General features: G+C 37.4%; 2 protein-coding genes and 1 pseudogene across 10 annotated transcripts; all 3 read left to right on the forward strand.

Annotated features, from left to right (window-relative positions):
* The first annotated feature begins 87,222 nt into the window (after positions 1–87,222).
* On the forward strand, positions 87,223–87,435 carry LOC123830161 (annotated as a pseudogene).
* A 23,301-nt stretch (positions 87,436–110,736) lies between these two features.
* RPS6KA3 (ribosomal protein S6 kinase A3) lies at positions 110,737–220,842 on the forward strand. 6 transcript variants are annotated; one of them, XM_045855823.1, is made up of 24 exons: positions 110,737–111,176; positions 133,527–133,620; positions 134,518–134,618; positions 140,363–140,419; positions 165,409–165,525; positions 169,720–169,801; positions 178,571–178,651; positions 179,455–179,534; positions 180,131–180,237; positions 184,463–184,500; positions 184,704–184,846; positions 185,040–185,110; positions 192,355–192,443; positions 192,641–192,705; positions 192,791–192,893; positions 194,751–194,875; positions 196,811–196,936; positions 200,501–200,590; positions 202,732–202,890; positions 204,635–204,796; positions 208,812–208,888; positions 209,411–209,528; positions 214,192–214,332; positions 215,161–220,842. In XM_045855823.1, the coding sequence occupies exons 4-24, from the start codon at positions 140,378–140,380 to the stop codon at positions 215,281–215,283; spliced, it is 2,139 nt and encodes a 712-aa protein (XP_045711779.1). In that variant the 5' UTR covers positions 110,737–111,176; positions 133,527–133,620; positions 134,518–134,618; positions 140,363–140,377; the 3' UTR covers positions 215,284–220,842. The 6 variants fall into 6 exon arrangements, with proteins under 6 accessions (XP_045711779.1, XP_045711778.1, XP_045711780.1 ...); XM_045855822.1 differs by having other exon boundaries at positions 134,582–134,618; XM_045855824.1 differs by lacking the exon at positions 134,518–134,618.
* A 1,509-nt stretch (positions 220,843–222,351) lies between these two features.
* Positions 222,352–242,099, forward strand: EIF1AX (eukaryotic translation initiation factor 1A X-linked). Of its 4 annotated transcripts, none has more exons than XM_045855931.1 (8): positions 222,352–222,590; positions 227,057–227,216; positions 229,260–229,343; positions 231,355–231,458; positions 232,530–232,580; positions 234,785–234,866; positions 236,724–236,815; positions 239,132–240,178. In XM_045855931.1, the coding sequence occupies exons 2-8, from the start codon at positions 227,114–227,116 to the stop codon at positions 239,135–239,137; spliced, it is 522 nt and encodes a 173-aa protein (XP_045711887.1). In that variant the 5' UTR covers positions 222,352–222,590; positions 227,057–227,113; the 3' UTR covers positions 239,138–240,178. The 4 variants fall into 4 exon arrangements, with proteins under 4 accessions (XP_045711887.1, XP_045711888.1, XP_045711889.1 ...); XM_045855932.1 differs by having other exon boundaries at positions 227,137–227,216; XM_045855930.1 differs by lacking the exon at positions 222,352–222,590 and adding an exon at positions 222,976–223,016 and having other exon boundaries at positions 227,137–227,216; positions 239,132–242,099.
* Positions 242,100–246,122: the final 4,023 nt, after the last annotated feature.

The following is a 246,122-nucleotide window of genomic DNA, read 5'->3' on the forward strand; positions in this document are numbered from 1 at the left end:
ACCACCCTGCACCAAAAGGTATGAGAGAAAGAAGCAGTTACCAGAACCTGGAAGGAGAAAGTCATGTAGAGCGTGCCACCTTGACAGAAGCTGTGACCTTCAAGATGGGTCACAGCCAACTTGAGGAAGCCCTGCAGCGATAGAGTTGGGAGAATAAATACCTTAACCTCACACTCCTCTCTCAGTCACTTGATGGGTTCACCATTAGTCAAACCCAACTGGGAGCCAGAAGGTACGTACAGGAGCTCACTGATATATCCATACAGGTCAGCCTCCTGTGTCATAGAGCAGAGAGAGAAAGGGTGGAGGGTGGAATCTGGGCAGGCAAACAGGAAATATTCAGCAAAGGATGTCATGATGTAGTGCTCAGAATCTACACATAGAGTGTTTTCTAATGAACATAAACAATGTTAGGAAAATGTTATAGTGTTACAGGTGAGATGAATACTATTTGTAGTAAATGGTTGGGAAAGCTGCAGAAGCCCCATTGTGCTTGCATGAGAACCTGACAAGACAAGCAGTCTAATGCCACAGTCAGCACTTGAGGAATGGAACCCTCCCTGCCCTGCATCTCTCCAGTTCAAGTAGAACCTGTCACAAGGTCTACTTATGAGCTGAACTGTCCTAATATCAGAATATGCAGCATCCACAAAAGACTCTCATGCAAGATGCTATTTTAAGTGTCTAGGGAAGAATGAGAGTTCCCTGAACTACAGAATGCTGTGTTTGGGCTGCTTGCTAATAAACACTTGTACATTTTGTAGCAGTTAGTCTAAGACTTGCTTTCATTGTAGGGTACTATCTGGGAGTCAGTTTATGGGGAAGAACACATGACTTCCACCAACTGCTAACCACCAAAGGCTGCCACATTTGCTGAATGGTCAGATTGGGTCATGTGCCCAACCCTGTCGCAAGGAGGAGTCATCTCCACAATATTCATCCAAAATGGATTTTCCACAAGCAAAATAAATTCCACTACAAGAAGACTGGAGAGGGAAAGACAGTTATAGTAAGTAGACAATAATTATACTTACCTCAGTTTACTATACTTCTCATTTGTGGGTTTCATATTTATGGTTCCAACTATTCCTGAGCCACCATGAATACCCATAACACTTATAATTTGTAATTTGGCTAAGGCACAAGACTGCCTTGCCCATGCTACAAGAACAGAGAGCAATGAAAATGTGCTTAGCTAGTGAATGACCCTAGCTGACCACCTGTCAACCACATCTCAGTGGCTTTGTTCTCTCCTGCATCTACGTGGAAATCCTTAACAAGATGAAAATTTTGTTCCTTAGTGATAGCTTTCATCTGATGACAGCAACTATTGATGCTGGTGCTTGTAATGAAGAAATGGCATGGTCTTTTATAAGTACACTACAAAAATCATCATACATCTGAGGGCTACTCAAATATTTCAGTCTTACCTGACTGCATATTATGAGTGAGTTTAAATGTCATAATGTGTTCAAGAAGAGGCTGGAATACACACCTTATGAATGATATAGCATTCATGTTTTATTTCGGTTATCTGCCCCAAAGCAACAAATATTTTATTTGCTCACAATTTCACAATCTGGGCTAGACTCAGCTAGACAGCTCTTCTGCTGATCTTACCAGCAATTACTCGCATGCCTGCATTCAAACGTTAGAGTGGTTGAGGACTAGGATCAGCTGGGACACTAGGATGCCTGGCTCTCCCTCTCTCCATGTAGTCTTAAGACTCTCTCACTTCACATGGCCTCTCAATGTGTTCTATTCAGTTCAAAGTAGCTAGAGTTTTTATATGGTGGCTCAGAACTCCCAAGAGTACAAATGTGAAAACTAACAGATCTTCCTAAGGCTTAGATGCTGAGCACACTCCATTAATTAAAGTGAGTCACAAGGCCACCCTAGATTGAAGGGATGAAACTGCACAAGGGCAGGAATATGTGGAGACATTGTACATTGGGGCTAAGGATATAATAGACTACCACAACTCCCCCAAAATATAGTCCTAGAGGCTTTAGTATATTCTTTCACTAAATAAATTCAGATGAATCCTTATTTTGTAGATGATGAAAATGAGGCTTACAGAAGCTAAGAAACTATTCCAAAATTACCCAGTTAGATTTTAATTCAATGACAATGCTTAATTCATTAACCATAGGTTATCTTACTAGCTTTGGAATATGCAACTAAGTTCAGTTCCTGGAAATATATTCATTAGGTGTTTCCATTGGATGTTCTCTGGTAGAATTGTAAAGCAAAAACACCCTTACAGCTCCCCTTCCCTCCCCATTAGCCTCTACCCCAACAATATCATCCTCTACTCTAGAACTTTCAGCAATTCAGATTCCAGAAGTGATACCCTTTTGGTTTTTTCCAGGTACAAACTTAATGACACTCACTGCCACACACAAACAATACCCACTCGACAGCCAAGGCTAAACTCAAACACATCTCCACCTGGGTTTCCCTTATCCCTGATTCCCAAGCCGTCAAAAGCCCATGATGAAGGCTGTCCATACTCCTCAAAGATGCTATTCTGCTACTCTACACCTTGGGGTCCTTGTATCAGCTTTTAGCCAAAGTGGTATAGCATCAAGGAGGTCTTCAGGCTCTAGACTCTGGGCCATTGAGCTGAAAATGTAATAAGCCTAGACCGGCAGTCTCAAAGGAGGAGAGGCACTTTAGGGTATAGAGTCAGGGACCCATGAGTAGAAGTCCCAAGAGAGCCACCAGGGAAGTTTTTTTTTTTAATTTATACCCCCCAAACTTACCCAGACACATAATCTATCCACAAGTAACTTCGAAAATGTATCAACATAAAATTTGACTTTCACAGCTTTTCATATCAGTCTGGTGCCAAGCAAGTACACTGGATATTCAATTTCATTTCATTTTCCCTGCACTGGGCTCCAAAATGGCTTGGGGAAAGACCAAACAAACAATGAGAGGGAAGAAAGAGGACCTACTTGAGTCACTCTTGGAACCACTGCTCGTCATATTTCAGGTTCTTCCTGTTTTTAGTAGTCACCCTTGTATCCCAGGGGTACACCTTCCCTCTTATGGCACTACCACACTCACTGGATTGATGCTACAACTTAGGTTAAAAGCTGACAGAAGGGCTCCAAGGTGAGGAGTGGCAGCACAGGAACCTCCACCTTGAGCCCAAGAGGGTTGATGAATGAAGGACAATGGAACCCCAAATGTTGGTATGTTTGAGCCCAACCTCAGTTTTAAGTGGGTGCCATTTTCTCTGTGTACATGAGACAATGTAAAAGATGAGAAGAAACTGTCAGCCTTAATTCTCCAAAATCTATAATCTGCATCAGAGTGAGAAGAGAAAAGCACAATAATTGATTAAACTCTGTAAATGTAATACTAATTGTATCCTTTAAGTGACCTATTTATTGTTTAAACTAAATCACCACTCAGCACAATGGCACTTATGTGCATATCATTAAAATGTGCCCTGTTGATGTGGTTTCAAGTTATATTTGATTATGACAGTAATCCATGAAACTTACTCTATGAGCAATATATGAAAATCAGTCTTCTCACTTAATTATATCATGAATTTTCAGTCTTTGTAATTTTCTGCACATAAAACATGGCCACGGCCTAAACAATTAAAGAAAATGTTAACTATGACTCAAATCATATATTACTTTTTCTTCATTTAATTATATTTAAAAATTCTATAATTTTCCATTTAAGTAAGTCAGTGATCCTTGGCTGTCCCACCATGAAATGTCTGTTCTTTCTTTCAGACACATTTTTAATATGCAGTGTTTCTCTTCAGTTATGCTTAGTACATCTAACATCTTTTATTTCCTAGGGTCATAAAAGGAAAATGTAGTAGAACATTCTACATTCACCTTTCACTTATATGTAACTTTTTATTTCCCTGAGCCTTATTTCTGAACTTCAGGAAGGTAAATATATGGGAACAAGTTATCAAGGTGTTGGAGTACCTGGCTTCACAGGGATGATTTCCCCCTCCCCCAGTTCTTTTGGGCAGGGGCTATATGTTACAAGGTGCTGAGTGCCGAAGGATGGTAGGATTACCACTGGGTGAGATCTCCTGAACAAACAGGAGAGCATATCCAAATTGGGACAAAGATTGTTTGCTTGGGCAGCTTTACTTTCCCATTTGCTTCCAATAAGACACCTACTGCAAATCAACTTGCGTACATTGGTGAGTCACAGGCTTTAGGATTTGGGGATGGAAAGCAATAGCCTTTAGTAGAAGTAGGTAAGGTCAATAGGTCTCCTCTCTAACAACTTCACTAACAGGTAGTGTGCTATACTAAAAGCAAGTGTCAGGGCAAATTTTAACACTCATGCAAACATTCATAGCAAGGAGACACTAAGGCGGCCATACAATCAAGAAGTTCAATAAAGTCCCAGTTTAGTAACACTTTAGCCACTCCTACTGCACCTTTCATGAAAGGTCCACATGTGATGCTTTGAATGTTGAATTTACCAAAAATTATACTGAGTCAGACAACCTAGTCTCCTGAAAAGTGGCTAAACAAGGGACCAGTCTGGAATCCTAAGCTTAGAGGGCCATTCAAAAGGACTGAAGGCCATTGGCTTCACAGGATTCCTATACTTCTGTTGAGCAAGGGTAGACTTCCTAAACAATATTCCAAGCTAATGAACACTGCTTGAATACTACTCATTTCACCAATGAGAAATTATTTCTAACATCCATTAGGCTAATTAACAAAGCTTATAATATTGACTTGAGCAAAAGATATTTTAAGGCTTATAGTTGTTGCTTTGGGAATGTTGATTTCTGATTAGCATTTTTCAAGGGAGAATAATCCTTGGAAATAATATCCTCAATTAGACAACTTTGAATGTTAACAACTGGCCCTACAGTATAGATTGAAGCTAACATGTGCAAATATATACCATACTATCTTTGCTGAATTATTTTAAAGTAAATCATACTGCAGCAACCATATGCTGTGAGATACGATGTTGCTATGGCAATGATTATCATAAAAAGTAGATTTCAATATTTTTGTTTGTTCTACCTGTATAAGCTTTTGTCAAAATTAATGCTTTTGAGCAAAGCTTAAAATATCACATTTTCCAGAATTGCCATATGACCTAGAAGTTTTTCTTCAGGTATATACTCAAATGAATTGAAAGCAAAGTATCAAAATGATACCAGTACACCCATGTTTATAGCAGCATTATTCACAATAGCTAAAACATGGAAGCAACCCAAGTGTCCATGGATGGATGAATGGATAAAGAAAATGGGAAATACACATACAACAAGATATATGCTATAACATGGATGAATCTTGAGGACATTATGCCATGTGGAATAAGTCCATCACAAAAAGGCAAATACTGTATGATTCCACTTATATGTGGTACCTAAAGTAGTCAGATTCATAGAGACAAAAAGTAGAATGGTGGTTGCCAGGAGGTAGGGGATGGAGGAAATGCTTTTAGTTTTGCAAGATGAAAAGATGATGGCAATGGATTGTCATGATAATTACACAACAATATGAATGAATTTAATATCACTGAACTGTACACTTAATGGTAAGTTTTATACTGTGTGAATTTAACCATTAAAATGAAAAAAAATCACATTTGCTGCACTCTCAATGTTTGAGATTAATCATGAGACCAATATGTTCTTGGTTTCTGCCTCTCTGTCATTGCCCTGAAGCATCAGGAAGAATTCACTGCTCTGGTAGATGTTATGTAGGAACAGTAAGAATAAGGTGAGTTCAGGAGACTGAAAACAGCCCACTGTGTTAGAAAAGAGGGCTTGAGTGGGGCTGTGATGAGAGATGAGATCAGAGAGACTAACAGGGGCCAGTGCAAAGGCAAAGCAACAGGACTGGGGCAAGCTGTCCACCTAGGGAATAAAATTTAAGGTAGCATTTATTCTCAAGCACCAGCCCTGCATTTGCACAATCCTTGAGGTTGAGTGCCTCTATAAATTTTACACCCAAAGTGCTTTGCCTGCCTTACCCTACTTCCAGCACTGCACAAGTTACCTTGTTTTCAAAGTGTGGAGCTTAGGTTACATCCTGAAGGCTTTGGGAAAACTTTGAAGAAGCCTAAATAAGTGATTCAGGTTTTTCAAAAGATAATTCTTGCTCATTTTGCAGAGAATTGATTGAGAGGAAGAAAGACTAGAGAAAGGGAAATTAATTCAGAAAAAAAATTAGAGTTGCCCTATTTAAGGCAAAAGTCTTGGAGCTGAAGGACGATCAATGCTTAAAGAGCTATTAGGAAGCAGGATAGAAAGTGGAATGACTAATTCAGTGATAAAGGAGAGGAATGGAAAGATGACTCCTTTCCTCACTTAGGGAATTTGGTAACATGGTGATACTATGCACTGAGAAGGGATACAGGAAGTGAAAAAATCACCAAGAGTGTACAGAGAGACAATAGGATAATCAGAGATAAAATTGTGGGACACCTCAACGTCAAAAGCATCAATTCTCAACCAGGGGCAATTTTGCCCACCTGGGGACATTTGATAATGTCCAGAGACATTTTGTGTTGTCACAACTGGGAGAGGGGTACTACTAACAATAAGTGGGTTGAGGCCAGGGATACTGCTTAACATCCTAGAATGTACAAGACAGCCCCAACAACAAAGAATTATCCTACCCAAAGTGTCCATAGTGCCAATGATGACAAACCCTAGTCCAAGGATATCCTGAGAGACTTTGTCACATATCTTGATAAAATTCAGATATACTGTTTCTAAATATATTGCTGATATTTTAAAAATTCAAATGAAATGATCTCTTCCTAGAGGGGCACTGTTTATCCTTTTCTCCTTAGGTTTCCCCAGAGAATCAGGTTTCTACCCCCACCTGAAGTTTAATCTCTGGTTGCTCTCAAAAACAAGAGGAGAGGCTAATTTGTGCGATGATAGCCTAATCTGGCCATATTTGCCATTGGGCAGAACCACCAGGTCTCTAATGTGAAAACATAGCTCCACACTTCCTTTCTTGTGGCCTGCCCCATGGATTGGATATGAGGGCCATGGTTCTCTTATGCTTCCAGCTTCCATGATGTAAATCTAGCCAGCAGGGCTTCCCCAGTATTCTTTGCATCTCACTTACTGGGACTCAGGTGCATGGGTACCTCTAGCCCTTGCCCACCTTTTAACTCCCTGCCTCTGCAAAAGGAACACCAAGCAAGGTATCCCTATGGTGGGATACAAGTGTTGTCTATTACTCTGTCCGATCTGTGACTGGGTCGGAAGCAGACCTCTGGTCTCATAACTGACTGGTTATTGAGTTTGTTCTGCAAGCTCAGTCATATCCCCATAAGCATACTTGAATGTGGACCCCAAATTATACACATTTGGAGGAGGAGGTGAGAAACCAGATATAGGCCATGTTAGCCACATGATTCATCAGAAACCTTATTTTGGGGGGATTGCAAAAACTTTAGAGCATATCATAGTCTATATTCTCTATAAAAGACAGCCTGGCCTTGGGCAGTGTGGCTCAGTTGGTTGGAGCATTGTTCAATAACCAAAAAGTTGCAGGTTTGATTCCCAGTCAGGACTCATACAGAAGGCAACCATTCGATGCTTCTCTCTTGCATCAAAGTTTATCTCTCCCCCATCCCCTCTCTCTCTCTCTCTCTCTCTCTCTCTCTCTCTCTCTCTCTCTCTAAAAGCAATGAAAAAAATTTCCTCTGGTAAGGATTTAAAAAAAAGACAGCCTGTGTCAAGGCTTAGGTGCTAATACGGTATTAGAAGGTATAATCCTAGGACAGTAAGAGAGGAGGAAAGGGAAGCGAGGCAGGGAAAGATTATTAGCAAATGTAAAAGGATGCATTCCTGAGCTAACACTGATTCTCAAACAGATGCAGTCAATCACCTAGCTATGCAAGAGTCCTCCAGACCAGCTTTACACAAAAGAAATAATATCTCATAACAGTCCATGAAAAAGAGGAATGAAGAAGGAATTTACTGCTGGCTTACCTCTGTCTCCTATTTCCCATAGGTCAAAGTTACTCCATGTGACATTAACTCACCTGCAGTTAGTTCCCTGTTGCCTCACCCAAGTTCTCTGACAGTCACTAGGAAAAACAGATCCCATACCCATTGGGTGTGTTTGAGTTGGGGATAAATGAGAGGAACCAAAGAGTCTAGGCCTTAACCTCCACAAAGAGGACCACTTGGGCCCACAAAGAGATGATTACCATAGCAACACAAGTGGCAGAGAGTCCAGGAAACATATGAGGTTGATAGAGTCTGGAAAGGAGCATAGGAGGAATCTGCTGCATGATGAGCTTGTAAACTCCACTGACTAAAACCCAGGGTGAATGGAAACTACATTTCCATCCTTAAAACCTTAGCATTTCTGTCATGATTTCTTAGAATACTCGTGCTGGATGCTCTATTGTTAGGAACCAAACATCTGGAGCAGGCGCTACTAGTTGCCTATACCAAATTCCTTCCATTAAGGATTGGTTTATAGCATAAGGGCACAGGCCTCCTTATCTCCCATTCTCCACTCTCCCACCACAGAATGGGAGTCTGAAACTGTCTCAGTGATGACTTCAGGCTATCAGTGGAAAAACTCAGTAAATCTTTACCATTCTATAGACACAAGAAACCAGGAAAGAACACTGTAGAAACTTCCATGAAGAATTATGTGAAAAAGTCCTGCCTGAATAATACAGCTGGGCCACATCTTGCCTTTTTTTTTCCTGTAGAAACTCTTCGAAGTATACACACATACCACAAAAATATAACAAAAAGGCACACACACTAAGCAGAATTTTCCAGTTTTGCTATCTAGGGCTAATTTTACAATGAAGTCTGAACCCCAGCAGGAAAAGCTTCTTCTGTGCCATATTGGAAGAACTTGGGACTAGTGAAACCCACACTACTCTTCAGAATGTGGACAAGTGTTTCTGTTGCCAAGCCAGGAAGAACCTCCAGGAAGTGAGGTTTGAGAGGGGGAAAATTTGGAGGTTCTTCAAGAGTCAAAATGCAATAGTTTCTCTTCTTGTTCACTGCAAATATTTCTTGAGAGCCTTGTATGTTAATAGTTCTGAGTTAGTTCCTGGAAGGAGGGTGCCATGAAGCATAGAACTCAGTCCTCACCTTCTGTGAAAGAAAATGCTCTTCTCTCTATGCTCTTCCTTGGCCCTTAATAGAAAGTTCTCCTACCAGTGTTGGGCTTCCTTGTCCTGCCAGGAGAGACCTGCAGTTTTCTACTTGCTCCCCCTTTGCTTGGTCAGTTAAAAGCATAAATGATAGAAAGATTAATGTGGGCCTTACTTCTAATAGCAGGGTCTCTTTCTTACTTCTATTATCATAATATAAAGAGCAGTCCATGACAAAGCCAATAATTCAAGGAGGATGAGAGACATGTGGAGCAGACATGAACTCAACCTACAGTTAGAGCTACTCAAATAAACCTAGCCAAAATTAGAAAAGCCATGCCAGCCAAACTGCAGGCATGTGAAAACTAAATGCTTATTATTATTTGCCACTGAGATTTTGTGGTTGTTTGTAGCAACAGCTAATCAGTACAGAAACTAGTGATTCTAAGAAAGCTGATAAATTTAGACAAGTAAGTTGCCCTTCATTGTGTCTGCATATCCATAAAATGGAGTAACACTATTTCACCTCCCTTAAAGGGTTGTTGTAAGAATTCAATTTCTCAATATATTCAAAGAATGTGAAGTAATACCTGGAACACAATAAACATTCAATAAATGTTTTCCAGCATTATTTTATCTAGCAATAAAGCTGATGTTATATTTTTGCACATGAATACAAATGTTAGAATCACTTTGCAAACATCTATCAAAAAATCCTGTGGAGATTTTTATTGGGATTTCATTGACTCTATAGGTTAAGTCAGAGAGAATTGGCATCTTAATATTGAGTTTTCCAATTTATAAATATGTCATATCTCTTCATTTATTGGTTATTCTTTAATTCTCTCAGCAATGTTTTATAATCTTCAACATTAAAATATTGCAAATATTTTGTTAGATTTATGTGTATTTCCTATTTTTATGATACTCTATATAATTTTTATTTCTAGCATATTATAGTTTTACCTTGTAGCATACAACTTTGCCAAATTCACTTGTTAGTTTTAGTATCTTTTTTAGTAGGTTATTTTGGATTTCCTATGTAGGTGAATATTTTATCTTCTAATAAGGACAGTTTTATTTCATCCTATCCAGTCTGTATAGCCTTTTATTTATTTTACTCACCTTCTTGTATTAGCTAGGACCTCCAGTACAATGTTGAATAGAAATGATCAGAGAAAATATACCTGTGTTGTCTTTGGTCTGAGAGGGAAAACATTCAGTCTTTCTTTCACCATTAAGTTTAGCTATAGAGGAAGTTCTTTTCTATTCCTAGGTTTATCAGAGTTTTTATTAAAAAATAGATGTTGAATTTTGTCAAAAATATTTGCAATATTGAAATGATTTTTTTCTTTTTTAATCTGTTAATATGGTAAATTATACAGATTGGTTTTCAGATGTTGAAACAGCCTTGCATTTCTGAAATAAACTCCACTTCTTCACTATATAATATCATTTTCATTGCTAGGTTTGATGTGCTAATATTTTGTTAAAGATTTTGCATCTATGTTTATGAGGGATATTAGTCTATAGTTTTCTTTTCTTGTTGTATATTTATGTGGTTTTAGTATGAGGATAATCCTGGCATCATAAAATGTGTTGAGAAAAATGAGGAGTTCTGGCCAAGATGGAGGCATAGGTAGAAATGCTTTGCTTCCTTGAACAATCAAAAGAAAGATAACAACCAATCTAAAAATAGTAAACAACCAGAAGTGCCAGAAAATCAAACTGCATGGAACTTTGACAACCAATGAATTAAAGGAACATTCACTCAGACTGGTAGGTGGGGCACAGAGGGCAGCTGAACGGTGAGGATGCATGGCAAGGTGGTAGGCTGCATGGGCAAGGCAGGACTGGCTGAACAGGAAACTAGACTCAAAGCTAGCTATAAACTACTTCAGGGGTTTCCATGGCAGGAGAAACTCCCAGTCTCACATGACAGAGTTCATTGGAAAGTGGGGCTAGAGCGGAGTGAGCCAGCTGCATTGTTCCCTCTCTGACCCCTCCCTCGCAGACAGTGCCACAATGTAGCAAAGAGGGTTGCCCTGCCCTGGTAAATATGTAAGGCCCTACCCCTTACAACATAACAGGTACACTGAGATAAAGAAATATGGTCCAAATGAAAGAATAGATCGAAACTCCAGAAAAAGAACTAAGTGATGAGGAGATAGTCAACCTATCTGATGCAGAGTTCAAAGCATTGGTAATTAGGATGCTCACAGAAATAATTGAGTACAGTTGCAAAATGAAGGTAGAAATGAAGGCTACTCAAAGTAAAATAAAGCAAAATACATAGGGAACCAACAGTGAAGGGAAGGAAACCAGGACTCAAATCAACAGTTTGGAACAAAAGGAGGAAATAAACAGCCAACTGGAACAGAATGAACAAACAAGAATTCAAAAAATAAGGAGAGGCTTTGGAAACTCTGGGACAACTTTTAAACACTCTTAACATCTGAATCATAGGGGTGCCAGAAGGAGAAGGACAAGAGCAAGAAATTGAAAACTTATTTGAACAAATAATGAAGGAAAACTTCCACAATCTGACAAAGGAAATAGACTTCCAGGAGGTCCAGGAAGCCCAGAGAGTCCCAAAGAAATTGGACCCAAAGAGGAACACACCAAGGCACATCATCATTAAGTTACCCAAGATTAAAGATGAAGAGAGAATCTTAAAAGCAGCAAGAGGAAAGGAGAGAGTTACCTACAAAGGAGTTCCCATCAGACTATCAGCTGATTTCTCAAAAGAAACCTTGCAGGCAAGAAGGGGCTGGAAAGGAGTATTCCAAGTCATGAAAGGCAAGGACCTACATCCAAGATTACTCTATCCAGCAGAGCTATCATTTAGAAGGGCAGATAAAGTGCTTCCCAGAGAAGGTAAAGTTAAAGGAGTTCATCATCACCAAGCCCTTATTATACGAAATGTTAAAGGGACTTATCTAAGAAATAGATAAAAAACCATGAACAGTAAAATGATAACACATACAACTATCAACAACCGAACTTAAAAAAAAAGTGATAACAAAAACTAAACAAACAAACTAGAACAGGAACAAAATCAGAGAAATGACCATCACATGGAGGGTTTTCAGCAGGGAGTGGGAAGGGAAGAATTCAGGGGAAGGTGCAGGAAATAAGAAGTGTAATTGGTAAGCATAAAATACATGGGGAGAGGTAAAGAATGGTATAGAAAACAGAGAAGTCAAAGAACTTACATGTACAACCCATGGACATAAACTAAGGGGAGTGAATGCTGGAGGATTGGGGGGTGCAAGGTGGAGAGGCGATAAGGGAGGAAAAATAGAGAAAACTGTAATAGCATAATCAATAAAATATACTTAAAAATGAAAAAAATAAAATGTGTTCAGAAAATTTTGTTCCTCTTCTATTTGATTGAGGAGTTTGTATAGCAATGGTATTACTGCTTCCTTAAGTGCTTGGTAGAATTCGCCTGCAGCTTTTTGGGGGAAAAAGATTTACTATAAAAACAATTTATTTAATAGCTATAAACTTATTCTCATTATCTACAGGGTGGGGCAAAAGTAGGTTTACAGTTGTTTGTATGGAAAATAATACAGTAAGTAATAATACAAGAATAAATTCTGTGTTTTACATACTCACAACTGTATACCTACTTTTTGCTTCACCTATATATCTTCCTCAGTGAGCTCTTTGTAATTAATGCCTTTCAAAGTTACCCATCTAATTTATCAAGTTTATTGGTTTAAAACTGTGTAGTCCTGGGCAGTGTGGCTCAGTAGTTGGAGCATCATCCCTATAACCAAAAGGTTGCAGGTTTGATTCCTAGTCAGGGTATATACCTAGGCTGCAGGATCACCCCCAGTCTGGACATATATGATCCCTGGTCCTGGCTCAGATCCCTGTTCTGGGTGCATATGAAGTCAACCAATCAATGCTTCTCTCACATCAATGTTTCTCTCTCTCTCTCTCCCCAAATGAAAATGTCCTCAGGTGAGGATAAAAAAAAAACTGTCCATAATATCCCCTGATTACCCTTTTAATGTCTCTACTTATTTAGTGATATCTCCTCTTTCATTTTTGGTATGGTAATTTGATCTTTTTTTCTGATTAGCCGAGCTAGAAGCTTATAAATTTTATTGACCTTTTCAAAGAACCAACTTCTAGTTTGATTTTCTCTAATATTTTCTGTTTTCTGTTTTATCAATTTCTGCTCTTCATTTTATTATTTCCTTCTTTCCAGTTGCTTTGGGTTTAATTTTCTTTTTTTACTAGTTTCATAAGGTAGAAGCATGGCCCATTGATTTGAGAATCTTTATTTCTAACATAACCACTTAATGCTATAAATTTTCATCTTTTGTGTTATATGCATGTGTTATATGTGTTATATTTATCACACACTTTTTGATATATTCAGTTCCAAGTATTTTCTAATTCCCTTTGTGGTTTTTTTCTTTGACCAGTGATGCTATTCTGTAATTCACACACGGATCCTGCATCTATTTCTCAGCTGTTTCAGAATGCATATGACAAAGTGTGTGTTTAATATCCTCCACTCAGTTACCTAACAGGATCAAGCCTTGAGGTCAGACACAAAGAGCAGCATCCAAGTACTGAAGGCCAGTGGATCATATAGACCTCATGCATCAGAATCACCTAAGTACTTCTTAAAAATACAAGTCCCTGAATTCTACCCTCAGAAATTTTAATTCAATATACTTGAAGTGTAGATATAGGAATCTGCATTTTTAAATCTACAGTTGATGTTGAACTAGACATGGTAACCATTGTTAAGTTGTAAAGAGAAAGTGTTCTCTGCAGAACTTGGACTAGAGTAAGGAAAGAGATGCATCTAGAGTACAACATTTAAGGAAGGACTTGCTCTCAGGATCTCAGGTATACTTGCATATATCTGAGAGTGAATGCCACTTTAAATTTTGTGCCCTTGGTAGCTCTCTTGCCTAACCCTAGCCCTGGTTTTCAGCATTCAGAAAAAGTGCAAGTGTAGGCAGGACTCCTTGCTCTGCCTAATTTTCTATGTCCTACTTCACTTCCAGGGTTGCTCTTCAAACCACACAATTTAACACCAGGCCACTTGCTTGCTGACCTTAAATGAATTCTTGCTGCCAGTCCTGCATATTTAGCCCATCCGAACACACTCATTTCCTATCCTATGCCTCCTCAGTGACTACATCTCAGCCTTGTACCACCTAAAAACTAATATTGCCTATGCCCAACTCTTCTCCTTAACTAGACAATGGGTTTCTTCCAAGTCTGTTTATAAGTCGGTTGTTTGAGATTTGAAGGACTTCAGTCTTAATTCGAAGGACAGTAGAAAGTCACCAGGAAATGATTGAAGAGTTCAACTCAGGCATCTTAAATGCCACGTATTTGTTTAGTTCCACTGTTGGTTTGAATAGATAAATCTCACTGTTTTTCTGTTTACAAGCTTTGTTTGCAATTATTTTATTTTTCTAAAATCTTTCAAATGTGAACATTCTTTGAATGCTTTGATTAAAGGTTTCCAAATGGTTTTGAGAAAACAATGACTAGGATTTAAAGGACTCACTCACAAAAACATTCAAGGACAATATAGGACACTTAGATTGAAGTAGTTCTTCAGAGCCTCAAACATTTCTAAAACCCACCTGATAACTTTCAGGAAAAAGAGAAAGCACATACTGTCATGGTACGTATTTTTAATTTGACATCAGCTTTCTCATAAAAATCTTATATTATAGTTACTTTAACACTGTATAAATAAAACCATTTGTAAAATTTGTCAACTGCATCTTCTATTTTGATTGGTAGAATATTACAGCTTGTTTGTATACAATTAACTATAAATTACATACGCACTTTAACTATTCCAAGTATATTTTGGTTCCATAGATTTCTTAATTTTAGAAATAACTTTAGTTTTACCATGATGTTGTGCTGCACCAAAATTTATATTTTAACCATTACCCTAAAAGCAAATAATTTTATCTTCAAATATTAAACCCTTTAAATGAATCTACTATGTATGACTTTATTAACAATAATGACAGACATTTCACCTTTCACTTTTTTAAAAATTTTGTTTTTAGTTACAGTTAATATACAATATTACATTAGTTTCAGGTGTACAACCCAGTGATTAAACATTCATGCAACCTAAAAATGATCACCCATCTGACACCATACATAGTTAATACAATATTATTGACTACGTTCCTTATGCTGTACTTTACATCCCCGTGATCACCTTTCACTTTTAAATAAAACTTCAAAAGCTGTATTTGATTCCATGAGTTGTATGCAAGTATCAAACTATAATTGAAATGAACTAATTGTTAATTAAAGCACCTGACAACATTAACATAAAACATATCATTTAACTCTTTGTGAAATTCATCTTCTGATGGAGCCAACACACTGACAGCTGTTGCTTCACTTACCTTATGTGAAAAAGAAAACTTGGAATGAGGTTCAGCTATTTGATCTAACTGAAAGTACATGCTGAACAAAATGATATGTAAATACCCTTAGATGTAGACAACAAGGACCCCTACCCTGGGTTCTAAATGTTAGAGGCCCTGCATATCATAAACAGATACAAAAATAAGTACATTTAAAAACTCATGGACAGCTCTGTCACTCAAGATACAAAAGTCAGTGCTGCTAGACTAGGAACTAAAACCCTAAAAATGCACACTCAAGACTAACAGCTTTCAAAGCTCAGGAATCTCTTTTCCATGGTTCTTGCCCAGTGTTTTAGAAACAAAAGAACAACTATATCCAAATGCTGTTACTGAAATCAGAAACAGAAACAGTTACAGAGTGCAAGGAGGAAGTAAACAGTACAGGGACTTATATTAGAGAAAAGGCAAATTAATGAACTTGTCAAATGTTTCCCTGTAGATAGCATGAATGCAGTAAATTTATGCATAATCAAGTATTATGTCCAATTACTGCTAAGCATCCATTGTCTTGCTTTTCTTTTTGTTCCACTTCTTGGTTCCAAAGGTACTAATGATTTACTCTATATTTGTAATGTTTTCCAATATTAAACAACTCATATTATTCTTAAATTGGTGAGTGTATATATATACATACACATTTATTTATTTCATTTTATATATTTACATATAAGCATATATAAATCTAGCTATAACATGGATGAAGCATGAACCCTAAAATTGTGAATAGTTCTATTTTTATAAAATTCCTTAATATGGTGGATTTTAATTTCAATTTAGACTTAAATTGAAATGTATACCTTTATTTAATTTTGATTATAAAATTTGATGATATCCATTGATTATAATTTGTATTTCCCCTTTTAATTTTAAAATATTTCAATATTTTAAAAGAAAAAATATAATTTAGAAAACATTAAAAGTAACTTAAATTTTTTATATTTTAAATTTACCATAATTTACACATTTGGATGAACATATATTCAAGTTTTATACATTTTAATACAATTAGATTTTTCAGTCCTTTAGATTTTTACTGTCAATAGAAAACAAATTATATGAAGATCTCAAATATAAAAATATAATTAGTGATTTTTCTGAAATGAAAGAAAAACAACTTTATGGAAAAATATATAATCAGACATGAATTACATATTACTTTACTTGTATTACTCATCTAAATTTTGCCAGCCCATCAAGACAACATTCAGTCATGTTTAATATTTAAATTCAGTCAACTTTGAGTTTTTGCCAACTGCGTATAAAAACCGTAGCTTTACATATCTCTTTTTGTTTTAATGAAGGTATTTTCTCAAGGTAGGAGCATAGGACATATTTTACTTAACAGTTTGCTAGCTTGATTTATAACTTGTGAATATTTAAACCTAATGGAATGTAGGCCTTCATTTGTGCTCTTGCCCAGGCCCACAAATGTCAGGAGCAGCCAGAACACACCATCTGCAGCTGCAAGTGGTAAATCGCCATCTCCAAGCAGTCTCCTCACAGTGCTGATTATCTTTTGAAGCAGATAATAATGCTTCTCCAGCAGTTTTGGGTCTTCTGTTTTCCACATGGTGAATGACATGTCTATGGCCTCCACGACAGGTGGTAAATGTGCACAAACACTTTGTGCAGGTTATACACTCAAAATCAATGTTCTTCAGAGGTTCAAACTCAGTATTTAAATTTTCATTTAACATTCCCTTAAGCTCATTGATGTCAAAAAGGTTTACTGTAAAAACAAAAAAAATAAGCATTAGCAAAAATTACACAATAAATGAGGAAACAGATATAGGTTTGTACTATACAATTAACAGCAAAACCCTGTGGCAAAAGTATTGAGACTACTTTGTATAATATTTGCATAGCAACACTACTTGGCTTCTATTTCCCACACATAGTTCACATACATCTAACCTATGATGTTCCACATTTCCCACTGATACTGCCAAGAGGTGGTCTCTCATCATGAAATGTGCTACTGTCTGGCATACAAAGAGACTGGCAGGGAGAGCAGCTTCAAATATTTCTTCCACCACCACCTGTGACCAGAAGGGCTTCAATTCCCCCAGCTTCTAATGTCTGAACTCTCTTGGTTTTATCAGGGAGCAGCCTGTATGCTTCTCTTTACTGAAAGGCAGATATTAGCTACCTTGAATCTGGAGAACGTCCAGAAAAGAGAGGCAGGCTATCACTGGTCTTATTCCAGATTTAACTGTGCAATAAAATGAGACCTCTGCTCAGTGAGTACTCGTATGTATCTAACTACTAGACAAGACCATCACAGAAGCTGGAAGTATAAAATGGAGGTCGACTAAACTCACCCAGACTTATTTTAATGCTTTGTAATTAAAATAGTTCACTTGCAAATGAAAAACCCAGCACTAATATAAACTGGGCAGAATCCATTTACAACAGGTGTAAATCCAGGTTGTCTCAAACCAATCAACACTTACAGTCATTCTCAATATCATATCACCCTCTGATTGATTTTCCAGGATGCAGCCATGGTGATCTTTCTAAAGGATAACCCTGATAGGGTCAATCCTCTGTTTACAACTTTCAAATTGCTCTCCACTCTCCTGGTTAAAATCCAACCCCCTTGACAAAAAAGACTATTTGGACTCTGCCCACCTCAACTTTGACTACTTTCCCCTACATCCCTCTATTGTACCTGAACCAAGTCTCACTGGCTTTTCCCACTTAGAATATCTCTCCTCCCTGATGACCTTTCTTTGGCTGACTGACAACTATCCATCCACCATGATGCATTTTAGCCACCATCTTTTCTGGTAAGATTTCCTCAGTTCTTTCTTCTAGTCAGGCCACCTGTCAATAGTGCACTTTGCATGTTTCTGTCATGAGGTTTATATCATGAATTGCAATCTATCTGTTTATTTGTCCCTTCTACCTTCTCTGTGAACCCCTTGAAGACAAAGACCTTGTCATCTCTATTCCTTCAGCATTTACACATTATACTAGTCTATCTAGACTTGGGCTGGGTTGGACACAATTAGAAAAAATATTTAGAGCCAAAATGTGGAGAAATGTTAATGCCTGAAATTATGCTTTGCATGCTAGCTGGTAAATGTAACTGGGGAGATTATAAGCAGAAGAAAGCATATTGGCAGTATTATTTTAAGAGAATCTGTCCAGAGGTGTATGCAAGATGAGCTGAATTTTCACTTGCTCTCACAAGCTTCCCCATTACTAATGTTCCCAGTGAACCCTCACACTCCCTCTCTACCCACTCCATTGAGCCTATCAAAGTAGCTAACACATGAGAATACAAAAGACATTTCTAAGTCAAATTTTTTTTCTATTTTGATGAGTGAATGTTAATATCTTTACTACACAGAGAACTCATAAATAAACCCCCAAAATATTAACATCAATTGGGCAACAGGAAAAGGACATAAATAGGGACATCACAAAAATAAACTTGACCAAGTAACCAAATAGAAGTAAATTAATAATAAGAGAATTGATTAATAATAAGTTAATAACTATTAAATTAATAATATGATGCCAATTCTGCCTATCAAATTGTCAGAAATTATTAAATGATTAATAGTGTTGGCAAGTCTTTAGGAAAATGGCACTTATACATTAGATGTAGGAGTGAAGTTAGTACAGTGTTTCTGTAAAGAAAACACTTCAGAGATGAAGTTAAAGGTCTATTGTACTAGACATTCAGAACATTTATAATCACTCAAAAATTTGGGAAAAACTGAATGGCCAAAATAACAAATAATTAAGTTATGCAACAATCTAATGATTCCATTCTATCTAGTTATTTAAAATCATTTTATAAAAGCATATTAGAGACGTAGGACACTTCATATTCATACTATAATGTTTAGTTTACAAACAAGATATGGACATATATACACATACTAGAATCACACTAAATGCATGTTTTGGCCAAATGTCAAATGGATGAGTGTTAAAATTTATTTGACTGAAATTGATTTCTACCATTACAGAATGAACTTCTGAAATACAAGAATAAATCAGGACTTTAATCCAAAATTTAACTATAATTACAGTTTTATTATTAAAAATTTTAGTAGTCAAAAATTTTAAGTTGCCTTTATATTATAGGAGCAATAATTTGAGGTATTCAATAAATGCTCACTTTCAGCTGAGGTTAGTGGAAGAGCAAAATATTGTGAGGTAACTCATTTTTTCTAAAATGATTTCCTCTTCATGCTCTTTTCTTTTTATTATTGTTCAAGCACATTTGTCTCCTTGTTCCCACCACCACTCCCCATGGCCCCACTGATCCCCACCTCCCACACTCTTCATGCTATTTATATTCTTCATTATGTAGGTATTCAAGATAATGCCTTATCAATGTTGTTATATGTGATTTTGGAGTTTCTCCTAATATTATTATTTACATTTTTATAAACATCAACTCAAAAAGGATATAATACAGTCCCTAAACTTATTAAGCTAACATACTCTCATAATATTCCTATTATCCATGCATTTATTTCTTTATTTAGCTATTTTTGAGTTCTTAATAATTATTATACTTAAAATGAACAGATCTTACAGTTTTATAATAATGGATATACATGTTAACTTCACCCAATGAGTAAAATTTCAATACAAAACATATGTAAAATGTTTACTTCAAGTTATATCTAGTATACTTAGCCATATTTGAAAAAATAACAAAATAATCAGAAAACCAAATAAATATAACTAACATGCTTCTTCATATTTCTGATATAGTTGGGTCTTGCTTTTTTATCTAATATGATCATTTCTGCCTTTCAATTGGGTCATTGAGACCATTTAACATTTAATTTTATTGTTGATACAGTTTGGTTTAAATCTATCATCTTGCTATTTGTTTTCTGTATCACCCATCTGTTCTTTGTTCCCTTTCCCCTCTTTTTCTACATTCTTTTGATTCCATTCTATCTTTTTTTGTTTGTTCATTAGCTAAAACTCTTTGTTATTTTAGTGTTTGCTTTAGGGACTATAGTATGTATCTTTAATTTATCAGTCTACCTTCAAGTAATATCTACTTCATGTATCATCTAGGAATTTTACAATAATATACTTCTATTTCCCTCTTCCTGGTCTTTGGGGCTCAGAATCTATTAGACATCATGTCTGCTTGTTCCTTATTTCCCACTTCATTTTTCACTCAGCTTCACACACTTCAGCAATACATCCTTCCTCCTGATATACTCTGACCTTATAAGACTAAAAAGTCTTCACTGTGGTAGGCTGAATAATAACTCCCAATAAGCCTACATCCTAATCCCTGGGATCTGTGAATGTTACCTTATCTGACAAAAGGAACTTTGTAGATGTGATTAAGCTAAAATTTTTTAGATGATGTGATTATGATGAATTATCTGAGTAAATTCTAAATATAATTAAAAGGGTCCTTATAAGAGGAAAGCAAGAAGGTTAACCGAGGTAGTAGGAGATAGGATGACAGAATAAAGAGGTTGGAGGGAAGCAAAAAGTTAGAGTGATATGAAGAAAGCAGCCACAGCCAATAAATGCAGGTGACCTCTAGACATTGAGAAAGGCAAGAAAATTGATTATTTCCTGAAGCCTCTAAAGGAATACAATACTGCCAACACTTTGACTTTAGGCCAGTGAAACAGATTCTGGATGTCTGATGTCTAGAATTTTAAGAAAATTTATTTATGTTGTTTTAAGCCACTAAATTTGTGGTAATTTGTTTCAACAGCAATAAGAATCTAGTATGCTCTTTACATTGCAACTTTGAAATATTCCATGAAGATTCCATTATACATAAGCACATTTCTATCAGAAGACCAAAAAAATCCTAAATGCAAGGCAATTGTCCTACTAGTCATTGGTTGCAGTGAACTGGAAGCCATTAACATTTCCATGACTAAGGGGAAGTGGTAACTCTAAGGATACAATAGGCAAGCACACAGACAAGACATCCAAGGAGGACATATTATCTTATCAGGCCATGAGGAGATAGCAGCTGGCATGTCATTGACAGAAACTAATTCTGGGGCCTGTCATGGGCCCCAAAGATCTCTGAGCAAATCTGGTTCATACTTCAGTTGCTCTCAGCCACCACTTTTGGGAGCCAGGTCTACATAACTCTTTTTGGGAGCTCAGGTCTTAATTCGAGAGTCCACCACAGAGTCTCTGGATTCTTCTGTCTCAGTTCTCAAGAGAGACTATCTGATTAAGCCACATAGCTTATGATTGGTTGCTCCAGATCAGCTGTCCACTCCCAGCCTAATTAGCTGAGGCCAAAGGTTACACAGTACAAACATGATTTTCTGCACCCTATGCTTCCGCAAGGGCAATTCCAAACAAGGGTGAGTTCAGTTGGCAACCTAAAATGTGCCTGACGCATACATACAAATACAGTATAAATAAATACAGTATGAAAGGCCAAAACTGTGAGCCCTATTTTCTTTGGATAACTTTTCAACAGGTGACTAAGACTCAGAGGCTTGGAAAAAAGACTAACATTTGTACAGCACCTCTTACAAGTCAAGGAAATTGGGGCAATAATGAGCAACTCTTATCATAATTATTTACCTTGGCTGACCTATAAAGCAGCTCGAAGGGAGAGTATTAAAGGGTGTGGGAAAAAAGAGAAAGTGGCATATAAACAGAGATGAATAGAAAAGGGGGAAAGAATGGCTATTTATTGAATACCTATTTTATGCCAGACAATATGCTGGGCACTTACCATAGGTTTCCTAGTGTGTTCATTTGACGAGGAGAAGAAGAGAGAAGGAAAAACTTGAGAAAGAATAAGGAAGTTTGTACCAATTCGCTCCCCCTACCAATGATGAATGCTGCTGCCTGTTTTCCCACTGTGTGGATTTATTTTGTGAGAACTCACTATTTTATTATCTGTAGAACAAATCTCAGTTATCAGAAAACCTTAGGTGATGAGCAAGTTCTTCCAGTTTAAAGCACAAAACATTTTTTATAATTTTAATCAGGTCACATAGATGAATCTCAAGCATCATGCCAAACAAAAGAAGCCAGACTCAAGGGCCACATATTATAGTTACACAACTGTATATGTTTCTCAAAATTCATAGAACTGTATACCTTAAAAAAGGATGAATTTGACTGTACATAAATTATGCCTCAATAAGCCTTTCTAAATTTTTTTCATCAATTCAGATTGAAATATCTTGAAACATTATTACCTACCATCATACATTTTTAACCTATAATCATCATCTGACCTTTCTTTACTGATTTGGGATTTGAAAAGAATTACGAATTCTAACAATTGTTCTCTTCCATATAAAATCGATGCCCTCGGAGTCTATTCCCCAACACTAAATGGTCCCAGATTACTGTGCTTTTTTTACCTTGGGACTGCTTTATAATTTGTCTTTCTCCCCCCTCACTTCAAGCTATCAGCAGTGGCACACGCCCTGGCCCTCACTCCACCCCCACCTCCACCCTGTGAATCTACTTTCCCAGAACAACACTACTAATTTACTGCTTCTAATCTGTTGTGAATCTTGGTGGGTAGGTGAGAGGGCAGATAATCGTGTGGCTAAGAATCTAGTGTAAAGTACAAATAAGTAAGCAGAACTGAATAAGGGTCTGGGAAGCTTTGCTAACATAAAGTGCATGGGCTTTTGTGCAGGGGTGGAATGTTACCTAGTCAGCCACTGAACAGCCTGTTTTACTTATTTATGAGATCTCAACCAAGTTCCTGAATAGTCAGGTTGCCACATCACTGCATTCATGTGAGGTAAAGTGTTGTCATAGGATTTTATTCATATACACACTCATACATACATATTTACACACAACAAACTACTTAAGCAACAAGGACAAAGGAAAAAGCCAAAAGAAACATTCCATTCTGGATAATGCAGAACAAGTACAACATAAAATACTACAGAATGAAATAGCCAAAATTAAGGGGAGAAATATCTCTATTTCTCTCTATAGATGATAGATGATATAGATAGATAGATATAGATGTATGTGTGTGTGTGTGTAGTTTTTTAAGAAATGTATATAGTTTTTTACTTAAACCAAAAGGTTTGGTTCATTGCCCACAGGATAAGGTCATATTTTGAGCCAACCAACCAATAATGCCAGGAAAGCATTTTAAAGAAGCACAAACAGTAAAGGCTGTTTTCTTCCTCTTTTTCAAACAGGGCATTTTGTTAACCTTTTTCCTAAGATAAGAAAATCAATTACATGAACATCCTGCTGCATGTGCAATCTACTCAAAATGTAACCATTTAAAAATCTCTATAAAAATAGGTAATTTCTACAGTCAGGAGTCTAGACAGAATTTTGTTAGTTCATTCTCAGAGGACATAGTAACTAGTGCAATATTTAAAGTGACAGGAAAGAGTAATGAAGCTTTGGAGTTCTGGCAAAAAATGGCATAATGACTAGAATATAGAATTTCAAGTCTTGGTTTCTCAATCTTGTGCTAAAATCTCCATGATTGAGTTCATAGATGACTTTAGTCACATTAGTCAGACATCCTCATTTTGCATCTCTATCTGTTTTGTAATTGCTACCATTTTCAGAAAATCTTTATAAAATTGAAGGCATTCATTTCAGATGCACATTCTTATATTTTTGAGTTCCTACCTTTGTGTCAGGCCCTCTGAATGCGTTTTTACTCCTCAGAAGGATAGGTACTAATATTATCTCTATTTTATAGCTAAACAAACTGAAGCTCAAGGAGGTTTTGTTAGATTTCCCAAAGACACAATGCTAGTGAATTGGGAGTTGAAATCTGAACCTAGGACACTGCACTAATGTCCTTGAGCTCATTTACTTTTATTTTTATTTTTTTAGGGAGAGCAGAGAGGAGGGAGAAAGAAAGGGAGAGAAACATCTATCTGAGAGAGAAACATTGATTGGTTGCCTCTTACACGTGCCCTGACCTGGGACCAAATCTGCAACCCAGGCATGTGCTCAGACCAGAATCAAACTGGTGACATTTCACTTTCTGGAACGATGCCCAACCAGCAGAGCCACACTGGTCAGGGCTGTCCAAGGACAGCTCATTGACATTACTTTTACTAAATAAAGGGTAGAGGCCTACATTTTCTTTAAATTATTATAGAAGAGAAGTCTACTGAGTCTATATCTTTGTACATTTTTATTTTTTTAATTTAAAGTGATACTTATTTCCTTTTGATTATAAAACTAAAATCTGGTTTTGTAGATAATTTTGAATATAGAGGAAATGAAGGAAATGCATTTAAAAATAATCCTGTTAACATTGGTATAATTCCTTCCAAGTATTTTCATGCACTCACACATAAATATATAAAACCAAAGAGGGATTATGTTTTATACACTTTCTTGGACCCTGCTATTTTCATTTAACATTATAAGTGAATATTCCAACATAAAAAAAACCTTGATTATAGAATTCATAATATAATCTCTTCTCATCTGAATTATTATTCTTTCATTATTTTGTTCAGGCCAACAAAGCGTTTTTAGTAAACATGAGCCACAATCTGCTATATCCAAGATTTATAATTCTCTCTATATAATGCCAAGTTCTTTATAATCTTTCTTTCATTGTGAAAATACCTTTTCTAAGTATAAATATGGCCATCTCAAAACTGAATTTTATAACACTCACTGAAAGAAATTAACTGGGTTTTCTTTTTCTGTAATACTGAGCAATCCTCCCTTCCTCCATCAGTTCACATGATCATCAAATTTTAATATAAAAGCAATGACTGTTCTCGCAGTTTCATCTGATTAAAAGAGCCAAAGTTATAGAACATCTAATACAATCCCTTTGCTTCATCTTTTATGCTTTTATACACTTTTTTTTAAATTTTATATCTTCACTGATGTACAGCCTCTCTTTCCAAGGGACTCTCCATAGAAACACAGAGCTTTAAGGAACCTTTACAGAAAAAGAAATCAAGGCCCAGAGAGCTATCTTTGGCCTGTCAAGTTGATGTGAGAGCCAGTTCTAAAATTCACTCCAGTCCTCTCTCCTGCTCCATCCCACCTTGGGTTTGCCTCATTCTCACAGGTTTTCTCCTGATAGCTTTCTTCCATCTCTTGTCAAACTGCTCACATGGAAAGCTGTTTACCACTTCCCTAACAGAAATGGCTTCCAGCGTTCTAAGTACCAATTTGTTTCTCTTGATGATACTAAAGCACTGCCCTGCTGGTGTTAAGTTTCCGGATCATCAGATAACAAATTGAGTCACCTCTGTATTCCAAGTGGCTGGGACATCCAGTTGCTGACTAATGAGAAATACAATGAAGGGCAGGGGAACAATTCTGGGGCGACAAGTCAGAGGAGCAAACATTAATTCTTTAATTCAATGCTACCTGTACCTATCAGGCCAAGACAACTCACCCCATTGTAAGTTAACAGGAAAAGAAAAAGGAGAATTCCTTACAACTCTCACTAGTCTTATTCTAACTGTACATCCTTTAAAAATTATAAACCAAAATGAAAGAGGGAATGGAGGCGAGGAGAGAAGAGTGATTACCCCAAGGTGCAAGAGGAAGTTAAAAGCAGAATGTTGTCAAGTCCAAATTTTTGACACTCCCCAATAAAGAGCTGGCTGATTCTCTTCTTCTCTACAAGTGAACAGGCTGCTCCAAGCACCTGGCCACCTGTGAAATATTGCCCCATGCTGGGTTTTCATCATGAAAAACAAATACAGTCCAAGTTTTCTCATGTGTAAAATGCAAAACACAACCTGTACCTCAAAGTGCTATGAGAATGTGCTTCTCGAATGTTAGAGCATGTGGTAGACATGAAACCATGCCATCCAGAGCCCCCTTCAGAAAAAGGGCTGGGTGCTCCCACTGCTGGCAGGATTGTTGGCCCCACCCAGGGACCTCCCCAGCTTCAGAGAGCCTCCTCTGCTGAAACACATCCTTTCCAGAGTGGCCCATACCCTGGAAGAGCAGGAGTATAAAGCTCTGACTGACTATTTGGGCCCAACACAGGACAACTTTGAAGGGCCATTTAGTCACACAGCTCCCTGTGAGGTCAGCCTAAGCTATCACTGAACCTGTTTCGGAGGTCAGTTTCTCCCTCTGTCCTCTCCTACTTCTTTTCCCTCCCTTCCACAGGTATTGCTTCCAAGGGCACACTTAATAAACATCCTGCCCACTAAACTTTGCCTCCCAGCCTGCTTCCTGGACAACAACCCAACCTGCAATAAGAGAGTGTAGAAATAAAAAGTTGGGATTCAGCATATAAAATGGTATGTATCTCTGGCTGGTACTAATACAGCTTTTCCAAACCTATTACTACAAGATTTACAAGGCACCAGAAAAAATACCCCTAAAAAGCATAATGACTTTCATTTGTTTTAAAGATTTTGTTTATTTATTTTTAGAGAGAGGGGAAGGGAGGGTGAGAAACATCAATGTATGGTTGCCTCTCACACACCCCCAACTGAGGACCTGGCCCATAACCCGGGCCTGTACTCTGACTGGAAATTGAACCAGTGACCCTTTGGTTTGCAGGCCAGCACTCAATCCACTGAGCCACATCTGCCAGGGTGAAATACATAATGACTTTCAAAAACTAATTTGAATTAGTATTACTTGGCAAGTGGGACTAGGAAATTAGACACTGGGAAAATTGACTATGTGGGGGGGGGGGAATTTTCCAGAATAGTCTTCACCTCCTATATTACCATTTAATTTTCAGATATATTTGTGAGTTAAGTCCAACTTTTTAAAATATAACAAAATATATGGGTATTTAGCTGATATCTGCCTTTTATGAGATTTTAAAAGTAATTCTTAGTTGTTAATTTCCAATTTTGTATATTTTTTAGAGACTTTTAAGTTGCAAAACAAAGAAAAACACAACAAACTCTTATAGTCCCATCATCTGGAATAACAACTGGTGATATTTTATGTTTGCTTCTGGTAATTTGTTAAAAATTCATATGCCTGATATTTTTATCAGTTTCAGTACTTGAATGTAAGTGAACAGAAAAAGGATATACTGGTTATTGGGTCATTCAAGTATAGAAAGAAAGTCTGAAAACAGTCTCATATGATGGGCAAGTACAAGGGCAACTAGGCAACAAGGAGCAGAGCCAAGTTATGGCACAGGAACAAGTCTTAGTAGGTGCCACTGCTGGTCCTACTGCCCTGCACATTAGACACACACACCTCTAAACTCTCAAAATGGCCATTTCAATCCTGAGTAATTTTTCAACTCTTCCTCAATCTTGGCATCACTCTCTTAAGATTCAAAGTCCATTTGAATTGTTTAGGTCACACTCTAATTGCAAGAGTTGGGGAAACAGTACATCTGACCCCTCTGCAAAGGCAAGACTCTTATCTCCCAAAAAGACTCACAAAATAGGGGAGTGTTAGTTTTCAAGCTATTTTTTCCTCAGCTTCAAGCCCTGTCTCCTCTATACCACTTTGTGATGCTGAGGCTGAGACTCTGTAAACGACATTTCTCCTTTGTCAACTGCTCCCTATATTGACTCTGCCAATAGAGGACTCAAGAAGAATACTAGAAGTCTAGGGAAGAAAGAAAAGTCAATGCTTCATCCTATTTACTTCCTATGCCTGTCAGCATTAATCTAGCAATGCTTCTTCACCCCAGTAGTGGTGATTCATAGTACTAGTAGTAACAGATTCCAGGTTGCATTTTTTTCTAACATTCCCAGAATAAGCTCATCATGTTATCTTTGAACTCAAGTGTTTAAAATTCCAATCTTTGACACTAAGTTTTAAAAATTCCAATCTTTCCCCTTTGTTCTTCCTTCCCTGGAGATGGCAGTCATTCATGTATCCACCATAAATTACCTAGCCATATTTTTTATTCATTACTATTACAATATTTGTCTTTTATTGATTTGTAGGAGCTATTTGTATGTTCTGGATATTAATCTTTGTCAGTTTTGAACATCTTCTGTTCCTCATCTTATGGCTTTTAACTTTTTTGTTATGATACCATGTGTGAGACACTTTACAATACATTTTGATACACAGGTTTATCAACCTTTTCCTTCACAGTTTGCGTTTTTTATGGAGAGAGAGAGAGAGAGAGAGAGAGAGAGAGAGAGAGAGAGAGAGAGAGAGAGAGAGAAAGCTATGCACTTATGAAGGACAAGAGCATTCAAAACAGAGAGAAAAGCCAAGAAATAAATCCTGAGGCCATCAAGATGTTTAAAGTACTTGAGGAACAATCAGCAAGGAGCCAGTGGGGCTGGAATTCAGTGACCAGAAGCAAGTGGTAGGACTAGCAATAGAAATAGATAGGCAGGGCAGGGGCCACCTATGGGCCACTGTAGAGAGGCAGGAAAGATACCTTATTTTACTTATAATTTAGAAGGGTCACTGTGGTCTTCAGTGGAGAGAACAGGTGGAGGGAGGCATGAGAGAAACCAGGGAGATTAGTTAGAAGGGTCTATAGTGTCCAGGCAAGAGATAATAACTGCAGATACATGGTCATCATAATCTTGTTCTTACATTTGCTTCTCTTTTAGAGCATTATTTGTTTTGTTGTTGTTGTTGTTATTGTTATTGCTGTTGTTTTAACCTTTAGGACTATAATGTAGCAAAGTTTATTTTAGGATATGATGTAGTGATCTAATTTTAACTTCTTTCCATATGTAAAGGCAATTGTCCCAACACTGTTTATTGAATTTAGTTGGACTTTTTCCATCTTATTTGTTAAACAATCCATTTTATGTATCAATAGCTCTTTTGGGGTGGGTGTCTATTCTGTTTCATGGATTAATTTGTTCCTGTGGCAATACCATTCTTATCAAATTGTGATTTTGTAATATGTCTTGGCATCTGGTAGAATGGGTCATTCCCTTTCCTCCACCACCATCTTTTGTTCTTTTCCAAAATTAAGATTTTTGTGTACTTTCACTATTTCATATTAAATTTATAATCTGTTGTTGAGTTCCAAAAAAATCCTATAAAGGTTTTTGTTTTAATTATGCTGAATTTACAACTTAACCTAAGGAGAATTTACATCTATGGAATATTAAATCTTCCTAAGCATAAATGTAGTATACTTTCCATATATTCAGATGCTTCAATAAGGTTTAAAATTTTTTCTCCATAAAATCCTCCCAGGAACTTTCTAATTCATACTGCTATTATCAATATCTGTTTTTTCCTATTGAGTTTTCTGTTGGTTAGTACTGGTGACAAAGGGCTATATTTTTAGTGTAAAAAACCTCTTATAAGCATAAAAAAGGCAAACAAACAAATAGAAAAAAGTGGGTCAGACATGCATAGATGATTTTCAGGAGAAACACAGATAACCAGTTAACATATTGAAGTTTTACAACCTAACTAGCAATAAAATAAATGCAAATTCAAACAAGCCCTGAGATAATCACTTTACACCTGCCAAAGTGGAAAAGTTTATTTTCAAATTTTTGTGCTTACTCTGTTCAAAGGATAACACTAATAGACACTCTCATGCTCTGCTAGTAAGAGTGTAAGTGAAGGAAATAATGTAGTGCAATGTTTTAAGAACTTTTTAAAAAATATTTTAGATTTAATTATTTATTTTCAGAGAGAGGGGAAATGAGAGAGAGAGACAGGGAGAGAAAAATCAATGTGTGGTTGCCTCTCACATACCCCATACTGGGGACCTGGCCTGTAACACAGGCATGTGTACTGACTGGGAATGGAACTGGTGACCCTTTGGTTTGCAGGCCAGCACTCAATCCATTGAGCCACACCATCCAAGGCTGTTTTAAGAACTTTAAAAACCTCCCTGGCTGGTGTGGCACAGTGGATTGAGCACCCAACTGTGAACCAAAGGGTCACTGGTTTGATTCCCAGTCAGATCACATGCCTGGGTTGCAGGCCAGGTCCCCAGTGGAGGGTGTACGAGAGGCAACCACACACTGATGTTTCTCTCCCTCTCTTTCCCCCTCTTTTTTCCTCTGCAAAAATAAATAAATAAAGTCTTTTTTTAAAAAAAAGAACTTTAAAAACTATTCATTCCCAATCATAGGGATTCTGACCTCAGGAGAAGTCAAAGATTTGGGGGCAAAAATGCTCATCAAAGAGCCATTTCTGATAACAAGCACTTCAAAGACTCTAAATGTCTGACACCAGGGGAATAGTTAAGTAACATATGGTACAGCCACATAGTGGAATGATGGAGCCATTATTATAACAATGTTTGAAAAAAATTTAATGGCTGAAAAATATTCATGATAAAATGTTAAATTAAAAAGAAAGACAAAATGTACATCTACATTTTTATATATGTAACAAAAGTGTTTGGTTTGTTATATGTAATAGCAGATAGACACTTCCGGTGGACAGACCGTTCTCTACTTGAAAGTGCAAAATGTTGCTTGTAACAGTTTTGTTCCTAACAAGAAGGGGTCTGCATCATAGTCTTAATACCCCTAATTAAAGTAAATGTAGCAAGGAGATCTGAGAGCTAAATATTGTCAGAAACAGGGGATTTGTCAATGTGTCTTAAATGTGTAGGATCTCTTTAAACTAGGAACTGTTTATCATTCTAAAGTATACGTTTGTTCACTCATCCTCTCAATACATATTTACATACATATATGGATCTGGACGTTATGATAGTAAAGTCTACCAATTTTAAGAGAGGTGAGTTTGTCATAATTTTGTCAAAAAACAAACGGTATTCCTAAGGTTTATGTTGCGCCTTGGTCCAGTGTCCAAGCCCAGCATATCCACGAATATAATCACACCCACAACCTTTCTGGGGAATGTAATTCACTCTTCCTCGCCCTTGCAGCCAGGAAAGATTTCAGAGTATCCTTTTACACTTACATGGAACTGCCTACCAAGATATTTTTATCATATCCTCAAAACCACTCATCTCCTTTTCATTTGCCTTTTATACTTATAAAAACTCTGACTCTTTCCTCTTTCTGAAAACAAGGAAGTTCCCTTGATATTTGTGTATTTATTTTGCTAGGAAACAAATTGGAATTAAGCCCATGTTTCTATTCAGTGTCAATAGAGCTCATAAAGAGACTAGTTTCCCCCTTGGTTTAGGCCTCTTGGTCAAATTTACTCAGCTTCCAGTCGGCAAATCTGTCCCACTCACAAGCACTGGGCTTCTCCAGAAAATAAATAATCTAGGCTGGGAGCTCTGTGACTAATCCTGTTTGCCCAGTTCTCACCATTCCCTCATTAAACAGCTTTTAAAATTCAACTTCCTCTGTCTACCAGTGAGTAACTAAAATACAGAGACTCTCCATCCCAAACTCCAATTTAAAACGGCAGCTTCCTCTTCACCCATTTTTGGTGGCCTTCATGGACATGTGTGCATGTTGTCATGTGCAGTGTGTCCTCACTTTGCATTGGCCCAACTGGACACACACCTTCCTGTCTATCCCCATCAGTAGTGTCTACATTCAAATGCAAGCTCTCAGACAGCAAGTACATAGCACATAAGGCTATGTAAGATTTTCATGCTGTCAAAAAAAGGATGAGGCCACTTATGTGGGGCACCTAGAATCATTAAATTCCTTGAGACAGGAAGTAGAAGGATGCTTGTCAGGGGCTTGAGGAGGAGGAATGAGGAATTTAATAGGGACAGTTTCAGTTTGGGAAGATGAAAAAGTTCTGGAGATGGGTTATGATGATGCTCACATAGTATTGTAGATGCACTTAAAGCCACAGAGCTATACACTGAAAATGGTTAAAGTGGTGAATTTACATGATATGTATTTTACAACATAAAAAAAAACTAACCTGATAGAAGAAAAAAAACTGATGAGGAAAAAGCAGCCTTGTTTCTCTCATGTAATCCAAACCCGTCTTATCTAGACGCTGCCTCTTAACATTCCAGATGGGTGAGCTCTTAGATTTTCAGAGTTCCACACCAGGTCAACTGGTGAAAGGGAGCTGTGAAAAAAAAATAGGAGAGAGGAGGGTTGGATGCAAGAGCTGCCCATGAGAGAGCTTGCAAGGAAACTAAAACGTGCACTTGAGCTGCAAAATTCTTGCAGGCTCACTTTCCAGCCAGTGGCTCCCTAAATCCTCACTGGGCTAATGGCCTAATTTCTGTACTTCGTCTTGTTTCAAGATGAGCCACTGTACAACAGAGTTAATTCTATCTGCCCACCAGCTTCACACACTGCAACCCTGGGTAAAACACCCCTCCCCACCCCTGTCCAGCCCCCTGGGATCCTGCCCCAGCTGTGCCCTCTCCTAGCCAAAATTTCAGGGGAGACAGGTGGCACAAGTAAATAGCAGTGAGCATCCAACTCTTCATTTTTCTAAGCCTTTCCCCCAATTCCTAAGTAAAATTCCTAAAGTAAAAATGGAATTTTTGCTGGAAGAGTTTTTAAGTTGAGCAAATCTGCCACATTCCTTAAACGACAGCTGCGGTAAGTACAGCTACTGTGTTGTTATGCAACATTCAGCCAATATTGGCACAACTGAGCACATGGATAAAACATGAAATGCTTTCCCTGTTTTCCATGTTTTGCCACAAAATTCTGTTCAAAAAAGTCTGTGACTCTTCACTGTCTGTTATTTCTGTGGGCTCATCTGGAAATTTAGAAAGTGCCCTTTCAGTTAAAATTCCTCCCCAGTGTAATGAGATCATCTCTCTCCCTTTCTTTCTATCTGTCTGTCTGTCTGTCTGTCTGTCTGTCTGTCTCTTTCTCTGTGTATCCCCCACCCTCATTAGGTAATACTTTCCTTCCTTACCTGACCTAATGTTTACCTGAATATAGTAAAGCAGCAACAACTACTACTTTTATTTTGCATTTTCAAAGGACAATATGTAGGGCAGATAATTTTTAAATCCCAGTTGCTGAGGTGATCGAGGAAACCAAAGTTGCGCTGATCTATAAAGAACAAATTCTACCATTAAATGGACATTTTACAACTTCTCAGCTCTGTGGAAACAGTATCAGTAACACTTCTTTGTATGTAAAATTTGTTTCAGTGTAACATTGGTGGAAATTAACAATAAAGTGTTACTTTAAGTGAACTAAAGTTTTGAACCTGAAATTATAATAAATACCAAAAGCTCCAATATGTCAAAAGAGGGAGCAAACATTCAGAAACCTACTTGTAATGTCACAAGACTAACTCCAATCTTATTAGGCTGTCATTAGCAATTGGAAAAACAAAAATTTTTATTTTCTAGGAAATCAATTTTTAAAATGTTCAGAATGTCTCCTTCTTTCTTGGAGGAAATGTTAATTGTTCTTTTAGTTATGGGATTCTAACAAATGAAAAAGAAAACTGGTAGAGTTGAAAAGACTTTTCAGATTAAAAACTAAATATCTGCAATGCCAAGCCAAAATATTTTCCAAAGCCAGGTTCTAAAAAGTGAACTACATCTTTCAAGATCCCCAAGAATCATTCCAGGTTAAATTTCATAAAAATAAGTACCATGTTGACAAAAATATTTATTCAACAATGGGATTGCCAAAACCTAACCAATACCCATTCACTATAACAAAATTTTGCCACAATAATATTAATGCTTAAAAAGTCTTTACAAATTCTATATACAGTATGTGATAAATATAAAACAATATAGGAGCAGCTTGCTTTACTTAATATTCTGGATGTTTTCCTGCAAAGATGGAGGTAATTTAAATTTTTGAAAGAAAAAAATCACATTTTTAAGACTGAACAACTAACTAAAGGAATACTTTGGTAAACCTCTTATTAAATGAAACACTTTAAAACAAAATCATTACCTCCTAATATATGTGCTTTTTAACATATCATTTCAGACATCAGGTTTTTGTAAAGGAAAGATTCCCCCATAAAACAACTCTCAGACCTTTAACATGCTGCTCCCAGGAACAAATTATTGTCCCTCTTGAACCCCTGACTACTAGGAATACAGGACACCCACATTGAGAATCATACTTAGACAAGCAACTAACTCTATGCAGTCCAATACTTTCAAAATTTGGATTGAAGCAAAAGATTAAAAATGACCTATGATATTTGAATATATGTACCTTACTCGATACAATAAATATCTCCCTGAAAATTATATGATTATTGTGCCTATTAAAAAATAGACTGCAGTTTAAAGCTTCTGCATGGATAAATAAAACAGCATTAAAATGAAAAGAGAGACAACTGTATGGGAAAATATATTTGCCAATGACACATCAGACAAGGGCTTGATCTCCAAAATATATAAAGAACTCACACGACTCCACTCCAGGAAGACAAAAAACCCAATTATAAAATGGGCAAAAGACTTGAACAGACACTTCTCCAAGGAGGACATACACAGGGCCCAGAGACACATGGAAAGATGTTCAGTATCACTAGCCATCAGAGAGATGCAAATGAAAACCACAGTGAGATACCACCTCACACCAGTCAGAATGGCCATCATAAACAAAGCAACAAACAACAAGTGTTAGAGAAGTTGTGGAGAAAAAGGGACCCTAGTGCACTGTTGGTGGGATTGCAGACTGGTACAACCACTGTGGAAAACAGTATGGAATCTATTTTTCTCAGAAAACTAAAAATGAATCTGCCTTTTGACCCAGCAATTCCACTGCTAGGATTATACCCTAAGAACCCTGAAACATCAATCCAAAAGAACCTATGCACTCCAATGTTCATAGCAGCATTGTTCATAGCAGTAATATACAATAGCCAAGTGTTGGAAGCAACCTAGGTGCCCATCAGTAAATGAGTGGATCAAAAAACTATGGCACATTTACACAATGGAATTCTATGCAGCAGAAAGAAAGAAGGAGCTCCTACCCTTTGCAACAGCTTGGATGGAGCTGGAAAGCATTATGCTAAGCGAAACAAGCCAGGTAGTGAAAGACAAATACCATATGATCTCACCTTTAACAGGAACCTAAACAAAAAAACAGAGAAACAAACAAAATATAACCAAAGACACTGAAATGGAGAACAGGCTGACAGTGACCCGAGGGGAAAGGAGAGGGAATTTCAGGGGAAAAGAGGAAGGGTTTACAGGAACAAGTATAAAGGACACATGGACAAAAAGTAGGGGCGGGTGGAAATGGGAGGGAGGTCGGGAAGGCTGGGTGGGTGGGCTGGGATGGGAGTAAAAGACAGAAAATTGTACTTGAACAACAATTAAAATAAAATTTAAAAATTAAAAATAGTTTTTAAAAAGCTTTGGTACATTTACACAATGGAATTCTATGCAGCAGAGAGAAAGAAGGAGATCCTACCCTTTGGGACAGCATGGATGGAACTGGAAACCACCATGACTTTTATTTATTTATTTTTATTGAATTTATTGAAGTGACATTGGTTAATAAAATTATATAGGTTTCTAGTGTACTATTCTATATCATCTGTATATTACATTTTGTATTCACCACCCAAAGTCAAGTGTTCTTCTGTCAGCACATACTTGACCCTGTTAACCCTTTTCTATCTCCCCTTTCCCAATGGTAACCACCATATTGTTGTCTGAAAAAAAGCACTAATTCTTATTTAGTACTTTAGTCCATTGAAAAATTGAGTCACTTGGTAGTCAGGATTGATTCTGAGGAAGTGAACAGGACTTAGTTCTCATTGATTATCACATGAGTGATTTCAAGTTCTGATTCTAATTTAGATTTCAATAAGAAAAACTTCAGGACCTCCGGCCAAGATGGAGGCGTAGGTAGACACACTGTGCCTCCTCACACAACCAAGATAGGGACAACAACAATTTAGAAACAGAATAACAACCAGAACTGATAGAAAATTGAACTATATGGAAGTCGGAAAACCAAGGAATTAAAATAGACACATTCATCCAGACCAGTAGGAGGGGCAGAGAGGGGTCACTTGCACAAAGAGCATTGGGATCAAGCATGTAAGGCATCCCAGGCATGCAAGACTGCAGCAGTCGGACCCTGGGCATGAGGTGGCAACTGGCAGACCCAGCAAGGTGGCAATTGTGAAGCGAGGCACTGCGAGCAACCCAGGGTCCCAGCGCCGGGAAATAGAGCCTCGGGGCACTGATTAAAAGCACCTGTGGGGGTTGAGGTGCAGAGAGAGACTCACAGCCTCACAGGAGAGATCATTGGAGAGACCCACAGGGTCCTAGAATATGCACAAGCCCACCCACATGGGAATTAGCAGCAGAAAGGCCCAGTTTGCTTGGGGGAAGTGGCAGAAGGGACTGAAGTCTGACGGAGAGATGAGCAAGCGCCATTGTTCCCTCTCAGACTCTGCCCCCACATACAGGGTCACAACCCAGCATGTGGGTTGCACTGCTCTGGTGAACACATAAGGCTCCACCTCTTATACATAACAGGTGTGACCAGACCAAAAAAAAAGAAACATGGCCCAAATGAAAAAACAGATCAAAGCTCCACAGAAAATACAACTAAGCAACCAAGAGATAGCCAACCTATCAGATGCACAGTTCAAAACACTGGTAATCAGGATGCTCACAGAATTGGTTGGCTTTGGTTGCAAATTAGATGAAAAAATGAAGGCTATGCTAAATGAAATGAAGGAAAATGCACAGGGAACCAATAGTGATGGGAAGAAAACTGGGACTCAAATCAATGGAGTGGACCAGAAAGAAGAAAGAAACAACCAAATAGAAAAGAATGAAGAAACAAGAATTCAAAAAAAAAATGATGAGAAGCTTAGGAACCTCCAGAACATCTTTAAATTATCCAACATCCAAATTATAGGGGTACCAGAAGGAGAAGAGGAAGAGCAACAAATTGAAAACTTATTTGAACAAATAATAAAGGAGAACTTCCCCAGTCTGGCAAAGGAAATCGACTTCCAGGAAGTCCAGGAAGTTCAGAGTCCCAAAGAAGTTGGACCCAAAGAGGAACACACCAAGGCACATCATAATTACATTAGCCAAGGTAAAAATGAAGGAGAGAATCCTAGAAGCAGCAAGAGATCAGGAGACAGTAACCTACAAAGGAATTCCCATCAGACTATCAGCTGATTTCTCAAAAGAGACCTTGCAGGCAAGGGGCTAGAAAGTATTCCAAGTCATGAAAGGCAAGGACCTACATCCCAGATTGCTCTATCCAGCGAAGCTTTCATTTAGAATGGAAGGGTAGATACAGTGCTTCTCAGATAAGGTCAAGTTAAAGGAGTTCATCATCACCAAGTCCTTATTCTATGAAATGTTAAAGGGACTTATCTAAGAAAAAGAAGATAAAAAAAGCTTGTATAGTAAAAAGACAGCAAATTCACAATTATTAACAACCACACCTAAAACAAAAACCAACTAAGCAAACAACTAGAACAGGAACAGAACCACACAAATGGAGATCACATGGAGGGTTAGCAACAGGGGCGTGGGAGGAGGAGAGAGGGGGAAAAGGTACAGAGAATAAGTAGCCTAGATGGTAGGTAGAAAATAGACAGGGGGAGGGCAAGAGTAGTATGGGAAATGTAGAAGCTAGAGAACTTATGACCCATGGACATGAACTAAAGGGGGGGAATGTGGGTGGGAGAGGATGTGCAGGGTGGAGGGGAATGAAGGGGGTAATGGGACAACTGTAATAGCATAATCAATAAAATATATTAAAAAAGAAAAACTTCATATGTTCCAGTTTATATATTTCCCCTGCAAAGGCATATGTGAGTCACCATGACTTTTAACTGCCTGAATTCACTTTAAAAATAAGTTCATCTATATCAATTGTTCTCAAAGTAGAGCCCAGAGAACCCTGAGGGTCACAAGACCCTGTCAGGGGGTGTTCAAGACTGTTTCCAGAACAATACTGAGACATTATTTGCGTCTTTGATTTTTGTTCCCTCCAAGCTATGCAGATGTGTGATATCACAGAAGCAGATGAAAATCTATGTATCTTCTATTAAGGTAGACATTACAGAGAGTAGCAAAAAGTAAATGAGCAAACAAAATAGAAATAGACCCATAGATACAGAAACAGACTGATGGCTACCAGAGGAGAGAGGGTTGGGGGACTGAGTGAAAAAGATGAAGGGATTGAGAAGTACAAATTGGTAGTCAAAAAACAGTCATGAGGATTTAAAATACAGCATAAGGAATACAGTCAATAATATTGTAATAACTATGCACAGTGCCAGGTGGGTACTGGAAATATCAGAGGGAATCACTTGGTAAAGTACATGGTTGTCTAACCATTATTCTGTATACCTGAAACTAATAGAAAATAATATTGAATATAAACTGTAATTGAAAAATAATTTTTTAAGGAGAGAGATTTGCAAAAATGTAAAAATAGTACTATTTTCTCACTAAATATTTTTATTTTGGAAAATAGTTACTTTTATTTTTAAAATATTTAATGTTAACATGTAATGGTTTATTAATGTTGTCTTTAAATGAATTAATAAGTTTAAATATCTATCTTAATAACTTATATGATAAATATTGAGATTTATAGCCTACATAAACAATAGCTCTTTGGGGTCCTCAATTTTTTTTAAGAGTGTAAAGTGGTCCTGAGACAAAAAGGTTCAAGCAGTGCAGAGCTATGTTATTAGTGTTAATGATGTAATTGCTGAACTTAGTTTCATTCTAGTTTTTGACCCATGCTCATCACTAGATAAGAAAGAGTGTTTTCAGGCCAGATTCCCCCATTGTTCCCAGCTTATCTGTGGCAGCATTAAGGAGGTAATCATCTCGAATCCCTTGTAGAATGAAACGGGCATGAATAGAACAAGGGCTCTGTTGTCATGCTTGTAGATTAGCAAAATGAACACCTTTCCAAGAAGCAGAGCAGCGGACAATGAGAATGAGCCACAGAAATGTTCCTCTCACTCCTCACCCTTCTCTCCCCTAACCTGCCCTCTTGACTTAAGAAAAGAGCTGAAGAAAAGTCCAAAGCTGAGAGAAAAAAAGCCAAACCCAAGGGGTGTGATGCCAAGGAAATAGTGGGGTGAACAAGTTTTCTATTCAAACCAGTGTCTGCTAATAAGATTAGTATTAAAATGAACCATTAAGAAATAAGTTAAAGAGTGGGGGAATATGCACTTGTGTATTTTAGGGGTCAATTCTTTTAAAAAAAAGTCTAAAGGAGTATCTGCTTCATACTGTTTAAGCTTCATGAGATTTAATTTTTTGCTAATGAGTCAAAATCATTGAGGAGGAAGCCATGTGTAAAACATTTTAAACTGTTCTGTTTCTATGTGTCAATTAAGAATGGAAAAGAGGTAAGGTCTCTTTCAAAAAAATAGTCGGTATCTGAACAGATAATAAAACTGAAGAAAATAACAAAGTTATAAATATTAATGGCATAAAAAAGAGAAGCCTAGCATCTGGAACCTAGGATGCTGATCTAAGGGAAATTATCAAAAGGTTGGATAAAATTGTATTCTTTTCCTCTGTTTTTCTCTTTTGAGTAGAAGGAAAGGAACAAAGGAAGATGGAAGGTGGGGGGATAATCTCCCCATAAACAAGGTTCTCTGAAGCCCTCAGCTATGCTTCTTCTTCCTCCTCCTTCCTCCCTTCACGCATTCTCAGCCCCTCAAATAATAACAACAATAACAATAATAGCTACCATGTATTAAGGCCTTGAATGTGCGAGGTACTATTCTAAACATTTTTAATGTAGCAGCTCATCTAGTCACCAACAGTCTATGAGGTACATACACTATTTTTTTAATCCTCACTTGATGATACGTTTATTGATTTTTTTAGAGAGAGAGAGAGAGAGTATCATGGTGTAAAAGAGAAACATCAATCGGTTGCCTCCCGTGTGTGCACTGACCAGGGATCAAAACCACAACCTAGGTATGTTCCCTGACTGGGAGTTGAACCCACAACCTTTTGGTTACAGAATGATGTTGCAACCAACTGAGCCACCTGGCCAGGGTTTAGGTGGTACTCTTATTAATTCTCACTTTATAGATGAGGCAACTGAGGCCTACAAGGGTGAAGTCATTGTCCAAAGTCTTTCACTTGTGAGCCTAATTGTTCTAAGGGGGAAAAAGCATAGGCTTTGGTGGGGCAGATAATGGTTACAGTTTACTATAAGAAAAATATGCCATTTGAACCTTAGATTTTTGTCCTTCTTTGATTATCACTATTTAACTTATTTTTTTAAAAATTATTGGAAAATTATTTAGTGTTTATACTATTTAAGGTTTTAATAGAAAAGACCTAAATAAAAAGGAAATAAATTATATCTATTTCTCTTTACTGTACACATTTAAGAAGAACCTAACTACTGATATATAGCTGCTTCTTCTGTAAAATAGGGATAGAATGCCAATTTCTTATTATGGGGATTTTTGTTTTTTTCAATTACAGTTTACGTTGATATTATTCTGTATTAGTTTCAGGTATACAGCATAGTGGTTAGGTAAACATATACTTTTAAAAGTGTTCCCCTGATATTTTCAGTACTCACCTGGCACCATGAATGGTTATTCTGTGCATACATGACTGTGTTCCCTGTGCTGAACTTTACATCCCCATGACTATTCTGTAACTATCAATTTGTACTCCTCAATCCTTTCACCTTTATCACCCAGTCCTCCAACTCCCTCCCCCTGACAACCATCAGTCTGTTTCTGTATCGATGGGTCTGTTTCTGTTTTGTTTGTTCATTTATATTATTCTTTAGATTACACACATAAGTGAAATCATATGAATACCAACATCTTAAGGTTGCTGGAAGTGTTCAGTGACAAAAGTACAAACACCACGTGGCATATAAGTGATTAATAAGTAGCAGTTATAACAGTGGTTCCCTCCCCCTCCCCATATTTCTATGCTTTACCTTCCTTAGGGTTGATTCCATTCCAAGGCAGACAAGCTCATCTCTTGTGGTAGCAAAGTGGCTGCCAGCAGATTCAAATGTACACCACATCTCCTCAGGAACTTCACTAAGAAAGCAACTCAGAGTTACAATCAAAGTGTCAAGAACTACAACAAGGGTCTGAGATTTTGCCCTACATGCAATTTAACAATTTAGTCTGCCACAGATTCATGTGTGCTGGGAGAAGACACAAGGCTCGTAGATCAGGGACAAAGGATGGTTTATAACTCACAGCAGTAGCAGTAGCTAGATTATCAGCATTTTTGTGCTGGTTCCCCAGATCCAGTGACCACAGGGCAATACAAAGAGGGCCAGGTGACACCTGTACACACAAGGCATTGCATTACAGGAGAGGAATCTTGTGATTTATGAATCTGAATCTTTTGTAAAGGTCTAAAGAGAACTGTTATCTTTCTTATACTGGATAGTAGTCGTGCCTGTCCTTTGCTCTGGAAGAAGACTGTATTTTAATCTTCTAAGATTTTTGGCTACATGAACCTCCTTGAAAAGATAGTCTGGAACAATAGGCATTCAGGGCCTTACTTGCAATATGTGCAAAAATGCAAGAGACCCATGGAGAATTGCCTTCCAATACAGAACTCCAGAACTGAGTCTCATTGGTTTACCTGGAGTCACATGCTCATTGCTGATCAGGGGCAAGGACTGCAGTGATTGGCCAGGCCTGAGTCACATCCCAGAACTAGAGCAGGGGTTAGCCCCAAGACATTGATAATACAGCAGCACCACACCTTCCATTCCCAAATGTCACAGGTAATGGCTAATATCACTTTATGGCTACAAATCTGTGAAAATGCCTCTTAATTCACACAGAAAGCTTCTATTTTGACACCAGGTCCACAATATTGTAGCACATTACTAATGTACATCAACTCTAAGTGCAGTGAATTAGTAATACCAAAAAAATAAAGTTAAAACCAAATTATATGACTTCATACCATAAGGGCAGTACTCAATAATTCAGAATTTCTCAAGACAATCTTTCTAAGAATAAATGTTGAACTATAAGGTAGCTTGATGAAAGTTACATTGATAAAATGCTAACTTTGTGTATTAGGCCATCAAATTATTACTTGTAACTTAATAGTTGAAGTGATTGAAGGTCCCAGTTGAATAATGAGAGTCACTATCTTGCTTGCCCTATACCAACATCTATTTTTGTTTTAGTTCTTTTTGAATTTGCCAAGGTAACCACCAAACAAAGCCTGAATGACTATATGTCTAGCAAGAATGTTATGAGTGTCCTAGGAAGCTATGATAGATGTGTTTCCCAAACTGTATGTAACCTTTCATTATCTCATTATGTCAACATGTTTTTGTAAAAATAAAAGGACAGTTTTGATGATCAAATTTAAGAGGCAGTTACAAGGTTAAAACAGTTTATTTATTACAGGACTTCTCAGTGCCTTTAAAGCACTAACAGGTACTATGACTTTCCACAAGAGAGATATAGAATGCAGAATTCCCCACACTTCTTTGACCTCAGAACCACCTTTATTTTTTGACAGAACACAATATTATTCAATGAAATACTGGGGAAAATGAACATTAACTATTCTTACCAAATCAGAGATTTTATAATTCTATTACTTTATCGTCCACCAAAGACCTAATAAAATGTAACTAATGTTTTTAACATTTTGATATAATTAAGTGGTAATGTGTATAGCAATGAATTTTCTCCAGTAGGTTACATAGTTCTTCAAAAAACTACTAAAATTTTAGTTCAGCTCCAAGATCTTTTAACAAAGCATTTAAGGTTTCAAGATGTCTAACAATTAAACATGATTACTACAGACCAAGACAGAGGAAATAAAGTCAAGGCTATTTGAACAGTGGCATTTTCTTCAGGCTAAAATACACATTTTACAGAAGATGCAGCCACAAAAGTAGTACTGATGTCAAACTACAATTAGTTTATCATACTACAGATACATCAAGGTGCTTTTAGCAATTTTGAACGGCAGTTTCATATTCCGAGTTGTAATAGAATGCCTGAGAAATCACACCCATCTTGTTAAAACCAGTGTAATTATGAGAGTAAAAACAGCAAAATATCTTTGACACAGCCCTTTGGCTTTCTCATAATACTGAGACATTAACTTGATGCGGTCTGCTGCTCTGAAGAAATGTAGATTCTGCCCTTCCATTCTAGTTTGAAACAAACATTGGTAACATAAAATTGCAAAGTAAATGAACCAAGAAAGATTTCCATATTTTTTTGTAATAGCTTTGCCCTGGAGAATAAATCCCCCACTGAAAAAGTAGTTAGCTATAGAAAATGAGCAAATTATAGGCTCTTGGAGGCCCAAAGGACCTTAAAGTTCATCTAGCATTATGTAGACTAGGTTGTGCAATTTATTTTTGGAAAGCTGTAAGTTTAGTGATGGGAAAAGATGCCTCAAGGTGGATAATGTCTTGTTACAAATAACTTGCCAGTTTGAGACTGCTCCAACAATGGCACACACTCTTCCCAGACTTGGAGTTGGGAGCTAGCAAAACAAAAAAGCAGGGACAGTGGAGAATCCATTTTGGTGGTGGTGGCAACAGTGGTGGCAGCAATGGCAGCCACCTCCAGATTCCAGGGCAGAGGTGGATACATCCACTGTCAAATGCCACTGGTGCAGTGACACAAGCTATGGCATCAAGTATTCGCTGGAAACAGCAGGTGTGTCACATTGTGGTATGACTTTCAGCAGTTTGGGCTATATCAGCCAATGTGTCAGCCAGGTTTCAGTCTTCCTAGAGACACTTTCTGAGCTACCCAAAACCTTTTCATTAAACCTTTTCCCACTTAAGTCATCCAGGGTTTGGTTTATTCCTCCAGAGAAAGGGAGTCTGGGAGATGGTTGTATAGGTGGTCTCACTGAGGTGTGCTATTCTGACGTATGGATGGCAGGCATCTCTTCTTGAAACCAGCCTTCCAATCACATTTCAGTAATACCCTTGTCTTTCTTGTTTGCTTTACAAATATCACCCAATTCTAAAAGTGCCATGCTGATCACAGGAACAAAGGATAGAAAGGCATATGGGACCAGGACTTAGAGGACTGTGAATGTCAGGCATAGGTCCTGAATGGCTACTTGGAAGTCCACCCATGATTCAAGAACACCCACCATGGTATTCATAGAAGTGATATATAGGTTCTTATTGTGTTAAGCCACAGAGATGTTGGACTTTATTGGTCATAGCAAGTAGATTCTGTTTGCAAGAGAATTGAAACAAAAGCTATCTTACTGAAGATAGTTTCAACAAGCTGGAGATTAGAAAGCAAAGGGAATTGTGGCAATGGATCAGACTGGAAAGAGAGACAAAGGTCAGATGAAGGGACAAAGCCTCACAAAGTTTGCTTTAGTAACTGCAAACTCCACCAACGTCAACCTCCAGGGAGTGCAGTAGGAGAGGCACATAATACTCTCATTGTATCCCCAGTGATTGCTTTCTCCTAAACCACTGATTATACTTCTTGGCCAAATAAGTTAATAAGAGAGTCTTGGAGAAGTTGATGTAACTTCAGAGGGAAGACTCAGGGACAAATAATGAGTAAGTGACCAAGATCGTTGTAGTAAGGATACATTATTTAATGTGAATAAAATATAAAAAGATGTCATAGGGGTCCTTCCACATATTTATGGTAGGACTGTGAGGAGAGATGAGAACAGGGTTTGCAAAACCCGGGAACTCCTATGGGTACCCAACTGTGAAAGTAGAGGATGAAAGAGATTAAAATAATGTAGAGCCGATTTTTAGGAACTTAGGAAATCTGTGTAAATCAACACAGACTTATTTCTCTGTGCCACCAGAGGTGTATAGGCATTGCTAAAAAACGAAAGGGCTAGTTTTCAACCAAATAAAATCATGTTGTTTGGAAGCTGTTACTTCTCATAGGCCCAGCATAAATGCCTGGAGTTCTGACTTTCGATTACAATGAGTTATTGCATCACCATTTGGCAAAATCCAGTACCTTGTCCTTGTCTGTTTCAAAATAAGCCAAATGTCAATTATGATTTACCAGTCAGAAATGAAATTGGGAAAACTAGTAAATGATGTCAAAATAATGGGCAAAAAGGAAGTGAAGTATAATAAGACTTTCTGCATAAAGCAAGGGAGGAATCTGCTGAAGTGGGGGAAATGCTATTAAAAGAGACTATTTGTAAAATACTAGCTATGTCCTTCCTGTTCCCAGAATTAGGTGCTTCCCAGATAGGCTCACTACGATATTTTTATCTTACTTGACTCTAATAAAACTGTTTTATAGCATTCTCTTTGTTATCACAGGCAACATTCCCTCCCCCCATTAGTTCATTCACTGGTGCACTTAATAGTACTCTGGCACCACATTTGGAAAATCACACGGTATGGGCTGAACCATAAAGTCAAGCCCTAAAATTTTATGGAACCCTCACAATATGCCTTCCATTGAACAATGTTCACTGAAAATTATACCATTGTCAAGATTGCTTAAGGAAAAAGACATTAGATATACTTATGAAAATGGCAGCCATCCCCAAGATACTAAATCAATCCTCCCATTTTCCCTTTGTGACAGTTCATACTTGCAACAGAAACAATTACACTCAGCAAAAGCCACAGCAAGGACTATCTCAGCAGATTTGCATTTTATGTAGAAGTGTGACTGATTATCCATACCCTCATATCTCTTCTGGCAACAAAAATTCTGCCCTATACTTCAGGGAAAAGTTCATATCTAGTTGGTGCCTTGTTTAAGGAGTGTAATTGGGATGATTGCTTTGGAGAATTTAAGTGAAAAGTATCAGTGTTTGGATTACATTTACCCCTTTTAAGGTTCAAGTCCTCATTTTTTAAAATCTGAAATCTTTATCTCCCACTTTACCCTAGCACCCTTCCTCCAGCTGACTGGTTTCACTTGTCAGTGTCATATCCAATGGCCTTTGCTCACTAACAGTACTAAAGTCAGTTGCTTGCTACCAGAAGCAACTTTTATGTCCTGTCCACACCACACACTCTCTACCCCATCCAGATGTTTATAACTCAATGTCCAGGCTTGGTTGGCCACCTGACATCAGCATTTGCCTCATAGAAGTCATCTGAAGCCCCTTAGTTGCAGACAGAAATATCATTTTCTAGTTAAATGTCCTAATTTGCTCCTAACCATCTCATTCCTTTTGACAATTCTATGGTGCTGCACAGGTTTCTAAGAGCTTACTATAAATTATTTCACTTGTTCTCCCTACAGAAGGTAAGAAGGTAAATCAGATTTTACTTGTGAGGAAACTGAGATATAGAGGGGTCTAGTAATATGGTCAGGGGCACTCAAAAGGTGATAAAAACGAGGCTCAGACCCAGAACTCCTGTTACCTAACCTAGTGCTCTGAAAAATATTCCCCTGCTTGCTCGGCCATGATCTTCCATGAAGAACCACCCTTGCAGCTCCTGATCATTTCTCTGAACTTCTTTGGGTCTGCTGTCTCTGAGATTGATGTCCCATTGGTTCTACCTGTCTCATCTTTGACTACCATGTACAAGTGTATAGCAAATACTATCAGATCCTTGCCTATATCCCTTGGAATTTATCATTCCTACACATGCTGATCAAATGATTCCCAACTATAAGTCCTGTGCCTCTGCCTGGTGGCTTTCTTGGACTCCTGGAGCACTGTCATCCTGTGTGTTGGTAGCTAACATCCCAACACACCCACCAATGGCTGACAGTAGTTGGTGAATAAATTCCTCAGCTTCCTTACCTCTTTGGTAGAATATAAAGCATATTCTACATGATCTCTGCTTGCTTCCCAGGTGGGTTGAGTCCCAGCTGCCCACAGCAGTGTGCTGCTCAATAATAACCCCTCTATTGGCTTCTTTTCCTTCACTATCTCACTTCCTACTTCCCTACCTGTGCTTCCTGGGATTGCCTCCTACATCAACTGCTTGCACTCAAATTCTTTCTCAGGATCTGCTTCTGAGGCAAACCCAAACTAAGACAATATGTATGTGTTGTCCCCTCATCCCATCTTGACTTCCTGGTTGGAATTCCCAGCCTTCTGTATGAAGGAGCAGTTCTACTTAAAAGTATTCCGTTGGCCTCAAACAACTGCTTCCACCTTTACTACCAATTTCCAGATTGATCCTAAGTGCAACCATCCCCATGCCTTCTTCATATCCTGTATACATATGCTCTTAACACATCTCCTGTCCCTGTACCCTCAGCTAAGAGTGTCTCATATATCTGTTACCAATACCATAGCCCTATAAGTTAGTTGGAGTTTGACTGGATAGATGGATGGATGGATGTTGTGGCTGAGATAGAGGAGGTTGTATACTAGGCAGAGGGAACAGCATGAACAGAAGGCAGAGATTATATGTGAATGTAGGACCAGCAGAGAGTTCTCTATGTCCAGAGTTCTGTATGTCTTAGAAGAGAAGGCAGGTGATGACAATGTGGGGAGCTGAAATTATGTCTAGAAGGACCCAGCATGCCCTGTGAAGGAGTTTACATTTTATCCCAAAATCAGCCAGTCAGCCCTAAAAAAATTTCAAGTAGTAGCATGCCAAGTTTAGTTTCATATTAAGAAAAATTAACTCTGAAGGTTCTACAGGGATTAGATTGGAGTAAAACCTTATCTTAAACCAAATAATGGATGTGAAAGCACAATGTAAACTGTAAAGATGATTTGCAAGTGAAATATTTTGAGTCCTAAAGTAAATTGCCCCAGGAGTCCTTATACAATTTAATAACCTCCTCTATTCCCTCCTCCAACTCAATCTGGGACCCCTGATGGCAGAAGGCAGTAGTAGATTTATGCAAGCAACATTTATTCAGTGCCTGCTATGTTCTAGGCACATGGTAGTGTTGGAATGAATAGTACACAGCTCCTTCTTTGGTGAAACTCACTGTGCAGCTGCTGGAACTCACAGGCCCCAGAACCATCCACATGTTCCACCATAGGCCTAATTGCAGGATTTTGTAATAACTGTTTCAAGGCTCTGGTAACACTGATGGAAGAGGGGACAGAAGATGGGGCCAATGCCAGCTGGGAAGAATATATGTGACTATGACAAATGAGGAGAAATGGAGAAACGAAATAGGAAATGGTATGGCTGAATGTGGGCATACTGCACTCCAACAAGCATTCTACATACCTTGTCTCATTTGGTTCCCACTGCCATGCTGATAGTGAGGCATTGTTACCCCAAGTATGGGGCACACATCTGGGAAGAGGCAGAGCTGAAATTTGATCCCAGAGTAGTCCACCACCAAAGCATGTGCTAGTAACCAGTAGAGCTAATTTGAGATTCAAGCAGGCCTCTGCACCTGAATGGAAAAGGACTAGAAGGAAATGTATGAAGAAAGATGTGTTGATTGGAGAAACTGAGGCAGGAGGGATCTTGAGGCAGTCAACTCCAGGGAGGAAGCATGGGGTGGGGATGGACATGTTTTGCCACTTACTACCTTTTGCAGGAAGACAACAACATACTCAAATATGAGTTACCCAAATATCATCCTGCAAAAAACAAAATTCCTAAGACAATACATAACCCTGGAGCCTATTAGTCCTTACAAAAATCATTATTGTTCCTTTAATTGTAGTGTATACTCTAGATTATTAATCCTAAATTCCCTAATAAATTGTTGGATAGTGGGCATATGTAAATAATTTTTCATGGTTTTATATTAATAACACTTGAGGATTTCATCATTAAAAACAAAAACTTTGCTGCACTATGTCTAATTTTCTTCTAAAATAAAACATAATGCAGATATATTTAAAAATTCTGTGACAGTTTTACCAACAGTATGAATAATAATTAAATGATGCATTGCCTTAAATGAAACAAGTGCATTTGCTAACATTAATAACATAAAAAATGAGTTATTTTTCATGGATGATACTAATTCTCTAAATATAACACAATGGTTTTGAGTTGTAATAGTCTGTATAACAGCTACTTTATAGCTAATATTAATTCTCTAAATATGACTCAACACACAATAGCCTTGTGTTTCAATATACTTGATAATGGTTGGTTTATGTCAAGAGAAGAAGGGTTATTATTTGATATAATCTCTACATTATTTTTACATACTATTTTTTATTAAATGTTCCCTTCCAATATCAAAACTGACCTTTTACAGAAATCTCAACACCAGAGCAGAAATTGATCTCATAAGGCAAAAGGATATTAAATAACACAGCCTGTCGTGAATGTACTATTACATTCAGGTCTAACATTCTGCTGCTTGTGGATGCTGCTACCTTCCTAAAGTTAAAATTAACACTCAGATATGAACTCATTGAGGCCATCAATAGGAATCACAAGTCACTGGGTCAATGAAAACCTAGACATATATCAATAATTATCTTGGCAGACTACTTATAAATTGTATACCCCTAAAAAGAGGTTAAAAATGAACAAGAGCTTCAAACTTCATCTTCAGATATATAGTCTTAATTCCTTCTCCTACCCTCACCCTGAAATGAGTTTGCTTAAAAAATAATCTAGGAATAGAAATGGATTTGCACCAGGTGTTGTCTTTGTACTTTTGTCTTCTGTCAGTCCTTGCCAGTATTCATTTCCAATGTTTTTCCCCAGGCTTTAGAATGTTTATATGGCCCATTCCATTTTTCTTGCTCTAGGACAGTAGAGAGGTAGAAGAACTAATAAAATAGTCTGTGAAGTTCTTATATGAAAGGCTGAGGAAAAATAGTTTTCACATGGACACCAATGTGATAAGGCCTTTCTGGAGGGAATTTGTGGGAGGGTGCTCAGAGAAAGACCCCCAAGGGATAAGAAGACTATTTGCAAAATGTAGAAAATGAGAATATTTATCACTTTTCTGAATATCTGAAAAGATAAATTTAAATGTTGTATTATAAAGATTTTTAGCTAAAAAGCAAGAATATTTTCTATAACCTCCAGAGTGACAAAGAGGAAAGGACAGTCTTCATAAAAGACTTTTTAATGATAATATTGGGGAGAAAGAAACTATAGATTCTATAATAAATATAGATTGAGAAGAGCCAACAATGTCATTCTTGTGGCTTTCCCTCACCACTGACTCATCATGTAAATAGAGAATTTGTCATGTTTGTCCTTCTATATTCATGATGAAAAGTAAGCCCTGTGTTACCATGTATTTAATAGTGATGTTTTGATTCTTCAAATGAGCCCAGTCATCTTTGGACCTTCAAATGACTTTAGTCACAAGGTCAGTAAAATCTTGCTCTGAATTATAAATAAAGTATCCTTTATCCTCCACCCCCATCCATGTTCACCTTATATTTTACAGTGCTTTCTATAGACTGGTAACTAATGACTAATGTTCTTAAGAGACATATTGGGATCAATTTACAGGTTACTAAGCATTTTCAAGCTATGAATAGACTCAGAGTTCTGAAGAGTAATGTGGAATCTTGCTACTCAAAGTGGGTCCACAAACCAAAGGTATCAGCATCCACTGGGTGCTTGTTAGAAATGCAGTCTCAAGCATCTCCCAAGACCTATTGCATCAGAATCTGCATTTTGAGAATATCCCCCAAGGGATTCCCATGCATATTAAAGTCTGAGAAGCTCTCATGTGAAAGACAGGAAAAATAGTTCTCATTTGTGCACCAGTGTGATGGGGCCTTCCTGGAGGGAATTTGGGGAGCTCACAAAGAAACCCCAAAGTCCACTCATTTGCAGACAAATATCTTAAATAGAGGTCATAACATTAACTTTTAAGAAAAGATGGCTCCTGGGAAATGGATGGAGCTGACTAAATTCACATATGAACCTACTTTTTCTCAGTCTACAACTCAGATCTTTCACAGCACCTTGGCTTGCCTTCCTGTGGACCTATGCTGGACAAACAGAGACAAACTGCAGTGCCTGAGCATTAGGCCCCAGGGGTTGAGCTTGAGATGACTACATTGTCTATCTGCCAGATTAAACTTCAATCCCTTTTGAATCACATACCCCACAGCAGCAACCTAGTATGGAAAAAGTAAAGTACTACTTCCTGGAACCAGAATTTCTATAGCTGATCCTTAATCTTTCCTCCAGCATATACACACATCAACAGAATCAAGCATGCTTGCCAAGAGGACAGGGTCTGGGTTCAAGTGCCAGCTCTATCACATTGTGTGGCCTTAGACAAATTATTTAAATGCTGTACGTGTCATTTTCCACATCTGTAAACTCACCCATAGTAATAGATCCTATCTCATGGAGTGATTGTGAGTGTTAAATAAGTTAATACAAGTAATTTCTAGCAATGCCTGGCACATAGTATAACAACTCAATAAGTAACAGCTACTATTACTATCATCATTATTATAATTGCTATTATTATTATTATTAGAGATCAGCTTGTGATTTAACATTAATTAGCACTCCCTGGGTAGAGTTGTTCAACCAGTTCTGTATACAGAGCATCCCCAGCTGTTTTTCATGATAATTCTCCATCTGATCAGGAAATGGATTTTTGTAAATCACTGTGACACACAGGACACAAATCCAGTTGTAGAATGTCAATGCTGGAACACTTCTCTAATCTGCGGAGCACTAACGGTCAGGAGACTCACAGGGCTGGATTTAGTAATTCCACATGGCTTACTAGCTAACCCCTCTTCCCTAAGTATCCATAAACCACTCAACTTAACAATTCATTCTAGAATTTTGAGTGAATTCAATTTCCAGTTTGAGTTTAGGGCTTTGGGAAATATAATTCAGACATTTTCCCTTATCTAGTCTTGGAGCTTTCCCCCACAATTCCTCAGAATTACCAGCATTGGTTTAGCAATTTCACCTGTATTTTTCTATATTCTCTCAGATTGTCATTTTTCTATGTCAGAAGGCCATTTATATTAGCTAGTGGCTCTCTTATGATATCCTTGCTTATCTCTATCTTTAATTCCTCTTAACAAAATGTGTTCTGACCTTTCTGCATTGTTTCTATTGCCCATTGACATGACCCCATCAGCTCCAAGCAGTCAGGCTAATCCCAGCTGTATTGTTCGTGAGCCAAGGATAAATTGAAAAACCAACCCACAGAAGAGTTAGCCTCTTTGGTTTAACCTCCATTCACTTGGAGTTAAAATAGTTCTGATAATAGTTTTACAGATTTGTGTTTGTTCTTTTATCGAGGATACTGGATGGGAGTTTGGTCCTAAAGCTGAGGACATAGAAGTAATAAGTAGTTCCACATTCTAAAGATTCCAAAGAGAGCTACCAACTATTGGGATCAGTCACCCGCACAGAAAGGCCCCATTCCTGTCAATCATCATACTTTGGGGGTGGGGAGGCACAATTCCCTTTGATCTCTATAAGCTGGATACTGAAAAAGAAGTCACAACAGTTGCAGGGTACTCAGCATGGGGAGCACAACATGGCAAGTAGGGTGCTCCAACATTTCCCTATGGAGAAGGGATGGGGCTTCCACCTGTTCCACACCTCTGGGAAAAGTGAGAAAGTGCCTGCAAAAAGTATGGGCAGCAAAACCACAAAAACATACCCGTTCACCCAAGATGGCTATAATAAAAACAATAAATAATAACAAGTGTTGGCAAGGATGTGGACAAATTGGAACACTCATACTCTGGTGGTGGGAATGTAAAATGACACAGACTGTTTGGAAAACAGTCTGACAGTTCCTCAAAAGATTAAACATACTTTTACCATATGACCCAGTGATTCTACTCCTAGTATATAGCCAAAAGAATTGAAAACATATGTCCACACAAAAGTTTCCTAGGGCTGGAAAGAGAGCATAATGGCGAAGCGGTACAGGGTTTCTTTCTAGGATGTTGAAAATATTCTAAGCTGATTGTGGTGATGTTGTACAACTCTTAATATATTTAAAACCACTGAACTGTACACTTTGAGTGGGTGAACTGTATTGTATGTCAATAAAACTGTTACTGGAGTAAGGGGAGGGGAGAAGGAGGAGCATAGACCGGAGGAGCACAATGGGGTAGACAAGGTAGATGCTAGAACAGTCCACTCTAGAATGACAGTGAAGAGGGTTGGCAGTGGCTATAACCTGCATGGCATACTTTGACAAGGTAGGAATGAGTAAATTTCATACAGGTCAAGGTCACATTGAGGAAGAAGGTATCTGGGCTTAAGCAATCATGCTGTCATCTGACTCAAGAGGGCTGCCCACTAGACAAAGGGACCCTCAACAGAAACAGGTTTGGAGCACCCCAGCTGGTTGATTGAGCATGGGCCTGTGAACCAAAGGATTGCCAGTTTGATTCCCAGTAGGGACACATGCCTGGGATGTGGCCAGGTCCTTGGTGGGGGGCATGAGGGAGACAACCACACATTAATGTCTCTCCCTCTCTCCCTCCCTTCCCCTCTCTCTACAAATAAATAAATAAAATGTTTTTTTTTTTTAAAGAAAGAGGTTTGAGGCATGCAACCAAGTAGCTGAGGGAGAGGGAGGAAAAAGAGGCTGAGCCAGATCTCCTCCTTTGGGGACCTATATAATGGGGAGGCCCTCCAGAGTCCTCAAAGACAATGGTCCCCAACCTTTTGAGCACCAGGGACTGGTTTCATGGAAGACAATTTCCACAAATCGGAGTGGGGTGGTGGACAGACAAGAGACAGAGCTCAGGTGATAATTAGAGCAGCAGCCACAGACAGAGAGGAGGGCGGTTGGGGACCCCTGCTCTGAGACAATACTTCTCAGCCTTTACCAGGCCCCCATGGATCATCTGGGCATGTTATTAAAATGCAGGTTCTGATTCAGTGAGTCTGCATTTCTAACAAGATCCCAGCGGATCTAGTTTCTTAAAGGTTAGTTACAATGTGGAACCTGAAAACATAACAATGAACTTTTCATACTCTGTTACATTAAAATTCATTAGTCTATTTTGTACTTTGAATGGATCTTTTACTCATACACAATTGTATAAAATCATGCATCAATAATTTTAAAGACTTTATTTATTTTTAGAGAGAAGGGAAGGGAGGGAGAAAGAGAGGGAGAGAAACATGTATTAGTTGCCTCTTGCACGTGCCCACCCAGGGACTAAACCCACAACCCAGGCAAGTGTCCTGACTGAGAGTTGAACAAGCAGCCTTTTGGTTGGCAGAACCAGACACCCAACCCACTGAGCCACACCAGTCAAGGCCATGCATCAATAATTTGAAGATAATGGTTCACTGCAGATGTTCCAAATGCTGACACACTGTATTATATAATTTCAAAAAGTCACATTTGTTTATATCTCCTCTGATATTACCAGTCAGCTCACCAGAAAAGTTTTTAAATACTGGAAGCTTTCACACTCACGAGTAGGTATAAGCTTTTCAAAATTTTAATTTTGCTTGGAAGCTCAAAATTCATCATTTGATAACAATTGCTGTAAGTTGTTTTCCTTAAGTGGAAAGCATACCTCTATTGTTTGCAAGAAAAAGGCTGCCAAATACCCAAGTCTAAATAACCATAGTTTGTCAGGCATTCTTTCAAATGAAAATGGTGTCTCATTAAAATAAATGACTAGTTCATCTTGCAATTCAGTCATACACATAACTTTTCTTGAAACAACCATCCTACTACAGTATGCAGCAGAAGTGCTTTTATGTGTCCTTCCCACTTATCACAGAATATTAACAAGGCATGTACTCAAAGGTCAAGATTTAATACAACTAGTCATTTTTACTGCTTTATCAAGCACATTCTTAACTGAAATTCAATTCTGTTTTGTTTTGTTACCAAGAGTGACAGCAATGACGAATACCATGACTACTATCACAGTTTGAGGCCACTGCTTTGATTTGTGGTAAGGCACAGGCAGTTTTACCCACCATTGATTTGCACTATCATTGCAAATACCAACACAGTGGAAAAGGCAAATAATATCCCAGTATTCCCCTGGCTGGCATAGCTCAGTGGATTGAGCGTGGGCTGTGAACCAAAGTGTCGCAGGTTCGATTCCCAGTCAGGGCACATGCCTGGGTTGCAGGCCATGACCCTCAGCAACCGCACATTGATGTTTTTCTCTCTCTCTCTCTATCTCCCTCCCCTCCCTCTCTAAAAATAAATTAAAATAAAATCTTAAAAAAAATAATATTCCAGTATTAACATGAAGGTAGTTTTGATCTTGCATACCAAAGAAAGGATCACTGAGAACCACTGCCCTAAGGAACTCATCATGTGCTTCATGACAAAGTCAGCATTTGAGAAGCTTCCAGCAGAGGGTGTAGAGGCCTGGTAGTATGTACAAAAGAAGCCACAACCAAGAGAAAGCAACAATAGTAGCTCATTGAGTAAAGAGACCCTTGTTTGTCCCTTTTCCTTTCTCACCTTCCCCCAGCCAACATACTTGGTGAACCAGGCCCTAGAGAGGGGGAGAATGTATTTTAGAGCTGGATCAGACCACTCCAACACAGTTCAACCTTAGGCTTGGGCAAGGAGAGGAAATGATATTGAGATCAAAGTTGAGATTGAAATTTTAAACTGTATTGGACTTCTAATAATCAAAAGTGACCAGAAAGTTATGGAATCTTCCCAAGATGGAAAGAAAAAGGGAAGGGCAATAAGATAGAGCATGGTTGGAAGCAGAGATTAAAGCTAAATGAAACACTTTTTTGTTTCTATCCCCCACTGAGTTGAAACTCTTCATTAAGCAGTTATATCCCCTTCCATCTATAATACATACATATTTGAGTTGATTGAAAAACTCCTTATATAACATCTCATATTCTTTTCTTCCTTGTCAATATCATATCATTCATCTATTCAGCAAAGTTTGATTGAATGCCTACTGCACCAGGCACTATTCAAAAGCCTTGGGAAACATCACTGAAAAGACAGATGGATATTGCTGGTGGAACTTACATTTGTAATTGTTACTTTTTAAGGCTTCCTTTTCTAATTAACCTAGCAGGCTCAGCTCCAAAGTATGCTGGGTTCCTGGAGCAACATAACAGGTTTCAGGAGAGCGTGGCTAAATATTCTGAGTGGTCCATAAGGCTGGTCCCAAGGAACATGGCCAGAAATCTACATCACAATCTTCCAGAGCCCGTACAGCTGGCTCCAACAGTCAAGGTTATCTGATAATCGAGTGGGCAGGAGCCCAAGAACAGAAGGCTCTGGGCAAGATTAATAAGAGTGGCAGCATCTCAGTTTCAGTGGGACCTAGGAGGTACAGGGGACAAAACCCAATTCATTCAAGGAAGAGGGCTTGGTGAGGGCTTGGAAGGGGTAGGGTCTTAGTCAAATGAGATGGGATTCACTCGGGAACTTCAGTAGTAGGGACAAAAACCAACTCATAGGATAGAATGGACACTTTGGATTGGATTCAAAACAAAAGGCAGTTCAATGTTGTATGTGACTAGTACCTTCTGAGTTCCTTGAAAGGTATGTTTCAGGTCCAGTTTAAAACCATTAAAGCCTGTACACTTTGAAAAGATACATAATATAGAACAAAAACAACACAAAACCAGAAAATAAGTAAAAGAAAATACAACAAAAGTTATGCTTTTTCCCATGATGTCCTCTTGAAAGTCATCTCAATAACCAATTCCTTCAAAAAGCTGTTGGTGTGTGTCTGTGGAGAAGGGGGTGTGTGGGTGTACCATAATCTTGTGTTTAGTATGTCTCAGGGGTCATGTGTATGGTCAGTTCCCATCCTAACAGAGAACATTAAGAATATACAATGAAGCCCTGGCTGGCATAGCTCAGTGGATTGAGTGCGGACTGCAAACCAAAGTGTTGCAGGTTCGATTCCCAGTCAGGGTACATGCCTAGGTTGCAGGCCATGACCCCCAGCAACCACACATTGATGTTTCTATCTCTCTCTCTATCTTCCTCCATTCCCTCTCTAAAAATAAATAAATAATTTTTTAAAAAAAGAATATACAATGAAAACTCCACAGTTAACCATTGGCATTCATGTGATTAACCCTGAATAGGCCTTCAATTTCATTACCCTGTCTTCAAGTATCTGTCCAATTTTTCCAACATCATTATTGAATAGACTGCCTTGAGCTCACTGTGTGTTCTTGCCTCTTTTGCCAAATATTAATTGATCATGATGTCATGGGTTTATTTCTGTGCTCTCTATTCTGCTCCATTGGTCTCTATGCCTGTTCTTATACCAGTACCATGCTGTTTTGATTACTATGGCCTTGTAGTATAGTTTGATATCAGGAAGTGTAAAACCTCTAACTTTGTTATTATTTCTCAAGATTACTGAGGCTATTTCAGGTCTTTTGTGGTTCCATACAAACTTTTGGAATATTTGTTCTAGATCTGTGAGCTCTAGCATTGGTATTTTAATAGGAATTGCATTGAATCTGTAGATTGCTTTGGGTAGTATGGACATTTTAATGATGTTAATTTTTCCTATCCACGGACCTCTTATTTGTATCTTCCTCAATCTCTTTTTTTATTATCTTATAATCTTCTGAGCACAGGTCATTTACCTCCTTGGTTAAATTCATTCTTAGATACCTTTTTTGTTGTTGCAATAGTAACTGAGATTGTTTTCTTAATTCCTCTTCTCAATAGCTCATTATTGGTGTATGAAAATGCCACCAATTTATGAATATTAATTTTGTATCCTGCTACTTTGCCAAATTCATGTACTTTTTTCACATTTTTTATTGTTGTTCAAATATAGTTGTCTCCATTTCCCTCCACCACCACTCCCCAAGGGGTAAAGGTTGTCAGGAACCTGTATAAAGGACACATGGACAAAGCCAAAGGGGGGTAGGGTCAAGGGTGGGAAGTGGGGGTGGCCAAATTTATGTATTAAATCTAGTGGGTTTTTGGTGAAGTCTTTAGGGTTTTCTATATAGAGTATCATGTCATCTGCAAATAATGACAGTTTTACTTCCTTCGTTCCAGTTTGGATGCCCTTTATTGCTTCTTCTTGCCTGATTGCTGTGGCTAGCACTTCCAGTACTATGTTGAATAGGAGTGCTGAAAGTGAACATACCCATCTTTTTCCTGATTTTAAGGAAAAGGCTTTTAGTTCTTTCCCATTGAGTATGTGGAGTATGTGGATCCCATTGTCTGTGGAGTTGTCATATATGGCCTTTATCATGTTAAGGTGTGATCCCTCTGTTCCCACTTTGCTGAGAGTTTTTATCATAAATGGGTGCTGCATTTTATCAAATGGTTTCTCTGCATCTGTTCATATTATTATGTGATTTTTATCCTTCATTTTGTTTATGTGATATAGCATGTTTATTGATTTGCAGATATTGTACCAACTTTGCATCCCAAGAATAAATTTTATTTGATCATGGTATATGATCTTTTTAATGTATTGTTGGATTCAGTTTGCTAACATTTTATTGAGGATTTTAGTATCTATGTTTGTCAGGAATATTGGCTATCATTTTCTTTCTTTGTACTATCATTATCTGTATTTGAAATTAGGATAACGCTGGCCTCATAAAAAGAGCTTGGAAGTCTTCCCTCTTCTTGAATTTTTTTGGAATAGACTGAGAAGGATAGGTGTTAGTTCTTCTTTGAATGTTTGGTAAAACTTGCCTGTGAAGCCATCCAGTCCGGGACTTTTGTTTGCTAGGAGTTTTTGATTACTGCTTCAATTTCATTGGTTATAATTTGATTATTCCGATTTTCTAATTCTTCCTGATTTAGTTTTGGAAGATTGTGTGTTCCAGGAAATTATTCATTTTGACCATTTCTCTGCATGTAGTGCTCTCTTGAGGTAGCTCTTTCAGGAATGGTTCCCTTCAGTTCCTCTCCAAGTGCCCTTCATACCCTCTAACTTCCTGGGGAAACTTAACTGAGTACCATCTGTCATCCAGCCCCTGCCACAGCCTGGACCCTGAAGGAAAGATATCAAGAAGATAAACCTTCCATCTCCTTTTGTATCTCTCTCTCCCCACAAGCAATAGTCATAATACTTGAGGGAAATTCAAAGGCCCTAGAAGATGGCAGACAAATAAAGAAAGAATACTAATAATCTTACATTTAATTACCATAAAACTCTCAGAGCAGAGTTTCTCAAAACGTTGTGTTATGCCATGTGCATCAAATCATCCTAGGGTACTTCTTAAAAATGTAGATTACTGGGCTCAACTTCAAACCAGCTGTCTTAGTTTCAGTTTCCCCAGAAGGAGACCCTGAGACAAGGATTCAAGTGCAGAAAGTTGATTCGGGAGGTGGTCCCAAAAACTCTAGTTGGAAGTGAGATAGGGAAGGAAAGGCAGCCAATAAAAGGTGCAATCTTACTCCAGTTACTACTGTGGGCAACTGGAGCTTAATCCCACTCAGGAACTTTGGAAACAATATTGTACACACATCTCAGAATTATGCCACTGAAGAGGAGGGGGACTTGAGGTCTGTGGAAATCAACTCCCCTGTCATTGACTGACACTTCCCTTGGATGGCATTAATTCCCTCACAGTTCTGGCCTTCAAAGTCATAGTCTCTGCCAAAAGACGAAGGTGCTAGGAGTTGGAGGTCAGGTTGAGGTGCACCCAAATGGTGAGAATTGAAGAAATATGGGCAAGGGCCCGACATTATCTGCTGTACCAACTAAATCAACACGCCAGTCTGTAGAGCTGGAATCTACATTTGAAACAAGCTCCGTGCACTACAGTTGGAGAACATAGGGTATTAAGAAAATGTAGTACAAGTGGGATTAGATGTCTAATTTTCAAATGCCTTCTGTGAATAAGAAGACATTCTTACCCTAACATCCATCCCCCACCCCCAAAATATCCAATTTTAGTAAGCCCCCCTTTTCTTAGGATGAAAGTATAAAACTTAAATCTACCACTCACCAGTATAATTCCTGAACTGAATTTTCATTTTGTACCACAGGAGCTATTTTAGTCAAACCCTGTGAACTTAAATAGGGAAAGTGATTCATTGGCATGTAAGGTCCGTTTCATGTTGATGTCAGGATGGAGAAATCAGATGGTGCTAAATGTTTTCTCAGGTCAATATTTGATGACTTCATAGCTTTCAACCAGCAGTTTTAATGGTTCAACATTTAGCACTCAAATCCAAGAGCTTTTTGCCAGGTCTTTGTGATGGGGGAGACAGGGGGAGATGCTATTGAAAGGTTTTTTCAGAAGGTTAGTTAATGCACTAGGGCGTGGATTTCATTACATGGTCGCATAACACTGAGTGGCAGAACATATAGTCTGCAATCTAAAAATAATTACTGCTCAGATGTCGATTAACCAAGGGTTGGCCCTGAGCCGGACTTTGGAAATGTGATGCTGGGAACTGAGAAAGCAGGTTCCTGGGATCCCGATTTTTGCTAAGACTGCAGGTTGGGAGGGAATATAATCAAATTCCTGCTACTGGAATTCTGACTCACTTTTTCTTTTCTCCCTAATCATAAACTACCCAATATCCACTGGAGTTTCAAAGCATTAATAGTAGAGGGATGTCACAGTCCTTGTTTGCTAAAGTCAGGAGCCACCTTATGTATGATACATATCAATGTAGATTATTATTAATGCTTATCTGTGGTGGATGCCATGCTTTTTCTAAAATACTGCCCTTCCTAGAAAATTATAGGAATTGAACAGAGACCAAGGGAAAAAGAGAAACTAGTCCAGGATGTGGAGCTGAAAGTTCTCCTAAAAGAATCAATAAGAAATGCTGAGAGGAGGTAGGGAAGTGAGTACATGCATCTGAGGCAGGCATCCTGAGCTTTTGTCCTCTACCAAAGCACTAACCATACTGTCTCATCTTTGTCTCTTTTCATGCCTCTCTCTCCTCCCTTCTGCCCCCATTGAGAGTTCCTTGAAGGCAGGGCTAAGTTCTGCTCATTCTTGAATTCTCTCTGCCTGGTATACAGAAATCTCACACTGCATTTACATAGTAAGGAAGTACCAAAAGGAAGGAAGGAAGGAAGAAAGGAAGGAAGGAAGGAAGGAAGGAAGGAAGGAAGGAAGGAAGGAAGGAAGGAAGGAAGGAAGGAAGGAAGGAAGGGTAAGAGCCAACTGAAAGAGCTCCCAATGTCCAAAGCTGTAACAGTTTTTTAAAAATATATTTTATTGATTATGCTATTAGTTGTCTCATTATTTATCCCCTTTATTCCCCTCTGCCCTGCACCCCCTCCCATCATCATCCTTTCCACTTAGTTCATGTCCATGGGCCATACATATAAGTTCTTTAGCTTCTCCATTTCTCATACTATTCTTAACCTCCCCCTGTCTATTTTGTACCTACCATTTATGCTTCTTACCCTGTACCATTTCCCCCATTCTCCCCCTCCCTGCTGATAACCCCCTATGTGATCTCCATTTCATTCTGTTCCTGTTCTAGTTATTTGCTTGGTTTGTTTTTGCTCTTGTTTTTAGGTTCAGTTGTTGATAGTTGTGAGTTTGTTGTCATTCTGCTGTTCATAGTTTTTGATCTTCTTCTTTTCCTTAGCTAAGACCCTCTATCATTTCATATAATAAGGGTTTGGTGATGATGAACTCCTTTAACTTGACCTTATCTGGGAAGCACTTTATCTGCCCCTCCATTCTAAATGATAGCTTTGCTGGGTATAGTCATCATGGATGTAGGTCCTTGCCTTTCATGACTTGGAATACTTCTTTCTAGCCCCTTCTTGCATGTAAGGTTTCTTTTGAGAAATCAGCTGACAGTCTAATGGGAACTCCTTTGTAGGTAATTGTGTCCTTTTCTCTTACTGCTCTTAAGATTCTCTCCTTATCTTTCATCTTGGATAATATAATTATGATGTGCCTAGGTGTGTGCTTCCTTGAGTCCAACTTCTCTGGGACTCTTTGAGCTTCCTGGGCTTCCTGGAAGTCTATTTCCTTTGCCACATTAGGGAAGTTCTCCCTCATTATGTTTTCAAATAAGTTTTCCATTTCTTGCTCTTCCTCATCTCCTTCTGGCACCCCTATGATTTGGATGTTGGAACATTTAAAGTTGTCCTGGAGGTTCTTAAGCCTCTCCTCCTTTTTTCTTTGAATTCTTGTTTCTTCATTCTGTTCCAGTAGAATGTTTATATCTTCCTTCTGCTCCAAATTGTTGATTTGAGTCCTGGTTTCCTTCCCTTCACTGTTGGTTCCCTATACATTTTTCTTTATTTCACTTTTCATAGCCTTCACTTTTTCATCTATTTTGCAACCATATTCAACCATTTCTGTGAGCATCCTGATTATCAATGTTTTGAACTCTGCATCTGGTAGGTTGGCTATCTCTTCATCACTTAGATGTGTTTTTTCTGAAGCTCTGATCTTTTCTTTCATTTGGGCCATATTTTTTTTTGTCTCAGCACACCTGTTACATAGTAAGAGTCAGAGCCTTAAGCATTCCCCAAGGTGAGGCAACTCACGTAGCTTCGTTGTGGTGCCATATGTGGGGGAGGGGTCTTAAAGGGACCAGTGCTGCTTGCTAGTCTCTCTGCCGGCTTTCAGTCACTTCCTCCTCTACCCACAAGTAAATTAGGCCCTTCTGGTGCTAATTCACGGTTGGTGGGTTTGTATACATTCTAGGATGCTGTGGGTCTCTCCAACAAACTCTTCTGTATAGCTGGGAGTTTCTCCTGCTCCCTCAACCCCCACAGGTTTTTTCAATCAGAGGTTTTGAGGCTTTATTTCCCCCCACACTGGAACCCTGGGTTGTGTGGTCTATCTCACTCCCCAGTTGTCAAAGTGGAAACAGTTTGAACAAAAAAAGTAAAGTAGTATTAGATTATATAAGTCAAAGTATGAAATAAATATTCATGAGTCCATACTAATATAAATAAATGATTGAATAAATTAATAAGTGAAGAAAAAGAAACAAGTCTTTCATGCAGAAAAATTTAGAATAGAATCTAAATTTTATAGATACCTCAGCCTAAATAAAGTATACCATAACTTCCTACTCCTTAAATGTGGGCTCTCCTCTTTGACTTCCCTTCAAAGAGGACAATGTGGAAAGGGGGAAAAGAAGAGTAACCTTGCATTGGAGAGACCTGACAAACACTACTTTAGCCAGATGGCCAAGGTTAACATCAAGTTATTAGCCATGTTGTTACTTCTTTAATATAATATGATGAAAATGGCACCTCATCTCTGTGGTATTCTGCCCCAAAACTCAAACCCCAGTCTAATAATTAAAAAAAAAAACACCAGACAAACCCCAGTAGAGAGGCATTTCACAAAATACCTGACCAGTCCTCCTCAAACCTGTCAGGGTCATCAAAAACAAGTAAAGTCTGAGAAACTGGCACAGCCGGGAGTAGCCTAGGGAGATGTGACAACTAAATGCCATGTGGTACCCTGGATGTGATCCTGGAAAAAAAAAAACATTAGGGGAAACTAAGGACACATGAATAAACAATGGGCTTTAGTTAATAATCATGTATCAATTTTGGTTCATGAATTATAACAAATGTATCTTGCTAAGGTCAGATGTTAATAATAGTGGGAGATGTGTGCAAGGTAATGGGGGAGGTGAGCTTAATAGGAACTACCTGTGCTCTCTGATCACTTTTTCTGTAAATATAAAACTTCTAAAAAGGAAAGTCTATCAAAAGGAAATAAGATTAAATGGAAGGGGAAAAAAAGAAGATAATAGGGTTTAACTCTGTGCTATAGGCCATAGGCAGGCCTGCTACTGAAAATGTGTAGTAGCCATAGATGGAAAACTCCTAGGGACCACAGTGAAGGCACAGATAAAAGGCAGTTCCCCCGTGGTGCTCCAGCAAAAATTACAGGGACCAAATCTGGGTGTTAGGCCTGAGTGAGGGGGCTGGCTGAGTGCAAGACTTTTGCTTTATTTGATTATACAAGTTGTTTCTGAGTGCAAACATGGCTGGAATTTAAAAGGCAATGGATCCACAATTCTGGGCTCCTCTGGCCTTAGAGACACCTCACTCTTGGATCACTAAGAAAAGCAAGAGAAGTGATGGGGCACTGCATCTATATATCTACATTCCTATCTCCTGGATGTTGTTGGCATGGCTTATTAGCTGATTTGGGAGAAACAGAAGTAAAAGTAACTTTGACTTGAGCTCAAGTTGTGAAACTCACTCATCCTTGCCACCCATACGGGAACCTGGCCTAGTCCCTCTGTGATTATGGACTAGTTTGGACCTGGGGTTGCTTCACCCAGCAACTACTGCTATCTTCTTCCATTCTGAATATCTGGCCTGACCAATGAAACACTATCTATTAAGGGCCTTCTGGGTGCTGGCACACTTTCCATGTTATTATATTAATACTATTGTTTATGCAGTGGGGTTGTCTTTCCCCACCTGGAGATGAGAATTTGATGTTCTAGAAGGAGTTGCCATCACACTGTTAGATGAGTTAAGGGCAGAGTTTATCTTTACACTTCCCCATTGGAGGGACAGCAGAGTAGAAAATGAGTGATCACAAAAACACCCAAGCCCCTGGTAGCCCCACACATTCTCCAATCTATTGTGATACTTCTTTCTGCCCCACAATCCTGGGTAATTCCCAGATCAGTCAGATAATCTCATATAGTGATTAGCCTAACTATGGCCAAGAGTCAGAGATCCTTCATTTTATTGTAGTTCTGCCATTGACTCTTTAGAGCATTCCTCAGTGTTGATGCTGACAGGCACACTCCACTGTGGTAACACCACAGAAAATGCTGATGAATCAGTCACATCTCTTTGTTCCGTTCATTTTGATAATAACCAACATTTATATGACAGTTTGCAATATTCACACAAACCTTACCTAACTTAATTTTCCAAAGAATTCCCTGAGATAACCAGAAGTGTTGTTATTGTCTCCATTTTGCATAGGAGGAAGCCAAGGCTGAGACATATTACCATAAGCAGCTTGTAACAACCTGACATAATAAGAAAGGCAGTAAGTAAGGGTGCAGGGAACCTAGCCAATGGCTCCTCCTGACACCTGTAGGAAGCAGGGTAATAGTGTGTCCTACGGAACCCTCTCTGCTCCTTTTGTAAGTTCCATAGATTGCATTTTTTAAATCTCAAACTCTTTTAAGTCTACAAATTGGGGTCGTTGTTAAAAATGATGAAACAGGTTCAAAATTACTTGTCCACTATCATACAGCTAAGAAGTTCTCAGCAAGAATGGAGATCTAATAAGACAATATAACTCCTGTTCTTCCCTCTCACAGTCGTTTCTTAAAGTGACACTCTCCCTGGGTGATATCCTTTGCTCCTACAGCTAGCTGTCCAATCTATCTCTAGCCCAGACTTCTACTGAGCTCCAGTCTCATTTATACAACTGCCTGCTGGAAATGTCCATTTAGGTGCTACACACACAGCTCCAGGCAAACATTTCCTAAACTGAACTCAGTATACATCTCCCAAACCTGCTCCTCCTGGGCCACTTCTAACTGCATTTAATAGCACCACAGTCCAGCCCATTGCACAAATCAGAAACATGGAAGTTCTGTGACAGTCCTTTCTCTCTTTCACCCCTACACCCAATGGGTGAACCTTCTCAATTCTTTCTCCTGAACATGTCTCCAATCACTCTTCATCACCCCAAATCTCTCAATCTTTATTCTTTATATTCTGCAGTAGATTCCCCAGTGATCTCCTTGCCTCGAATCTCACCCATACCTCAAATTCCTCTCTTCCTGGCAAAGTAGCCCACCCCCCCAGATCTGGCCCTGCCTAGCTGCTGTTCCAGCCTCATTATCCTCACTTTACATCAGACACATGGTATTCCAGAAAATCCATAGTATTAGTACATCCAGTCTACAATTATGAATTTTCTGCCTAAAATGCCCTGTCTTTACATTCAAGACTCCGTTCAACAGCCATTGTCACTTCCTTATGAAGCATTCCACTCCCCAGGGAAAGATGATTACTGTTTCCTTTGTAAAACTATTGTACCTTGAACTTGTTAATATTGTGTCCCTTCTCACAATTATTTTCTTACATACCTTCCCTCCACCAGTACTTACTACCATGCTGGGAAAACAAAAACTAGGCCCTACTCATCCAAGCCCAGCACCCAACTAATAGGGGGCACTCCACAGATGTGCACTGAATATGCTGGAATTCATGATCACTGAATTTTAGAATCACTGAAGGAAATTTAGAAGGAATCTAGTCTATTCCCAACACTCATTTTACAGATAATGATATCAAGGCTCACAGAGGATGTGAATTGCTGAGTTACATAAGTATTTGGCAGCAGTGGTAACAAATCGCTTAAAATCTCCTGAACAGGTTCCATCCTTTATCAGCTCTTGTTCCATGATTCCTCACTGCCTTTCACACTCAAAGTAGAAAAGCCATTGCACCTGTCAGTATCTTTGTTTCCACTCATAGATGACAGAAATTACTAATGCCTTCCCTCTCTACAGTACAGGGATTTTATTTAACTGTGGATGAATACTGTCTCTAAAAATGCTTTGACTTCACAGAAGAAATACACCACAGCTGAGACTCAGCGGCCCACCACTTTGATTTCAACTTCTCAGTTTATTCTCTCGCTTCCTCTATTGACTTTTCCTCCCATGCAGCCGGCAGGCCAGCAGAGGCTGGAGGAGAAAGAGATTTGTGATTTCCTCTTCCACTCCAACTCCACTTAAGGAGAAAGATATTGTAAATAAAGTAAGACAAATGTTCCTGTACAGCAGTAGTAACAATATTGTCATTGATCAGAAGTTCAAAATTAGAATAAAAGGGCATTCAAGTTGGAAGTCTTGGACTGGGAATGCTTATGACACTACTCAGAAACTCCACATCCTTTCATATGCATGTTTATAAAATAGCCTGCCAAACCTAGAAGATTTTTTTTTAATTCTGACACTCTTGTAAGAGGGAGAGTAGGGTTAGCTTGAAAAAACACTGTCATAAAAGACGAAGAAAGGCTGTGGAAGTGTTCTAGATTAAACAAGGCTAAAGACATGACAATGAATTGCAATGTCTGATCCTATACTGGGTCCTGTACTGGAAGCAAATGATGCCAGAAAAGACATTATTGGCTCACTTGACAAAATTAGAATGGGAACAAATTATCAATACAAATATGTTGTATCAGCATTAAATTGACTGAAGTTGATCACTCTATTATGATTAGGTAAGAGACTTCCTTTCATTTAGGAAATTCACACTGAAGTATTTAAAAGTAAATGCTCGTGATGTATGTAAGTTCCCTTCAAATATTCAGAAAAACATTGTGTGTACATGTGTAGAAAGAAAATAATAGATAAATGGATAGATAATAGGTGATAGATAATAGGTGATAATAGGTAATAGAGAGGTAGATATAGAAATATAAAGAAAATGAGGTAAAATGTTTATAGTAAGTGAACAAGTAAATCTAGATAAAGCATATACAGATGTTATACTATTTTGCTCCTGCATTTTTCCAAATAATACTTTTTCTGATCATGTGATGGATCAAAAAACTATGGTACATTTACAGAATGGAATGCTATGCAGCAGAAAGAAAGAAGGAGCTCCTACCCTTTGAAACAGCATGGATGGAACTGGAATGCATTTGTGATATTAAGTTCCATTTACTGTATCTCTATCTACCTATATCTATCATCTATCATCTATCTATTTTCAGTAATCATGCACCAGCACTATGTTAAAAGCTACAGGAATTAAAAAGATCAATTGGCATAATTTGGATCAATTTTTCTTTAAATAGTTCATTTCTAGCTCAGAAGAGAGGACATAAACACATAAAAAAAAGATACATAATAATAAGCAGCAAATGCTGAAAGCCAAAGGAGTAGTAGCAACAAAAGAAAAGACAAAATGCGATTTCAGGGTTTTAGAAGGAAGTTGGAATTTGAATCAGGGCTGTGAGTGGGCACCAGGTCTGGAAAGAAGCAGGAGAGGGGAAAAGACACCCCAAGTGGATGGTGCAGTGGAGCCAAGGAGTGTAAGTGGGAAAGCACACCGTGTCATAAATAGTATGTTTTGAGAAGTTTCATGAGGGCGGAGGCAGCAAAGATCAGGATAGGAATGTAGGCTGGGGCCAACTGGAGACACCTGAAAATGTCAGGTTAAGGAGTTTGGACTGTTTTCCAGAGGTCAGCAGTCCCTTTAACCTGGCTGACCTCTCTTTCTTGTGGACAACACAGATAAGCTGGGAGTAGGCTGTGCCAATGATTACACAACAGATACCAAGAAGGTCTCTCTCAAAGATCCTACCAAGCAGGAACGCATGTGAAAACATAACTATCTTTTGGGAGCTGATTTGGTACTTATTGTTCACAACTAAGTACACTTTAATCAGATAATTATATATCTTTCCTTTAATAACACATGGCTATTTTCAGCTACATTGTCAGCCACATTGAGGGAGTGGAAATTTTTAAAGAAGGACATAGAGCAGTAATTTTGGACAATTGAGTGAGGGGAGACTGAGAGGTTAGGTATATTAGTCAGAGTAATTACGGTAGCTGCTGTAACAAAAAAAACCCTCAGTGATTTAACAAAGTAGTTCTATTTCTCACTCATTCATGTCAAAGACATGAATGGTACAAGCGGAACAGCTCTGCTTAGTAGGTCCCCTGTAACTGATGACTCAGGAATCCAGGCACCTGCTATCTTGTGATGCAGCTATCTTAAACACATGGCCTCTGAAATCATCATGGAAAAGAAAGAGTGAAATGATGATCACATCAGTTTTGTTACCAGGCCTGGAGGTGATGTATATCATTTCTGCCCATGTCTCAGAGCCTAGTCACTTGGGCTCAACCAGACTTCAAGAGCCACTGGAACATGTAGTTGTTTTGTGTGCTCAGGAAGAGGAAATGAGATTGTGAGTTTTGGGTTTCCCCAAGAACTAACTCTGAGACAAGGATATGAGACAAGGTTAATAGCGTAGGTGAGTGCTGGTCTCGGAACACCTAGGGAAAAGAGTAGGGAAGTGAGACAGAAAGAAGGAAGCTAATACAGAGCATGTTAATGACCATACTCTAGTACCTCAGACTCAGTCCAGCTGGAGACCACTGGAAAACAATATAAAACAAATATAAAACAAGCATTGTGTTATTCCATGTGAGAGGTTAGGAAGCTGAGATATTTATCCACCAACTTCTGTTCCTTGTTGGTTGAAAGCTATTCCCTGAGAAGTTAATCTCTGGCATTTCTGGCAAGCAGACACACACGCTTCAGTGGCCCAAGAAAGTCCCCTGCAAAGAGTCACGTGTGCTTATGGATGATGCCAGCACTGTGTACCAAATGGTAGTGCTGAATGCATTTAAAAGGGATATCAAGAGCATCTGCTACAGTGAGTGCCCACCTGTAGCCTCTAGGCTTTCTGTGCCCCACAGTTAACCCTGATCAAAGCACTTCTAGGAGGCCAAAGTACAGCCTGAGGCCATGGCTGTGGGGTGAATCCTAGAACTGCATTTTCAACAAGCTTCCCCATGGGTCAAGGCAGTCCATTTATAGACGAGCATTCCATTCAGAAATACCTCTCATTTTCTACTTAAACTTCCTTCATCTCACTTCTCTTCCAAACTTCTAGTGAAACCACTCTCCATAAGCCCACCACTGGCCTCCCACTTCAAATCTCAGTCTTTTCAAGTCCTCAATTTCGTCACCTGACAAATGTTATTTTCTCCTTGAAACACTTTTCTTTCTTCTATGAATCCCCACTCTCCTCAAACTCCCCCTGCCTTCCTAGGTGCTCTCTCTGCACCTAATAACCAGAGACACTCACTCTTCCTTGGAGGTCCACAATTGTTCCTGGTCACCACACCTGGACTTTGAGAAGAAACCAGGACCAGGACTGGTAAGTAGATTTATTGGTAATGGGTGCCTGAAGCCATGTGTTGAGAAGGATTTTGAGGCCATATGCTCAATGAGCTATGTCTGCCATGGGTGTTGACATAGGAAATGGCAGCCTGAATTCAGACATTAGTCATCTCTCCTGTAGATCTTTCTCAAGTTTCCAGCTTACATGATCTCCCTTGACAATCATATCTACTCCAAAGGTATTAACTATCATTTCTCTATAGATACCACCTAAATATATATTTCTATTTGTGGCCTTCTTGAGAAGTTCCAAACCCATATTTCCTACTCTTTGGAGGGCATATTAACTTTGATATTTATTTTTAATTGCAATCTTATCTATTCTCCATGTCATATGAGAGTGTCATCTCAGCTTAGAACCTTAGCAGCATCTTCATTCCCTTAATATGTTCTCATCACCTTTCCCTATCATTTACCATGCTGTGCAACAAATTATATTAGAATTATCTGTTTTATTCTCTGTCTTCTCAAAACAGTGTGGATTCAGTGAACAAAATAACCAGATATAACTCATCTGGTACCTCAGTTTCCAGAACTGTTTGTAGTACAAAGTAGACACTAAGTAAGTGTCTGAGGTTATATTATGTATTTACATATATAAACAATGCATGTGTTTATATATATAAATTGAATATATAAATTATATATACATATATGTGTTTGTTTCGCTCCTTCTCTTTAACTCTGACATCCTTCCCACCCCACATCTCCAGTCTATCACTATGCTCTGTTCATTCAATTGCTCTGCAAAGATATCTACCTATGCCATCTCCATTTCCAGCCTCTTTATTTGCTATGTGTTAGGTCCCCTGTAAAACAGACTCTGAAGTAGAGATGTGAGTACAGGAATTTTTTAAGAACAACACCTATGGAGGAGTTAGGGCAGCAGGGTTGGACAAAGGCAGGAGTTGGGCTGCAATACAGTCACAATAAAAAACTCAGCTTTCAGGGAGCTCAAGAGCTGGGATGCCCCTTCACAGATATTCCAAACTGAGGAAGGTATCTGGGCCTTTATAGCCACCTTCCCCTGACACTGACCAATCATTGGATATAGAGAAAGAATGTGATTAGGGGCAAGCAAGATCTCCTCAGGTAAGTGTAAGGCCCAGAAGAAGACTCAACAGACATCCATCAGCCACCAGTATTTCCCACAGCTGGGGTAATGAGTGCCTCAGTTCTGAAATGCAGATCTTGGAAGCATACCACAGCATCCACTAGACTGCTGGTATCCTAGATCATGCCTGTATGACTTCTTGTCTACCCAGCTGCAGGCATTGCTAAACAGTCTTGCTGCCCCCAACCTCTTTTTTACAATCCATCCTTGCTCTGTCACCCAGACTAATTTTGCACAGATCAATCTGATATGTTCAAGAGTCAACAGCTTACTTCACAGTGTATACAAATCCATTTATGTGGGTGGGAGAGAAGCAAATATACATATAATTATATAATATAAATATAATATATATTTGCCCATATATGCATAGAAAAGTATCTTGGGAAAATACAGAGACAAAAAGTAGATTAGTGGTTGCCAGGAATTGGGGAGAATGGGGATGGAGAGTGACTGCTAATGGGTGGGGGGATTCTTTTTGAGGTAATGAAAATGTTCTGGAGTTAGACAGTGGTGATGGTTGCACAACCTTGTGAATACACCGAAGCCCAATGAGCACTGTATACTTTAAAATGGAAAGTTTTATGGTATGAGAATTATATCAATTTTTTTAAAGTATCTTAGAGTTGACATATGAAAGTGATAGCAATGATTCTATCAGGTTTCTATTCTTTGTGTTGAGTTGGCTTCTTAGATTTTTCTATAAGTGAACATATTTTTTGGAAATAATTTAGGAAGGATAACAATTCTCCCTTCAAAATTACTCTTCTGATTTGAAACCTTTTAAACTTCATCCCTACAGGTGGAATGAAGGCAAAACTCCTTGCAACATAGTTCAGGACCTGTAGGAGCAGGCCCCAGCCTGCTTTGACAGACTCTTATTTGTCATTTCCCCCATAACTCTCCCTGACTTTGGCCACTTCACGTTTCTTTATTTCATGAATGTACCCTGAACTTCCTGCCTCAGTCTTTGTTCCCTGCTACTCACACCCATCCCCTTCTTTATCTCCTCTCCCACCTATCCCAAACTGCAGAAATATTTCCAGGGCCAGATCAAATATCACTTTCTCAAAGCAGCAATTAAAATGCTTCTTTCCAGCTTTGCTAACACTTTGTTTGGCATCTGTTTTTATAGCATTTATTACATGCTGCCATTTTATATGATCAATTGTGTTTTTCTCATTAGGCCAATTCACTTTTGATTCCATAGTGTATACAACACATAGAATAGATATTCAATAAAACTTGACTTGATTTTTTGTTTAAAAAATTTTTAGCCCTGGCTGGCATAGCTCAGTGGATTGAGCACGGGCTGGGAACCAAAGTGTCCCAGGTTCGATTCCCAGCCAGGGTACATTCCTGGGTTGCAGGCCATAAACCCCAGCAACCGCACATTGATGTTTCTCTCTCTCTCTCTCTCTATCGCCCTCCCTTCCCTCTCTAAAAATAAATAAATAAAATATTTAAAAAAAAATTTTTTTAATGTAAATCCACATTTACTCACTTGCTCAGCACAGTTTGATATCAGGTAATGTGATACTTCCAACTTTGTTTTTCTTTCTCAAGATTGCTGTGGCTATTCGGAATCTTTTGTGGTTCTATATAAATTTTTGGATTATTTGTGCTAGCTCTGTGAAATATGCCATGGGTATTTTGATAGGAATTGCATTGAGTCTATAGATTGCTCTGTGTAGTATGGACATTTTAATGATATTAATTCTTCCTATCCATGAGCACAGTATATGCTTCCATTTATTTGTACCTCCTTCAGTTTCTTTCTTTAGTGTCTTATAATTCTCTGAGTACATTTCCTTTACCTCCTTAGTTAGATTTATTCCTGAGTATTTTTATCTTTTTGAAGCAATTGTAAATGGAATTGTTTTCTTAGTTTTCTTAGTTTTCTTCCCTGATAGTTCATTACAGATGTATAAAACTGCAGCAGATTGAGTGTATTTTCCCTTCCCTTTTCAGCTCAAAGATTCTGTATCTTAAAACATCCAACTAAATAGAAGCAGCAGTGCTTTTATTGGTTTGAATTATTAGGTATTGCTTCAGTTCTCCATTCCTGTATATGTAAACATCAAAGAAAGAATTATGGGAAGTGTGATTTCGGTCATGAATATCCCAACAGGCTTTAAAAGCATGATTGTCAGTCACTAACTGAAAGTTGATCTTGAACAGAAGTAAAATGAAATCACCCACTATCTTTGAGTTTATTTATTTTAGTTTGTATTGGAGGAAGGGATGCTCTTTCTATGTCTGGAGTCCTTATTGGAAGCATGGCAATGGAAGAGGTGTATAAATTTTGTATAATTAATGAAAAGGAAGAGAGGAGCTGCCATTATTATCACTGTTGCTATGGCCATATCATATTAAATCAGGATAGAGGAGGTTACTGAATCAGCTTTTCAAATAGGGCGTCTCTTCATGAGACATCTCTGCCAGTGACATCAGCAGGAACACCAAGTACAGAGTGTCCACTGGAGAGAACATACAAAATATTCAAGATGATGATGATCCTGTAAATCAAATGGCCCTGCTGTGCCCTACTCAATGCTATTTCTGTCCTGTGTGAAGTGTGTGTCCTGAATTTGATTACTATCTTTAACTCCATTCACCCACAGTGCAGTGTGTGGATGCAGTGAGGGGCTCCAATTAGGACCTGAAAATCCACTAAAATGCAATTGAAGCATAATGATTTGAAACAGAAATAAAGCTACAGAGAGGAAGAAGGATGTGAAGGCAACTCATTCCTAATTTCCTGCTTAGGGTGAAGGCACAACACAAAATGAAGATTAGGAAGCCAGGTTTCTGAGACAGTCCCAGATTTGAGTTCAGGTTCTGCCATTGCTCACTATGTGACTTTAGGCAAGTCTCTTATCCTCTTTAAGCCTCAGTTCCTTTATCTGCAAAAAGGGAGTACTGTTGAAACAACCTCAAAGGTTTAACTGAGGAGATACAATTCCTATGTAAAACACTTCACAAGGTGCCTGGCACAAAGTAAGTGCTCAATAAATGTGAGTTATATACATTTTTAAACTGGAAGGGGTTTAGGGGGTCATCCAATCCAAGCCACTCATTCAGAAATGAAAAATAGAGCAACAGAGTAGACAAAGATTACATGGCCAGTGGCGCATTGAGGGCTGATTCCTGTGCCTCTGCATTATCCCTCCATTTGCACACCCTGCTGCAGCCTACAGCCCTGCCTACCCTCTTCTACCAAGTGGAACTTCAATACATAACTGGGGGTTTTTCCCTCTTCCCTTTCCCCACCTCAGGCACAGGCAACTCTGAATGGTATAGAATTTTGTAATGCAGCACTCACTGCCCGCTCACTTGTATCTGCTGCAAGTGTCTCTGGGAAATAAAATATTGGCAGGTTGGTCCAACAGCTGCTCAGCCTAGAGACCACAGCTTATTTTGGTCCATTTATGTTAACTCATCTGTCTTAAGCTCTTTGTTAGTGACTCACCGAATACTGCTACCAAAAATATACACCAAAATCCAAGAATCATTCATATGAAGGGCAAACTTCTTTCTTAAAATACCACATTTCTGCTGTCTTGTTTTTATGAAGTTTTTGCTTCCTCCCGCCTCCACATCGCATTTTCTTCTGTCCTTCCTTCCTCCTTTATCTTTAATCACCTTCAGTGGCATGGAAGCCGGATGGTGAGGTCAAGGGAATTCTAAAATGGGCATCAGAAGACCTAGTTCTGATAATGGCCTGGCATTCTTTAGCCATAAAAACCTAGCAAGCCACAACTGGTATGTGAATCAGTTTCCTTATCTGTGATATGGGAAGGTTGTATTAGCTCTACAGTTCCCACCAGCTCAAGTGCCAATACTTTCTCATTATTTTTCAAGGATTCCAAGCTTTCAAGGATTTTCATCTGCCAAGTAAGAAAATTAATATTCCCCATTTTCTATTAATTGTAGGTATACTCAACCTAATTAATATATAGCAGAATCAGTAAACAATAATAAATAAATTTTTTAATTTTAAGAATCAAATTGACTTATTAAGATGTTGCTGTTTCAAAGACTGTGCCCAGGGTTGTCACAGGAAAATATGCCATCTTTGTTAGACTTGGTGAGATATTGAAAATGGTTCATATACTATGTCATATATTTAAAAATAGACAGATGTAGGAAGATACCCATCAACTTCAGGATGATGCTAATTTCCAGGGGGTGGAAGAGGAAGGAGAGGGGGAGAGGGCCTTAAAGTACATCTGTAATATTTCATTTATTAAGATCTGAAGCAAATACAAGTAATTATTAATATGTTGAATCTGAGTGGTAGAATAAAGGCTGCCAATTATTCATGTAATTATTTCTTTTTGTGTTTGAAACATTTCAAAATTAAACATGTTGAATTTAAAATAACATCATCAATCTAAATTCTTATACATTACTGGTGGGAATGTAAAAGTGCCACCTTGGAAAAGCATGGCAGTTTCTTAAAAAGTGAAATCTACACCTGTCATATGACCCAGCAATCCTCCTCCTAGATATAGACCTAAGATAAATGAATACATACAGTCACAAAAATACATGGGCAAGAATGGTTAAAAGAGCTTTATTCATAATAGCCCAAAATAGGAAGCATCCCAAATGCCTAATAAGAAGTGAACAGGTAAACAAATGGTGGTGCATTCATACAATGGAATAGTTAACAATAAAAAAGAGAGAACTCCTTTTTACCATAATATGGATAAATCTCAAAAAAGCATACATAGCAAAAGAAGCCAGATATAAAGAATACCTTCTGCATGATTCTATTTACATGAAACTCTAAAACCAGGCAAAATGAATCCATACTGATAGAAATCAGAACACTTGTCTATCAGAAATCAGGTGGTTAACTACTGGGGGAGGAGACTGCTGGGAAATAGGTACAGGAAATTTCTGGAATAAGGGACATGGCTGGAGGAAATACTTTCACTGGAGTGGCAGTTACTCAGGTGTTTGTGTTTACAAAACTAAACTCTTCAAATTGTACATACAAGACCTGCACACTATATATACATTTTACATCAATTAAAAGAAAAATACCTAAAGACATTAAACTCACATACTATCCTCATGGACTCCCAGGAGCTGGAGGGACCTCAGGATAGGAATCAGCTCTGGACTAAGGATTCCTGCATTCATTTTCCTCTATGAACAGTATAGGATTTTACTCTATTGCTGCTCACTCTCATTACAGATGAAGTCTTTCTTTGAGTATATCTTTCAAAGGTGATGTGGTATAGTAGAAAGAATACAGGCTTTAGAATTAGCTGGAGCCCTGGACTTGAGCCTCTGCTCCAAGGCTCACTGGCTGTGTGACTCTGAACAAGAAAGTGACCTTGCTGGGGTTTTTTTATTTTTTTTATTTTTTCACCTGTGTGCAAGAGAATGTGAAGCCTACTTCCCAGGGTTGTTTGGAAGATTAAATTAGATCACACGAGCAAAAACGTATTGCACACAGCCAGGCTTGGCACAGATGCTCCATGTATTCTGGTTTCTTTTTCTTCCTTCTTTTACTTTTTATAGACCCTCCAGAAAACGGAAGTTTCATATCTCCTCCACCATCCCAGTTCAAATCCTGAGGATCTGAAAAATAGCTTCCTTGTTCCTCCTCAAGTGCAGCAGGCAAAACTGCCACACTCGGGTTCTGGCAAAAGGAGCCCACTGCCCCATGTCCCATGACTTTGAGGATCTTCCTCTCTCTGTAACCCTCAGCCATACCCTTCCCCACAGGGCAGGTTCAGTGAGGTCAAGGGACTATGCCTATTCAGAGCTCATGCCCCATCTAGACCACCTCCTGGGTACTCAGGATCCATGAATATGCTGCCCAAATGGCCAAGAGCTGGCTTCCAAGGCCAGCCTGGTCCCCTTTCCTGGGTCATCTTCCCAAGAATAGACTGTGTCATGAGTGTGCACATCCCTAGTGCCAGGGAACAATCAGAGGGCAGCTGATAGGGGCTGTATGGACAGAGCTTGGATGTGCAGGCAGTGCTGTCCACTCATATTGTGAAAGACCCCTCATGGTAATGGGAGAATCCTGCGGTGGGAAGAGAAATGGGGTGCACCCCTGGTGCAGAACCCTGAGGAGTCCAAGAATTTTACATCTAAGCCTGACCTTCCAAGCCAATATTGAAGTATATTAGTCAAGTTTAGATGACAGGTTATTTTTTATAACTTTTAACATCTACATATGAAGATCGTGGTCCACCATTTGTACTCTTGCCCTGCGATTCACAAATTTTAGGGACAGGCGTGCTGAGCACATTCCCCTCTCTAGACCTTTGCAGTTGGTGTTCTGATACCTAGAACATCCTTCCCCCAAGACATCTTCTTGGCCTCCCCCTTCATTTCCTTCATATTCACCCTTCCATCTTCCCTCTTCACTTCTCTAATCATCGTGTTTCAAATAGCTCCCCAGCCCTCATGCCTCTATGCCTTTGCTACAATTTTTTATTACAGTTTGATATTTTATTTGTTAAGTGTCCAACTCTTCCATTAGAGTATAAATTTCAAACCATCAAAAATTTTTTCTGCCTTATTGCCTACTATATTCCCAGCCCCTAAAATAGTGCCTGGTACATAGGCAGGACTTGGCAAGGTATTTGTCAAATTAGTGCATAAATGAATTCATGAATGGATTTTGATTCCCATGCCTTGTTCTCTATTCTGGTTTAAATGCTTTACATTAAAACCAAGAAAAAACAAAAACAGTTTTTAATAGGCCAACTCACTTACATTTTAGATTTTATTTTGGTTTTAATAAACCAACTGAATACAAACCTCCAATCTTCAAATTTTCTTGCTCTATTTTTACCATTATGTCTGTTCTTATTACAGAGACCTCTGGCCCCTTAACATCGCCTGCTTTCTCATCATCTATCAGCCTTCCTCTGTCTCCATGTCCTTCCCTCTATTTCAACCATTCTTTTGCCAATAGCCTCAAGTACTTTGCCCTTTTGCCTCGCAAAAGCCTAACTCTGGATCAAATGAAGGAACTTTTCTATTTCTACACTTTAGCTACATCAAAAGGTAATAAATTAACAGAAGTAGCAAATGATCTAAAAAATAATAATTTATTTCCTGGCCAAAACCATTACCTACCAACTATTACACATTCTTTACATGGCTAAAATTAAATATGCAAGTCTTCCATGGCATTTAGTTAGCAATTTGGCAGAAGGCAAATGCTGCTCTACTTTCATTCACAAAATTTAGTTTAATTACATTGCATACCCCTTTCCAATCCAAAATCATTTGTTCAAGTCTCTGGTTAAAAAAATTTAAGGTAAATGTTACATCACTCTTGAAAACCTTGAAACTCACACAATCAACACATGGTCCCTCTTTTGTTTTTTCCCAAACTGGCATGACATAACTTCCTTAGTCCTATTTTGTAATCTCTTTACAGAAATTCCAGATCTCTTTTCAAAAGAGAATTAAGTAATAAAGCAGAATATAATGGACATATACTGTGATTGCTACTATGTTTAAAAATATACATGTGTATGGGCAAAGAATAGAAATGATAGCAGTATTAGGAATATTCTTTATTTTTCTTAACACTCTTAGATTTTATAATATTGTTTTTACAACAAAAATGATGACAGGGTAGAAAGTAGGGAGAGAAAGCCAATTTTACTGCCCAAAAGATATAATATCCTTGAAATATTCAAATTTATTTTGAATTTCAAATCAGCATTTGGTGTCATTGACACCTAGAAGTGGCCATTTCTCTGACCTTTAACAAATGTCCTAAATAAATCAAAATGGTCACGGTAGGACAATTATAATCCTGAGGTTTTAATGTCACATGCATCCTACTTATTACAAATGCCTTCGCAGCCTTTATTTTTTTTTAATCCCAGAATACAGAGAATTTAAGCTATTTTGCATGATCCCAAAATCTGGATCAAGTTGCAAAAGAAAATCACTATAACCCTTCATGAAAAGACAACTATATTTTAAAGATTATAAACAATAGATGTGTTACTAAAATTACCTCATAATATATACATATTGCTTTTCCAAGGACAAAAATATCGAAACGCAGAGTCCGGAGACTCAATTCTTGCATGGGAAACATGTCTTTAAAACTGGAGTCTCTAAACTTAGAAAAATGAAGAAAGGGCCCTACCATTCCCTTTAGGTCCAGGTCTGAAAAAAAAAAACCCAAACCCTCAATGTTCCAGTAAACAAATGAGGTGAATAATCCATTTATGATAGCACTAATTTTATGAGGTTTCTTTCTAATCAACACAAAAGTAAATCCTAGACATAAATGCATCTTGCTAGTGGTTTCTCCATAAATAACATTGCAAATCAATAATTATGTTCATTTCCTTAGGAATACCTTAATTATCCCACATCCCACATTCTTGCATAGAAATGTGAGTAAAAACAAACAAAATTAAATAGAAAACATTCTAGCATCCCAGTAGACTCACTTCAGATATATCTTTCTTAGCAATTCTATCATTGTTATTTAAATGTCTTTTTCAAACATACCTGCTCATTTATCTTAAGGAATCCTTTGAGGGACAAGAAGACTAAATTAGTACAGCTTTTTATCACTGTGCTTTTTTTTTTTTTGCCACTGTGCCTTTTAATAAAGAATAATGGTAAACTATAAAGACTTTTAAAAATTTTATTGCTGTTCAATTACAATAGTCCCCATTTTCCTCCCTCTGTTCTCCCCTGCCCTGCACACCCTCAATCCTCACCCCTCTTGTCTTTGTCCATGGGTCCTTTATACATGTTCCTTGACTTGGCCCTTCCCCTTCTTTCCCTGTTATCTTCTCCCCCTCCCCTCTGGTCACTGTCAGTTTTTTCTTTATTTCCATGTCTCTGGTTCTATTTTGCTTGCTTGTTTGTTCTGTTGATTAGGTTCCACTTATATGTGAGGTCAATATGGTATTTGTCTTTCACTGCCTGGCTTATTTCATTTAGCATAATGAATGATCAATAGTAACATGCGTCTACTAGCACTCAATTTACTCCAAGAGCAAGTTATTCATTGTTTCATTTATTTATTGTACTCCTTTACTTGCTACCAAAATTTGTTTAGAGAAGAAATAAAAGATTAAAATGAAAATTAAGTGCACAGGAACATTTGCAAAAGCAGCAGCAACAATGTGCCTTCTCTTTAGCATGCTGCTGCAATCATTTCTTAGGTGGCCAGCTTACACTCTGTGTAAAGCACTATTATTAAATAATAAAGCATGAGCAGGGTGAAGGGTGATGGAATAATTCACACTTACCACTTTGTACTCCTTGAGCTCAAGACAAGGGACAGCTGTGCTATTAAATGTGTGTTATTAAGCAACTGTAAAAAGTCCTCATTTTTAAATAACAGCCAAAGAAAAAGAATCATTTCTAACAGCTCGGAAATCTACTATCATATTTTTATGTACATATCTTTCAAGTAAAAAAGTAAATAGCACTCGAGGAAATGAAGCTAGCCCTGGGAGAATCATGATGGTGATTCCTCAACTACCTGTGGTGTGTCCTTAGGGCACTGGGCTTCAGTGTGGGCTGGTGTGTTGCTTTTGGCTTCTTGCTACTTTTAGATTTCCATTTGTGGTGGTAATAAAAGGAGAATAATCTGAAGTATTTTTATCAGGATTCACTTAAATTATTGAAAATAATATGTGGAACTTCACAGACAAGTTAGGGAAAAGTTTAAGGGCCACTGGTTTAACAGTTTCAAGTGCAATATGATTAACTCTCTTCAGCCAGCATGTCTTAATTTATCAACAAAATTCCCTTAAAGGCATAGGGGCATAAACACTTAAAATTCTACCATCACCCCACACACTGTAGTCTGGGGGCTTGGTTCAGGTCAGACGCAGTGTCTTCTGGGAAGGTTGTCCCAGAAGCAGACCAAGAGATGAGGATTTGAGTAGTTTATTCAGGAGGTGATCGCAAGAAAGCTGGGCGTGTGTGGAAAGTGAACCAGAAACGGAAGGAAGTTAATCAAGAGTGCATTAATCAGCAGTTTGCCTCGGTAGGTATGGGGCCCAATCTTACTGGGAAGCTCTGGGAGACAGTGTAGAACATAAGTCAGTTTCCTTTCCCCTCCCCACTCTATTACCCTTGCCCACCAAGGTCAAGGAAACTGGGATACTTAAATTACGACTTCCAATCATCATTATCTAAGGTGGCAAACACAAGGCCCCGGGGCTGAATCCGGCCCTCTACCTTGTTTCATCCAGCCCGGCAGCTTGTTTCCACCCAGCGGCAGTACCAAGCTCTCGCTTAAACTGTTAAGGAGTAGTTACATTTATACAGCCCTAAAGTTACATTCGGCCCTTTGAAGGCAACCACTAGGCTGATGTGGCCCCTGGTGAAAATGGGTTTGACACCCCTGATAAGGGCTGTTTCCAGGATTGAGAACGCCTCATCTTACATAGCTAACTCCAGCCCATCCTTCAGTAGTTCTTCTGCGTTAGTTCAGGCACTAGAGTATGCATTAGCCTTCACCCCAGACTCCAGTTCTGGAAACTGTCTCATTTCCAAGACTCTGTCCACCATGTGCCCCTGCTCTAATATCCAAGTTCTTTCTTGGTTTCTGTGTCTGGATTCCTCTCTCAGGAACTGGCTTCATCCCTCAATCCCATGTAGCACTTGGGCTTCATCCTGTGTTCATCAGGTCCTTGTTATGAGTTGAATTGTGCCCTGCTCCCACTAAAAAAGAAATTCATGTTGAAATTTTGACCCTCATCAGAATGTGGCCTTATTTGAAACATAGGATCTTTACAGAGATAATCAAATTAAAATGAGTTCACTAGGACAGGCCCTAATTCAGTATGACTGGTCTCCTTATGAAAAGGGAAACTTTGGACACAGAGACATGCACAGAAGGAAGATGATGTGAAGAGACACAAAGAGATGACAGCCTTGGAGAAAGACCTGGAACAGATCTTTCCCCCACAGCTTTCGAGGAACCCTGCAGACACCTTGATTTTGGACTTTTAGCCTCTAGCACTGTGAGAAAATAACTTTCTGTTGTTTAAGCCACCCAGTCTGTGGGTGATTTCTGATGGCAGCTCTAGCAAACTTATACAATCCTGTTACAATACTCCAGCAGGAGGCCCTGCTACCAGCTTACCCTAGCTGCCTGTAACCTTGACTCACCCTTTTCTCCCCTCCACAGATTTCCTCTAAATGTACTTAAACCCATTCATTAGAACTCTCAGGAATCTGCCCCTAAAATCCTAGTGCTTGCTGCTTCCCTGGAATACATGTTTTTACTACCCCCTTTGGATACTGTATTTTATCTGCCAAACTCAATCTTCTCTCTTCCCAACACCCACTGCTCTGGCCCTAGCAGGAAGGCCAAATCTCAAGTTTTAACTTGTCAATCTCCCCCCATACAACATTGATTTAGTGGCCCATGCCATATTGTATCAGCAAATGATCTTCCATACAACATTTACTATCATAGAATATTGGCTTTCTAGGCTCCTAGGTATTATTGCCTATTCCCAGGGCTTAATATCTCTAAAATAAAGTTACTCATACTCATATCTTGACAAATTATATGTTGTTTCTGCCTCTCCCCTGTTTGGGAGACCCTCTCCTTTTATCTTTGTTAATATGAGTTAATCAAGTAGACCTAAATCAATGTTGCTCTAAAATTAAGAGACACTCTTGGTAGCAAATATCATTACCAAAAGAAGTTTCTATAAATGTCAATGACTATTTCTCCAGTATGAGAGAGAAAATACATTTATTAAAATGCTCTAAGAACATGTCATTTGTTACATAAGAAGTAAAGAAAAAACTAAACTGTGGCTTCAATTGCCACTTTCTTAGCATACCACTGTAATGTTACTACTATTTTAGTAACATTGCCTGATCATGTAATTCTGGTGTAGCCTTGGGATATTCACTTTCTTTGCTAAATAGGAAGGGGCACAATAGGCCATAGTGTACCATGGATCCATCTTTGTATGTTTTCCATTCCTTTTACATTCTCCTCAGTGTTGTTGTTGAGTTTTCTGTGTGATACTACAAGAAGGTGTAGATTATTTAGTATTTTTCAGCTATTATACAATATACTAAAACCAAATTATCCCCCACTTTTTATTGCCTATTCCTAGAGTACTCCATTGTACCCACTGATGCTGTTCCCTAAGGATAAAAAGTCATGAATTTGGTGTTCATTAAACAGGAAGGTTTACTGTCTCTTAGTAGCTTGCTGAATCCTATGGTGAGGTAGCCTGAGAGGAAAATTAGAAGTTGCTTGAAATCGTAATTTGAGTTAGAATCTTGTTTGGAATGTTCTGAACAATTTTTCTAACTCAGCTTTAAGTCATTCTTAAATTTTCTGATTGGGTAAAATAATAGCATCATACAATATAGAACCAAATGAAAGCTGAGATCATTAGTCTGAACCTCTTCTGATACAGGGAATGAGAACAAGCTCAGAGAAAGAAAATGGGTTACCCATACTGCAAGAATTAAGTAGTATCAGGGCTCCAGAACCCAAGTATTCTATCCTGAGCAAGAGATCTCTGCTCTGCATGTAGAGTACATACATCTGAACATAACCAACTTTAACAAAACTGTTATATTAGTAGATTTATCTTCTAAGCATCATCCCCTGTGACCTGAGCTTTTCCTCTCTCTTGAGAAGACTTAAATTTTCCATTACCTAATCTCCTTCCCAACTCCTGTCTCAAGATTTCTTGTCCAGAGTCTTAAATTTGGGAGCTTCTCTTCTGTGTTTGGGGTGGCATCTAATTTAATCAAGTCACATGATAGTGTCAGATGGCTTCATGTTAAGCTTTCAAGTATGGATTCCCTACAGCATAAGTACAAGTTCATATGATAATTGAATGTTATGATTCATCTTTATAAACCATCTAATTATCTGAAGAAACTGGTTGTGGGAAAAGAGTGATGAAATCTTTGCCCCTTCAGATCCACTCTCCATCTTTCTCTGCCCACTTATGTGCTCCTGGAAGCTGACCTGTATGGACTGCATCACTGAGCTCCTTTGTCTTCTGGCTTCCAATTGGGTTTGAAGAATGTGCAGCATCAGAGGGCAGGAAAGACAGGAGATTGGGGTATTGACTCCCTCAGCTCTGTCTCTACAGAATCTCTACAGATTGGCTGCATCCCTCCACTAAAGACCACAGCTACTTTCAGACAACCCAGGCCACACATGTAGGTCCCAATAGCCACTCCCCCTCCTTGCTCCTCCAGGCCTAGAAATGGTAACAGTTTCTCAATAATACTACATCCAGGGTAATGCACTATCCCTTTCTGGTTTCCATAACCCCTGTGGATGCTTTTATAAGTAGCCCATCTATCAAACCCTCTTCAGTTACCCAGTTTGAATGTGCCATCTGTGTCCCGGCAAGACCCTGACAGTCGAATAGGACATTAAATAATTTGACTAAGTAATTTAAACATTCTTATATTATAATCACAAATGTGTACATTAAAGAGCAAATGCAAAATATAAACTTATTGTTCTCTGCTAAAGGACATCTCTGTGGAAAATTTCAGGATGTGCTGACAAATGTAATCCTCTTTCTTTAAGGAAAATTTATGATAACCAGAAGGCAATTAGAACTTTTGCATTACCACTTCTTTTCTGGTATTTGGCTTCTAGTGAAAGCGGAAGAGGAAAGGAGAAAAATGAAAAGAATTTCATGCAAGAATTCACCTTACAAAAATGTTTTCAAATTATGCCCTGAGCTCAGAATACTTACTCTCCTTTTCTAAAAAATAATCTGGTATTCACATTTAAAATGTTTTCCTTTTTACATTTCTATTCACAAACATAATTTTATTAAAATGCATACATGTGATCATATAACAAGCATTTGGATTTTTAAATTTTTTTCTTTTTTTCTTCTTTTCCTGTTCAGCTTCCTTTCCCTCCCCCTATCTCTTGCTCCCATCTCTGTCATTTATCCCTCTTTCAAATAATCCATGACAGCAGCTTAGTCTCTACTTGATACATATTTTCTCCAACATCATATTTTATACACACACACAAACACCTGCACATATACGTTTAAGGGGTTGTTTTGATCATTGTTTTAGAAAAAGGTGATTATATTATACATGATTTTCTGTATCTTGCTTTCTCATTCAAAAACACCATTTGGAAATACCCACATTAACTGGGATACATCTCATTTGTTTTTTTTAATTGATTGTACAGTATTCCACTGAATGGCTATACTATAATTTATTCAAGCATTACCTACTATTGGACATTTACTTTAATAACCATCTTTGCCACTAGAAGTAATGTGTCTGTGTGTACCATGTATATTCACAATTGTTCTTTATTTCTAAGAGTTGGATACCCTGAAAAGGGATGACTAGATCAAATGGCATGGCTATTTTTAGTTTTAGTAGATGCTGCCAGATTGTTTTGCAAAAAAGCTGTAGTAAGTCAAATTTCATCCAGCAATGAATGAGAGTTCTCTTTTCCCTGCATTCAATCAGCAATAAGAGTTATAGATCCTCTTAAATTTTGTACCTGTTTCTTGAGCAATGTCTTATTCTTTCCTTAATTTGCCTTTCTTTTTGCTAACAGCATCTCTTCAAGTGTTGTTGACTATTAAGATTTGCGCTTTGGCCTTTTTTTTTCTATTGGCAGAGAAATTATATGCATAAAATAGAAATATAAAAATTTTGGGACATATAGGTAACTATAATTTTTGGATACTTATCTTCAAATTACCTATTCTTCAAAGAATATTGTTGATACACATATAGTGTAAGCTGTTCTAAATTTTTAAATGTTTCTCTGTTGTTGAATAAAAACATATGCTCCTTTGAGAACATAGGTCAATAAATTATTTCCAAGAGTGAGTTTTGAAATAATTGCCTCTTTAAAGTTGTTGCCCATTTTTACATTGAGTTAAAAAGTTCTTTTTATAAAATATATTATGTATGTCTGCTGTTGCTAATGTTTTCCTAAATATACTGGTTTTTTTCCATTAAAGTTACGGACATTTTTATAAATTTATAAAGTCAATTATACCTGAGCCCAGTTTTACTTAAAAAGGTCTAACCCACCCACCCACCCTACCTGCTACATGTAGTTTCCTAGATTATCTAACAGGATGTTTATTATTTATTTTTAACATTTAAGAGTTTAACCCACCTGAAATTTATTCATGTGTACAATATATAAGGTCCAATTTTATTTTCTTCCAAATGCCCAAGCCAATTAAGCCTATCCCATGTATTTTCTTTTTTTTATTTTACAGAGTTTTATTTTTTATTTTATTTTTAAAATTTATCATTGTTCCATTACAGTTGTCCCACCTTTTTCCCCATTGCTCACCCCTACCCTGTCACCCCACTCCCACAGTCAATCCCTTCCCATTGTCCGTGCCTGTGAGTTCTCTATTCATGTTCCTTTGCTTGACCCCTCCCCTTCTTTCCCCCATTATGTCCCTCCTCCCTCCCCTCTGGTCACCGTCAGTTTGTTCTTTATTTCCAAGCCTCTGGTTCTATATTGCTCATTTGTTTGTTTTGTTGATTAGGCTCCACTTACAGGTGAGATTATACAGTATTTGTTTTTCACTGCCTTGCTTATTTCACTTAGTATAATGCTCTCCAGTTCCATCCATACTGTCATAAAGGGTAGGAGCTCCTTCTTTCTTTCTGCTGTGTATATTCCATTGTGTAAATGGACCACCATTTTTTGATCCACTCATTTACTGGTGGGCCCTTAGGCTGTTTCTAGCACTTGGCTATTGTAAATAACACTACTATGAACATTGGGGTGCATAGGTTCTTTTGAATTGGTGATTCAGGATTCTTAGGGTATAATCACAGCAGTGGAATTGCTGGGTCAAAAGGCAAATCCATTTTTAGTTTTCTGAAGAAATTCCATACTGTTTTCCACAGTGGCTGCACCAGTCTTCATTGCCACCAATAGTGCACTAGGGTCCCTTTTTCTCCACAACTTCTCTAACACTTGTTGTTTGTTGCTTTGTTTATGATGGCCATTCTGACCAGTGTGAAGTGGTATCTCATTGTGGTTTTACTTTGCATCTCTCTGATGGCTACTAATGCTGAGCATTTTTTCATGTGTCTATGGGCCCTCTGTATGTCTTCCTTGGAGAAGTGTCTATTCAGGTCCTTTGCCCATTTTTAAAAAATTATCCCATGTATTAAATAGTCCACCTTTCATACTTACCTGGCAGGGGAGATACCATGATCACTGGGAGATACCATGACCACTCCCAGTATGGGAGATCCCCAGATACCTGGGAAGGTGGTTTTCCCAGGGCAAGGCTTATCCATTGCATTCCAGATGTGCTGACCCCTGCAATTCCCCCCAATGTGGGGAACTAGACCACATAATTTGTGGTAGTGGGGGACAGTGTTCATGATTTCGCCTGAATGAAGACATAAATAGTCCATTTTTTCCCCATACTTCTTCCTTCTCTTACATTGCTCCATTCTCTTTCACAAATATATCTCTCCCACATTCTCCATTTTCTCCCTTGATTCTCTGGTTTCTTCCACAGTTATTTATCTCTTCCAAAATTCATTATGCCTCCCACAATTTTGGTCACTCCCAAAACTTTCCCCTAATTCCTCATGTCTCCTGCAATTCTATGTCTCTCTCATCAAAATTTCTTCTCACATCATTCCTTGTTTCTCTTGCAATTCTCTATTCTCTCCCAGAATTACTTGTCATTACTAAAGTTTTATATATGTTGGGATCTTTTTCTGGACTCTCTGTATTTTTCCATTACACCATTTGTTTACTCTTATTCAATTACCATATTAATTGGGTCTTGTAATATTTTCCCTCATCTGGCAAAATGTTGCCCCTTCTATTCTGATATTTTCTTTAAAAATACCTTGAAAAAAACAAAAAAAAAAGAAAAAGAAAAAGAAAACACCTTGACTCTTCTCAGACATTGACTCTTCCACCTAAGAAATACAGGATATTTTGCCCTGACTGGTGTGGCTCAGTGGGTTGAGCATTGTCCAGCAAAGCAAAACATCGCCAGTTCCATTCCAGGTCAGGGCACATGCCTAGGTTTTGGGCCAGGTCCCTGGTTGGGGACGTGTAAGAGGCAGCCAATGATTGATTCTCTCCTTCTCTTTCTCCCTCCCTTCCCTTCTCTCTAAAAATAAAATAAAGAATCCTTTTTTAAAAATACGAGAAATAAAGGACATTTTTTTCAGTTTTTTAAAAAGCATACAAAAATTCACCTATTGGCATTCTAACTAAAATTAATTTAATTAATATATTAATTTAAAGAAACTCAAGGTTTTTTATATTATCCCCTCCAAGATTAGAAGTGTCTTTTCATTTGGTTTGATCTTGTTTTATGACCCTCAATTCAAATTTATAAGCCTTGTACAGTAATTCTGAATTTTTCTTATTAGCTTTCTCTTATGAACGTTCTGTGTTTTTTTTAGTAATATAAATAGAACAGATTTTTTTCCATTTCCTTTTCTAGGTACTTATTGCTAGAAAAGAGAAAAAAATGATTGATTTTTTTAAATATATATCTTATTTTCATGGGTGAATTGAAGGAGTACCTTATATAGAGAGTTGAGGTAATAGCCCTCCAGGAAGAAGGAAAAGAGCGCAGACATACTTAATGAGGAGGGGACATGCTTAATGAGGCAATAAATAACAAAAAGATCACCACGGCTGTAAGTAATGAGCAATGGGAATAGTGGAATAAAGTAACACAGTCAGAGAAGTAGCAGTGAGCAAGGTTACATAGTACCTAATGAGCTGCATTGGGTTATCTATTGTTACATAACAAATTACCTCAAAATTAGCAACTTAGAACAATAATAAACATTTTTTACCTCATAGTCTCTGTGGGTCAAAGATTCGTCAGTCATTTAGCTGGGAGGTTTGGGTTCCTGGTCTCTCCTGAGGTTGCAGTCATCTGAAGGTTTGACTGGGACTAGAGGATCCACTTCTAACACGGTTTACTTACAAGAACATCAATTCATTTCCTACCTGATATCTGAAGTAAAACGCTGAAGTGTGTGCATAGTTATCTTTCTGACTATTTTCCTTGGCTCCTATGTTAATTTTGAAAGACGTGTTTTGAATATGAACCCATCTAAATGTCAGGCCCTAGCTACAATGTTATAGCCATGTACATTTCTAAAGCCTATAACTATTCTCTTTTGGAAACACATAGCATTTATGAGATCAAGAGGACAGTGAAAAAAAGAACCATGAATATTTTAAAGCAGGAAATATGAGGGGCCTCCAGATTTTTTACCAAATCTCTTTGATGAAATACTGCATGTAGTTTCTACTCTATTGCAAACATAATAAAAGGCAGTATCTCTCAGCATGGAGACTCTGTAACATCTACCAATTTATAAAAGGGAGGCCTCATGTTTTATTAAATAGGAGTAGACTTGTCTGGAAAAAATTACTCCATCCTTAAAGAGCTTAGTCTCTCCTTTCAGAATTAGGTTTCATGTTTGGTCTTAGGGTATGACCCTACAATTTACATAAATTGTTGTTCTATATTTTTCTTTTTGTTTTATAAAATTTATTCTTGCCCTGGCTGGCATAGCTCAGTGGATTGAGTGCGGGCTGTGAACCAAAGTGTCGCAGGTTCGATTCCCAGCCAGGGTACATGCCTGGGTTGCAGGCCATGACCCCCAGCAACCGCACATTGATCTCTCTCTCTCTCTCTCTCTCTCTCTCTCTCTCTCTCTCTCCTCCTCCTCCTCCCTTCCTTCTCTGAAAATAAATAAATAAAATCTTTTTAAAAATTATTCTTATAGAAAGTAGAGCTGCTCACAGCAGTCAGCTTTCTGTGGACCTTCCCTTGGTCAAACCTGCTGGACTTGGAGAGTAATAAAAAGCTCCAGAGCCAAGAGGTAAAAGCAAATATCAGAAACTACATGAATAGTGAATCAGTCAAAAGTAGAGAGAAGGCAATGTTTCTGATGTAAATTAAAAATTCCAGAAAATATCCAGGGTCCATCCAGCAGAACAGATGCCAAGAAAAAAGTGTATCAGTGCAATGAGGATATCTAGATCTTTCACACTGGCTGCAGCTCTGTTTTTGAGAAGAATAGTTCATTAGAATCTATCAAAGCCCAGATACTACATCTCTTATAATTATCCAATTTCTTCTCTGTATAATTCCACCCTCATCCACTTGACCTTCTGGTAAGATATTTCTAGGTTCACCAGGAAGGGAGTACCTTGGAGAACAGACTCTGTGGCTCAAGTCGCTAGAAATGTCTACACTCTTACATGAATTAATAAAATTTTCATCTGGTTCACAAACCAGACTCTTATAAATTTTATTTTATGGTTTGCTGGAACCTGACTGCTTCCTAGAGCAGGAGGAAATGAAGTAGCATGCTATTGTTTCTTTTCTCTCTCATTTTATATTCAAAAGGAAAATCAATACGTGAATGTTAAAAGCACTTCAAAAAACTTTTAAAAATTCTTGACAAATGTGGATGGAGAAGTTTGAAATAGGAAAAAGTATGAATTGTAGGACATTGCTAATGAAACAAAATTTTAAATTAAACATATATAATAACCTAACATGCTAACAAACTTTTGTAAATATAAGATGTGTCAAATTTACTTTATTTAGTAGATAATTCATGTCTAATTAGCTAGAACCATTTCATCACAATCAATTACACAAATACAGAGTCCTTCACCCCTGGTAAATCCCCTCTATCTGTGTGTTGTACGTAGTTCTCTCTCAGCTGTAAATGAATAACACTCAAACTAAACCTGTTTTTAAGTAGAAACAGGAAGTTAGGATAAAGATTTCATACAGAATCCAAAGTCAGAAATGTGATTGGCTGAGCCTTAGACACCTGTAGAGTAAGAGACATACTTGGTGAATTCTATCATACTTCTCTCTGCTTGGCTTTATCCTTGTCCCTTGCTGCAAAGGGACTGTCTCCGTGTGATGGAAAACATGACTAGCAATGAGTTCAGAGCCTTACATCTTACTTTTTCAAATATTTAAAGGCAGACTGGCCCTTTTTCTCATTTTCTGTTCTAAAATGTTGGTCTTCGACGCTGATTAGTAATTTGACTTGAGACAGGTGATCATTTACTGACCAAACAGATGCAGCCATGAGTGAGCTCATATTGTACTGGTATTGGGGATCCTATGATAACCAAGTGGATGGAAAGGCAGTTTCAAGATGAGAGGAACTAAGGTGATAATCCCAATATATGTATGCTATCTCAAGTATAGGTATTTTAGGGGGATACATCCATAAATTCCTTCAAATTTTCTAGGGATCCTGACCTCAAAATATTTAAGAACTACTGCCTTAGAACAACATATGTCCTTTAACATTCTCCCACACCAGGGAAGCAAACATATACTCCCTTCAATATTTCTATACTATATTATTATTTAAACTTTCTTAAGGCTTGTACAAAGTAAATAAAATAAACCCACAAATTCTAAATTATTAAAATCAAATTAGCAATTTTATCATGCCAGAGAGATACATTTCATAGTCAATCTCTTGACACTGTTTGACCGCTTTTCTAGTTATGTGTTATTATTCCATTTACTGTAATGGGAAGCACCAATCAGGTTAGAAAAGAATCATTATTGTGTATGTGATCTTTGATTAAGGTCTAACAATGGTAGTTCCAAGATGTGTACTAGTAAGAAATGGAGCAAGAACTATTTTGGATTGAGAACCAAAACTCAGCTACAGAAGCCCTTGCCTCTGTCCTTGATTACTCTTAATATAGTTTATAGTTAAGGATTTTCCCCAATACCTGAGCTTCTTCTTAAGGTAATAATGTCTGGAAACTGCATCAACTCTCATGACCTCCTTATTCAGCTTTTATTATACAGTCCACAAAAAATTATGTCTTATTGATAAACTTGGCATACACACTTGATAAAATAGGCAGTTTTCTGTACTAATCTAAAATCATGTCTAAATAATATTCAAGTTAATGTAGATTATATCATATATGACTACACTAATTGTGAAACATTATCTTATAATCCAGCTGTTTTAGCCCAATTCATTGTCTTCATAAACAGAGACAAAATTCTGAGATTTTTTAAGCACATAGCTAAAGGGCTAGTAGATATGGAAGAAACACCTCCTTTTTCATGAAATATTGAAGTCAATTTATAAAAATACTGTTTATTTGTGACTGGTAATACCTGTGATATTATAACTAAAGTTAATGGGAAAATAGGGGTCAGGTTAGAATCAATTTTGATAGATCTGTTATTAAATAGGCAATTGGAGTAGTAAAGAGATCTGAAATGAACTGGATTTTAGACCTGGCTTTACCTCCATTCCAGTTTTGTGACCTGGTTGTTTAACCTCTTTGGTTATCAGCTGTCAAATGAGAGTGGTGACCTCCCACTGAGCTATCTTCCTGCTGTTACACCCTAAAATCTTATCTCTATCAACTATATTAGATTTGATAGCAAATAATAAGGACCCCAAATAACTGTGGCTAAAACAAGCATAAACTTATTTCTCTCTCATGTAAAAACTGAGAAGTAAGCAATCCAGGGCTGATATAGCAGCCCTGCTCCACAAAGTCCCCAAGAACCCAAGCTCCTTACAATCCTAGAGTTCGACCCTCATCCTTGTGATCTAAAATAGTGACTAATGCTCCAGTCATCATACTTGTGCTTTAGGCAGCAAGATGAACAAAGGGAAAATAAGACAGGAGGCAAAAGGCACACACTGGCCATCTTTTAAGGAAGATTCTTGGAAACTACCACCCATCATTTCTGCTAATATTCCATTGGCTACACTAAGTTGCAAGGGAAACTGGGAGATGTATTCTTCATGTTGGGTAGTTATGCTGTCAACTACAGATGGGAAGAGTGGTTATGGGGGCCACCTTGCAACATCAGTCATATACATCGTCTAAAAAAGAATCAACACTTCTAAAAGAGTCACAGTAAATCTTGTTCAATATTTAGGAGTAGAGTTATCTATATCCATAGGATTTAAGACTTTTTCTATTTCAATTCACTTCAATAAACATTTCATTGTTTCCCTTTATCAGTCATGTGCCAGGATCTGGGCATATAAAAATAAACAAGTCAGGCTTAGTCCCTGCTTTCATGGGGCTTACATTAGAAAGAGGAAGATCACAAATAAGTAATTATCAGTGGGACAATTGTTACATAAGCAAAAGAGGAGAGTGCTTCTATATTTGTGACAATTTATCCACCAATTTTTCTAGACTGTCTGCACAGGGGAAGAAGATTGTATCTGTTACCCATATTTGTCACAAAGACCAAAAAGGAGTTTTCTATATTAACCAGTTCCTCATTCTCCTATCTTCTTTCATGCTCTTTCTAGCAATGTTGGGAAGTTGTCTGAGTTCAGCAATTTTTCATGAAACTCTGATAAATTACTGGTCAGTTTTTACCCTGAGAGTCCAGCATGTTAAAATCTGTGTTCATCTTAATATCTAAGAGGAGAACAATGATAGTGCCAGAGATATTTAAGAATAGGTCTCCTTGACTTTATATTTGTGAAAGGAAGAAGCCTTGGGAAAGATTGCATCAAGAATTTTACAACTGCCCTGGCTGGTGTGGCTCAGTGGATAAGGCACTGGCCTGTGAACAAAAAGGTCATAGTTTGATTCCCAGTCTAGGGCACATGCCTGGATTGTAAGCTAGGTTCCCAGTAGGGGCTGCACAAGAGGCAACCACACATTGATATATCTCCCCCTCTCTTTCTCCCACCCTTCCATTCTCTCTAAAAATAAATAAATAAAATCTTTAAAAAAGAATTTTACAACTGATTGGACATGTTTGGGAGAATTATATTGTATTGAGAATCCTCCTTTGTTAAATATTATTTAATCAGAATTTGCTATTTGTGTTTTTGCTTTTTTTAACATAATTTTATTGAAACTTCATCAAATGCATATTTTCCATTAATCACTCACCACAAAACAAGCTGTCTGCTACCTACAGTACTCATGTAGTCTCACACATATATACACATATGTGCATAAACATTATAGAGAGACTTGACAGAGTTGTATACATAGTAATGTGTTAAACATTTATGTGTGGAATGTAATTTTAAATAATTTTTAAAGTTGACTTTAGAGAGAGGAAAGGGAGGGGGAGAGAGAAGGAGAGAAACATTGATTGGTTACCTCTCACATGCACCACTACTGGGACCAAACCTGCAACCAAGACATGTGCCCTGATGAAGAACCTGTGACCCTTCAGTTTACCAGCCAGTGCTCAACGAGCTGGGCCACACTGGCCAGGGCTGGAGTATAATTTTTAACAATGATGAAAGTTGGCTACAATGTTCTTCATATCACTTTCCTTCAGACAGGCTACTGACTTTTCTTTGGAAAAATCCTTCTTTCTTTCCCATTAAGTTGCCAAGGGGTCACGTGGGTGTAGAAAGTGTTTAGCCACTGTACTGGGTTAAATAGTGTTGTCCCAAAATTCATGTTCTCCTGGCCCCTCAAAATGTGGCATTGCTTGGAAATAGGGTCTTTGCAGATGCATTTAGTTAAGATGAGGTGATACTGGATTAAGAAGATCCCCTAATTCATTAACTGGTGACCTAATAAGAAGGCCATGTGAGGAGACAGAGACACACAGGAAGTAACACCATGTTAAGACAGAGGTATTATTGGAGGGATGCATTTATAAGCCAAGGAACACCAGGGATTACTGGCAACCAGCAGAAGCTAAGAGAGAAGAAAGAAACAGATTCTCCTCCAGAACTTCCAGAAGAAATCAATCCTGCCAACAACTGATTCTGGACTTCTGGCCAACAGATCTACAAGAAAAAAAATATTTTGTCTACATATGACAGCAGAACTGTTGTGGTCATCTTGCAACCATGATATGACAAGCCTGAGGACCAAACCAGTTATCTGAGAATGGCAGAGTAAAAAAATGGAAAGAGCCTGGGTTTTTAATAATATTGTCAAGTCATTGAATTAATTAACCATGCATTTTACTTTTAGTCCTCTTATTGTATAACATAATAAATTTCCTTATTCTTTAAGCTTATTTTAGTTGGGTCTTCAGTTCTTTGAAGTAAAAAACATCCTGATAAGCTACCCCTGGTATAAATACAAAAGGGTAATACTTTAGCTTCATTTTATGTTAACTAGACTATTGTGCATTACTCTAAAAGCTTAACTATTGGGATAAAAAGATGAACAGAATTGAAACTGCATGAGGAGGAAAAATTCTCTCATGCAAAGTAACTTGAAGAGAGAAAAGATTATTCAACTTCAGTCAAATGTTTCTGTGCAGATAATACTGACATCAGTGGTACTGAATTATTTAATACTTTGTTCCACAATGTCACTTATAGGCAATGTCTTCTGCAGTTCAAGATTAAGAACATCTTAACTTTACATTTCATTTACCTTGGTCACATAGTTTTCAATTATACATTTTCCATGTTGGCTATTCTTCAATTCCTCTTTTTAATATATTAAAACTCTGCTTTGTTGAACCTGACCAAAATACAACAGAATACATGCAAAATACAAAAGTATAAAAAATGGAAATAAGTAAACAAACACCCCCAAATAAATAACCCAGAGCCTAAAATATTGGTCTTGCTGTACCAAAAAGTCAATAAAGCAAGTAAAAAGAGCAAAAAATGACCAGCAAACTATGGCAATAAAATTTGTGAATAGTTCTGCTAGATGAAAAATATATTTAAAAGTATTTCTCTCTGAGGTGAAGGTGTTACGGCATTAATAGAATTGGTGAATGAGTTTAGATGCTGAGTAGAGGCTTGAAATAGTACCAGGAAAAGGCATAATTCAGCAGCAAGGACTGTAAGACGAGAAAGAATAAGTAAAACAGAGCCAAGGAGGAAGATGAGATCATAAAAAGAGTCTATTTGAGGTTCAGTTCTGAGATTTATATGATTAAAGTGAATTTTTTTCCATTTCAAGAACTGGAATTATGTTGAAATGAATTTTGATAAAATTCACCATTTGAACTTTCTGAATGTGAACCCATAATTGCTACCTATCCATTATATAGAACATACCCATGGAATTCTGCTGGCTGAATTAGTCATGACTCATTGGTATGTTTTTGGAACATTTAGATATATTGGTTGCCTGAACATTTCAGGCAGTGTTGTTCAAATGTACCTCAATCAGAACACTGCAGTAGTTTTCTCCATTTCTAATTAAGCACTAAAACATTACAAAACACTTAAAACATTTCATAAAACAGATTTTGGTGAATTATGTTTTATTTATTCCAAAAGAATTTGGCAATAGCCTAACTAAGACAGTGCTGGCACTGTTTTTAATGTTAATGATACTCCCCTGTCAATAGAAATAAATATTGACTTGGTTATTTATTCATTCACTCAACACTTATCAACATCCCTCTGTGCAAAGCCCTGTAGTAAGCCATTTGGGAAATATTCTGATGAATCAGACAGGATTCTGCCCATTCTAACATCACAGTTAACTTGGGAAGATAAAACACATACATAAATGACTATAACATGAAATACTATAGAAAGTAGTAAATGCCAAAAGAGATGTGGACATAAAATTCAAGGAGAGTGAGAGTATATTGCTATCAGAGAAGTACTGGAAAGTCTTTGTGGAGAAAATGCATTGATGCTGAATTCATTCCATCCTTCAAAAAAAATCTACTGGAAAGGTCCCAGCCCACACAGAGGTTGCAGTCCAACATGGAAGACAGACCAAGCAAATAAAGATTTGAGAGTAGAGTGAGTGCTCCAGTGAAAGGGAAAGAGTTTGGAGAAATCAAGAAATAGAAGTGGGGCAATGTGGGCAGACTGTAATAAGGAAAAGGTAGAGTGATAGGAGATGAAGTCAAAGGGTAGGTAGGGTTCAAATCACATAAGACCATGTAGAGCATAGGAAAGAGTATTTTGAGAAAGCACTAAAGGGTTGAGCAGGAGGGTAACATGATCTGGTTTGCATTTTTAAAAGATCACTATGGCTGTAGGGTGGAGAAAGGTTTGTAGCTATGTAAGAATGGCAGCAAGGACACCTCTCAGGAGGCAAATGGGAGAGTTCAGGTGAGAGATCATGGTGACTATATTCTATTGGTAACCAGGGGGATAGAGAGAAGTAGATAGATTCAAGATCTATTGTGAAGATAGAGCCAGAAAGACTTCCTGATGTATTGCACATAGAATGGGAGGAGAATAGGGGAATTAAATATGACTCCTAGGCCTTTGACTTATGAATGGCAGTGACATTTAATGAAATTGAGAAGGCCTGCAGAGGGAGAGAGGCTGAGAGGAGAGAAAAACAAGTATTCTAATTTGACCATGTTAAGTTTGAGATATCTGTTGAACATCCAAGTGGAGATATCAAGTAGACAGTTACATATACAAATCTGAAGCTCAATGGAGACATTAGGGCTGAGGATGTAGATCTGTGGATCATTAGCACATATATGTATTTAAATCCATGGACCTGGATTAGATCAAAAGGGAGAAAGTGTTGACAGAGTAGAACAGAGACCGAGGACCAGGCACTGGAGCACTTGAAAGATAGATAACATTTTGATAGACAGAGATTAGAAGGGCATTTAACAGGAAGGAACAAAGTAAACAAAAGCTCAGAGACAGGAAAGTGTTTAGCAGAAGTGGGGAGGCATGGATAACACATTTAGTGAAAGTCTATAATAGATATCAAGTCCTAGATTTGTTCCACAGACTTCACTGAAGAATTATGGAAGGTTTTTAATTTGTGAAGCAATTCTGCTCCTGATAATGTCCACGTGGCTCCTTTGTGATCATCTTTTTCTCTATAACAACTATATATGTTGGACAAAATTTTTCTGAGTCTTTTATTGTTTGTGCTATTACAGTTGTCCCATTTTTCCCACTTCACCTCCTTCCACCCAGTGGACAAGATTTTTTTTAAATCCTACCTGAACACACTGGACAGAAAATCAAAGCAGGCAGATGGTGGAAGGGGTCAACACTTGAAGGACAGCATCAGCTCTTTGTGAGTTTCTCATATTTATTTTACAACTTTTTGCCTGGAGGCAAGTCCCAGTCTTCACCAAGCAGGGCAGCTAAACTCTCAGTCTTATTAACTTGAAGTTAAGAATTTAGAGTAAGGTGGTGGGGGATGAAAATCTCTGAATGGAAAGAGACAGAAAGGGAGTACTTTAAGTTCTGTATTTAAACTTTGCTTAAATAGCTGGCTGATCCTGGAAGTACACATGTGCAGGGCAGAATCCAAGAAGCCTATGCAAGGTTTAAAGAAATCTGAACTAAGATTTCAGCTGCTGCCCACCATGGGGGAGACAGTTTGGAATTTGACCTCAGCCAAGTTAACTGCCTGCAAAAACAAACAAAAAGTTCCTTTGGAGGAACAGAACAGAATCCAGAATCTCTAAAACATGTCATTTACAATATCCAGGATAAAATCCAAGATTATTAGTCATATGAAGAAATAAGAAAACATGACCCATACTTAAGAGGGAAAAAAAAAACAATCAGTAGGGAGAACCAATGGGGATGACCCAGATGTTGAAATAAACAGTCATAAGAAAATATGCTTGTAATGAATAAAGCTAAGGAGTGAACTCATCACTCTGTATCTTAGAAGAAAGAATTTTAAGCCATGGTGTAAGATTAATTTAAGGATGCAGAGGCCAGAGATGAGGGAAACAGTATGGAAGCTTTCATAAGTGAGTAGTTCTACAGATATAAAAAGAGGGAAAATGGCAAAAAGTTTCTTGGAAAATATCATCTGACTGACTATGGGAAGAAATGAAAGGATGAAATTGACAACAAACTGACAGTAACCAGAGGGGAAGAGAGAGGGAAATAATATGATAAATAAGGGAAAGGGACATAAATGAACATGAATGAGGGACCCATGGATAGAGCGGGTGGGGGGGGGGGTTGAGGGTGGGAGGTGGGCTTGGGTAGGGCAGAGGAAAGTGGTGGTGGGAAAATGGAGAAAACTGTATTCAAACATCAATAAAGAAAGGGGGAAAAAAAGAAGTGAAAGGAATCAGAAAGTTCCAAGTATGGCTGACTGAAATAATGGTAGTACCACCAATTGTAATAGAAATATCAATACAGGGTATAAGGCTTGGATATTTGATTATAATTTCATCTTTCACAATATTGTGTTTGAAGTGTTAACATGATATCCCAATAGAGTATCCAACATGGAATTCCATATTCAAGATAGAGCTATGCAAAAATCAGAGTCAGTGCTAGGGAGAGTAATTTCGAGTCATTCAATGTAGATGTGATCATTAAAATCACTATGAAATTGGATTCAATTCCCAGGGAAACACACATATAGTTAAAAGAGAAATAATATGTATTAGTTATCTATTGCTATATAGCAAATCAAAAGTGCTTATGACAACAACCATTTTGTAGCTCATAATTGTGCAGATTAGCAATTTGGGCTAAGCACTTTCCCTCCTTTTTCAGGGATTGAGGAAGACACCACACAGACCTTCCCCCCACCCCCACTCAGTCCCCTCAGTCTCTTTCTCCCATTATCTTCCACCTGGGCCAGGCAGAGAAGGGCAACTCCTAACAGCCATTGGTACAACAGCTTCTTGGTGCCTCATTCTCCTGTCTGTAAAATGTGTATCCATAGCCATTGGTGGGACACTTTGGAATGTCAAGGGGCAGACGTGCAGAGCACAAGTCACACCAGAAACTGCTTTTTATGTATTTTTGTATAAGGACTGCTTTGGAAACAGGTGTATTTTCCTCCAGTCAGTTTTAATGAATGGCAGGACTGCATCACATGCTATACAGTTCAAGGGTGAGAATTTTCTAATATACCTTTCTGATACTAAAACAAACAAACAAAAACATTTATACTGGCCTCTTGTAGGCTCACTTGTGTATCTGCATTAGCCTCCAGATCAGCTTTGCTAGCAATTGTCAGAATTATGTTGAAATGGATTTTGATAAAACTCATCATTCAATATTATGAGTATGACTCCATAGTTGCTACCTATCCATTATGTAGAATGCACATCTTTCAGGCCTCATCTGAGATGGCTCATCTCTGCTCCATATGCTCTATCATCCTCCAATAATCTAACCTGGGCTTATTTGCATGGGTCCCAAGAGAGCAAGCAGAAATGTGTGTGAACTCTTAGAAGTCAGACTTGGAACCAGTAGTATATTGCTTCTGTCTCATTCCATTGGCCAAAGCTAATCATCAGGTTGGCCCAGATTCAAGTAGTAAGGAAATAGACTCTACACTTTGATGGGAAAAACTGCAAAGTCACATCACAAAGGCATGTAGATACAGAAAGAAGAATAATTTATGGCTATTTTGCAATCTACCATGTAGTAAAAGAACTTTGTATTTGCACACCCATGTTTCAAAGAGGCATTATTTGCAATAGCCAAGAGGTGGAAGCAACACTAAGCGTCCATTGGCACGTGAATGGGTCAACAAATTGTGGTATATACATGCAGTGGGACATTATTCAGTCTCACAACAGAAGGAAATCTATATAAGCTACACATGTATTGACCTTGAAAACAGTATAAGTGAAATAAGTCAGTCACAAAAGTCAAATATGTTTCCACTTGTATAAGGTATCTGAAATAGTGAAATTTATAGAAACAGAAAGTAGAATGATGGTGGTCAGAGAGAAGATGGGAACTGTGAGTTGTTGTTTAATGAGTACTGTATAGAGTTTCAGTTTTGCAAGGTGAAAAAGTTTTGGAGATCAGTTGCACAATAGTGTGAATATACTTAACACTACTGACCTATACACTTTAAAATGCATTATGTTATATATTTGTATCACAATTAAAAATAAAATATTTTTAGCCCTGGCTGGCGTAGCCCAGTGGATTGAGTGCAGGCTGGGAACCAAAGTGTCCCAGGTTCAATTCCCAGTCAGGGTACATTCCTGGGTTGCAGGCCATAACCCCCAGCAACCGCACATTGATGTTTCTCTCTCTCTCTCTCTCTCTCTCTCTCTCTCTCTCTCTCTCTCCCTTCACTCCCTAAAAATAAATAAATAAAATCTTTAAAAAAAGATGCTAGATTATTTAAAAATATAAAATAAAATAAAATATTGTTTTAAAGATAAAACTTTGATGCCCTGGCTGGCGTAGCCCAGTGGATTGAGCGAGGGCTGTGAACCAAAGTGTCGCAGGTTCGATTCCCAGTTAGGGTACATGCCTGGGTTGCAGGCCATGACCCCCAGCAACCACACATTGATGTTTCTCTCTCTCTCTCTATCTCCCTCCCTTCCCGCTCTAAAAATAAGTAAATAAGATCTTAATTAAAAAAGATAAAACTTTGGACTATCTTTCTTAAAAGATAGACCTTCCCCCACTTTTTGGGGAGAGGAGGAAAAAGAGAACCAAAGGAAACAAGTTTTGCCCAGTTCAGAACTAATGGAAACCAGTCTAGCAAGTGGAGTTTTAAAATGGCTCACTTCTGTCTTTAAGGACCACTGTCAGATAAAGGGTTCTAGAATGTAGCCTTTCCTCGGTGGAGGAAAGAGGACAACATCTGCTCTTGCGTCCTCTTCTCTCCAGGATTCGAGTTCACATGACTCTTCAATTATCCAGGTTTATATCAGTGGAAATTCCAATCCCAGATCCACCTTCTTTTCTCATTAATGGCAGCCCCATCTCCTGATGCTGGACTTCAATTCTGGTCTCTTGGTTTTTCATCAAATTGATTATTCCCTATTAATGGGGGATAACAGTCTGCCTCCAGTCCTTCTCAGAACCACAGCCCCATCTTGCTCCCAGAGAGTAGACATTTCTGAGAGAGTGATACGTACCTAGAGTGGTTTGAAAGTTCTGGTGCACTCAGGGACTTGTTTGCTGTGGGCTGTCCTTTTGCTGCCAGAAAAGAGACCCTTTTGCCAACCCAAATGTCTACATTTGCCTAGTTTTGCCTTGCTCTCTGCTTGCTCACTCATTACATTCAGTATGTCTTGTGGCCAGCCCTGGATCCCTCCTTTGTACCTGAAGCTGTGACAGATGTTAAACATCAGGGAAATAGACATCCCAAGATCCAAATTGGATACCAGCATGCAGTGAAATTTAAAAATCACCAAATTTCCATTCATAATCAAATTGTCATAATTGTCTCAAAAATATACTTACAATTGGCTTGCTCAAATTGGGATCCAAACAAGGTCCATGTATTACATCTACTTGTGTCTTTTAGTATAAAGCATTACCTCTTCCCCCTTTTTATTCATTGCATTGACTTGTTGCAGAAACTGGATCAACTAAACCTAAAGAATATATCATATTCAATATATATGTCTATTTGCTTGCTCCTGATGTTATTTAATTTCTTTCTCTTGCCCCTTTTTTGCCTAAAACAGAAGTTAGCTCTAGAGCAGCACTGCTCAGTAGAACCCTCTGCCACGATGGAATGTTCTATAACATGCAGTGATACTGTAGCCACTAGCCACAGTGAAAATTGACACTTGAAATGTGGTTACTGGGACTGAGGAACTGAATTTTTTAGTTTAGTTTTATTTTACTTAATTTAAAATTTAATAGTCATACGTGACAAGTGCTACCATATCGGTCAGTGCAACTCTAAATGGCTTGATTGAATTCCACTTTAGGTTTTGTTCTATCATAATACAGGCCAGAGATGGTGAGGGCCTGAACCTTGGGATGGAGGGTGGGGGGGGGTGATGGAGTAGGAGAGTTTGACAGAATATAGATTAGAAAACGGAATCAACTGTCAAATAATGTAGAGGGTGGGACAAGAAGGAGTATGGTAAGATGACAGGCTGAACCCTAGATTTCTAATTTGGTGAACTAGATGGGTAATAATGCCCCAAACCACCTTGGGAAGTACAGTAAAAGAAGTCACTTCCTAAATAAAAAACTAAATTGGCCCAAACACGGACCTCCCAGACAGAAGGAAAGATTTGGGAAGCCATAGCATAATTTTTTCACTTTAGTCTAATAAATAATGGCGAGTGCACACTGTTCTATACTATGGAGAAATTGCTCATGTAGAATTGTCTGGATTCCACAGATCTATAAATAAAAATCAGGGATTATTTTGCTAACATTGTGTTTGATCTGAAAAAATTAAATTCTAGGCTCTGTTCATATCCATTTCAAACATATTCCAAATATCTTTCTATCATTATTTCCCCCTATTGCTTACAGGGATGTATCTATTATTTTAGGAAATCCATAACAGTTGATACAGTGGTTTCAGAAGTGAAAAATGCTATGCAAGTATATGAGCAAAAATCTTCTCAATGGTTGTATTAGTTTGCTAGAGCTGCCATAGTAAAGTACTACAAACTGGGTGCTTTGAAACAACAGAAATTTATTGCTCATAGTTCTAGGGGCTAGAAGTCAAAGATCAAGGTGGCAGCAAGGCCATGCTCCTTCCAAAACCTGTAAGGGAATCCTTCCTTGTCTCTTCCTAGCTTCTGGTGGTTTGCCAGCAATCCTTGGCATTCCTTGGCTCGTAGATCCATCATTCCAATCCTCTGTCTTTACATGGCAGTCTCCCAGTGTTTCTGTCTTCACATAGCCATCTTCTTATAAGGTCACCAGTCATATTGGATTAGGGGACCACTCTGTTCAAGTATGACCTCATCTTAACTAATTATATCTACAATGACCCTGTTTCCAAATAAGGTCACATTCTTAGGTACTGGGTGTTAGGACTTCAACAGTTTACTGTGCAGGGACATAATTCAACCATGACAGTGATCTGAAGACTCATTGTGAACTACAGAAAAGAAAGTTTTCATTTGAAAATTATCTTTATACTGCTCTTTGGAGAAACTGAAACTTTCTTTTTTTCAAAATGACATTCACAGAATCTTGCTGTCTCCCCAAGGTGAAATGAAATAAAGAGTAAGAAAGTGATATGACATGAAGATAAATTTAATATAGATACTTGGATAAATACTTATCAAATTATAGTTTATGATAGGCATTTTCCCCAAGAATTTTCATGAAATGTTTTGAAAGAATTAATTATAGTGAAAAAGATCCATTCTTTATCAGAATAAAACACTAACTTTTGGTAACAAAACCTATTGTTAGAGTGAAACAAGATAATGCATGTAAACCATTTAAGTTTGCAAGTTCTCAGTAGGTGTTAAATGCCAAAGAACATAAATGCATATATACATAGCCCCATAGCCCATGGACACAGACAACAAAGAGTTAAAGGGGGGCTGCTGGGTGGAGGGGGGCTAAGGGGGTGAAATGGAGAACATCTGTAACAATGTCAACAATAAAAATTCTATTAATATATATTTAGTATTCTTAGGAGTGCATCAATGATTAAAGAAGTGAATACACATGAAACACTTAAAATACTGCCTGACACATAGTATATACTCAATAAATATCTAGCTGTTACTGTCAACATAACCATCATAGAAGAGGGTAAAGTGTCCAAAACTGCCAATGCTATTTCCAGTTGGTTTATTCTTGCTTACGCATGATCTCAACATTAAATCTAGATTCATTAGGTGGGATTTCTTAAAATTCAATTTAATCTATAGAATCCACCCCTTATGTTATTTAAATTTGATTTGATTTCTCTTTAATAGAGGAATTTCTTAATGTTTATTCCCCCCAAGTTGTTTATTTTACTAGTTACCAGGAACATGACTTGAAAATAAGCTACTGAAATCATAATTGAAGTGTTGTTTGTTTGGAAATGTACCTCATTAGCAAATTTAGCATTACTAATCCACAGCCAGTTTTTCCAGCAACAGACCTCATTTGATGCTGCCTCACTCACAGGATTTTTGTGACCGAAGCTGCCAATTTCCCAAGCATAGAGATTTGGGGTTGAGTTGGTGATCAAGAAATAAGACTTCCATTTCACTCCATAGTTTCCCCAAAGTCACTTCTCCAATTGAGGTCTGATTATGAGCTAGTCTTAAATGCAAGTCACTAAAAAAGTCAGGATTTTTTTTGAAGTATGTTCTGTAGCTGCAGACTCGAATCTACATTCAAAAGCACAAATATAAACTTTTTTTAAAAAAAAAGAACATAACCACAATAACAGCCATGTTCTTAAACAACAGTTTCATAAAGTTCTGGGGTTTTATTCATAGTGATGAGTAGAACTGGTGGTCCTCGGGTTTTTGCTTCAAAATGGCTTGTGGACTGAAAAAAATTGAGAACCACTGCTGTAACCAACCAAACTAAATTGATAGTTATAAAATGGGAATGTTTATCCTCTGAAGGAATACTTTATACTGTGATTTTTGGTTAATGTTAAGGCTGCCGTTTTAATATCAGTTTGAAAATAAGTTTTTAATGTGTTATTGCTCTCTTATGAATAAGTGTTTATAAACAAGAACATTTAGTGGATCTTTACTGTTCTAGTAAAATGAAAACTAAAACACACAGACACGCACAAAAAAAACCCCAGTAGCTTATTAAAGCTCCAAAATGGCTTCTAAGTTCCTTGTCAAGTCTCAAAGCCCCATAATTCTTTTCCTTCAAACAACTCTGAAATAAAATGACACCTCTAAGGATTAAACATTTTGGAAACCAATAAAAGAAAACATTAAAGCATGTCTGACACAGACCTCTCCTCCCTACTTCCCTGTTCCTCCCATACTCCCAACATAACTATGAGTCAGATAATGTTAACTTTGAATCATACATTTGTTAGTTTCTTTTGAGCATAACATAAACAAAGTTTTGATCATAGCCTATGAGGCAATTGACCTGTAATCATTTGCATTTCAACATATGTGGCTTGAAAAACAGAACAGTAAGTTACCCTACATACTCTTTTGTTGAATTCCACAGGAAGTTACTCACTATGGTTTGTGTGTATGTGTGTGTGTGATACAAGAGTGCCCTAAAGAAATAGATTATACCATAAGAAAATGCTCACATAGCAAATGGAAAGAAATAACTTTCAAGAGTGAAGTATTTGAATTACAATATGCATGCAGGAATATTCCCTTTCTGAAACTGATAACAATAGCACCATTTATTTTTTTAAGATTTTATTTATTTAATTTTGGGCAGAGGGAAAAGGAAGAAGAAAGAGGAGATAAATATCAGTGTGTGGTTGCCTCACCCACCCCACACTGGGGACCTGGCCTGCAACCCCGGGCATGTGTCCCTAGACTGGCAATGGAACCTGTAACCTTTTGGTTCACAGGCTGGTACTCAATCCACTAAGCCATACCAGCCAGGGAAACAATAGCTCCATTTATTGAGTGCTTTCTAGGTTACAGGCACTGTGTTTAATGCTTTACAGACATTATCTACATTTAACCCTCCTAACAATTCTATAAGGTGGTTATTATTATCGTTATTTTCAGATAAGGGAAACAAATCTTATTCTGCAAATATTTGTTGAGCAACTACTCTGTGCCAGACCCTGTTCTAGGCCTTCAAGTTGAAGTTTGGAGATGTAAAGGGACCTGGAGTTTGGACATAGGCCTGTCTCTGCTTTTATCATGACCCCATACTGCCTAACTGGGAAGAATGTTAAAGTAAACATTTCAAGTATTCATATCATAGAATGTCTCCCCCTTAGTTCCTTACAGATTTTGTTAGCATCTTTCATCATGTGCAACTCTAGAATCATGGAAATTTATGGAGGGGTACCTAGAGAAGATCATTAAATTTGTATTCTCTCAAATAGATATAGATATTCCTGTTGTCTCCTGAGATGTGTGCCAATGAGGAAAATATTCTTAATTTTTACTTGGGAAATTTCGAAGAAAACCCTAGGTTCACACACATGAAAGACATGTCACCATGTATTTTGTTTCACTGTTGTCTTACATGAGATAAAGTTTGAGTCTAAGCTGTATCTTTCTTTCTCTCTGGAAAGAGTTAACTACAAGATTTCTGGAGTGAAGGTTTCTCCCAAAACACTGCACTTTGAGATGCACTTCAATCTATTAATGTCAAAATGGAAGTTTCTAGTGATTACTTTTTCTTTTTGTGTGAAAAATAAACATGTACTCATAGACATGGACAATGTGGTGTTGATTTCTGGGGAGAGGAGGGTATACGAGGGCTAAATGGTAATGGAAAAAATATAATAAAGATTAAATAAAACAATAAATATGCTTCAAATAATGTAAAGGGAAAAAGCTTTTTCAGAGAGGTGATGATTACACTTTATGAGTTTTCTATAGTAGTGACAAACTCATATGTATAAGAGCTGTGAATTTTGGATGTATGTGATGTAGAGATTGTGCCATGAGCCATAGTTAGTCATCTTGGAATGTTTCCAGACTGATGTAACTCCATTTTTTGGAACAAATGTTATTTTGTTAAGTAAATGCCCATTTAAGCTTGTATACGAAGATTATAATTATAGCAGGAAATTGTTGGAGATAGAGGAGGTTAAATGCGGTTGTCCTGTCATACATCAAGAATGATTTCATGGAAATCTAGTCCATATTTTTTACTGAGGTTTGCTCTTTACCTTTGCTGTAGTTTCAAACAATAACTTTCCAATATTTTGGTTCTGAGAAGTTTATCTGTATGTGTATGTGTGTGGGCTGGTGATGGTGACATAGAATCAGTAGGTAACTGAATCAGCCCTTTCCGCCGGTCTTGCACAGAGAAGTCCAAAAGACAGTGTAATGTGAGGATATCACATTATATGACTTGCAGGAATACATAAAAGGCTTAGTGTTAAAGGGAAGTTCTAAGGCAGCACTGTCCTATAGAACTATAATGCCAGTCTTGACAAATAAGCCACATAGGTAAAGATGCATCTTATAGTAGTCACATAAAAAGTAAAAAGAAACAAGTGAAATTAATTTTCACAAAATATGTATGTAACTAAATGTATTCAAAGTATCGCTTTACTATATAGTCAATATAAAGGTTATTAATGAGATACGTTACATCCTTTTCTGTACTAAGTCTTTGAAATCTGGCGTGAACACTACACTTGCAGTACATCCAAATTGCAACCAGCTAACCTTATTTTAAGTGCTCAAGAGCCATATTGGCCTGCACAGGGTGATCCCTAGAGGCAGGTATTCTTTGAATAACTACATTTATAGTTTTTCTTTCTTAAACAGAAAAAAAAAAGTAATCCTGCTCAGAACAATATCAGCTTCTATGTTCAAATAATTCCTTTCATTGCCACCTACAAGAAAAATCTCCCAGCCTCATTCGATTTCCCCAAATTCTTCCAGCCAGAGACAGCAGTTGCACCCACTCTTGCATTTAATGGAAGAAAGAAACAGCCCTGACCTGGTAGTTCAGTTTGTTAGAGTGTTGTCCCAATACACCAAGTGAGTTCAATCCCCAGTCAGGGCACGTACAAGAATCAACCAATGAAAGTACAAATAAGTAGAACAACAAATCGATGTTTCTCTCTCCCCCTTAAAAATCAATGAATTAAAAAAAAAACTTTTAAAAAGTTTATTGTTAACCAAAAGAAAAAATTTGCTTTGTTTTCTTAGGGGCAAAAGGAGGGATAATAGTGTTTTTCTAAATTCACACATATTACCAAGTTGATCCTACTCGTAAGACAGCTAGCTGTTCAAGTAGTACTTCAGCCCATTATTAACAGTTCATTTAATGCTTAATTCCCGCATAATTCCCGCAATGTGAACACTATTGACATTACTTTTGCAGATCAGTTAACTTTGTTTTAAAACTTATTCCTTTAATCCTCAAGGTAAAAAGAAACGAATACAAGTTGACACTGAAATCAACTTTTCAGTATACAAACAATTTGATTTATTTCAAGATTAGTTCATTCTTTGAATGGAGTAATTAGCATTGAACAGTGCCGGACACGCAATAATTGTCTGAACTACGTATGTTTTTACTAAAGCAAGAATGTTAATTGATCACTATTTGGGTGGCTAATTTACCTTTCACCAAATTGACCAACTTCTTTTTGCTATAAGGAATGATAATTTGGCTTCGCAATATAAATGAAAGCTAAATTAGGTACTTTGTACACAAGCGCAAAACGATACACAACCCATCTTCAAACTTCTGCAAGCTGGTTTTACGTCAGGAATTACAGAGACTGTGCTGAGTTAGGGTCCAGATTGGATTTGCAACACTTGAATCAATTATGTTGGGGGAAGTGACAAATTCACGACCTAAATACTCCCCACCCCCTAGACCACGCTGAGACTGCCCAGATGTGTTCCTAGGCTTCGGGAGAGGGAATGCAGAGAGGATTTCCGGCCCCCTGCTTGGGCTCCCTAAACAGATGGAACCTCCTCAGGTGGCCTGTGCCAAGGGGCGCGCAGACGAAGGCCACAGAAAGAGCCCAGCACCTAACTCTCTCGGACCCAGCGAGAAGCTTTGCACCACCCGCCAACTAATTGTGGGGCTCTAATCTCATCCTCACACCTGCATTCGGAAGGAAGGCCAGGGCTCTTTAGGTTTCTGGGTCCCAGGACGATGAAAGAGAGCTGTTAAAAGGCTTGCGCTGAGAGCGCAGCGGGAGATGCGCTTGGTTGCTGGGCGTGGGAGGCCCGGGACGCCTAGGCCGAGGCCTGAGGGAATGGGGGTACTGGCCGGCCCGGAGAATTCTCTTTACTTTTTTTCCTTCTCTTTGTAAGGCGATTAGCCAATGGCTGCTCTAGCTTTCCGATCGGCCGGGCGACTTTTACACGTTTCTGCCTGGGCGCAGTGAGCTCGCCAGAGCACCTGGCACGGGGCACTCGGGTCGCAACCCCTGTTCCCCCGAACCCACTCCAGATGCCCAGGCCTCTTCCTACACTATCTCCTCCTCGTCTAGGGCGCCGCCACAGTCTGGGGATTGGGTTTCCTTAACTCAGGGCTTCCCTATCTTGGGAAGGAGGAGTTAGAACTCCTCCCTCTTTCCCCCTCCTCCACCCACGGCCTGCCTGATTTTTTGATCTAATCTTTTATTTAAAGTCAACAGAGTAGCGGGAACCCCGGGCTCCTGCCAACAAGATATTTTAGAATAATTCCCCAACCTCTGCCGACAGTCGCCGTCAGCCTTAAGGAACCTTCTTGTTTTCTCCTTCGTGAAGATATAAGCAGCAAGGAGTGGGGGGTTTAAGGGCTCTGCGGACTTGGAGGGGGGCGACTCATTTAAGACGAATGAATTCCAAATACTAAAAATATAACAGAAGAGTGTTAATTTGGAAGGACTTGAATCAAACCGAGAGCCAAACCCTCAGGGGGCTCCCGGGCACGAAGCCTTCAGTGTACCGGTCGTGGGAGGAGGTGTGGGGAGGGGGGCAGGTGAATGAATGCCCAGCCTGTGATTCTAGAGAGGGCGGGTCCTGGCCATTACGGGATGTACCCATAGACTCGGCATGCCCACACACACCCACGGAGGAGTCAGGCCGAATAGACACCGCACGTCCTTTGCCCGGTCCTTGACACCAGACTGCGCCCCCTGAGCCTTGCCCATCTCCCTCCCCAGCTGGGCGGGGACCACTGTTCTTTACATCCTCATGGAGCCTCCGACCTGCGCGGACCCAGGGCAATTAAAGGCTCCCAGCCTTTCACCCCTCCTGCCTTTCCCCCTTTTCTTTGCCCCCGCCTCTCGCCGACGCCCCCAGATCTCTGGGGCTCGCCCTTCCTGAAAGTAGGCGAGGCCCAGAAGCTGAGGCTGGGGCGAGGAGGGAGGGTGGAGCAAAGCCTGGTGGCGGGGGCGTGTCTCCCCAAGCCCCGCCCCGGGTGCGCGCGCGGTGGCGGCGGCGGCAGAGCCCTGCTCTGAGAGACAGGTACCGCTTAGGCGCCATGTTGTGAGCGGAAGTCGGGGAGCGCGCGGCGGCTGCTGGCTGCTGTTCTGCTGGGTGCGGGCGCGGGAACCGGCGGCGGGGGGCGGAGCTGTAGTCCCCGCGGCGGAAGGAGGAGAGGAAGAAAGGGGCGAGACCCGGTGCCGGGCAGCGGCGCGAGGCTCTCGCTTGGCGCGCGGGCGTCTCCAACTGGGCGCGCGGTGTTCGCGGGTCGGTGTCTACGCCGAGCCCTCTCCCGGGCGGTCGCTGCTGCCGCTGCTGCTGTTGCCGCCACTGCCGCCGCTGCCGTGGGGCTCGGGCGGCGACTGAGTGGGGCCGGCCGCGGGGCGGGCGGGGAGGGAGGAGGCGGTGAAGGCGGCGGGCCGGGGGGGAAGATGCCGCTGGCGCAGCTGGCGGACCCGTGGCAGAAGATGGCTGTGGAGAGCCCGTCGGACAGCGCAGAGGTGAGTGCAGCTGAGCGGCCGGGGCCGGCGCGCCCCCTCCCCTCTACCCCGCAGGCTGGCTCTGCTCCCCGGAGCTGGCCACTCGACCCCTTCTGCCGCTCGCGTGTATCCTCACTCGGGGATTCCGGTTCGGGTAGTTGGGATTGGTCTGTTTGCCCTTCTATTCCACTCACCATACCCTCCCCTCCCTCGCTTGGGGGGCTGTGGTGTGGTGGCGCGTGGGGTATGTAGTGGGTGCTGGGGCTTTGCAAGAAGCCGATTTAATCAAGTTTGCGTGGGGGAAGCGGGAGGCGGAGCGGGGTTTTGCGAGGAGTTGAGAAGTTTGGCCCTGAGGTTAGGGTCTTCTGTGGACCCTGGTGGCTTTGGGAGATGAGTGAGAGATGTGGATTGGGTTCACTGGGGAGCAGAGACTCTTGAGTCCCGCCCGGGAACGGGGTTGCTGCGGGGAGATGAGCGCGCGGGGGCAGGAACCGCCCAGGGCAGAGTTGGCGACCTGAGGGGGGTTCGGGTAGGGGGTTCGGGTAAGGGGTGCAGGACAGCCAAAGGTTTTTGCCTCCCCCGTCTGCTGCAGCGGTTTCTGCTGCTGCAAAGGAGAAAGTGGAAACCTGAGGTCCTCACCGCCCCCTCCCGCGTTTCTGAGGTCGCTGAGCTGGAGGACCCTGTTCCTGCGAGTTTAACTTGAGTTTCCTGACCGTGGAGGTGAGAGGGTGATATTCAAGGAGCTTAGCAGCCGCCGTAAAAGGCTTTCTGGTTTTCCTTGCCCGAGATCTGGTGACCGTCCCCGAGCCACCCTCCCCAATACCAAAAACCCAAAGATACCCAAACAGGACAAAATAGAATTTCCCCGGACACACCATAGCACTGAGCGTTTCACCGCCGACCCCGTCCCAGAATCAACTCGGGGTCTGCGAAAATAACCCAGACAAGACCCATTCCAGGGCATCCGCGCTCCTCTCCGGAGTGGAAAATGAGTTCCTGATGGTGGCGCGTCTGTGATTCTTCCTTTTTGACTTTTTGCTGTCTTCTATCCCCGCAGCGGACTTTGGGGGATTACAAGATGATAGGCTGCCTGTGCGTAATAGTTACTGTGTGAGTGACCCCATTTCTGGAAAGCATGACTGAAACGCGGGGGTGGAATGGGGCAGGCTCTGATGAGTGGTGTACTTGGCGGCAGCCGCTGCCCTGCCGGCCTCCGCAGTGTGAGCGGTGGATAGGGTTACTGGTTACGTCAGTTAAGACCGAGGCTCAGTTTGATCTGAGATGCGGGACTTCATGTTCGGGGAATGATGGTGTGGAAGGGGAGAGGGATCAGTTCATATCGCTTTTCAGTTTTTTTCCGAGTCACTTCCACTGCTGTATGAATTGTTTACTTGCTCTGTTCAACGCAAGTAGAGTTGTAATAGTGCTTAGGATTGGTACTTGGTATTTTGCGACTTGGATCGCATTTTAAAACCCTGAACTAAATGCTGTTCTTTAATAGGAAAGACGTCGATATGTGTTCCGAATGTTTTTTAAAAAAGGAATTCATGCTTTTTAAGACTGGCATAATTATGAGAATTTCATTTAAAATTATGTTAGCCAGACTAATACTCTAAATCTTTTATAAGAAAATCAAATTTAGAATGTTAAATCATTCTTTGAATAGATAGTGTGGAAAAAATAGTATTCAGGGGCTCTGTTAACCTTTTTTCCCTCTGAAATTTTTTTCATTAAGTAATATATCTAAAAGGTTAATATGTTCTCAAAAGTGCTGACCCTGTGGAGAGAATTTTAATTTGCTCTCAGCCTGATTTTTAGATGCAAATGTTAACATTTGCAACTCATAATCAGTCCACATTTCTGCTTGGCACATATCAATGTGTAAAAAAACATTTAAAATTCCATCTTATCCTTTTTCTATATATCATACATTTGGACAAGGAAGGCACAAAACTGATATTTCTTTAGGACTGACTTACTATATGCCAGACACTATGTTACATGCTATTTCATTTTATCCGTCCTATAACCCAAGAAAGTGGGATTATGGACCCCAGATTAAGAAACAATCTGAGAAGGGCACAAATATTATAAATAGTAAATGGCAGAGCCATCATTCAAAGCCAGGTGGATATAATTCATGTGCTTTGCTTTATATTAGAGAAGCTGCTTCAAATCCTTTGTGGAAAAATTCATGGTATAAATAAATAAGGCAGTAGTTGGAGGTCATGTATTTTTCAGAAACAATTACAGTACTTATTATAAGTCTCATTTGTTAAAGCCTAGTTATTTCAGTTACTGTCATGGTTTCCAGAGCCTGGCAGGTAGCATTACACAATGTGCCATTTTGAAAGAATTTTCTTGATATTCTGGCAGAAGTTATGGTAAACAGAGCCAGCATTGCCTAGATTTATTAAAACTAGATTTTAACAAATAGCCTTTAAATACTTTGTTGCCTTTGATTGTTCAACTGTTTCAAGTAAATTGCTTCTAATGAAAATTTGAAACATTGAAGCTAGTAAGGAAAAGGTTGAGAATTTTCATTCAGAAGTCTCATGTTGGACCTAATATTATGCCTACTAATAGTTCCTCCCCAGCAAATTCTTAGCAGAGAGTAATTGTATTTTACCAGATTAAAATTATTTTTTAAAATACTCATTTACTTGAGTAGATAATCAAAATTTTTCTCTCCAGGCTAAAAGATTTCAGGGTTGTTCTCAACCAACTCTTGAAAGCAGAAACTTTTTTTCTCTGCATCCTCAGCATTTAACACAGTGCCTGGCATATACATATTGTGGATCCAGTAGATGTCCACTGAATGAATTATGAAGGTCAGGAAATCGGTGATTATCAGTCTTATCTCTGTTCTTATTTTAATCTTAGGTTGAAATACGAACAACTTTAACACACCTGAGTACCTCACCAAAAGTACAGGCAGTTTCTTGATTCCTTTAGAGGGCCTTCCTGCTTCAAAACCTCACAGAGGTCTCATGGTACTCAAAGCAAAACAAAAACCCTTGTGGTTGAACTCAAAACATGGGTCAGAACATGATAGGCTAGAATAAGGCTGATGTTTAAAGAAGCAAATTTAGGATAATAAAGGAAGTACTATACTGAGAGTCAAGAGTGAAAACAAAATAGCTTCCTAAATAGTCCAGGTGAATTCGGAACACTTTGCGGAGTTATTTAAAGGTGATAAGTTTTTTTTTTAATATTTGATTGTTTAGGAGATGGATTTTAAAGAATTGTGGCTATTTTGTTCTACAAATTACTTGCCACTGCTGTCAGGGACAATATTTACTAAATCATAAGCCTGACCTAAAGTGATACCTTTTTTGGAAAGTTTTAGTAGAGTAAGAATAAATGATAGTAGAGCTAAATATGAACAGTTTTCAAAAATAAAATTAATTTTTGCTTTATAGAACTGTTGTATAAAAATAGCCACCTTGAATTCCTTTACATAACAACTATCCATAATGCATTGAAAAAAATAGTAACTACATATTTTCCTTATAAAAATGAGACCTGTGTGTTGGAAAACATCTTCAGTGGTTGTACAGCCATTTTTAACCTCAACGATTGGATTGGCTTCTACAGTATTTCTACCATATCAATATTAGATTTCCTATTTTCTAGGGGAAAACATTCTCTTAAAGTATGGTCATTGAGTTTGCAAAAAAACATGTTTTATTAAGTTTCTTTTCCTTTTCCTGTTTCATTTTTACCACCTTTCAGGTTTTTTTCTTTCCCCCAAGTGAAGATCTGAGGAGAGGACAGGTATTGTTACATGTCAACTGTCGAGTAACTGTGATACATTACTGAACACTTCATTGTTTTCAGTGATTATAATATAGGATGTCAGTCTTTGTTAAACTAAAATTAGGAAAGTTTGCTTTAGTTTGGCAGCTTGATCTAATACTAATAGGGTTGATCCAAAATGTGAAACTTCTTTAGTACATTTAAACTTTAAGAGAAAGAGATAAACTTATCTATTTAAAAAAAACAAGTATAGGCAGACTTTGCCTTTTCTTTAGTATGTTTCTGGAAATCATAATGAGTATTATCTATTTTATATGAGAAGAGTGGCATAATTGGGATGTGTACTTTTAACCAAGGGTATGACATTTAGTAAATTATAGAATGACCAAAATTATAGCAGATCATTTATCAGAAGTCTGAATTGCAGAAAAATCGTTCTAAAGATTTTTTAAAAATTTATCATCCACTAAAAAATTCATACCATTGTGGTCATTGACAAGATTTGCTCTAAAGTTCCATGCTCAGGGACATGTGATCAGCCAAACTGGGAATGATGGGTGACATCAAGTGGCCTGGTTTACCAGTGCAGACCAGATGCTTTAGACCCAGTGGTTCAGATCACAGTGTATAATAGTGACATCTTGGTGGTCTTTTCTTGGTAATACATGAGTATGATGGTGCCTAGGTGTATATGTGCTTTGGTAGATAACGAGTATTCCCCAATTCACATAATAAAAAGACAAAACAAGGAACTATATTTTAAATCTTGGCATTAGATGCCCTCTCCCTTTCAGAGTTGATACAGTTTCCTCTATCATTTATCTGGAACATTATCAGATCTCAGATATTCTGGTTTATCGATATAATACAAAATAGCATAAAAGCAAAGGTAAAACAACTAATAATCTAAATTGTTAAGTAAAATGTGTTAACAAAAGTAACACAAATATAATGCATTTTATAGAGATTCAGGATAAAATGTATGCATATAGAACATCACTATTATTTAATACATTTGGCTTATTTTAAGCAAATACGTTAGTTACTAGCAGTTAAATTATTTCAACTTTACTTATCTCCTTAAAATGTGGAAGGCATTTTGTGGGATAATTTGGATGCATGGCAAAGAGTTAAAGAACATAGCTTTGGAGTCATAAACACCTGGGTTTGAGTCCTGGCTCTGCCACTTAATAACTTTGTGATCTTATGCAAGTTTTTTAATGTCTCCATGCTTCAACATCCTAGTCTGTAAACTAGGGATGAAAATAATATCTACCTCATGGGGTTGTGGTGAGAACTAAATGAAAAGCACTTGGTTCAGTACATGGTTTAAGTGTTTAATACATAATAGTTATAATGAATCATCTCTGAGGAAGTTCTGCTTTTTTTTTTTTCTCCAGAATTAAGAACAATTAAAAACAATTTGTTTGAGCATTGGCCGGTGTGGCTCAGTCTGGTAAACCAAAATATTGCAGTTCCATTCCAGATTCCCAGTCAGGGCACATGCCTAGGTTGTGGGTTTGGTCTCTGGTAAGGGCACATACTAGAGGCAACTGAAGATGTGATCTCTCTCTCTCTCTCTCTCTCTCTCTCTCTCTCTCTCTCTCTCTCTCTCTCTCTCTCTCCCTCCCTCCCTCCCTCTCTCTCTCTCTCTCTCCATCCCCCCCCCCAAAATCAAGAAGCATGTCCTCAGGTGACAATTGAAAAATAGATTTGTTTGATCTATTTAAACAGAGCTATTATGATATCCGAGTATAATTGTGTAAGAATAAGGTGAACAGAAATCTCTTAAATCTTGTCCTTCTTTTATATTGTTACCCTCTTCAATATTGTTCTTTTTTTTTAAAGATTTTACTTATTTATTTTTAGAGAGAGGGAAAGGGAGGGAGAAAGAGGGAGAGAAACATTGATGGGCTGCCTCTCCTACTTGCAAGGACCTGGGATGAACCTGTAACGCAGGCATGTGCCCTGACCAGGAATTGAACCAGAGACCTTTTGCTTTGCCAGATGATGCCCAACCAACTGAGCCACACTGATCAGGTCTTGATATTGTTTTTAAAGAGAGAAAACAGATAAAAAAACATTTTGAAGAATATGTTTGGAAGAAGGAAGAAAGGAAAGTATGTTCACATTTCAACATTGTTCACATTGGAAGGTGTCTTACAATCCATGACATATTATTGATTAGGAGTAGACTTTTTCCTTAGTGATACATGAGATAATAGTGTTATCTTACACATAATGATGTCTTCTGATCAATGAAATGTGGTATATCCTGTCTGTCAACCTCTTGAAGAAAGTGTGTCCCTGAAGAAGCAGATAAAGTCAATATATAGCACCAATAGGTTGAATTTTGACTTACTGTCTAAAACATACCAACAGAAAATATGTGCACAGCTTTCAATTTTCTGTTAATTTCATTTTTAGGAGCAGAAATTGATATGTTATACCTGCTCCTCCATTATTCTACACACATTTGTTTTGTTTCTTTGAATGCCATGAGTAACTGGATTTTCCTGTTTAGAAATATAATCCTTTGGATTTGATCTGTTATGTGGTATTTGCTACATAAGGAACTTTAAGTAGTGCTTATAGTATTTTATTTTTTAAAAGATTTTATTTATTTATTTTTAGAGAGAGGGGGAGAGAGAGGGAGAGAAACATCAATGTGTGGTTGCCTTTTGCACACCCCCTACTGGGGATGTGGCCAGCAACCCAGGTGTGTGCCCTGAACTGGGAATCAAACCAGTAACCCTTTGATTCTCAGGCTGGCATTCAGGCACTGAGCCACACCAGCCAGAGCCAATATTTTTAACCAAAAAGTCTCTGGAAATGTTAAAAGCGTATTGGTGACCCAACAACCATCTCTGCGCCCCGCCCCGCCCCCTCCCCCCTCCCCCCCCACCTTAAAAAGAAACAAAGGAGCGTGGCATAATCAAATAACTTTGGGAACTGTGGAGTTAAACAAGATTTGACCAATGTCTTTAAATGCATAGCTTAGAATTTTAAGATGATGTTGTACCTGATAAATCTGCAAAAAGGATATAGCCCCAGCATTTGAGATCTGATGTCAGAACCCCTCTTTTTTCTGAGACAGTATAAAGTCTCAAAAGACACAAATGCATTGCAGAACACAGTTTTGGAAAGTCCAGTAAGTACAGTAACACAATCCAGTATTGCCTGGAAATGAGCCGCTATGTTTATTTGACTGTATCAAGCTTTTTTCTTTAGCTGTCAAAAGTTTTTGTTTCATTTTAAATTGAAATTTTTATAAATTAAATTGTACAATTTTCCATCTTAATAGTGAACTGAAAATTTAAAATAATGTAAACTTTTAAACTCAATGTTCTGAAAATTAATGGTCACGTTCTATCTTAAATATCAAACTAATTGCCCCTGCTAAATGGCCCTTACATTGACTTGCTCTGAAACTTATGTCTAATATTCATAGTTTTTAAAGACTTTCTTTTATCATTTACAACTTTATGCTACTGTCAATCTGCCTGCTTCTCCCATTTTTAAAAAAGATTTTATTTATTTTTAGAGAGAAGGGAAGGGAGGGAGAAAGAGGAGAAGAGAAACATAAATGTGTGGTTGCCTCTTGCATGCCCTCTGCTGGGGATCTGGCTTGCAATGCAGGCATGTGTCCTAGACTGGGAGTTGAACTTTTGGTTTACAACCCGCGCTCAATCCAGTGAGCCACACCAGCCAGGGCCTATTCTTTTAATTAATTGCTTCTAACTTGCAGTTACTAGAAAACATATAGCTAGAGTTAATGATATTTTGATGTAGCCATTTTCAACAGATCATTAAAAAATGGCCCAATTACTGGTATTACCTAGTCTGCCTATTTACTTTCCTCTCTTGAAAGTGTCAGCTATGAAGGAATGTGAAGGAACTGAAAAACAAGCAGCTAGAAGACCAAAAGCTAGCCTGTTGCCCCACCTGGAGTCAGGTCTCCATGTTGTCTTTTAGGTTGTGTTTTGGGGAGGTGGAGCAGTTCATGAAATAGTGCTAGTTTCCTAAATATTAGATACCCTACACTTACGTGTAAATCCAGAATGCTTTTATATTTCCTGTCATTCTTTTTCTTTGTTAATATAAATAGAATCACAGCAATACATAACAAATCAGATTTCCCATATTAACTAATATATCCATGGTGTCTTACATACCTTAAAAACTAAATATATTGTATGCACCATGTAAATTGATTTTTATAATCTGACATGTGATGATGATCTCATCTTCAAATCTGACCTGGTCATCTAGATTTCTGAGAGCTTGGCCTCTAATCCTTTGGTCCATAAAGCTTGTCATAGGAAACTTGGTTCAGTCATTTGATATATGATAGGAGCAGATGTCAAATGATAGCCTGAAGCAAAAGATCATTTTGACATTAATAGATTGAAGTGCATCACAGGTGCAGCGTTTTGGGAGAAACCTTCACTCCAGAAATCTTGTAGGACCTACATCAAAAACCTCAGTTACCAGACTCTTATTTAACTTCTTCACATTTAGGGGCAAAGGTGTCTTCCTGAAAATCATATAAAATAACAGGAAAGATACACTTAAAATTTTTTTTAAACTTCTAGATTGGCATTGTTGAGCAGCCACTAGCCACATGTGGCTATTGAGCACTTGAAATGTGGCTAGTGTGGCTGAGAGACTGGATTTTAAATTTGTTTTTAATTAATTTAAATTTAAAGAGTCGCCTGTGGCTATTGGCCAATATATTGAAGAGCATAGTTCTAGGTTACAGGATTAATACAAATTGAACCTTTTTTTCCTACACTGGTGTTTTTCAACTCTATCTTCTATTATTTATATATTAAAATTAATAAGCTAAAGCTTTTTTTAAATGGAAAATATATTTAATGTACATTTTGAAATTGAGGTTTAATCAGTTTTGTTTTGTCTCTCTCTCCTACCCTGAAGATTTTGATAAGCCCTGCTAGGTGGTACATGCCCCTCAAATCACCATTCTGCACTTTGTACAATTTCACTAGTTTTACAGTGACATTTCTCATTCCAATGATAACACCAAAATATGTTGCGTTGTTCACTATACTGTGCTATATTAACACTGGAAAGGAGGATTGATACATCTCAGAGACTAAGATATACTGAATGGCTTCTCTGACTACACACTTTCATATACACACTCTGACATTTGATTGAGGTAGACACAATTATTCCCAAACTTACTGATGAGGAAACTAAAGCCTACAGGGATTAAGTAACTTGATCATGGCTGCATAGCTAGTAAGTGGAGGAGGCAGAATTCAGACCCAAGTCTCACAGATTGTGAATTCCATTGGCTTTCCACTAGATTGCCCTGCTTAAGTTGAGTGATTCAGTCTAGATGAAATCTCCTACAGAGGAGAGAAGTTCCAGGTCATTTGTGTGAGCAGATATTTTTATGGGAATGTATAGGTAGAGTCAGAAAAATAAAATCAGTATTCTCCAAATACAGTGTGGGTTAAATAGGCTTTTGTGAGCTGGCCTGAGAAGCAACGTGTGTGACACTGTATGGGAAAATGTTTTGAGATTTCTAAACAGCTATCTTACAAATGAACGGTTGAAACAAAAACTATGGTATTTGGAAAAGGGGAACTGCCTGGATGTTACTTAACAGCTCTCCATACAAAAGTGCCTACGTGTATGCTGAGTTACTGTGCTCTGTTTTTTGTTTGTTTTTTTTTTGCAGTGTATTAAACCATTACCTCTTTATATTTGCCTCTTCTTTTCAGAAAAATCTATTTGACACTCCCTTAAAGTGCCAAAAAATAGCATCTGGCTCAACCTGAAAAAGTTGCCAATTGTCTTGTTATAGTATAAGAAAAGGAAATTTAAAGAAAAGTTATAAAGTCATTGGTGTTTCTTTTGGGGGGTTTTTTAAACATAGGTCAAATAGCCATTTAATCTTTTTAAAAATTGAGATGATTTACATACCACAAAACTCACCCTCATAAAGTATACACTTCAGTGGTATTTAGTATATTCACAAGGTTGTGCAATCATCACTACTATTTAATTCCACAACATTTTTATCACCCCCAAAATAAATTTCATGCTCATTAACAGTCACTCCCTATTCCTCCTTCCCCCAACCCCTGGCACCCAAAAACCTGCGTTCTGTCTCTGTAGATTTGCCTATTCTTGACATTTCATATTAATGGGATCATACAATGTGTGTCTTTTGTGTCTGACATCATTCATTTAGCATGTTTTCAAAGTTCATTCATGTTATAGCATGTATTAATGATTCCTTTTTATGGCTGAGTAATATTCCATTGTATGGATATACCACATTTGTTTATCCACTCATCAGTTAATGGACATTTAGGTTGTTTCCACTTTTTGTCTATGAAGAATAATATTGCTGTGAACATTTGTATACAAGTTTTTGTGTGATCATATGTTTTCAGTTCTCTTGGGTATATACCTAGGAATGGAATTGCTTTGTCATGTGGTAAGTATACATTTAACATTTTGAAGAACTGACAAATTGTTTCCAACTTGCTTGTATCATTTTACATTCTTACCAGCAGTATATGAGTGTTCTAATTTCTCTACATCCTCACCAACACTTGTTATTGTCCTTTTCATTATAATCCTAGTGTGTGTGAAATGGTATCTCATTATTGCTTATAATTTGCATTTTCTTAGTGGCTATGGGTGTTAAGGATCTTTTCATGTGCTTATTGTCTGCTTGTATACATAATTAACTCTTGAGTTATTATGTTACTGATTTGGGGGCTTAAATTGAGTTTCGTTCTAATGCTGATACAGAAGATCCTTAACTATGTTAGGTACACAGTTCTCAGAAAATTTAGTTTCAGTTTGTGCTTTTAAAAGATTTCTTCACTTTTAGATGTGATAAATACAGAGCTCTTCCTAGTACAGTGATTTTTCAACTGTGTTAATAGAGTGCCATATTCTATGGAAGTACCTTAGGATACTTCATCACCTGGGACACCCCTTTCCCAGCCAAAGCAGAGTCCTAAAGGAATACAACAAAGAGTTGAAGGTTAATTATAGAAAATTATAGAAAGAAAACAAAGATTAAGGCAGTAATATACAGGTACATAATATTACTGCACAAGATACACAGTAATGTTTTACTGTATATTTAATATACAGTAATTTATACAGTAAAATATACAGTATTATTTTTATTACAGTCTCCTCGGTTTTGTTATACTATTTTATAGTTATTTAATGCAACAATACATACATTAATTGAAGGTCAGTCAAAACAAAAGGTCTAGCCCTGGCTGGTGTTGGCTTAGTGGATTGAGTGCTGGCCTGTGAACCAAAGGGTCACCAGTTTGATTCCCAGTCAGGGCACATGCCTGGGTTGCAGGCCTAGTCCCCAGTAGGGGGCGCAATAGAGGAAACTACACATTGATGTTTCTCTCCATCTCTTTCTCCCTCCCTTCCCTTCTCTCTAAGAATAAGTACATAAAATCTTTTAAAAAAATTTTTTTAAACCTTCAAAAAAACAAGATCAAGGATATCTGGAATTAAATATAAGTTAACAGATCAATGAATTCTTTTCAAGGACTCATTTCTTTCAAGTGGAATATATAGGTATTCAAAGAAGTGAAAATGCACAATGAAATCCATGTTTGCCTCCTTTTCTTCAAGTTCCTGTTGGCTTTTGGTATAATTCAAGAGCAATATCACAATGGATGCTGATAGCAGTAAGGGGGGGAGGGTTACTTAAAGAGATAAATGTCACAGGCAAGTTAACCATAAGATTTCTCTTGGATTGTTGAAAAGAAGAGCTCATAAATGAGTTTTAAAGTGATCTTTCTCCCCTGGCTGTTCTGAGAGTGCATAGCATAGTACTAGGTGATGATGAATGAAATAGAATTCTTTCCTTTGGAACATTGTAATCTAAAGTACTGAGGTAGGCAGACAGTTGAAAAACATGAAGCAAAATAAATTAGCCAGGAATGATATAAATAAATGTAATTGGATCTTGAGGGCAAAATTTTGATCTATAATTTTATAGTAGTTTTCATAGTGCATTTTTAACCATAATGTAGAAAACTAGAAAATAAAAATTTTTACCCTCAACACCCAATAAAGTTACTTCTAACACACATGCACACACATACAGAGAAAGAGAGAGAAAGAGAGTAAGAACCATCTGGTTCTGCCAAGGTAAAGGAGCCCTACTCCTCCAAGGTCCTCCTTTACAACTAAAACACCTCAGATATAACCCAACACACAAGCACAGGAATACCCTGAAAGGTGGAAACAAGAAGGCAGACGCCCACAGATTTCAGAACTCAAGGCATGATAACATAATTCTCTGGGTTTTCTTATTGTCTCATATATCCTGAATTGGCTGCTATAAAAGCCTCTAACCTAAAATCACCAATAGGTACAGACAAAATGGGCCCCAAGAAAAGCCTGTTCTCTTTAGCTAGATGACTGGGGAAAGGGTAGCCTTACAATAGTAAACTTTTTTTTTGCACTATCCACCCTACTGTAGCCAGGTATCAACAGAGAAACACCTTACCCCAAGGAAGCAAGTGACAGTGCTCAGATTCCCCCACCCACTAGTGTTGGCTGGGTAAATCAGGGACCAGGCCTCCCATTCCCTGCATAGCAAAAGCAGACAACACTTTGATTCCCTCTGCTGGGTGGTTTTGGCAGGGAGATCAGGGACCTGATCTTTCCTCATCCCCCTCATCCTACCCCCTACAGAAGGAAATGGTGCTTTCTGTAGGGTCCAGCAGCCAGTTGAGCCTTCACCCCAACCTGGAAGCAATGAGACTTATCGAGGTAGTGTAAGGCAGGGCTAGTCTCCACTAAGCCTTCCCCCACTCTGTGCCAATGAGGAGCTGAGCCTCCACCCTCACCCAACATCAACAAAGCAGAACAAGATGGTTGGATGTGGGCTAGTTAACAGTGCTTTCCCCTCTGTGATGTCAGTGGCACCCACTGGGGAGCCGAGCTTCCACTCCCATCTGGCATCTACAAGGTAGAACAAAGCGGTAGATGGCAGGGCCACTTAGCACTCCATTTCCCCTCTCTCCTCCCCAGCTGTTAGTGGAGCCCTTCGGGGAACTGAGCTTTCCACTCTACCTTACAGCAGCAAAGCATTGTGAGTCAGCCCTGTGCTGCTGTCCCCCCTGTTGTCAGTGGGGTCTGTCAGACAGCTGAACTTACACCCCTACACAGAGGCAATGAGGTGGTACAGGTTGGTGTCCCACTTTCGCTGGGACCAAGGGTAGAGCTGAACTTGGCATCTCACCCATCTGGCAAAAAAGCAGTGTGACTCATTGTTCCACTTTTGCCAGGGTAATGTTGGTGGAGCCCAGCAGGAAGTTGAACATACACACTCACCCTGCCCTCACACTACATCTCAACTGGTGGACAGCCTGCTAAAAAAAGATTAAATGGGATACAGAATCTTGTAATCTCCAAAATGTGCATTACACAATGGAAGACACTTACACTAAGAACCAGGAAAATACAACACAAATGAAAAAATAGTCAACAGATACCAGTCTAACAAGGATTTTAAAGCAGCCACCATAAAAATCCTTCCCTGAACAATCATAAATACATTTAAAACAAATGAAGTATTAGCCTCAGAAAAGAAATAAAAGACATAAAGCAGAAAATGGAAATTTTAGAACTGAAAACTAAAATAACAAATAAACCTACATGGGATCAACAGAGGAATGGAGATGACAGGAGTTACAAAAATGAAGATAGACCAATAGAAATTACCCACTCTGAACAACAGAAAAAAGTAAATTGAAAAAATATGAAGAGAGCCTTAGGGGCCTGGGGGACATGTCATCAAAGTCTCAGAAAGCAAAATGTGGACCTGAAGAAATAATGACTGCAATATTCCCAATTTGGCAAAAGATGCAAGCCTTTAGAGTCAAGAAACTGACTGAATCCTAAACAATATAAACCCAAAGTATTTCACACCCAGACACATCAAAATCAAACCTTTGGAAATGAGAAGTTGTTTAATGGGTATACAGTTTCAATGTTACAAGATGAAAAAGTTCTGGAGATTGGTTACACAATGTGAATATTCTTAACATGTTGAACTGTGCACTAAAACGGCCTCAGATAAATTTTATGTGTATTTTACTACAATTTTACAATATTTTTAAATCAAACTAGAAGTAAAGAGAGAGAATCTTGAAAGCAGCTAGAGAGAAATGAACTATTACCTTGAGGGGAACAATGATTCAAATGACAGCAGATCTCACATTAGAAACCATGGAAGCTAGATGAAATGGCACACTTTTTCAAGTGCTGAAGGAAAGTAACTGTCAACCCAGAGTTCTATACTCAGTGAAAGATTCATCAAAAATGAAGGTACAATCAAAGCAGTCTCAGATGAAGGAAAAAGCTAAGAGGATTTGTTTCTACCAGACCCTGAAAGACTACAGGTGGTTCTTCAAGCAGAAAGGAGATGGCAAAAGGATCTGGAACATCAAGAATAAAGAGATAAGAATAACGTGAATTCTACACAGTCTCTTCCTGAAAATGGAAGAAGAGGAAACACTTCACAGCTCATTTTATTAGGCCAGTATTACCCTGATCCCAAAACCTAAAGACAGTACAGAAAATTACAGACCAGTATTCCTCAAAATATAGAATGTATAGCCCTCAACAAAATAAATCCAACAACATATAAACAACTATCCAGTGTGACCAAGTGGGTTTTATTCCAAGGATGTAAGACTGGTTCAGTGTTCAGTGAATTGATGTAGACTGTGGGTTTAAATATAAACTAAAACTATAAAACTTTTACAACTTAGACATGGGGAAATCTTCAGGACAGTGGGCTAGAACCAGACATGAAATGCACAATCCATAAAAGAAAAAAAATAAATTGGACTTTATTAAAATTCACTTCTCTCTATGAAAAAAGAACCAGTTAAAGGACTGAAAAGACAAGCTACAGATGGGGTGAATATATATTTTGAATATATATTTTCAAACCTTTAGGACTTGTATCTAAATAGAATATATAAAGAACTTTCAAAACCCAATGGTAACAAAGACAAACAATGCAACTGGAAGTTAGACAAAAGAGGTCAACAGACATTTCACCAAAGAGGATATATGGTTAGCAAATGAGCGTATGAAAAGATGTTCAACATGGTTAGCTATCAGGGAAATGAGCAAATCACGATGAGATACCACTACACATCTATTAGAACAGCCAGAATAAAAAATAGTGAAAATACCAAACGTTGGTGAGGATGTAGACAAGCTGATGGTGGCAATGTAAAATGATATAGTCTTCCTGGAAAATAGGTTGGCCATTACTTACATGACCTAGCAGTCATACTCCTGGGCATTTATCCCGGAGAAATGAAAATATATGTCCACTCAAAAGTCTGTACACAAATGTTCATAGCAGCTTTTTTGGTAATATCCAAAAGTTAGAAATCAAATGTCCTTCAATGGGTGAATAATTACCGTGTTTTGCCATGTATAATGCACTCCCATGTATAGTGAGCATCCACGTTTTTGGCCCAAACTTTTAGGGAAAAATATCTTTTAATTTTTTGATTCAATTTTTTATTTCTACTTAGAAACAAAACTGATTATTATATTTCAGGTATTATTTTGCATATGTATACCATTACTGCTTTCTAGAGTTACACTTTTAACTCATAAACATAAGTAAAAGAATTAAAAACATTTATATAGATGCAGAATTAGTACTACCATGTATAATGCGCATCCTTATTTTTCCCTCAAAAATTTGGGCAAAAAAGTGCACATTCTACATAACAAAATATGGTAAGCTGCAGTACATCCACACCATCTAGTACTACCCAGCAATTAGAAGGAATGAATTATTGATACACACAAAAACCTGGATGACTCTCAAGGGAATTCATGCTGAATGAAAAAAAGGTTACATGCGCGATGGTGTTAATATAACACTCTTGAAGTGACAAAATGGTGGAAGTGGAGACTAGATAAATGGTTGCTAAGGTTAAAAAGAGGGGAGAGAGGGAGGTGGGTACGGTTATAAAGGGGCAACATATAGGTCCTTGGTGGTGATAAATTGTCAGTATCTTTACAGTGGCAGTAGATATAGGAACCTATGCATGTGGTAAAATAAGTAGGATGTACACACATGAGAACCTGTGAAACCAGTGAAATCTGAATAAAGTCTGGGCATTGTACCAGTATGTATTTCCTGTGTTTGACAGGGATTTATGTGAGATGAAACCACTGGGTTTTCTCTGTCTTTGCAACTTCCTGAACCTATAATCCAGGGGTGTCAAACTCATTTTCACCGGGTGCCACATCATTCTCGCAGTTGCCTCAAAGGGCTGAAATAATTTTAGGACTATATAAATGTAACTACTCCTTAACAGTTAAGTGAGAGGTCAGCACTGCCACCAGGTAGAAACAAGGGGCCAGGCTGGATAAAACAAGGTGGAGGGCCAGATTGGGCCTGCGGGCCTTGTGTTTGCCACCTGTGCTGTAATCATTTCTAATTAAAAAGTTTTAAAAATCAAGTCATTAGATAAAATTCAATGTCTATTCTCAATTAAAAATTTAGGAAAATAGAAATAAAAGGGTGTGTCCTTGATACTATTGAAAAATACCTCAGACCAATAGCCAGCATCATGCTTGATGGAGACATATAGGCAGTCTCATCAAAATTATGCCTGCTGTTTTCACCTCTATGATCTAGAAGAGGTTGCTATTGCAATTAGAGAAAGAAAATCAAAGATACTCAAAAGAAGGATAAAAGATTACTATTTGTAAATATATGTTTATCATCTACTTAGGTAATCTAAGGAAACCACTAAAAAGGTTTGTTAAAACTAACAATAGTCTAATAAAGCAGTATTATACAAAGTATGTTAAACAATCAATAATAGCTTTGCTAGGCAGAAACAATAATGGAAAGATCTCATTCAAACTAGCAGTAAAAATATTAAATGTCTGGAAATAAACATGAGCAAAAGGGTAGGAGCTGAATAAAACTCAGTTGCATTAAAGAATAATTTTAATAAATCAAGAGAAAAGCCATGGTTCTTTAAATTACTTGCAATAGGATTTGAGGTTTGTTTTTTTCTTACTGTTTTTTAAGAATTGAGGGTAACTTTTCCTTCTGTCTTAAATGTTCCCAGATTTTAGTTTTTAAAATTTCTTTTAATTATTTTATAGCTTATCTGAATAGTTAATACTAATAATTTTTAGTAAAATGCTCTTGTTAATACTGCATATGCATAAAATATGTATGTAGCTGTAATTAATCATGGAGTTGTAATTAGAAACTATATTTCTGATTACTTTTTCAGGAATAAGTCTTTTTGCCAGATTGTGTGTTTATGGTAATTTTTAAATACACACACACTATTTAAAAAATGAGTAAGTTTGGATTTTTTTCCTGTAAACTGCAAACTTGTCTAAAACATTTTGTGTTAAGATACAGTTGAAGTATGGTGGTTACCAAAGGGGGAGTGGGGTGTGGGGAGGTTGTAGAGAGGAAAGGGGATCAAATATATGGTGACAGAAAGAGACTAGACTTCGAGTGGTAAGCACACATTGTAATAGACAGATGATGTATTAAAGAGTTGTACACCTGAAACATATAATGTCGTTAACCAATGTTACCCCAATAAATTTAATTTTTAAAAAAGATACAGTTGAGCCCTGGCCAGGTGACTTGGTTGGAGCGTTGTCTCGTACACCAAAAGGTTTCGGATTCCATTACCAGTCAGGGCACATGCCTAGGTTGTGGGTTCAATCCCAGTTGAGGTACATGTGGGAGGCAAACCAATCGATATTTGATTGATATTTCTCTCCCTTTCTCCCTCTCTAAAATCAATAAACAAATCCTTGGGTGAGGATTTTTAAAAAAGATACAGTTGATACTACACAAGAATTTTTCTTGGGTATTAAGCTCTGATTTATTGTGTATTTGAGCAAGTCCCATCCTGTCTTGTTTTACTTACAAGCTATTACTGCTCTCTTCTTCTTATTCATAGAGATGTCTGTAAGTCTGTATGTAAGTTAATTATATTAAGTGATTATTAGTAAACAGTTATCTTATCAATAAGGTAGGATGGTCAGTTGGGCAAACATTTGAGCACCACCTGTTTTACTGATGAGGTTCAGGTAATCTTGCCACAATCACATAGCTTGGGCTTTGAAGCCAAGCATAATGGTTATAACTATTTTAGAAAGGAGGACTTCTTTAAGCCTCTAGTAATCAGAAGAAGTTATTACACTTGTTCCTGAGACTCTAAATTAGACAAACCAAGTAATGCATTAACCAGTTATCTAGTACTCAGAGTTTTAGCCCTATAAATGGAAGTGGACCCATTAGGGTAAGGGACTTACCAGAATCCCCTCAAATATTTATATTTGTCATTTTCTGTGGCAAGGTGAGCGAGAGGAAAGAAAAGCTAACACTTACTGAACAACCAGCATGGCTAGGCATACTGAACTTTACCACAACTTTCAACATAACTAGTATCCAAATCTTATGGAGAGAACTGAGATTCATGTTTAGTAACTTGCCCAAAGTCATGCCTATAATAAGGGGCAAAGCCACGTTTTGAAACTTGATATGTCAGGCTTTAAAGCCCATGATCTTGTCTCTACACTGTGATTTCCCAGATTGTCTAATCACACGAAACATCTAAGGTGCCTCTAAAAAAATGAAATACTGGGCCATGTGGCTTCTGGAACTTGTGATTCATTTACGTTTGGAGTAAGGCCAGGTAATGTATCATTAACTGGAATCTTAGGTGATTCTGATCATCAGACAGGTTTGGGAAATACTGCCCCAGTCTCTGAGTACGAACAAGTGGGGTTTGAAGGTATTAGGAAGGCATTGAATAGGGCTGGCTGGGAGTAGACAGAGGCACTTAAAAAGAAAGTTCACACTTTAATAGTTTTCAATAGTAGCAAAGTAAGACTAGCAAGATTGGATTGTATAAATTATAACATTGCTTTAGGTTCCTTAATCTTCACAGAAAAACAATGTTTTATTTTCTTTCTATTAGTATTTCTCTTTCAGGTGACAACATTTGTGCAGTCTGTTCTTTGGCATTATTCTTGCTTACACTTGGGTACAAAGGCACCACTGAAGGATATAGATAAAACTATTTGGGATACAGGAGAGAAAGAAGGAATTAGAAATAACATAAAACAGCTTTAAATACAGAATCAGTAATTTCCTCAGGTGTAAAACCCCCACAAACTCTTAAATAACTTTAATCCTTAATGTCACAGGATTATAACATTTCCAAGCTGAAAGAGCTCTTGCGTATACACATATTTTATGCATGAAGAAAGCCACATCTCAAGAGAGGCTTAAGGGCTTGCCCACAGCAGTGGCAGATTTTCAAATACATCCTGGCCAAGGTTCCATCAAACTCTTATAGATTGCATATAAGTACCAGAAAATAGTGACTTTTCCAAGGTCACGCTGCTTTTTAGAAATAAATTTAGTGGCAAATCATATTTGCTTTATCTTCCCTACATTATCTAATTTTATGGCTTCTCCCTTTATAATTGTCTTAGAATATAAATACAGTCAAAGGAATCTCTTTTAAAAGATTATACAATTTGAAATATTATATCTGATCAATGATATGTTAGAAAAATGAACCATTACCTTGTTACAATAGTGTGTTTAAATAATGACACCTTAACAACATGTTGAGGGAGGAACTCTAGTTTTTTCCACTTTTTATTACAAAAGTTTTATTTATAAATAGAGAAAAAGGAACATAACTAGGTGCCTATATGTGAATTCCAACAGTAATATATGATAGCATTTCAGTGTAGTGGTATTAGCTTTGGATTCGGACTTGGGTTCAGTTATCTTATCTGCAAACTTAATAGGTCTGTGATCTTGAACAAGTTATTAAATATCAACCTAACCTTTTTTCTCTACATGATAGCATACCTCATGGTTTAATAATGATTAATTGGGATTAAGTGAGAAAATATGCATAACATAACTAACACTATACTTTGAACAAACTAAGCTTTGCATAAAATGATAGCTGTTATTAACATTTATTTCCTTGAGCCAGTAATATTTTAGAAGATTATATTTCTGACCAAGTACTTTAGCTTATTTCTTTATTCAATTCTTAAATCATAATCAGGAAATAAGATCTGTATGATTCCTGCTTTTAAGATTTTTGAATTTACGTGGATTGAGCGCGGGCTGCGAACCATAGTGTCGCAGGTTCGATTCCCAGCCAGGCCACATACCTGGGTTGCAGGCCACGGCCCCCAGCAACCGCACATTGATGTTTCTCTCTCTCTCTCTCTCTTTCTCCTCCCTTCCCTCTCTAAAAATAAATAAATAAAATCTTAAAAAAAAAATCTTAACATCTGATTTAAAAAAAGAATTTTGAATTTACTTTATGGTCTAGAACACGATCAGTCTTTATAATTTTTCATAGGTACTTGAAAAGAACCTGTATTCTTTTTACACTATAAAATTCAGTATCTACCTATTTTAATATAACTTACATCATATGCTTTGTCCTTATTTATTATGCTAGCTGATACTAATGTGGTAAAGTTTTCCCTTCTATTTTGTTTCCATTTATTTCATGCTGTAGTCCCCCAACTATCTTTTGTGTTTTGTGGTTAGGTTAGTCTGTGCTTAAATGTTCAATACTATTTTGCATTTATTATTTTAATGGCTTATTTCAAAAAAAATACCTTGCCAACTATAGAAAATCTGAAAAAGAGAAACAAACAAGGAAATGACACATCTTTACCATTGGTATGAAATATCATTATTTTAAAATTTAAATGTGGTTAAGAGTAGGGGTTTTAGAATCAGATTTCAATTTGAACTTAGGCTCTGCTTATTCACCTTAGGCAGGATATTAGGTGTTTTCATTCAACAAATATTTTTTGAGCACCTACTGTGTGCCAGGCATTTTCCTGGGGGTTGAGGACACAGTGCTTAAAAAGATAGACATGCTCATTTTGGCTTGATGTCTTCACTTGTAAATTAGTGATAATGCCTTCACAGAATTGTCAGAAGCATAAAAGATGATCTATAGTACTTAGTACTTGCGTGGTGTGTGGTAATTGCTCAGTAAATGATGGCAATTATTACTGTATGTATTAAGTACTAATTATATTTTTAGTCTAAATTAAGTGACCAGCTTAATCAGCTTAAGATTTTTGTCTCATAGTTTATTGTTGGCCTTAATCTTACAAACACTTGCTTTCTTTTTTATGCTTTTGTTTCATTTGGGTTTCTCTTTAAACTAGTAAGTGATTGTGTGGGTGTTTTTCACCTTTTATAACCTAAGACTCTTAAAAAAGTTTTTGTTATCAAGCATTTTAAATACATGCCACAGTAGAGAGAATAGTATAATGAACCACCATATTCCCATAACCCAGCTTCAAGAATTATCACCCCCCAACACAAGTACTCTCTTGTCCTCTCCCTGGCTCCAGTGGATTATTTTGAAGCTAATCTAGATACATCAACTTAGATGTAGATATTCACGTTTATATTTCTTCAAATATAAAGACTTAAAAACATGTAACTACCATCCATCATAACTCATAAAATCATCAATAATTCTGTAGTAGCATCAAATATACAGTAAGACCCTTGATCTTAATTAGATACTTTAAAGTTTACATTTCTTATATTGTTATGTTTGGAATTATTTCATTCATCTAAAGTTTTTACTTTTTACTTTTATCATAATGGAATTTTTTGTTGAGGATATTTTGAAATAATGAAGAAAGAATTATGGAATTGGAAAGACCTGGGTTTTCTGCCATTCACTACTCTGCTGAGCCTTTGGTTCCTCATCTGTAAAGCAGGGATGATTAGACCTACCTCATGTCGTTACGGTTGAATGTAATGCCTGCGTAAAGTACTATTCAGTCTCTGCCAGTTATTATCTTCTAGTGATTTGGACTGCAATAAATAAATAGAATTTTGGTTATTGTCTGGTTTTTTGAAAACACTGCAAAGTTTATATTTACTAACGAATTACGAAAATAGTGGCTTTTAAATATCCTTTTAGGAAAGACAAAATTTAGAATCTTTGTTTCTCCCTTCTTCTACTCTTATTTTGAGTCCATACTAATTTAGCCTGAGATGACACATCTTACCTTTAACTTTCTAAAGTTTTACATTGTTTATATACTATATTTGTTTATTCTTCATTTGACCATTGCTGTTTTAGTGGGGTTAATTATTCTATTCAGTGATTTCTAGATATTAAATTGGTGTCAGTGTACTTCACCTGGTCTTTCCTACCTCAGTATTCTTGAATTCTTATTTTGATTCTCTTTCAATGGTCTAGGGCACACCTTTGAACAATTTATGAAAAAAGATACTACCAGGATGGTAACATTTTATAAGACTTTGCCGAGCTGAGAATAATTTCGTGACCTTTGTACATGAAAAACTAGGACAAGGTATAAAATTCTTAGATCATAATTTTTCCCTTTCAACTCTCAGTAAGTCATTACTTCATTGTCTTCTGGCATTTTATTATTGCAGAGGAAAACTCTAAGGGCAATCGGATTTTAGTTCCTTTGAAAATAACCTATTTTTTTCTGCTTGTATGCTTGTAGGGTTGTATCTTTATCCTTGAAATTTAAAAACATTTGCCAGGACATGTCTTGGTGTTGATGATCTCTGTTGAACCTTCTCAGTCTCCAGTCTCAGGTATTTTTTTTTTTCCGGAACTGGAAAGTTTTCTTGTACTTTTGATTGATTAAACTGCTCTGTTTTTTTTTTCTTTAGGAACATCTGTTATTCATAGATTATTTCTATGTCTGTCCTCCATAGTTTTTAAATCTTTTCTTTCATTTCCTTTTTCATTTACTCAAGTTTGTCCTCCGTGGCATGGATTCTGTTTTCTGCAGTGTCAATTCTAATACTTGCTATTCACAATGCAGATTTAATTTTGGCTACCGTGTTTTCTTTTTTTTAAATTCTTATCTCAACATACTCTTGCTTCATAAGCAGAATTCCCCTTAGGAGTACACTCCAAAAAACATGAGGTGGATTCAGGCCTAGAATGTATCTATTTTCTGAGACCACAACCACAGGACCAGAAAGGAAAGAAAAGACTCCTTAAAGTGAAGATAACCAGAGTTCATTCCTACTCTTGTCTAGAAAATAGAACAGTCTTGAGTACTGGCAGGCCTTTAGTTGCTGCAGGAATAGCAAAGCAAGCTTACGGCACCTTAACTAGAATAAAGGGATTATTCTAATTACATTGATTGTTTTTTATCTTTATAAAATTATATAATAAATACATATAATTTGGAAAATACAGTACAAAGAAGAAAATCCTATGACCCAGGTAACTACTGATAAAATTTTATATATGCTTTGCCAGTTACATGCACACATGTTGGTGGGGTACAAAATTGGGGTCCTACTATGTAGTTTTTATCCTTTTCAATTTAATATACTGCAAGCATATCTTTGCATCATTAACTTTTCTTTGAGGCCCTGGTTTTAACCATTGCATAGTATTCCTACATATGAATAGATGTATTATGATTTATTTAACCAGTCCCCTGTTGGTCATTTAGATTGTTTTCTATTTTTCAGTATAATGAGTATGATGACTATCACTGTACATAAGTCTTTATGCACATCTCTGATATTTCCTTAGGATAAATGAGGAGCTGATTCTTAATCCTGACACATTGGTAAGGATTATATACCTTCCTTATTAAGAATTTAAAATGCTTGTTTCTTACTGTTTCATTGTGATTGCATAGAAAATTTTTGGATTCTGAACAATATGATGGTATCTTAACTGAAATTTAAGAGAGGTTTCTAATGCCTCCTCCTCAACACCTTCATGGAACTCCTGTTGTATAAGCTTTGGGCAGGAAAATCATTGCTGATATCATGGAGTTTGGAAGGCAAATATACTTGTGGAAACTTGAAGATGGTATAAAAAAAATGTGGCCCTTGCTCATTTCTGCAACCTGGGTCTCCACTAAGGCTCTGGACCCTTTCTTTTTCTCCTCCCTTCCTCTTATTTCAGGCTGTTGTTCTCTGTGAGGAATTCTTTTCTCCCTATGTTCATATGTACATTTCATTTCTAGGTAGGAAGATGTCAGTATCTGGTATGTCCTGCTAAGTTAAAATTAGCATTTTATCAATCACAGATAATTTTTTTAGTCTTAGTATATTCGTACATGATGATCTCCTGCTGAACTCAGAGCATTTTTAAAAATTTATTTTACGTTTTCTTCAAAGGTATCAAGCAGCAGCCTGGAAATATACATTGTTTTAACATGACATTACAACAAAATCTGTTTAGTGGGGTTACTTAAAATGAAATTTTAAAATTAAGTAAAATGTTCTTATTTTTAACGTTTCAGAAATTTCCTTGAAATTCTTTGGAATATTCTAGAAGTCCCAAATCCTTGATTAAGAATTAGTGATTTCAATTGTTCATCCTCTTTAATTTAAACCAGGATAATGATCTTAAGTGATAAATTTATACCACAACATTGGAATTTATTTTGAAAATAATTCCTGCTGTAACTCAAGCCAGCAGTCTCCTTTATCTGATTTGCTCTGATGGGACCCATATTGTACATTATCTAATTTCTGACTTTTACACATTTCAGACTAACAGAGTAAAGTGTGATTAGAATTTTCTAACCTTTCCCAGTATTTCACATAATATTTGCATATGTACACTCTGCCAAGCTCTGCAGTTTTTTGGCTGGAAGGCATTATAGTGGGATGAGAGAGGATAAATATATTTGCCTCTCTTTTAAACTATTCTTTTTTGTCTGTTCTCATTCTTTAGCCACATTGTATAAAAATATACCACACATATGAATGATTTCTTTGGCAGGAAATTGGCCGTACTAAGTGGTGAAACAGGTATCTCCACACTTTCCAGTACTTGTTCACTGCATTGCATTTAGAAGTTAAATATAGAAATGTAAATGTTACACAGTGAAATGAAACAAAAGAGGGGACAGGAAGTAGCATTTACTGAGCATCTGCTGTCCCTTGGTGGATCCTTTTAATTACAACATGCCTATGAGGTAGCTATTATATGCATCTTACAAATGAAGAAACTGAGGCCCAAAATATAAGTAACTTACCCAAAGGTGGATAACTACAGCATTGACAGTACTGGGATTTAAACCTGGTACTAGCCAGATTCAGACCACCTGTTTTCTCTCTTTCGTAGAATTAGAGAAATACATTTTCTTGCTTAATAGGTACTATTTCTTGAACTTTTAGAACTATAGAAATTGCAATGAGTCTGACTGATGGTCCATGTAACCTAATCTCTATTGAAACCGAGGGTCATTTTTCAAAAGGGAAACTTCTTAGCTGCAGAAGTAATGTGCTCATTTCTAACAGATAACATCTGAGTCCTTGTTGCGATGAAATGAAACAAAACATTTGTTGAAGTAAAAGTGCTTTTTTGGTAGATCTTTGTACAGATCCTGCACGGGTATGTAGAATTAACATTGGCCTTCATCTTTTCCTGCTTTAAAAATTAAATTATTCAAAAATTTAAATCTTTGCTAAACTTGGAAAGGAAGGAGATAAATATTTTTGCCAAAAGTAGAGCATAAAATACCTTTATAACATGTATTCCTCGATTTTTTTTTCTTAGACTGCTTTGTTAGTATATTACTATTAACTAGCTGGGTGAGTTTAGAAAAGAAAATGTATTATAAAATATATGAATCACATGAAGCTGAAAATTGTGAAGAGACTGATTTCTGAATTTGGAATCTAATCTATAGAGTCTATAGCAATAGATCAAAACTGGAAAAAAATGAAGCAAAATTTTAAAATAAGGCTTTATTCATGAGGCAGAGAATACATGGCTTAGTTGCCATGTAAATAAAGAAGATGAGGATTTAATCAGCAGAAAACTAAGTATGACTCAGCAATGTGTTCTGGACATTCCAAAAATACTGCATAGGTGACCTGCATTAATATAGGTTATTATCTAGGACAGAAGAGGTGATATGTCATTTACTCTGCATTGGTCATATCAAGGTTGGAATGTTCATTTCATGCAAGTCTGTATACCACCCTTTAAGAAGAATTGGATGCATGCTCAGAAAGAAGATGGTCTCATCTGTCTAAAAGGAATGTTTGAAGGAACTTGAGCTATCTAGAAAAGAACAGACCCAATTGGAGTGGTTTGTAGTTATAGCTGTAGATTTACTTCCTGTGACTTTGCAGATATAGTGTAGGCAAGGTAGCCATCATATATTAGTAACTCTCTTAAATGGAATTTGTTACTGAGGAAAGTTACTATATAGTAAAGAATTTTTTTCTAGCAGCCAAAGCTTTTTCTGAGATATGGTGTAGTCAGCTGCCTGCTGAAGTAGTGCATTCTTGTCTTAATAGTGTTCAAATATAGATGAGAATGGGATAGAAAGAACTGAAACATATGATGTATATTTGGAACAGAAGACCTTCAAGATCCCTTACCAACCTTAAACTTTTTGTGGTTTTAAGATCAAAAGGACTTTATGGAGTATTATTTTAACCTCATGAATTTACCTCACCTTAATAATAGTAATTTGCATTGGTATAGCTCTTTACAGTTTATAAAGTGCTTTCTTAGGAGTTAACTCAGTTTTCAGCCTAAGGATAACCCATTGGCTAGGCAAGGCACGTATCCTCATTTTGAACAGATAAAAATAATAGGAAAAAATCTGAACTGCCCCAAACATAAAGCTTATGAGTGGCAGACCTAGGACTCTACCTACCCCTTGTCCACCAATTCCAAGTTTAGTGCTATTTCTACTGTACCAGTTTGCCTTAAAAAGTGAGTTATAAGTTGTGATTCTTGTTTTACACACATGAAAGTTGCCAGGAGTAGATGGTTCTCAAATTATATTCCCATGAAAAATGTAAGTGTAGCTCAAGTTAGACCAGGGGTTCTGAAAGCCAAATAATAGGGGAGCTGTTGAGCAGATTATAATAGAAAAAGAACTCTGTATACAATTAATGAGCAAATCTACTTTGGGTTACTAGATGAATGATGGTAACATTCACTAAGATAGCAAAGATAGGAGAAATAGCAGGTTGGTGGGCCACAGAGCAGGTGATTGTGTTGAATTTTGGACGAAATTAAAGCAGTTAACATTGATTGTTTACTAAGTGCCAGGCACTGTGCTTAGGGTTTTATATCATTTATGTCATTTAGTCTTTACAGCTCTCTGAAGATAAGTCTTTGTAATTGTCACTTTCCATATGAAGAAACTAAAGCTCCAAAAATAGTTTAAATAATTTGCCTGAGGCTTCATAATTAGTGCAAGAGCAGAAATCTGATCTAAATGTCGGACTCCAAAGCCAGTGTTCTTAAGAACTAGTTCTAGGTTCATCTGGGATATCTGAGTAAAGATAATCAGTATTCAGTTGAAAAATGGCTGTAGCTTTTAGGGGAAAGATGTATCTTAGAGTTGAGTCTTTAACATAGAAATGGGCCTCTGAAAGTACCTTGGAAAAATAAAGATTTTATACCTGTCTCCCCCTTTTTTTTGCATTTTGGCACCATTTCTGTACTTCATAATATTGTATAGGCATTTCCTAACTTAGGAACATACTCAGTGAGTGTTTGAAAATGAAAGGTACCCTTTCTATGGGTTAGTAGACTTGTGAGATCCTCTGGAATGGTGGCCGTGTTTTATTAACCTTTCACCTCCAACTTGGTGCCTAGAACACAGCATGAATGAAATGAAATACATGGATGAATGGATGAATAAGTAGGAATGGAGAGAGTAGAGAGAGGAGTTCATATTTCAGAGCAGATGCCTCATGTGGGCTATAGGGTAATGGATGGTTTACCTTTTATTTTCCAGTTGATAGTGCTTCAAAGATGGTTAGCTTAGATTCTTGTGCATTTGTTGAATTAACAAGTAGTCAAGCGAATTCACCTCTTTTTCAAGTAAGGAAACTAGAGAAGATGCTATATGTTCCTGACTCTGGTTTTATTTTGTTTTAAATTACACAAATAATACATATTCATTGAAGACATTATAGGCACATTAGAAAATTCAAACAAACAAAAAACAAACAAAATTTAAATTGTCTAAAATTCTACCACTCAGAGATAGCCACTGTTAACATTTTGGTGTATATCCTTTCAGAGTTTTTCCCATAGAAATATATACATTGAATCATGTATATATTTATCTAAAATGGGATCATTACAATCCATATTGTTTTGTAAACTGCTTTTTCACTTATTACATGCAACTGTCTTTTCATGTCAATAAATTTACATCTTTATCATCGTTTTTAATGGCTGCATAGTATTCCATAATGTGGATGTACCAAATATATTTAACTGGTTCTCTATTGGTAGGAATTTAGATTTCCAATTTGAAGTTCTTTTTTGGAAAAAGTTATGGTGAGCATTCTTGTATGTATGTACATCTTTGCACACTTGTCCATTGTTTTAAAAAATAAATCAAAGTGATGGGCCATTTCAAACATTTGTTTCTTTTTTTTTTTTAAGTACAGACTTATATTGCCTTCCTGAAAGGTTGAGCTGATTTACACTTTCTCCAGCAGTTTATCCTGAGTACTCTTTTCCCCATAATAGCACTTGGTGTTACTTTTTCTGTAAATCATTACCAATTTGAAAGGCAAAGGTATCTTTCAATTAAATGCATTTCCTTGATTAGCACTAAGGCTGAACTCTTTTTTCCTTTATTGCTCATTTCTGTTGAGGTCCATCGTTTTTTCTTACAGGTTTGTAAAACAAAGCTCTTTATGTATTGAAGATACCAACCCTTTGTCATATGTTGTTTTTATTTCTCTTTGTAATTAATTTTTGTGTGTCTGGCAGAAGTTTTAAACTTTTATGGATTCAAATGTCACTTTTTTCTTTATGATTTCCATCCTCCTTACCCCCTAAGTATTATTCACCTGTATTTTCTTCTAATACTTGTATAATTTTATTTTTGACATTTAAATGTTCAGTCTATCTGGAATCTATTTTGATGTAGAGACTAGCTTAATTTTCCCCCAAAATAATTAATCAGTTGCTCTGATTAATTATCAGTGGAGTTGGAATTTAGAATGTGTTTTCCCATACAAAGTATTGTAAATGCAATTTGATGAGGTTTGAATAGGACCATTTGTAATGCATTTAACTATTAAAATAAACTCAAGGGTTCCCCTGGAAAGGTAATTATCATTTATTATATCATTTCCATGGAAAAGTGTTTTTATAGTTTAAAATAAACAATTTACATATTAACTTTTGAAGCACAGCTTATTGCAAATTGGCAACTGCATACTTATATGGTTGTTCTGTACTTCATTAGAACCCTTCAGGGGTGAAAATACTCCTGTATGAATTTGTTTTGTCTGCCTTCATTTAACTTTAACTGATGTGAGATCTGTTTTGGTAACTTTCTACTTGCTGTGCTTTTCGCAGAATGGACAGCAAATTATGGATGAACCTATGGGAGAGGAGGAGATTAATCCACAAACTGTAAGTAAAATATTGTATAATAAGAGATATAGATAAATCAGATACCATAAAATATAAGTATTCTTACTTTTAAGCTGAGTAAAATGACAATTTTATGGTATTCAAAATTTATTGATGCTTCCACATGAATTTTACCAAAATGCATTCTTGAATATGCCAGTGACATTTTTAAAAAACTGACAAGACTGATCTTAAGAGAATGAAAAACAATTGCTTTTATATTGTTGAAAGTTTTTTATTAGTACCTTAAATCTTATTAGTTTTTTGAAAAATTTAGTCCTGGCTGATGTGGCTCAGTGGATTTGAGTTTCAGCCTGCCAACCAAAGGGTCACCAGTTGGATTCCCAGTCAGGACTCATGGGTTTTGGACTAGGTCCCCAGTAGGGGGCGCACAAGAGGCAGCCACATATTGATGTTTCTCTCCTTTCCTTTCCCTCTCTCTAAAAATAAATAAATAAAATCTAAAAAATAAAAAAATCAAACTAGCCATAGATTTATTAGAGGCAAGTTAATAAACTGTCTTCCTCTGCAAGATAACAATTGTTCGCAGCTCAGGTATTATTTTCTTTTTGTTCTATGCATAGGACAATTATTGTTGATATTTACAAAATACATATATTCTGCAACTTACTATTTTCACTTAATGTCTTAAACATCTTTTAAGACAGAAAATATGGATCTACATCTTTTAAATGGTTATATAATCTATATTATGCATGTCCTATACTTAATGTACCATTTTTTTTGGACCATAAGATACACCTAGGTTTTAGAGGAGGAAAATAGGAAAAAGATTTTGAAGCAAAAAAATGTGGTAAAATATTTAATAACATAAATAACATAATATTTCACCAACATAAATGTAAGCAGAACTCAACAGCAGCATTAATGACCATTATTCCTCCCAAATGGGAGGGGGGGTGTCTTACAGTCTGAAAACTACTGTAATTTTCCCCTATTTATTTTTATAAACTTGTGTTTCATTAGAATATAGCCTTAGAAAAGGATGTGCTGGAAAACAGGGTTTGAACATTTAAATCTCAGTAGATACTGCCAAATTGCCCTCCAACCCAAAAATTAATTCCAGTGTAGAATAGGGTATGGTCAAACAGGATATTCAACATTGAATATTATCAGAAATTATTTTGCCCTGGCTGGTGTGGCTCAGTGAATTGAGTGCTGGACTGCGAACAAAAGGGTCACTGGTTCAATTCGTAGTCAGGGCACAGGCCTGGGTTGCGGGCCAGGTCTCCCGTAGGGGGTACATAATAGGCAACCACACATTGATGTTTCTCTCCTTCTCTTTCTCCCTCCATTTCCCTCTGTCTAAAAATAAACAAAATCTTTAAAACAAAAAAATTATTTTTAGTTTGAGCCACTCTAAATAAAGAATACTTTCTCATTTTAACTTGCATCTCATTTGACTATTAGTGAAGTTGAGTATCCACATATTACTGGCTTTTGTATATTTGTGTTTGTCCAACTTTCTTTGGGGTTACTTGTCTCCTTGTGATCAGTATTATCTCTGTATCTATTCTGGATATTAACTCCATGTTTGTAAAGTATCTTGCAAATATTTTCTCCCTATTTTTTAACATTGATTATGTTGTATATATATAGGAGTTTTCATTTTTAAAAGTCATTGGATCTGGCCTCTGGGTTTTATGTTTTGGTTAGAACTCTTTCCCTGCACCAACGTTATAAAAATATTCCCTTACATTTTCATCTACCAGTTTTGTGGTTTTATTTTTTGCACTTAGATCTGTGATTTACTTGGAATTTTAGCACCTGTTGTGATACAGAAATCTAACCTTCCTTTCCAAATAAATAACCTGTTGTCCTAATCTCTACTTATTGAATAAATAAAACCCCATCATTCCCATCCATTTGAGATCCTTCTTTTATCATTGTATGACAATATAAAATTGTATGGCATTGTATGGCAATATAAAATTGTCAGACACCCTTGGTATCAGTGTCCTAGGGCTGCCCTAACAAATGATCACAAACTGGGTGGTGTAAAACAACAGAAATTTGTTCTCTCACAGTCCAGAAGACTAGAAGTTTGAAATCAAGGTGTTGACAGAGCCATGCTCTCCCCGAGGCGCCAGAGGAGGCTTCCTTGCCTCTTCCAGGTTCCAGTGAAGCAGTCTTTGGTGTTCCTTGGCTTGTAGATGCATCACTCCAGTTTCTACCTCCTCTGTCAACGTGACATTCTCCGTGTGTGTCTCTTCAAAACTTTCCTGTTCTTTTAGGGACACCAGTCATTGCATTAGGAACCACCCTACTCCAGTTTGACCTCATCTTAATATTATTATATCTGGAAGGACCCCATTTTCAAATAAGTTCACATTCACAGGTTCTGGGGATTAGAACTTGAGCATACTTTTTCAACAGTTTTTTAAATTTTATTTTTAAATTATAACTAAGATACAATATTGATTTCAAGTATATGGCATAGTGATTACACATTTATGTACCTTACAGAGAGGTCACCCCAGTGTGGTATCATGTAAAATACAGCATAGAGAATATTGAACATACCTTTTTGGGGGGACACAGTTCAACCTACAACACTTCTGCAGGTTTTGACTTCATATACAATTTCAGTTACTTTTATTATTTTTTATAGATGGCAAGGCAAGCCTTCCTACTTTTTTACTTTTCAAAATTGCAGTCTTATACATCTTCCAAATAAATTTAACAATCAATTTATCAAGTACTCCTGAAAAAGTTACTGAAATTTTCTATCAGAATTACATTTCACTTATAAGTTAGCTTGAAGAAAATTATTTTAATATTGGGTCTTCACATCCAAGGGCATTTATTTATTCTGATATTCTTTTATAGCCTTTATCAAAATTTTCTGGTTTCTTAACATATAATTTTGTGTATTTCTTATTAAGATAATTCATAGATATTTTATTATATTGTAAGTGGGATTTCTTTTCTACTGTGTCTTCCATGTGATTATTGCTAGTATATTAAAAAATTATGTTTCTACATGCTTTTTAACATCTTGGAAAAGTTAATTTTTCAGAAACCAAACAAATTTTCATGAACATTATGTCAGTTATGGAGGAGTGAGATTATTGTACTGTTCTTAGAACCCTTTAATAGTTTTGTGCTCCCTTTAAATAAAGCCCACACTCTGCAGGGTTACCTACCAGCCCTGTGTAATAAGGCCTTTGCATTTCCTCTACAGCCACACACCTCTACCTTCTAACGAAAGTCCAGTCACTCAAATGTATCAGGTTCTATTTTGCCTCTGGGACTTCAGAGGCAGTATTCCTTCTCCCAGAATTTTTTCCCCTTACCACCCCATTCCAGTTAATTCCTGATCATCCTTCAGATCCAAGTTTTGATATCATTTTAAACTGAGACATCTTTCTGATACAATTATCAGTTCCATTTTCACCTTGAGTTCAGTATTTTTCCTCTGTGCTGCCGCAGCAGTCTATGCATACCCTAAATGGCAACACCACACTAGATTCCATTGCTTTTTTATCTTGTTTATATTTCCCACTAAACTGTAAGCTGCATGAGGCAGTGGCCGTACCTGACTTATTCCATGTTTTATATCCAGCACCCCAATAAATGCTTGTTAATTAAATGAAGACATGAATTGTGTTCTGGCTAGCAAAGGGACCTGGGCATGGGGCCTAGTGCCCAAGGCTACCTTCACATTTGGTCTAGATTTTTGTACCTCCCAAGCCATCTGAAGCATTTTACTTCATTAGCCTATAGTATGCATTTATTAGCATTTAAGCAAATGTAAAGGCAATCAGCCCTGGCTGGTGTGGCTCAGTGGATTGAGCTCCAGCCTGCAAACTGAAAGGTTACCAGTTCGATTCCCAGTTAGGGCACATGCCTGGGTTGTGGGCCTGGTCCCCAGTCCGGAGCGTGCGAGAGGCAACTGATTGATGTTTCTCTTGCACATCAATGTTTCTCTCTCTCTCTTTCTCCCTCCTCCCTTATCTCTAAAAATAAATAAATAAAATCTATAAAAGAAACAATCATTAAGTGTTACTCTTGATATTTCTGCCACCAAGTACCCTTTTCCTTCATGTAACAACTCCTTTAGAAGAACAACCTTCAGATTTTTTATTCTCTCTAGTCTAAAATCAAAGCGTTTTCTATTGCAATATTATATGGCTCATACTTTTCCTCAGAGTATTCACAGCATTAGTAACATTTACCTGTGGAAGAAAACTGCTTTCTAGAGATAGGGTGAAAAGGTACAGGACTAAGACATTACCAGCAGTGTGGATGAACTTGTTGAGCAGATTGTAGGAGTTGGGTTTTACTATAAGGTAAAAGCCTAATATTTAATATTTCTTTAATGGTATTAAACCTAAAACATTATCAAAATATATGTAAGCTTTATACTTTTAAATTATATTTGCCTTCAATGTACAATTAAGTTTTCATTTTGTCAGTTACTGATAATTAAATAAAGTTGAGATGTCACATTAGTTATCTATTTGGTGCATAACAGATTCTCTCAAATTTAGTAGACTGAAACAACGTATACTTATTATCTCACAGTTTCTGTGGCCCAGGGACCTGTGTGCATCTTAGCTAGGTTCTTTGGATCAGTCTCTCACATATTGCAGTTAAGCAGTTGGCCAGGGTGGGGTCTCATCTGAACGTGGAGAAGGATCTCTTCCAAGCTGATGTTTGTTGGCCCAGATTCCTGGCCTATAGAACCTATGAAATAATAATATGTATGGGACTTGTCAACTGGAAGGCTTTTTTGTATGTTATAGCTCCTTTTCCATGGGCTAGAATGCAGAGTGTAATGGTTAGCCAGTTTTGACCATAGCTTTTCCCCACAAAGTGGAAAGTAACAAGAGAGAAGAAACATGGGTCTTTTAATGGCCTAATTATATAGTGACACCTCTTTACCCTAACCTACCCTCTTACTTATGGAGTATTCCATGAGAGAAAAATAGGCACTTACTTTGTTTGAGTCATTGTATTTTGAGGTCTTTTTGTTACAGCAGCTTAGTCTGTAACTGCATCTAATCATTCATTAGCCAAACAGTTAATGAATGTCTGTTGAGTGCCAACAACTCTGTTAGGTTGTTGGAGACACAAAAGCATACAAGGACAACTTTTAGTTTTAAAATGACAAGATAAAGCTGTTTTTGTTCTCTTCTCCTCTGGGAAATTATCACTGAAAATAATAAGGGGAATAAGAAACAGAAATGTGGTCTTTGAAATTAGAAGACTTCTGTAACTGAACCACAATGTAGAAATATAAAAAGCAAATAAAAGAGTCATAACAAGAAGAAGTTACAGGACCTAAGTGCTTTTAGATGAGTATATCAGCAGAAAGCAAGCCTTATTCCCAGCCCCCAAAGCCCCAGAAGAGCTTAAGAATGAGGTCACCAGGTACTATAGCAAGTGGAGATACAGCACAGGGCTAAAAAGACAGATTAGTTGAATGTCTATATAAAGAACCTCCACTTTCTCCTGTCTCCTACCCCTGGAGGAGACAGAAGGTATTTCGGAGGAAAAAAAAAATGAACCAGAGAGGCTCCAGGCTTGGGAAACCCCAGGCATAGTAGGAAGTGGGGTGAGACACTGGGCTGGAAATAGGGAGATCAAGTGAAAGCCGCCTGCTGAATGGTGGAGCTGCCCCTGTGATGTCTCTTGAACATGTTCTCTGGCTTCTGTTTGCACCAGGGCCCTTTTATTTTGGCTGCATTTCCCCCTTCTTCGTACTTCATCTCTTCCTCTCTTCCCTTTATTCTTTGCACTGCTGTCTGACTCCTTCCCATATCCTAGATCCACTTCTCTTTCATCTTTGGAATGTTAATGCTGTTTTCCTTTCTTCTGGCTTTCTAAAGGTTTGATCTTTTCTTGCCTTCCTCCTGTGCCTGAACTAAAAACTTTTATTTCCTCCATGTATCTCATAAACATATAAGAAAATTTACTGAATTAAATTGGTTCATTCCGGAATATAACAGATAGTCATCACCTTTTCCCATCTTTCTCCCCAGGAATGTTTGCATATTAATCTATATTTATGTCTAATTAGTTGAATTTCTTACCAGTTAACTTGCGCCAGCCACTGTCTTGTTCTTATTTCCCTGCTGGAGAGTTGAATATTTTTATTCTTTATTTTGGTGGGGTTGTGGCAAAAGACTATCTAGCAGAAAGTAGAACGCTGTGTAGCAGCATCTCAAGCTTCCTGGGCTCCAGAATTTGCCATCCTTTGTCAGCTGGCCAGAGAACTCTATGCTCTGCATAATCCATGCTGGAGCAGTAGGGAGTCTTGACTGTTGAGGTCTCCATATTCATCTAAGAATCATTAAAGCAGTTTCTTGCTTTGTGGGAAATTATTCTCTTTGTGGTTCTTGTACAAGTGAAGATTCTTCAGGGGCTTGAGTATTAAAGGAGGTAAATAAACACTTAGCACAAAGTAAGAGCCCAGTAAGTGTTAATTTTCTTGTCCTCTTCCTTCCAGAGGCGGATCCTGCTCTCTCAGGCTATTCACCAGGGATAAAGTAGGCCCCTTAGGAATTAGGGTAGTAGTGGTTTTGTGGCGACAATAGGCCTGGCCTCAGACAAAATTGTGAAATGATGGACTTTCTCTTAACTTGGTCCTTTGATCCTTCTGTTACCTCTATCTGTCTTTCTAATGACCATTTATACATTAATTGGTCATAGCAACAACTTTGTAAATATTATATTACTATAGTCCTAAACACTGTACATATCAACTCAGTCTTTGTAACTCTGTAGCGCTTGTATCATAGTCACAAGCATGATTGTCAAGGATTGTAGAAACCTTGTTTAAAAAGATAAAGTGAGCATAGATTATAGATGACCTCAAATGCCAAATTAAGGAGCAGCACCCTATGAAGGACACAGGCCGGAGTACACTTGCAGTGCCTTGTTTAAAACTTGCATTTGAAGATCCAAAATGATACTCGTAGTCATGAGTCCAGCACATAACTTGAACACCTCCTGCAGTCATCATGGCTCAAATACCAAATAAACTACAGAAAGCAAAGCCCTAGCAGAGCTGTCAATAGACTAAAGACCCCATTCAACACAGGAAAGCACAATAGAGTGCTCATTGGCAGGGAACGTTTGTGGAGTGGTACATTAATGGCACTTACTGACTATGTAGAGCACCGATTTTCAACTTTTTTCATCTAATGGCACACAAACTAATTACTAAAATTCTGTGGCACACCAAAAAGTAGATTTCTTGCTTATCTGACAAACAGTAGGTATAATTTTGACTCTTTTACACTGGGCAGCTATTGTGTTGGCTGTTGTCATTTTTCAATTTGACAATGTAAGGGAAAAGAGGTTAATGCCCCTGAAAAAATAGTCAGGTATTGCATGTTTTAAAAATTCTTGCAGCACGCCAGTTGAAAATTGCCAGTGTATATATAGTATTGTCTGTTCTAATTCTCATTGACTGAGAGTATATTTTAGCACTCAGAGCATGGGAAAAATATACTCTAGTAGAATTGAGTATATACCACAAAGGAAAATATTCTTGAAAAATAGCATTATAATTAGCACTGTATAGTAGCATTAAATAGAGCATCTCTATAATAGGTAGAATTTCCAAGCATGTAAGGTTTCTTTTGCTACACTTTGTGCTCTCTTTGAGGGCCTTTTTTCACTTCCTAGCGTTCCTTTCCTTCATACCTAAGAGCTTTTAAAAAAATTTAAACCCCCTCTTTTTTTTAAATCATGGTTTGCCTAACTCATATGGTGCCTCTGATCCAAAATTGCTTCTCCTCTACTCCAGTCTATTTATCACAATACCTATTTTTTCAATTCAAGTGATCTAATCCATAATTGGAAAGAGAGCAAGCTGATTTGATTAAGTTATGTTCAAGTATGAATGTTTTATTGAGTCAGTCTGCAATACTGGCATATTGAAAGTTATAATCCCTTTACCTAAATGAGTCTTCTAATTTAAGCCATTTTAGACAAATATGACTTAGTAACGAGAACATTGGTCTAAGCAAAAAAAAATGTGTGGATAGGGAGATGAGCAATACCACATAGGGCAGGGGTGTCAACTCATTTTCACCGGGGGCCACATCAGCCTCACAGTTGCCTTCAAAGGGCCGAATGTAATTTTAGGACTGTATACATGTAACTGCTCCTTAACTAGGGGCAAGGAGCTTGGCACTGCCACTGGGTAGAAACAAGGTGCCAGGCTAGATAAAACAAGGTGGCGGGCCGGGTTTGGCCTGTGGGCCTTGTGTTTGCCACCTGTGAGTTAGGGGGTACTGCTACTTCAAGAGGGCACCTGGGATGTTGCTACTGCCACCGCCTTGCCCTCTCTCCATGCTCATGGGAGATATTGTGAGTGGAACATAACAAGCTTTCTCTTGAGACAGAGCCTTAGAAGCAACCCCTCTTGGTGCTCTCAGAAGCCACTACCTTTTGGTTCAGGTTGATGATCATGAAACTTTTTTCCCACTTCTAGTTTAAAACCTTACAACCTTAGCACTTTATAACATTATCTACTGATGGATGTGTGCTCAGGAGTAATTCTCCTGTACTTAAATGGATATCCTTTGGCATCTGAAAAATTTAATGATCCATATAAAAATGTTTCCAAAGGAATTGGTCAATAACATATTAATTTTAAGTTGTTATCATAGAGGTTGATTTTTCTTTAGAAGGATTCAGCCATCATGGAGTCATGAAGATGGTTGGTAATTGGGTTTGACCAGGGCTGGGGTTTTGCCAAACAAATGTATAGTATAGAACAGTGTTTAGAAACTCTGCTGTGGACCCTCTACTGAGCTGTCTTCCTTTATGGTCTTTTCTAAAGGTTTAGCACTTAATGGTTTCTGACATAAGTCAGCCACTGGCCATACATATATACACTCCTTTCCCAGATAGAATTACGTGGTTATACTCCCAGCAACATCACAGTGCAAACTTGGGTAGCAGTTTCCTTAACTTCTCTCTAAGCCTCAGTTTCTTCATCTGTAGTGTGGATAATAATACGTATCTTAAGTGTGGTAAGAGTTAACTGAAATAATTTCATGTAAAGTGTGGTGCTTAGACTATAGTAGTATCTCACTTAATGATATTGTTAGAATTATGCTTGAAAGACAATATATTAATAAACAAGAATTCAAATAAAGGAACCAAGGACTTAGAAAAAGAACCACAAAGTAAACCTATGAAAAGCAAGGGGAAGGAATTAAATATAAATTCCAAAATCAGTGAATTAGAAAACAGGGAGAAAAAAACAAATGCACAGCATTAGAAAAGCTAAATAAGATATAACCACAGATAGGAAGGAGATTAAAACACCATAACAACTAAAATATTTACAGATAAAATGATACAATGTCTGGGATTTGCTTCAAAATAATGAAGTATAGGAGTGGGGGAGTGAGTGTATGAAGCAGGATTGGACATGAGTTGATGATTGTCAGAACTGAATGCTGTGTACTTCAGAGTTCGTTACTCTCTTCTGTCTACTTCTATGTATGCTTGAAAGTTTTTATTAAGTTTAATGTAAAATAGAATACAAGCTCTGGCTGGTGTAGCTCAGTGGTTTGAGCGCGGGCTGCGAACCAAAGTGTTGCAGGTTCGATTCCCAGTCAGGGCACATGCCTGGGTTGCAGGCCACGGCCCCCAGCAACCCCACATTGATGTTTCTCTCTCTCTTTCTCCCTCCCTTCCCTCTCTAAAAATAAATAAGTAAAATCTTTAAAAAATAAATAAATAAATAATAGAATAAAATACTAAGTGTAAGTCTATACTAATATGAATGTCTCTCTAAATATGTGGGTTTTTTTGGAAAATCTAAATGATATCATTTAGGAAAGGATAGAAAAACGGAGTTATAACAACAGCAAGGGAGAAATTTAAGTTACTAAAGAGCAAGCCCTCCCTCACAACTACAGTGCCAACCCCCAATAATTTGGCAGGAGAAATGTTTGAAACTTTCAAAAGATAGATCATTCCTGTGGCCTTTAAATTGTCCCAAAACCTAGAGAAAATTTTCATTGCCTTCTAGTTTGTTCTGTAAAGTTAACATAGGTCTAAAAATGAAAGTTGACACAGAAAGGAAACTGCTAATTTATGAATATAGATATAAAAATTCTAGAAAATTACAAATCAGATACAGACTTAAATTAAAACAATGGCTCTTCCCAGAAATACAAGCATATTAGGACATCTCCTGATCTGTTATTAAATCGGTAGCTCAAAGGAGAAACACTAAGTGACCATATTAATAGATAATAAAAAGGATAGAATTATCTATCCTTCTATTAATAGATAATAAATTAATAGATAATAAAAAGAGTAGATCATAATTTTCTTATAAGAATTGAATATTCTGCTTTTAGTAAAGAGGAAGTAGTCTGACTTTAACGTGATAAAACATGTCTAAAGCCAAATATTATCATATTTGAATGATTTAGTGAATATATTCCCATTGGGATCAAGGTAGCATTTATAACTGATTGCTTTATGCTCCAGAGACTATGAGAAATTTGAGTTTTGCTCTGTAATGGGAGGCCACTGAAGAATTTGAGTTAGAAGCACGACCCAGTCTGATTTCTGTTTTAAGATTATTCAGGCTGCTGCGAAGAGAAGGGATTGCACAGGGAAAATCGGAAAGTGGATGGCACTAGATGATGAGGCTTTGTACTGAGTGTAGCAGAGGAACTAGAAATAGATTTGATGTTAATTTCAGAGATAAAATTTGTTGGTGGATCAATATGAATGGAAGGAAATTAAATAAGAAAGGAAAGAGCCAAAAAGGACTTAAAAGGTTTAGGGGATTAGTTATGATGCTATTGCCTAAAATTGGGAAGATTAGCTTTCCATTACACTTTAAATAAAATCCAGATCCAAACTTCTTGATAATCTATAAGGCCTTATATAATATGGACCCATCCTACCTCCTCATCTTCTTCTCTTTCTTCAGTGTTTACATTCTACAGCCACTGAGGTCTTTCTTTTGTGTTTTGAATTCATTAAGTTGATTCCTATCTCAGGTCTTTTGCATCTGCTGTTCTTTCTGTTTGAGGGCTGTAGACCAAACTTTGCCTATAAAGGGCTAGGTAGTAAATATTTTAATAGCTTTGTGAGCCATATGGTCTCTGTAGCAACTATTCAAGTCAGCAGTAGACAGTGTAAGGCAAAAACAGCAGGAGCTCACAGGTAAACAGAGATCGGCATGACCAGATTTGACCCTTTCCTGGCCTGGCTTTAGTTTGCCCCTGCCTGATGTCTTAGTGTGATTCCGCCATTATTTAGATTGTTTCTGGAGGATGACTTGGCAAATAAGTTAGGATAAAAAAATTAAAAACTGCAAACTCTGCTTCTAGCAAGGCAATTTCACTCGTAGATAGTATTTCTAGATGCTTGTCAACGTCCACAAAGGATGGGGACATCCCAATGGTATAGAAGATAAATACCTGACCACAGGGGATTTGTATAGTAGAATCCTCTGCAGTTGTGAATAATGCATTGGAGGTTATTTAATAATACAGAACAGGGATCAGTGAAGGAAACCCAAAATCTGTCTCCTGTTTTTGTAAATGAAGTTTTATTGGAACACAATATCACCCACTCTTTTCTCCACTGCAGCAGCAGAGTTGACAGAGACCACGTGGCCCGCAAAGCCAAAAACATTCACTGTTTGGCCCTTTACAGAAAGAAGTGATAATATATGTAGTACAGTCTAAATGTGTGCATGTGTATATACAGAAAAAGACTGGGAAAAAATGCACCAAAATAGTGATTTTTACTCTCTTGTTTTTTCCCTTTTGTGTATTTTTATTTTTTAGGTTTTCCATAATGGACATGCATAATTTTTTTTTAAATCTTCATCTGAGGGCATGCTTATTGATTTTAGAGAGAGGGGAAGGGAGGGAGAGAGAGAGGAAAAGAAACTTTGATGTGAAAAACATCGATTGGTTGCCTCTCATAGGTACCCCAACCAGGAACCAAACCTGCAACCTAAGCATGTGCCCTGACAGGGAATTGAACCCATGACCTTGCAATTTATAGGTCACTTTACAGGACAATGCTTCAACAGACCAAGGCACACTGGCCAGAGTGACATGCACAATTTTATAATAAAAGTTACTGTTTGAATAATAAGGTAGATGAAACCAGTAAGGTATACAAATGAAGAAAAACTAACTAAAAATTTTATTATAATAAGATAAATTTTCAAAAAGAGTTAGAGGCAGGAAAAGTATGAACAATAATATTTAGTTTTATGCACACAACCCCACAAGTAATGTCTATTTCAGATTTCAGCATGTGATACTTATTCAGGAAGCCATTATTTCAGTTTCTTATGTGCTATTTACTATGGGAATACAAAGGTAAGTACTGTGCCTGTTCTGAATAGAAATCTGGTAGGGGCAATAAGATGTGCTCAAATGGTAATAAATGCCATAAGCAATGTACCAAAGGGCCTTAAGAGCTTTAATTCTGGTTCAGTGATAGCTAACACCCAAATAAAGGAGTTGCTAAGTCCTGAGAGAGTTGTAACAAAATTATAAGGGATTCTAGTCACATGAGCTAATCTTTCGATTTTGTTTATGGTGCCTTTTGATTAGAGAAGTTTTGAGTTTTATAATCAAATCTATATCAATATTTTGTTTTATGGCTTCTGTATTCTCCAAACAGGTAGCCAGATGTCCTAAGATTTCCCTCAGATGTAAAGTGTCACATGTATTCTTTTCTGTCTCTCTGTTTATCTTTTATACAGTAGTACCATGCTGTTTCTAAAATATATATACACATATTCTATTGATTATGCTATTACAGTTGTCCCCCTTACAATTTTTCAATTATAATTTTTCCCCCTTTGCCCCCCTTCATCTGGTACCCCCCTTCCCTCCAGCCCTCCCTGCCCCTTAGTTTATGTCCATGGGTCGTGCAGATGAGTGTTTTGGCTTCTCCATTTCCTATGCTATTCTTAATATCCCCCTATCTATTTTGTACCTAACCGATTATGCTTCTTAATCCCTGCACCTTTTCCCTCATTGTCCCCGGTTCCCCCTCCCAGCTGATAACCCTCCTTGTGATCTCCATATCTATGATTCTGTTCCTGTTCTTGTTCCTTGTGTGCTTAGTTTTTTCTTATTGTTGTTGTTGTTGTTTAGATTCAGTTGTTGATAGCTGGGAGTTTGTTGCCTTTTTAATGTTCATAGTTTTGATTCTCTTCTTTTTCTTAAATAAGTCCCTTTAACAGTTCATGTAATAATGGCTTAGTGATGATGAACTCCTTTAGCTTTACCTTGTCTACGAAGCAATTTGTCTGCCCTCCCATTCTAAATGATAGTTTTGCGGGGTAGAGTCATCTAGATTGTAGGTCCTTGCTTTTCAAGACTTTAAATACCTCTTGCCTGTCCCTTCTTGCTTGCAAAGTTTCTTTTGACAAGTCAGCTGATAGTCTTATGTGAACTGCTTTATAGGTAAGTCTCTGCTTTTCTCTTGCTGCTTTTAAGATTCTCTCTTTATCTTTGATGTTTGGCATTTTAATTATGATGTGTCTTGGTGTGGTCCTCTTTGGGTCGAACTTGTTTGGGACTCTGTGCTTCCTGGACTTGTATGTCTATTTCCTTCACCAAATTAGGCAAGGTTTCTTCATTACTTTTTCAATTAGTTTTCAATTTCTTGCTCTTTCTCTTCTTCTAGTACCCCTGTCATTTGGATGTTGGTACTTTTGGGGATGTCCCAAAGGCACCTTACACTGTTTTCTGTTTTTTGAATTCTTTTTTCTTCTTGCTGTTCTGGTCGAATGCTTATTTCTTCCTTATGTTCCAAATTGTTGATTTGAATCCCAGCTTCATGTCCTGTACTGTTGATTCCCTGTAGATTTTTCTTTATTTCACTTAGTATAACCTTCATTTCTGCCTGGCTCTTTTTTATTTTGTTGCTGTATTCAATGAGTTCTTCAAACATCCTGATCACCAGCGTTTTGAACTCTGCATCTGATGGGTTGGTTTTCTCCATTTTGTTTAGTTCTTTTTTTTTTTTTTTTGGAGTTTTGTTCTGTTCTTTCATTTGGGCCATATTTCTTGGTCTGCTCAACTTGGCAGCCTCCCTGTGTTTGTTTCTGTGTATTAGGTAGAGCTGCTTTGATTTTCTGTCTTAGTAGCATGGCCCATTATAGAAAAGGCACCTGTAAATTGTGTGGGGTGGAACCTTAGGTAATCACCAGGGCAGGACAACCTGCTTCACTGCTTTGTGGCTCTGTGTGGGGGAAGGGCTCAGAGAAGGGACCATGCCACTGTCTGGCTTCTGGAGGTTTGCCTAGCACTCGCCCTTTATGACTAGTGCCCTTCAAGTTGTTGTCCTGGTGTTGAGTCCCAGAGAGGGTGGTTCTAGGTACTTTTTAAGTCCAGGCGGGCCCTTTAAGTGGAATCTCATGAAAATCCAGCAGTTTCCTCTGGCGCCCCAACCCCCACTGATTTTATAACCAGAAGTTATGGGAATTTATCTTCCTGGCACTGGAACTCTGGGCCATGCAGTCAGGCATGGGTCTAGGATTGCTCACTCCCAAGGTATCCTTCCAGACTTTTATCTACCACATGTGAATGTGGGACCATCCATTCTGGCACTGCCACCTCTTGTGCCACATCGCATCTCCATGCCACTCTTCCCATCTCTGCATCTCTGCCCCGTCAGGATGATGTGGCTTCTTTAAATCCTTGGTTGTCAGGCTTCCATACAGCTTGATTTTCTCACAGTTGTGAATGTCATTTGCTTTGAGGTCTAGTTGTGATTCTTTCTGTGGTTGTGCAAGGAGGTGAAGCTTTTCAACACCTCCATCTTTACTGGAAGTTTTATGCTGTTTTAATTAAGGTATCATTTCAACTCAGGAAGACTTATGTCAGATTTTGCTCTCTGAAACATTGCTTCATTATCATAGAACTAATGTTAAAAGGCACAATGCATAGCAAATTGTGACTTGTTAACCTGAGTATCTATCAGTAGTCACTAAAGCCAATTTAGACTAATCCTTTAAATTCCAAAAAAGGTTGTTTGGTTGCTCCTGTTCACAAGTATTACTTGAATAAAGTGGATGACTGCTCCATACAGAGACACATCTATTTTGTTTTGTATGTCTTAATCTATTGTGCAATAACCATGATGTTTGCTTCTTCTGGACAGTCAACCTCACAGCCCTTTTGCAACATTTTGAGGAGTCTTAATGTAATTCTTTTTGGGAGATGGGAGGGTTTGTGTTCTGATGGTAAACTTTCTAAGTGCTGTACTTGCTGAAAAATTTAGGTTTACATTTTTAATCAAGAGAAATGCACAGTTTCCCAGGCACATTTCAAAGTTTTATTTTGGATATTTGGACTCTATTTGATTCTGATGTATTTACTTACATAAGATTTTCTTTTTACTTGAGAAATTTTTCTTTTATTTTTTTATTCCTCATCCGAGGAATTTTTCATTACTCTTAGAGAGAGAGAGAAATATCAATGTGAGAGAGAAACATTGGTTGCCTGCCATAAGCACCCAGACCAGGAATAGTATGCACCTGAACTGAGACTTGAACCCACCACCTTTAAGTTACTAGACTATGCTCCAACCAACTTAGCCACACTGGTCAGGGCTTGAGAAATTTTTTTTATTTTTTACTTTCCATTAGGTCATTTATATTGGGTTGGCCAAAAAATCCATTAGTTTTTTTTTTTCCCGTAAAATTAAAGACACATGTTTCGTTTTCACCAATAACATTATTGATTTGGATATTTTGAGCATGTTGGCTATCTGCCACCATTGGCTTCTAATGAGTAGAGGCCAGGGGTGCTGCTAAACATCTTCCAATGCATAAGACAGCCCCACAGCAAAGAATTATTTGGCCAAAATGTCAATAGTACCAAGAAACTTCGCAAACCACTTCTGACGCATTCTATCAATCACAGCGCCTTCTCCATATACTGCACAAATCTTTTTTTTGTGTGTGTGTTTCAATTGTGTTTTTACCTTTCTTGAAATAATAAAGCATAATCTGCCAAAAATGGTGCATGTTTTCTTCCATCTTCAACATTAAAATGGCTGCACACAAATTCACCAATTTTGGTAAGTTATTTTTAAATGCACGCTGATATGACAGCTGTCACAATACAGTCTAACAAAATTGTTTCAAATGAAGTTAAAAATAACTAAGCACTACTAAAGCCTGCACCTAATGGGTACCCGAATGTTTGCTCAATAAAGGAGTGCTGAACTGAGCTGCCATTATAGATAGCTCCATCATCAAATACACGCCTTCATCCAGAAAGTGAGCGGCTTGTTCATGGTGTTTTCAGAAGCTCTTTAGGTTTTGAAAATGTTGTAGTTTTATTAAATTTGTATTGGCAGCGTAGATTAATGCTTGAGGGTTTTGTTGGTTCCACATATTTGAGCTGTACATTAAGTACCACATTTCCCCCACAGCCCTCAATGCTCTGTCCTTTGGTTTTGTTTAAACACCATTATCTTGGTATAATTGAAAAAAAAATATTTCCCAAAGCAAAAATGCGTTAGAAGAACTTCTAGAAGCTCCTAAAGGATGAGATTATGGAATAAGGGATTGAAGGGTAGCTTCACCCCTACTTTTCCAGGTTGGCCTGTTCAGTAAGGGTTCCGTTTGCTCAGGAATAACCTAGTGATTGCAATTTTTATTCAGTTTTTATCAACTAGGAATGTGAGTTTTAGCTATGGGCTGTGAAATTTTTAACTTGGTTGATAATTGATGTTTATAACAAATGTGGATGTAAATGTAATTTACTTTCACTTAAGATAGGAAGAATATGTCCTTACATCACACAATCAAAAAGTTTCTTTTGCATGTGGTCATTTTCTTCCTATAGCTACAAAACTCTTTCTCATTGACTGGGAACGCCCATGACATGGCTATATATAGTCTTAAAGTAGTCTTGAGACTATGCTTTGGATTCTGTGTATAAACATTGCAAAGGATAAAATTTCACATGTACATTAATGACTTCTTTTAATAGTGCTGGCTAGTTTCAGTTACTTTTAAGGAGTCACATAGTTAAGAAATACTGGCATTTCTCAGGGTTCAGAAGTAAAATAATGTTCACGTCACTGGTTGTGAAAATTCACTGGATTTCTGGGAACCAGGAGTCAAGAACTATACAACAGGATTTTGCTATCAGCAAATCTGTTTTGGTTTCCTGTTCTGGCCTCTCTACCTATCAGCTACGTTAGTACCCTCGCCATTTGTTTCTCCTTTCTTTTACCACAGGAAAATTGTCAGGCCTCTTTTTCTAGCATTTCAGGACCCGCCTGACAGGAAATTTTCTAATTGCCGGAACAGCTGGTAGGAGAAAACTTTGCAGGGGCCTGGCCTTCCCTTTCTAACTTAAGTTTTACGGTCAGAAATTCTTTTCTCACCATCATGGTTTCGTAGCCATGTTTAAATTTCTGTCTTTTCGTGTTCGCTCTATACAGGTAAGCTTTATTTAACTTCATTAAAGACTGAAATGTTTTTCTTGATGCTAAGTATAATTATACTAATTAAACAGTTACTTTATATGTTCTTTTAAGACGCTTTTCAAAATTCAAAACCAGTTTTTGTAGCACTTTTAAAGGATTATATTTCTATTTGCTAAAAGTTAGCCATTTACAAGTATTATACATTTCAAGTCTGGATATTTAGTAAGTTTATTTTTACATTGACTTTTTAGAGCTGGAGTAATTTTTATCTTGCTAGTGTTTGTAATTTTGTGTAGTAAAACGGATAACTATAACTCTCAGTGTTAAACCAGGCATGAACAGAATTATGAACTTACTAATATTTAAGAGATTGCCATAATATAAGCAATATTTTGATGGATAAAAGAATGCAGACAGTCAAGAACTTAAAATCAGATTTTTGTTGAAAACGGTTCCTTTAAAAATGTGAAGTGTTTAATCAACTATATGTAAGTAACTTTAAGCAAGTAATTTTATCTAACTTAGAATAAGCACAGTTTTCAAAGCATTAGTGAATGGTAATTTGTACTATATTTACTCTACAATCCTGCCAAATCAACTTGATATTTTCCTGTGAGAATTGTGCTATCCTCCTGCTCTGTAAAGAGAATTAAATGTGTTGATTGGGAGAAAACTGTGCTTTTTGTGGCAGTGATTGAGAATATTAGTCTGGAGAACCAGCAATACTGTTTTTTCAAACATGGATATAAAAAGCTGGCTTGGAATAATCTTTTTCAGAATTTGGTTAAATGAAAAATGCTGATCGTATTTATCATTCATTAGCAAATCAAGTAAATTGGATTTGTTTGAATTGTAATCTAGAATAAATTAAAATGTGGTTTTTCACCATGGCTTGGATAAGTAGCCTAATTATGTGTCCCAACCAAATAATTTTAATGTATCTTGATCATCTAAAAAAATTAAGATAGCTTCTTAAAGTAAAAAGCTGTATTATAGAACTATAGGTTCTGTATAGGGAGTGGTACATTAATTTTGAGTTACTTTTAAGAGGTAAATAAAGTATACCTTTTTCATTTGTAGTCTTTATGTTAAGCCAAAAAAAAATGGTTACATATCCATGGTTAGAATATATTTATTGGCTTGTACCGAGGAATATTTAAATGTTTTACTTCAAGCTTCAACAAATATTTTCTGACATTCAAAACAATTTAGAAAATACAAATGCCTTAAGAACACACTTCCTGACTCAAGGGAGGGGAGGAAAAGGAAATTATGTATACAAGGCAGGGCATAATGCCAAATGTTGAATCATTCTTTAAAATCAATTAATATCATGCAGTTTGTTTTTTAATGTTAGCATGTTACACCATTAGGTTTTCTATAATGCAATAGACAGCATTGATTTCAGTTTCTTTTCTGTAATCTCTTTTACATTTTAAGAACAAAATTGTACTCTTTCCCTCTCAACATGAAAAAAAAAAACATTGTCAATTTTTTTCCATTAAAGGGCAAATCTTAAAAGACCATTTAAGAGGGAACCTACAGACCTTTTGTTGGTCTCAAGAAACAAACAAGGTGGCTTTCTGTGTGACTTTTTCTTCTGCCATTTTACTGTGATATCTGAAATAACACTATTTATAGAATTCCTAAAATTATGTATTTTTAACTGAATTGACTTTGTTTTATCTATCAGGGGTCATGTCTCAACAGGTATTTAATCCAATAATAAATCTTTGAAATCCTAGGTAAATTCCTAGAGGGCAGATAATGTTTATTTTAGTATCTCTAACACCCAGCAGAGTACCTGGCTCATAATCTGAATTGCCTTCTAACAAAAACAAATGGACCTAAGATAGTATGTCATAGATCCGAAACATTTTCATTAAGGACTAGGCGGGCAATCAAAAAGAAGTGAAAGCATGAGAAGGGCCTGAGTTTTAGTCCTCTCCCAGACTTGTTCTTCTCTTCCTCTCCTTCATGCGCTCTCTGATCCAGAGACAGCCATTTCCATGTGTGCTCCCACACCAGCCTTCGCACTGGCTTGTCCTTTTGTCTGAAATGCTGTTCCTCAAGGTGGTTGACTCCCTCACTTCCTTTGAGTCTTTGCTCCAATAGAATCTTTTCAGTAAAACCTGCCCTGATGCCTTTCTTTAACATTGCAAACTCTCCATTCCTGCACTTCTGATCCCTGTTACCCAACATAATACCTTTTTTTACCATGGTATGTACTGTGTTCTAACATGAACAATAATAATCATTATTGTTACTACTATTAAGGCTCTCCCCGAAACAGCAGAGATTTTAGCCTTTTTTGTTTATTGTATGTCTCAAGCACTAAAAGAATGCCTAGCATGTATTAGGTGCTCAATAAATAAATGTTTAAATGAATAAATGGATGAATTCTAATACATAGCTTGAAGGTATTGAACACAGGGTCTTGGGGTAGCAAATATCTACAGCAGCAGTTTTCAACCTTTTTCATCTCATGGCATTCATAAACTAATTACTGAAATTCTGCAGCACACCAAAAAATGTATTTTCTGCCAATCTGGCAAAAAATAGGTATAACATTAATTCATTCATATCAGATGGTTATTATTGTGTTAGCTGTTGTCATTTTTTGGTTTGATAATCTAAGGGAAAAGAGGTGAGTGCCCCTGACTACATAGTCAGGTACTGCCTGTTTTAAAAGTTCTTGCTGTGGCACACCAGTTGAAAATCAGTGGTCTAAAGCAATGGAAGTATAGCCAGATTATACATGGTTGTGATATACAAGAGCTGCCAGCTTCACAATTTTGCCTACAACTAGACCTTCACTTTACCATATAAAGAAACTTTGTAAAAATACGTAATTTATTACAATTTTTAAATACACTAAGTAAGATTTTCATGATAGTGAATATGTGAGCCTCACAATTAATTATAATGAATGTAACACATATCTGTGCTGTACTTCATTGCCAAAATTTTTTTTCATAAATTTATAGTCATTCCACTGTGTACTTACAGGCAAAAACAAAATTCTACAAAATATCAAATTCTAGTTCTGTGTTTTCATGTGACAGATTTATTTCAGTAACAGGTGATTTAGTGACATAAGACATGTTTGTTACATGCAAATATCGGTCTGTCCTGGGTTATCCATGCCTTCAGAAATTTGATATTTCTCTCTGCATTGACCTCATTGGATTCCAGGTATGAGCTAGTGGAAGATCACATTGTTGCTCTTCTAGCTGTTGTACAAGATTGCCCAAGCATGAGTAGTATTGTCCTAGCTGAAACTCAAATTCACTTCTAAAATACTCATGATCCTATAACTTGGGAAAATTAAGCATAGTCTGGGCATCAAGATACCAACCAAGGATATTTTGCATATTATGCTACTATTACTTAACATATACATAAAAGTAGACAGAAAATAGTTGGCTAATGTGCTTAGTAAAAACTGAACTTGGAGGGAACAGGAAAATATATTGAGGATAAAACAGTGACATGGTTTTGGAACTTGAGCCATAGGCATTGGTCTTTTTTATCCACTCCCAAGAACATTTTTTGTACTCTCTGAGCCCCAATTTAGAAAAAGATTTTTAAATTCAAGTTTGTATCCTCAAAGAGATTTGAAATGATTGCATTCACTTTGTGGGAGAAAGGGTAAGGAGTGGAGGAAGGTGCCATTTTTTATTGAGAAAACGAGTACTTGAAAATTGATTTAAAAGTAAGATTTGCCAGAATAAAAAGTTCAGTATAAAGGTACAAAAATAAAGTCAAAGAAGTCTCAGAAAAATACAGACAAAAAATAGGAGAAAAGAGATAAGTGGCATGAAGGACTCCATTCCAAACATACCAGTTCCAACTAATAAAGGAGCTGCAAAAAAAAGAACCCCAGGGAATGGATGGTAGAAAATTATCAAAGGAATGTTAGAATTCCCCTAGAGGTAAAAAGCATTCCTGTCTTTAGATTATAAAGGTTCACCAAGCATCTAGCATTCTGAAGGAAAGAAGACCCATATTTATCTCACTAGTGTGGAATTTCAGAAGTACAAGGACAGAAAAAAATTCTTAATGCTTCTAGAAAGAAAAACCAGGTCACCTACCAACAAGTACATATCAGGCTTAGCATTACCCACCTCATCAGCAGCCCTGGTTGCTAGGAGGTGATGGACCAATGGTGGTGACATTCTGAGGCAAGATTGTTTTTATGTTAGAATTTGGTACCAGGCCAAACTATACAAATGTGAAGACAAAATAAAGACATTTTCGGATGTACAAGGTTCAGAAAGTTTTCTTCTACATCACCTTTCTTAGAAAGTTACAAGGGAGTAATCCAAGAAAGAGAAAGACATGAAAACTAAGAAGAGTAGATTCAACCAGGAAAGAGATATCCCAAGATAATAACTGTGCAACAAGGCCTAGAAAACAACCAATCCCAATGGGGAGGCAAGAGAGGGCTCTCAGAAGAAGGGAAAATGTGGATAAGGGCTAAGGAAAGATTAAGACTAATGGTCAAATTAACCTCTCCCTCCCCTCAAGAATGATGTGGGGCTGTTAGAGAGAGGAAAAATAGAAAACTACAAGAAATTCATGAAAATCAAAGTTAAAATATATAATCAATTTAAGCATTTGATGAAGTGTTTGTTTGTTTTTGTTAAGTCTCCTTGGATTGTCCTGGCAGTCACTGTTATGTCCCATATGAAAGGAAAGTTAATATACTTCCTAGCCTGCGTTTGACCAACATATTCTCATGAAAATGTGGGTGCTGTTGTATAGGCTTTCAGCTTTTAGAATGAGGCCGTGGAGAGAGCATGAAGGATTGGGTTGTGGTTGTAGGAGAGAATGTTAATTGTCTTAATATTAATAAAAATGTAAAAATACAGCTAGGAGGATGTGGGGGAAGTTTGAGAGAAAGACTGTATGATCACTATTAGTGTGTGTGTGTACACACACACACACATACAGTGAGGAATTAGGATTCTATCCAAAACTAATAGAAAAAACAGGAGGTTTATGTAAAAGTAGTATACCTTTCAAATAGTGGGGAGGAACTTGATGGAAGAAAGGTGCATAATATAAGTAAGCCCCTCCTCATCTTAATTTTTAAATTGGTAAACATTGTCTTAAAGTTTAACAAAGTAAGAAATTTTTTCCATGTTTCTGACTTTTGTATATAGTTTAATAATACAGAAAGTACATGTATATAATTTATAAGCCAGTAAGTATACAAGTATTGGGTATATGCTGACTTTTGACTACCAGTAAGGACGTGCTACCAAAAGTTCAGAGACCATCTCTCTATAATCAGTTTTGTTAACTGACCTCCCAGGAGATACTGACCCATTACAAAGATGAAGGGAATAATTTCATTTGGATGGGTAACCACCAAGAGCCTCTGACGGTCTCAGTGTGGGGTAATGCTAAGAGCTTTGTTTTAGAATTCATTAGTGGTCAGAAGACCTGAAATTGAGACCCAAGTTGGGCAGTTACTTGCTTGTGATCTTTACTTAATTTCTTTAAACTTCAGACTATATTGGGGGAGTTTGCAGAGAATTCTGAAATGTTTTTGCATGCTCTGGGATGTATTCCACTGTGTTATCATAAACCCTCTATGCAGTTGGTATGTAGTCAAAGATTTGTCTTGAAGCCTAAAGATAGACAGTGAGAAAGCACCTGACCTAGACTTGGCACATGGTAGGTACTTTTAATAAATATCTGCGGGCTTTTAATCTAAATCTTAATCAGTTGCACATATAAATTGTGTTTTGAAAGTTTTTAAAAATGAATTTGATAATTTGCTTCCTGCCTTTCCTAACGTAGTTACAAACAGCTATCACTCTCAAGCCCTTACACGTTGGTCTCATTTGGAGAGAAGTACCCAGGAAGGGTGGTATATCTTAGATTCAGCTGGTGCTGGATTCTACTCTGATACCTACTGCACAGGATTGTTATGAGAATGAAAAGAGATAATGCATTTGAAATGACAAAATAAAGGACTAATCCTTATTAGGGGATTGTTTTGTTATTGTTGCTAAAGTTTTGAGAGTCTAAAATGATTAAGCTGTGCTAAGTAGTAGGGGAGTCTACAAACTACAGCCTCTGTCCTGAAGAGTAAAATGGTGGGCCTGGATTCCTTTTTTGTCCTCTGACAGGAGCTTTTTTCCTTTTTACTGCCCATTTTCAAAAGGTACCACATTAGGGTACTCTGCTATCTCTTTCTGAGAAATCTTTGTAATCCCCCTAGATTGCCAACATTCTGTGAGTGTCTCAGAAAGTGCTAATTGATCTCAAATATTTATGTGGAATATAACAATAATAAAAATGTTTATGTTTGTATAACACATTTAGATTCTACTAGTAGTACTTACACACTAGAAAAATAATATTGTAAGCAAAAAGAAAAGATAGTCTTTGACAGACTTATAATTTCTGGTTTTGTTTGGTCTTGTTTTATTATAGTTTTTGGCTGTAACACAAAGTATGTGTCTTTTTAAAAAATACATATTTTTTATTTATTTATTTTTAGAGAGAGGGGAAAGGAGGGAGAAAGAGAAGGAGAGAAACATCAGTGTGTGGTTGCCTCTCATGCACCCCTACTGGGGACTGGGCCCGCAACCCAGGCATGTGCCCTGGCTGGGAATCGAACCAGTGACCCTTTGTTTCACAGTCCACTGCTCAATCCACTAAGCCCACTATCCAGGGCCAGAGTATGTGTCTTAATTAAATAAGGTGTACTTAATCTGACTGATGGTCTCAGGGTGAATAAGTGATTGAAATTCTATGTGTATTTACATATTTTGTCAACCTTTCTTTTTTTTCTGATACCTTCCCTCGAATATACTGAAAGGTCCACTGTTTTAAAAATCCTTCTCTTAACTCTGAGACCTTCTACTTTTCCATTATGCTGAATAGTCATTTTTTTCTATGTCTAATCCTCCAAATGTTAAATATTTTTTGATTTAACATTTAGAGTTATTTTGTGTTACAGTTACTCCTTTTTACCCACTCAGGTCTCAGATAGTCCTAGAAACATATCATAACTTAGAAATTTCAAACAGAATAAACTTTAGCATACTACTTCAAATAGCCTTGCTGAGTATAGAAATCTCCACTTTCACCCTGGAATATTTTTCAATCCCTCTTCCCAATACAGGATTTTTTGTACATAGCATTGGTCTACGTAATGCAACCACATGTCAGAACACAGCACGTTACTCTGATGTGTTTTCAGACTTCTTTACACCCTCTGCCTTCACCCCATGAAAACGATTTGTTGTAATTATCTCCCATAGGAAGAATGAAGACTTGGAAATACTCAGTGCTAATATTATAGAGAGGTTAAATTGGCCTGTGTAGTAGGCTGGTATTATTCTGTCTCTGACATTGAGCTTGAAAGTATATTTGCTTGGCATGTGTTTTCTGTTTACTTAGTAGATCAATTGAAGATGGTTTGTGTGTATTAATTTGAGGGTTTCTGATATATACTGAAGTTATATCGCTTGATTTATAGCTGGAGGAAGTAGCTCTGACTCTGTTTTTTCCCTTTTTATTTGTATCAACAGGAGGAAGGCAGTATCAAAGAAATTGCAATCACACATCATGTAAAGGAAGGACATGAAAAGGCAGATCCTTCCCAATTTGAACTTTTAAAAGTATTAGGGCAGGGATCATTTGGAAAGGTAAGTCATGAGTATGTGCTTTCTAAAAAGCTGGTTTTGGAATTTGTGTATATTTTATACAGGGGAGTGACAGAAATATTTTATGAAATACTACCCACCTGATCTCCCTACAAGCAGTATTTTCTATGTTTCTACATTTCTCACTATCAATAAGTGTGGGGAAGTTAATAAAGTCATTCAAAAATACATTGACAATTTTCATAAATTGGCAATATTCACTTCATATTCATTTTATCTTCAAGACTGTATAGGCTCTCTCATCGCACTTCTTGAGTGATTAAAAATCACAAAATATGCCCTGGATACACTGTCCTCTTTGAGTCTTCATGTAGAATTGGAAGGTGATCTTGCGATGCATTTCAGTCTTTCCTCCACAGTGTCTCAAATACCAGCAAGAAGCGAATGGGTACTCACTGCCAAGGAACTAGTATGGGGGGTTACCACTGCAAGTATGAAATTTGGGGAGTTACAGTTTATCTTTAAAATGAATGTAAAGGTTGCGTTCTATCCAACCATGTTTGTTTTTAACATGAAAAATATTTCCCAAAGCCACCAACTAAAAATTTTCTTTAAGTATTCCTTGCCCCCTGCAGGACACCTCAGAAGTACTTCCTGTGCTTCATTTTGAGAAGTACAGCAGTATAATCACTACTGCTTGATCTGTCTAGTCCCTTCCTTAGCAAGAGGAAAATTCTGAGATAGAATTCAACTTTCAACTTGCAGGGCTTCCTTACCACCTTTCTGTGAGGAAACATTTGAAGATATGCTTTGCAAGCTTTAAGACAGCACCAGTTTAAGCTCTCTTTTGTGTTTTTGTGAGACTAGTTGGCAACTCTTGGCTAACATAGATGGTTTGTTATAGCCGTTAACCTTTCTCAAACGCAAAATGATGCTTTTAATCTAAATATAGAGGCGGAACATAATGGTTGCAAGTTGGACTCTGGTCAGCTAGACTTGGATTCAATTTTTTTTTCTTCTACTTAATTGGCATGTGTGCTTGAGCAAGTTAACCTCTTGGAGCCCCCCTTTCTCCCCTTCTAGTTAATCAGCAAGTCCTGTTGGTTTAGTAAATATTTCTGCAATCATGCCTGCTCTTTCCTTCTCTGCTGCCACTCCTCCAGTATAGGTATCACCATACCTTCCTTGCCTCTTGAAGGTGCCTCCTAACTTGGGCTTCCCAAATTTATCCTTGCCTAAAGCCATTATCTACTTGACAGCCAACATGAGCTAGTCTGATATTCTACCTCCTTAACCTTTTAGTAACCTCCCTTTGCTTTTAGGATAAAGATAAATTCTGAAGCTGGCAGAGGAGTCCCTAGGTCAAATCCCTGGCTACCTCAACATGACTTTATATACTTTTCACTATCTGTGTTCTGGCCTCATTGGCCTTCTTTTTCAGTCCTTAAGCACCAGACTCTGCCCCACTAGAAAGCCTTTGCACATGCTGTTCCCTTTGCCTGAAACACTCCGCCCCATCCCCAAGCCTTTCTCATCTAGCTGTTAGCTTCTCTCCTGCTAATGACCTCAAAGAAGTCTTCCCTGCCATCCTGACTAGTTCATATTTCTCTGTTTTGCCCTCTCAACATTGTAAACTTCATCTTCACAGCACTCATCACAATTACAGTTTCTCATTTGTATAATTATTTGTTTATTGGCTATCTCCCCCACTAGACTGTATGTTCAGTGAGTGCAGGGGCCATGCCTTGTACCATGTCTCAGTGTTGAACCAGTAGCACAGAACCTAGCATATGATCCTAGAAAGGAATTAATGAATAAATAATAGTCCTTGACCTCATAGGGTAGTAGCGATAATTAAATAAGGCCAAGTACATAACATCTGCTATGAAATTATATTATCATGCAGTGTTTATGGATAAACACAAATAGAGGGGTTTATTTTTATACATTAGATTTTCAGGAACACAATATTTAAGTTCCCCAGTGTTAGCATGCTTCTCCCTGTATTTCTTTAAATACCTTACTATAAATAACAAACATTTAAAACAGGGCGTCTCCTTTCTTACTCATCGTAAAAAGCCAGTCCAAGCCAAGGAAAAAAGGATGACCTGTCAGAGCCTAGAATAACTTCATGGGGGAGTTCGAAAGGTCAGAAATGCTCTGGTGGGAGAAGATCCGATGACATCTGGGACTGCTGCTGTTTTTGCTATGCTTGACTGGTGAACAGCCAAAGGGACTGGATTAAGAGCGCCCTGAGCAGGGGCACAAAACTGGGTGGCTGGCTTGGTTCTTGTCCCAATATCTCCACTGTAACACTAGGCAAAGTATTTAACCTCTCTAATCCCTACTTGGGCAGCTATAAACCAGGCATTGCGTAGTAGGCCTACCCCCCAGAACTCTCATGATGATGTATTACAAATGCTTGTGAAGATCCTTTACAAACTAAGAAGTGCTGAAAAGTGTTAAGAATGTGATTTCAGAGAAGGATGAAAAAAGTTTGGAATCCACAAAGAGAATTTTTCTTGTACAATGACATAAAGAAGCTTGATTAGAGAATCTTAAGAGTGAATAAATACCAGATAAATCCTAATTACCTCTACCTAATTAGAATTTGTTTCTGTTAGAAAATATTACCATATTTTGTCATGTATAATGTACACTTGTTTGCCCAATTTTTTTAGGAAAAAATAAGCACACATATTATACATGGGTATAATAATGGGCATGATAATCCCGTGTATAGTGCACACAAAATGTGCACAGTATACACTGGAGTGCATTATGCATGGCAAAATATGGTAATAATCTCTGATATCCATTAACATTTGAACATCATTCCATTGTTAGGAATTACCCTGATTAAGAATGTTTTTCTTGTCTCTGGATAGATAGCTCAGTTGCTTAAAGCATGGTCCCAGTATCCCAAGGTTGTGGGTTCAATCTCCAGTCAAGGCACATACAAGAAGCAAACAATGAATGCATAAATAAGTAGAACAACAAAGCACTCTCTCTCTCTCCCTCCCTCTCTCCTCTCTCTCTCTCTCTCTCTCTGCCTCCCTGCCTCCTATCCTGATCCCTCCCTCCCTCTCCCCCTTCCCACTTTCCTCTGTCTCTCTAAAAATCAACCAGTAAAAAAAATTTTTTTAAAGAATGCTTTTCTCTCCCTAGGTTGGCTCACTGCTAACTGGCTGGAAGTAATTAAAGGGTGGTGCATGGTGAAGGGGGCAAGCGGGAGTGGTTTGGGGAGAGGAACACACCCTGCATAGGGTTTCTGTGCAAGTTCTGGTACTCTTCAATTGAATTGAAGTCATTGCCCATTACCTTTGGCATAATTTCTCAAAGTGAGGTACTCTGCCCTAGAATCCGTTAAATGAATCTTTTTTTTTTTAATTTTGTGCTAATAGTCTGGCATGCTAGTGCAGATAATTGAGAGCTAAATTAATTCTTGATTGTAACTGTCTCTTCCCATCTGTGGCAGCTCAATAGCACTGCTAGAAAAGAATGGGTAGGAGAAAGGGCTCAAATTCAGGTCCATTTGCAGGTCTCTAAAGGTTCGATGGGAAAGACCATGAAACTAATGGTCAAAGGAATAGAAGAGATTTATTAATAGTTTTGTATTATCCATATTATAGCATAACCATGAACTATTTAGATCAGGCTTGATTCACTTTGTGTGAATCCCACATTGTATGTTGAAAGGAGCTAAAAATATTTGGAAATTGAAGATGCTCAATATCATACCTAGGAATTGTGTTCTTCATATTTAAGTGTGTGTGATCATTTGATTTTTGAAAGGTAAGTTTTTACTAAGTTACATTAAATATTTGTGAATAGGCTTCTTCAGTGTAAATGTTTTAAATTGTTCTGCCCAGCAGTGAAAAATTTATGTGTTGTTTTCATATATAGAAAAGACCATTCATCAGTGAATAAAATTGCAGTCAAGGGGACCTCCTATATGACAATTTTTATGAAATCAGGAGAATTTTTGTTTTGTTAAAAAGCAGAGCAATCACCATCTGTGTTATTCTTTAACCACATTAGACTTTTCTCTAATTGCTATGTAGCCTAAAGCTTTTTGTTTCTATTTTATATGTTACATGTTCTTTGGGATTTGGCAAACAACAAAAAGACATATTAGAATCTTTCTAGTAGTAAGTGATACAGCAGGGGTCTTATTTTAACAGTGGCATACTTTGTGAAACTTTATAAAACTTATTTTCTCTTATTTAAACACAGGTTTTCTTAGTCAAAAAAATCTCAGGCTCTGATGCTAGACAGCTTTATGCCATGAAAGTACTGAAGAAGGCCACATTGAAAGGTAAGTGCTGCAAGTATTTGTAATGCTCATGTAATATAAATAAAAAGATCTCAGTAGACATCATGTGATTCCTAGGCCACTTACATTCTGAATCTGTTCCTGTTACTATCTTTAAATTTAGACTTTCTTTTAGTGACTTTTTCCTATTGGGCTAGGAATCGAGTGACTGGTGAGATGGGAGTTGCCACGTTATGAAAGAAGTATTATATTATAAATTCATCTTGGCTTTAGGCAAAAGAAGTTCAGAAGATTAAAACTGGGTTTGCTATATCTTCAAATGAATATAATCATTTTGATGTTCTGAACTTATTGTTTTACTGGATGCAAAATAGATTTTATTCTAAGGACTCTATCATTTTGACTTTTGGTTTCCAAATAAGTTTTATTCCAAGCCTCTGATTTTGAAAAAATGTAGTGTAGGATTTGGCTCTTTTATTAAAAAGTTAACTCAACAGCTTCAAGCCAGCTTTTATTTAGTAAAGATTCATCATAGATCATGTACACTCGAAGAGCAATTGGGTTATTTCTCATTATTTTTTTCTTTCTTTCTTTCTTTTTTTTTTTTTTTGTCTATTGTTCAATTACAGTTGTCCTCATTTTTCCCCCATTACTCTCCCCTGCCCTACCAACCCCCCCGGCTCCTGTTGTCCCTGTCCCTGGGTCCTCTGTACATGTGCCTTGGCTTGCCCCTTCCCTTTCTTTACCCTGTTATCTCCCTACCCTCTCCCATCTGGTCATTGTCAGTTTGTTCTTTATTTCCATGTCTCTGGTCCTATTTTGCTAGCTTATTTGTTTTGCTGATTAGTTTCCACTTACAGGTGAGATCATGTGGTATTTATCTTTCACTCCCTGGCTTATTTCACTTAGCATGATGCTCTACAGTTCTATCCATGCTGTCGTGAAGGGTAGGCGTTCCTTCTTTTCTCTCTGTGGATTTGGCTCTTATAGGCAAACAATCATTTAGAAGAAATTTTTTTTATTTATTTATTTATTTATTTATTTATTTATTTATTTATTTATTTATTTATTGTTCAAGTACGGTTGTCTCCATTTTCTCCCTACCATGTTTTCTGGCCCCACCCATTCCCACCTCGCACCCTTGAACCTACCCCCTTTGGTTTTGTCCATGTGTCCTTTATACATATTCCTTGATGGCCCTTCCCCTATTATCCCCTGATCCCCTCTCTTCTTCCTCCTCTCTGGTTACTGTAAATTTGTTCTTTATTTCAATGTCTTTGGTTATATTTTGCTTGCTTGTTTGTTTTATTGATTAGCTTCCACTTAAAAGTGAGAGCATATGGTATTTGTCTTTCACTGCCTGGCTTATTTCACTTAGTATAATGCTCTCCGGTTCCATCCATGCTGTCGTGAAGGACAGGAGTTCTTTCTGTAGATTTGGTTCTTAAAGGCAAACAATGATTTAGAAAAAATCGTACATGGATTTTTAAATACTTAAATCTTTTATTTAGTTATTCAGTTATTTTACCACAAAAATCTCTAGTTTTATGTCATAATTTCTCATATCATTTTTTTCTTCTTTAACTGTAATTTCTAAATCTTTTAAAATATTCTAGAAAGGCCTTGGCTGGTGTAGCTCAGTGGATTGAGCTCAGGCTGTGAACCAAAGGGTCACTGGTACGATTCCCAGTCAGGGCACATGCCTGGGTTGCAGGCCAGGTCCCCAGTGGGGGCCATGTGAGAGACAACCACACATTGGCGTTTCTCTCCTTCTCTTTCTCCCTCCCTTCCCCTCTCTCTAAATAAATAAATAAAATCTAAAAAAAGGTAGAATAAAATAAAATATTCTAGAAGGAACATTGATGATATTTTTATTAATTCTGATGTTATTCTTCCCAATTAGTCACCCACTTTGGCCATTACCATCATTCCAAGAAATTTCACCTTCCTCCATAAACATTGTTCTTTGCTTTCTTTCTCTTGCTCCCTTCCCAAATATATTTTGTTTCTTTCTTATCCATTCTCTACCCCCTGCCTTACTACTTAACTTAATTCTTGCTAGGACCAGGGAATTACATTATGTCCACAGTGCCCTATTTCATATCACTACTTTATAACTTTATATTCTTGAATCCCATGTTATAAAACTGCATAGATGGAACTTATATAAGAGTTCATTCACAAAATCAGTAAAAGTAGTTTATTTTCATGTATCTAACATGATTTGTGTTATACGTAATATATGTAATGGAAACTATGAAACTCTGAGAAACCAAAAGATACCAGGAAAAGAAATAAATGCCCACTTCCTTTTAGAGAAGGCGAACTATTGTTGAAGAGTCTCTATATTCCTCTAGCCATCCAGTTAGTTCCATATCCTCAAGATTCCAGTTGCATCTTTCCTTGAAATATTCAAAATTTCATTTGAAAAACATACACCTCAAAGAATATTCTAGGAAAGAAGAAGAATGACAAAAGAACAAGCTCTATCAGAATTAAAGCTTACTTAAAGCAATAATAATTCAGTGTGTTGTTGGGGCAGATAATACAAACATACAAATCAGTGGAACAAAATAGTAGAAAAGTATTTATATTAAATTATAATATATTTGTTACAAAAATATTGAGTACTTCCTGTGCTGTATGACAAAATAGTATATAAAACAATGGGAAATTAAATAATTATTTTGTAAATTTTGTCTGAAATATTCCTGAGCCACCTGGAAAAAATTAGTCTTCTCTTAAACCCTATAATGTAATAAATAAACAACAATCTAAGTGAATTTTGCAAGTTAACACATCAGAAAATGTGTGAGGAGATACTGAGCAAATTACAAGTTGACAATGTAAAAAAAATTTTAGTCTTTCATACAATGAAAAAGTAGTATAATAGGAAATCAAGAAATTATTTGCCTCAAATGTTATAAAATATTAATATAAGGGATTGATTAAAGGGTTTTTAACTAGCCAAATCTAGGACAATTTGAATATTTCAATAAGTAATGATAGTGACAGATTATGGCCCCACTGAATAAAATAAGAATCCATGAGTTAATATATAAATTAATTAATGGCAAACAAGGGAGAGTACTTCCTCATAGTAGAATTTTAACTGATAATTGTAAAAGGTGTGATTGAGTTAGTAATTCCTAAGAAATAACATTACAACATCACCAAAGGATCTCAGAATAATTTTTTGCAGTAGAATAAAAGAAATAATCTTTGAAAAAATGTCCCGTTTTGCTGATGAAGAAATGTATATGAAATAATGAGTTATCATTTCATGTGATGGAAACATAAATTGGAAAGCACTTTTGCTATAAGAACAAATAGCCATTATTGCACTTGAAAATTCTCATCATAACATTATTTACAATATCAAGAATTTAGACGTCAACATAAATATTGAAAATTAGAGGAATATTTAAAAAATTATAGGGTACCATTTAATAGGATATTATTTAAATGAAACATTTAAAATATCACAGAAAGTAAACTTAATTGAGAATATATAAGTTAACAATTATAACAGATTTGTCTATGATAATTATATGAAATTACATAGATATAACCTGTAGAACAGACAATAGGAAAGTGAAAATATCTGACTTACTGGAATTGTAGGCTGCTGGATAATTCTTATATGTTCTTAAATTTGATTTTTATTTTATCAAAATAATATGTGTATAGAGTCTTATAAAATAGCAGTGCTTTTCCTACCCTCCTCCCTACCCCAGTTCTTGACTCCCAGACGCAATGACTTTTCACCTCTTGAGCTGCTGCTCTTGCCATTTACCTCCACATGCAATACTCTTACATTGCAATTTTTGTTTTCATTTGGAGACATAATCTACTGATGTCCTAGCATGGAAGACGAGGATTTAGTTCTCTTACACTACCAGTGGCACACAGTTTCCCTCTCCATGTTTTGTTTTCATCATTACAGCTGTATAAAAATTGTTTCAGAGCTAAATGATGTATTAGTCACATTTTCTTTATATCTTTACTGTATTAGATCTTTTCTAAATTCTGTATCTACCTGTTTCTCAGTTTACTTTCTAGTTTTGGTGGAACACATCTTCTAGTAGCTACCTCAGAAAGGGTGAATAGATGGTAAATTTTTTGTGATTTTGCATGTCTGAAATGCCTTTATTCTGCCCCCCTCACTTAATTTATAATTTGGCTGGGTGTAAAATTCTAGGTCAGAAGTAATTTTCCCTTAGATATTTTAAGGCATTGTTTCCATTGTCTTCCAGTTTCCTGTGTTGCAATTATGAAGTGTATTGCCATTCTGATTCCCAGTCCATTGTGTATAAGCTGCTTTTCCTCTTTGGAAGTCTTTAGAATCAATCTACTCTCTATCCCTGGTGTTCTGACATTTGTATAGTTATTATTTCTTATTGTGGCTTTTTAAAATTCTTCCTACTAGGTATGGGGCGCTTCTTTCTATTAAAAAACTCATTTCCTCAGTTTTGGGAAAGTATTCCAACTCTTCTAGTGACCATTTTGTTACTATCATATTTTTTAATTCCTAGATTTTTTCTTGTTGTCTCATTATTCCATATTTTAAAACATTTTATTATGGTAAGTATCAAACATTTACAGAAAGAAACAGAAAATAATATCTGTGGAAGACAAAGACTCATAAAAGAAGTAATATATGACTGTCATATACCTAAAAATTAATATATAGATATCCAGTGTTCAAATTTCCAGTTGTCCCTATTATGATTCATTTTTCTTTTGGCCATTTGTTTGAATCAGGCCGGATTGAGGTCCATATTTTGCAATTGGTTGATATCTCTTCAAGTCTGTGTAAGCTCTGTCCTCATTTCTTTTTTTTCCACTGTACTTTATTTGTTTAAAACACTACTGCCTTCCCCCTACCTCTTTTAAAGTTTCTAGTTTCATGGGTGCCATATGGTCTTCCCTCTCTTGGATATAAATCAGAAGGTTGTTTTTTGTTTTGTTTAAGTTTTTTTCTGTGCTTTACATTGTCTCTTTTTTTTTAATACTTTTTTTCTTTTTATTCTGATAACTGTTTCTCATGTTTAGAGCCTTTCTTCAAATGGTTTGGGATCCTTTGCTATCTTTTCCATATTTAAGAGTAAGGTAACAAAAAGCTGACTGGAAAAAAATCTGTAGCAAGAATTTGCCTATTACTTCTTGGCTTCCTTTCCCTAGGCTTAGATTTTAGTTTTCTCTGATCTGCTGTGTGAGTTACCACTTACTCATCTTCTGCTACTGCTTCCTCTCCTGTTCTCTATTCTTGTGAGTTTGTGCATAATTTTTCCATTATTGTAATTTCAATGGCGGTTTAGAAGGAAGTAGAAAGTAAAACATCCATGTTTAACCAGAAGCTTCTTTCCATTTTAAAGTTCCTGTTAATACAATAAATGTGGTCAAATAAAGGTCAATAGCGTTAGGTTGAGCTTATGGGGATTTTTGTCCTAATAAAGTAGTTACTGAGCCTAAAAGGTTTTGTAAACCAGTGTTTAAAGCAGTTTCTTAATACATCATCCCAGAAACATAAACAGTACTTTTTGTTCATTCTTATGTTCAAATCAGGGAGGGTTTAAAAACTAATAACTAGTTCATGAGAAAATTATTTCAGAGGAATGTAGTTGCTTTGACAGCATGAGTCATTATTAACAGGTTCTTGTGTTAGGGTTTAGAATTTAACCAATTGTGAATGTAAATTGAGTTTAAACTATAATCAAAAAATAAAAGTAAAAATAAAAGTAAATAAACTTAGAAATTAAAACTGATTTATTGAGGTTTAACTGGCATACAATAAACATAGAAAACATGCCTTCTTATGAACCAGTATATCCTAATCAAAATTGCTGATTATAGGGTGATTTATATTTGTCATCAGGTCTTTACATAAGTAAAAGAAACAAAATTTTAATTATTACACAATTCTACCTTAGACAAAATGAAGGAATTCTTTAGTGAGTGAATCTCACTGCACATTTTCAACTGAAGAAAGTCTCATCAGTGTTACATGTAAGGAAACTATCTCGCAAGATAATTATAATAGAAAGAAATCATCTTGTTCTACCCCCTCATTCTACAGAGAGGGTAGCCAGAAGCCTTTGTGAAAGGATTTGACCAAGCTAATTCATCTTGTTATTATTAGCATGGCCATTAAACTATAGCTTTTGACCCCCAAATAATTTTTTCATTGTGGTAGAATAATAGAAGAGGGATATACAGTAAATATATTGATGGATATTTTTGCTGCTTACTGAACACAGGAGTAATTTTTAAATGACAAGCTTTGTAAGGTCTGTATGATTTTTGAAGTAGGTAGAAATTTGGAATATAGCTTTAGGGTACTGGGAACTTAATCCAAGATTATATAGGTAGCAATAGGAAAAGGGCAGATTTGGGCTAGACTGGGACAGAATTATCAGCAGGCTTAGGTGATAAACCTCATTCACATAAATTATAGAAAGGACCTATTGGCTCTAAGACACAGAAGTTGTAAATGATAGGACAAGGTAATGAAATCAGAGGTTGGTTTTGAATTTTATATACTACCTGGACCAAGTCAGTTAAAAAAAAAGCTACATAGACATCAAAAGCAATTGATTTCTATTCCTGGTTTGACCATTTCCAGTCACTGGCACTTCCACTGAAAGTAGAAAACTACTAGGATGGGAAACACAGGATTTTTTTAGCTTCTTTGTTTATTTTTCCCAGGGGTCTTATTTCTGTGTTTTAAATTTATCTGTTGTCCCTTTAAATTGAAAAGAAAAACCAACTCATCTTTCTCTTGACCCTCCAAAAAGATTCTCTTTACCATTCTTTCTATTTAATCTTCGGTGCAACCATTCAGTCACTCTGGCCTGAAAAATAGAAGTTATCTATGATTTATCCTTATTACGCAACAGAAAAAAATTAAAACTATAATGAATGATCATTTTCACCTCTTCAATCCAACACAATTATAGTACTTCTTAGAATGTGTCATAACCATTTATTAACTTATCTGTCATTCCCGCCAGGTTATGAACTTCCTTTTTTTTTTTAGAATTTTATTTATTTATTTTTAGAGAGGGAAGGGATGGAGAGAGAGAGAGAGACATCAATGTGCGGTTGCTGGGGGCTGTGGCCTGCAACCCAGGCATGTACCCTGACTGGGAATCGAACCTGCAACACTTTGGTTCACAGCCCGAGCTCAATCCACTGAGCTATGCCAGCCAGGGCTGAACTTTTTGAACATGATTTTATTTGTATTTGTCTCACAGTGCCTGGCACATAGAATTAGCTCAGGAAATGTTTGGTTGGTAAAAAGAGAGCTTTGCCTGCAGGGTCAAACAGAAATTCTTTCTGACATTTCAAATTGTCCAGAGCCTGGATCCTCCCTACTTCACCTCCCCACTTTCCACACTGATTTGGTTTCTTCCTGTTCATCATGCATGCCTCCATGTCCCTGCTCCTGCAGGTACTCCATACCTCAACTTTTCTTTAGGCCCAATCCTTCCCACCCATCTAAATTCCACTCTAAAAGTTCCTAACCCTTCCTCCTCCCTGTAGCCTTCCTACACAAGTAGCACTGATCTTTCCCTTCTCTGAATTCCTGTACTGCTTATTGCTGGTAGCAAATCATTCTATCTCATCATCATATCCAGTGTGCTGTAGCTACCATCTAATTGAATATCTCTTATATACCAGGATCTGGGATATACAGACCTTATCTCAAATGGTTACACAACCCCCAAAAGTACAGTGGTGTTATCCCCATTTTATAGATGAAAGGTAAACTGAGGCTCAGAGAATTTAAGTAAATAACTTGCTCCAGATTACACAGATCTGCATCCAGATCTTCCTAACTCCAGAAAGTCTTTGCTCTATCAGCTACACCACAGTATTTCCTCCCTCTCTCCCCCGCATCAAAATAGACCTTTGGGGGTATATCCACCCTTCCCCATGTCTGCCACATGTTGTAGATGCTTAATGAATGTTTGTTTTATGTTTCTTAAGATTTTATTTATTTATTTTTAGAGAAAAGGGAAGGGAAGGAGAAATCGAGGGAGAGAAACATCAATGTGTGGTTGCCTCTCGCGTGCCCCCCACCAGGGACCTGGCCTACAACCCAGGCATGAGCCCTGACTGGGAATTGAACTAGCGACCCTTTGCTTTGCAGTCCGGCGCTCAATCTACTGAGCCATACCAGCCAGGGCTGAATGTTTGTTGAATTAAGTTGATAGGGGTATTGAAACCTGTTCCCTTTTTTATGTTTTAATATTTTATTAGGATACCTTTAATATTTTTAAAAGGTGGTCTTTTTTGGTCATTTTTCATAACTGATTAAAATACTTGTAAATTTGATGTTAAAGCCAATATCAAATATGTTCTCTATATTTATTTTTTAAATTGAAGTGCATATTTCTTAAAAGATTTATTTATTTATTTTTAGAGAGGGAAGGGGAGGAGAGAGACAGAGAGAGAGAGAGAGAGAGAGAAACATCAATGTGCAGTTGCTGGGGGCCATGGCCTGCAACCCAGGCATGTGCCCTGGCTGGGAATCGAACCTGCAATGCTTTGGTTCGCAGCCCGTGCTCAATCCACTGAGCTACGCCAGCCAGGGGAAGTGCAGATTTTTTTAAATATATACATTTTTTCTGGTTATATAATTTCATAAAATTATAGTTATTTTGAAAATTCAAGAGGAAGATGGATAAAACTTGTTTTACATTTTTATAATATCTAAGCACAATTTTATTTAAAATAAGCACCAAGGACATTTTGTTTTCAAGATTGTCTCTGAAAGCTATTGCAACTGCCATTATTATTTTATAGTTCGAGACCGTGTTCGAACAAAAATGGAACGGGATATCTTGGTAGAAGTTAATCATCCTTTTATTGTCAAGTTGCATTATGGTAAGTTATAAACCAGCTCCTGCCTCACTGCTTCATCTCATCTACCACTCCCTGAGTGCATTCAGACATACTAATTTGTATAAATATTTATCTCTGTATATTTATATGTGTTTAGCAGACACACATAGTAAAGTCATTGAAATTAAATCATTACTTAAACAAGCTTTAGAAGCTTTTTATCACATTTAGCTTATGTTTATTTTAAACATTATACTGTCTGGGTAGCCATAGGAACAGGTAATAATAATCACTTTTATTATATTAATTAATAATAATGTACCATCATTTTATAGCCCATATGTGTTAGCTCAACTTAAAAGCAAGAAAGATGCCTAATGTCCTGAACTTCTAATGACTCTCTTTTTTTCAAAGGCATATGTGTTTTTTCTCAGTGGGTAATGTATTGTGACTCTCATTATGAGTAATTAAAGCTAACAAACCCACATTTTTTCTGTAGTAAAGTGAGGTGGATTTTGTATTTTGTTTCATGTTTAAGAATGTCTTTTTCTTTTGGGAATTTTTCCTATTGATCATGATGTATTAGAGCTATTGTATTCCTGAGAGACTATTGCTTGTAGAAAATCTAACAAATGTTCTAGTGGTTCCATAAAAGGAAACACTGCATTTAACATTTCCACATGGAAACTAAGAAATCAGTGGTTATCTTCTAAATAAAAATTAGTTTATATGTATGTGTAATTATTAATTTGCTGAAAAAATCATTTCTGAATGAATTGACCTAATATAAGCCTAAAAAACTAAACTATGGTGGATTAAACAAAAATTTTTATTTCTTCATTCAGCTTTCCAAACTGAAGGGAAGTTGTACCTTATTTTGGATTTTCTCAGGGGAGGAGATTTGTTTACACGCTTATCCAAAGAGGTATATAATTAATCTTTATTTTTAATCTATTTATACTCATCCTGTTTCAACTAAAGCATTGTCTTATTCAATACTATGATTATCATATTTTCTCTAGTGGCACAAGATTCTTGCATTGAAGAACCAGAGTTAAAAAGAGTTCTTTTTGTACCTTTTGAATTTATTCTGAAAGTAGGACCTTATATCAGTTACTTATCTTAGTCTTTTGTCCTGCTTCATTTACTTATAGTTTTTCAGAAGCAACAATATATCAACAACATACCCTTAAACAACTGGAAGTAGAAAGTCAGCACTGCATCTTAAAGATCACTTTTCATTTCTATCTTACTGTAGTGGGGTGACAATGACACAATCTGAACATAGCTGTTCCTTAACAAAATGCAAAATCATTTCCCCCATAGGGTGTATTTTGCATTTAGTAAGTGGTTAGTTAGTTGACTGATTTGATAATTTTTGCAAATTTTCATGAAGAAATTGTGGGTAAAATTACATATGATAGAATATTTATAATTTTTTAATATTTAAACTCTGGGATGGAACTTTAAATGAAAATTACAGACAAAAAGAAAATAAAGACAAATATTATTTTATTTTAGGTGATGTTCACAGAAGAAGATGTCAAATTCTACTTGGCTGAACTTGCACTTGCTTTAGACCATCTACATAGCCTGGGAATAATCTATAGAGACTTAAAACCAGAAAAGTAAGGAATCATGCTACTAAGTTGAATAGAATGTAATATCATGGTTTAGGAGGTAATAAAAAATAAAATTACTTCATACAACTGCCACAGCATTGCATTAAAGAACCTATGCTTCACATTTCTGCTAACACTATGTTTTCCCGTATTTTTAAATACCTGTTAATCAAAATTTGTGCTGATATTATCTTGCTTTCATTTGCATTCTTTGATTTTTAATGAGGTTGAAATCTGTATACCCACATTTATTGGCAGTTTGTATTTTTGTGTGATTTTTCTGTTCATGGACTTTGCTCATTTTTCTTTTGGAATGTTATGTTTTCCCATTGATTTGTAAGAGACCTTTACAAATTAAGAATGTAACCATGTGACATACAGTGTAGGGCCAAAGTAGGTGTACAGTTGTTTGTATGGAAAATAATGCAATAATAAATAATAATACCAGAATAGACTGTTTAGCATACTCACAACTGTAAACCTACTTTGGTCCTACCCTGTATATTAACAAATACATTTTTCTACTTTATTTTTTACTTTATATTATTTTAACCTATATAAGTATTTTTTCCTAAGGTCTATCAATCTTTTCTTTATTTTTTTCCTTTTCTCTTTATTTTTTTATTGTTCAAGTACAGTTGTCTCCATTTTTCCCCACCTTGCCCCCCCCGTGCCCCACCCATCCCCGCCTCCCAACCTTGAACCTACACCCTTTGTGCATGTTCCTTGATGGCCCTTCCTCTGTTTTCCCCTGTTATCCCTCTTCCCACCCCCTTTGGCCACTGTCAGTTTGTTCTTTATTTCCATATCTCTGGTCCTATTTTGCTCGCTTGTTTGTTTTTTTTATTAGGTTCCACTTATGGGTGAGATTGTATGGTATTTATCTTTCACTGCCTGGCTTATTTCACTTAGTATAATGCTCTCCAGCTCCACCCATGATGTCACAAAGGGTAGGAGCTCCTTCCTTCTTTCTACTGCATAGTACTCCATTGTGTGAAAGTCTTTAAGCAGACTCATGAAGAAAAAAAGAGAGACGACTCAAACAAAATCAGAAATGAAAGAGGAGAGATTATAACCAATACCACTGAAATACAAAGAATTGTAAGAAATTATTATGAAATTTGAAAACCGGGATGAAATGGACAAATTTCTAGAAAAATATAATCTGCCAAAACTGAATGCAGAAGAAACAGAAAGCCTGAACAGACAGATAACAGCTGATGAAACTGAAGCAGTAATCAAAAAACTCCCAGCACAGAAAAGCCCTGGACCAGATGGTTTCATAGAAGAATTTTTGAATCTTTTCTTTTGTGATTTTTTCCATGACTTCTATTCTTAGAAAGGTTTTTCCAATCCCATGATCAGATTTTTTTTCTAATTTTATTGTTTCTTTTTTTACTTTTAACTCCATTTAGAATATTTTTTGGTGTAAGGTATGGCATAAAGCTAGTGCTCTTCTCCAAATATCATTTATTAAAATTTTTCTTCTCCACATGATTTCAGATTTTAAGTGTGAGTTGAGCAAATTTCTCATTGCTTTTATAATAGCAGTTATCAAAAAGCTAATGTTTAAATTGTACATACTTCTGTGTTTTTAACAACTTGCCTGGCTGGTGTAGCTCAGTGGGTTGAGCGTGGGATGTGAACCAAAGTGTTGCTGGTTCGATTCTGGGTCAGGGCACATGCCTGTGTTGCAGGCCAGATGCTCAGTGGGGGACATGTGAGAGGCAACCACACATTGATGTTTCTCTCCCTCTCTTTCTCCTTCCCTTCGCCTCTCTCTAAAAATAAGGAAATAAAATGTTTTTGAAAACAAATTTTTAAACAACTTTATTGAAATATAATTCACATATCATATAGTTCATCCACTTAAAGTATACAATTCAGTGATTTTTAGTATATTCTGTGTTTGATAAAACCATCATCTTTATCAAGAATTTAAATATTACATTAAAATGTTACATGCAAAATTAACATAATATGTTATAACAGGAAATAGGAAATGCTCCTTTGGAATCCTGTTGAAGTGATCGTTCAGAAATTGTTATACTTATACATTTTATGTTTGTTATTTCATGTATTGTGTTTCGGGATGTTTCTTATGATTGTATTTTTATTCCCCAGATAATTACTGAGTTTTTCTCATCATTTGCCCAATTTCTAACTATTATTACATAAAATACAATTCCTGGTAAGAGCAAATATTCAAGTATATAATCCTTCAAAGGAAATAACTATTAAACATAAGATTGAACATTCACATTAAAAATATGTTAGTGTTTTATATCATTTAATTGAGTAGCCCTGGCTGATGCGGCTCAGTGGATTGAGTGCCAGCCTGTGAACCAAAGGGTCACTGGTTCAACTCCCAGTCAGAGCACATGCCTGGGTTGCAGGCCATGGCCCCTAGCAACTGCACATTGATGTTTCTCTCTCTCTCTCTCTCTCTCTCTCTCTCTCTCTCTCTCTCTCTTTCTCCCTCCCTTCCCTCTCTAAAAATAAATAAATAAATAAATCTCAAAAAAAATAGAACATAGGAGTTTAAAAAAAATAAAATGAACTTAGAAAAAAGAAATAACATTTGTTAAATGATCCAAGTAAAGACCATCATACAGAACTTGGGAAAATTTAAATGTTTAGCCAATTGTTTTATGCACTGTGAGGATTTTTCCAGATACCGTTAAGCTGTTATTATAAATATAGCTAAAAATAATTATTAATAGTTAAAGGGAACTTATTGAGAGGAATACAGTTGATTTTTTCTTTAACAGATAATAGATAGACATGGTAACCTAAAAGAATGCTTCAGAAGGTGTAAGTAATACCCTTTTAGCCATGCTTTCTTTTTTTCTCTCAATATCAAGAATGGCTTGAGGTTATATTTTGTTTTTAGAACTGTCATATGTTTATTAGAACAGGGGATGATTTCCACCATGCCTAATAATTCCCTTTATGTTTCCTAAATGTATTGATCTGCTTTATAATCAAGCATAATCAAGATTAGTATTTCTTTCCATAACAAGTCCCCTGTTATGAAGAGATTTGAGAAATATATCCCTACTGAATTACCCTCAGTGGTAAATTGTTTTATTGTAATCATAGTTGAATTGATAACATAGGAAAATTGATAGTATTTTTAACACAGTAAAATATCATTATAACAAAATTTGGCTTTCACATTTTTTAGTTAGTATTAAAAGTAAGGAAATGTCTGTATCATGGAATAGCTTTGAATATAAGTGAAACTGTTTATTACTTGACCTTTCAAGTCAGTGTACCAAAATACCTATCCAGAAATACAATTGGCTTATAGCTTAGTACTTAACCCCTTTCTATATCTCCTTATTTAATGACATTGCTCTCCACTCGTGCATCTGCTAAAGCCAGAAACTTGTAGGCCTTCTCCATTTGTTCTTCTTTATCACAACCCATATCTAAGAGCTCACAAAATACCCTGTATTTTCCCCCTCTAAATTGTTTTTTAAATGGGCAGACCCATACGTGTAAACCTGTTGTGGTCTTCAGTGCCCTTGAAAAGAAGCCCAAACTATTTGGAATGCCCTATTGACCCTTTGTAGCCTGGCGCCATTCATTCAACATGCATTTCTTATTTCTCTGTGCCTTGCTAGGCCCTGAGTTACAAGATGAAGAAGGTCAAACTCTCTAAGGAACTCACAGTTTACTAAGAGAAAACACTGGAGAATGTATACAGTGAAGGGATGGGTCCATAAAAACCAAGGAGTGTGAGGAAGGTGTGTTGAGGAGAAGAGGATTGTGGTGGTCATGTCAGAAAAAAAGTCTAGGAAAGAATGATTGAGTCAGATGCCTTTAAAATGGCCAAGAGAATGACAACTTGAATGCATTCGACTTAAACATTTGGACCCTCTGTCTATTGTACAAGTACTAAGGAATTTAGTTAGGCCACCTCTGCAGAAAGGCATTAGAAAGAGCAACTTAGAAGAATACATAGGCTTTGGTTCTTTTTCTATTAGTTTTCTAGTGCTCCTGGCTCATTAATACAAGTTTATAAAGCTTTATCTTTGGCATTTGTTATTTATGTGTGTCCAAAAAATAACTTTTTGCCTTATTTGCCTTTGTCTTCTTATTCACAGTCTAAAGCAATATTTTAGAATGAGTGTGATGAGTTGATGCTTAACAAAGTAATTTAGTTTTAACCTCTAAATTTCTAGTGGTTTGAAAAGATCTTTTTAACTTTGTCTTTCTATTTCAGCATACTTCTTGATGAAGAAGGTCACATCAAATTAACAGGTAAAATTCTTCATTTTATTAAAATATTCTCTCCTACTCTATACATAAATTTCCTTTTAAGGTCAATCATAGTACAAGTAATGTGTAACAATTAAAAATTTAGATTAGAATTTTTAATAATTTAAATATTGGAATTCAAAGTTTAAACTTTACATGTGCAAATTATTGTAGCATATTTATGAGTTCTATATGTATTTTGGCAGATTTTGGCCTAAGTAAGGAGTCTATTGACCATGAGAAGAAGGCATATTCTTTTTGTGGAACTGTGGAATATATGGCTCCAGAAGTAGTTAATCGTCGAGGTCATACTCAGAGTGCAGACTGGTGGTCTTTTGGTGTGTTAATGGTAAGGTTTGGGGTGTTTTTTTGTGTGTGGGAAGTTCAGTAATGAAGAGAATAGAAGTATAAATCACCTATTTTATTATATAGCAATTTTTAAAAAATTTGGTTGTAATTAAGATGATGCTTTCTTACCTTCTAGCCTTGAGATTTTATACTTATTGACTAATACCTCTGATTTTTTTTTTGCCTTTTTGTAGTTTGAGATGCTCACTGGTACACTGCCTTTTCAAGGAAAAGATCGAAAAGAAACAATGACTATGATCCTTAAGTAAGTACTCCCTACTGGGTGTGTTATGATGAGATTTTAAAGTAAATGCTTCAAGCTAATTTAAAAAAAAAGAGATTTCAGAGTGTTGGCTACAGTTTAAAAAACAATTGCCCTGTCTGGTGTGGCTCAGTGGATGAGCACCAGCTTACGAACTGAAATGTTGCTGGTTCGATTCTCAGTCAGGGCATATGCCTGGATTGTGGGTTGGGTCCCGGTTAGAGGTGTGGAAGAGCCAACTGATCATGTTTATCTTCCTTTCTTTCTCTCTCCCTTACCCCCTCTCTAAAAATAAATAAATAAAATCTTAAAAATAAAATAAAAAATAATACATTTATGTAAAAAGGCAGAAAGATTCTAGAAGGGTATCAGAGAATATCTATGTGACCTTGGGGTAGGAAAAGTAGTCACAAAAAGCACTAGCTATAAAAGAAAAGATTGAGATATTGTTACTACATTAAAATTAATATTGCCAACAAAGGGCTTATATCCAGAATATATCAAGAACTCTAGTCAATCCATAAGAAAAAGATAGCCCAATAGAAACAACGTAGTTAGGAGACATAGGGACTTCAGTGGCCAATAAACTTTCAAAAGGTGCTCATCACCATTAATCAGAAAATGCCAGTTAAAACCACAATAGGCTATAACTGCATACCCACCAGAATGACTAACAGTAAAAAGACTGACAATACAAATGCTGACAGGATGTGGAGCGCTGGCAACTTTCATACATAGCTGAAAGGAATACAGATACTTGTATAACCACTTTGGAAAGCTGTTTTTGGCATTATCTTCCAAAGTCAAATATATATACCTTCATCTAGTAATCCCATTTTTAGGCATGCATCCAATTTATATGCATCAAGGTACTTGTACATCAAAAATGAAGCACAAAGATGTTCATAGCAGCATTATTTGTAATAGTCAAAAAGTGGAACCTGGATCCATCATTAACTGTAGAATGGATTGATAAATTATGATACATCCATACAGTGGAATACAGCAGGGGTTGACAAACTACATGTAAATATTTTAGGCTTTGTAGGCCATACACGATCTCTGTCACATACTTTTAACATTTATCTTTAGTGTCCAATACTTCAAAAATGTAAAAACCACTCTTAGCTCAAAAGCCATGTAAAAACATAGTGAGGCCTTTAGCTCATGGGTGTAGTGTGCCATACAGCAAAGAAAATGGACAGACCACACTTATATGCAGCAATTTCTGTAAATCTCATAAGAATGTTGAGCAAAGGAAGTTTGGATACAAAAGAATGAATGCTATATGATTCTTTTTCTTTAATGCTATATGATTCTATTTATAAAGTTTTAAAAACAAACTAAAGCATAGTTTTTAGGATTCATATTTAGATCACAAAAGCCTGAGGCAAAATAAGGAAAGTGGTTACATTGGATGAGAGGTTCTGGCAACGTTAAATTTCTTGGTCAGATGACTCTTCATTTTGTGGTAAATCATTGAGCTTTGTATTTCGGGTTGTTTTTTTTTTTTTTTCTGTACCTTATGTTTTTCTTCACAATAAAAAAGGTTACAAAATGTTTGCTATGTAAATGAATGTTCACTGAACCTTCATCACTCCATCTACTCTGGCCCTTTCCTTTCAGCTAACAAATACACTCTAGTGTTGAAAAAAAAACACTAGAGGTTTTTTTTTTCTTTTTTAATTTGGCTTTCCTTCCAAGTTTCTGCAATATCTTCCTGCATCCTTTCAACACAAAGCCTCTTTAAATAGTAGTCTTTCTGTTACCAGTTTTGGCTTCTTTTATTCCATAGTCTGTCATTCATTCCCACCACTCTATTGAAACTTCTCTCACTGTTGCCATCAGTGATCTGGTTGCTTAAACCAGTGGCAGATTGTTAGAAAGGTGATTATCATTTGTTCACACAGTTCATTCAACAGATGATTGAAGTGTTGCTACAGGTACTTAGGATGCAGTGTGAACAAGACTGACAAGAACTTTTGAGGTATCACAGAGCTTGCATTCTCCTGGTGGAGACAGGAATTAATATTTAAACAAATAAATATAATAATTTCAGATAGTAATAGGAGCAATAGAGATAATAAATCAGAGTACTCTTAAAGTGTGAGGGCAGAGCAGGAGCCTTTTTATTTTTTTACAAATATTTTAAAAATTTTTTAGAAAAGGGAAGGAAAAAGAGGGAGAGAAACATTGATCAGTTGCCTCTTGCATGCTCCCTCCTACTAGGGACCTGGCCCACAACCCAGGCAAGTGCCCTGACTAGGAATCAAACTGGTGACCTTTTAGTTCACAGGCCAGTACTCTATCCCCTGAGCCATACCAGCCAAGAGCAGGAGCCGTTTTAGATGGAAGAGTTAAGAAAACTCTCTGAAGCGTATTTGATGCTGCTAGCCATTCCCTCTACCCTTAGTTTTTTCTGTTCCCATTGGCTTCTCCTACCTCTCTAATCATTCCTCTTTTGGTCTCTTGCTTGACTATTCCTTCTCTGCCTGCTTTTCTGTTTTTAATTATGAAAACTTTCAAATATAAATTTGCAAAAATAGAATAATACAGTGAATACACATACACCAGTTACCGAAATTCAGTAGTCATCAAAATTTTGCCACATTTGCTTATTTCTTTTTTCTAATTTACTGAAATATTTTCAGCATTGCAAACATGTCATTTCTTGCTTCACTTTGCATCACTAAAAAGTACAGATTTTTTTTTTACATAACCACATCTAACAAAATTAGTAATAACGCTTAGATATTGTCCAGTACCAATCTTTAACCTGATTTTCTAGATTTTCCCCAAAACAGTGTTTAAAATATTTTTTTTATTTTGCCCTGGCTGGCATAGCTCAGTGGATTGTGCGCAGGCTGCAAACCAAAGCATCGCAGGTTCGATTCCCAGTCAGGGCACATGCCTGGGTTGCAGGCTAGGTCCCCAGTGGGGGCCATGTGAGAGGCAACCACACATTGATTCTCTCTCTCTCTCTTTCTCTCTTTCTTCCCCTCTCTAAAAATAAATAAAATCTTTAAGAAAAAATAAAAATATTTTTTTTTTTATTTTGAAGAGAGTGGAAGGGTAGGAGAAAGAGAGGGAGAGAAACATTGATGAGAGACAGAAACATTTATCAGTTGCCCTCTGCCATCTGTAAGTGCCCCAACAGGGACAGAGCCCACAAATCAGGCATGTGCCCTAACCAAGAATCAAACCATTGACCCTTTGATTTTCAGGATAATGCCCAACCAACTGAACCATGCTCACCAGGGCTAAAACAGTGTTTTTATTTTGTATTTCTTTAAGATTTTATTTATTTTTAGAGAAAGAGGAAGGGAAGGAGAAAGAGAGGGAAACAAACATCAATGTGTGGTTGCCTTTCACATGCCCCCCACTGGGGACCTGGCCCACAACCTAGGCATGTGCCCTGACCAGGAATTGAACCAGTGACCCTTTGGTTTGCAGGCCAATACTCAATCTACTGAGCTACACCAGCCATGTCTAAAACAGTGTTTTTATAGTCCCAAAATAAGTCTGCACATCTCATTTGGTTGTATTCCTTAAGCTTCTGTTCATCTAGAATGGCCTGCCTCTGTTTGTCCCCTGCCATTAGAAACTGAGTCAATCAATATAGAATTCTACTTTCTGAATTTATCTTGTGAAAAGATGAGACCACCTCTCAATATCTGAAACAAAAAGCATAAAGCTGGTTCTGTTGCTTACTGTAGTAAGAGAGAGCAATGCTGGTCCGGTGGAGTCTCCCCAAGCAGAGCAGACCACTGCTCTTACATAGGATTTGGGGGAAGGGTGGAGTTCAACAGTTGGCCACTTTTCAGAGCCATAAGTGGGTTGACATCATCTGTAAGAGTGTGGTTACTTGGGTGGGACTGTTCATTAGTTGGCATTCAGGTGTGGTTAGTGGAGGCAACCCACTGTTGTTTGGCTAATTTTCACAGAGAGCAGTTACTGATTGGTTGGCTTGCAAAACAAAGGAAAACCAGCAACAGCTAGGTTCACCTGGGCAGGTTGTCTTTGATCAATTGAATGGATTTAAAACCAGTTCTGGTGGCTCTAGTGTTACCATGGTTACACAACAATTAGTCTTTTTCTAGGGGTGTGGAAAAGTTTTTATTTACCTTGTTCCTTTATCCTGTTTTTGGCTAAACGTTTTTGTCAAGATTATTTCATAGCTTATGCTGTTGCACCACATCAAGAGGCTTACAACAGCTGGTTGTTTCACTTTAAGTGATGAGTTCCCATGTTTACAACTGATCCCTCCACTGTCAAGTTCCCTGTCAGGCTTTTATCTGTTAGCTTCCTCCTTTGATAATCATTACTTGAAACAATTATTTTACTAGGGATTCAAAACTGGTGGTTTTCTATTACTATTATTCTTTTATTTATTAGCTGGTTTTTTCCCAATGAGCTTTCCTTCATCGACTAGTTACCATGAAGTGAGGCTCAAACAAAAAAGGCAGAATAAATGCTTAATTCTTTTCTTAATTATTTCCATTTGTCAGAGCCCTACTTAACTTTCAGTGGGGGTGGTGTCCAGTTAGTTGGGTTTTTATGTTAGTTTTGACTTTTCTTTTTTTAATGTAATGAACTTGTGGGATTTAATAGTCAGTATGATTCAGCCAATTGCGTTCATTATTTTAATGTCCAAATTATCCTTATTCTGATCACCATTCAAATGTCCTTGTTACCCAGTGTTTTATCTCTAATATGCTTTTCTTCCCCTCTGTGCTCGCTTTACCTTAGTTTTTTTTATAACTACTCTCACTGTTTTAAATACTCCCAAATCACTCTTTCTTTCCTTAACCTACCATACATTAGACCTATATTTTCATTTACTTACCTCTCTAGCTCTCTCAAAACATGTGACTTGCATGACTTAACATTTTAATCTCTATTTGCTGTTCTTTCCTCTTGTATTCCCACTTAGTGGTGTTTCCATGCAGCCAGAAACCTGAGAATCATTTTTTATTCCTCTCTCTTGCATGTGCGGGTATTCACCATATTCGCTCTCAAAAATATTTGTGTCCCAATCTTTCCTCTGCATTGAACTGTTTGCAGTTGAGAACCATGGTGATCTCCTACCCACACTACTGGGCCAAGCTCCAAAGTAGAATGCCTATTACCTACCAACACTTCCCACCCCAGATCTTTTTAGACAATCCTTGGAGTTACCTTCTTGAAAATAAATCTGGTCATGTTAGTCCACTATTTAAAGACCTCTGCTATATCCCTATTACCTAACACGGCAGTGTTTCCCCAGATTTGTTCAACAGAACCCCAATTCTACAAGATGTTAATAGGTCCTCTCTAAGGAAGAGGTTCTGAAAAGAAATGTTTAGGGAAAATACTGATTTTTTATTTTTACTCTAGATGTCTCAGCCTTTTATATGCAAGGTATTTAATTCTGTGTCTTCACCAGAGGGGTATAATAGTTAGCATTCCAAACTCATTGGATCATGAAAATATTTGTTGTTGTTAACTGTCTAGAGAGATTAATGTTACTCAGTAAAATGTTGGGGAACCACTGAACAAATAAATAAATTCTCAACCTTTTTTTTTTAATTTTAATTGTTATTCAAGTACAGTTTTCTGTCCTTTACCCCCATCCCAGCCTACCCCCCAGCCCTTCCTACCTCCCTCCCATCTCCACCCCTGCCTTGTTATTGTCCATGTGTCCTTAATACTAGTTCCTCAAACTCTTCCCCCTTTCCCCTGAAATTCCCTCCCCTCTCCCCTCTGGGCACAACCTTTAAATTGCATTGAAGGCCTTTCACAATCTCTGGTGCTAAATTAGATATCCCCTATTGTTCCCTTAGCACTCTTTCCATATGTTCCTCTGAATTTGTCTTTTAACCAGGATTATCTATATCCATCTTCCCTACTGACCATTGGGGGCTATCTTTATCTTTGTATCCTCAGCAGTAAGCAGTGTCTAGCACATAGTAGTTCAGTTACACCACACTGAATAATAAATGGATCTATTTCTGAAATAGAAATTTCTTTGCTAGCCATTTCCCCAGCTCTGTTATTATTTTTATACTTATAGGTTCATTGGTTTTCTTAATTTGTAGGTTGAAGAAAAGATTAAAATTATATATTAGAGCTGAAACAGACCTTCAAGCTCATCCAGGCCAGTGGTTTTCAGACTGTACCACAAACTCTTAGATATTCCACAGATCCCTTTCCCACCAGCTCCTCTTCCCTGCAGGGCTATTAAAAGGAATGGGGGAGGGGGCATGAAGCACATGTTCTTTTAGCAGTTTTAAATGTTGGATTTTTAAAATTCTTTTTGAAAAAGGGTTCCAAGGCTACATTTTGAGAACCATTGATCTAACATCCAATGCTTTTGCTTATAAAAAAAGAGAAAACACAGTAACAACCCCAAGGGAATTGATTGGCTTTCGCAAGGTCACAAAGTGCTTAGTAAAAGAGCCAGAACTAAGGCTCAGATGATCTCATTCTCACAGTAGTGCTTTTTGCAAAATTCGGAAAAATGAAAAAGTTCGTTAGGACAGTATGGACTAAAATTATTATGTGTTCACACCAAAACCTATACCAGCTTTACTTGTAGTAGCCCAAAATTGGGCATGATCCAGATATCTTTTATAGATAAATTAATGATCAAACTCTTGTACATTCATGCCATGGCATACTACTACTTAGCAGTGAATAAGAATGAACTCTTGGTACACACAATAACTTGGATAAATCTCAAGGGAATTCATGCTGAGTAAATAAAATGATTACCTACTGTATGATTCCATTTACATTCTTAAAATGACAAAGTTATAAAAATGGAGAATTAGCTTAGAGGTTGCCAGCACTGTTAGGTATTGGGGAAGGAGGCAAGTGGGGTGTGGTTGTAAAGGGGCAGCATGAGTGATCCTGCTGGCAATCAGCTCTTCAGTGTCATTACTGTGGTGATGGATACAGAAACCTACACATGTGATGGAACTAAACACATGTGCACACACACACAATGCAATTAAATGGAGACATCTGAAGGAGATCAGTGGATGGTATCAATGTCAGTATCCTGGTTGTGAAAGTGTACCATAGTTGTGTGATGTTACCTTTGGGGAAAACTGGAAAAGAGTACACAGGATCTCTCTCTATTATTTCTTACAACTGAGCATGAATCCACAACTATCTTAAAATAAGAAGTTTAACTTAAAAAGTTAAAAGTAAAATACAGATATCTCCAAAAATAAAATGTTATTTTATGTGGATTTATTATTTAGAGCTAAACTTGGAATGCCACAGTTTTTGAGTCCTGAAGCCCAGAGTCTTTTACGAATGCTTTTCAAACGAAATCCTGCAAACAGATTAGGTAAAATTTTTATTTTGTTTCTTTTGTGTGTTCGTTGGTGTTTGGTTTTTTCCCAGGGATGGGGAAGTGGATATTTGTTTTTGTTGTGTGATTATGAACTAGTAGGACAAATATTAAAAGCAAAGACTAAATAAACAGTACATATGCCTCCTTGAAATAAAATTACCATTTAATCAAAACTGGTTAATTTTTGATAGGCGCAGGACCAGATGGAGTTGAAGAAATTAAAAGACATTCATTTTTCTCAACAATAGATTGGAATGTAAGTATAAAATCAAAATTTGCTTGAATTTTTTTTTATAATTAACACGTGTCTAAGTCTCTCTCTCTCTCTCTCTTTTTTCCAGAAACTATACAGAAGAGAAATCCATCCACCTTTTAAACCTGCAACTGGCAGGCCTGAAGATACATTCTATTTTGATCCTGAGTTTACTGCAAAAACTCCCAAAGGTAAGAAGAAAATATGAAAACCCAAATATAAGATAAGGCATTTTCCTTGTTCAATCAGAAAATCTTTTCCAGCTTAATTGTTTATGCTATCCTCATATCTCCCTTTCATACCCCATTCCTGCCGTAATAACTAGGTAATTAGTAAATCCTTTATAGCATTTTATAGCAGTTAAGATCCTTGTTAAATCTTTTAGCAAATTATACTGTACCTTAATGATACTATTTATGTGGAAAAACTATGTTAGTATTTATTTACCTGTAGATCTTTTTACATGAAATACTCTTCAGTATAAATAGTTCCCTTTAAGACTGTAATATTATGTGGTATTCTGGAAGTACTTATAAAGTTTAAATCCCAAGTATAACTTTATGTGAGGATTGATAACTTCAAAATAAATCATATCCTGTATCATGGTTTATCCTAAAATTGCATAAACAGTGACTATTATAGAGAAGTAATCTTTGAAATGATAACCTGTATTTCATTAATTAGGATATGTATGTATGTTATATAATGGTGCGTTTTGCACTCTAATACTTCCTCATTTAGGTGTACCAGACCCCAGATTTATCAACAAGCAAATAAATAAAAAGTGTACTTACGTATATTTCTATAAAGCATTCCAGCCAAAATCTCCACAATCTATAATTGAGCATTGATAGGCGTTTATTATTTTTATAAAATAGCCCTAGAAATTTGGATTAATACATGAACAGAATTTTAGCAAATACATGGACAGTGATAGGCATAGAATTGATGATATGTAGTGATGTTTTACTTTGCTTTCTCAATACAGTTTGTCCTTATAGAGGAAAAATCTCAGAATAGAGCAGTTCTATATGTATTCTGCCTAGATAGGTTCTCTTAGCAGAAGTCTTCAGTATAATACTGTCACATTGATTTAAAATTTACTAAATATATATTGCTGAGCATATCAAGCTGATGTTCAAAAAGAGCTTTATATGCAGTTGATGTTTAAGTAGATTTACCTATTTGTTTTTTGCTTGCCCTTAGCATTTAGGGTATGTTTATAAATATTAGTGTGCCTAGTTATATGTTTAAATTTATGAATAACACATATTTATTGTTTGTCTTTAAAATGAACATTAACTATATTATAAAAGTATTTTTCTCTTTTGTTAATGTCAATGAATCCCGGTAAATAACTTGAATAACAATACATGTTATATCATGAATATATTTTAAGGAATACATACCATGATTGTCCTGGAAATTACTTTTGATCCTTAAATATATATATATGTATAATAGTTTTAACTAGTAGTTTAAATTTTTAGATTCTGACATTATGTACCAGGACCACTGAACTAAATTCTTTTCTCCTAAATTATCTGTAGATCAACCTTGTCAGGTTACCATTTAGGGTTGCACCATCCAATGTGGTAGCTAGTCACCACATGTGACTATTTAAATTTAAATTAATTAAAATTAAAACTTTTGTTTGTCAGACACACTAACCACATTTCAGATGTTCAAGAGATATATGGCTAGTGGCTCCCATATTAAATTAGCACAGAAAAAGGAAATTTTCGTCACTGCAGGAAATTCTATGGGACAGTGCTAATTTAGGATAGCATTAACCCAATAATTCATTGATTTATTATATTCTTAAATGAGCTAGCTATTTTCTGGGCTCTGAGGGACTGGGATATTAGGGTTGTGGCAGTAAACCATTAGGACAGATCTGATACAGTGCCTCACAGAGTTATCCTGTAAGTACTAGGTGCATGAGAGTAGAATTCCAGAACAAGTATAAAAGATTGTAATATGGACAATTCTTCTCTTACTTACCTTTCAAGGTTATTACCTTCTTAGTAATTTATTATTCTTTTCAGATTCACCTGGCATTCCACCTAGTGCTAATGCACATCAGCTTTTTCGAGGGTTTAGTTTTGTTGCTATTACCTCAGATGATGAAAGCCAAGCTATGCAGACAGTTGGTGTGCATTCAATTGTTCAGGTGAGTGAATGTCTAAGTAATTTTAAATTGGAAATGTTGTAAGATATAGTTCATTGTATGAATAATTACATTAAGTTTGATCTGCTGACTTAAGTGGGCAGCTTAAAATACATTTATATCATTGATACTACTTTTAGAAATTTATTTCATATGCCTTTGAAAAGGTTGCATACAACAGAATCCTGTATACCTATGTGACTTGAAAGGGGAAATTCTAAGAAAGTTAAAATAAGTATCACCATCTTGTCTCTCCCCTCTCCTGTGCCTCAAAATGTGTATCAGGCCTAGTTTCTTTCAGCCTCTGCTTCTTGTCAAGTCAGCTCTGATGAACTGAGGTCTGTCTCCTGGTTCCCTGATGCCTTAGAAGAGGGGTCTTTTTCTGTAAAGGGCTGATGATAAATATTTGAAGTTCTGTAGGCTATATGATCTCTGTGGTGACTACTCAGCTCAGCCACTTCAGCACAAAAGCAGCCATAGACAATGCCAAAATGAATGAGCATGGCTGTGTGCCAGGCAGACTTTCTTTACAAAAAGTGGTAGTGAGCCAGATTTGGCCCACAGGCCATAGTTTGCCAACCTCTGCCATAGAAACATAATAAGAAATAAAAAGGAACTTAAATCTTAAGTTTGTCAAGTTTTGTGTCCTTGTTCTTTTGGAGCCCCCACTGTCATTAGGCAGAAATGGTTATGGGTGCTGCCTTAGGGTGCCTCTTCCCTCATTATGCCGTCTGTTTATCAGAGTTGGAGAAAAATTAGGTAAAAGCTACAGAAGCAGGCTCCTAGGTGTGTGTTGGTGTTTGTAACAAGAGACCAGACTAGTAAATTAAATGTTAGTAAAGAGAACCAGTACAAAACAGTAGATTTATTTCTTCTCATCCTAGTATTATGGAAAGATAAATTTCATTTACCTTTTTAATCATAAGAGGGGATTGTTTTGAGGGTCTAATTAGTCCTTGAATTCCCTTGATAATTGCTTTCACGCTAAAGTTTTTTTCGTGAGCCAATCATCTTGCTTTCTCCACTTTCTAGAGAACCAATTTAAACACTAGTTTTTGAACAGAGTTTATGTTGAAATAGTTTGTCCCTTTTACTATGACAACCATGTGATGTATTGCAAGTTTGAAAGTCATAACTTCTATGCCAAATATAGAAATTACAAACATATTCTATAGAACTCAAGTTTTAACCTATATGAAGCCATAGGCATGGGGGAGTCTCCTATCAGTGTAGCCCAGGGCAGCACAACTTCTCTCACCCTGTTATGGAACCAGTAATTTGCTGTTCATCATCTTCCATGTTATTTGTCCTTAACCCAGGATTAATGGCTTCTTTAGAAGAAGTTGTATTGAAGCTATGACTTGAGGGTGGAGAAAGGAAGGTATGGCTCCTCCCAATAGTCCAAAATCTTGATAATGGGTATCACCTTCAAATGCATTATTTAATCCTCACCATTACCCTCTGAGAAAACCCAAGTTCAAAGTTATACAACCTACAAGTGGTACATCTGAGACAAGAATCCAGATGTTCTAATTCTGAATCCTGCTAAATTTTTTCTTCTCTACCAGAGGTTTCAAACTTCTCCCTATTTGCAGAGGTACTTCAAAGACCTATGGCCTTCTGGGGAGTAGAATAGGGCTCAGTCACAGGCAAGGCTGTCGACCCTTATGAAGCAGGTCTGCATTTTCTGTTGTACATATTTAATTTTTTCATTTTAATGTAAGCTTTTTTAAAGGGCATATTTTATGCTATACATTTTATTGTAGACACTTCTAAAATATGTGGTATAGAATAAATGATTTAAAGATTGATTTTTATTTTTACTGATAGTCATTTATACTTAATATCAACAATGCATGTTGAGTAACATATTCCCCTATTATGACATGTACCAAAGTCATTACAGAACTCTTTATCAATTTTTAATTGTGTTTGTAGCAGTTGCACAGGAACAGTATTCAGTTTACTGATGGTTATGAAGTAAAAGAAGATATTGGAGTTGGCTCCTACTCTGTTTGCAAGAGATGTATACATAAAGCCACCAACATGGAGTTTGCAGTGAAGGTAAATGTTTTTAGATATAAAATGCAACTTTCAGCCCTGGCTGGTGTGGCTCAGTGGACTGAGCACCGGCCTGTGAGCCAAACGGTCACTGGTTTGATTCCCAATCAGGGCACATTGCCTGGGTTTCTGGCCAGGTTGGGCCCCCAGTAGGGGGTGCATAAGAGGCAACCACACATTGATGTTTGTCTACCTCTCTTTCTCCTTGCCTCCCCCTCCCTAGAAAAATAAATAAATAAAATATCTAAAATGCAACTTTGACAGTTTTTATTCATGGTAAATATGTCTTTTGTTATAAAAAGCTACAGTTAATTTAAATATCTGGCTAGTGATCATCAGGGAATCATGGATTCCCCTCTGAGCTAAAGGGAAGGTAGTGCACACCCAGTTTGCTCAGGACAGCACCAGTTTACGTCTGACCTGATTTTTTTGTGGCACCCCTGCTATTCTCAAAAGCCTCCCGTTTTATGGTCAAGGTGTCAAGGAATTCCTCAAAATTGTATACCGAATTTTGTATGTTTACATTTTTCTAATAAAAAAGTGATTCAGCCCTGGCTGGTGTGGCTCAGTGGATTGAGCACCAGCCTGCAAACCAGGTGGTCGCCGGTTTGATTCCCAGTCAGGGCATGTGGCTGGGTTGTGGGCCTGGTCCCCAGTGGGGAGTGTACAAGGGACAACCACACGCTGATGTTTCTCTCCCTCTTTCTCCTTCCCTTCCCCTCTCTCTAAAAATAAGTAAATAAAATCTTTAAAAAGAGTGATTCACACTCCCTTCACATTTAAAAGGATATGTAAACCAATAAAAAAATAAGAGCCACTGTCATAACATTTATTATCACTAGTTGTTTTAATTTTACCAGGTATTTAAGGCAGTAAGATTTTTCTAAGCCAAAACCAAGACACACAGTTCTATGATAAATTTTGAGCTGCAAACCTTTAGTTATATGTGAACAAATATGATATTCAAGTCTCTGCCTTTTCACTTCTTACAATGGTAGCCTGTTCTCTCCCATCGCAGGCAATTCAAGTAATATCTAAAGCTTTCAACTGACTTATAACCTTAGAACTATTCTGTAAGTATGAGTAGCTTGTGTTTAGTTAGTGGGAGAGAGGCATTAATTATTATTACTTCCATGGATCTATCTATTTATCTAGATATATAATATGATTTCATATATAAAAATAAAAATGAATGTTTTATATATGTATAGCAAATATCTGGGAAGACATACACAAAAAATTGTTCTTACTATTCTAAGCATATATCTAATTGCTCTAAACATGGATCTAATTGCTTTAAAAAGTCATCAGTGTCCATAAGGCTTTCTGTCAGTTCTCTTCTTTTTAAGGTTTTATTTATTTATTTATTTATTTATTTATTTGCCTATTTTAGAGAGGGGTAAGGGAGGGAGAAAGAGGAAGAGAAACATCCTGGGTGGTTGCCTCTCTTGCGCCACCTACTGGGGACCTGGACTGCAACTCAGGCCTGTGCACTAGACTTTGATTTGCAGGCTGGCTGGCAGTCAGTCCACTGAGCTACACCAGCCAGGGCCACTTTCTGTCAATTCTAAGGATAAACCAGAAATACATTTTAATTTGCTCTTGTATTCGTTGCTCATAGTGAAATCTGGGGTACTTAGAAATTTTCAAATTGCTTACATGAAAGGAGAGAAGGTGAATTATGCACTTGGCAGGCAGTTTAAGGATGTATCTTATATCCATAAACACATCAGAAAAAGGAAAAAAAGGCCAGGAGCTACCAAAACCTTGAGATTATCTTGAAGCTATTTGTGGATTCTTGTGACTTAAATTAGATTCATAAAACCAATCCTAGCATAACTTGATTTCTGTTGAAATGACTACAGATCTAAGATCCACAAGCACAAGTATGGATTTAATGTAAGCTGGGATCAAATTAGCAGATCAGAAAGAATGTTGCCAAAAATAACACTTCCAGTGTGTTCCAATTTTCAAAGGACTAGCTGCAAATCATATCACTTGAATTAGCATGTCTATTCCTTATACCTTTCCTCTCAATCACCCATTTGCCTAATTCCACACTATCATTTACAGTTGATTACAGTGGACACCTATATGTTTGTCTTCCGTGTTTTCCAAACATAAAACTATTTTATAGCTAACTCCATTTTTAGACAGCAGATTTGGCTCATGTTGAGATTTTCAAGCTAGGTTGCTGGAGCATTTGGGTATTGCATACGTTAATTACTAAGCTTTTATTTATTTTTAATTGAATTTATTGGGGTGACATTCTTTAATAAAACTGTAGAGGTTTCGGGGCCACAATTCTATAATACATCATTGGTATATTGTTACTAAGCTCTTTTAAAATTGAAAATATGAAAGTGACAGAATTTATTTCCAACTACCTTTAAAATTTTTTTATTGATTGATTTTAGAGAGAGAGGAAGTGAGAAAAACAAACATCAATTTGTTGTCCCATGTATTTATGCATTCATTGGTTAATTCTTGTATGTACCTTGACCAAAGAGTGAACAACTTTGGCTTCTCAGGACAGTGCTCTAACCAGCTGAGCTGCCTACCAGAGTCCAACAACCTTTTGGATGAAATAAAAGTAAATCTTATTTAAATACAGTAATACTTTAGCAGATTAAAACATTAAGAGAAGTATTTTTAAGAAGTTTAAGCCCTGGCTGGTGTGCCTCAGTAGATTGAGTGCCAGCCTGCGAACCAAAGGGTCACTGGTTCGATTCCCAGTCAGGGCACATGCCTGGTTTGTGGGCCAGGTCCCCAGTAGGGTGCTCAAGAGACAACCACACATTGATGTTTCTCTTCCTCTCTTTCTCCCTCCCTTCCCCTCTCTCTAAAAATAAATTTAAAAAAATTTTTAAAGCAGCAGCTGACATAAGAGGGTTGGAAAGCTACATTAGTATTTTAAAGAGCTTTATTATAATAATTAAACTTAATTCTAGCCTAGTAAAATTCTAGATGTGGTTTTCTGCTTAGCTTTCTGCCTAGCTTCAAAAATAAGCTTGTTCTATTTAACTGTTAATTAATTTTTTATAAGTAGCTTACAACTAATGGGATGGATATTCCATTGAAGCATTTTATTAAAGGAAGTTAATTCAATAAACAGATGCTAGTGGGTGTTTTATATAGTTCCATATATATATATATATATATTGCTCTTAATTATCTATATTGACAAGGCTTAGAAATTGACTGAGTTCCCAGAAGTTTATAATTGTTTAAGGATGAAAGAAAGCTGTTAACCATATTCTTGGTACCTTTTCCTGAGGCTTCTGAGTTTTTAGTAAGTCCTAAACTTATTACAAAATTAAACTGGAGAGACCTGGTAGGAATGTGACTCATGGCATAGAATTTACTTTGCAGCCTTGACATCTGCTGCAAGACTGGCTTTTGAATTTTGATTAGACAGTCTGGCCATGTACTTGAATAAAACTGGTTCATAAATGGCTTATATGTACATTGTTTCTATAAGATGCTACACAAGGTCTGTGGCTATAAATGCTTAAGGTTTATAAATATACAGTTCATGAAATTTTGTGATTAATATTTGCTTTTTAGATTATTGATAAAAGCAAGAGAGACCCAACAGAAGAAATTGAAATTCTTCTTCGTTATGGACAACATCCAAACATTATTACTCTAAAGGATGTAAGTAGATTCTTTAATATAGACATTTAAATCAGTTGTCTAATTTGCATCTGGAATGTTTTCAAATATCATGTGGTAGACAAAGAACTGTATATAGTAAGTAAAAAAATAGATTGGAGGATAACATATATAGTATAATTTCAGATATAAAGAAAATATGTTTCTATAGTTAATTTTTCTAGTTTTGCTATAAGAAGAAAATTATTGACATTATTACTTTAAATATATGCATTCACTGGAACATTTGGGTATTAATTAATATTCAAGATCAGCTAATCTCAGTCTGTGGACTCCCCAAACCGTCTTTCACAATACTGCCAGAGAGAGCTGCACTCATATCTAACCATGTCACTTCCCTGCCTATAGTTCGTACTCCTCATCACCTCTGGTTCCTGCCTCCCTCCATGAATAGTAGTTTTCTCATACACCCTATGTTCCAGCCATGCTCCAGTATGTATAAATTTTTGAACATGCCTCATTTTTTCATGCTGCTCTGTCTTTGACTTTATGGTTCCTTCAGTTGAGAACACCATTCCTTTTCTTTACCTGGCTAACTACTGCACATCTAAGACTTTGCTAAAGCATTACTTCCTCCAGGAAGCCTGCTTTGCCCATCACCATCCCGAGGACAAGTAAGGTATCCTTTCCCTACTACCTTTGACTTTTATCATAACAGAGCTCTTGGCAAAGGGTGCGAAACCCCCAGGCAGCATTAAGTCCTCTCTTGCTGATGGTGGCCACATAGACTCACGGGCCATTTGTGGTTGTTGTACACCAGGTGTCATGTGGCCAGCTGAGCCAGAGTATTTCTTAAGAACCTTTCACCTTTAAGATTTTGGGAATTTCAAAGTTTACCCTCCCTCCTCCTCCTGAACCAAAACTCCGGTTTCCTCTAATTAATTTATCACTGCTCATTGTTACAAGGGAAATGTTAGTTTAGTCCATTTAGAATGTGAAGCTCTTCAGCCTAAGTGACTTTTTAGTTATATAACCTCCCAGGAATCCAACCAATAAATTAAAAAGGAAATGTAGAAAGAACTTTCTCTCATCTTTGCCTTGGAAACTCCCTAATCTGTTGTCATTTTTCACATCTTTGCTCCTTCCCTCATTTCAAATTCCAAAGTCTCTAAAATTTTTCCCACTTTCATTACAGTATCTCCAATAGTTTTAAAATTCTTATATCTATGTCTCTTTTCTTCCTGCTGAAATAAAAACTTTCGCCTTGGCTGGTATGGCTTAGTGGATTGAGTACAGGCCTGCGAACCAAAGGGTCACTGGTTGGATTCCCAGTCAGGGCACATGCCTGGGTTGCAGCCCAGGTCCCCAGTAGGGGGCATGTGAGAGGCAACCACACATTGATGTATCTCTCCCTCTCTCTTTCCCCTCTCTCTAAAAATAAAAAATAAATAAATAAAATCTTTTTTAAAATTTCAGGGCAAGTACCTTGCTTGTTCTTTCCACATTTGGGGCCCCAGTACATGGTACCTCTTTTGAAGCTAAATAAAGGTGTGCAGTAACTCTGGTAAAGAAGGAATAGAAGGGACTGAAATTTAATAAAGGGGTTATTTCAGTTCAGGATTGCCTGGAATATAAATCCAAAATTACAGTGATCTCTTTCTACAGTAGGAGTAAACTGGTGTGCTTCTGGATGATTGGATGGAATTTCTCTTTGCTACTTAATCTTCCTACTTAATTCTTGCCACAACCTGACTTTCAGTTTAACCAAAACCAGAATAATTCACTATACTATGTATATAAATATGGAATTTCTGGAATTGCAGAAGTTCCAGGAAAATCACAGGAGTATGTCTTTGTATTAGTCCCTACCCTCACCAGAAGATAGAAAGATCAAGAGGAACAAACCTTAACTGCAAGAGTTTAGTGCCTCTTTGTATACAATGCCCATAGTTTCACAGGAAGAAATTACAGGTCATTTTTCTGACATTCAATCTCATCGATTCCTTTTTTAATATTCTTATGTGTTTAAAACTGCAAGATTTATATCCTCCATTGGTTGTGATAAGTAAAATTTTCCTTGAGTATAAAGTAACTTTTAATTTCTCTTCAATATGCAAAAGTTTGTTCTGAACACATGTAAAGCTTCAAATAATTTTTTCCTATTTTTGTGTTGAATTGTATAGGTATATGATGATGGAAAGTATGTATATGTAGTGACAGAACTTATGAAAGGGGGTGAATTGCTGGATAAAATCCTTAGACAGAAATTTTTCTCTGAACGAGAAGCCAGCGCTGTCCTGTTTACTATAACCAAAACTGTTGAATATCTTCATGCACAAGGGGTAAGTCTTTTTAACATTTTATATATATATAAATATTATAAATACATATATATAAGTATATGTACATGTATGCGCACACACAAACACCCTTTTTCTTATCTTTTATTCATGTTTGAGCTAAAATTACAAAGATGGAGGAATTACTCTATGCACATAATGGAAAATAACTACTATTAGCTCAATTATCCTACTATTCTTCCTCTACGTAGATGTCTGCCGTTATGCCTGAAGAGCTACTTTGAAACCCTAGTTTGTTTGTGTTAAATTCGTATGCTTCCAAGAAAAAAAGGGGTGAGATCTTCTGAACTGGAAGACATAGCATCGTTTTGCTAGGCCACTCTGTACTCTTGAGAAATTAGCCCATTTAAACTTTAGAAACAGAAACACAGAACCATGGGTTGTATTCACTTATAAAAGGAAGTTCTGGCTGGCGGATGCTCTCCTCATCCTGCAAGTTATTAGTAAATAGTAAAAAAAAAAAAAAAAGTCATGTCTATAAAAGAGGGGAAATCTGAGAGGGAACAAGGGCAAAAGGAGAAAATGCAGGGAGGGAGGGAGAGAGGAAAGGAAAACAGCAGAGATCGAGAGGAATGAGAAGCAAGAAAAAATAGATTACTTCTTAAGGAGTTTATTTTCAATACTTATTCTTATTTTGTTTGTCTTTGCCCCTAGAAGTTAGCAAGTGGACTATTTTGATTTAATTCTAGAGCTTCTTGACTTCTAGCAGGTCAAGAGTCACCTAGTACTATACCCAGAAATTAGTCAACTCGGTGTTTATGACTTTGCAGTTATCTAAGTCTTCTATGTTCTTTTCTCAGTGTTTCCGCAGTAATAAGTTATTAAAATGGTCTGGAGAAGTCATGTTCAGGATGTTAGGAACTAAAACTGAGGTGACTGATCAGAATATAGACTCAGAATTTGATGATGGAAGAAACACATAAGTCTAATAAGGAGTGTCAGAGAGGCTAATGATAAAAGAAGTATTCAAGTAGGTGATTAAAGGAGAAAAATAATACAATACTCTAAAGGAATGATATCTTTCTGTGTGTGTGTGTGTGTGTGTGTGTGTGACATTGTTGCATGGCCATCAAATAGGCGTTACATAAAGTCTGGATATTTTTTTTTCCTTTTTGCTCCTAAATCCCATGCCTGATCCATTGAGCCTGCTAGTATAAGTTTGTTGTGTACATCCATTGTACTTGTTGTTCCCTCTACTTAGAATGACTGTCCCCCACTGTTCTGGCTTGTTCATTGTGTTCTAAAGGTCTTAGCTCAGATGTTACCTCCTCTAGAGATCTTCTCTGACATCCCTAGTTGTGCACCATCTCTCAACTGTTCATTCTCTGACTCCCCACTATGTTGTAAGCTCCTAGCATGCAAAGGCAAGGATCTTACAGGTCTTGCTCACCACAGTGTCTGCAGCTCCTTATGTAATATAGGCACTCAGTAAATATTTGTCTAATGAATGAATAACCTGGAGACAGCTATTATTGCTATTTGCACATCTCCTTTACCCACTTACTCAGTTGGATAAAGAGGGGGAAAGTAAATACTATTCATTCTTCCTCCTCTCTTTGCTCCAATTACGTGTTGAGTTTTATACTTGCATTGTCAGTGTTTTATAATGTTGGGATACTTTAAAGGTCAGCACTCATTATCTCATTAAGTACATTGCCTGACAAGTTTTGAATAAAGAATTTTCTAAAATGGAAATGTGTTGTAAATGTACCTCTTTACTTTGTAGGTGGTTCACAGAGACTTGAAACCTAGCAATATTCTTTATGTGGATGAATCTGGCAATCCAGAATCTATTCGAATTTGTGATTTTGGTTTTGCCAAGCAGCTAAGAGCAGAAAATGGCCTTCTTATGACACCTTGTTACACTGCAAATTTTGTTGCACCAGAGGTAATTATGAAATAGTTTTCTTGCAGTATTTCAGATTATTTAAAAATTCATTTGTGGTATTTAATGTAGAATAATTAATAGTTGTTTAATTGAAGACTTACTGAACAAATAATTAAAATAGCCGTCCCTTTTCTTCTGTTAATACTGTAGTTCATTCTGTCCTCAGTCCACTACTACCTGTAATCCTCTTCCTGACCTTACTTGTATCTTTCCGCATAATGAGACATCTATAGCTGTCTATTATCACTAACAATATTGTGCATGTCAGTACATGGAATTAAATGGAAACAAGCTTATTTTCCACCTTCCCTAATATCCTTCTAATTTCTTGGTTTTGTCCCTATCTTCCTGTATCTCCAAGGCTAGAACATCATAGTCTCTTCTTGTCTTTAGCTACATAACTAGTAACTATCTCTGTTATCCCTCCAAAGCAACACAGAGTTTTTCTGTTCACAGAACTGCTATTCTAGCCCGTTCCCATCACCTCACCCCAGATGACCGCCTAGGTGCACATTGCTCCCTCTTGCCATTCTGCGGTCCTCCCACAAGAGAGCTGCAAACCTGCTGAAGTCTTTAAGCACTGCTTTGACCACATTGCTTCTTTTCTTAAGAAATAGCAGTTCCCTGTTGTAGTAAATCTAAAATCCACTGCTTTGCCCTGAAGATTTCTTACCTTTTTTTTCACTATGTAAAAAAATGTAACTAGGAATAAGATATTAAAAAATAATAGTAAACCTTGATATAGGACTTACATGCCAGGCACATATGCTAACTGATTTCATCTTCTCAACATGTGGTTTACATACAATAATTCATTTTCATTATAACTATATGAGGTGAGTACTTTTATTAGTGTTTTATAGGAAACCAGGTACACAGAGAGAGGTTATGTAATTTGCTTGAGGTCAGATCTAGATTTGAGCCCAGGCCATCTGGCTGCAAAGTCTGTGCTTTCACCACGTACTGATATTTCACAGAAACAGTAATAGTTGGTAATGTCAGAATAGTTGGATTATAGAATTGAATTTCCTCCTTTATTTTTTCAAACTTTTTGTAATTTTGGTACTTTTTATTATTTAAAATTAGTCATTTGGCAAATTGATTTTCTTTTTTGTTTGTTTAGGGTTTGTTTTGTTTTTGTTTTTGTTTTATTATTTTATTTTCTCCTTTACCATTTAGTCCTCTTATACCTCCCAATCCCCCACAATCACCACACTGTTGTCCATGTCCATGAGTCCTTTTTCTTTTTGCTCAATTCCTCCAGCTCCCACCTTTCCTGCAGCTGTCATTCTGTTCTCCATCTGTGAGTCTGTCTCTGTTTTGCCTGTTAGTTCAATTTGTTCATTAGGTTCCACATATGGGTAAAATCATATGGTATTTGTCTTTCTCTGATTGACTTATTTCACTTAGCATGATGTTCTCCAGGTCCATCCATACTGTCACAAAGGGTAAAATTTTTCTTCTTTTTTATGGCCAAGTAGTATTCCATTGTGTAAATGTCCCATAGTTGTTTTATCTACTTTCTATTGATGGACACTTCGGCTGCTTCCATATCTTAGTAATTGTAAATAACACTGCAATGAACGTGTTCTTTCAGATTAGTGTTGTGTGTTCCTTTGGATGTATTCCCAGAAGTGGGATCACTGGGTCAAAAGGCAGATCCATTTTTAATTTTTTGAGGTATCTCCATACTGCTTTCTACAGTGGTTGTGTAAAATATTTTAATCATCACCTGAGGATATGCTTTTGGTTTTTAGAGAGAGGAAGGAGAAGACAGAGAGAGATCAATGTGAGAGAAAAACACCAGTTGGTTGCCTCCATATGTACCTTGACTGGGGGTCGAACCCCAATTAAACCCACAACCTAGGTGTGTGTCCTGACCAGGAATCGAACCTGTACCCTTTTGGTGTATGGGACGATGCTCCAAACAACTGAGCCACACAGCCTGGGAAGATATAAAATATTTTTATAAGACTAATGAGTCTGTGCTACTGATGATAGTAGAACTGATAAGGAACAGAGTTTTTGCTTATTTGTCCACATATCCACAGCCTCTGACATACATTGGTGCCACTTAATCCAGCCATCTCATTTTTCCTTGTGAGTACTTCTTACTTCATGCAAGTAATCTGCTTCTAGAAGTCACTATGTAGCTGTTATCCCTTGGCCCATTGGAATGTTTTTTGCTTTAAAGCCTACCTCCAAATTCATCTTCAGGGTATCCATGATTAAACTCTCCTTAGATTTGATCTTTTAATTTTTTTCCTCCTATTCTCCATTTAGTCATCCAAGTCCAATTTTTTACATCTTCCTGAAATCCTCCCTATCTGTTTTCTACATCCACTGTGTCACCAAATCCTTTCCATTTTGTTTTCTAAATATTTTAGACCCTTTCCCCCTTACCCTATATATTCAGTATCTACTAGTGCAGGTCCTTAGAGCCTTTCACTTAGTTTCCTACAAATTGCTTCCTATCTGGTGGCCTTGTCTCCACTCACTCTTCTTGCCAGCATTTGCTCTATACCTTGAGTTACGGTATGTTTTTGGTATACTCATCTACTTCTTTTATTTTCCTGTTAAATACTTCAGTGACATCTGATTGCCTACAGAAAAAAAAATCTAAATTCCTTAACATCATGTGTATAAAAGCCCTGTAGTCTCTCTAATATCTCCTGTCTGGAGATCTGGCCATGCAAAACTGTTGCTAACTACTCCTATGCTCTGCTGTCTTGCTTCTGCCCTCCCCCACCTCTTCCCTTTGTCTCCTGAATTCTTACTTCTAGGAACAGTACAAACAGGCTGTCCTCTAGCTTTCCTTCTTTCCTCATATCAGCAATGAATTGCTTCCTCATCATTATATCCATAGTACTTTAGACATAATTTTATGAGACTTGACATGTTCCCTTGTTAACTACATATACAGGGTGGGGCAAAAGTAGGTTTACAGTTATGAGTATGCAAACAGTTTATTTTTATGTTGTTATTCATTAGTCATTGATTATTTTCCATACAAACAACTGTAAAGCTAATTTTTCCCCTACCCTGTATATTTATTTCTCCTGCCAGATTCTGATTTTCTTAAGGAAACCAGAGTTGTTTTGTATTTCTCACGGTTCGTGCCTGGTTATAGTTGGTGATTATTAAATGTTTGAGTGAATCAAATTATATATATAAAAGTACAATTTTTTGGCCTGGCTGGGATAGCTCAGTGGATTGAGCATGGGCTGCAAATCAGAGTGTCACAGGTTCGATTCCCAGTAAGGGCACATGCCTGGGTTGCAGGCCACGGCCCCCAGCAACCCCACATTGATGTTTCTCTCTCTCTCTCTTTCTCCCTCCCTTCCCTCTCTAAAAATAAATAAATACAATCTTTAAAAAAAAGTACAATTTTATACTACATCATTTGTACTGTTATATGCATTCTTAAAAGTATCTCATTTTATGTGACTATTTCTGCAACCCCATACAAAATACACATTCATTTATCAATAAATAGGAAATTTACCTTCAATTTATTTTATAGTACTTTATGTGCCAAGGAAGCATTCAATAAATGTTGACTCAAATACCAAAATTTATGAATATATGAATTGTTAGAAGGTTCTAGAATAGGATTAATAGATTATCTTTTTAAAATAATTTTTAAATATTTTTTAAAGATTTTATTTATTCAATTTAGAAGGAAAGAGAGGGAGAAAAACATCAGTGTGTGATTGCCTCTCACATATCCCCTACTGGGGACCTAGCCCACAACCCAGGAATGTGCCCTGTCAAAGGACAGAATCAGTGACCCTTTGGTTCACAGGCTAGCACTCAATCCACTGAGCCACATCAGCCAGGGCTATATTATCTTTTTTATTATATTTTTTCCAATATATTGTTTTGTTTGTTAATCATCTTCTGTAGAACATTTTCTTACATGCATTGACTTAGGAGATATAATTCCATTCCCACAACCTCTGTAAATCTATATGATAAACAGTGGTGTGTTAATACTAATTTTTACATTTTCTAGGTTTTGAAACGACAAGGTTATGATGCTGCTTGTGATATATGGAGTCTTGGTGTCCTCCTCTATACAATGCTTACTGGGTAAGCATATACTATATGTTACAAGCATTTATTTATCAATGTTTTGTTTATATTATTTAGGTTTATTTCATAATCTTTGTTGTAGTATCTTTCTTTTCATGTTTCTCATTTTCTAACAATACATCATGTGCATGTATACATACACTACATTTATAGCTATATCATTACTAATTTTCTATAATGTACTATTTATTAGTATCCTAAAGTCTTAGGTTGATTTTTCTGTACATTTTTTCACTTTCGTTATGTCATAAACATGCACTATTTTAAATATTTTATTTTACAATATTTCATATCTTAAAGTATTTGTATTTTTGTATAGTAAGTCTAATTAATATTTCGTAACATACCTTGACCTGATGGCTTTATGGAACTTCATGTTGTTGACAGTTTTCACTTTAAATAAAGGAGTATATTAATTGAATCATTCAGAGTACTTTTTGGACACTGAAAGTAAATAAAAAGATTACCAACCAACAAAGAAATTTTATTCATTGGTATTTTAATTCTATTATAAATTAGTTACACTCCATTTGCAAATGGCCCTGATGATACACCAGAGGAAATATTGGCACGCATTGGCAGCGGAAAATTCTCACTCAGCGGTGGTTACTGGAATTCTGTTTCAGATACAGCTAAGGTAATTTTTTTATAATCGTTGTTGAGAATAAATAATATCAGCTAGAAACTTGTTCATAAAGTAGTATTTTGAAGTGATATTAGCAAATAACTTTAACTCAAACATGGACCAATTATTTTCTTTCCCAAAGGCATTGGTTTGGCTTTGATATCTATCATGCTTTAGATGTATAGATAACATTTATCATGAGGAACATAATAAATAACATGATTTGTATGTCTACGCTGTGCTTCTTCCTGCACTTCACCTAAATTATCCATTTAATCCTCTTAACAACCCTGTGAAATAGGTGGTAGTATCCCCATTTCACAGAAGGAAACCAAGGCCCAGAATTTTAGTGTGAACTTGTCCATCATTACACCCCATGTACATGTGGGTGCTTCACGCTAAATAGCTTATTCCAAAGCCCCTGATCCCTAGAATAACTGTACCATGTTCTACTTTTGGTCCATATTATAAAGAAAATGGTTTTATCTTTTTCACAATAAACAGTAGTATAGTTACAGTGTCAGCTTGAAATCCATTTGAAAAGCCTTTCTCACTGGAAGATCTGCCATCCCCTGAATGGCACTGACTTGCTTTCTACCTCAACTCTAGTTTCACTCTATTCATTGAAAATTCTCTTTTTTCCACTTCAATGTAAGAAAGACATAGAGGAAATGAAGAAAATACATACTGGTAAAAGTGCTTGCTGATTTTTCTTAGGGGTGGAAACTTGAGTTGCTGTGATTGCATAAGTAAATAGGGTATGACAAAATTTATATAGATACTTTTGGCCTCAGCTAATCAGCTTAATGTCTGTGTAGATAATGTTTTATAACTGCATTTAAAATGAAATGTTAGCCTCTCCTTGTTTAACAGTAAAATTTATTAAACTAGCTAATTCATTTTTTAGGTACTTGTTTCCTTTTTAGTTCATCTGTTGAGCACCTACAATGTGCTTCATAAGTGAAGGCTCCCGAGATAAAAGATATGACTCAGAATTCCTGATCTCAGGGAGCTCACAGGCTACTTGGGAAATGGCCAACTAGTATCACATATGCTGTTACGGTGGTATATTTTCTGTGCTTAAGAAGTTCACAGGTGATGCTTGGTCAGAAAGATTTCAAGGAAAGTTTTCCAAAAGCAATGAAGGGATTTTCCAGGTAGCTTTGGAGAACAGAGGGATGTAGTCCATCCCAGGCTGAGGGATTAGCACACACTGTTTGTGGTCATGATGGCATAGGAAGGGCAGAACATCTCCAGGGAGCTGTGGGTTGTTTGTTATGACTGGTACAGGGTACAATGTAAGAGGGTCGCTGATGAACCCAGATTATGGCTTTCTAGGTCATGCTCAGAGTTTGGTGTTCACTCTAGGTATTGGGGAACTATTGAAAAATACGGAGCATTATAGTGATCAGATTTTCCTGTTTCAAGTTCACTCTGTGGAGCAGTTATTCTTACCCATGTAGTTTGCCACAGACTTTGTCATGATTGGTTGTGGGGCATTTCAAGTAATGTTACCAAATAAAGTATCAGAGCTTAGCTATTGCCTGTCAAGTCAAAGCTATCTCTCTAATTTCTATAATTTGGTTCTTATTCATTTGAATTCCAGTATGCTTTTTTTGAAAGAGAAACACACGTGAGGAGGATATACAACTAGAGCACAAAAAATTGCATCCATTTCACTGCCTATCTTATAAATGGCCATATTACTAATAATTTTTGCTAATTCGTCCAGTTAAGACTTGTGATTACCAGCATGAGGTAATATAGTGAATACCCACAAAACTGGGGGAGAAGACTGTCAGTATGGTGTGTCTTCTCAAGAGCAAGTTGCACATGTGACTGTCATCAAGTATATGAACCATATGTGGCTTTGACAAGAATAGGACCATAGCTACCATTTTGAGCACTTATGTGCCATGGACTGTGCTGACACTTTTACCTACATTATTTCATTCAGTCTTCACTGACCCAATATTAGGGCCATTACACACAAGGTTTTGCAGTATTTCAGGTCATGAATGATGAGTATCTAAACCAGAACAGTTGTAGTGGGATTTGAGCCAAACAGAAGACAAATTTAGGAGCAGAATAAACTCTGGTGTATTGAACATAAGAAGCAAAGGAGAGGCAGATGTCAAGTGTGCAGTCTGCATTTCCACCTCTGGCAAATGAGTGAGTGGTAGTGTCCTTCACCAAGCTGTGGAATACAAACGAAGTAGTTTTGATAGGAGTGATGATTGCACATTTGGACATTATGAATTTGAAATGCTTCCATGATGTATAATTAAGAGCTGGATATCCACTAAGCAACCGGCTTAGATCTTAGCAGTGAAGTCTGTGGTAGATACTGAAGTTAGGACTTGTCATCATCCATAGTAGCTAAAGCTGTGAGCATGAATGAGCTTATCTGAGCAGAGCGAGAAGAGAGCCATGGAAGGAATTCAGGGAGTACCACCATTTAGAGAGAAAACTTAGGAGGAGTAGCCATTGAAGAGTAGCAGTAGGAGAAGTGGTTTTAAGGGACTTGGCCAAAAGTGCACTGGTTAACATGCAGATCTGATTAAAATTATAAGAGTCGCATTGTACCTCAGGGCAGTTTTGCAACCTTTTCTTTATTTAAAGTACATTTGCCCACATTCAGAATTTGGAAGAGGAGGTCCTTAATTGTTTTGCTTTTTATTTCTAATTCTGTTCAGTTATTCCTGTTCTCAGCTGTTAATGTTAACTAAAAGTAAGAAACTATAAATATCTAATAGCAGAGGAGTACTTGGAATAACATCTCCCCAATTCCGAATATCCAATCAACCACCAAGTTCTGTCATAATGCAGACCCCAACTTGTGGGGTCTGCCACATTGTGGATGGGGGAGAGACATTCACCTGGACTACCAAGTCCTGTGGAGGAAAAGGGCGAGCATGGCTTTTCTCTCAAGGGGAGCGAAAAGCCACGGTCCTTGCCATGACCAGCCTTTATTGGGTTTCTCCTCACATTACATGATGCTCCTCATTCACTATGCACAGGTTCGCTTTAGGTGATTACTTATTACAGAAAACAAAGGAGCCGATGCCGCCAATCACATTACAGAAGAAGGATATTTGCAAATGCAAAGGGAAAAGTAGTTGCACCAGTTACACACTCCATACTGGGGAGTTTTAGCAAAAGCAAGTCTCAAAGCAGCCTAACTAAATTGTAGGCCTGATTCCCCACGGGAGAACCTATCCGTGGGCGTGGGTTCTGTGCATCTCCGAGTGGGAGCTGGGCCCACGGCATGCAGAACGGTCTCCTACACTGTCAGTTCTTTCTCTTAAGTATCTCAATTCCATCCATATTTCTCCATCTTTTATACCCACCTCCCAAAGCTGTCATCTCTCAGCAGTCTCAAATTGGAGTCTCCAGGCTTGCCCCCTCTGATCCATTTTCCTCCACACCTAGTGAGTGTAATCTCTCTGAAGTATAAACCTGACCACATCACTCCTTTGCTTTAAATGATTTGTTACCTCCAGAAAAAGTCCAAATCTGCTAATATGGCTTATAAGGGCCTTTCATGGTCTGGTCCTTTCTTACCTCTGCCACGTTATCTGCTGTTATGTTCTTCACGATATATGCTTGCAGCCATATTGCATTTCTTTCAGTTCCTCGATGTGACATGTTCTCTCCCACCTGAGGGCTTTCCCTCAAATACACTTTGCTCCATCTCCCTGAAATGCCATTTCTCCCTTCTCTAATCCAGCTCCTGCTTCTCCTTGAGGTCTCACATTTTCCTAAAGGAGTCACTTCAAAGCCACCCTACCCTATTCAGGTCATATCTCTCTCTGTGTTCCTCCAGCTGTACCTCACATTTATTCATCCCATCAAAGAACTTAGTGCTTTGTAATTAATTCATTCACTGGGTTGAAAGCTTCCTGAGGTCACAGTTCCTTTCTGTTTTGTGCACTGTCGAATACCCAATGCCTAGCAGAATGCCTGGCCTTTAATGGACACTCAGTAGATATGTTTTGAATGAAACAGGTGGTACATGGCTTATATAAGTCACAATTGTGTTATTTTGGAGAGTATAAAACTATTATATAGCAATTTATGGATCTATGTTTCATGGATAGCAAAACATTTGGATAGATAGAAAGCTTTTGTCTCTGGAAGAGTAGGATTCTGCGTGTTCTTTATATTCTTTTGCTTCTCTGTATTTCTGATTTTTCTATAATGCCCATGAGTTGCTTATGAAGTAGAAAAAAATAGAATTCTGTAATCTGGGGAGAGGCATTTAGAACTCTCCAATTAAATTCCTATAATTGGACAAGTCTGTGTTTCAGTATTACCAGCAGCACAAAAAAGTGTTAAGTGGCTAAAAATTACTTAGAAATAAGCCTACAGAAATGTGGAAACCTCAGACTATGTAAGGGGGGAAAACCAAAAGATGCATAAAATATGGTAATTCACCCTTCATAATGCACCAAAATTAATGTTCCTCAGGGAGGAGAGACTTAGGTTTTTCCTTTCTTTTTTTTTTTTAAACAAATTGTCACATTGACCAAATTGCTTTGATCCTAAAGATCTACCTACTACCAGGAAAAAATAGTGTCATAGTAAGAAAAAATGCTCAACAGTATCTAGTGCTATTAAAAAAAATCAAAAGAAAAGGTTTAAGCTTGTTCTATTACTACTCTTCCCATTATAGGACCTGGTGTCAAAGATGCTTCACGTGGACCCTCATCAGAGATTGACTGCTGCCCTCGTGCTCAGACACCCTTGGATAGTCCACTGGGACCAACTGCCGCAATACCAACTGAACAGACAGGATGCACCACATCTGGTCAAGGTGAGCGGCCCCATTTAGACCCTGTTTTCCATATGTCCACCAGCACCTTTCCCTTTCCCTTTCCTTCAGCCTGCATTCAGTTCTCCTGTGGGAACCTCTTACAATGGGTGATTTAGTGGGGGGGGCAGGCTGTGCCAAAGTATTATAATAAATCTAGTTTAAGAATGACTTCTAAATTTCTGAATTTATCCATAAGTTTATGGATTTCCTATTTTCTTTTTTAAAATATATTTTGCAAGTTTTATAAAGATTTTATTGATTCATTGTTAGAGAGAGAAAGAGAGGGAGAGAAATATCGATGTACAAGGATACATCAGTCAGTTGCCTCTCACAAGCCCCGCAACTGGGGACCTGGCCCCGCAACCCAAGCATGTGTGCTGACTAGGAATTGAACAGCGACATTTTGGTTTGCAAGCCGGCACTCCATCCACTGAGCCACACCAGCAGTGGCGGGTTTCTTATTTTCTTTATACTTTCCTTTTTTATGTACAACCCAAAGCAAACTACAAGTCCAAACAGAGCATACTTTGCTGCCTCTCAGATTAAAAGACTACAAAGGAAAAAACGTTGAATAGTCCTGGGAGAAGTGAGGACTGCTTGTTAGGAGCCTATCCCTGTCTTCTCTCACCCATCATTTCAACCTTCCACATGGGCCTCTTCAATTTTAGTTAAGAGTGTTTTGGCCAGTGTGGTTATTTTCATCATGAGCTTAATAATATCTACATAAAGTTGCTATTAAAGAAATTATTTAGGGGAAAAATATTCATTTCATGTTCTGTGTATGTGACTACTCATTGTCATTTTTGTTTTGACCTTTCCTATTTTCAGGGTGCCATGGCAGCTACATATTCCGCTCTAAACCGTAATCAGTCACCAGTTTTGGAACCAGTAGGCCGCTCTACTCTTGCTCAGCGGAGAGGTATTAAAAAAATCACCTCCACAGCCCTGTGAAGTGACCTCAGTGAGATATTTGGTACCATAGTGTAAGCTGATAGCACAAGTTGTGGCGACAGGTAGCACATATCTGAGAGACACCTGCAAGCACACACTGTCCCAGCTGGTACCCATAATGCTGCTGCTCCTGCTGCTGCTCCCGCTTTCGTCTCTTCTCGCTTTACATGATTGTTAGCAAGTTAGATTTTCCTGGAGCTTCGGATGTGGTGAGGATGGAAACATGACGAAGATATATTCACTGAATCAATAAGAAGAATAATGAACATATGAATACCACCTAAAAATACACTGAATAAAGTACTTTACACCATATAGCATTATTTTTATAGGAAATATTTCATGTTCCTTAAATATTCTTTGTTAGTTATAGGGATGGACAGTTTATGTTAAGCACTTAGCTTAAACAATCCGTTTATATTAGCACTGTATCCCTTGTGCCATCCAACATTTTGTATGTTTTTGTAAACAGTTCATATACAGTACATTTCTGTACTGCTTTCTTTAATGTATACATGCCTTGTTTAACTTGGATTCTATTATTATTAATCAGTTGACTATTAAATCTGGTTAAATAGTTCACCTGTATTAACAGTATTGTTGGACAGCCCTAAAAATGGCCAGATTGTGGAACAGCTGTTGAATGTAATGCTTCCAAAATGTACATATCTTTCCCTGTGTCTGTTTCACTGGTTCATTCGTTTGTTTGTTACTTAAAGTCAGGTGCTCTGTCAGGCTATCCTAGAAAGCTCTTAACAGTAGAGAAAGTTACATGTCTGTGGCATGACATCAAGAGTACACCTATGAAGATAGTCCATATACTTTGCAACTCTTTAGGGTTCTTTTCTCTTAAATTTAGGAAATAGTTCTTACACTTTTAATCTTCCATAGTGTCCATACTTAGTATTGGCATATAATTTGGAATTTTGCCAATATACATCAAAGGCCTTTTGAGAGTCATGGTGAAGAGACTGGCAAAGGAAAATTTCGCAACAGGTCATTTAAGTCCCATTGGATATTTCATGTTTAAATTGATCAAATTGCAGAATTTAGCATCTGAATAATAAGATACCTGTTCTTGTATACCTGTGAGAAAAGTATGCTTTTTAAAAAAAAATGGTAAATCATAATGAATTTTTCCCATTACAATGCTCTAAATTAAACACTAACTTGAATGTAATCAAAGCCACAGACCTCTATATAAAATTTGATTAAAACTTTCTTATTCTAGGGAATAAAACATTGTTGATCAATCTCTGTGCTAACCTGAAATCATAGCTACGGTAGGTTAAGTGACTGTCTAGCATTGAGTGTTGTCTGAATTCCTCCTGATGATTTATAGCCATGTAACACTTCCTTTAACTTCAGATACGATCAGTTTTCATGATGGTCACTGAGTCTGCCTAAATTATCGTACTCATTATATACATCTAATGTGGTAGTTTCCATAATTTTATTTGATTAAAGGAATTTCTGTATCCATTATGACCTGTATCTTTGCCAAGTTCCCTAGCATACATCAATATGTAATGTGAAAAACAGATGAGCAAAGAAAAAGTGATTTCACTTACCTCATCAGGAATGTGCCCAAACAGATCTTCCTTAGTCATGAACTAAGCCATTTACATCAGAAATCCTTTTTCAACTTCCAGAAGCTTTAAATCTTGCCCCTGAAAGTACAAAGCCGAGGAAGTGTGGTTTATCTGTCTTGGAACACACTCGTTATTCCTTCATTTCTTCTCTATGCATTTAGAGAGAAAGGGAAAATCTGTAACATTCCTTTTGCCCAAGTGACACAGAATGATTATTCCATAGAAATCAAATGTAAGTTTATCTTCTTTAAAAAATGTATAAGAGGAGGGGTTTCGGAAGATCCAGATGGAGAAAGATTTCAAATTCTTGAATATATGGGATATACATATGCTTTCCATCGCCTGGGAAGAAAGCTTTTTTCTTTCTATTATTCAGTGTTTTAAAACCACGGTCACCCCAAATTCTTGTCACTTTTAAAATGTTAATGTAACTGGGCATATAGTCTCAGATTTTTAACACTGATGCTATTTTGTAATTGCTTAGGTGTATTTTCTATTGTAGTTTTTTTAGAACCAGAAGTAAATGTGTAAATCCTCACAAGTTATCTAGTCCAGCTTTCTCATACTGCAGGTAAAGAACCTGTGACTCAAAGCAAAGACTAGAATCCTTAACTTCCCATTCAGTTTTTTCCCCATAACACCGTGCTGCCTTCCCTTCACGTTATCACCCAACCAGAAGCTGAGTTGTTCAAAACTTACATATTTCTTGGGGCACTCCTCTACTGGTATATGAATGCCAAGTTTATTGCTTCCAAAGATACTGCTTTCTTTGCCTAGTCCAACTGCCAGTTTTATTGGAGAAAAGCAAGTTATATGTTCATAAAACTGAGGGCTTTCTGCCTAAAAAGCCATTCACGAGCTCAATTTATCTTATCTATGATTCTGGTATTGCTATCGCCTCTGACTTACAGCAGACAAACTTGGCCAACGGTGTGTTCTAACTATAGTGCTAGTGCTGGGTTAACCTTTGCATTAACTCAAGTCCAAATCTTCCAGGCCTCTAAAGTTGTGGTTGTGAGGCCCTTCACCAGGTAGTGTTGCTGGTTACCAGGGCTTCTCCCAGGAGGTTTTATTAGTTCAGGCTTAAAGATAATTTCCATGTTAAAGAAGGAACTAAACTACCAGGCCACATTCACAAACCTCCTCTTAGTTTATAATCCAAAATAATATCCAGAATGGTAGATTGCATTTAGCATTGCAGTGGGCATACTGGAAAATACAGGTTATACTACCATGTGTTTTCTATCTTCCCTTGCAAGTAATGATGTTAAACTAAGGTAAGTTTTTTGTCCTTTTAATTTTTTTCTATAAATCATCTCCACTCCTAATTTATAGAGATGTCTTCTTTCAAAGTACAATAGGCCCTTGTCTTTAACAGATTTGATATGGATTCATTTATTCATAAGCAACCCCAAAAGTTCAAAAATGTAATAATTTTGACAAGGCAGGGTTGAGATGCTGCGAAGGTGACAGCTGGAAAAAGTCACTTAGCGAGTGTCTGGAGAGGATGTGTATATGGCAGAGATTCCACATTTCACATGTAGTGGGCTGCAAAGAGCCAGTTTGGGTCAACTATTTCCCATCTATTTTTAAAAAGTGGTTGCTGTTGGGGCCAGGGGACATCATGGGAGGTGGGATTGGCCTGTTAGCTGTGCCCTGCACTCTCGGCCCAGGGAAGACTTGAAGGGGGTGAGGGGTGCAAAGGCTTCACAAGTAGGCAGACTAGTTTGGGTAGGAAAGGGGCTGAGGTAGGTCCAGCCTGGGATGAAAGCAGAAAAACATTCAAGATTTGGCAGCCTTGGTACAGATATGCTTAATCACCATGGAAGCCAGCAATACACATCTCAACATGGCTTTGATATTCTCTACTTCCTGGCCTTTATAAATGTCCTAAAATTTTTCAGTTTACTGTATTTTATAAAGAAAATCCTCTCTTATGATGGTATCAAGCATTTAAGATTTATGAAGACATTAGGACAGATATCTCAGGAATGTGAAGGTCAGAAAAGGTCTGTTTTCTTTCCCTGGCTCGTGTGGCTCAGTGGATTGAGTGCCGACCTGTGAACCAAAGGCTTGCCGGTTCAATTCCCAGTCAGGGCACAGGCCTGGGTTGCCGGCCAGGTCCCCAGGATGGGGTACACAAGAGGCAACCATACATTGATGTTTCCCTCTGTTTCTCCCTCCTTTTCCCTCTCTCTAAAACTAAAGAAATAAAACCTTAAAGCCAAGGTTGCGAACTGGTGGCTCAGACCTGAATCCTGAAAAAGTTTCAGGAAGAAGAAAAGGTCTGTTTTCTCTATCAAATACTATGGGTTTTGTGACTGACCCTTGGTGCTTAAACCAGGAGGTTTCAATCTAGTCCTAGAGTTCTGTCTCTCTGAAAGGTCCAACTCCATGTGACTAATAAACTGGATGTATATTTTGAGCCTTATTTAATTCACAGAGAGGTTGACTTAACTCAGTATTTTTATTTCAGTAAATGAAAATAGTCCTCCTTTCACCTCCAGATTGCTTAACATTTTGCTGGTCTCCCCAAGTGACCATTGGTGGGGACCAATTAATGAAGGAATGACATTTGCTTTCTTGGGACTGTGGTATTCTAAAGAGCCGTGCTTAACCACTTTTTCTAGTGAAGAATCTACAGAATGATAATACCTAAATATGGATGGCCAAGAAGAGTTTGTTATCTACGGTGTGCTTTATGTATTTTTGACACTGCTGTATTCTGTGTGATCGAGTGACTTGTAACTGGTTCCAATGTGAGTGTCCTCAAAGAATTCTAGTAACGAAGTTGACTTAATTTTCTTAAGCCTTGTATTACTATTAGTCTCACATTTACCACTTTGATTCCAGTCTATTAACTGTTCATAACAGGGCATACCAAGGGTTGGGATAAGAGCCTACTTCCTACCTCTTAAGGCACTTTCCTCATTATTTTTCCATGTAACCTTGAAGTGCATGATAAGCTGTTGAAATGTCCATGACTTCTCCCAATGCAACTAGCAAAGTATATGACATTGAATAGAGATTAGTGGAAAGGAAAATTTAGAGACTAAGTTCAGAAGCGCAAACCTCAAGAAAACCTCTTTAGAGCACATACCATTTGAATACAATATACGTAAATGTATGTGAGAAGAGAGTTGCTATAATAGTCTTCTAAGTAGATTAGTTCATTATCTAAAGGAAGTGAAAATCTTTACTCCTATTATCACTATAGTACTGAATGAACTGTATACTGGGTTTTTCAAACAAGTATTTAAAATAGAACTTTTAAATACAGAGCAAGGGCATAAGGATAAAGGTTTGAGTTTGTGTTTCTCTATATTGTTTCATCTAAAGCTTTGTTTCTTAATCAAAAAATGCTTCAAGGTATTGCCATTTCTTAGCATCCTTAATAATTATGGGTGATGAGTTTTTAATTCTTAAAATTATGTACATGTATTAGGTTTATCTTAACTCTTACCCTACAGAAGGGAAAGTATCCGGTATACACCTACGGGATGTAATTATTTTGCATTTTTAGCCATGGGTGGGAATGGGGTGGGCATCTACTTAAACCGTTTTTAAAAAAGAAAAAAATCACAAATATTTTTCTACTATTATATATGATCTTACTTTATACTAGTTTCTCTCTAGTAAGGCATGCCAGAAGTCCAAGCTACCATATCATCAGTTCACATGTATTGTACCTTTTATTGGTGGTTAAATCGCATCAGATGCTTGGCACTGCTGCCGTAATTATGAAATGCTTGTAAAGGATTAAATATCACTGAGTACTTTAAATTGTTTTACTTAAGAGTTTAATCTGGGAAGTTTTCAAATAATACTATTAATGTGTAATCTAAGCTCTTTCATATGTATCCATGAATAATCCTGGAACAATATTGCTTGTATTCCTGTCACAGAACAGGTTTTGTAATCTTTAAAAGAAATGAAAATTTATATAATAAAGTTTCAAGTAAATGCATGTATGTTCCTTTGTCAGATTATTTTGATTACATGATGATTAATCCTTCATATTATCAAATTCTATCCAAAGTACAAATTTATCAAGTTGCACTGGTAGAACTTAAGACAGGAATAGTGTTTCTGAGTTAATAAGAAGTACAAACTAATTTTGCTATGCAAAGTTTTGGTTAGCCTAACGAGTTTGTCAAGTCAGACTCACATCAGTCCTAGATCTTACCCAATACCAAACTTGATTAATTATTCAAAGGATACAGGGTAATCCCCAGGCACAGATGAGAATCTTTTCTTGGAGAAGTCCAAGCTTACCAGATTTAGCTCCAAAACAACCTTTTTCTCCCTCACGATGGTACATTTCCTCCTGAGTGATGTATGCGGAGACATTGTTTAAACAAAGGGAGTCATTTGGTTTTGCAACATCCCCTTTTTATGCCACATTAATTACACAATTAAAATGATGATCCCCCATTCTCTAGTCAACTCCGCCTCACAAGTCCATAAATTCCAGGTTTTATAATAAGCTATCTCTATAAATTAAGTGTGTCTTGCTAAAAGCATTTTAGAGATAAGGACTTGACGTTTCTACTAGTAAATATCTAGCACAGTTAAAAGGAAGTTTGAGCACATTGATTGCTGGTAAAAAAGAAATGGGTTATAGGCCTGCAGTTATCCCTTTCCTTCCCAGTAGACATTTTTAGTAGTTTTATATTATGGTGGTGTATTAGTTTGCTACGGCTGCCATAACAAAACGACTGACAAATTTGTCACAGTTCTGGAGTCTGGACATATTCAGTTCTTGGATCTTGACATATTTAGTTCAAGATCAAGATGCCAACTCTTTAAAAACCCTATCTCCAAGTACAGTCATATTCTGGGGAATTAGGGGTTAGGAATTCAACATACGAATGTTAGGACATAATTCAGCCCACAGCACTGAATTTAGGTCTCCCTCCCTTTCTTCCTTCGTTTGTAATGAGCACCTAGTGTGTGTCAGACATTCTGCTAAGTGCAGGTAGTAGTAAGCAACAAACAGATGGGGTCTCAGCCTAATAAGGTGTACAGTGAGGTAGGGAAGACATATAAAGCAACAAGTGTCGTGCAGATATTATTTTTTGGTAACGGGGGCGGCAGGAAAGCCTTGCTGTGCCCCTCGGATTCTTAACCTGGTAGGTTGGGTGAAAGGGCCCCCATTAAAACAAACGTGAGATTACAGCTGATGAGTCAGCTGCTCAAACTCGGAGAGGTAGGTTCCTTGCCAAGCAACAGAAGTCTGGTACTACCCAGCCGCCAGTCCTACGTGAATCCGCCTTTTTCTAGAACTCCCAGGCCCTGCCCACTCTCTCCGAGACTCTGCCTCCTCCCAGCAAACGGCCCGGACCCCCACCGGGACCGCTCCGGGAGCGCTGGTACTGCTGCTTTAACAATAGGACTGAGTTGGCCACGCCTGCGCAAAAAAGACCGGGGGCGGGGACGGGGGCGGGCCCAGGCGGCGTAGGAAGGCGGGGAGAAGCGACGCAAGCAGACGCGACGCCATTTGCTGCGGCCGAGCGTGGTAGCAGGCTGCTCTCGGAAGGGCTCGGTAGCGAGACTCTCCTGCGCACGCGAGCCGGCTTCTTGTGCCTGTTTGGTACCGTGCGGCTCCACGCGTCTGCTCTCGCGCCCTTTGGAGGAGTCGCCGCCGCCGCCATCGCCCGGATAGGAGTCAGAAAAGCCGCGAGACCTTCGTCACCGCCATGCCCAAGAATAAAGGTAATTGCTGCCTGGACCCCGGGACCCTGACTCCGCTCGCCCCGATCTCCCGGCGCTGCCTGCTGCTTCAGGAGAGACCAGGCCGCGGTGACCTTCTCCACCCTGCTTGTAGGCGGCTGGGCGGTCCGGACTGGATTCTGGGCTCGGGAGAGGAGCTGGGAAGTTACTCCTGTCTTCCAGTTTGGTCACATTGGGGTGGAGCCGACGCCATTTTTGTAGGGCCTCCTGCGGGAGAATGTGGGGGGTTTTGATCCTGATTCGCGCCACAGTGACCGCGGCGCAATGGGGACCTGCGGGGAAACCTCCGCTGGGCAGCCGGGGCTTCGCAAATGCACGTCCTTAGGCCTTTCCCGGCAAGGGGAGTTAAACACTGGAAGCAGCTCTTAATTTCTAGGGGGTGATGCCTGCTTTAGTGACCACCATCAGGTAGGTACTCCTGCATGGGTTTCTTGATGGACAGTTGTTGAATATTGTTGAGGCTGCTCCTCATGTTAACAGGGGGCAAAACTGGATGCATTTCTGAGGTTCATTTGAAGAGATTTACCCTGCCCTATCCCTTTACGGGGTTTAACTTTTTTCCTGCCGGAACACTTGTTTCTTATTTGGCCGAGTTCTCCACTTTTGTTTCAGATCGCGCACGTATGTGTGTGTATACACACACACACACATATATGCACGCACACACATATACATACATAGTGCTGGGGGTAAAGACCTTTAAGTTCCTCTCCATTCTGAAGTTAAACATTCACAAATTATCAGACTTGAGGATAAGTTTAATTGGAATTTCCAAAATAGCCTAATCCAGGTGAAAGCAGAACAGTACTAAAGAAATTCTCCCTTTTTTAGACGTAAGAGTGTTTCTGCTTTTTAAGCATCCTTGTAATTTCTCAAAGGAAATTGCGCAAGTAGAAACTGGGAAAACTTTTGACAGGAGAGGAGCATCTTTCAGAACCCACCGGAAGTTTCCTTTCATTATTCATCCTGAGACCTCCCTCCTCCCCTCATCCCCCCAAACCTGGCCTACTTCTGTTCTCTTTCCTACCTCACAGCTGGCTCCAGGGATTCTTCCTCATTTCCTCTGTAGCTGTCACTACTCATTTTATCCCTCAGGATATTTCGTTGCTGTTCTGGGCAAAATTTAGTGCAGTTCCTTCAGTGCATGCTACCTTACTGCCCTTAGAAATCTAACTTGTAGGCCCACTTAGTAGCAAGGATTTTGCTGCTAATTATTCTGGGAAAGGTGAGTGTTATAATAGGGTTTTAAAAGTCATAGTTTTCTTATAACCTATATAAACCTTTATTCCCTCCAAGATGGTAAACTCAGTCACTTGGATGGGTATCTTAATATCACTTTTATGTATAGCACAAGATTTCCAATTCCTTCACTGGACTGTAAGCTTAGAGAGCAGTAAAATAGTACCTGTCTTAATCACATTGGATTGCTGGCACTTGACACTTAGTAGATGCTCAGTAAATATTTGCTGGTTTAAGTCACCCCCCTTCTGTTGAGTCCACACTTAGGTGAATAATAGGTTCCCCTTTGGTTCCAAGGGGACAGGACTGTTTTAAAATCACATCTAGTTCACTAGCCTCTTTTAAAGGCCATTCCATTACATGGCAATAAGAGAGGGGGTGATAAGGGTATGGTTATTTCTAGTAAATTAACAAGGTGAATCACTTTTATAAGTAACATTTGAGGTGTGTAAAAATGATAGATAATGCAGTGTATACCTGGGAATCTATTAACTCTGAACTTGAGAATTACAACACAGATTCAGTTAAACCCTCTGTCTCCCTCCCCGATCCGCTTCCTCTTTCTGAAGGTAACCAGCATTCCGAACTTAGTATTTATTGTTCCTGGGTATGTAAAAACAGTTATCTGACTTGTTTTCTTACTTAGAGGACTGGTACTTTTCAAGACCCCTGCATTTTATGAGATGAGGTTTAGTGTAGAAGTAAATTTGTTTGTTTTCTTCATTGGAAAAGCCAGAAACCCTGTGAATGAATATAATCTTGATGATGGTTATACAAGTAAGGATATAAATTACCATGAACTGTGTGTCAGAAGACTTCAGCTTTGGACTGATTGTTAGCTTATTTCCTCTAGATTCTGTTAACTTACTACCTCAGGAAAAAGGGTATCCTTTGGTCCATTCAGAAGAGCCTGTAGGGTAAGGTGCTCCCACATTTTGAGGATGTTGTTACCTTTGATTTTTAAATCACCATTCCTTTAGGAATATATGGACTACTCTTGACTGATTTATTCAAAGAATTGCCAGGTCCAGTATATAATTCAGCAAACAAAGTAGGTTTGATTCTTGCCTTAATGGAGCTCTCACGCTAGTTTGAAGATCTGGCATGATTAATGGCTTGAAGCAGAAGCTACTTTTCTCTTCTAGGAAATTAGTTTTGGTATGCCCTAAGAATGCCTCAAATACTGAATTCTGAGGGCTCTGGGTGGGTCAGGAAATTCTAGAGGCCCACCTAACAACAGCACAGAACATTGTGAGACTACACCGAGGGTAAGTACACTTGACGCAAGAAGTTGTGTCTTTTTTTTTTTTTTTTTTTAAGATTTTATTTGTTTTTAGAGAAAGGGGAAGGAAAGGAGAAAGAGAGGGAGAGAAACATCAATGTGTGGTTGCCTCTTGTGCGGCCCCCACTGGGGACCTGCCCTGCAACCCAGGCATGTGCCCTGACTGGGAATCGAATCGGAGACCCTTCGTTTTACAGCAGCCTTTGCTCAATCCACTGAGCCACGCCAGCCAGGGCAAAGTGTGTCTTTATAGTGGCCAGGTGCACATTCTTGATTCTGTTTGAGCTATGAACTTTTTGTTGCTTTCACACTCTGTGTATATGTCCCTTAGTGTCACTACCACTTATAGTCATTTTCGGAAATGGCTGCCAATGTGTCTTACATTTTGGAATTGGAACAAAATGCTGTGCAAAGATACCATAATGTGGAGGCTAAGAACAAAAGAAGGTTAGGTTTGAATATCATCACCGACACTTACTGACTGATGGTATACTGGTTACTTCTGTGAACTTGGATGAACTCACTGGTAAACCAGGAGTAAATGACTTACTACCTCATGAGATGATTGTGACGAGTAAATGGGTGGCATTGCATGGTGGTTAAGAGAATAGTCACTGGGGTTTCATAATCCCAGATCTCAGGTTACATGCTTATAGCCTTAGATATACCACTTAATAGTGTACTTATTATTAAGTGCAAAGGATAATGCACTTAACCTTTTGAAGTGCATTATCTTGTAAAATAAAGATAAATTAGTACCTGTCTCCTAGGCAGACTCGTTAGGAGCAAGTTACTAAAACAGTGAGTAGTCTACTGGGATTGAAGCAAAGGTAATAGAAGAGAAGTATTAAAAGATAGGTTGATGTCATGTTTACAGGTAGAGAGACTTACATTCTGTAAGATAGTTATGGAACCACTAACTTAAACAAGCATGTGGATTGAGAACCAGATTTGTAAAAGAAAGTAAATGGAGTTTTGAATAAAATTGAGCTTTAGAAATAGGAGACCAAGGCTTAGTTGAAATAGGGGGGCTGATATGTAAAATTGATCAGCATAAAAGTGACAGAGGAGAGAAAAATAAACTTTCTTAGTGGGTGAGGAGAAGGTAGGAATTTGGACTTAATGAAGCGCCAATGGGATGCGCATAATGGGGGGGGCTGATGAAAGGTCAAGAATGATGTGACTGACACTTTAAAAGTTGTCAGAAAAGGGGGGTTGGGAAATGATTAGCAGTATCATTACTGAAAGTATGAAAAATGCATGAGGGTGGAGGAAGACAGATTTTGAAGGACAACAGTAGCTAGGAGAGTTCTAGAATCATAAATAGTAGGTATCTTGGTCTTCTGTTCTAACTCCCTCATTTTACAGAGGCCGGAAGAGATCCTGAGGGGTTTTTGTGAAAACTCCAAGTATCCTTTACTCCTTCCTCCCTCTATATCTGGTCTCAATTCTCTTTGTTTCCTTCTCAGAGATAACTCCTTGTATTATTCCTCTGAATAATACTCCATTGTATGGCCATACCACAGTTTATCCATTCACCTACTGAAGGACATCTTGGTTGCTTCCAAGTTCCTTTCCTGTCATGACTCAACTCAGCGTGCTTCATTTTACATGTAATAAGGACAGTGACCTTCCTACCAGTTTTCCCATCCGGAGGGTCATGTCACAGCTCTGGTTTTTGTTGAAGTGTTTTCTTACTAAAATTATTGGAATAGTAAATATATTCATGAGTCAAATTTCAAAAAGTATAAAAAAAAAAAATCTCTCTTCCTAAATGTGTCCCATTGCCAACTAGTTCTGTTTCTCACAGGCATTATCTTTTTTATATATGCCCTTCCAGAGATATTTTATGTATATATAAGCAGATATGAATTTTTTACATTAATGGTGGCTTTATGTTTTTCACTATGCTCTATTTATTTTTAAGCTCATAATAGGAAGAATTTTGAATATATACAAAAGTTGACTAGTTTAAGGAACTTTCATGTACTCATGTCCTGGCCCCAGGCACCATCAATTCATGGCTAAACTTGCACCATCCACTCCAAATCAGGATCCAGAGATGGTCTACAGGTTGCCATTGGTTGGTATGTCTTTTAAGTCTGTGTTAATCTGTAGGTTCCCTGTCCAGTTGTGTGTGTGTGTCTTTTTTTTTTTTTTTTTTTTAAGGTTGTATTTTTTTAGAGAGAAGGGAAGGAGGGAGAGCGATCAAGAGAGGGGCAGAAACGTGGCTGTGAATGAGAAGCATCAGTTGATCCGTTGCATCTCACGCTCTGCCCCCCAATGGGGGACCTGGCCTGTAACCCAGGCATATGCCCTGACTAGGAACCAACTGGCAGCCTCTCAGTTCCACAGGCCAGAGTTCAACCCACTGGGCCACACCAGCCAGTGTGAAAACAGACTGTCTTGTAGAATTGCCCCCACAATTTGGATTTTGCTGATTGCATTCCTGTTGTTCCTTGCTTTTTCTTGTTTTTTTTTTTTTTTTCAATAGACTTTATTTTTTTAGAATAGTTTCATATTTATAGAAAATAGAGCGGCCCTGGCTAGTGTGGCTCTGTGGATTGAATGCCAGCCTGCAAACCGAAAGGTCGCTAGTTCAATTCCCAATCAGGGAACATGCCTGGGTTGTGGGCCAGGTCCCCAGTCGGAGGCGTGTGAGAGACAACCGATTGATGTATCTCTCACACATTGATCTCTCTATCTCCCTCCCTTCCCCTCTTCTAGGGGTACATAAATAAAAGCTTTTAAAAAGTGAAAATGGAGCAGAAAGTACAAAGTTCCCATGTTCCCACCCCCAGCAGTTTTCTCTATTTAACATCTTGCATGAGCCAATCTAGACGCATTATTATTAACTCAAGTCATAGCTTATGTTAAGGTTCATACTTTATGTTGTACATTTGTATAGGTTTTGACAAATATATAGTGACATATCCACCATTACAGTGCCATACAGAATAATGGTTTCACTGCCCTAAAAATCCCCAGTGTTCACCTATTCCAACTGTCCTTCCCCCTCCCCCTCCCCCATCTCTTTGCAATTACTAATATTTTTACTGTCTCCATAGTTTTGCCTCATCCAAAATGTTACAGCATTATACTATTTAGGCTTTACAGATGGGGTTCTTTTCCCCTAGCAATATACAGTTGAGGTTCCTCCATGTCTTTCAGGGCTTTGGTAGTTCGTTTCTTTTTATTATGGCTAAATAACATTTCATTGCATGGAAGTACCACAATTTATTCCTTTACTTAGTGAAGAACATCTTAGTTACTTACAAGTTTAAGCAGTTAGCACCTTCTTTTTTAGTTTCTGATGTCTTACCTAAATGTATACTACAGCAGTAGGATAAAATTCAACTTAGAATTGCCAGACTTGTTGCTCTTTCTCCACCACCGCAAAAATCAGTGTGTCCCATTCCATAACTTTACCTTTTCTTTATTTTTTTTTTTTTTTCCTTTTCAGTCATCTCCTATACCTTTCATTGGGTGAGGAGGTCAGGTACAACAGAGATAAGGCATTTTTGTAAAATTTATGAAGACAGCCCTGGCTGATGTGGCTCAGTGGATTGAGTACCAGCCTGTGAACCAAAGGGTCGCTGGTTCAATTCCCGGTCAGGGCACATGCCTGGGTTTCACGAGAGGCAACTACACGTTGCTGCTTCTCTCCCTCTGTTCCTCCCTCCCTTCCCCTCTCTAAAAATGAATTAAAAAATAAATATTTTTTAAAAGACCCATTATATCTCCCACCTGCCTCAAGTGAGCCACTGTAGGAGGTTTTGCTGAGCAGTGTAGTCAACTTTATGGTCATCATCTTTATGATCTGTGGCAATGCAATCATAGAATGCAGGTGTCCTCAGAAAGGGTTCTATATACTTTTATATAATATCTGCTTTGGTTTGTTTGTATTTTATGTCAGAAGTATTCCAAAAGGAATATCTAAGAAGAGTGTGGGAATGGTGATATGTATATGTTTAATATGATTGGAGATTGTAAATTCAATATGATTGTGTGACTAACTTAGGTTAATAGTTGAATGTGACTTTTAAAAAAAAATGTTTCATAAGCCTTAATTTAGTTTCTTTTCCCGCTGTTTTGCAGATAATGTCTTTTTCTTTCTTTAAAACCATTAGGTAAAGGAGGTAAAAATAGACGTAGGGGTAAGAATGAGAATGAATCTGAAAAAAGAGAACTGGTATTCAAAGAAGATGGACAAGGTAAGCGTTTTCATAATATAGGTTTCTTTTAGTAATAGTTTTGTTTTTTGAATGTGGAATTTCAGTGTCTAATCATGAGAGAGGTACTAGTCATAACCCACAGCAATGAATCACACGTCCCTCTTGCTCTTCTCCATTTCTCATCCTCACACCTCTCCAGAGCCTTTGTTTTGTTAGTCATTTCTTGGTATACTTGGTGTGTCTGTAAATACGTAGATTTCATTGTTTTGTGTGAACACTCATTTCTCAGAATGACTTACACAGTTTAGAGGGAATTAAACCTCAAAAGTGATGGTTGACAATCCACGGTTTACTAGACCTGTTTTGATAGTAAATAGCACTACATAGTATGTGCAGCAGACCATGGATGCTTGAGGGATGAATCTGAAGAAGCCTTTCCCTCGTTTCTCCAGTGCCCTTAGCATATAATTTTTATAAAATATAATAAAATGGAACTGAACATTTGACTTACCTTTTCAAACCTATTAAGACTTTGTAAGTACCAGACCAAAATATGTAATACTAGTTTCTTGTATTTTTATTTTGAGTAATTTTAAACCTTCAGGTAAGTTGCAGTATTTAGTACAGTGAACTTCCTTTAAATTACTCTTTGGTCTAGGGTGTGTGTGTGTGTTTTCTGAACCATTTGATAGCTGCGGACATCATAATACTTTTCCCTTACTACTTCATCATATGTCATTTAAGAACAACTATAAACTCTTACATAACTGAAACAGAGCACTCAGGTGATTTTGAGTATATTATATAGCTAGTATATGGTCCATATTCAAAATTTTCCAGTTATTCAAATAATTTCCAGCAGTTTTTTCCCCAGAACTTTTTAACAGATTTTTTAATTTGTCTTTTTATAGGACTTTGGTGATTTGTTCATGCCATACAAAAATGAAACATGTTTTCTGGCGTAGAGGCCTTTTTGTTTGTTAGGTTTAGGGATGTCAAACTCATTTTCCCCAGGGGCCAGATCAGCTTCGTGGTTGCCTTGAAAGGGCCGAATATAATTTCAACTTCTTAACAATTAAGGAGCAGTTACATTTATACAGTCCTAAAATTATTCTGGCCCCTTGAAGGTAACTGCGAGGCTGATGTGGCCCCTGGGGAAAATGAGTTTGACACCCCTTTCTTAGGTCATTCTAGCCCCTGTTAGCAGTTGGCTTGATTTTGACCATGACTTTGGAAGAGAGGTGGTCTTTGAATTGACTGGCCATGTTGAGGTACTAGGTTCGCTGCATGTGGTCTAACTTACTTCCACGTGTCAACCTCACGGTTGAGCTTTTCAAAATTACATCTCTGTATTTATCGATATTTGGATGTCTTCTTTGGGGGTTAGTCTAATGTACAACTTAAGTAAGGTAAAGGTTCTGAAGCGATGTGTATGACCCCTGCCCACCCCTCCCCCCCGCCATGTCCTCTGCCATTTAATGATAAAAGCGGCCCATGTGCAAAGCTAATGCTCATAAATAATCTTGGTTTTTCAGATGGCAGTGAAACCAGTTGGCTTCCTGGGTACCTTTTTGGAAAGATTTTGATTAATTAAAAGTTTGGTATTTTGCCTCATAACATCTTCAGTTTTACAAAAACTGTGGAATAATCACTAAGATACTCTAACGTAACAAAGACATAGTTAACATATAAGCCACTTTTATTTGCCAGATGTACTAAGTATTGTGTTGAGATTAGCCTCTAAAGGTTCTAAGGGAAAGGAGATCCAAAATTGGGAAAGGCTTCAAATATGAAAGATGGAGGAGGTGTAGCGTGTACATTTAATAAAAGTGAGTTCATAATTAAAACATTTCTGATAGCAGAGAGACAGCTTGTCAGAGTCTTGTTCGTGGTCCTGCCATTATCTAGCTTGGGGTTTATCATTCCCTTGTATTTTTTGTACTTGTGTATATTTATTCCCAGGTAGTATACTTAGTTTTATGTAGACTGCTAAGTTGCTTTTATCAAAAGTTTAACATTATCTTACACCCTATTCTTTTCCCTCCCCCAGAATATGCTCAAGTAATCAAAATGTTGGGAAATGGGCGCTTAGAAGCAATGTGTTTTGATGGTGTAAAGAGGTTGTGTCACATCAGAGGGAAATTGAGAAAAAAGGTAGGTGTGGGGATTTGTCTTAGTTCAATACAAAATTGTCGTTATGGGACGGGAAAATGGCTCTACAGTTTTTATGTGCCAAGGGCGTCATAAGTTCCCAAAAGGGTTCAGTAGAACAGTGATTTATAAATTCCATCTAAAGATTCATTTGCATGACCTATGCTGCATTCCTGCCAAAAATGTTTAACCTGAATCTAATCGGGAGGAAATAATCAACAAATCCAAATTGAGGGATTCTGCAAAGCGAATGGCCTGGCTTTTAATACATTGTTCATGCCAGGAAAGAGGAAAAAGAGGCTGGGGTGCTATTGAGGGTTATATTAATGTTAAAGTTCCTGAATTTTGTGACCACAGATGGGCTGCCTTAGAAGGTAATGACTAATTTCCCATTAGTCATTAGTAGGTATTCAGGCAGGTTTATTAGATTGGTTAAGAGTTCCTCCAAGTCTGATTTTATGATTTTTAAAAAATGTTTTTGGTTTGTTAATCCTTACATTACCAAAGTAAAGTGGTAGGGGAAGTAGAAGGGAGGGAGGGAGATGAGGCTACATTTCTAAATTTTTTAAAATTGTCACCTGAGGATATGTTTTTCTTGGTTCAAGAGGAGGGAGGGAAGGAGAGAAACATCATTCGGATGTGCCCCGACTAGGGATTGAACCTGCAACCTTTTGGTGTACAGGACGCTACAACCAGCTGAGTCACCTGGCTAGGGCCACATTTCTAATTTTATATTCATAATATGTAATGAATGGCTAACTAACCACTTAGAGTGGTTCACTATGAAAAAAATCCCTTGATTTTTAAACTAATCATCATTTCTGTGGACTTAGTAAACTGCCAAATAGTTAAGTTAGAGTATTGCTTCAATATCCCAAATTACAGAAAAGTTTAAACAGGCACAGCTACTTGCTATAGATTTTTGTTTTGGGGGCCCCCCCAAAAAACAAATACTATTCTAAATAATACGTACTTTGCCCAAAGTACGTATTATTAGCATTTTGGGTAATTAGCATTTTATGAGAATGCTGGCTAAGTGTTGCTCTTGATTCTTTATTTTCATTTCTTTTATAGGTTTGGATAAATACGTCAGATATAATACTGGTGGGTCTACGAGATTACCAGGTAAAATAAAATAAAGTTTCTGTTGTTCACTTGCTTGATTGTGATCATCCATTAATGTTAGGAGCATGAGCCATGACCATATTTGACCAGTCCCAGCCCAGTATGCCCTTTACCACTGGATCAGCAAACATTTTGTAAGGGCTAGTTATTTATGGCCTGGGCATGTGCTAGAATATGCTCACCACTTTGGAAGTACCCCAGGTACCCCAAATGCTAGTCTGTGGAGTTCGTATTTTCACTGTGGAAGAAATATAGGCCATATACATTTTTAATGAAGCCAAATGGTTGTTCTTCCTTTTTTGATAGTTAAAGTTTCCTTTTTGAAATGAGTGATAGTGTATAGTAATAGTTTTGTTAGTGTTCTTAGTTGGCAAAATAAAAATCACCTTGTATTGGCCCTCCCACCCTAATTTAAAAATATATATATATACATCTTAAAATCAAAATTTGGAAACCATTATCCATGGGGCTACAGCTAAATTATTTGTCTTCCCATCCCACAAGATGCTTACAGCCTAGTGCTGGGGAGAGTAAGACAAGGACACAAGTAATTGCAGTATGTACTCTAAATTTAGATAAGTACTTAGGTAAGAAAATGGTAGTTGCCCCTCTAGATCTCAACCTGAAGACATGGTGGGTCTGTGAAATCCATTTGGCTCTACCTGTTAGAACTCATCACCATGTGTTAAATCACATTGTGAGTGATAAGATGTTTCTGTTTTTATAACCTTGGTCATAATTTGATTTTTTAATAATACATATATATATTCCAGAATAAAAAAATTAAAATCTTTACTTTCATCAGTGGTTCTCAACCATGGGTGATTTTTTTTTTTAAATGTCCAGTGGCCATTTGGCAGTGTCTTTAGACATTTCTCGTTACGACTGAGGGAGGGGGACAGTGCTCCTGGCATCTAGTGGGTAGAGACCAGGGATGCTGCTAAATATCTTAACAGTACAAAGGACAGTCTCTACAACAAAGAGTCATCCTGCCCAAAATGTCAGTAGTGGTGAAGTTGAGAAAGCCTGCCTTAAATTCATATCATTTTAATGTCCATTTTCTTATTTTGATCCCAAAAGTAACCCCAGAAGTAGGAAGAATAATTAGTTCCCTATTTAACAGATAGGAAACCAAGGTTCTGAAAGATGTAACATTCTAAATGGAAAATGACAGCCAGGACCAATGTTTTTTGATTCTTAATCTCTCTCGTGACCCTTCCCTGCCCCTGCCACTTAAAGAGGTGGTCCAGGGACCAGTAGCATCGTTAAGTTTTGGGAACTTGTTAGAAATGCAGATCCTTGAACCCTACCCCAAGCCTCCTAAATCAGAATATGCATTTTAACAAGCTCCCCTGGCTTTCTAGGTACATTACAGTTTAGGAACTGCAGGTCTGAGTCACACTGCCCTTGCATCACTGTGATCATTTTTGTTGCCTTTGAAACAAATCAGCTTCAACCCTTTTTTGTTACTTAACTGAGTCATATTTTTTTTCAAATGGGGGAGTATGACTTTTAAAGCAGTAGTTTTCAGTGGAACCTGTGCAGCAGAAACACTCAAAAAGCTTTTTAAAATAAAAATTCATGGCTTCACTCCACATCTACTAAATCTATCTTGTGGAGGTATAAAAGTTCCATTGGAAATTCTGATCAATTCTACCCTAAGAACCACTAATATGTGGAAATGTGTATTATTAGTTTCCTTAGGTCATTATACCAGTCTCATTTTTTTTAATTTATTTATTTTTAGAGAGTGGGGAAAGGAGGGAGAAAGAGAGGGAGAGAAACATCAGTGTGTGGTTGCCTCTCGCATGGCCCCCACTGGGGACCTGGCCCGAAACCCAGGCACATGCCCCAACCAACCAGGAGTCAAACCAGCGACCCCTTGGTTCACAGGCAGGCACTCAATCTGCTGAGCCATACTAGCCAGGGCCCAGTCTCAATTTTTTAATTACCTGTAAGTTAAGGTCCCCGAAGTTTCTGTATTTCAAAAGACTTCTAATCAAAGGATAATGATGAATAATCTACAACATAAGGTCTGCACAGTAAAGTAAAATCTGTGAATATCTTCCCTAAGCTGGTTTATCATTATTCACTTATGCCTGCAAGCTTTATACTGGATTAAATCCAAGGATGTTTTTCATAGTGTAGGAGAAAACTTAATATTTTGCCATAATTAGGTCTAAAAGTTTTCTTCTCTTTTCAAGGACAATAAAGCTGATGTAATTTTAAAATACAATGCAGATGAAGCGAGAAGTTTGAAGGCGTATGGCGAGCTTCCAGAGCATGGTAATGTCTGAGTTACTGTATTAGCCTGTCATGACGCTATTACCTGGTGGTATTAAGATGAATGAATTTCAGTAGAGTTTTGTGGATTCTGCATATTTACTTTCGTGCTTACATGATTTGATTTAAGTCTGACTGCCTATACTAAATACCTGTACTAGATGCCTTAAGAAAATAATTGGGATTCTGTTTCTAAGAAATATATAATACAGTTCATGAGAAGTTAAGTTTTATAAACCCTGGGCTTCTGCATTATAGCAATCAAAGAAAAAATTGTGTTACAGTATTTCTTTCAAAATTCCTTTCTCAAAGAGACTGTCAAGTGTTCCTCTACTTTAAATGTGAAACAAGTATAGTAATTAGGTGCTATTGTCAATTTTTATTAAAAAGTCAATCTCCATCTTACCCTAGTATTATAGTATCCCATAGGATTTTTTAAAGCCAGTATTCTTTGTTTCCTTTCCTCCCAATACAAAAGTTGTGTGTGCTTAATGCAGAAAATTTAAGTAAAGCAAAAATAAGTCCCTCAGAACTTTATCAAAGAGGAAATACACTTTGCATACTATTTTGTAAGCCTGCATTTTTCACATGGAAGTTAACTTTAGGGGAAACTCTGTTGTATGTTATCATGGAAATAATGTGACATTTTATATTTTATATTTTGCTGTATCTCCAAAACATTAGGATACATATATTTATGCCCAGGATGAGTAGCTCAGTTGGTTAGAGCATTGTCCCCATTCACCAAGGTTGCAAGATGGATCCCAGGTTAGGGCACATACAGGAAGCAACAGATGGCTCCACCCTATGGGACCTAGCTGTTTGGGTGTTGTCCTATAAAGCAAAAGGTCACTGGTTCCATTCCCAGTCAGGACATGTGTCCAGGTTGCATGTTTGGTCCCCATTTGGAAGGCAGCCAATCAAAATGAAAATTAAAAAAAAAATTTTTTAAGATTCTATTTATTTTTAGAGAGAGGCAAAGGAAAGGCGAAAGGGAGAGAAACATCAATGTGTGGTTGCCTCTCGCACACCCCCTACTAGAGACCTGGCCCACCAGCCAGGGCTAAAAAAAAATTTTTTTTTAAAGAAGTAACCAATGAATGCATAAATAAGTGGAACAACAAATTGATGTTTCTCTAAAATCAATCAATAAAAAAATGTTTAAAAAGGAATACACCCAATTACAAATTTGTAAACAAGTACTGCTACTCTACTAATGCTATGTACCTTTACCTTTCAAAGCATACCCTAAAAACAAAATGAAAAGGGATAAGAAATAAATACATCATTCTATTATTTTTTTAATAAATTAGAGACCATGAAAATGCTGCTGAAATCAATTATCTGGCATTTCCAATCTAGTAAGTGCTAATATATCTGAGAATAGGACTAGCACTTTATGGTTCATTTTCATTGCTTTGGGATAGCATGACTTGACCAGATCTTTCTGATTGATGAGTCTGATGATTGGTGAGTTGTTAGGGTGTGCTTAAACCTTTTTTAAAGCTTAGCTGGAAGTTGTAATAGCTTCAGAATTTATGTAATTAGAGCCTGCCTTGCTAAAAATACCTTTACAGACAAAAGAAAATTTTAACACAAGTACATTCCATCTTGACTTAGCAGTCACTTTGTTAACAGGTTTTGTTGTGTGAAATGCTATTCTGTATAGTAGAATTGTTAGGTCAAAATTAGGATCTTTCTGATAATAAAACTTAGATTTAATTAAATTAGAAGTTTGCATTGTAAGTGTCTCCTTTTATAGTTCAACATTTGATATCAACACTTGTTTTAGTGAGCACTTACTTATTTTAATAACATCTTGGTTATGTTAAACAAGTATATTTGTTATTGTTTCTTCAGCTAAAATCAATGAAACTGATACATTTGGTCCTGGCGATGACGATGAAATCCAGTTTGATGACATTGGAGATGATGATGAAGACATTGATGATGTAAGTAGATGCACCTTGCATTTTTCAACATTTGTTTATGAATTATCCATAGAGAAACCAACTCTTTATACCCTAATTTCCTTTAATCTAAGAACGTTGAACATTTAAATAAGGATATAAACACTCAATAGACAACTAGTCAGACTGTTTATACTGTGAGAATTCATCTGTTTTCAGCATTTCTTCCTAGAAAGATCAATCTTTGTTTTGACGATATAAATGCTAGGCATTGGAAGCATACCTTATTTAAATAAGAGTGTCTGAAGAGCCGTGACCTTTGTGACTCGGTTGGGTGCCATCCCGCAAAGTGAGAGGTCGCCGGTCACATTCATGGTCAGGGCACATGTCTAGGTTGCAGGTTCAGTTTCAGGTCAGGGCACGTAGAGAGGTGACCAATCAATGTTTTTCTCCTTCTCTTTTCCCCCTCCCTTCCCCTCTCTCTAAAAATAAGTAAATAAAGTCTTTTTTAAATGTGTCTAAAGCAATTGCTATTAAAAACTTTAGTTGTAAGAAATATAAGATCTTACAATAGACACATTGCTTCTCTCAATTGAAATACTAGTATGTTAAAAGAAGAAACATGTGGACCAGCTTAATAAGAAGCTTTGAAATTACAACATACATTAAAAGCTGTGTTAAAATCAAGGTCTTTTTGCCATTATGTGATTTTTATCTGCTGGAAGTGGACTATTGGCAAACTCTTGGTTTGGAGTTGGTGTGTATATTTTGAGAAAATGTTTATTTTTGTTTTTTTCTTTCAAATTTTTTAGCAGCAAAGCAGTGATGCTCACAGAAACAAACACCTCATTGCCATTCTCCTCTTGCCATATTTAAGTGAAATTCAAACTTTGTTTTTGGCAATACAAATTTATTTAATAATTGGGGTATTATAAATTACTCATATTTGGTATGGGCTCCTCAACCCCCTGTAAATAAAAATGTAGTTCAGAAACCACCTGTATATATAAGTCTAAAATTAACGCTAATGTTTGATTTGCTTCAAAGAGGAAATTTTCATGCACCTAGAGCAATTGTTCCTGACCAAGACTGTGCAACAGAATTACCAGAGCTTTTTAAAAATACAAAGACTAGTCTTGGGCTAAGTTAGGCATCCCAAGTGATACCCACCACTAAGAGTCTACAATTAACTTTTTCCTATACTTGATTTATCACATATCTATGTATGTTTTTATTTATGTATCAATCCATCTTATATTTTGATACATCTTCAAACTATTAGGACATGCACATTTATGAATTTTTAAACATATAGTACTACTATAATGCTTTGTACATCATTCTATTATTATTTTTAAGATTTATTGATTTATTTTTAGAGAGAGGGGAAGGGAGGGAGAGACATCAATGCGTGGTTGCCTCTCACGCGCCCCCTACTGGGGACCTGGCCCGCAACCCAGGCATGTGCCCTGACTGGGAATCAAACCAGCAAACCCTTTGCTACACAGGCCAGTGCTCAATCCACTGAGCCATAACAGCTAGGACTATTCTTTTTAATGTTGCTCCTTTTGCAGACCCTGAGCCACAGAATTCTTGAAACTGAACTGTTAATGATACTTAGACAGTAGATTTATCTATTATGTTTTCTGACAAGAACCTGACACGGAGCTACTGTGTTGTAGAGTAAGGTGGGATCTAATCATTTGGACAGCTGAGCTGGGATAGAAGGCCTCTTCAGAAATTAAGAGCCTAAGCAGAGAACACACCTGAATAGGAGACGACATACAGGGGTGATAGGTCGAGGATCTAGACAGGGGAAAGATTTTCTAAGAAGAAAATTTCTGAGTCCCTGTACTTCCTCAGAACTGGGCCTTGCAGGCTGGTGGGGTAACAATGATAAAGACAGTGGTTACTAAGGGAATTGGAGTTATATTGAACATTTGTAAGGGTGGCTTTATCACCTGAGAACCTTACTTCTTCGAGACATTTCTCTAGATGATTTATAGGTATTCTAGCTTTCATCCCTCTAGCCAGGTTGACTGGAAGGAGCATTTGGTCAGTACCATATGTGGTCCTTGCTTAAAGAAATAATGTTCCCCCATGTCTGTTCCCGCCCCCAGAAGATGACACTAAACTTTATTAAGAATATTCAGTATAATGTGTAACACTCTGATGGATGTTGTGAAGATTTACTGGCAGCAGACCAGAATTGAGAAAAACATGGTATATAGAAATTCCTCTTCAAACTGGGTTTGTTTCCCAGATAACCTAGGGGAAGAGGGGTCTCCCTTATGTGATAGGCTACTGCAGTATAAGAATTTGGTTTTCATTTGATTTGATGTTCTTTTTCCCTTTCAGATCTAAATTGACCTCGACATTTTACATTCCACCTTCTCTGAGGATTGATCAACAATTTGGATTTTGGCTGTTGCCTGTTAAAGAAGATTAAAATTATCTTTAGTTTGAGTACAGTTTGTTAAAGCAGACTGATTTGTTTCTAAGGTATTTCTTTAAAAACTGGTAGTGCTAAATTAAAGTAAATTTTAAGCCCACTTCGTTCTTTGGTGTAATGGAGCTTATGGGTAAAAGAGCACATCTACTATTTTTCAAAAGAGGAAAAACTTCATTACCTTTCCTACTTCGACCACTTCAGTAAGTAAATGGATGTTTTGAATAAACCATTTGCCCTATACTTGTGGATTATGGTTAAGCCCTACTTTTGACTGGCCTGTCGACTGTACAGTGACTTTCTGTATATTTCAGTTACCTACATGTCCCTTTGCGGTTTTGATAAAAATTAAGGGAGCAGAAATTTTCATTTGAAGTCAAATGATTAGGTCTCTTTCATATTTAAGTATCATGTGACTATTTTTATACTGATTTTGATATTACATATTTCCTTTTCATGACCTTATTTTGCCACTATAAACATCAACAAAAAAAACGTTTCCAAGATGCAGATTTTAGAACCTGGGTTTTAATAGCAATTTTTATTTGTAAGGTTAGTAGTTGCAGAGATTGAACACTAGGTGGCACCCAGTTATCTTAACATCAGAAATACTGATATAGTTGTCAACTTTTTTTATTAACTTACTGTGCATAGGAAATTTCTCAACCAAGAAGATTGTTTTGGTCATGTGCATGTATGTGGAATATTTTTGCAGAACAAAGGATTACATTGTGTCATTTTATTTCAGAAGTCATATACATGTGAGCTACAAAATTTTGAATGCTGTATAAATGAAAATTAATCCCGTAACAACTTACATAAGTTGAATGTTTTTCAAACTATCCCAAAGCTGGGGAAAGAGGAGGGAATAACATTTAATGAAAAAAATGGTCTCCTATTTCTGAATGAAAAAGCTACAGTGGAGAAATATAATAAAGACAATGTCACATTGCAAACTCTATTATACCTTACTTTGTGTTTAGGATGTATTTTATTGTGGGTTCAGTTTTTTTTTTTTTTGGTTTATATGTTACTGAGAATTTAGATTCACCCTTCCTTATTTAGTTTTTTGTTTAGCAACACTAGTAAAATGAAATTAAGGGGTGGACTAGTTAGACCTCACTAGTCACATTGAAATCATATGCAACTTTAAAAGAAGAGATCCATCATGTAGCACGTGAAGATTTTATTCTGCTGGTCTTCAGAGAACTTTGCCGTGGTGAAAAGTAACATAAAGGGGAATAAACTTTCATGTGGCTTCTAAGAAAACATCTTATCTCATTCCATGCTTAGTATAATTTCCTAAGTGCAAATTCTGAAATCAAAATCTGGGGTTCTATAAAACATTTTTTAAAGATTTTATTTATTTTTTAGAGGGGAAGGGAGGGAGAGAAACATCAGTGTGTGGTTGCCTCTTGTGTGTCCCCTACTGGGGACCTGGACCACAACCCAGGCATGTGCCCTACCTAGGAATTGAACTGGTGACCCTTTGGTTTGCAGGCCTGGGCTCAACCCACTGAGCCACACCAGCCAGGGCCTATAAAACATTGTTAAATCAAAGAAGAGAAATTAAGGGTGAACATTTGTGGTTCATGTTTCTTATTTGGTGTTACTGAACACTTACCTAGGTGGGATGTATGTGAGCCCATGGGCTAGTTTTTAATATTTACAAGAAACCAGCCTCTAAGAATTGTCAATAGTTAACTCTTTGCCTGGGATGCAGTTCATGGTAGGGGTAGTGCAACATCAGTTTTTCTACTTAACTCCTCTAATATGTTTTATCTAAAGATTCTTTAAAAATTACAATAGCCCTAAATCTTCACGTGTTAGCTAGCGATTTTTTTTTTCTTGCCTTGGTAGTAACAGCTCAATATAGTGCTGTTGCATCCTGGAAAATCAGAAATAATTAAAATAGGTGAGGTAAAGTTGTGGCTCATATGCATCACTACTTGGAATTATTTTACTAACTTGTCTTTAATGTGGGAATAATACTGTTTTCATTGATTTCATTCTATTTCAAATGAGGAATGGAAGTAGTCCTTAAGGAAATTTTGTTTTTGGGGTTTGGGAGGTTTTTTTTTTTTTTGGATATACTCTGATTCCTAAAATACAAAGCTATAAAGTGTGTTGTGAGAAAATAAAATGTTTGAAATCCAAGGATAATAGTTCTTACTGCTAAGAGGTGTAATAGTTAATTACTAATGACTTTCATAGGCTTGCTTTTTTCATGTAGTGTTAATTCCACTTCCAGTTAGAGTATAAACATGTTGTATTACTAACTTGGCTAAATAATCAAACCAAGTGTTTGTGTAAAAAAAAAAAAGTGTTGCCAAGATTTGACTGTTGAATCTTCCTTGAACATCCAGCCTCTTAAAGAGACTGCCTCTTACTATGCATGATGAAAATTCTTGTGTTAAGGAATGGCCATTGGTTAACTCACCGCATCTGTGGTATTGTGGCTATAAATATAGTTGCTTACAAAACTCTTTGTGACTTGTGGTTTAACTTAGTTTCACCTATGATGTGTAAATATTAAATTTTAGGATGCTATCAGTATTGACTAAAGAGCAAACCAAGTAATCAATTAGGGAAAAGCATGTTTCAAATAAAATACCTAGCTGGATTTATACTTTCTTGTATTATATACAGATTTAACAACATTCACTATTAACTGTGGCTTGACTGTTAAAGTATCAGAATGAAAGGAAGGTTCTTTATGTTACCTGGCTGTCATAAAGATAAAAGAACTGTATTGGTATGAGATGTTCAGATCTTTATCCTGCTTCACAAGAAGTTTCATTTATGTTGTTTGGACTCCCATAAACTTTCACACACCAGTTTGTGTTTTTGATTTACATTAAACTACCATCGTTTTTATCCTTTTTTTTTTTCTTTCTATTCAGAAAAGTACACAATCTGAATTGTCTTAATACAAGTATAAGAAGACACTAGCCTCTCAGGTATAGAGAACCAAGGAATTTGGAGAGAGTATTGGACTGTGTCCACTCTTCCCCCCAGCTGCCAGGTACTGAGGAGGCGATGGGGCAGAGAGTGAAGAGTATGGGCCCTGGGGTCCGGTGGCCTGTGTCCCAAAACCCATTCTTCCCTTTACCTGCAGGTGACCACTGGTATTTCCAGCTTGTCTGAGCTTCAGGCTCCTCGCCTGTAAATGGGAATGATGAGAACAGTGCCTGCAGAATCACAGAATTGTTGGGGATTGACAAGTATTTGTTCATACATGTAATGCACTTAGAGCATTGGCCACCTCTTTTCACTCGATATCCAGGATTGTGTAAGATAGAATATGCATGTTTTTTATATTCCCTACCATTTCTTTTATGTGTAGTCTTTGGTTTCTATGATAAAAGAAAAACATACAATATATATTTGTATATTCATGTTGACACTATTTAAAATAATTGCTACCATACTTGTTTAATTCAGTGTAAGACTAACAGATGGAAGCCTCTAAATTGTTTGAGGTGTTTTGCAAAATACCAACTGCTCTATATTTCCTTAGAGAAAGTTTATAATTATTAATAGTGATAGCTTTGGTCATATTTCATTCTTCAGTCTTTAATGAATCCTTTTACATCCTTTTATTTTCGATTCATGAAAGCTAATTAGTACTGACTGATTTGGAGGTTTCCGTTTTCATCGTGTGGAATTATGTAAAAAAATCAGATGCAAAATAATTGCAATTAGAAAATAAAATATAAAATAACTTGGAACACTGTATGCAACTGGTTCTTTTCAAACTTTATGACATTTCACTACTTTTATTCATGATTCTTCTCTGAAGATTTTATTTAACTTATTTTTAAAGATTTTATTCAAGAGAGGGAGAGAAACATCAAAGTGCAAGAGATACATCAATTGGTTGCCCGTTGCACACTCCCAACCGGGGACCTGGCCCGCAACCCAGGCATGTGCCCTGACCAGGAATCAAACCAGTGACCTTTTGGCTCACAGACCAGCACTCAGTCCACTGAGCCACACCAGCCAGGGCTGAAAATTTATTTTTAAAAAATTACATGTGATGTATGAGAAATATTTACTTACCTATTTTAATTTTGTGTTTTTGGTTATTTGATTGGAATGAATCCAATGAGACTTCAAATACAGAGTTGTGTTTTCTGGGTGAGTAAATTTGATACATACCTGTGGTGAAGGTGACATTTTTCTAATGTTAAATCAATTGTCCAGAGTGTCTTCAAATTGCCGAGATCACATTCAGTGGACCTTATTTTATATTATGCAATGTATGGGGATGTGGTAGATTATAAAAGAAGTTTGTTTCAGAATCATTGGGGAAAAGATAATAGATGGTGCTGGGAAAACCACTTTACAGAGAAAAGTAAATAGGGGTCTCTGTCACCCCATCTACAGGAAGTACATTGCTTTAGACTAAAGTAAATCTGTAATGAAGGAAAGTACTCTTGGTGCTAGGGAAGTGTATGCTAAACAAGACCTCTTTCATCTGTAGATTTCCTTCTATTGTACAACTACCTGCTACTGCAGTTTGAGTTTACCCCTTGACTCTCAACTTCACTGGAGTTGAAGAGCTGCAATAAACGTCCCACAATTGGACCTTTTATGTCTGCATTTTGAAAAGATCTGTCAAAGCATACACCATGAGAGGAAAAAATTGATTTTATTTTGTGACTATGAGAAACATTGGATCAAACAAGAACTAGTAATAGATGCTGAGTCTAGGGGGAGGTTTTGACAAGGAGTAGAGTATTTGCATGGCCTTAAAGTGCCTCCCTACCAATTGCTTATAAATTGAAAGAAAATAATACCACTACCGTGGAGAAAGCCACTTAGATAAAATTATAACTTCTACTTACTGAAGTTGATAACGTGGTTGTGCAAGAGAATATCCTTATTAGGAAACATTGAAATATGTAGGGGGCAACAGCCAAGTATATACTCATGCAGCTTTCAAAACAGTTGATAAAATAGAAGTACAAATGATAAAATAAATGGGGTAAAATGGTAATGATAGATGAATTTGAATAAAGGGTATATGAGTGTTTTTTGTAAACTTATTGAAACTTTTATGTAATTTGAGATTGTTTCTATATAAGAAGCTTGTAAAATAGGTTACTTTCGGCATAAAAATAAGGTTTACTAATCTTAGAAAAAGTTGACTAGTTTGCAACATTTTTAAACACAAGGAAATATCTAGAATACTGGAAACTCCTGGAAATCAAGAGAAAAAGACAAAAGCCCCAATAGATGGACAAGTATTTGATAAGCAATTTTCAGAAGAGGAAACCACTCTGAATGGCTTATCTCTCCGATTTGTATACAGCTGCAAGGAAAAACAATCATAACTTGTGCAATATCACTTATATAAATTAAAACCATGCATATCTTCACAATATATGTTAGAAAAATACATTAAACAGGAGATGTCTATTAGAAAGGATGGAGTGGAATAGAAAGTAAAAAGAAAAAATAGAGAATAAAACTAGAGAAGGTTGCTACTCTGGCATGTCAGCAAGCCATGAGCTCAAAATTGGATGTATTACAAACTCATACCCAAGATCTGTAAGAAAGAGAGGGAGGACAACCCTAGCTGGTGTGGCTCTGGATTGAGCTCTGGCCTACAAGCTCAAGGGTCGCTAGTGCGATTCCCAGTCAGGGCACATGCGGGGGTTAGGGGCCAGGCCCACAGTAGGGGGCACGCAAGAGGCGACTACATGTACTTGGTGTTTAAGTCCCTCTCCCCTCCTATTTCTAGAAATCTTCAAAAGAAAAAGCAGGGGTGGGGGAGGGGGTGGAAACCAGCTCCATGACCTAATTAACTTAAAAACAGCTTTCATTACAGCCAAGGGACCAGGCCCCACATGCCTGCTTACCTGCTCAATTGTGTCTAAAACTCCCCTTCTGGCTTTCTAACCAGAGTCGCACCCTACTCCCTCCACACCTTTGGGAGTGTCATGAACACATTCATCATATTTCTGTGACACAAAGGGGCTCTTTCCAAGATTTTTGGTTCCTGAGGGGTTCTGCTTGGGTGTGTTTTTTTCTTATTTAATTGAATTCGATGGTGTTCAGTATACTTGCAGTCAGCCATCACCATAATCCAATTGTAGAACATTTTCATCATCCCCCAAAGAAACCTTTTACCTTTATATTCAACTTAATTCGGCTTTTTAATCATGTATTTCTCCTCTATGGGTGAGAGTTAGAACCTCAGAGGGCTGGTCCTACAGAGAAGACGAAGCCTGGGGCTCCGCTGGAATTGTCATCTGGCAGAGGCTATACCTGAGTAAACACCTGGAGGCTTGAGCTGGCTCTGCAAAGATGTCTTTTTCAATATTTATGATTTCAAAAAGATGATAAATGCTTATGGTAGGGGTAAAAGGATGTCCAGGGGAAAGACACCCTCTACACACCTCGACCCTATTCCCGAGACACTAGGGGTTCTTAGAGATTTCTCAAGTGTGTGTTATTTGTGCCCCAGGATCGGCCAGGGATTGGGGGTATGGTTGGAAGGCCGAAGTCCGTCAGACTGGTGCCACTGCCCTTCCTCGTCCAGGCTGGCTATGCTGGAGTCCCACCCTGGGTGGCCCTTGCACCTGGCTGGGGTGAAGGAGGACCCAGCGTCAGCCACTCGGGCGTCTGGAGAACTGGAACCTAACTGTGCTTGTTGGGAGCGTCAGCCGCATCTGCACACGTTAGCACTGGCCCAAGGGAGAGCTGCAGCGCTATGTGTGGGGAGGTTCCTGGTGTGTGTGAATGCATGCGAGCCGTGTGAGGATGAGTGTGTACGGTGTGTGAGGAGAACATGTTGGTGCTGGGTGAGCAAGTGTATGTGCGCTTTGTTCACATGCTGTGTGGGAAACCATCCTATGTGTATAATGCTTTGAGTGTGTGCACTGTATGAGG

Source organism: Phyllostomus hastatus, unplaced genomic scaffold (genome assembly GCF_019186645.2).
Source record: "Phyllostomus hastatus isolate PE091 unplaced genomic scaffold, TTU_PhHast_1.1 phas_scaffold_12, whole genome shotgun sequence".
Lineage (NCBI taxonomy): Eukaryota > Metazoa > Chordata > Mammalia > Chiroptera > Phyllostomidae > Phyllostomus > Phyllostomus hastatus.

Coding starts and splice junctions, on each gene's coding strand:
- RPS6KA3 (XM_045855821.1), top strand. CDS start 111,108: ATGCCGCTGGCGCAGCTGGCGGACCCGTGGCAGAAGATGGCTGTGGAG. Junction 192,706..192,790: donor TCTCAACAATAGATTGGAAT/GTAAGTATAAAA, acceptor TCTTTTTTCCAG/AAACTATACAGAAGAGAAAT. Junction 204,797..208,811: donor CAAATTTTGTTGCACCAGAG/GTAATTATGAAA, acceptor TACATTTTCTAG/GTTTTGAAACGACAAGGTTA.
- EIF1AX (XM_045855930.1), top strand. CDS start 222,991: ATGCCTGCTTTAGTGACCACCATCAG. Junction 223,017..227,136: donor GCTTTAGTGACCACCATCAG/GTAGGTACTCCT, acceptor TCCTGGCCCCAG/GCACCATCAATTCATGGCTA. Junction 234,867..236,723: donor TGGCGAGCTTCCAGAGCATG/GTAATGTCTGAG, acceptor TTGTTTCTTCAG/CTAAAATCAATGAAACTGAT.